General features: G+C 46.1%; 6 protein-coding genes across 27 annotated transcripts; 2 read left to right on the top strand and 4 right to left on the bottom strand.

Moving 5' to 3' along the window:
- Positions 1-25,240: 25,240 nt before the first annotated feature.
- Positions 25,241-49,897, bottom strand: APLNR (apelin receptor). 2 transcript variants are annotated; one of them, XM_084803662.1, is made up of 2 exons: positions 49,825-49,897; positions 25,241-28,403 (listed from the first exon to the last, which is right to left on the bottom strand). In XM_084803662.1, the coding sequence occupies exons 1-2, from the start codon at positions 49,895-49,897 to the stop codon at positions 27,283-27,285; spliced, it is 1,194 nt and encodes a 397-aa protein (XP_084659788.1). In that variant the 3' UTR covers positions 25,241-27,282. The 2 variants fall into 2 exon arrangements, with proteins under 2 accessions (XP_084659788.1, XP_084659799.1); XM_084803673.1 differs by lacking the exon at positions 49,825-49,897 and adding an exon at positions 28,985-29,010 and having other exon boundaries at positions 25,241-28,406.
- A 1,629-nt stretch (positions 49,898-51,526) lies between these two features.
- On the bottom strand, positions 51,527-81,732 carry CNOT12 (CCR4-NOT transcription complex subunit 12). 3 transcript variants are annotated; one of them, XM_084803631.1, is made up of 11 exons: positions 81,560-81,732; positions 73,816-73,957; positions 71,666-72,434; positions 70,834-70,906; positions 68,083-69,537; positions 63,919-65,702; positions 58,458-58,842; positions 55,434-55,575; positions 54,496-54,629; positions 53,635-53,786; positions 51,527-51,605 (listed from the first exon to the last, which is right to left on the bottom strand). In XM_084803631.1, exons 1-11 carry the CDS (start codon positions 81,674-81,676, stop codon positions 51,545-51,547), a joined length of 5,214 nt encoding a protein of 1,737 aa, XP_084659757.1. In that variant the 5' UTR covers positions 81,677-81,732; the 3' UTR covers positions 51,527-51,544. The 3 variants fall into 3 exon arrangements, with proteins under 3 accessions (XP_084659757.1, XP_084659773.1, XP_084659765.1); XM_084803647.1 differs by having other exon boundaries at positions 58,458-58,839; XM_084803639.1 differs by having other exon boundaries at positions 70,834-70,903.
- Positions 81,733-94,666: 12,934 nt separating this feature from the next.
- SSRP1 (structure specific recognition protein 1) lies at positions 94,667-112,134 on the bottom strand. 9 transcript variants are annotated; one of them, XM_084803476.1, is made up of 17 exons: positions 112,013-112,134; positions 111,073-111,338; positions 107,493-107,678; positions 107,117-107,222; positions 106,725-106,915; positions 106,410-106,640; positions 104,926-105,029; positions 103,429-103,557; positions 101,533-101,754; positions 100,986-101,058; positions 100,197-100,338; positions 100,006-100,051; positions 98,699-98,819; positions 97,458-97,628; positions 96,463-96,554; positions 96,164-96,344; positions 94,667-95,188 (listed from the first exon to the last, which is right to left on the bottom strand). In XM_084803476.1, the coding sequence occupies exons 2-17, from the start codon at positions 111,124-111,126 to the stop codon at positions 95,120-95,122; spliced, it is 2,118 nt and encodes a 705-aa protein (XP_084659602.1). In that variant the 5' UTR covers positions 111,127-111,338; positions 112,013-112,134; the 3' UTR covers positions 94,667-95,119. The 9 variants fall into 9 exon arrangements, with proteins under 9 accessions (XP_084659602.1, XP_084659585.1, XP_084716802.1 ...); XM_084803459.1 differs by having other exon boundaries at positions 112,017-112,134; XM_084860676.1 differs by lacking the exon at positions 112,013-112,134 and adding an exon at positions 111,633-111,804.
- On the top strand, positions 111,935-155,212 carry P2RX3 (purinergic receptor P2X 3). Of its 5 annotated transcripts, none has more exons than XM_084803604.1 (13): positions 111,935-112,349; positions 119,555-119,716; positions 132,272-132,407; positions 140,251-140,322; positions 140,910-140,976; positions 141,667-141,760; positions 144,402-144,479; positions 145,544-145,685; positions 146,694-146,830; positions 147,681-147,774; positions 150,076-150,141; positions 152,027-152,104; positions 154,705-155,212. In XM_084803604.1, exons 2-13 carry the CDS (start codon positions 119,583-119,585, stop codon positions 154,828-154,830), a joined length of 1,224 nt encoding a protein of 407 aa, XP_084659730.1. In that variant the 5' UTR covers positions 111,935-112,349; positions 119,555-119,582; the 3' UTR covers positions 154,831-155,212. The 5 variants fall into 5 exon arrangements, with proteins under 5 accessions (XP_084659730.1, XP_084659722.1, XP_084659735.1 ...); XM_084803596.1 differs by having other exon boundaries at positions 112,229-112,463; XM_084803609.1 differs by lacking the exon at positions 111,935-112,349 and adding an exon at positions 116,608-116,737.
- A 2,317-nt stretch (positions 155,213-157,529) lies between these two features.
- SLC43A3 (solute carrier family 43 member 3) lies at positions 157,530-209,489 on the bottom strand. Of its 6 annotated transcripts, none has more exons than XM_084803565.1 (14): positions 195,094-195,353; positions 194,256-194,340; positions 186,678-186,914; positions 184,599-184,728; positions 176,790-176,836; positions 174,274-174,350; positions 173,702-173,794; positions 168,314-168,453; positions 166,303-166,445; positions 164,990-165,172; positions 162,999-163,118; positions 162,695-162,881; positions 161,491-161,614; positions 157,530-158,598 (listed from the first exon to the last, which is right to left on the bottom strand). In XM_084803565.1, the coding sequence occupies exons 3-14, from the start codon at positions 186,862-186,864 to the stop codon at positions 158,440-158,442; spliced, it is 1,590 nt and encodes a 529-aa protein (XP_084659691.1). In that variant the 5' UTR covers positions 186,865-186,914; positions 194,256-194,340; positions 195,094-195,353; the 3' UTR covers positions 157,530-158,439. The 6 variants fall into 6 exon arrangements, with proteins under 6 accessions (XP_084659691.1, XP_084659683.1, XP_084659664.1 ...); XM_084803557.1 differs by having other exon boundaries at positions 194,256-194,393; positions 195,094-195,350; XM_084803538.1 differs by lacking the exons at positions 194,256-194,340; positions 195,094-195,353 and adding an exon at positions 209,407-209,489.
- A 26,147-nt stretch (positions 209,490-235,636) lies between these two features.
- Positions 235,637-247,226, top strand: RTN4RL2 (reticulon 4 receptor like 2). 2 transcript variants are annotated; one of them, XM_084828916.1, is made up of 4 exons: positions 235,799-236,293; positions 237,884-238,028; positions 242,439-242,914; positions 244,749-247,224. In XM_084828916.1, the coding sequence occupies exons 2-4, from the start codon at positions 237,953-237,955 to the stop codon at positions 245,556-245,558; spliced, it is 1,362 nt and encodes a 453-aa protein (XP_084685042.1). In that variant the 5' UTR covers positions 235,799-236,293; positions 237,884-237,952; the 3' UTR covers positions 245,559-247,224. The 2 variants fall into 2 exon arrangements, with proteins under 2 accessions (XP_084685051.1, XP_084685042.1); XM_084828925.1 differs by lacking the exon at positions 237,884-238,028 and having other exon boundaries at positions 235,637-236,293; positions 244,749-247,226.
- The last annotated feature ends 41,132 nt before the right edge of the window (positions 247,227-288,358 follow it).

Below are 288,358 nucleotides of genomic sequence, written 5' to 3'. Positions count from 1 at the left end.
AGGTGGATGCCAGAACTGTGGTGCCACCACAGAAAAGGCCTTGCAACAAGGGTGCAACTGTAATGTGACCTAACTCTGGGGTTTCCAATGTGATGCCCACGGGCACCAATGTGCCCAGAGACACTTCTTTGGGTACCCTGTCCCTCCTGATTTTAATTTTATTACTTAAGTTAAATAAAAATTAGACTGGGAGTGCAAAGTGCTGTCCTCCAGCACCATCTTTATTTGGGTTCAAAACAGTGGTTTTGTGTGTTGGAGCTCAGACCTCACCTTTTTCTTGTCCTTTGGTTCTTTGGCATGTTACTTTTCTTTTAGTCTCACCAGTTTGCCTTCTGGAAATGAATGTCTTGTGACTGGCCATGCCCACCATGGCAGCCATTTTATGAATGAGCAAGCCCCATGGCAGCCATTCCATGAAGGTGCAAGCTCCCCACCACTACGGCAGCCATTTTGTTTTGTTAGGGTGCCCACTGACCCGAAAAGGACAGGGACCCCTGCTTGAAGGCGTTCTCTTTTTGAAGGGAGTCTGGTTAAAAGATAAAGAACTGTAAGAAGGGAGAGCAGGGAGGGGCCTTGAAGTTGCCCATCCACAGTTAGCACTCATCCAGCAGACTGAGCAGGCAGGCACACAGACCACCTGGTCACAGTCTTCCCTACCACAGTGAGATATATTGTACTTCTATTTAAATCATAGTAATTATTTCTAAATTTGCATCTATACATATAAGAATATGCAAATCTCATGCAAATCCATGCCCTCTTTTGTTTTCGGGGGGCGGGGGGTCATAAGTGGCCACCCTTCTTGCAACACCACTCACAGAATTTCCCACAGATAGGGAGCCCTAAGCAAGGGCCTTCAGAATGTAGACCTTGGGACCATACCACTGCACACCTGGTGTCAGGAAATACCCCCTAGAGACAAGGAAAGGGTTAGCCAGGAATTGGGGTCTTGTGTTGGTGAGGCAGGGAGCCATACAGTGGTTTCAGCTCAGGAAAGAAGCTGCAAATTTCCAGAAGCCAAACCACCACTAAAGTACAGTTTTGCACAAGGAGTCTGAATACCATTGCTTACAATTGTGTACAGAAAACAAGGCTTACAGTGACATAGGAACATAGGAAGCTGCTTTATACTGAGTCAGGCCCTTGGTCCATCTAGCCCAATATTGTTAATAATGACTGGAAGCAGCTTTCCAGGGTTTCAGGCAGGATTCTTTCCCCACCCTACCTGGAGATACCAGGGATTGAACCTGGGACCTTTTGCATGCAAAGCACGTCCTCTGCCACTGAGCTATGGCCTCTCCCAACATACTGACATACAGACATGATGACTATCCATTTGGGAAAGATTTCACAGGGGTATGAGTGGAACCACCAAAGAGCAGTGAGTCCCCCCACTCAAGTTGGACAACCTCTCTATAAGGATACCATGGTTAATGGTATCAAAACCCAGAGAGGGCAAGGAGAAACAACAGGGTTGCACACCCACAGTTCTTCTCCTGGCAAAGGCCATCCCATAGGGTGACCAAGGCAGTTTCAGTGCCAACACTGAGCTTACCCCCTGATTGAAATAGAGCTAGAAAACCAGTTTCATCCAAGAGTGGCTGGAGTTGGCCAGCAACCACCCAACTGCTTACGCACCCCAAGATGGAGTTTGGGATTCAAAATAGAATCTGAGAGATTTGGCCAATGTGCCTAGTCAGCCACAGATGAACTGGGAAGAGCTTAGTAATCAGAGAACTTCGTATTAATGTGCATGCAGTATTATCCAAAACAACACATTCCAGATTAAGGACCTGCAAGAACTGTTTTCAAAAGCATGGGTATCTTTGGCAACCCTAATACTTAGAATAACCTTTAGCCCTTCTTCAAACACATTACTATGCTACTAACAACGGGGTGTTGGCCAAAGGAGGGGGCTTTTCTTTAGGAATGAGCAAATGAGTCTTGTGCTATTGCTACCACCCAATGTCTATCTCAGAAAATGACAACAGCATGAAAATGCCCCCCTGGCATTCCATGCATGACCTTGGGACTAGAATACATGGATTGCCATGGATGACCCTGAAAATGTCCTCTTGGTGGTGACTCATCTCTGCCATGGCCATAACACGTAGGACTTCTCACCATGTGTATCAAAGCCATCCTTTCCACATTTCCAGCAGTCACTGGGAGGGACACAGAGAGACATAACATGGTATCCTCAACACCCATGGAATGTACTCCTACGTTTGTGGGCATGATTCAGCACAGCAGTAGGAGCCATGATGTAGCGTGCCTGCTTTTTGAGTAGCTGCTTGGCTGCTTATAAACTGACAAGCCCCACCTCAGTCTTATACTGTTGCTGCTTTAAAATTAGTATGCATTGAAATGAACTAATTTAGAAAAATGTGAGAAATGATCATATTACTTTTTCTTTAAAGAAAAACCTAGTAGCCATTACCAACTTCATCCCCTCAGTCATATCATTTCATCCTGTATAACAGGATTTCTCGCTGTCTCTCCCAATTGTTAACTTGAGCAGCAAAAACTCAGAATCACATCTATTTCCATCTGCATGTTATTTGTCCTACTGAGCAATATTTGTCTTTCCTGTTTGTGTAAGCGAGAGGCCTGAAAGCTGATTTTCGTGAGCCTTCTTTCCTGATTTACTGTTAGCCCTTTCATTTCCCCCAGGGAAAGCCTGATCCTTAACAGCTGGGGCTCAGGTCTACAAATACAAGTGGTTGTGGAGCCCTTTGATCTGGGGAGGACAGTGTGAAAGCAGGTTTGAAATTCCTCACCTTGTCTCCCAGAAGGAAGAGAAAACAAAAGGGCTGAATTGCTCAGAGAGAAGCCCCAGGGCACACATTTAATTCAGTTCAATGGCACTTTGCTGGCAAGACCAGTTACACAGCCCACAGGCTGTCTCTGTCAAAGCCAGATGTGACCATTTTAGGGTGTCACCACACTTAGGGGTGCCTTGCCAGCTTCCCCTTATTTTGAGGAGCATCTTTTACTCTAAAGTGTCACAATTCCACTCCACTCTACCAAACGCTGCAGCTCCATTGGACCTCATATTTAGAAAACACAACCAAGGAAGCCATTTTGGTCCATAAGAAAAATTCACAAACCAAAACCAGTAGTTCGGGTAGGTAATTTTACACTCTGCACCTCATTGGTCTTTCAGTGGGGCATGGGGGCTTTATGAAACTGTGATTACTTTACTTAATTCACAGTGTGGTGAGCCAGCGCTATGGTGTTCGGGGGCCCTCCTGTTCATACTGCTGAGTGGGCTACTGGACATCAGCCCCAACGTCCTACTGTGAAGGCACCACTGCCCCAAACCTCCCTTTATTAGGGTCAGCCAAAATGCGTTGCTCTGATATGTCCCTGCTGGTCACACCCTTGGGTTAGTGTCCAGTCGAGCGTGTGCCCACTTGTCATTGTTCTCCATGCTTGATCCAGCAGTACCTTCACACTGTGATGACATCCCTGTTTATTCTTCCCTGTTTGCTCTCACGGTTCAGAAGAGATTTATTTTAGACCTTTGGTCTGAGAAGGATTATATAGGCACATTAACAGAGTATAAATATATCAGCAGCAGCTTTTACTCATAACAGTTAAAGCAGTAGTATCTTTAACAGTTGGGTTAAAAGATGAACACCGTCAAGTGCAGCTGGTCAAGCTACAGTGCTGCAGAAGTGGGAAAGGCCACCCAACTGGCCCCAGAAAGCTCACAAATAGGGTGTTATGGTCTTAGCCCTCCTTTGTTTCTTGTCTCTGGGCATCTGGCAATCAGTGCTGTTTTGCTTCCGACTGTATAGGTCAGCTTTTCCCAAGCTGGTGCCCTCCAGATGTTTTGGACAACTCCCATCATCCCTGATCATTGGCCATGCTGGCTTGGGCTGATGGGAGTTGTGGCCCAAAACAGCTGGAGGGCACCAGCTTGAGGAAGCTGGCATCAGTTTTCATTTTTAAACACAAGGGGGTTGCAGCAGAACAATTTGGACATAGTGGAGGCTGGTGGCTCTGATTTCGGTAGGGCTGTGAATCCACTCCAGGTTTCAGTCAGAACCAGCCAGAACTCTAAAGGAGCTATCCAGTGTGCTGAACTCTAAGCCCACACTAGGTTCAGTACCTTGGATGGCTCCTTTAGAGTTCTGGGTGGTTTTGACTGAAACCTAGAGTGGAGTTATTATATTTAAATATTTAATAAGAGTTATTAATACATGGGCAACCTACCTCTGAGGAAAATAGACAAAGGGTGTCTTGCAGCCTGTTCTACCTCCACAGGGTTGGCAGTGCAGACACACTGGTTTGTGTGCACACTACAAACATAGTCGGGAGCATTGTGGGATATTAAAATGGCAGCTCACAGCCACCCTTCTGCCTCCAGCACTGCCAAATATTGGAGGGGCTGTTTATGAATTCTGTTTACCAGAAGTGTCTGAAAAGAGAAATTAGTATAAGTCTCTTAATAGAAATTGGGGAAAGATTTTTATTTTTACCTCCAAATGGTGAAGGTACTTCTAGCCTGTCCAGAAACCTGAAATTTGATTCACATCATCCAAGGAACACTGATTACTATAAACATCTAAAAATGAGACCATTTTACATAACAGTGAAAATCTGGGGCATGACGTTTACCTCATATAACAGGTGAACATTCCAGAACAGAGCTAGCCAAGGAAAACTTGGTGCAAAACTGCTGGGCTGTGAGACTTCCATTGCCTTGTCACATGCTTGAATCAGGCTTGGACTGGAGGAAGAGAGTGCTCCATAGGGTGGCCACATGTCCTACCTTACAGAGGGCAGTCCTCTGTTTGAATGTATCCTCTGTTTCAAGGTCTGACCAGTCCAAATCCAGTTTAAAGATAAAGAATCATAAGAAGGGACAGCAAGGCCTTGAAGTTGCCCATCAACTCAACACTTATCACCTGGACAGCAGACTGAGAGCCAAGCACACAGGTCACCAGGTCACGCTCACTCCCACAATGGTGAGACGTAGTGTATTTCTATTTAAATTGAAAAATTAGAGTAACTATTTCTAAAAGTGGATCTTATACATATAAATTAGCATATGCAGTTTTTATGCAAATGCATGCCTTTGCAGACAGGGATGAGTATATTATCAGTGCTTGCAGAATGCAAGCTTCATAGTCAATTGACTAACTTTCATTCCTATGGTTATGCACACAGTTGACTAAACTGAGACTGAACTGACTGCCAACACAAGCATATTTTGACAATTCCCCTCCAGTTATCATTTGTCTCCTGTGCTCTCTGCTTTGTAAACTTTTGCAGAACGAAAATGGAGTTCTAGATGATTGCATGCCTAAATTCAAACATCTTTGCTTTGTCTTTTGCCACTTCCCACTGAACAGTAAGACATTTCAAGCCTCAGACTGCTTCTCTGAAAAAGTACTTGTGCAACTGAAGCATGCATAGCTTACCCAGGAAGATCAGGTTTGGACAACATGACACGGCTCATGGTGGGTTATTTAACCCATGATGCGCCACAGTGCCCACAGGCACCAAGTTGCATATGCAACTCCCTGTGGATTGCCCAATAATTAAAAGAGACTTCGGAGCTGTTTGCATGACACAACAGCCGTCCGTGACTTATGTGAGGGTTGTTTAATGCTTGCATAACCCAGGCTCACTGGGTTTGCACACCACAAGCACACCTGGAGTAGGGGTTGCATATTCAAAATGGCAGCTACACACACCCTGCACATGCTGCAGCCTCACTATGAGGCCGCCATTTTGACTATGCAACCCCCACTCAGGGGTTGTTGTGCCATGCAAACCCAGTGGGCCTGGGTTATGCAAGCATTAAACAATTCTCACATAACCCACTGTGGGCTGTTGTGTCATGCAAACAGCTCCAGTCCCTTTTAATTATTGGGTAATCCATCAGTGAAAATGCTTGTCAGGGAAGAACATATTCCTTCCAACTGTATCATATCTTTGTTCTGAATACTTATAACTGAATCCCATATGGTTTGAAAGCCTGCAACCCTTTTTGTTGCTATTATTAACATTTTATTGAGACACTTTTGTGTTTAATACAGAGCACTCCCCCATCCCCTGCTCTCCCTATCTTGAGTCATGCTCAAGTACAGCAACACTTTTAAACTTCTTGGCCTTCCTGAGTTACTCAAGGTACTGAAGCCTCTGTCAAGACCTAATTATCACCACTTACATCTGCATTCTTTGTTTCCACAGCTTTAAGCATATGTGTGAAAATGGGAGTCAACTTGCAGAGGCATAAAATGGTTGCTAGGGGAAGTGTGAGTTCTTTCCGGACTCAGTTTTGGGTGAAGCCTGATTAGGCAAGGTTGGAGCTTGAATGCCTGATCAATGCAATGTCCCAATCATTGCAACTCGGAAAACTTGGGGGAGATCTGTGCCCCTTGTGTTGATTGGCAGTGTCAGAAGTGAGTAAAAGACTGTCTTGAAGAACTTAAGAAGAAGCATGCTAGGTCAGACTGAAGGCCTATCTGGTCCAGAATTCTGTTCCCTCAGTGGCCAACCAGCTGCCTATCGGAAGCCCACAAGCAGGACATGAGCACAGTAGCACCCTGCATGTGTGTGTTGGTCTGATGTTTTCAGGCCCCCTCCCTCTCTAAGCTCCTTTCTACAGAAATAGAAAATGTATTTGTTTCTACATTCAGTGTTTGATTGTTAATTATGCTACTGCCTCAGTTTTTTGCATTAATCAAAAATTGTATTGGATTTTTAAATGTGTTTTTAATGTGATTGTTTTAATCATGCTTTTTGCTGTGCTTTATGAATATTCTGTTTGATTATGAAAGTAGAAGAGCAGGATTTATTATTATTATTATTAAAACATGGGTAACAAAACGAAAGCTACTACCAATGATTATCTTCACTGCTTTATATCCTATGTGCTAATTGCAAACTCATTCTCCAAGTGTGGGTCCTTATATAACCAAAAAGGCACCATTCACACATAAGAGGGAGATATCAGTGGACTCAGGGAAACCCCAAGGTTTGCAAAAGTTTAAAAAAAAAGACAAACATCTTTAGAGACCTAAGAGGGGAGACCCCAAAATAGCCCAGTGAGGACTGAGAATGGTCTGTGGTCATGGAATGTTGACTGAATGTGGCAGGGCTGGAATGGAATATCCTGGAAAAACATGGCTGGCTGGCTGGCTGGCTGGCTGGCTGGCAGCTTGAATATGAGAACTCCACACTGAAACATTTTTACTCCATTAGGTATTTTTAATATGCTGCCATTTGGGAAAGTGCTGTTGTGCTCATGTCCTGCTTGTGGGTTTCCCATGGGCAGCTGGTTGGCCACTGTGTGCATAGAATGCTGGACTAGACGGACCCTTGGTCTGATCCAGCAGGGCGCTTCTTACGTTCCATGAAAGGAAGGATGAAAGGAACCATTTCAAAATATTTGAAGTTTGAAACTGAGTATTGAATTATTTATTTATTTATTTATTTATTTCATTTCTATACCGCCCAATTGCCGAAGCTGTCTGGGCGGTTCACAAAAATTATGTGGTGTCCTCATATTATGCTGTGTACATTCATCCACCAGACATAGCCTTGTCCTGGACAAAGCCTGGTAGCTAGCTATGTGGCACGGATGCCAATGGTTTTTGACATAAATGGCATTGGTGTCATTGCTTATACTGACTTCTTATATGGGGAGCAAAATAAGTTAGCGTGCATTTCTCCAAACTAATAAAGAATGCAGCATTTCCAGATTTTGACACAAAATTGCTGACCAGCTCTAGAAGTAGGATGACCTATGAAGAGTGCATTTGTATGCATAGGGGCTCACATGGTGTTGAAATGAACAGGCATAGGCTGGGCAGGGGGGCGGGGTGCAGAGCCTGCCACAGCTAAGCTATTCCTCCTGCACACGTATCCATTCTACCTGAATGAATGGACATCTGTAAGGGGTTTCTATCTCTCATTGCACATCCCCTGCCCCCAGACATTTTCTTCTCTCTCTCTCCCCTTGCCACAGCTCAGGATGTTGACACCTTTCTTATCTCCTCCTAACATTTGCTGTATGCTGCTGCTGCTTCCTCTCCCACTCCTCTTCTTGAGGTGGTGCACAGTTTTAAAGTCTCTCTGTTTTCTTTCCTGTGATGTCCTTTACATTCTCTCTCCTAGTGACCCCATTCTGGCTATTTCCCTCCTTGAGGGGAAGTGGAAAATGAAGAGGCTGGATGACAAATCTAATAGATGCCACACTAGACTGAAAACAGCTACAGCCTATATTTGCCCCCCACTCCTGAAAGGAAACGGCTGACAAGCTTGGCTCTCCCACAGAGCACTTTAATTCTTCAGTGAGGCATTTTGTTCATTGCTCGTAAATAGTTACAAAACTTCCAGAAGTTGTCAGATAAAAATAGGCACGTTTCTTTGACATTATGCAAAACAATATTGGGTGGGGAGGGAGAGACTTCCACCTCCACTGTTTCAAATGTTTCTCACACTGGATGACTCCATCCTAGCACAGAGGGGCATCTGATGGTGACAACGGTCCCTGGGGTACTGACAGTCATTTCAGCTGACTTGCCTAAACAGAATGAAATTGATATTTCTAGTGCACCAGAAAAACTTGGAATCTATAAAGAAGAAGCCCTTCAACGGAGCTTGAAATGACATGAAACCTGTCTGAAAGAAATAGGTATCCAACGCTGGAGGAAATCTACACAGTGAGATGAAAGCAAGATTAGGGATAGAATTGAGGGCCAATTTGCACTTTACATGGCAGATTACTTGGCCACATCTACACCAGTGTTCCCTGTAAAATGTGAAGGGAATGCCTTTAATCATGTATTGGATATGTGCCAAGGAGCTGGAGCTGACTGTTGCTCATGGCTTATATCTGTGTATCCTTGTATATTTAAGGCTGCATCTCTCCACTTCACATAGGAGAGATGAATCATAGGGAGACACATGGGCTGCATTCACACGTATTGCTAAGCCATGGTTTATGTTAACCATGGTTTGTTGCACTAGCTATTAATAGTCTTGCTGACAAACAAACCATAGCTTGTTTTCCCTATTTCTGGTTTGTTTTTCTCCCACCCATTTTGCCAGCCTTCAGAGCACTTTCCTTTTCAGGCTGCTCTTGCTGGGCACCTCTGTTTCAGGACAGGCAGCAGGGCAAACAAGCCAGGGATAAGCCATGGTTCTTCATTCAGACATCATGACAAGCCATGGTTTAAACAACCCAGGCTGTAAGCCAACAACAAGCCATGGATTCTATTTGTGGTTTGTAGCTGGTTATCAAACCATAGCTTGTTTGTGGGGATGGGTTCAGTCACAATGATGCCAGATTTCAACAAGCCACACCATGGCTTAGCATTATGTACAAACCAGGCCACAGTGTCCATACATGCAGCAACCATGTAGTCGGTGTAGAGCGTGAATCACTCCTCAGATTCCTCCTGGCTCAAATCCAGGTACAGTAACTTAAAAATAAAGCAACCTACTACGTCCTTCCTTTATTTTTATTTTTTATTTCAATGTGTTAGATCATAAATCAAATTAATCCCAGTGGAGTTAAGAATTTGGCACAAAATGCAAAAATGATTAGATCACCTTGACAAGAAAAGTTGTACAAATAAGGCTGAACAAAGGAAAACTTACAGACGGTATCGGCCCTGCATCCTTTCCAAATATGAGCAAATAGTCAAGCAACATAACTAGCAAGTATACATGGAGACAGAAAGAACAGGGTAGCACAGACTCTCTGGCTTCTGGTTTCATTTGGGATCTTCATTTTATACTGTTAAGAGGGGTAAATGTACAACATGTCCATATGAAAGTGAATGGCGCACAGTTGTGTTTGAATTTAGCTGAGCGTTAGTGTTGGGTTTGAGGCAAAAATGGAAGTGGTGATTTAACTTATTATTGCTCTGGATTGAGGTGTGTGGGGGGGGTTGTTGTTGAAATCTTTTTCACTGGAAAGCTGAAATAGCCACCTAATAGCCACCAACTGCAATTTGAAGGTCCTAATAGCTTCTACTGCAGCACTTAGGAGCACTATTTAACAACCTTGATTGTTGTGAGGGTGGTTACCACAGATTAGATGTTCCTAAATACATAATGGTTGCTTCCAGACAAAGCTTTTTGTGCAATTGTCCTGTGTCAAATATGGAGTTTCAGGAGTGGTCATTGTCTTCTTCCTGTGGCTTCCCATCACCTTTTTTGTCTTTTTTCTTACCATGAAAAATCAGCTACTGAGGGAAAGACAGAATAGCTGCACAACACCTTTTGATTGGAAAGCTAGGAGCTGTCCATCTGAAAGCACCCAATAACGCTGGACGGCACTGCAGGGTTGTCATCAGCTCAGAGGTTCAATAACAACGATATACTGTATTTGTACTTGAATTGGCAAAAAAAAAATGTAATGTTTTGAAACTATTCTCTCTCTCTCTCACACACACACACACACACACACATTTCACATACAATAAGACTGCATGTGAAAGACCATAAACTCCTGGCTTGGCTTTTACTTTCTTTGGGGGTATGTGATGATGTGCTGCTATCAAAAATCACAGCTGCAGTCAAGGCAGGAGCTGTGGCTCAGTGAGAGAGTGCCTGCTTTGTGTGCAGAAGAAGCCAGGTCCCATCCCCAGCATCTCCAGGTAGGGCTGGAAAAATTCCTGCCTGAAACCCTGGAGAGCCGCTGCCAGCCAGTGTTGACAACATTGGGCTAGGTGGTCCATTGGTTTGACTTGGTATAGGTCAGCTTCCTATGTTCCTAAGCCCTGGATTTCTCCATCATCTCCAATGAGCAGCTGTCACTTCTTCCCTACTAATGAGGAAGGAAACAAATGGTGTCAAATGTTACCAGCAAGTCCCATTTCCAGACAAAGGAATTGCAGGGCTAGTTCTTTTTAAAAACTATGCAAGTATATGAAGATGGAATTGCTGATGGGTTAGGACTTGCCTCAGACTGAATGTTCACACAAGCTTGGCTTCCATTTAGCCCAACTCTTAGCTAAACTCTTCTATTTATTTCAACAACCCCTGTCTACACTATGAGTTTATTAAAACCAGGGTTGAATTTAGGTTAATTTAGCCAACTGATGGCATGCAGTATCTACAAAGAAAATACCTGGGAATCAACATAGCTACCACTAGAAATTGTGTTGACTCACTTCAAGCTGTTGTGCTGCTTTATAGAGAAACAAATATATCCACGAAAACATAGCAAGCTACAGAAATCCTCATATGAATTCTGTATATGCCCACTGTAGCTCCCATGATTTGGCCTTTGCTCCCCTAAGCATTTCTCTTGTTTCCTCTGCCCACTCCACCAGGCATAATGGTGGCTGTGTAGCACAATGGCCTAGCTGCCATCTTGTTCATGGGGTCAAGTTAGCTGAATGGCTGGCTTTTTTTGTCATATGGCTGCAGTCCTATCAAACACTCAGTTTGGAGGAAAACTCATTGAATTCAGAGAGGCCTACATCCAAGTGAACATGCCTTGGATCAGGCTGCAGGAGTGAACTTGTAATGACTTTCGAGAGACACAGAAGCCCTATTTTGGCATTATTAAATCGTTCCTATGGAGGGGGAGCAGAGCTGCATGTACTGGCCTTATCCCAAACATACCCATGCATGCTAGCTCCACTCCCCAACCTTCCCAGGTTGAATGGGAAGTTCTGAAGGGGAATTCTTCATGCATTCAGCTGTGGGCACTTAGAATCCCACTTCAGACCTTGCAGCTCAATCTGGGAAGGGAAGGGAAAGAGTAGAGCCAATGGGCATGGGGACATTGGGAGCAGCACAGGGGGTAGCACAGGGGGTAGCACAGGGGTTGGAACAGGGGGCTCCCCTCCCCCTCCCCCTCCCCTCCCCTCCCCCTCCCCCTCCACAACTACAACTTAATAACTCCTGAACAGGGGCAGAGTGAGATGCTGAACAGGCCTCTGGTTAGCCAGGGAATTTGTTGTCAGCAACTAATACACAGGTTTCTCCAGCTATCAGCGCACCGGTGTAATAACCTCCTTGCCATTATTACCAGAAAGGTGAGTTGACCGGAAACACCCAACCTAAACAGCAACCCCTAACGTGCAGGGATCAAAACCACTTGTGTAAGGCTGCCAACGTTTCTTTATCCTTTTTAAATTTGTTCAGGGTGGGGAGGGGAGATTTCCCCTCACAGCACCTACAGCTGTTGCACTCTAAACAACACCATCCCTCCCACAAGGGCTGCCTGACAGAGGAGCATAAGTGGGTGGCTATTTAAACATGTAACTCCCTAACAGCATCAGCTTCCTCATTTCTGTCAGCAGCGGCCAGGATGGTGTGAGGTAAGCACAACACCTAAGACCCTGAGAATTGTCCATCAACACCTAAATATACTTCAGATCAAAACTGCCTTTATTTCTGCCTCTCCATACCATTGGCCTATTTAAATTAATTAGCCTGGCCTGAGCTACCTCTGAGGTCTCATTGCCTTATTCGGTTTCAGTAGGATGTGTTTTTTCCCCTTTGCCAGATGCTATCTTTAGTATGATTTCCATAAGCAACTGTCAGTGTTTGCTGTTTTGCTTAGTTGCAAAAAAAGCACTTTAATTAACCCAGCTGTAGCCTTCAAACTTTTCTTAAGATAAGACACAAAGAACACACAAACCACTCCCACAAGCCCAGCCTTGGGATGCGTGGGCAGTAATTGTCTGACTAGCCTCACAGGGGCATGTTGAGGGTTGGCACAAGCATACGCTGCAAGCGGGATCCGGGGAGCTGGCTGGCGCCTCTTCTCGGTTTCACCAGTCACTCCTTCGCCTCAGATTCCTGTCCACACAAGGGGGCTAAAGGTGGGGGAGGGGCGCAACTGTCAGAGCCTTTCAAGTGGGGTAGGCAGGCAGCTGTCTGTGGCAGGCCGCTCAGTCAAAGCTGTCCATCATACAGAGCAGGAAGGGATTTTATTGACAGATGCTTATCCAGCCTCTGTTCCGCAGCAACTCCCACTCTGAAACGTGAAAGAGGGAGAAGGCAGTTGACCATTCACCAATGATAGTAGCTTCATACGCATGGAGCAATAGAAGACAGGGACTCTTACAGCTGACTGAACGGAGTCAGATAGGGGTAGCTTGGTCAACTGCATCAACCTGGCAGGGCGGGTCAGTGGAAACTGGGGCATTTTGCCCTAGGCCTCTGCAAAGCAAAGGGTCCCTCCTACCTCAGCTCCGATGCATATTAATGGCCCATATCACTCAGTAGAGCCCCACACGTGCTCGAATCCTTGTAAAGCACAGTGCCAGCCTCCCCAACATCACACCTTGTCCCAGGGCCCATAAACCATCTGTGGGGCCTTGCAGCCTGGCAAGAGGCAAGGTAAATTTTACCACACCTCAGGTACCGATGTGTGGTAATATTATCATTTGAACCCAACCTCTATGTTGTCCAGCCAAGTAGGGAGGAGAACTTTGCAACATTTCCACTACAAGGCTGAACTTGGGGGCTAGTTCTCAGCTCCTTATTCCCACAAAATATTAAAACAGACCTCAATGAGTAGGCTTCGGGTGTTTCCAGAGAGAGGCACTCCTGGTGCTACCAACTAGAAGGCATTGTGCACCAGTTCCATCTTTCTTTTCCTTAATAGATTTTCTGTGTTAAGGAAAAATATAAAAAGAAGTGGTGGGACAACATGGGAGGGTTGCAGGTGGAAGACAACCATGTCTGGATACCACCATCCCGCCACTGTAAAAATCTGTGAATGAGGCAGGACAGTGGTGCTAGGAAGCACCCCCAATAAAGGAACTGAAGCTTATATACTCCTGCATGCCAAAGTAAGCTTTGGACTACCCTGGGACATATATCATGTCTATGACAATGGTGGGGGAGGAGAGACTGTCCCCTCCAGGATTCATAATTCTTCCAATCAAAACCATTGTTTTTGCACAATGCCCTTTAATGCATGATGACCCAAGATGAAAATTATAAATAAGAAACTAGGGATGTGCATCCAAATCTGCTCTTTGACCCTTCACAAATCATATACCCACACCTCCAGGAGAGTAGATGTTATGAGATCCCCCAGCATTGCATCTGGTGCAATGCTTCATTTTAGTTCAAGACACTGTCATAAGAACATAGACGAGCATTCTGTTCCCATAATGGCCAACCATATACCCAAGGGAAGCCCGCGAGTAGGACATGAGTGCAACAACACCTTCCTGCTCATGTTCCCCAACAGTTGATATTCAGAGGCCTCCAATACTGGAAGTAATCATAGAATCATAGAATAGTAGGGTTGGAAGGGGCCTATAAGACCATCAAGTCCAACCCCCTGCTCAATGCAGGAATCCAAGTCAAAGCATCCCTGACAAGTGGCTGTCCAGCTTCATCTTGAATGCCTCCTGTGTGGGAGAGCCCACCACCTCCCTAGAGAATTGGTTCCATTGTCGTATTGCTCTAACAGTCAATAGGTTTTTCCTGATGTTCAGCTGGAATCTGGCTTCCTGTAACTTGAGCCCATTGTTATGTGTCCTGCACTCTGGGATGATGAAGAAGAGATCCTGGCCTTCCTCTCTGGGACAACCTTTCAAGTACTTGAAGAGCACTATCCTATCTCCCCTCAGTCTTCTCTTCTCAAGGCTGAACATGCCCAGTTCTTTCAGTCTCTCCTCATAGGGCTTTGTTTCCAGTCCCCTGATCATCTTCGTTGCCCTCCTCTGAACCTTTTCCAGTTTGTCTGCATCCTTCTTAAAGTGTAGTGCCCAGAACTGGACACAGTACTCCAGATGAGGCCTAACCAATGCTGAGTAGAGGGGAACTAATACTTCACGGGATTTGGAAGCTATACTTCTATTAATGCAGCCCAAAATAGTATTTGCCTTTTTTTGCAGCTACATCACATTGTTGGCTCATATTCACCTTACGATCTACAACAATACTAAGATCCTTCTCACTTGTACTATTGTTGAGCCAGGTATCCCCCATCTTGTAACTGTGCATTTTGTTTCTTTTTCCTAGGTGCAGAACTTGGCATTTATCCCTATTCAATTTCATTCTGTTGTTTTCTGCCCAGCACTCCAGCCTATCAAGATCACTTTGAATTTTGTTTCTGTCTTCCAGGGCATTAGCTATCCCACTCAATTTTGTGTCATCTGCAGATGTGATAAGCATTCCCTGCACCACCTCCTCCAAGTCATTAATAAAAATGTTGACGAGCACTAGGCCCAGGACCGAGCCCTGCAGTACCCCGCTCATTACCTCTCCCCAGTTTGAGAAGACCCCATTGATAAGCATTCTTTGAGTCTGATTCTGTAGCCAACTGTGGATCCATCTGATCGTTGTTTCCTCTAGCCCACGTTTAGCTAGTTTGCTCATCAGGATATCATGGGGCACTTCGTCAAAAGCTTTGCTGAAGTCAAGATATATTATGTCTACAGCATTCCCACAGTCAACAAGGGAGGTGACCTGATCAAAGCATGAGATCAGGTTCGTCTGGCAGGATTTGTTCTTGACAAATCCATGTTGGCTTCGAGTAATCACTACATTATTTTCAAGGTGCTTACAGATGGATTGCTTTAGAATCTGCTCCAGAATTTTCCCCAGGATTAATGTCAGACTGACTGGTCTGTAGTTCTCAGGTTCCTCTTTTTTGCCCTTTTTGAAGATAGGGACAACATTAGCCCTTCTCCAGTCATCTGGCACTTGTCCTCCATGATTTCTCAAAGATAGTAGACAGTGGTTCTGAGAGTTCTTCTGCCAGTTCCTTTATCACTCTAGGATGGTGGTCTCCAAAGTGGGGTGCGCACACCCCAGGGGGTGCACGCCACAATCCACGGGAGCTTTCTGATCATTGTACAGCCTCCTTCTGCTCCTACAAGGTGGGCTGCAGTGGCGGCAGGATGGGATGGGGGCTGCTCTCTCGCCTCTCCTGTCATATTGAGAGCAACTCCTCAGGGCCATAGTGCCTTCCTGCTGAAGGAAAGGGGGAAGGAGATTAACCTCTCAGCTTCCATCCTGCCAAAGGAGAGAGGGAAGGGTTAACAGCCCAGGAGGAGGTTAACCTTTTCCACTCTCCTTTGGCAGTTTGAAGCCAAGGCAAGGCAGGAGGAGGAGAAGAAAGAAAGTGTGTGCTTTCCTCTCAACTGCCATCCTGCCTAAAGAGAGTGGGAAGGAGATTAACCCTTCCCACTCTCCTTTCGAAGCTGAGAAGGAAGCAGGCACTTTCCTCTCAGTTTCCATCCTGCCAAAGAAGAGCGGGAAGGGTTAACAGCCCAGGTCAAGCCACCAGTTGGCCAAGGAGTGGGGATTCTATGCAGGGCTAGTGACCAACACTCCCAGCTCAGTGGCAGCCTGGCCAAGCACGCCTTTCCCCCCCTTGCAAGGAGAACTTTCCTCTCCTTGCAAGTTGACAGTGGTGCCCTCGTGGATTTACAGATTATCTACTATAGTTTTAACTAAACTAACCCTCACAAAATGGACAGATGGCTTAAAAAGAACTGAACTTAGAAAATGACCTTCAAATCGCTGTATCAGGAAGTGTTAAACCAAGATTGTCAAAAATACGGAAGCATATTCAATCACATCACTCTCACTAAAATATTATTATTAATATTTTTAAAGTAAGACCAAAAAGGGGGGTTGTACCATTAATCAATAAACGATATTTTAAAATGGTTTTTTAAATTTTATTTCATCTTTATCTCATCCTGTTTAATTTTTATTTTTGTGTATGTTTTATAATGTACATAATATATTAGTACAGTAGTACATGTATATAATTTATAAATAAATGTACATATATTGGGGGTGCATGCTCAAAAAAATTTCACTGATAGGGTTGCATGATCAAAAAAGTTTGGAGACCACTGCTCTAGGATGCAGTTCATCTGGCCCTAAGTAATTAGGTGTTCCTCGACCATATGCCTATCAATCTCAAACTGCAATCCTGCCCCTTCTGCCTGTACTTCGCCTTTGCTAGGGGGGTCATAGACTCTCTTTTGGGAGAAAGAATATATAATATATATACTCATCATGACTAGAAGTCATTGATAGCCTTATCCTCCATTTTAAGCTCAAAGTTATTGGCATACTATCCCCATGCCAATAATAGCTAAGATGTGTGTAAATGTATAAGGAACAGGAGGTATGCATCCCAATCTAAGATCTGAGCCTCCCCACATCATACACCCTCACCTCCAGGAAAGTGGCTTCTGTAACATGCCACAGCATTGCATTCAGCACAGCACTTAATTTGGTAGCAAGGCACTTTCAAGTGTGCGGGCCCACACCAATAGTAATCTAAGGTATACATGAAGAAATAAAAGTGTGCATTCCAAACTAAGGTTTTGGCCACCCCAAGGCATACACTGGCAGGGTCATATAAACTTCATTTCCTTATTAAGTCTGCTCATTGAATTCTGTTTCAGACTTGCATAGGGATTAGGATCTGAAACGAGTAATCAGCTAAGAAACTAGTAATCAGCTTCAGCCTCATGTTTCCACTACTCTTTGAAAATATGGGGAAGGAAGCGATATATTTCTGCCATACAGGTAACAAAACTATTCTGAGGTAACCCTGAGTAGTTTGGTCATCTGTATCATTCTACCAAGTGGTAAGTAGAATTTTACTTCACATCTGATAGAAATGTGTGGTTTCATTGTTACCTATGTTACCTTTTGGTCAACAGTTGTCTAGATTCATCCCAGTCACCCACAGAATACAGAATAACGTGGCATGATACCTACTGCTGTACTTGTTCACTCGAAAATCCCAGAGGTGGATAGGCTGTAACTTTGAAGACCCTGTCTCCACTACATGACTTAACTGAGATGTGAAAATGAAGCCAAGAAAACCAGGAAAAAGATGTTATTGTTTGCATTAATTCACACTGTATATTTAAAACATCCTATTAGAGATACTTCATATTGTCATGCTTTAAGACTGAAGATTTAACTTTGCTCATGAAGTCTAATCTTGGCATCCTTTACTTCATTCAGTGGGAAAGGATTAAGGTCTTGCAATGAAATCTTCTGACAATCCCCTAGATCTTAGCAACTTGGCAGTCCAGATTTAACAAAGCTTATTTTATTTCACTTGCAAAGGCTGGAGCTTTGGAACGAACTCTGCCTTGATCTTGCCGTTTAGATTTTGAAAGGTTTGTTTCATGTAAAGGGAAAAAATGATTACACCACATACTCTGCTTTGATCTCATTGCCAGGATCACTGTTTTCAGAACTCCAGGAAGAAATTGACATTTTGCAACACATGATGTGAAAACTAAACAGAACAAAGGCAAAGTAAACAGATCCAATTTCAGAGCAACATGGAGTGAAGTCAGCCTCCCCCACCTCCTTTTTAAAAGTCACTAATCAACCACTCAAAGTGACCACCAGCAGTCCTTGTACATTTAAGAAAGGCTTTGCTGCAACCTGTGCCCATTCAGACTTCAGAATGCAGCCCAGAGATCCTGCCCGACCTATGGCACCCAGAGAATATGCAGTCATTGTGCCACCAACCTCATTCCTCCACTGGTACCCTTGTTCCCCTTCCCTTCCACTTTAACAAGGAGGGCTCCCGGTTTACCTCACACCAATCAATATGGCACCCTTAGGGTCCATTGCAGTGTTTACCCTTCCTGGGCCTTGGTCAATATTGGTCCCCTAAAATCCCTCCTCTGCTTCCCCGGCTTCTTCTCTCTCACTTTTTAACAGGTTTTTTTTTTTGTGGGAGGGGGGGCAACATCTTAAAACTGAGCACACCCGTTTCCTTCAGCCATTCTTCTTCCGCTTATACATACATACATATATACATATACATATATACATACATACATACATACATACATATATATAAAAGGAAGTGTTTGTATGTCATAGATGGAGTTGAAAACCATACATCCGATTGTTATGAAACTGGGGTAGTTTTAGGTGCAGTGAACATATCGACTGCCATCTTGAACCAAAAAGGCGGCAAATCAAAATTTTAAAGTTAAACTGCTTCAATACCATTTGATCGATTTCAGCCAAACTTCCCATAATGATTCAGCACTGTAGCAAGCAGATTTTAACCATACAACATTCATATTTATCATATTTTTTAGTCATTTAAAAAATCAAGCCCCAAATATTGGGAAAAAAATGTTAAAGGATAAAAGAAGAACAAGCACAATTTGAGGGCAGGCAAGATTAGTAGGCCGAGTTATAGGCCTGCCCCCTCCCCTCTGCTGTGGAGCAGGTCCATCTAAGGGGGATGAAGTGGACAGACCCCTCCTTCAGTGGGCTATGGGGTGAACCATGGCAGAGGGCATGCCTAGGGGTGCCAGCAGGTGTGCCTTCACTCAGGTGGGGCAGGTCCAACTCTGACAGCTGTGTAAGTTTGCTTGAAGGCTTCTCTGTATCAGCCTAAAGGCAATTCCAACCTATGCGAAGCCGGGTCCGTTCGCTAGTTTATCATATATGTGAAACCCTAAGGGCATGGAAACCCTTTTTTGTATTTGATACAGCTAGCCATCCATGTTTTATTCCAGAATTCTTTCAGTGGAGTCCTTCCTGAACTAGGGAACATAAATACAAAGCATGGATGAGAAGTTTTTTTTTGTAAAGGCCCTTCAGGGATAAGCTAACTTGGTCTATTTGGTTATATATTCCAGTGTTCCCCAACCTGGTACCATCAAGGTGTGTAAGCAGTTCTGTTGGGTTGGGTGCTATTTTTATTCTGTTTTGTTGTATTTTTAATTGTGCCTTTAATGTATTGGTTTTATTATTGTTTTAATCCAGACTTTATGATTATAAACTGCCTTCAGTGTCATTTGCTTGGTAGAAAGGTAGGGAACCAAATCAAATCAATAAATACATGTGCACTTCCATGTAATTAAAAAAAAGATACAGTCAAGTACAGCAGTGAAAGGCACCAAATGAATGGCCAGTGTGTTTGGATACTTTTTTGGTCCTTACTGCTTGGGCTAATGGTTGTCTTATGATGCATTAAGGATTTGGCTTCGCGTGGGATTTTTGCTAGGAAGAGGCAGAAACAGTGATGGCTCGAGAGCAGCCTTCCTCAACCAAGTCCCCTCAAGACGTGTTTGGCTGGCAACTCCCATCATTGCCAGCCAGCATGACCAATGGCCACAGGTGGTGGGAGCTGCCACCCAACACATCTGGAGGGCACCACGTTGGGGAAGGATGCTCTAAAGTCTCTTGGAGAGGAGGTTCTGGGGACAGAAGGGCTGCTTTGTAGTACTTTCAGTGACATACTTGTTTTGAATGTAATGAACTGGCAAGGGATGTAAAATGGATTTCCTTCCTTTTGCCAGCTCCACCTCAAGGAAATAACAGATTTTCCCTGACTGTAGTTGGCTTGACAGGGTCACACCAACAAATGTAACACAGAGCCACTACCTAAGGATTTTCACACCATTTGCCCCTCTTCATTTTCAGGACAGGCAAAGTTGGGGGACTCCAGAGGAGGGATTAGTGTGACCACGCCTGGGAAATAAAGAGAGAACATGATGCAGTACATTGGGTGAATGGGGACCACAACTTTATTAATGATAAACATACAAACAAGATCTGTAACAACCCAACCATTTGCAGGAATATGCTTAAATACGGAAGCATTTAAATGCAGATTCTGCCAGGTGCCTCTGACTCAAATCGGGCCTATCCCAGTCCTGGGCCTTGCAGTAGTTGGTTTCCTAACACCTTCCCCTTGGCTACGCATGTTCAGGTGCTGAGGGAAGCCTTCCTGAGTTGCTCCCACCACCCAGGTTGCACAGGTCTTGGTGGATGAGCCAGGCTGGCTTTGAAGGAGGTCCTTACCATATACCTGAGTCTCAAAGCCCTGAATGGCAAGTCACCTTAAAGGTGCCTCCTGGTGTTCCCCTATGCTTTGATTTCACTTTTGCCACACATCCCTGCTGTTGTGACCAACCTAGACTTCGTTAATTGCATAGCTGGACTGCCCTGGCACTAACTGCAACTTACCCCCAGAAGTACAGTGTAGAGTAGACAAAAAAAACATGCAAACTAGGCAAAAAAAAATCCTCTGGACCCAAGTGCAACCAGCAACACCTGCATTGGAAACTAAGGGTGGAAGGGCAAGCCTCAGACAAAACAAAGCAGGCTGACCAGGGTTATTTAGCTCCCTACCACCACCACCAGCATCCAGGGTCAACATGGCATGTGCTATGCAACACCATGCCCTGCCTCTTCCCTGGTCTAGCAGAACCTTCACTTCTTCACACAGCACATAGTTAAACTATGGAATTTGCTACCACAAGATATAGAGCTTCTTTACGTTAAGGAAAAATTCCACATACTTACCGGGGCTTTATTTTCCAGAGTGTTTACAGGTTTACAATGGGCGCAATACACACGCTTCCCCCCTCCCCTTGTTCTTCCCGGTCCCTTTGTGGACATGTTCCATATATTTCATTTATTCAGCCAATAGATGGTGCTGCAGGGTTTCTAAAATATCATGTGATTCTTGAATTACACCACTTCTTTGATACAGTTTTTGGCAGCGGGGGGCGGGATTTGTTACTGCATTTACAGCGGTTTTTAAAATGGTAGAATGAGAGAGGCACCGGAAGTTGATGATGTTATGAAAAGGACCCGCAAACTTCCGTGAGTGAACAATCATGAGCGCACAATAAATGCCTCATGTAAAAACGCCCACAGTTATGGCCACCAATTTGGATGGCTTTAAAAGGGATTGGACAAATTCATGGAGGAGAAGGCTATCAATGGCTACTAGTCCTGATAGCTGTATGCTACCTCCAGTATCAGAGGCAGAGTACCTATGTACACCAGTTGCTGGGGAACATGGGTGGGAGGGTGCTGTTGCACTCATGTCCTGCTTGTGGGTTTCCCACAGGCAGCTGGTTGCCCACTGCATGAAGAGAATGCTGGACTAGATGGACCTTGGTCTGATCCAACATGGTTCTACTTATGTTCTTATGTTAACCCTACCCCCACTGGGTCAGGCAGGGGAGTGCACAATGGACAGCTGGGGAAGTTGGGCAAGTACAAACTGATGGAGGGCTTTTGAGAGCCACTTCACACACATACATGTCACTGCATGAGTGGCTACGGAATGTGCTCAGTCAACTGCTTCCACTGGGAAAAGTTGTGTCTTTTCAGCAAATGGGAAAGCTCTGTCTTTGGCTGTTAACCTGAGGTGGCTGCTTCACACATGTGAGTCATCATCTCTTGATCCTGCCATCATGAGCATACCTGTGTGAAGTCACAGGTGCTGAGTGGGAATGGAAGAGCAACATTGGACTGGGGCCGGGGGATGCATGCGGAAATGCTTACGCTCGTTTTAAATGTTCACATGGCCACTGCCCTGGTCCCACTTTAGCTCTGCTGCTGCTGCTATATTATTAGTAATATGGAGCGCATCCCTGGAAAAGGGTGGAAACTTCTCTGCAGGGAATATATTATCCAGCCTGCACATTCCTCATTGATCCTAACATTCTGTCTATCAAACATGTGAACAGATGGGGATCTGCAGCCAGGGTGAAGCTCCCAGGGCATGCGGGATATCAGGATAGTATTCACTGTATGAGAACAAACGTTGTGCCTCACAGAAACAAGGGGAACTTAGCAGCATAGGTGCACATGATGCTTTACTCTGTCAGTCATTCAAACACCTTAGTGTGGTAGTGAACTCATCCGATGAGTCAGATTCTTTGTCATGGGATCTACTGGCAAGCCCTACAAAGACTTTTTGAGAGCTCTCATTCAAAAAATATATTTTCTTTCAGCCCAGAAAGCACCATTTTTATATTTAGATATAACAAATATGCACACTTTAATTAGCACTTCTCTCACTCCTAGAATATTTAAAAACATTCTGTGCATTTTAGCAAAACTCTAATAGGGAGAGCCCCACCCCCACACCCGTATGCAGTTTTCCAAAACTCATGCACAAAACCAAGTATTCAGGAACGCCCCTCCCCTGCGAAGAAGACAGATACCAAAAGAGTCATTCATTCACAGACAGCAGTGTGCACAATCTCATCATTGCAAAGACTGGCATCCCTTTCAGAAACTTCTCAAGCACATCCCTAGTAAAAAGATTCTTCTTTGGCCCACGAATCTCTTGGAAAGCCCCCAAAGGAACCACATCTCCAGATTAGCTCCTGCTGCCTATATATTTATTCCTCTGCACTCCTTGCCCCTTCCGCTCTTCTGCCTTCCCAATTTGCTTCTCCCTTCAGCCCACATTTATATCTTTTCTGAACCTCCTTATGATTGTCTCCCTACTCAGATGCACATATACATCCCAACTTTTTCAGTGCTACATTCAATGTTTCCTTGGGGTTGCTATTGACAGTTCATCCAACAGAGTGTGATTAATCAAGCTTTGTTTATTCATTATATACAATTACAATCCATCACATCAAAATGGCAGTCACTGTCCCACTCTGAATTGCGATCCTGGCATTCCAATCACCAACAGGCTGAGCCTTCTGGGACTGATTCAGACTTTTTGTGTTCAAGACAGTGTGCCTAAGGAGGCTCCTACACCACTCTCACACACTGGTTTTTCTTCTACCTCAGGGTGGGGAAGCAAAACATTCACCTCGCAGTGTTTATAATGAAAGGTCTGGGGTACTCAGTTGTGCTTCTAACATTTCTCTAGTAAAAATGCTCCGTCTCCCCATTTTTGTCCATTTTAAGATGCAACCCATTCCACAGATGGTGTTGGACTCCAAGTCCTGTCATCCCCAGCCAGCATAGCCAATAGGAATGATGGGCATTGTAGCCCAACAACATCTGGGGACCCAGGGTTGGGAGAGGCTGTTTTAGGGAAAAGTTGTAGCTCAGTGGTAGGGCGCATGCTTTGCATGCAAGAGGTCCCGGGTTCAATCCCCAGCATCTCCAGGTAGGGTTGGAAAAGACCCTTGACTGAAACCTTGGAGAGTCACAGCCAGACCATGCTGACACCTCTGAGCTAGAAGGACTAAAGATCTGAATCAGTATTTAGTTCACTGAAGTCACATGCATATTAAGGAAATTGCATGATCCTTGTTTGAAGATGGAGAAGGCTATTCCTTATCTCACCATAACTGAGGGTGTGACATTGCGGAAGTTAGAAGTAAAACCCACAGGGTACATTCAACTTTTTGTCGTATGTTAACCGCATTCACATCTGCACACCAAAAGCAGAGAGGGGCTGAAAAGTCTATTTAGTGCTGTTGTGTGTGAAAATCCTTATGCCTATTCCTTCCCCCCTAGTTCTTGGAATTAGTTTGAGTGAAGATCAGTGGTTTCTCTCTTGGCTCCCAGAACTGTTCTGTTCCTTTTATGTAGTACATCTAAGCCAAATCCACAACCATCTAGTGCACTGCTAGCCCCATATACATGGATTATTAAATTGTAGCTATAATAAGTCCTGAATTCTATCCTGTCGCTACTGTGTTGTGCCCTTGGAAGAGGAACAAAGTCACACACCAAGGGTCATTTTATAGATTCAGCAAAATCTTTTATAGATTTAGCGCTTTATATGTTCAGCAGAATCAAGTGGCAAAGCTTTTCTTGGACTGTTCCACTTCAGGCTGTGGCTCTGGGTTCATGTTTGAATCCACCCATCTAAAAATGTACTCTATATCTAGAAAACTAGCATGGCAGGAGGAAAGGTTCAACCTAGACTACTCCCTGAAATTCTACTTTTCTATATTAAGGGAGGCTTTTTGTGGTTGACTACTATTCAAACATTAAGTGTCCCACTTGCACCATGAAATGGTAGAATCCAGGAAAGATATTGGGGCCGTGGTGGCTTAGTGGTTAAGATGCTGAACTGCAGACCGGAAGGTCGGCAGGACAGCAGTTCGAGACCCGAGTGCTGCATGATGGAGTGAGCTCCCGTCTTCAGTCCCAGCTTCTGCCAACCTAGCAGTTCGAAAGCAAGAAATTGCAAGTAGATAAATAGGTACCGCTTTGGCGGGAAAGGTAACAGCGTTCCGTGCACCTTGGTGTTCAGTCATGCCAGCCACATGACCACGGAAGTGTCTTCAGACAGCGCTGGCTCTTCGGCTTAGAAATGGAGATGAGCACCATACCCTAGAGTCGGACATGACTGGTTGGGGACACCTTTACCTTTTTTTACCTTAAATACTCAGCCGGACCACAGTCAGCAGCATAACCCCCCCAGCACAAGAACTAACTGGACAGCCATTTTTTACTACTTGATCAACGGTATTTTGTTTTGATTTCTGTAAGTGAGACACACACACACACACACACACACACACACAAATAAGGACACTAATCATATAGATTTCAAAATATTTTAGAGTCTATAATTCCACAATGTACATTAGGATTCAAAAGGAATCCCAGAAACTGGGATATTCCTAGATGGGAAATGCATTTAGATGAGGCAGGTTTAAAAAAATGAATACTTTTGTTTCAATAGGATAGATATGTACATGTTTGCATTTCCCATTTGTTATTCTGCTTGAATAAAGAATATTTGATTGTTAAAAGCTGTTTTCCCATTTGCAGCATTTGCCAACATTTTAAAACTTCAGCAAAAGTTTTAAATTAAAAAAGGATTCCAAAATCTGAAAATTAAGTTTTAAAAAATTATTAGGATATAAAAATATAATAGGAGACAGATTTGAAACTTTTTGGTCTAGTATCTTGCTGAGTCCCTTGGCTGATAAGAACAGAGAATGCTTCCAAAGAAAAGAAGAAGCAGAAGCAGAAGAAGAGAGGCATTTCCATACATAAACTATTTCCCAATAGATAAGATTCCACAGTATCAGAGGAAAGAGCTCAGAGCATTTTTGCTGCACGGTTTAATACACTAAACTGGTGAATAAACACAAGGAGATTATGGCCAAGATGCAGTTTGGACCCAACCCCTTAAAAGGGAGCCCGCCTCATTACAAGTATGGTAAGTTTTACCCACTTCTCTTTAGATTACCTGCAAAAGAAAGGTGCTGTACACATGCCCTAACATGCTTGGAGAAACCAGCTCCCAGCAAATTGTGGGGAACAGAAATTCAACATGAGGGATTATACAATACAGAACTGGAAGACCAAGAAGACACTGCTGCTAAACCACCCATGTAAAAAAGAAGAATACAGTTCACAGTACTTTGCGCGACAGGAAACCAGTAGGAGGGTTTTAAGGGAGGGGAAAATAAGAAAGGGGAGCACAGTTTTATATCTCTTCTCAGTGAGTCTCATGAGGTGCATTTCATCTATAGGAAGATTGGGGGGGGGGGGGCATAGCAGGCCCAGAGTCTTCTGTCCATGGTGCCAGCCCTAGTGCTGGATATTAAAAGTGCACATTTCTAGGTTAGTGATATAATTTCTTCCCATGGAAGGTACAGAGCAACTGGGAGCTGCTAAGAGTGGTAGTGTCTCCAGGTGTCTGCTGGCTGGAAGAATGAAGCCAGGCCTGTGGGTGATAAACTTTCAGAGACAGGAGTCCTGACTCGTGAGATGGGGCTGGTTGGAAACACCACCAGCCACCTGCAGAAGGGAGGCCAGATATAAATTAATCTGTCAGATTTGACATGCAGCATGATCCTATCCGCATTTCCTTGGAAATAAGCCCCACTGATTTTATGGAACTTTGTCCACAGAACCTTGCTAAACATTGCAGGATTTGGTTAGAAGTTGTAGAAACTCTTTTGAAGCTCAGGTGAGCAAACTATCCACGCAATACCTACTCAAAAGTAAGTCCCTTTAAGTTCAATGAAACTTTCTTCCAGGTAAGTATACATAGGAGTGCACCCTGTGTTCCAGAATGGAATGCAGTACTTTTTCCCTCCTAGGACAACTGGTCACCCCTTACAGAACTCAATACTGCCCCCCCTTTCCTGCTGCTGCTGTATTCTTGGAATACCACATCATGTTAAGGCACATACATGTGCACAGTATCCCTGTGCCTGAAAGAAGCCCCATTTTCTTGTTGCACAGATGGGGAGCAGAGGCATGGGGAAGCCAAGTTAAAAAATACTCAAGGGCAACAGATGCAGCAAACCCCTAGTAGCCAATACAAACCACACCGCATTTTGAGATACAAAGCAAAGGGGATGGCTCTAATTGTTTCTAGGGAATTTAGCTTAACTGTTCACTGCAAGAAATCCCTTATTAAAAGAGGCTGAGTGACAGCCCAGCAGAGGACAAGGGAAGGAAGGGAAGAAAGTCAGAATGTGATATAGAGTTTTGTGATATATATTTTTTAATAGGACAAAATAGCATTAGAAACAGAAGACCATAGAAGAGATGAAAAATAGGATGAAAGATATATAAAAAGAAGCTCATTGTATCCAAAGTCCTTCATGGCTGCCTGCTGATAGCCAACATTTACCCATGAAGCAGAGTCTCCTGGCTGTCGGGACACTGTTTCTCCCGCTGTGACTCCACTCCTTTCCCCAGATGGTTCTGGCTATGGCCAGAGGAATAACTAGCTGACTTGTCTCCACCAGCTCCTGCCAAAGGGCCAGTGGTGCAGCAAAGGACGGCAGCACAAGCCTGTCGGAAGCGGGGGTCAAAGAAGGCGTAGAGGAACGGATTAAGGCAGCTGTTGATATAAGCCAAGCAGCTGCAGTAGGGGTGAAGATTGCTAAGGAAGGCGTGGACGCCGCAAGACAAGGGCATCACCTCCCAGTCCATCAGCATATAGATGGTCTTCACCAGATGGAAGGGCAGCCAACATGCAGCAAAGGTGGCCACCAGGACAATGATAATGGTCAGCAGGCGCTTCCGCTTCCTCAGTCCTTCACTGCGCTCCTTTCGGAAGTGGCCAGCAATGGTTCGGGCAATAAAGAAGTAGCAGGTCAGCATGATGGCAAATGGGACCACGAAGCCCATAAGGGTGGAGGACAAGCCTAGCCCTGCTTCCCAAGCCGCCTCTGTCTCATTGGTTGCCACACTCGAGTAATCCATGTAACAGGTCACTCTGTCGGACTCACTGAGTACTTCAGTCCTCCGGAAGATCATGGCAGGCAAGGCCAGAAGGGCTGCCAAAGCCCAGAGAGCAATTGTCACTAGAAGTCCGCTCGCCTTTGGCCTCAGCTTGGCATTTGCTATGGGGCGGACAATGGCCAAGTAGCGGTCAAAGCTGAGCCCTGTGAGGCAGAAGACGCTGGCATACATGTTGACGAAGACCAGGTAGCTGCTGAGTTTGCAGGCAAAAGAGCCAAAGGACCAGTGGTAGTCCAGGATGACGTAGGTAGCCCACAGTGGCAAGGTGACCACAAAGGTCAGGTCAGCCACTGCCAGATTGGCAATAAATGTATCCGCTGACCGCCGTTTCTCCTGGCCTCCCCGGAAAATGGTCCACAGCACTAGGCCATTGCCAGTGGTACCGAGGAAGAAAACGAGCAAGTAGATGGAGGGAATGAGGATCTGGGAGGAGCTCCATTCGCCATAGTCACATTCGTCGATGGCCAAGTGGTTGGAAGTATCATTGTAGAACTCCATGCCTGCTAGAGGAGGAACAGGAGGATGAGAATGTGTCTTGGACAAGAAGAGATTCTCCTCTGATCCTGTATAATCTTTCACTGATGTGGATCCACCTTGAGTTCCTCCCTTGCTGCAGGAAAAAAAATCCTCCCAGCTTCTCAGCTCATTTGTGTCTCTCCTTTTGCTCCTTCTTTTCAGAGCTTTAGGCAGATCTGACCAGTGCCATGCTCAGTCTATGTGTCATTCCTCTCTCTCTCTCTCTCTCTCTCTCTGTCTGTCTGATGCACACAAACACACACGCTCAGATGTAGCAGTTCCTTCCTTTTGACTCCTCTTAAAATCTGTAAGCCCCAGCCCCCTTTCCCACCCCTCCCCCTTGCTTTCACTCAACATCCTTATGTGAATTGGATGAATTGACCCCTGCGGTGCTGGGCAGCTCCATCTGTCATTTGTACCCACCCACTTATACTCTCACCCTAAGCTCCCCAGAGAAAGAAAAGGAATGCAGCTTAAACCAACCAGAGATACTTGGCGAGGGGAGGGGAGGGGAGGGCACAGGAGGAATAATCACAGTGCCACAGTCCACGGATGCCTTGCTAACCTGATCAGTCTTGTCTAGTGTGTCTGTCAGTTTCATCATGAGCCTCTTTCAGTTGCAGAAGCACTGCGACCTGAGCAAAAGATTTCCCAAAGCAAAAAAGCATCAGCCAGAAATCACTTCTGCTGAGACACCCTGCTCTAGCACAATAATCATCTATATTGTATTCATTTTGAGCCATTGATTCATGCAAACAGATGTGAGGGGTCAAAAATGTCATAGATGCAATGCAAGACCAATCTGAATTTTAAATATGTTCTGCTCAGAACCTAAGACAAGGTTCCCAAAAGTGTTGTGGGGGTGGCAGGGGGAGGATTGGGAAGAAAAGGGGGCAAAGGGAGAGAGAGATTGAAGATGCTGCTCTGAACAAACCTCTCTGGAACAAAGGGGGACTGGAGAAGTCCCACTGCAGAGTGCTTTGACTGATGGGTTTCAAAGTTTCATATAGGAGAGGGGGGCCCAGACTAAACTGATTTGCCTATTCTGTACTTCAGAATTCAATAATGGCATTGTTTCTTTACACCAAAACTCCTTTAATAAAACATTGAGACAAACCTGAATTAGAAAGGGAATCCTACAATCCAGATCATAAAAAACAAACAAAACATACATAATATGTCAGAATTGGTTCTAGCTGACCTGGGCAGCAATCACCAGCTGCTCAAATTCCCTAACACCAGTTCAACCTTAGACACTTCATACAGCAAATGTGTTTGTTGCGTGGATGCCCACAGCAGACAAAAACCACGGATGATAACTAAGAAATCCACAATGCAGCTTGAAACTGCATTTTAAAACTTTCAGCTGGATACCTACCAATAAAATTGTATATTCGCTGAGGCACAAAAGAAATGACTTTCTCTAGAGTCTGGTAACTCACTTTCTAGTCTGGAACTGCAACTTCAGGAAAAGATACTTGTAGGACTACAAACCTCTTTAAATGACAGTGTCCTCATACTTAGGGCAAAAACCAAAGATGACCCAAGTGTCCATTTGAAAAAAATGGACACCTTACAGGGAAACTAATGTAAGTTTCAGGGAAACTACAGGCACTCTTACAGGGAAACTAATGTAAATACAAAAGTTTTTGGAGAGCCCCCACCTGGCCCCCAGAGCCCCAGGGTCCCCTGCCCCTTTCTTTTCACCCTTGACCTCCTCCCCCTTCCTTGACCACTGTCCAATCACCCCTCAGGGCCCCTCCTTACCTTCCTGACCCCAGGGCCCACCGTAGAACTTGTGTATTCCCTCTGAGGGAGTGGCCATTACATATATTTTCCCATTTTGAGGCTACAAGATTTTCCATAGGGAGGGCTGTGTTCCCTTCACGTACTCGGCTGCTGCCCCTGAACATACTGAGTCATTCTAAGGTGGCATTTTTGAGCTCACGTGTCCTTGGACAGTCTTTTCCCCACCCAACAGCCTTAGCAAATGAGTGCCTTGGGAGGTAGGGCACAGCCTCACACCACGGGGTATATGAGGTCCGTTCTCTTTGGCAGAGACTGCACAGAGCCATCACTGTTAATGCTCTGGGCCTTCTTTTTGGTTAGCCATGGAATGCTGTGGAGACATAACCCTGGAGGTTTTGCAGTGGGACATTTTAACAGAGCTCTTTTTAGTGTGTGTGTGTCTCTGGGGGGGGGGGCAGGCAGGCAACCAAATAATGGCTAGAAGAACAGATGGTGAACAGATAGTTATCATATCAGATAACTATCAATAGGCAGGCACCATGAAGGGTGGAATGCAGTGCCAGCTCCAGGCTTTTGAGGGCCTTGGGCAAGACACCCTCAATGCCCCCCCTCCCTCCGTGAATCTCCCTTCTCACCACCATTGTCACCAGCTGCTCTTGCTGCTGCTCCTCCTCTTTCTCATCACGGCTACCACTTACTTGCTGGACAGGCAGAGAGCCGGGGAGCAAGCAGGCCATAGCATCTCCTGCTCCTCCTTCTCACCACCACTGTTGTCTGGGCCAGAGTGAGAGGCAGGGGATCAAGCAGGTTGTAATGAAGAAGAGCAGGAACAATTTCAGGGGGCTCATGTCAGTGGCCACCTGCTAGGGTGTGGGCCCTTGGCAGATGCCTACCCTCGAAGCTGGCCCTGGTGGAATGGGTGAGGCTGGAAGAATGCGTCATAAACCCAGGCTAGAGCTACAGCCAGTCTAACATTAAAGTTATCAGTACCACACACCTTTGAAGTGTGGGTTAGAGGTTCAAATAGCTGTCTCCAGGGCAGTTGGATCAGACCAAAGGTGTATCTAGTCCGTTATTCAGTTCTCACACTGGCCAACCAGAAGTCTACAGTCCGGACATGAGTGCAATAGCACCCTCCCATTCATGTTCCCCAGCAACGATTGAGAGGCATAGCGCCTTCAATACTGGAGGTAGCATATAGTTACCACGGCGAGCAGCCATTGAGAGCCTTCTCCTCCATAAATTTATCTAAACTCCTTTCAAAGCCATCCAAATTGGTGGCCGTCACCACAACTTGTAGTAGCAAATGCCATAGTTTAAGTATGCACTGTGTGAAGAACTCCTTCCTTTTATCTGTCCTGAATCTCCCACCATTCAGCTTCATGGGATGATCCTGGGTTCTAGTATGTGAGAGAGAAAACTGTCTCCCTGTCCACTTACTCCACACCATGCATACTTGCACACACCTCTATCATGTCTCCCCTCAAATTCAAATGACAGGATGGTTCTGCTGCAGGGCACTAGTGGGATCAGTATGACTCATCAGTTCTCCCTGTGGCAAAGGGAGCATCTCCGAAAAAATACAAACGCTGTCCTTTCTGCCATGTGGTAGATATTGTCTCCAAATCCAAGGGATACCTGACAAGATTGTGCAGTGACAGCCTCCGAGGGGAAGCCCTCCTTTGCTAGGCTACAGTAATTAAGAGTCACCAAATATAGGAACAGCCTTATTGGCCTAGCCACTCATTACGGCTTCTGCTGCAAAAGTGAAATGGGTTCTTCTGTTTCGTTCACATGGCCTTGCTCATGCTGGCTTAGGTCTTAAAGGGACCAACTACAACAGGTGCAACTTTGTTTGATCTGACTACTCTATTTAGCTATCTCCTCTTTGTGCTGTGCTGGGCTGCCTGATAAGTACTGACAACTATTCCGGTCATCACCCACTCTCCTGTGTTTATAACTGTCATGGCTGTAATGGACATTCAGCTTTGGCCAAAGTGACTCCATTTTAAGTTAGGAGTTATAATAAGATATAGAACCAGTCAGCAAGGCAGAATACTTAGGAAAGGCTTTGTTTGGTGCAGAGGTGAAGAAAAACAGGATGTAGTTTGTGGGGTTCTGTAGCTTCCTATAGAGCATGCGGTTAAGCTAGTATCTTCCTGTCAGTTGTCGTAACCATATGAATTTACATCTAGACTCATAGAACAGAACAGAACAGAACAGAACAGAACGGTTGGAAGGATCCTACAAGACCATCAAGTCCAATCCCCTGCTCAATGCAAGAAGCCTTATTCCCAGGCAATCTCCCATCTAAGTACTAACCAGGTCTGACGCTGCTTAGCTTCCAAGATCAGGTGAGATCAGGCAATCCAGCCCTTTGCTAGGCTTTAAGCAAAAGGTGTAACACATTATTGCTTTATATGAGAAACTGCAATTATGAATAGCAAATATGGGAGGGGGAAGCACGGAGGAATGTGGTTTGGCATAAGTTGTTTAGCACCATCTGTATCAGAAGGCTGGAAATTCTATTCTGCGTCACTCAGATGTTTGGAGTGACCCATTGTGGTGTTTCATTACTCCATCCTGAACAAAGCTTTTTGCGAGTGCAGATAGTATTAGTGTGGTCCTTGAAAGTCCAGCTAAGCCACTGACCATGACATAACACAGGGCCTTGCCTGCTCCAGTACCATCAGTATAACAGATTATGAGCCAACACACTGGGGACCCTCGGTCTTGTGGGGCTGTTGGGAAAGTTGCTCCCTCCCAGCACCCTTGGTGCTATGCAAACCTGGGGGAAAGGTAGGGGTAGGGGTGTGTGTGTGTGTGTGTGTTTCAAAAATGCAGACAAGTTAACAGCCCATACAGAGGCAGTCATCAGAAGAATAAACAGGGGAAACCCCAACTTATTTTTAGCATGAACCAAAGCCTGCAATCTTATGCACCCTAACCTGGGAGTAAATCAATAGAACATGGTGGGCCAGGGAGACTTTTCATATACCAGCTATCTTTTGACAGGCACAGGCAAGTGCACACACACACACCGCACCCTTGCTATTGGTCAACAAAAGATACTATCAGTTTCTTTGAAGTACCTAGAGTAGTGGCACCGCTAGCCACCCACCTGGCTCACTGATGGGTTTTTATCTGCTTTCCCAAGAACGTCTGGCTTATTGGACTAGAAACTGGCTTCTGTGCTGACCATAATGGCAGTTCTGCTGGCCATGTGGGGCTTTGGTGTTTGATCCGACTACTCTTTTTAGCTATCTCCTCTTTGTGCTGTGCTGGCCTGCCTGATAAGTACTGATAAGCGTTCCGGTCATTACCCATTCTCCTGTGTTTATAACACAGGGCATTGCCTGCTCTGATACTATCAGTATAACAGAACAGCTCCTATTTAGGCCAGCTTACTGTAGATGCTCCATAAGCATATCAGTTATAGACTAAGATTTATTATGAGTGAATTCCTTTGTTTCTTTTGTGGTTTTGATTTATTATTATGTACACTCTTCTTTTTGTTGCCTTTATTTTGTATTTTGAAATGAAATAAAATTTCATGATAAAAAATAACAGAACAGCTCTAAGCCATTGAGGCCTGAGCCTTCCCCCCTGAAATGTTGGATGTCTCCATTGGTTAAGACAGCAGCAAACTAGGAAAGAGGCTGACTCTGATCAAGTTAAGTATGCCCAGAATGGCTCCACTATCTCAAATATGTTTTGCCTTCCTCCAAGGACCTCAGGCCAGCATAATGGCTCCCTACCTTTCATCTACACAACCCTGTGAGGCAGCTTAAGCTGAGAGAGAGCACGACAGGCCCAAAGCCACCTAGTGTGCTTCCTAGCTGTGTGGAGATTTGAACCCAGATCTCCACAGTCCAACATGCTAACCTCTATATCACACTGGTGCTCACACTGTGTGGTAGAGTGGCTAACATGTCATTTGTCCTTCCTCCCATAGGGAGGACATTTGCTTAGGTGTACAACTGGGGGAACAAAAACAAGACTATCTGTCTTGGCCAAGGATGTTATTTGCCCCAAATCACACAAGAAATCTGTTGCTGAGACAAAATCAGGCCTACAATATTGATATACCAGGCCAGCCTTTGATGACCATCAAATGATCGAGTACCACTCTTGCTTTGGAGAAAATGTGTTCTGGAACCTTTTGCCTGTAGCCACAGTCAGACAATGCCTTTATTAGGACCAATCAATATGTCACAAAATAGGGAGCAAGCTTTAGAGTTCTCCAGAACTCATCAGGCTTGATTTCAAACAAAGCCGGGGGAGGTGGGTTCAGAGAGAATGAAAGCTGGCTTGGCGTTGAAGCCACACGGTTTGCCCTGGTCACAGTCTTAAGATGGAGTATAGGAGCATCTCTACACCAGCCTAATATCCCGCAATTAAACCGGGGCTTTCTGCTTCTGTTTTAAATGCAGGATCATGATGGTCTCCCTTTACACGTGCTTCCTTTCCCCCCTCCTTTCCCCCCTTATCTGAGTCTTCCATATGTTAGCTGCTAGATGGCGCTGTGGTCTGCCTCCCCTTATTGGAAGTTTTCCTCTTTTCACGAGGGAACTCAAGCACTGTAATTTGATAGCTCATTATCGCCAATCTTTTTTAAAAATGGAATGTCATTTAATGCGGGAGATGTCCTGGAGGTAAACGACATCATCTGAAGGACCTGCAAACTTCAATGAGTAACCAATCTCAATAGCAGGATAAAAGCTGATATTGAGCTGGAGAAGCCCTAGGAAGTGGTTGCAGTGCAGATTTCACTGGATTAGGCTCTCCTAGGTTTTAGGTAGGTTTCAGGTTACACCTAGGGATGCTGGGACAAAGACACACACAGTGTCTGATTTGATTCTCAGTCTCCTTGTTAGATTAGATAGGGAACAGAAGAGAAACATAGCAGTTTTTATATTAGCAAAGCTGAAGGTTAACTTAATGTGGTGTAATATTAATAGGTAACCCATCTCCATTTTGCCTTCTCATATCAAAGAACAAGTGTGATGTTGTGGATACCATTGGGTGGGATTTCTCAGTTCCCAATTAGAATAATAATTTGCATTTATGTAGTGCAAAGGTGGGCAACTTGTGACCCTCCCAATATTTTGACCTACAACTTCCATTGCCCTTCACTATTTGGCTATGCTAGCTAGGGCTGATGGGGACTATCTCGAGGGCCACCAGTTGCCCACCTCTGATGTAGTGCTTCCAAGTGTATGGGTGATAGCCTCTGCTTATTGGCTTGCCTAAGGGTACATGTTGTTGTTGATGATGATGATGATGATATTTCTATACTGCCCCATAGCTGAAGCTCTCTAGGCAATTTACAAAAATTCATAAAAAATACACCAGCATTACAAAAGATATAACTTAATAAAACAGTCTAAAAAATGTAACACAAAAAATTAAAACAATATCAACAGCTAAAAACAATTTAAGTAAAAAAAATATTTTCCCTAATCAACCTGCTCAAAACAGCAGACACAGATGCCCCATCATATGCCATTAAATGCCTGAGAGTAGAGGGCAGTCTTTACCTGGCACCAAAAAGATGACAGTATCAGTGCCAAGCAGGCCCCAGTGGAGAGCTCATTCCACAGTTGGGGGGGGCCATCACTGAAAAGGCCCTCTCCCTTGTTGCCACCTTCCGAGCCTCTCTTGGAGGTGGTGCTCAGAGGAAGGCCTCAGATGTTGATCGTAGTGTCCTGGTATGTTCAGGTCGGTAGAGGCATTCCATCAGGTACTGAGGTCCCAAGCTGCGTAAGGCTTTATAGGTTAAAACCAGCACCTTGAATTAGGCTTGGAAACATACAAACAGCCAATGCAAGCAGGCCAGAATTGGTCTTGTATGCTCAGACCTTCTGGTCCCAGTTATTAATCTGGCTACCATATTTTGCACATGCTGCAGTTTCTAAACAGTCTTCAAGGACAGCGCTGCATAGAGTGCAGCACAGTAATCTAACTTGGAGATTACTAGAGCATAGATTACTGAAACCAGGTTATCCCTGTCCAGATAGAGGCTCAGCTGGGCCACCAGCTGAAGCTGGTAGAAGGCACTCTGTGTCACTGAGGCCACCTGAGCCCCAAGTGACAGAGATGGCTCCAGCTTGCAAGCTGCTCCTTCAGGTGGAGTGCAACCCCATCCAGAACAGGTTGAGCACCCTCTATCCCATCAGAAGAACCACCCACTAACAGCATCTCAGTCTTGTCTGGATTGAGCTTCAGTTTATTAGCCCTCATCCAGTCCATTGTCACAGCCAGACACTGATTTAGCACTTCCACAGCCTCACGTCATGAGGATAAAAAGGAGAAATAGAGGTGCGTGTCATCAGCATACTGATGACAGCGCACTCCAAAACTCCAGATTGGAGTAATGAGTTAATGGCAATGATGACATTTGAATTAGGGATTTCCTGATTCACTGCCAACTCTTCAAGCCCCTACAGTGCTACACTAGCCATTAGATCACTATGTGGCCTTGGGCATTGCTGTTTCACCCTAACTTACATTACAAGATCGCTACAGCAATAAAATGAGACAAAGGTATATTTCCCTGGTTTGTGGTGGGAAAGAAATCTTAAGCAGTATCTCCCCACCTGCTGCAGACATTGACTAGCATGCAAACACTTTTGAGTCTATCTCTTGAGAAGAAATTCATTTTTCTCCCTCACCTCACGCTTTGGTGTTGTCAAGATGCTGAGGGTGCCTTGAAACTTGAACTAACAAGAAACAGTTTTCCCCCTGTAACAGATTTTCCCCAGCTGTACAGCAAGCTATTTATAATATAGACTAAACACAGTAAAGTTCACTGGATGTTGACTGTGTTATAGTCCAGAGATGGGAAAGGCATGGCCCTCCAGATGTTGTTGGGCTCCAGATAGGGATGTCAGAGAATTTCTCCATGAATCTCCGGGAGGCCGAATGCCAGCACATCCAGCCCCCCGAAATTCGTGGAGAAATGGTCTGCCATCCCCCCGCCACCCCCCCGGGACAGGACTTACCTTGTGTGAATGTCCCTGGCGGCGGCGGCTCCGGCAGCGGTTCGGCGGCGGCCGGTCTTCTGACCGGCTGCCGCCGCCGCCCTTTCCAAGTAAAAAAAAAAAACGTGATAGGCTACATAAAGATTTATGTAGCCTATCACGGCTGACTGCAGGGACGCAAATGGCGGCAGCTACGGCCGCTGCCATTTGCGTCCCGGCAGGACAGGAGGATTCACGGCCGGAGGGACGAGGCGCCTCTCCCCCGGCCAGAATTTCGGGGGGGAGGGATGGGGCGCCTCCCCCCCGGCCAGAATTTGGGGGGGAGGGACGGGGCACCTCCCCCCCACCGTGAATCATGCTTCGGGTTCAGGTAAGGGACTTTCGTACATCCCTAGAGATGTTGCAATATCTCAATGCCGCTAAGGGTAATCTCACACAACACCCAATTTCCATGAAGGAGATTGTGAGACTCTCACATATAGTTTATCACATGGAATGAATGCATGCATCTACACGTACACCCAATTTTGGGTGTGTAGGAGTTGCAATTTAGGTGATGCAATGCTCAATATCAAATTTTACATATACACACACACACACACCAGCAACTCACTGAAAGTCTTGTATACACAAGCACTTCCAAAAGAAGCAGCATATAGATCATTATAGGGCAGCCTGCTTCTTCATGCATCACAAAAGCGGATAAGGCAGAGGAAAGAAATAGTTGTTCAGCTATTAAATAAGGATGGCAAAACAATAACAGATGACAAAGAAAAGGCAGAGGTGCTCATTCCCACTTTGGCTCAGTCTTCTCCCGAAAGAGGGTCTATGACCCCCCTGGCAAAGGCGAAGTACAGGCTGAAGGGGCAGGATTGCAGCTTGAGATCGATAGGCATATGGTCAAGAAACACCTAATTACTTTGAATGAGTTCAAATCTCCAGGCCAGATGAACTGCATCCTAGGGTAATAAAGGAACTGGCAGAAGAACTCCCAGAACCGCTGTCTATTCTCTTTGAGAAATCATGGAGGACGGGGGAAGTGCCAGATGACTGGAGGAGGACTAATGTTGTCCCTATCTTCAAAAAGGGTAAAAAGGAGGAACCTGGGAACTACAGACCAATCAGTCTGACATCCATCCATGGGAAAATTCTGGAGCAGATGATAAAGCAATCCATCTGGAAGCACATTGAGAACAATGCAGTGATTATTCGAAGCCAACATGGATTTGTCAAGAACAAATCCTGCCAGACAAATCTGATCTCATTTTTTGATCAAGTAACCTCCCTTGTGGACCGTGGGTATGCTGTAGACATCATATACCTCGACTTCAGCAAAGCTTTCGACAAAATGCCCCATGATATCCTGATGAGCAAACTAGCTCAAAGTGGGCTAGATGAAACAACGATCCGGTGGATCCACAGTTGGCTACAGAATCGGACTCAAAGAGTGCTTATCAATGGGACCTTCTCAAACTGGGGAGAGGTAACGAGTGGGGTACCGCAGAACTCAGTCCTGGGCCCAGTGCTCTTCAACATTTTTATTAATGACTTGGATGAGGAGGTGCAGGGAATGCTCATCAAATTTGCAGTTGACACCAAATTGGGCAGGATAGCTAATACTTTGGAAGACAGAAACAAAATTCAAAGTGATCTGGATAGACTGGAGCGCTGGGCAGAAAACAACAGAATGAAATTGAATAGGGATAAATGCCAAGTTCTGCACCCAGGAAAAAGAAACCAAATGCAGAGGTACAAGATGGGGGATACCTGGCTCAACAACACTACAAGTGAGAAAGATCTTGGAATTGTTGTTGATCACAAGCTGAATATGAGCCAACAATGTGATGTGGCTGCAAAAAAGGCAAATGCTATTTTGGGCTGCATTAATAGAAGCATAGCTTCCAAATCCCGGGAAGTACTAGTTCCCCTCTACTCAGCACTGGTTAGGCCTCATCTGGAGTACTGTGTCCAGTTCTGGGCACCACACTTTAAGAAGGATGCAGACAAACTGGGGACGGTTCAGAGGAGGGCAACAAAGATGATCAGGGGACTGGAAACAAAGCCCTATGAAGAGAGACTGAAAGAACTGGGCATGTTTAGCCTTGAGAAGAGAAGACTGAGAGGAGATATGATAGCACTCTTCAAATACTTGAAAGGTTGTCACAGAGAGGAAGGCCAGGATCTCGTCTTGATCATCCCAGAGTGCAAGACACAGAATAATGGGCTCAAGTTACAGGAAGCCAGATTCCGGCTGAACATCAGGAAAAACCTATTGACTGTTACAGCAATACGACAATGGAACCAATTACCCAGGGAGGTGGTGGGCTCTCCCACACTGGAGGCATTCAAGACGAGGCTGGACAGCCATCTGTCAGGAATGCTCTGACTTGGGATTCCTGCATGGAGCAGGGGGTTGGACACGATGGCCTTGTAGGCCCCTTCCAACCCTACTATTCTATTATTCTATACTGTAATGAATTTGTTAGTCTTGAAGGTGCCGCAACACCCTTTGTTGTTTTTGCTACAGACTAACATGGCTATTCATTTGGAAATTGCTTCTTCATGGAGGCTGCTCATGGGGAGTACTTTTAGCCCAGTGCACTGGCTCCATGCCGCGTAAGTACATAAAAGACAGCTGGATCAGAGCAAAGACCCATCAAGCCCAGCATCTGGTTCCCCTTAGTGACCACCTAAATCCCTCTTGGAAGGCAGTGAGCAGAACATGAGGGCAACAACCATCTCCTGTTCTCCCTCCCACCCCAAGCAACTGGTATTCAGAGGCAACCTGCCTGTGAAGCTGGAGGCATGATGTAGACATGACTAGTAGCCAGTGATCAACCTATCCTGTTATTTGTCTCATCCCTTTTTAATGCCATCTAAGCTAGTGATTATCCTCAGATCTTCAAGCAGCAAATCCCATAAATTGTGTTTGAAGTACAATTCAAGATGCATATTTTGTCCTTGGAAGTCCTAAATAGCTAGGGCTCTACATCAGAGGTGGGGAAAGTGTGGTTCTCCAGATGCCGTTGGACTGCAACTCCCAGCCCTAACCAGCATGACCAATGGTCAGGGATGATGGGAGTTGGAGTCTAGCAATATCTGAAGCACCACATGTTCCCTATCCCGGCTCTACATAGAGATGCCCATCTGTGTTATCTTCCATCATCACAGTCCTCAAAGTTAAGAGAAAAAGAGGAGAGATGACATGTTCCAAATGTTTCTCTAATTGACTTCATACAGACCAATAGACAGTCCAGACCTCTGAAATGCAGAGGCAGAGGCTGGTCTGGGCATGTCTTGGGAATAAAGGAGGCTGAAGGGAGAATTGAGCAGGTGCTAACAATCCCATCCTATTTTTAAAAAGTTTAAAGATGTGTCATCACTCTGTCTGACACTTGAGCTGTGACTACAGTTCCTGCACCAGAAACAAGATTATTTTAATGAGAGATCTACAAAGAGGGTCTTTCACCTCTAAATTGCTCCTTCAAGGTTGTGGGCAACTGTCCACAGAGCTAGGTAGAAGAGCCATTTGATCAGCAAACAGCATTTCTGTCAAGGTGCCAAGAATGACAGAAATTCCCTGAGTCACTGCCATTTTACAATCTATACACATTCCAATAGAACTTTTCTCTGTATCTTGTAGTTCAAGTTCCTGAACTCCAACATTTTTATTTCAAAGGCAGTAGAACTTCAGATAAACAATAACAAAACATTGCGAATTATATTTATATGGTGCTTTGAATGTTCACAGACCTTACATACATTTGAAAAATCCTTATAACAGCCCTGCAACGTATCTCCATATCTTTGTCCCACACAAATGAAAAAAAGCAGCCCAGGGAGGATGATTTTGAGCTGAAAAATGACCAGAATGAAAAGGGTTAAGTAGCAAATATCTCCATCCACCTCTTCTGCACCCCAACTTGCAGTGTGCCCAGACTGCTTTTGGCTGCTGCTTCTTAAAAAAGGGGGTCACAGAATTCTATACAATGTCCAGTGACTTCCACTTAGGGGAGTCATGCTTCAGTCCTATGCCCACTTACCTGGGCATAAGTCCCATTGAATGGCTGAGTAGACATGTACAGGGTTAGACTTACTGTGAGCCTCTGCACTTACTCTCAAATGCCTGAGTATCTTTTAAGTGAAGCTGGTGGATGGGGACAGGAGATTTTTGAAAAACAAGAAGGGAAAGCCTGAAGATACTTCACTATTACTATTTAATATGGGTCTAGCATCAACACTAGATGCTAGATGTTAGCTAACCTTGGAAAAGCAAGGTGTATGTTAACTTACCAACTTCAGCCAGATCTAGTCTATAAACTGTGTTTCAAAGCACACCCAGGAAGGAAAAAATGTGTGTGTGAGGGGGATTTCTCATATTGACGTATTCCTAAATAGCCCAGAGAAAGGGAAAGAGGAGACAGACGCACAGTGAAAGGGAGGCAGAGATGAGTATTCAATGAAGGACTTCAGAGACTGGCATCTTTAGCCTCTCCCACTTCCTTTGATTCCAAGCTATCCAATCTCTGGCATTCATGGTTATCCATTCATGCCCAGCACAATGACCTTGTTACATAATATGCACAACTCTACCCAAGAAATTGAATCAGTCTTCCTCAGAACTGGGAGACTTACCAGAGAGGAGGAGGTGAGAAGCCATCACACCTGAAAACTTCAGGGCTTGAATAGTCTAGAGCAGGGGTAGGCAATCCAGAGTCCTCCAGACTGTTTGGACTACAACTCTCATAACATGTGTTTTTATTCTGTTATCCTATTTGCATTGTTTGCTGCTCCAGAAATCTGTCTGGATGTGTAGTATACAAATGTTGTAAATAAATACAATTATTCTCAATTATTGACCATAATGGAGTGTAGTCCAAGATATCTGGACGGTGTCAGGTTGCCTACCCCAGGGCTAAAAAGAAGTGCAAAGGAGGAATTGTCTTCAAAAAAAGGTTTGCCTTTCACAAAAATCCCCCCTACACTCTTTTCCCATCTTTGGTTTCTTACAGCTTGATCCTGTACTCTCTGCTAAGCACCGTTGCAGTAATTTATCTCCATTTCTGTGGTTGTCTTTCTGAGCAGTGGACAATAGGATAGTGAGTTGATAAGCTTATACTGGCACAAGCAGAGGTACCATGGCAGCCATTTTAGTTGGGGCCACTTCCTTCCCAGTGGAATGAGGAGAATGCTGAGAGCCTATGAGTAAGGAGAACAGTCGCCCATTATCCATGGGAAACAGGATGACAGGGAGCTCCCTCTGGAATAGTTTTCATCTAATTGCACCCTACGACATTAAGGAGCCATTAAGGAGCGTGCAGAATGAGGTGAAGGAGGATACAGTCCAAGTTACATAAGGAAATGAGGCAAGTGCTGGGGAAGAGCACTGCCGAGTGCTGGGGAAGTTTAGCAAGGCAAAGGTAATCGGTGATTTTTCTAAAACGGATCCGGCCCCCCAAATTACTGGAAGGGTGTTAAGGAGATGTGGGAGAGATCCCTAAATGACAGGCCTGCTATTCAGCTGGAAATGGGTCAGGATCTTTTCTATTGAGATGTGTAGAAAAGCCATGCGGATCTCACTCAAAAGAACCTGGCAATCACCTCCTTATTTCTGTCACTTTTTATTTAGCACTGCAAGTGTGTCTTGACGGAGGAAAGATACGCCTGACAGAGATTGTGTGGGGGAAGGAAATGGTATGGAGACAGGAAGGCCGGAAAGGAAGAAATAGGTGCTGGCCCAGCCTAATGTAAGCAAAATATTTATAGCTTGCATGACTGTAACAATGAGGGGATGTAAGCAGCAGAGAATCCCTTGCTTAGATATAAAGCAACCCAAGAAGAGAGTAAGTGGATTTCATGTATCTCCTTCCACCCAGGGCTCAGTGATCAGGCATTCCTCCAAACACGAATCATGCCCCCACCACATCACCCTTTGCAGGATTTTCCACGGGTCAATATAATGCAAATATCTTCTAGGCACAACAGATTGAATGGGAAACGAAAGTCAATTGGCCAATAGCCTTGCTGTGGTGAGGGGAGCAGGGAATGATATGCGCTCCCCAGCACCATCAAAAAGGGAAGCCAGTGGAACTTGAGAAAGCACTCATCCCTACATTGCCAACTGCAATTCCCTGGCTTTCCACAGCGCAGCCTCTAATGTTAAAAGCAAACAGGGTCGTAAGAGGGCATCGGCCAGGGGCAGGGCTTGCTGCTTGTCACCAGCTATCTTGCACACAATAACCATTAAAGGTTTGTGACACCCATGCAAGCATAACTCTACACAGCAATCGTAGTAGAAATGAATGTGCTAGCTGGAGTCATTGCATTTTCCTAGGACACATATTTTATAGTCTCCATGCTAGGAAAATGCCATATGCCTGCAACTGAAGTGCAACTTGAAGAGGAGGCTTGTTTATTCAGTTCAATTGATCAAACTGATAAATAACTAGCTGCCTTCCAACACCCAGGCTACAGTAATTTTTTGTGGGCTAACAGCTTGTGGTCCATTGTATCTACAACACAAATTTAATGAAACGATGGCTCCCTCAAACAAAGCGTGGCTGGCCACTCTACCACAAACTATAATTATATAACTTCTATGGCCTTTCAGTTCATTTATGGTAGTGTCTTTATATAGATATGTAGAGTGTATGTGCTGCATTTCTTATGCTCTGAAGCTGCTCTAAGAGCCCTATGGGCAGCAGCATGTCAGGGTGGAGACTGAGCCCATAGAGCCCCAGAGCAGTTCTGATTCTGAGGAGGAACAGCAATCCGTGGGACAGGAGCTCGCTCATCTCTCACAAGCACAGCAGCTGGCAGAGATTCCTCCTGCCAGCATTCCTGAGAGAGATAGTGACACTGGCAGTGAGAGAGAGTGCGGGAGGGGAGCTTGCTGGACGCTTGGCGCAGACGCAGGGAGCGGCGACAGATGGGAGGGCGCCAAAAGGAGGCGCTCCACTTGTTTGGCGCTCAAACAATGGTCGCATCCCGAGGACCCAAGGGAAAGAGGGAGGATCTCTCCCTAGCCCATAAGTTCAGAGTCTTCCCGTGGTTCTCCTTCAAACGGGGACCAACTGCCTTACCTGGAGCTTAGGCTACTCTGTTATCTATCCCCAGTGCAGTTCCTTGCTCAGTCGCTAGTGATTAGTATCTGTAAGAGTCATAAAGGAATAAAGGAATAAAGCCTTGGAAAGAATCCTCATCGTCTGTGTCCTGAGTTGGCTATTGGAGAGGACTGTAAGAGGCAACTAGGGTGCTCCTGACACAGCATATACTTATTGCTGGCCTGCTGCAAACACTATCAGTTCACACTTTACATTTCCAGTGATGAGACCAGCATTGCAAGTAGCCTCTATACTTAAATAAATCATGACCCCATGTGGGCAAGTGTGTCACATCTTCCTATACTGCCCCTATAACCGCAGTCTCTGATCCGGAGACCCTGGCGGTACTTGAGCATAAATCCTAAATGAAAATGCAACACTAGAGATTAGGTGAAATTAATTCATGACACTGAAGAGAAAAAAGAGAACTACGACACCTGAAGCGCTGCAGCACTTTTCAAAGTGCTCCATGAAGGCAAGAAATGGCAATTCCAGAAATGTTGAGATCATATCAGTGGCATCTGAGAACAAGAATTGTAAAATTTTGTGAGGATTTGTGAAGTTATGGGTTGTGTGGTGATGGGTGGAGGAGGCTGGAATTACACTATTGAAGGTTTTCAGGACCAGAATGATGTCCTTGCTTCAGTTTCAAATCACCTTATATCTCTTTAGCATAGGGATGTTGAACCTCTTTCAGCCTGAGGACCTAATTCTATTTTGGAGAAACTCTTGAGGGCCTCAGTCCAGCGGTGGGCAGGGCCAAACTACAAAAAATGCCCACAAATGTTCATTTAAAGCTCTTCCTGCCAGTAACTAAGCCTTCAGAGAGACATGAGAGCCTTTTAGCATTAGGCAGAATCTGCACAAAAACTGGGAAACAAGGGAGAGGGGATGTGGCCATGTGGGGAACCCTAGAGGGCCAGATTTGGACACCAGGTGAAGCAGATTTGGTGTAAACCCCGGGCCTCAGGTTTTGCACCCCTGCTTCAGCAAATACAATATGCCAGCTTTCCCCCCCTGGTGCCCTCCAGATGTATTGGACAACTCCCAGCATTCCTCACCATTGGCCATGCTGGCTGGGGCTGATGAGAGTTGAATGCCAAAACATCTGGAGGTCACCAGGTTGGGGAAGGCTACAAGATGCATGTCTTCCTTAGCTTTCCACCAATTCCTCAGTTCACCTTAGAATTCCACAGAGCAAAATTCATCAGCTCTCAAGCTAAGCCACTGACCAAGACTTCTGTTTCTACTAGGTCTCTAACAAAAGGGACCCTGTTTTTGCAGTTCCAGCCCTCTGTATCCATACGGGGGGTGAATCTGCAGTGTGGGTTCAACAAGTGGCACTGGGGTCTTGTGGCACACCTAGATAGCAGCAGGTGGGCTAAAAAGCTTGGCTATGGCACAGCATCAGTCCTGTACTCCTGTCTGCCTATTCAAACACTCTGCACCTTTGTCTGCTGCACAACACAGTAGAGTTTGGGGGCTACAGACTGCAGTATATATGTACTTAACTGCCTCCCTATCTCATACACCTGATCTGATTTATGACACACTTGCCCAAAGTTTGGCCACCACTGATCTAAGTAGCCAACAAAAGTTCACATTTTAACTGCAAGATACAAAAAGGTCGGGGACTCTCTAAAGATGCTTCCAAACCAGTGGCTTCTAGTACTACTCAGTCATTGTTCTTCTGCTGTAAGCTATGTGTGGAATTACAACCGACTTGCCTCTCTTCAGGGGGTATAACACTTTTCCCCTAACATTAGTGGGCATGATAAAGCCTTGTGGACAAGGGAAGGCCAATGCATTTCAGCATGCCATTTTTAAGCCTTTTCCCAGTCTATTTTGAACCATGTTTTAAATCTAAAACTTTAAATTTCACTGCTATTGAATAGATTTCTATTTTTTTCATTAAAATAAATTTAACAAAAAGACAACAACCAAGCATGATGATGAAATGGCACTGACCAGAGTGTGATTTTCACATTTGCTCTAAAATGCCTGTTCATTTAAGTACTACTATTCAAATATCTCAATAACTAAAATATCGATTTCAATTATCAGCTTCATGAAAAGAAGCGTTGTGTTTATATTAGACCTAAACATGTCATTTGACAGTTAACCAATGTGCAAAATCGCAGCATATTTTCATTTAGTCAAGTCTGTTCAAAAGTTGATAGGGGGAAGAAAGAAAATCTGGCCTAATTTGGAGAGTTTAAAACCTTTTTCAAGCCATACTGGAAAGTTTTGAGCAAATTAAAACTTCACACCCTTTAAAAAAAATCCTTGTAACTACGTCCATAAGTGGGATACTGAAAAATATATAGGAATCTGAATGATTGCAAACAAATTTGAGTTGGAAACAGTTGCTTGACTTCTTCCAAAAACAATTTCCTTCAATAATAGAGGTGTGGAATGATCCACATATTCCCTCCAGCCATGTAATCTGGCAGAGCAAGGGTAGAGAACCTGTGGTGCTCCAATGTTATTAGAGTACAACTCCCATTATCTCTGGCCATGATGGCTGGGGTTCATGGGAATTTGAGTCTCACATCTGGAGAGCCACCAGTTTCCCATCCCCGGCTTTATTTGCACTTCAGTTTAATACCGGAACATTGCCACTTTGATTTCTAGTGCAAGGTATATAATATTTCACCGCAGATTCAAATGTGACCATGCTTGGATAGAGCTATACCACTCTACGTCCAGAAAGAGAAACGGTTGGTGGAAACTTTCAATTTAAAACCAAAACTTCAGGCTGTTGTGATTAGTCTTTTTCTCTCTCTGTGGTAGAATGCCTTTTACTCTCACCATTTCCTACTGCTGTTGCTTCTCCTGCCAGTCTGCAGCATCTAAGAGCAGAACAAGGCTTGTTTGCTGCTGGTTTAGCAAGTGCCACAGTGGCCTCTGGTGGCTGAAAGTGGTAGTTTCAGGCAAACCCTGCAACCGAAAGGAGGGAAGCTGGAGAAATTCGAGACGGACTAAAATGAGCTCGGATTTCTAAGAATCTGACCCGCGGAATCCGCTGCGGAGTGACCCCCTTAGTCCGTGGACTTTGGGATGTGTCCTTTCCTTTCCCAAAATTTATGCATATACATTCATAGAAAAATATGCTGCGGAAACATTGAATGGAATGGAGGACAATACGCTAAATGTTACATACCAAGGTAAATTATGTAAATACTTAAGTAAATACTTACATAATTATTTAGATATTTTTTCCGCATGACAAAAAAAATATTCGCATCCGTCTATGGGTGGATGGCAGAACCAAAGGCACCTGACAATCTGTGAAACACAGACGGAGTGGATTTTACGCCCTCCATACATCCCTACCGAAAGGTATGTGACATGGCGTATCTAAGAAGTCAATGAAATATTGCTGTACAGCTTTTGAAAATGGGATCACGTTGTGGGCACTTGAGTTAAATGAAGGTATGTAGGATCAAAATGTATCTCCCTACTATACTATAAATCCTATGCCCAAGAGAGGGAGCAGAATTAAATTGCTAACCTACAACTCTGAGGGTCTAAGTTCAATACTCCACTCCAGTTGTTAAACTGGCTGATTTGGGGGCAGAGTGGGCACTAGTACTACTCATAAACCAGAAGAAAGCCACAGGAACCCTGCTTACATTGACCCATGCTAACAGGAGTGGCTAGCATTCCAGCCATCTCTTCTCATTGCCTGCAGATCTCACCTACGTCCTCTGAAGCACAGCAGTACCAAGATGGGTGTGCCACTTCAAAGCTCAAGAGTGGCTGTGTGTGTGCACATGGCTGCAATCTAGAAGTCTGAACATGTGCGCACAATTACATTTTAAGGTCTAGGGGCATACACTTGCGTATTAGGGACATGCTTCCTTATGACACTGTAACTGCATTAAATGTCTCAAGAACCTGTGCTCTAAGATTACTGTGGAATACCTTGTACTTGCAGTATATAGGATCAGGAGATGCATCAAAGGGCCAGTTAGGGAAGAAAGTGAGGATGCATACAAATGTACATTTAAAAAATGAATGAGGACACACAAGTTTTTCCTCCTACAGAGCAAGGCTAGCTTCCCCTGCTCCGCAATGCCTCCAACACATGTACTTACCATCAGTTCCATGGCTGATTTAGCCATCACTCTTGCCCTTCTTATCGTGCTTTAGATAAGCCACCTGAAAACATTTTTCAAAGGACTGCTTGTACATTTAGGTAATCAAGAGTCCATTCATTACTTCATTTTCTGGGGGGCAGGAGGGAGAGAGCCAAACCGTTATATTTTTTAACCCTGCAAAAGTCCTCTGGTGAGGGTAGAATCCTTATCACCAGGCAGCAGCCAATCAGTACTCTGCACAGTCGGCAAGCAGTATGAACAGCCAGCTTCTGCTGCAAACTAGCAGAATCATTTTCCCCAACCTCAGTCCTAGAGAGGATTTGATGCATACGGTGGAGACCTATAACAAAACATTGCAATGCAGAGTGTTCCTGTTCAGTGTTCCAACCAGCCATGCCCTCTTTCAGTATACTCAGTTCTAATCCCCCCTCCCCAGCGTCAGTCAGCATTCTATACACAGTCCTCATTTGAGTTTGTCCCCTCCCCAGTTAGAGTTATTTTCTAACGTTTGTGTTGTTGTTGTTTTAACTTCCGGAACCTCTGGGTTCCCTCAATCCTGCCAATACCTCCCACTTCTGCATGTGTTTTGACTGCATAAAGGATCCACGCTCAGAGAATGAGTTTGCTATTGGTATATAGGATATGACGATATGAATGTGGTGAATGTGCTTTCAGAATACACCAATTATTCTTTTTATGTGCATCTGCATTGCCAAGAAGTTGAGTTTGGTTCCTGCCCAGATGTAACATTATCTTCCTGTTGATTCATAGTGAAAGCTAATTAGTAAACCAGATTAAGTATTCTCATATTTACATTCATTCTAAATTCCTAAAAGGTGTAAATCAACCAGTAGAAAAACCTGAAAATCAGTTTTAAGAACAGAAAAACTACAAAGAACAACAGCGTACTGTTTTGCCCACTTAAAAGCAAAACGTATTCCTCCTTCAGCAGCATTTCATTATAATCCTTTCTGTCTGCCCATCTCAGGAGTCTGTTGCTAAGTAACAAGATTTGGCTCTGGATACAAATCAGAGGATTGCACACAAGCACACGATAGCCACATTGACTCCATAACCATAAAACCTTTATTTGTTTCAAGTGACCGAAGGGGAAAAAATTCATTCCTCTTTTGTCTGAAATGCATTATATGGCAGCAGAGAGAGCAAAAGCCTCACCTCTTTGTCTTCCCTCCCCTACCTTGGGGTGAAAGAAAAGGGCCAGAACCAAGCTCCTTGACTGATTACAAAAAAATAAAGAGACTTTATAAAACTGTATGTGGTATAAGAAGGGAAAATAAAAGGAGGAGGAAACAGACAGGACAGCGGCAGAGAGAAATCTGACCGCTATATGCATGAGTGAGTGAATGTGATACAAAGTGCATAAATGTGCCTCAGCCTCCCTCTCCCCCCCCCCACTTCCCCCAATCCCTCAGAGTTGTTAGACAGGGACTCTGGCTCCAAACCCACCATGCTTCCTCCCACCCGTGAATAGCTCACTGGAACGTCTGCTGTCAAGGCGCCAGTAACAGGAGAGCAACATCTGCAACAAAAAAAAGAGTATGAGAGGAATTACAAAGGTAGGCAGAGTTGTTTGCTGTGGTGTGGGGACCCCCCTTACACAATTATGTAGTGTTGCTTGACTTTGGCTCATGGGCACATTGTTATGGTTTAGTCTCCCACACAAGCCTGAACACCCTTTGGAGCAGCACATTTGAATCGAGGTGACTTTTCTATATGGCACAATTGCAAATTATGCCAAATCCCCTATCCAATTCACTTTTAATTCAGTTTCCCAAAGAATAAATCCTCCTCTATTTCCCCAACCAAAACATTTAACTAGACAGACTGCATGACCGGCATGAAATCATAGTTAGAGATGGGCCAAACAGACTCCATCCATGTCACAAACAGAAATAGCAAGTCACATGCATCAGTGTCCACTAGGGGGCAATAACCAGCCCAATGCTGACAGAAGGATATTCCACACCACATGCTTTCCTAGTGGCAGGAGTGATACTACAAGACCTGTGTAAACTAGTGAAGCGCTCACTGGGAACGGTTCTGTATCAGGCACCTCTTCAGCCTCACACCTTATTGATAAGGTCACAGCTCCCTTTCCTATACTATTCACAAAGGAATCCAGGCACAGGAATCACCCTATGCCTGTAGTGCCGAATTATGTGAACTGACCTCTGGCTGATGGCAGAAACTTTAGGCTCCTTAATTGTGGCTGCCCATAGGGATTCAAACAGCCAGGCAACAGCATGGCCATCATGAACCTAGAGGATAATCACCTATGTAGGATGCCAGAAGCCCAACCTACACAGTTTTGCACTGTGGATACAAGACCATCTACCAGTGCAGCCTCTGTATATTCATGCAGTTCAACCAACTATAGCTTTGCCCTGAAGAAGATGAGTCCCTCCTCTGGCAAACTAGGCTTATGCTGGCAGAACTGCATCTGCCCTAAAAGGAGGAAAGGTTGATGAAGCTATACCACAAGCCCAAATCCAGCAGCCCTATTTCAGCAAAAGCCTGGAGGAGATCAGGTTTTCTGACTTAGCTGCTGAAATGTTCTGACTGGAAAGACAGTTCTGATTAGAGAGCTGGGATCAGCCAGCTGTAGCACAGAGACTAACTCAATATACATTGCATTTACACACTAGCAAAAAGGTCAAAGGGCCAAAGTCTCCTCAACCCCTAAGGAAAAACTTTGCAAAAGCAACATTTTACAATAAAGCACAGCACAATCCGCCTGAAGCTGCTGAATGCAGCCTGAACAAGAATGCACTGAGGCACATGGAGGATAGAATTTAGCGTATATGGAGACTGGCAGTGAAAAGTCTCAACAGCCACTCTTGCAACTCCTTCCAAGCCCATGACTATGAGTTCTTCAACTTCCAGGAGGCCTAAATATCCTCCTCTCCAAGATAGCAATTCAGAGGTTTTATTGCTTGACATATAGCAGTGAGAGGCAGTTTTCCATGAAATTTCTGGCCAAAGCACTAAATTCCACAAACTTTTCTTGCAGCTGCAGAATCAAAAAGGCCAAGTCTGTAGTGTATGCAGCACTCTTAGCAAGCAATGGTGAGTCCCTATGCATGGATATCAGGGATCAGATGCCTGTTGAGGAAGCTAGACTCAAGCCCCACATCCAAAAAACACTTGCCTGAATGTTTGTTTTATTTCAAGGTTTCTTCTTTTTCAACTTCAGAACTTGCAGCCAATTGGGTGAGGATGTTTCTGACCTGGGGAGTCAGGAAATGGTTAAAAAGCAGTAAGGTGGCACTGCAGTATACAGAAGGGAAAGAGAGTTACCTGCGTTCCGGAGGTGAATGTGAACACAGAACCATGTGTGTATTCATCCGAAGTCTCTTGTTCCACGTACGTGCATGTATGCCCCCACCCCTGTACCGCAAATTCCCTTCAGAAAAGAAGGGACTTTTCAAACACTGACCCAGGCAGCAAATAAGTGGTTCTAATATGAACATTCAGCATACTAACCACACAGATATACCATCATATGCAATTTTCCAAACGATCCATGACCACCACCAAGGAGAGAGAGTGCAGGGAGCAGGATCTCAGGGTGTTGCATTGCTAGCCCCATCCACTCTGGGTCTGATGACTCCCCTGGGTGGTTGGCAGGGGAACAACAGAGAAGATAGCCCAGCAGCCCATGGGGAACCCACAAGTCACCACACATTAAGGAACAAGGATGGCCCCAAAATAAATTATTTATTCTTTTATTGATTTCAGTTATTTCTATCCCGCCTTTGCTCACTGAAGCATACTAAGGCAGCTTACAATAAAACCACAGCTACAGTAATGAGATAGAAAACATAAATGCAAACCAGTAAGACAGTTGAATGCAACAATTAAAACATCGTGAAAGGCCAGATTAAGTGAATGCTCACTGGAATAAAACAGTTTTCACCACCCACTGAAAGGCAAACAATGAAGAGCCAAAATGCCATCCCCTAGGCCAGGGGTGGAGAACCCATGGCCCTCCAGATGTTGTTGGACTCCAACTCCCATCAGACCCACCCAGTGTGGCCAGTGGTAGGGGATGATGAGAGTTGAGTCCAAGAACATCCGGAGGGCCACACACTCCCCAGCCCCTGCCCTAGGCAGGATGTTCTGTAATCTGGGCACCCAAACTAAGAAGGGGCTTTTTCTCTCGTGTGTGCTCTTGCTGCACCTCTGACAGCAAGGGAATATGGAGGGGGACCTCTGTAGAACAGAGTTCTGGGGCAAGTTCATATAGGAGGAAGTAATTGGAAACATTAGAGTACATCCAGTTCCAGCACTTTCATAATAATGCAATTTTGGGATGCCCAAAGCGGGAGGAGGCAACTGCAAATTTTAGGTACATTGAAAAAGAAAAGTTTCCATGAGACTATTGTAAACACACCACTGAGTGCCACTTGTCCCTCTAATACAGGGGTGGGAAATCCTTTTCCTATGAAAGGCTGTTGATCCACAGGGAAAAGTCAATTGGGGATGCACCTGATGGTGTGCAGAGCCAAAAGTTGGCTGACTTTGCAGCATTTCAGGACTGCATAGCTCTCTCTCCCTGTGCTACCCTGCATGGTGGTAGGCCAAGGGCCACAGGTTCCTCACCCCAGCTACAATAGGCTGAATGTCGACCACTCAGGGATTGCATGTCGATTGGCATGCCAGAGTCCCAATCAATATAAGCATTAAAAAGACAAAAAAATCCCACAAACTAGGAATAGTTGTGCACTGCTTAGAGGGACAAATGGAGTTCAGACAACCAAGACTGAACAACAGGAGGTCTCCAGTGCTCTTAGGATTAGACAAGTGGGACTTGCAACAAAGCACACCACACCACTCTCCCCATTTTCTGTTTTCCCCCCAACTATCAGTCAGCAACCCATGCCCACTGAGCACACTCAGTCCACAGTGGACTGTTCAGGGGGGATTTCCCTGCTGAACGATTTTTTCTAAAGGTTTTTGGTATTTCTGCAGAACTTGGAGTTCTGCAGAAGCATGGTGATACCTACCTCTTCCACATGGGTTGTGCTGTTTTGGTTACATAAGCCACAGCACTCAGAGAATTGGGATTGCTATTAGAATAAATCCTTTTTATCAAGTTTTCCTGTGTATTGTTGCTGGGTGCTGCCTTTCTTTTGCTACAGTTGCTAGAGAGAGTTATGCCACACCCTTTTTCTGTACCAAGCATGGTAACAGCACAGACATGCCACCACATGCTGTTGTCCAACCTCTCCTCCAACACCACCACCACACACCTACCCTGAAGATTTCTCTGGCTTGGGTGGCAGCACCAGAGGCTTCCCACTGATGTTGGCAATCTTGCATGATTTAGAGCGCTGTATGTTGGCCTCTTTGGCCTCACTTTGTGGATCTCCTTCCTCAGCAGAGCGGTTTCGCCCTCTCAGCTTGGCCTAGGGTCAAGGATAACAGAATGACATAAGAACATAAGAGCAGCCATGCTGGATGTATATCTAGTCCAGAATTCTGTTCACACACTAGCCAATCAGATGCCTACGGGAAGCGCACAAGTAGGACATAACTACAATAGCACTCTCCCGCTCATGTTCCCCAGCAACTGGTATACAGAAGCATACTACTTCCAATCCTGGAGGTCGCATATAGCCTTCATGACTAGTAGCCATTGATAGCTTATCCTCCATGAATTCTTCTAATCCCCTTTTAAAAACCATCCCAATTTGTGGCTATCGCTACATCTTGTGGTAAAGAATTCTGTAGTTTAACTATACATCATGTGAAGTACTTCCTTTAATCTGTCCTGAATCTCCCACCAAACAGCTTCATGAGATGACCCCACATTCTACTATTATAAGAGAGGGAGAAGCAGGCAATAAGCAAAATGTATAGTTTGCTGTAGCCCTCTTGTACTCCCTCTCCCTGATCTTCATTGGCAACCTTCTGTATTCCCTCACACCTGCCATCTGCAATCTCTTTGCCATCAGGGTCAGATAAGACACTAATCCTGCCCTTTCTCTAATCAGTACTTTGATTTCAGCTTGGAAATTTGACTCTGAACATTCCAATAACCAACCTTGATCCCTCCCTGCAACATGTTTATTCTCATTGCATCATTTTTTATCCCACTCCCCCCACTGATACTACCTTTAATGCTGAGGTGCTGAGACCTGGGAAGAGGGGCACCTTTACCCCCTTGGACAATGGAGAATTTCGCGACTTCCTGTTCTTCAGCTCCTCATGGGCTTCCTCATCCGAGGCTGCAGAAGCGATTCGAGGCTCTAAAGAGAGAGAAGTGGCAATATAGCAACGCAGGAGAACCCATGCTAATGCCATGGGACACCCCCTCAATTCATGCAACAAAAGAGGGAGAAAACAAAGCCACAACCTAAAGCACAGTGCCTAGAATACAGTAATGAAAGGTAACCTGGGGAAATCCTGACAAAAATCTTTGTCAGAGTCAGCCATGCTGTCTACGTCTGGCCTATCTGTTGAAGCCTGTAACTAATCCTAAGGATGTTCAACTGAAAGAGCTGCAAATTGCTTCATGTTTATCCTTGGGGCCTCCCCTTCATCTCTGCCAAATTTTGTCAAATTTGACAAAATCAAAATCTCTGTTTCCCCTCTGTCAAATTTTAGATTGTAAGCTCCTCAGGGCGGGGACCTGTCCTCTTGTACTCTAGAAAACATCATGGATGCTGAGTGCGAAAGAAAGAAAGAAAGAAAGAAAGAAAGAAAGAAAGAAAGAAAGAAAGAAAGACAGACAGACAGACAGACAGACAGACAGACAATTAATAATAATTTTCATTTTCTGCGAGGGTCTGTCCCCAAAAAATGTCTATCTGGGACTTGGAACTGCATGTATGCTGCTCAGAGATTCTTGTGAAGAAAAGTAGGTATATATCTAACAAGCTAACAAACAAAACAACCTCACAGGAACATGCCACACACAAATGACGTAATCAAGTAGGATACACAGAGACAACACATCCCGAGCAACACCAATGACAGGTGTCAATAATACGCCACCAAGAAGGTCACATGCAAACCGCATGCCAAGCCCAGCTTGCACCACTCCATCTTACCTGTGGAATCTTTGAACATCCAGCTGTCCCTGTCACTCTCTGAAAGAGCGCCTGCAGACCGTGTGGCTGGTGCCCGATGACCCCGTTTGCGGCCCAAATTAGCACGGTCACGGTACACTGTGTTGTCGAGAACCTCTGTATCCTGAATGCATGCAGAAGAGGAGAAAGAAGAGGTCAGGGCAAGACTTTCCTGTTCAAGCAGGCCTTTGGACTTTAAGTTGATCTGCTGGGTTGGGCGTTGTTTTTATTCTGTAATTTTTGTGTGTTCCATCTGTGTTTTTAAAGTATTATTGTTTTTAACCAAGTTTTTCTCTATTTGATTTTTAAAGTTCCTATAATTGTTGGCTGCCTTTAATGCCATTTTCTTGGTGGAAAGGCAGGGTACAAACCAAATAAATAAATTTCTCCCCTCATAAATTCACAGCAACACCGCACAGCTACAAAACTGCTGATGTCCCCATATAACCTTCTCAGTTTTAGCTCCTTCAGGGAACAGAACAGAAGTCAAAGACTATTCCATATACATTCCAGAGAGAGGGTCATTCCAAAGTATCCATGCCCAGTGAACGCCCACATAACCTGTCCTAATAAGGGAGTTGCTCCAGCCCCTTCGTTGTTTTGGTTGCCCTTTTCTGCACTTTTTCCAACTCTACAATATCCCCTTTTAGGTGCAGCAACCAGAACTATACACAGTATTTCAAGTGTGGTCACACAATAGATTTGTATGAGAGCAGGATGATATTGGCAGTGCCTGGTTGGAAGCCACATTGATTTTTTTTCAGCAGGGCTTGTCCTTCTGTATGTGCCTGTAATTTCATGGATCCCTTTTTAAAAACTGGCATTACACTGGCCTTTCTCCAGTCCTCTGATCTTAGGGACAGGTTACATACTTTTGTTAGAAGATCAGCAATTTCCAATCTGGGTTCTTTTAAGAACTTTAAGATGGATACCATCTGAGCCCAGTGATTGGTTAGCTTTCAATTTGTCAGTAAGGTCAAGAAATTCATCTCTTGTCACCATTTGCCTCACTTACCAAACTCCCTTCCTGAAAACATCAATTCAGGTTCAGGTATTTGTCTTCTGCAGTGAAGACAGATTAAAACAATTCATTCAGCTTCTCTGCAATCTCCTTATCCTCCTTTATTACTCCTTTAACTTTATTGTCATCCAATGCTCCAACTGCCTCCCTGGCTGCTTTCCTGCTTATGATATATTTAAAGAATTCTTTATTGTTGGCCTTCATGTTATTAGCGATATGCTCAAAATGCTTTTTTGCATCTCTTACTGTCTGCTTGCAGTTCCTTTGCGCAAGACTGTATTCCTTTTTGTTCTCCTCATTTGGGCACAACTTCCATTTTTTGAAGAAAGCATTCTTTTCTCTAATAGCTTCCCTGACACTGCTTGATAACCATGCTGGTGACCTCTTGGACTTGGTGCTACCCTTTCTGGCCTCTGGTATACATTCTAACTGAGCTTCTATTGTTTTGGTTTTGCGTAATCTCCAAGCATCTTATAGAGATGTAAGCCTCTTGACTCCTTCTTTCAACTTCCTTTTTACCAGTCCCTGCATTTTAGAGAAGTTTCCTCTTTTGAAGTTAAATGTGACTGTGTAGGACGCTCTTGGCAAATTTCCACTTAAATATAAATTAAATTTGATAAACCTATGGTTGCTATTTCCAATTGGTTTGACAACACTCACATCTGGCACTAGGTCCTGGGCTACACCACTTAGGATTAAGTTCAGGGTCGTCTCTCCTCTGGTTGGTTCCATAACCAAGTATTCTCAGGTATAGTCATTTAGGGCATCAAGAAATTTCACCTCTTTGTCATGACTGGAACATGCATTTATCCAGTCAATATGGTGGTAATTGAAATCACCCATTAGTACAACACTTCATTTGGATGCCTCTCTGATTTTATTTCCTATCTCAAGATCACCCTGAGTGTTCTGGTCCAGGGAACAATAGCATGTCCCCAATACTAAATTACTTTTGGAACTTGGTATCATCACCCACAGTGCTTCTGAGTTTCTGCTTGACACAATGCCCTTTTTAAAGTACAGAGCAACACCACCTCCAGTACACCCTTCCCTGTCCTTCCTGTAGAGTTTGTATCCAGAAATGACAGTATCCCATTAGTTCTCTCCATTCCATCAGGTTTCTATTATGCTCACTATATCTAGGTTCTCCTTTAAAATCAGACACTCCCAACTCTCGTGTTGATGTATGACTCTTGTATGAAGCTTAACTAGAGCACTCTTCTTCTTTAGTGCTGTCAAATTCCCAGGATTTTCTGTGTAGGCAAATGTCATGGAACAGGACTCTAAGCAATAAGCATATGCAGACACACAAGGAAAATGCACAGCTATGTTGCAGCAGTGCATGCTATGCATGTGAATTACAGTCACACACCACTGCACAGATTGACCCCAGTCCCCTGCAAAAATTCCCATGGACACTCATCTGTGTGACAGGGCTTATTATCAATAGTCTGGACATGTTAGCTCTTCCCACATAGTACAGAACTGTATGAGTAGAACTCCAAGTAGATTAGTACGTGTGGTCTGGCTGAAAACCTCCCCAATATTTTCAATTTCAATCTTCATTTTGTCCTTTGAGAGTTGTAAAATATCTGGTTGAAATTATGCTAGAAAGATTTATCTTCTCCCTTCCCAATTCTCCAACGTAGATATAGGCTGTATCAGCAACAAGATATGGGCTGTTCTTCAGAACAATCCTGAGCCAACTTGCTAAGCCCACAACATCATCTGCACTAAACGGCCAAAATTCAGCAGCACTGGCGACAAAAAGGCAAGGCAAGGCACAGCTCTGTAGATGGCAAAGGCATTTTATCAAGCAAGTCTGAAATACAGCCCACTGTTTAAAAGAGATAGCAATGCATTTAAACGCAATATAAAAGCCCTTTAAATCTCAGCATTGCTTTGCAGGTATAAATCCATATCTAGGTGAAAGAGGCAGAAGTATCTCAGGCAGACATCTCAGAAACATCCTAGGTAGCACTTACTTCCAAGAAGAAGTTTTCCTGCATCTGTGCTCCAGCCACCTCTGAAGCATGACCCTCCTGGGATACAGGTCGTGCCACCTGGCTTCCATTTTGCTCTGGATGACTCAGCACTCTTGCTTCCACAGGTGGTTGACCCCTATTTCCAATGTCCAACTGGCTGTCTCCACTCTCCACATCAGACAAAACATTTTCATCCTCCTCCACTGGAGGAGATGCCCTAGCCTGCTCATCAGGCATGCTGCTCAGTATCTTCTCTGCTTCCAACTGGCAGCTGTGGAAGGAGGCAGGTCTCTTCTGTTGGGCCACCTCTTTGGCAGCACTATTGGAAACCATCTCTTCCAACAAGTGGGTAGGACTGGACAGTCGCTGATTATGGAATTTTCTGCTGGGGTTTGAGATAAAGAAAATCTGTTTGAGGTTCTCCTTATTCTCATCCACAAGGTTCTCACCATTCTATTACTGTTTCCCTTCCCCCACCCCAGTGTATCCCTATATCAGCTATTCTCCTTCCCAAATCTTTTTTCGCAGCATGTAAGAGTAATGAAAGTGTGTGAGAAGAACAGATGTAGAATGGGGACAACGGTCACAGACTCTAGAATGCAGCACTGAAACAAGAGGCAGAATTCAGTAACTCCTATGCACAAAAGATACTGCCACACATAATTTGGTTTGATTATGCAGTACCCAATCTCTGTCGCTGTAGTTTGATTTTTTTTTGTCTAGATTCTTATATCACAGACGGGAAAAGGAAGGGCAAAGGAAAGCCATGCAAAGAACTCTCTGCTGGGAAGCAACCAAAAGGGATAGGGATGGTCTTAAAATAAGACAGTGATCAGGTACACACACACTCAGGAGTCCCCAGCAGAGAGCCAATGTGGTGTAGTGATAGAAAGTTGAGCTCAGACAAAGGAGCCCCATGTTCATATCTCTACTTAGCTAAAGCTCACTGGGTGATCTTGGGCCAGTCAGGACCTCTCCAAGTAATCTACCTTACAAGGCTGTTACATAGATGTTACCTTATTTCATCCTTGCATGTCCTGTGCAGTCATAGTACCAGATTCTGTGTCAGAAGTAATATTCTGCAACTGTGGAAGATATCTATGTCGTGTGGCTATGGCACACACTGTGAGGGGATGCTTAAAATGTGTAGGGAGGGCCAAAGACAAGGAGCCCAGGCTTATCCACTGCTTGACTGCTAGCTGATGCCACTGCTTAATGCAAAGCCCTCTTTGCCGCAGCACTCCTCCAACTGCAGGTGTGATGCACAGTATAAAGCTCAAAGGATAACCCAGGGCCACTTCACATATTATGGACAAGTTCCCATTTATCACACACAGGTCTCTGAAATCAACTTTGAACCTCCAGATGTTGCATCACTACAATTCCCATCATCCCTCTGCATTGGCTATGCTGGCTAGGAGTGATGACAGCTGTAGGCCAAAACATCTGGAGAGTCACGTTGCCCAGTCATGGTGTAGAAGGAAGATATGCCTGAAAGCATACCAACATGCACACAAACCCCAAAGCTTTTCTTCTGCATTATGAGTAAAGTGGCCCTGAAGTAGCTCAGGCTTCTTTAAATAAAGGTCAGTTCCACCCTCGACCCAACTTTTGAGGCCCTTAGATGAACAGACAGGATGATGGTGATTTCTTTTTTTTATTAATATAATACTTTTATACCGCTTAATGTATTAAAATCCCTAATCAGTAAAGGAAACAAGGTAAATTTAGACGACAGCAGCTGAACTGCCATTGTGAGAAACCAAATACCATCATCAACAAAAAACACTGATCCCATTGACAGTGGCGATGATGTTAGTCATCTGCTTTAGTGGAATATTATGCCCATAAAGTTTGGAAAACAACTATCCTGAGGAAACCTTTTCTTATCAAGAGGAGAGAAGGAATAGGGTTGCCACTTTTAGATCCATGTTTTCCTTGGAGATCAACCTCAAAAAAAAAAAATCCTGGAGAGGATACTTTAGGCAGGGTGGTTGCTCCCCCATCCCAAAGTTTCACCACTGAAAGTCACTTCCTCCTAAAGTTGCTTTTCCCTAATACAAGTGATTGTTAAGGTTGTGTTACATGCATTGACATGCAACATATAGCTAGGCCAAATTTTTTTTTTTAAAGTTAGACAAATTCGTAGAGGATCAGTCTATCAACAGTTAGCCATGACAGTTAAATGAAACCTCCAAGTCAAAGGCAAAGTATACCTCTCAGTACTAGATGCTACAGACAGACAGCTGCTGTCCTCATGCCCTGCTCATAAGCTGCCCAGAGGCATCATATCAGCCCAGTGCTCAAAGTCTGGAAAGGGGGCAGAATGATGCAGGGGTGCCCTTAATTCAATCTACAAGTCTCACTACCACCATGTTTTAGCTGAATCAGAAGGTACAACTTCTGAATAAAATCAGGTCTCCCTGGGAGGAATCAGCATCTTTAAAGTTAACTGAATGTGGCCTTCATTATAGGACCGCGGTGGCTTAGTGGTTAAGACGCTGAACTGCAGACCGGAAGGTTGGCAGGACAGCAGTTCGAGACCCGAGTGCTGCGTGACGGAGTGAGCTCCCGTCTTCAGTCCCAGCTTCTGCCAACCTAGCAGTTCGAAAGCAAGAAATTGCAAGTAGATAAATAGGTACCGCTTCGGCGGGAAAGGTAACAGCGTTCCATGCACCTGGGTGTTCAGTCATGCCAGCCACATGACCACGGAAGCGTCTTCGGACAGCGCTGGCTCTTCAGCTTAGAAATGGAGATGAGCACCACACCCTAGAGTCGGATACGACTGGTTGGGTACACCTTTACCTTTTACCTTTTTTAGCCTTGATTATGTCATGCCCTCTGTCCTCCTTGCCATCTCCCGACAGCAGCCAACCCAGTCTCTGTAACCATCTGTTTTTCTAAGGTTACAAGGACAGTACGATGACAATTTCAGTCATTTGAAATCAAAATTGATCCAATTTTTCCTCTAATTTCCAAGTATACACGGAGGACAGGATGTGAAGGCTTCAAGCATTTGCCCACATTTCATAACTAGCTGAAGTGCAGCATATGTAAGCTCTCACACTCTCTCTCATTTCCTCCTGCTTTTCACAATGACATCCCAGGTTTGAGAGCAGTCTGGTAGAAAGAGTTCAAAATCTGGAAGCCTTATTCCAAGTAGTGAAGTGAGTTCCTTGAATACTACAGTGAGGGAGAAGCAGGTTATAACACACAGGAAGTGATGTGAACATGAGTAGGGTATTAGCTATATAAACACAAAATGTTTCCCAGTTCAGGAGGAAGGCTGGGGTAAGGACAACAACAGGTGTGTTTGCAGCCTACTATTCTTACTCTGTTTTGCATTTCAATTAACCTGGTTGGCTCTCAAAAAAAAGGTACTTCCTTGGTGAAAGCAGTACAGAACGTATGGCTCCAGGACTAAGGGCCTCTGAGCAAGGTGTTTTAGCCCACACTGGCAACAGGCTGGTAGGGCCTGTTCCACTTTTCCTTACCCACCCAAGTCAGGGGAACTGTTCTTCCCTCTACAAGAGTGTACCACTGCCACATCAGCACAATCCTTAATCCACAAGTACCTGGAGAGCAGCTGGGAAATTGGATAATGTATTGCCACAAGAGAGATGAATAGCACACTCTCCAGGGAGGAGCCGGCTGCAATGCTACTCTGCATCCTGGCAAATGGCCCATTCTCCTGTCAGAGTGCTCCGAGGATCATGTGCATGCTTAATCCCCACAGTCCAGGAGATGCACAGAGAAGGCACATTAGGGACCATGTCAGGTTAAGGCTTCTTGAGCACTTCTATTAGCCATGGACCCCAGCAAGTGCCCCACTTTACTCAGTGCTGGTGTCAGTGTTGCAATGTTAAGGTTTTATATCTCTTACTGCAAACTCTGGGAGAACTGGTGCTCACTATAGCCATGAAATGATGGGAGAGGCTCGAGTAGGAGGCAAGGAAATGTGCCAGCAAAGCAAAACTGATCATCAAGAAGCTGTCAAGGCTGCAAGAAGATCTAAGGTAAGAAAACCTCAAAAGCCAACAGTAAAATAAGTCAAATATATACACTAAAGAGGGATCTTCGAATGTGCTGCTCAGTTGAATGGATTCTGAAGGACCTATATGCTCCAGGTGGCATCATTAACTTTGAGGAAGGCTTTAGGCATTTGTCAGTGGAATAAAAAGGAAAATGGGGAAGACAGACACTATCACCACAGATTGCTCATATTTCTCCATTTTCCATAGAGTTTGAATATTGAATCTCAAAGCAAAAGCAATGCTAGCTAAAAAAAAATACTAGTCAGCAAAGAAAAAGGCTGAAGTGAAAAGATCCATAGACATCAGAGTAGGAGAAGATACTGGGGGAAGAGAGAAGTCTACAGAATACAATAGAGGAAAGAGAATTATAGATACTGTCATTTATCCTGCATTCATCACAAAGAGGCACAACAGCATGAGAGGAGGCAGCAACTTCAGGTCATACTGAATGAGTTTGCTGCTGCTGTTTATAAAAGATGTGGGACCTACTGGTACAGGATGTTGCTGAAGCAAGACAGCTAATTGAGAGCCAAACACTAGATGCAATTCAGAAAAGAATCAATCTCCTTGTCCTCCACCCTACTAAACCTGGCAGTACCCAAGGCAAGATACTGGAACAGATAGGTAACTGACCAAACAAGAGCAAATGGGGTAGCTCTTAAAGAACAAAGGACAACAGGAGCTTCATCATTAGGCACTTGTCTAGTCACCTAGGGTGAGTAAATATATACCTCCAGGTGACCTACTGCAGCCACCTGTGAGTTCATTCTGCAGCACAATACTGTTGTGTTTCCCCAGTCAGGTCAACACAGCAGTACACATTGTTGCTACAGGGTCTGTAAGTTTACTCCTGACCAGATGTAAGGTAGCCATGGAACACCACTGGGTTTCCCCAGTAGAGAGAAACAGTGGCACACTATGACTACTGCATCTGTATTCTCCATCTCTATGCCTCCTATTAGAGACAGAGTGCATGAACCTGCCTTAGATTTGGGGCACTCCAAGTCATTCTGGCATCCTCCCTGCCTTATGGCATTAAGGCAAGAAGTGAGCTGGAAAAACAATTGCCATAGTCCTGGACTGCATTTCTACAGTGCAGGACTGCAGCTGCTGCTTATCTGGGCTCCTTCAATGTGTTCTGGCTTTAAGAAGAAGCTGCAAGACCTATCTCATCAGCTTTGCCCCACAGAAAGAATACCATATGATAATGCCTGTACCAGCAACGGGGTACAGGGATGAAAGGCAGTGGGGGCGAGCAGATAGGAGAGGAGCAACTGCCCCTTGACTAATTATTTACAAAGGATGGTTAATAGAAATGGATGTAAGAACAAAAAGCAATTAGTGTTTCAACTTGTCATCATGTTACATTCATTCAGCCCCACTCTTATTCCATCCTATCTTTATTAAAGATACATTACAGCCTTTACCTCTCTCTAGATGTTGCTGTGTGTTGTATCATATCACCATCTAAACCAGTAGCTCCAAAGGGATCGCTGCGGCCCTCATGCTCAGCTGTGCCAGTCCAATTCATCTGTATTAGGCCCACTTCCTCAGCCCCATCCAAAGCCTTGGGCCTCGAATCAGATGCATCCATGCTTTCAGCGCCAGAGTTGTAGGCCAAATCTGCTTGTCCCACACCAGGTTCTCTGGTCTCCTCTGGATTCCCACGCCTCATATCTGATGAGGCAGACACAATTTCCAAGTCAGGGGCAGAGAACCAACAAGGCTGCTTCTCTGCAGGTTTTCTGGATGCATCTGGGCTCCCCACTTTCAAGTCACTGGAGAGATCTAAATCTCTGAGACCAAGATCTTGAGTCCACTCAGGCTGCCCCTCTCCAACTCCTCTAGGCTCATCATCCATGGCCATAGTTCTTAAGTCCACAGCCTGATCTATCAGGCTGTCAGCCGTCTCCTCCAAATCCACTGTCACTCTTTGCTCTGGGAAATCTAATGGGCCAAAGCTACTAGCTCGGTCCTTCTCTGGGACACTAAACAGTTTTTTCTGTTCAGTTTCTGAGAGATCAATGCCTTTGACCCAGACTCTTGTTCCAGTAGGGAGATCACTACTTTTTGGATCAGTTTCATTCAGGCTGTATTCATCAGCCCAGACCAACTTCTGGGCACAGAACCCCAGATCACGAACATCAAACCCAGTTCTGCTGCCTTTATTTCCATTATCTAGTTCTCCTTCCCAGCCTGTTTGTCTATTATCATATTCACTAGCTCCATCTGGCTTCTCAACACTGAATTCACCACCATGGCTTTGGGCAACCCCTATGTCATATCTGCTAGGCCAGTCAGATGCTTTGACACTCAGTTCAGACTCCTGACAGCTACCATCATCGAAGCCATATGTACTGGGCCGTAATTCTTGCTGAGTGCTAACCTGAGATTCTGGATGGCTGCTGCTATTTTCACTGGGTTGCTCGACCTGGTGGGTGCTGAACTCTATTTGCAGTTGGTTAGCACTACTGCCAGCACTGGATTCACTAGGCCAGCCTGACTGATTAGCACTGAATGTTGCATCTTGAGAGATGACATCCATAGCATTGTAATCAGTAGGCACCTCTGAATGCCTGACACTGAGCTCTGTATCCTGGAGGCTCTCAGTAGCGTACTTGCTAGACTCATCTGACGACTTAACATTGACTTCTGATTCTAGACCGCTGGCATCTTCCGCACTGTATTTGTTGGTCCAATCGGTCCTTTCAGCAGCACCAACATGATACTGGCTGCCCCAACTTGTCTTCTCAGCTGCAAACTCACTGCTCCCCTGATCATCATCAGCACTGCAGAGTTTGGGCCAGCCTGGCTTTCTCACATAGGGCTCTCGGTCCTGACACTCAGCAGTACTGATGCTATACGTGCTGCTCCAATCCGACTCTTTAATCTGCTGGTCAGCACAGCTGTTGCTATAGGTAGTGAGCCAATCTTCTTGCCCCGGGTTGGAACTGCTCAGCAATGGTGTCGCTCTCGTCCAGTCTTGCTGGCTGGCACCAAATTCCATATCCTGCGTTTTGGCATCACCAACGCTATACGAGCTCAGCCAGTCCCGTGTGCCAATGCCAAACTCTCGATCCTGTTCCGTCTCATCTGGCCAATCCACCTTGCTGACATGAGCTGACCAACCCATTCCAAAAGTAGCAGGCCGATCAGCTTCTACAAAGCCGAACTCACTGCAAAAGTCCTTCTGTGACCATCCAAGGAGATTCTAAGAAAAGCAAGACAAAGAGGAAAACCTAGGGAGGTCAGGGAGGGGTGCGATTTAGAGGGGACTGGATCTAGTAAAGATGCCCCTTCTCCCAAAACTCAGTATGAGTAACACATTAAAGAGACAAATGGAAAATTGAAGTTCACCAGCTTCTCCCCGTGTTCAGAATCCAAAAAATCAATTTGAACGTATTCATTTAACTTGCATAACTTAGGAAAGGGCATCTGTTTTACATGCAAAAGCCCCAGGCTCAATCCCTGGCATCTCCAGATAGGGCTGGAACTTCTCCTGTCTGAAACCCTGGAGAGCTGCTGCCAGTTAGCGCAGAACATTAGCCTTCTACTGGTGGAATGGAATCCACTGGGTCAGCCTGACCTCACACTACTATCATACAAATATATGGTTAAAAATTAAGATGTTGTCCCCCCAAATACATATTTGAACTAAAAGTGGATACTTGGTCTGGAAAGTTTTGAAGTCTACTAGTGTAGACAATACTGAACTAGATGGACCAATGGTTTAAATCAGTATAAGGAGGCCTCCTATGTTCCTAACCTATTCTCCTAAGGCAGGGATGGGAAACCTGCAGCCTGTGGGCCTAATCCAGCCCATGGAGGTTCCCCACCTGGCCCATGGAGACTTGGGCTCCCTATGAGGGCCCTGCCCCTCAACCTCCCCAAGCCCTGCCTCCTGGAGGCTTGGGGAGGAGGCATGGAGAGGAATCTCCACTGTTATCTCTGATCTGTGAAAGGAGAGAAAGTGGGAATTCCCCTTACTTAGCATGCTGCTCACTCTCCCATTGGGGGGAGGCAGTGTCCTAAGCTTTCCCTGGTACCTTGGCTGGGGAGGCTTCGGTGCACGCATGCTTTCCCCAGCCAGGGAAAGCACACACTCACTGAAGCCAGGAGTGAAGCAGAGACTGAGCTGGCTCAGCTTCACCTGTCCCATGTCCTCCCCAGTGGGAAAAGGTGCAGGCCAGATGAAGCCACCTCAGCCAAAGTGCTGGGTAGATCATCTACCTGGCACTTCAGCTGGGAAGGTTTGCTGTGCATGGGCCTTCCGCAGCAGAGGTCCCCAGCCAAAGCACCAGCTGGAATTGCTCCTGCCAACCCTTTGGCGATGGACCAAATGACACGAAGGGCCATGCCCCCTGATATCATTTGGCCCACCAAGGGCTAGGTGGAGGGTCATCCAACCCAAACACCCAAAAAGTAGTTCCCCACTCCTGCCCTAAGGGCTGCTTCCTACATTACCATTTTCCTACATAGCAAGCACTTTCAAGTAGGAAAAAAAATGTGTCAAACCCACATGTAGATCATCATCTGTGATGATCCTTCTCATCTGTTATTAGATATGTGCCCACAGATTGGAAAGCTGTAGCCAACTGTGTGTAGATGCACTATGTTATAAACATTTCAGATAAAGCCAAAACATGTACGTTTTACTGCCTTTCCTACATAAGCGTGCTTTCCATGCAAGACAACTGTAACTTGAAATGTGCCTGTAAAAATATCAGCTTTGAGGAATAATTTGGAAATTTTGGCAAGGACATGTTGGCAAGGAGGATGGAAAAGTTGTAAAGAAGGTATTTAGGCAGCCCAACAGGGAAAGGAAATAGCAGCTGCTGCAAATGGACAATTAGCTATGCAGTGCATAGAAGCCCCAAGAATCAAGCCCCTGACACTCTGATCACTCCATCTGGTTTCTGAGCTTTTAGGAACACTGTCTAGTATAATCACCTCAAGAATGGTTAATTCCTGGTCCTCAGAACAACCAAGCCTCCCTAGGCACTTACATTAGTTACTGTATGCAGCCCAGTACAGTAAATGGTGTGGGTGGGTGGGTGGGTGGGTGTGTGCACATGCGCGCACGCGCCCACACAGAAATGAATGCCTACAAAGGCCTCCCAAAATAATGACCGCACAATTCATTCTTAGGCAGAGTGTGACAGAGCTCAAGCCACAGCTTCACTGGGCAGAAGATCCAGCCGAGCCCAGGCAAGGGTAGCTTTCATGTGCAAAGCTTTGATTTGGGTGGGGAGGGAAGTTGGTGCTCCTCCCCAGAGGATTGGAGGATTATTCCATCTGGCAGCACTTTTTGGCTCAGCCCCCGCTCTTGCATGCTCTGCACCCATCTAACCTGTTTAACAGCTTTGTGGCTTACTCAAAACTAAGACCTGCCCTTCTCAAAGACAAGCCCAGTCTCTGTTATCCAACTGGGCAGGAATGTACACCCACCTAGCATGCTTGGGTCCGTTTAACACCTTCCATGCCAGGCTATAAAGGCACTAGAAAGAGGATGCCAGTAACACCTGCCATCACAACCCCTTCTGTTGGCCTTAGCCAGCTTCCCATGCCCCCAATAAGTAAAGTGCCTTTACCTCTGGTCCTGTGGGCTCTTCTGCCTTGGGTGTGCCTCTCCTCTTGGTGTCATCAGCGCTGGGTGGTGGAGATGCCAGAAGTTCATCCAGCCAGTGTGAGCCATGATCAGGCTCAAGCCCCCTAGGGGGGTCGGGGGGCCCCGTCTTGCCTTCCTGTGCCAGACCCAGAACACCATCATCCTCCTGGCAGGAAGCAGCCACCTGCACATGGGCATCTTCTGAGAACAAGATGCAAGGTTCTGCAGGAGGGGCAGCCTGCACTACACTTGGCAAGGGCTCCATTGCCTGTAAAGCCCCTTCCTCGGGAGTTGGGGCAAAAGCCAGGAAGCCATCACGCTCTTCTTGAAAGCCACCCTCTGCTGCCACTACAGGGCCCTGTAGCTTGGGGCTAGTAGGCTCCTGCTGAGCAGAGGGACCTCCAGGTGCAGATATCCCGAGGTCTGAAGAGGTCTCCCACTCTGCCTTCCTCCTTTGGGAATCTCTGGAGTCATCGAGGCAGGGAGAGCACCCATAAGCCTCACCCTCCTCCCCTCTCCTGTTCTGGCTTTTTGAGCCAGTTTCCTCATAAAGCCCTTTGGGGCTGGGGCTCTCTCCACCCAATTCTGCCTCCAACAGGCTGGTGTCATCAGCCTCCTTAATGGGAGACCTTGGAGGAGACCCCAGTCTCCTCCCACCAACCTCAAGAGCCCGGTTAGGGAATGACCATTCAAAGGACTGCGACAGACTCCAGTTGGACTCTCCCCCTGCAGCCTGCTCTAAAGGAGGGCCCTCTCCGCTTGGCAGGACAGCCAAGGACCCTCCCAGTTCCTCCCTGGCCATTTTTTTACCCCGTGGCTGCACCACTCCCTCCGAAGCACGCCGTAGGACCAGCTGTGAGAGCTGGGGGCCCTTGTCCTCGAGAGGGAGTGCCTGTGCTGGATTCTTGACAGGATCTTGGTCCCTGGGGGGTAAGGAGTCTTGTGTGCGAGAGGGGGAGCCAGGAGGCCGATCGGAACCAACAAGGTACTCAGAAGGAGCGCTTGGGGAGCCAGGGGACTCGGAGACTCCCAGAAGACAATGAGGGGCTTCCGGGCTGTGCGCGGCAGGAGCATGGGTTGAACTAGCAGATTGCTCGGGAATTAGAGAGACCTCAGGGTGTCTTTCAGAAAGGCCTGAGAGACCTGAAGACAGGGAGTGTCCTGAGGAAGTCTTAATGAAAGCACTGGGAGATCCTGGGGGCCAGGGGTCTGCAACGGCCACAGGGGAACCTGGAGCCTGGGCAAGACTAAGGGAGGCCTCGACAGAAGAGCAGGGCAGTTCAGTAGGTGCATCAGGAGAACCTGGTGGAAGCTGAGCTTCAGTGCTGGGGACATCTGCTGGAAAATAGGGGGCACCTGGGGGCTGAGCTGCTTCAGCAGGAGCATCAGGAGACCCAGGTGTAACTCCAGAAGAGAGCTTGGTGAGGGGTTGATAGGTCTGGGGGAGAAAGACAAGGGAAGAATGGGTTAAAAACCAAAACACTTCTCCCTCCCTTCCTAAACACCCCAATTAAAACTTAGGCCTGCACTCGGGCCCCTCTGGCCCCAAAGCTTATTTAGAGTAAGAGGAGATCTCCCTCCAATCCTGTCCTCTCTGAATCACCCAAGTGGGGAGATTCTCTGTTTCTGCACCTCAGAACGTGCCCCTGTACTTTGGAAGTTCTGCTTCCAATATAAATGCAGTGACCTCATCCTGTAAAAGCCTCCCAATAAAATTCACCCCCAGTCATTAAAGGCAGAAGGAAATGAAATGCAAAGAGTGGAGGAGGAAGGGAAAAAGAGAAGCTGAGGAAATCAGTCAACATGCTGCAGTAACATCAAGATTGTGTGCCCCACCCCAGGCCTTGCTTCCTCTCCTACTAGATCTACAAAAAAGGAGAAAAAAGAATCCAAGCCAGGTAGATCACACCCAATAAGCTGATGGCCTCCCTCACCTCCTCCTTCCCCAGGAAAGGCAAATGGAGTTAATCATTACCATCACTGACGCCGAACAAGCAGCAAGAGGATGCGGTGCCCTCCCTACTGGATTTGGCCACAGGCCAAGCAGTACGGGATTTGTTTCATACATACCTGACAGGACACTGAACTGTATGCACTGAGTCACAGCTGCTCCCGTCCCTCCAACTAAGGGCCCAGGACTCTGATTAGTCTTTCAAGCTGAGCCTAGGCTAGGTTCACACTAACTCATTCACCTGGGCCAGATTTTGTTCTTTAAAGGTTTGAAGGGATCCATTTCTCTGACTTCCTTGCTGTTGGGGGTGGGTGGGTTAGAAAGTCACTACTGGGACAGTCATGGGGGCCTACATGCTATATCAATTGGGAAGCAGTATGCCTTGGGTTTTTCAACACTGTGCATATGCATATATATACATTTCCTAAGAGCTAATGTCAAATTGTCAGGTACTATCTTTCACAGGCCTAGGGTTGAATATTTCAAACCCCAAAGTACCAGAACCTGGGTAAGCCAGTGTAAGGGATTTTGCACAGTGCCATACCCCGAAACTGAAAAAGGGACCACAAGCTTGGCCTGGGAAACCCAACAGCAGTGCATGATAGTGCATTGTTTGCTTGGGTTACCAGTCTCTTCTTGAAGAGAAGCATTAATAGAGAAAGGAGACACGCACCCTACAGAGAGGGAGCCCGGAAGGAGAGAGGTGGCAGATACCCCTGAGACAGAGGAGAGCCCGGAAGGAGAGAGCCCAGCGGAGCAATTGCCGTGCTGCAGATAACTCACGCCAGGAGGAGACGGTGGACCGCTACGCCCAGGTTGGCTTCCATCATAGCTCATGCTAGGTCGACCGGAGCTGCTAAGAAAAAGATGCATCACCATCAGGAAACAGGAGTGGTCATTACTGAAAACAACCAAACAGCTAAAGAAATGTATGCTACTTCCATCACAAAAGGGTTTTCTACCTGACACATGTATAACCTGCAAAAGAAAAGGGGAGGGGTTCATGTCGACATGACCAGCCCAATTGGCTATATTCTTGAGTGCAGAGAGTGACTGGGTTCACATGATCACCACAGACCACCATGGCTTATATGGAGGCTTCCAGGCCTCATTGAAAACCACCAAGCACCATCACATTCCATTTAGAAAAATTTCCTCTGCCTGGTCATCTGCTCACCTGCAAAGAAGATCTGAGAGTTGCCACCACTAACAATACTATCCTAGATTTTAACATAATTGGGTGTTCGCTAAGACTAGTTATCAGAAATGTGCCCAATTCTAGCTATGCTTATTCAGGGCAAAGTCACACGGAGTGGAATGGGACTTGCTCCCAACTATGCAGGCATAGGACTGCAATTTTAAACTGCTTTCTTTCTTAAATCACAGGGATAATTCAGCTCTGCTAGAGCCAAGCGTGAAAGAACAAAGAATTGCCAGTAGGTCACCCTCAAGACACATTTGGTGCATTGTTTTCACTTCCACCTATTCAAGGGCTAGAATACATGCTGATCAGCATCCCATCTCAGTTCTTGACATTACAGTGCACTCTGATACACTGCAAAGCCAATCTTCCAAGATTACCTAGGACACCCTACTGTGTTTATCTGAACCTCACCTGTCCCTAGAGAGGAAATCTAAGTTTCTCTCTATTGCTCTCGCTGGTTGCTCAGATTCAGGCACATGCTGACCATTTGAACTTGTGGTTTCCTCCTTGTTCCTCGACAATCTGTTCTCCTCAGCTTCACAAGAGGGTTTGTAGGCAGGACCCTCTGACTCTGTTCCTCCCCCTTCACCTCCACTGGAACATCGCCGGAATGCAGCATAACCTTTAGGCCCCAGGTGAACAGCTGTGCCACCATCCTGGCTGAAGAAGGAGCGTACCAGCCGAGGCCTGTCGGGGCTGTTTGGCCCCTTTTTGTTGGGCTTCTCTATCTTGGCCAAGATCTCCTCCACTGTGGTCCCAGGAAAACGCTCTGGCTTGGCTGCTACTGGCACTGGCTTCACTTTGAAAGGGACAGCACCCTCGCGTATACTGGAGGATTCTCCATACTCTTCCCCAGAAGCTCCTTCCATAGCACTGGATTTCTTTGCAGTGCCAGCTCCTTCTCCATCTCCAGATGATTTGACTGTAGTGGAAAATGGAGATGAAACCTCTTTCCCATTGGTAGCTTCTCTTGGAGGGCACTTTAGACTAAAAGAGAGACGCTTCACAGCACTGCCAGCCCCGCTGCTATATGGCTTGGGCCCAGCCAACAAATTCATCTTCTCAGCAGAGGGCACCTCAGACAGCGACTGACGTAGTCCAGGAACAGGCTTCACTGGCATGGCTGGCTTTGGCAGCACACAGGGCTTGGGTTTCACGGGTGGCTTTGGGCGGGCATCTCCTGATGGAAAAAAGGGGGGAGGCTTTTAAGGCAGAGTTCAACCTCAATGCACAACTAAATTACTATACGGATCCAAGATGAGAATCCACCTTTAGGCACAAAAAAATTAAATCACTCCTAGCTCTCAATTTTCAAACCATTGTTCAAGGGATGGATTACAACCAGTGCCAGGTATTAAGAAAAGATTTACCTATCCAACGCCTACCTCCCAAATGCAGCTCACCATGGTTCCAGAAGGCCAAAGCCTCGTATCCTCTTGCGAAGCCCTCCATTCCCATCCCTTTCAACAGTGAGGGCTTATTCACAGGTTATACCAGCCTGTAGTTAGGCATCATTTAGTATAAAAGCCACAGTGTGCATACATTCCCAACATCAATGGTTCTCTCCACTAAATGGATGCAAGCACTGCCATGCTGAAATGGTGGGGTAGAAGAGGACACATTCTCTTAACATCCCCACTCCCCAGCATGAAACATGTTATCTCCTTTTCTGCTCTGTTTTGCACCCCATTATGAAAGGCTACAACAGTGCTCAGGTGGGGAGGGCAGGTGCTGGGGATGTGAGTTAACACATTGTCATTGCCAAGGTAAGCAGGTTCGACACCCCTTGAAAGCCCACTGCGTGCGTCAAAAATTGAATCTTGCAAACATTCAGTATAGCACCGTTCATTTGTAACTGTGCAATCTCATAGAGCTATAAACACATGCCAGACCAAACTGTAATACGTTGACCACAAAGAAACCACTAGGATTGCATGCATCTTTGGACACAGGCCAGACTGCATGAATTTCTGGTCTGTCAAGCCTGTGATTCTCAGGTGGTAATAAAAATTACTACTAATACAGCTTGTAAAATACCCTTTGGACTGATTTTGAGTTGCAGTGTTCTTAGGCCAAGAAGTGGGATCTGAGCTTTACATGATCAGCAGAATCATGTAGTCCAGCTCTTGGTAGACTGCACCACTTCAGACTGTAGGTGCAGGATGCATGTTTGAATGGTCTCCCATGTCAAAAAGAATCCTCCTTGTACATACAAACCTAGCATAAAAGGTAGAAGGGTTCTAGCTTAGTCCTCGTGACATACTAGCTTTCTATGGGCTGAAAGCTTGGGGGGCAGGGGTTACACAAAGGGGAACATTAAAACATGCTGTCCCATACCTGAAACCTAAAGCAGTCCAGTCCTGCAAGAGCTGCATCATGTGATCCTGCTTACTATAACACCCAGTTCTCAACTTTCAGGTGAACCACCACCCTTTAATATTAATAGAAAAATCAGGGCCTCTACAAATTTGGCATGTCACCCTGACCCATACCCATCACTCTGCAGCAATCAACTCAGTTCTGCTGCCCCTCCAGTTATAGGCTAACATCTCAGGACATACCTGTCTCAGGGCTGCTCGATGGTTGTTTGGGCCCCCTACGGCCATTGGCAGCAGTACAGGGAAATGGGGAGCACAGCGACTGGGGCTTAGAGTCCATCACATCACCAGGATGGGACTCTGACCTCAGCATTAATACCAGCCCCTAGGACACAGAAAAAAAGAAATTTAGTTTGCAAAATCCTGTCAAGAGATAACTAAGACTTCCTATCCAATGTCAGACTACTGGCACTCACACCACAAAATGCAAATTTCCCAATATCCTCTCTTGCTTCCTTCAGTTAGGTCCTTACCAGCCTGAACATAGGGAGGCATTTCTCTCTTCCTCCCACCCCCCGCTTTCTGTCTGTCTCTCTAACACAAAGACACACACACAGAATACACACAGTATCACGTTAGGCCACTCCCAGGGCAGGCTGGAACAAGGATGAAGGGGAGCAGGTCTCCCACAAGCATCCAGGCCATGACTCACACTGAAGGATGAGAACCTCAAACTCATAAAGCTTTAGTTTCCTTGCCTATGCTATTACTCTTCTCTGCACAGTACTGCCCTGCTCCACCTTTGCCACACCCTCTCCTTCCCTGCCAACTTGCTTTCTCCTGCCAAAACTGCCTCTTCCACCCTTCTGCTGCCTCCTTTCTTTTGTCAGCTCCTGTCCCTTCGCCATAAAACTCCCACTTGGCTGCTTTTTCCTGTCAGAATCACCCTTCTCTGTCCAAGTCTGCTCCTATTCCCTCATTTCTTCCCCACCCCTTTGCTGCTCAACCCCTTCCCAGCTGTATATGCTCCGGACCCGGATATGCAGAGCAGGGAGTAAACATCTGGAGTACTTCCCCCCCTTCCCGATTTCTCAATCGCTTGGCACAGCCACTGGAATTCAATGAGGTAAAGCTCGGGCCTGCTCCCGTCACTATGGCAACAGCCTCCCACTAGATTTCAGGAGAGGGCCAAACCCTGGCTAAGAGGAGAAACAGCCAGCATCTTGGTTACAGGGAGTGTGTGTTCCAGAAACTGTTCCAGCATTTAAGAACAGAAGGGAACCCCAGAATAAGGCAGGAGCAGGGTTCACTAATAAACCCGCCCTCAATGTGACCAAAAAAAATATGCTGGCACAATAGGCAAAGTGCTGAGATTAATGCACAGCCACAAGACTGTAAACAATCCTCGTCCTTAGCCTGCATCTCTGTATTAGGCTGAAGTAGTTGGGACCAGCAAACCTCTCCTTCAAAGCCCGTATGAGGAATATTTTAAAGTGCCTCTGAAGGCAAAGGCCATACAGCCACCTCTGTTCTACAGAGCTGTTCTACAGTTCCTTTCTACAAGCCACATTGTACCACAGTTCTCCTCTACTCCAGCCTTTCCCAACCTAGTGCTCCGGATATGTTGAACTACAAGTCCCAGCATCCCAAACCACAGGGAAGGCTGTCCTACTCCTAGACTGCTAACTCCCAGCCTCTGCATAAACCAATGCCCCAGGTCTGATTTTTGCATAACCTACTTGCTCGTATACTGCTGCCTTCTGTTCCCTCATATTCTCTTGCCTTAATCCTTATCCTAACTTCTCACACCCCTACCTCTGAGGTACCATCCTATTTACCCTTCTCAGAATGCATCCATCTATGAAAGGTTTCACAGACAAAGGAATAATTGTTTCTACACTTGTTGCATCCTATTTTTCTTAAAAGAAATTAGTAACACTGCTCCAGAACACAGGACCAGGAGATGATACTACAGAGAGGAAGGCATTCCATTTAGCGGAGAGAGGATGAAAAGAAGGAGGGCAGAGGAAGCAGGAATGGTTGAACAAGGACATCTAAAACCAGCAGCACATTAAGTCACCTGGAACCTCAGACAAACCTATTAAAGCAGTAGATAACTAATCCACAGTGAAATAAGCAACACCAGAGGAGACTCTTTCCAAGTTCAGCACCACTGGCAAAAAAATAGAGACAGAACTTAAGAGGCATCTGGTCTCCACCAACCTCCACCACCAAGCCCTCCAGATATTTTGACTACAACTCCTATCAGCCACAGGCAGCATATACTGGCAATGGTCAGGAATTATTGGAGTTATAGTCCAAAACATCTAGGTGGTGCTAGGTTGGGGAAGGTACCAAGAGAAGAGATCTTGAGACAGACAAGTCTTTCCTACTCCAGTGTAACAAATTCAAAGAAGTACACAAAACTATATTTAAATTAGGTTTGGTGTTCACATTATTTCTTATCTACATACACATTACTTCTGTATCAGGGAATCCACGCACATCCATTTTGCCATAATACATGCAGGGAAACAGACAGATATGCGTTTATCACATCAGAAGGTATATACATTTGCCTACACTGAAAAAAAAATAGTAATATCTATGGAAGAAAATTGTCAAGTGTGAAGTAGCCTTCCGAGAGGAAGTACATGCCTTGGGGGAACACACACACACACACACACACACACGGGCAAACAAAAAACAAGAAGGGGGGAAAATATGCTTGGCTACTGGAGAATGTGAGAAAAAAGGAAAGCATTATCATTCAATGACAGAAATTGCCCTGTAGTTAGAAACTGACTGAGTCTTCAAATGGGAAAAAAACTCTGTATTGCAATACAACTTCCATTTTGGGAAGACTGTACCTCATGTTGCAAGAGACCCCTGAAGGGTGCATTTTTTCACATGTGATCAAAGTTTTAGTTTGCAAGGCACATAAAGCAAACTGACATTCCCTCTATGATCCCCATTCCCTTCTCAGATAGATGCAAGATTTAGTTGCACCCCTGCTACAAGTCCACAATACCTAGCCTTTTCTGCAAAATTATGTTGCCCCTAACAGAAAAGGACATGTATACCAAGAAGGCACTTAAAGTTTAATAGTGATGCATTATTAAAGAAAATCTATGATTGTTCCAAGGAAAGAATAAATAAGGGGCAGAATTAGTAACTATTTATGCACAAGGATGCACATTTTTTCCCTCAAGTAAGCCTTGGGCTACGATAATGAAATAGAGATATGCAGAAAAGCAATTCATAAAGACCAAGGGCGAGGCTATGGAAGAAAGAGAAGACAGGCAGGTTCAGAGTGTGAAGAACAGAAAGGAGTACCTAAAGTAGAATAATTTGTCATGTATACGGAAATGCTCATCCTGCTCCCTCACATCAATGTGAGGTAGATTAATATTATTCCATACTACAGATGGGGAACTGAAGCTGAGATATAACTTAGGCAAGGCCATCACCTGAGTTCATGGCTGAGCAGATCAATGAGCTAAGGCAAGGTCCTACTGATCTAAATCTGCCTGTCTACCATTGGCTCCCACATGAGGAGAGACTGCACAGAAGGACTCCTTGATGTGTGCAAGAAGGCCCATAGCAGAATCTACCCATGTTGGAGCTACCTGGAGATTTGCAACTTCGAAAGTTACAGGAAATAAACTTCTCAGACTGTAACAGGGATCTAGCTGAGGAAAGACCTGGGGATAAGCAAGTAGCAGAGAAGATGTGGGAGGAGGAAACCTCAGACTCAAAGACACCAAAAGGTGCATGCAGAAGACAGCAAGCACAAAAGCTGAGCTAGGAAAGTAGAGCTGAGAGAATGCCCCAAGGGATCTACTGGGGTATCTACAGAGGCTCCTTTAGTGAAACATTTATACCTCCAAGACATTAGTGCAGAGGGAATTACTGGAGAAGAGGAAGCTGCACATCCTTTAGAACTGTCTACACCAGGGGTGCTGAACCTCTTTCAGCCCAAGGGCCAAATTCCATTTTTTAACTCTGGGGGCGGGGTGCATTCCAGTAGTGGGTGGGGATGAAGGCAAAAGGCTCACGGCCAAAAGACCAGCATATTTTAGTTTGAAGCTATTACTGCAAGTATCTAAGCCTTAAGAGAGGCATTTTGACTCTTTAGCCAGGGGAAAAAATTGTGCTAATACCAGTAAGCCACCAAATGATTAGCTGTTTGGGAAAATGAGCCAGGAAAGACGGTGTCACCCCCTGGGGGAACCCTCAAGGAACAGATTGGGCTCCCAGGTGGGCCAGATTTAGCCCCCATGCCTGAGCTTTTGCACCCCTGGTCTACCCTATGGGTATGCTATACATCAATGACTACCCTCCTGATGCATATATATTTATTTATCGTATAGCACATTTACATCGCATTACAATAAAAACATAGAGCTTAATTAATATGAAATGTAAAATATAAAATATAGACAGGAATATTACAAATGTATGTCTAGGTTACAGATATAGTTTTTTACTTCTGTTGTCACAGCCAGGAAATCAGCAAAGTCTCCATTGTAGGCTCGGTTTTGACACTCTGTCACTATATGTTGGATAGTTTGTTTTTCAGCCCCACAGTCACAATTTGATGATGTTGCTTTGCCCCATTTATAAAGGGTATCTGCACATCTACCATGATATGTGCGAATTTGGTTCAAGGTTGTCCATATCACACGGGGCTGGTCAAATCCAGGTGGTTTTTCCAAGATGCAGGGCAAGCTTCGGCATTGTGGAGGGCAATTTCCTAGCCAATGTTGTTTCCACGTGTTGTGGATATTGAAATCATCTTCTAGAAGAGCTTTAGCAGTAGAAATGGCTGGATGTCTCGATCTTAACCTGTTTCGCTCCAAGTAGGTTACGTCATTTAATATTGGTAGCCGGAGATTGTCAATAACCTTCCAGTATTCTAACTTGTTGCCTACAAACTCACAGCCAAGTTGGGATATAACTACTTTATTCCTCTAGAAGAGTCTTCCCCAACCTGATGCCCTCCAGGTATGCAGGACTACAACTCCCACAGTCCCCAGCCAAAATGGCCAAATGGTCGTGGGTGATGACAGCTGTAGTCCAAGAACTTCTGGAAGGCCAGGGTTCCCCACTCCTGAGCTATGCAACATGAAGAGGGCCATTAATGCCACACACTGCACAAGAAAGGGCTTCCACAGTAGTTTCTCTTTCCAGTATAGATACAAGTTGCTTACTCATTTGTTCCTGAGAATCCAGACACGAATTCTCCAAAATTGTTGCATTTTCATTCTCTTCTCCTCCCCCTGCCACTCAAACCAGTGTCATACCAGGTCTTTTTTAATGCTGGTTTGTAGCCATTTTTAAAGCTTCCATTGCAATTGTAGCACGATCCTTTCAGGCTTGGACTGAAGTAGCAATACTGCCCCATCTGGCTTGGAAATGTGGCTTGTGATGTGCGACCCTGCCTCTCTCTATTCTGAACATCCTGTCACCATTATTTCTTCCAAATACAATCCCTCCATGATGGAATCTCTGGATATGAAACTGTAGCAGTTTAGGTGAAATTAAGCAATACCCTAATTAAATTTCCACACATTTTTGCTTTGAAACTGTAGCAGAGGCAATGTGGGTAAAGCTTTTCATGTGCATTTTTTAAAAAAAAGAGAGTAGTAGAGCACTGGCAATATCCACACTTGCAAAAAACACTGCTTGTGATTGGGGAGGGGGGAGAAAGGCAAGGTACATTCTTAGGATTTGTTTCCATTTACTCTTCAGCAAGTCCTAGACCAGCCTTCCCCAACCTGGTGCCCTCGAGATGTTTTGGACTTCATTTCCCATCAGCCCCAACCACCATGACCTATGGTCAAGGATTCTGGGAGTTGTAGTTCAAAATATCTGGATGGCACCAGGTTGGGGAAGGCAGCGCTAGAGTTTAAAGACAAAAGTGAGGTGCAATTGACAATCCCCTTAAGCAAAAGGCGAAAAAAGTGAAACTGACTTCGCCCTCCACAGAACATCAGCAACCATGATGGGACCTCTATGGGGCAAGAGCCAGACAGGTCGGAATTCCCTCAGCAGCAGTGGTATGCACTGTAGTCAAGCCGGAAGGGAGAGACATGTTTCTCCCAGTGCCACTATCTCTTCTGAAGAAGCAGCTCTATTGTGCAGGGGCTACATATTGTGCAATTAGCAATGAATCAGGCTTCTACCCCTATAGCTTTTTATAATCTAAAAGCAATCATGTGAACAAGGCCACAGTTTAGATGGAGTGAAAAACCAGTGGTTTAAAAAATAAATAAAGGAAGCAGGAAGACAGCAGGAACATACTACAGTGTAAATCAAGGGACCCCAATTGCCATACTGTCTAAACTACTGCACACATCCAGGCAAATCCCTTGCCATGTTTGGGCCATTGTTTCCCCTGCTACCCTGTATTCCAACTGTGAAATCTTTGCAGTGCTCATTGTCTCCTGCTCTATATCTACAGAGTCCACATACAAAGGGGATTTAATCTTGGCATAACCATAGCATACACACATGCATGGGCAGACATTTTTATAATAAATACTGGATTAAAAACCCCACATGGGATGATAAAAAAAAAGGACGGGCCTCCTTAGGGAAAGAGCAAAAGTAGAAAAAACCGCATTATAGACAGATGAAGCTTGCAGCAATCAAGGCATATCCCAAGTGGAAATGACACTGGCTTATTACAAACTGAAAAGTTAGGAATGTATCCTAAAGATGGATTGCTCCTGACCCCTGCCTCTATTTCAAATAGATTTCCAAGAAGGAGGTTCAAAATGAATCCCAAACATAAACCAATAGGAAAGAGGTTATTATAGAATTTTGAAAGGGAGACAAAGCAGATCAAGAGCTAAGGGTCAAGAAGGCAATTGTTCTATCAGGTGGAAAATGGTGCAGCAATACGGTTGCAAGAAATGAAAGATATGTAGGGGGATGCTGGCATGTGTGGCTCAAGGACATGCATGGAGAGTAGATCTTTCTTGTCAGAGAAAAACCTTTATTTACAGAAAAAGCCATCAGTTCCCCCCAAAAAGGCAGACCCGGGAGTAGGAAGGAGGGAACCATTTGGAGAGTTCCCACAGTCTGACACAGACCACTGTTCCCACAAGTAAACCGGGAAGACTGTAAAAACAGGCAGGTGACCATCGGGCAAGATATACTATTTCATATTGATACAGAAGTGGGTGGGTGCAAGGAGAGATCAGAGAGCGTATTTTAGGGTCACAGAGCCTGTCTACAATAATTGGTTTAGTAAAATTTAAAGAGAAGTAAGAATTGCTAAATTGGGTGTACATGGAATCACAGCCAAGAGGGAGTGGTAGGAGGCAGTATTGTAGAGGATAACTCCAGCCAGAAGGGGGTGGAGGACGTAACGTACTTAGTGGCGAGGTTACAAAGAATGGGACACGCATCCCATTTAAAAGAAATGAGAAACTGGGGAGGCAGCCGGGGAAACATCCGATTCCGGATTCCAGCAAACAATCAGAGCAAATTACAGCCCCAGACAGCACAGGCAACACACGAACTCCTGCATGCGCGTACCATATGGTACTAATCGGCCTTCCCGTTAGAGCCAATCCGCCACCCCTGCCTCTTCCACGATCTCCAGACGGACCAGGCCCATTCCAAATCCTGCAGCAATTAGGAGCTACGAAGCACAATTGCTTCCCTGCCGCGGTGACTAGGCAAGTGCGACCTTCCGAACCCCAGCCCACCCCCGGCTGCAAAACGCGCAGCTCAAGCGATTTTGGAGGCACACGCGGCCTTCTCGCCGCCCTCAGGACCCTCGCGGTCCCTTCCTCTCTCTTGCACAGCATTCCCTACCCCTCGGCCTCGACCCCTCCCCCGACCCAGCTCCCTGCCAACGCCCCCGGGAACCCCAGGGTTTCCCGCTAACCGCAGCTCCGCCGCTCGGGACGAGGGGAAAGGGGCTTCGCGCTCCCGGAGGGGGACGGGGGGGGCTGCCGCTAAAGCTCCTTACCGGGCTCGGCGATCTGCGGCCCTTTACAGAGGCGCAGCCGATCCTCGCTCTGTTTGCATATTCATGACGTTTAAATGAAGGCCCGGGATGGCCCCTCCCACTTGTATGCATATTCATGAAGGCGAGGCGCCCAGCCCCCACGTGTCACCTTCACGAGGCCAGCAGCGACTGTGAGAAGGGGCTGGGCTGGGCAGGGCAGAGAGCTTGCAGCTTGCAGCTTGCGGGTGACGCGCGGAATCCGCTCGCTCCCTCCGCCTTATTAAGAAAAAAAAAGGCTGCTTCAGGAGCACGGCGAGAGGCGGAGGGGGGAGCTGCAAAGAGGCCCCTCCCCTCCCCTGCCGCCCATTTGAAACATTTCTGCCTCCGCTTCTCCACCCTCAAAACACAAGAGGCTTAAAAAGAACATGTGATTTCCATGTCAAGGGCACGCAATGAAAGCTCGGTTCTCGTTCTTATTGCCGAGTGTGGGTTCGAGTTTTGGCCGGCCACCCAAACTTTGAGGGCGGCCCTCCGGTCGCGGGTTCTGCAGCCAGCGACCCAAGCTCCTTTTTTGCCCACAACGACCAGCGTGGCAAGCGAGTGGCTCCTTTCCCGCCTTTACCCCCCGCAGCAGGCACCTCGACCCTGGCTGAAACCCCACTCATCATCGCAGCTTTGTGGGGAAGGTCTGGCCGCAGGCAATTTGACTAGGACCTTACGGGTCAGCCGTCCCTAACCCGGAGCCAGCCAGATGTCTTGGACTACAACTCCCATCAACCCCTCACAGCTGGAAAACGCTTTCCTTTTAAATTAATGAGTGGCACACTGACTGGGGGACTCCTTGAAAGACGTTCGGTTGCTCCCTCCCACCTCTTTTGAGTTTGATGAGGGCAGCCCCTTTTAAGCCTAGCCTGTCCTTAATCGGTTTGAGGCTGCAATCCTATCCTCATTTACCTGGGTGTAAGTCCCATTGAACTTAATGGGGCTGCTTCCGAACAGACACACATGGATGGGATGGCACCGTTAACCTGCTGTGGCGGTGTATGTTTAAAATTGACCCGGTTGATTTTTATGCCCCTCTAATGATGTTGTTTTAATGATTTACGGCACAATTCTATACCTGCCTACGCAGAAGAAAGTCCTACTGAGCTACTCCCAGGTAAGTTAGTATAGGATTGTTCCCTTGGGGTGCAATTCTATGCCCGCGTGGCTGACTGGAGCATGCTGGGAGTTGTAGGACTTTTTCCCTGTTTACACATGCATAGAGTTGCTGGCTTAATTGATTTTTTAATCTCACTGTTTTTTTTGCATTTCTGTGTGGCGGGGCCTTTGGAGACTGAAAGACAGGGTAGGGATGTTCTAAAATACATTTAGGGTGAGGCTGCATTTGGACTATTAAGGACAGTTATGATTGTGATATCCTTTGAGGGATGAGGCAGAGTTGTTAAAAGGTCCAGAAAGGGGCAATCAAAATGATCCAGGCCAAGGGGGTGCTGTAGTGCTTTCCCTATGAGGAAAGGCCAAATGTGTGCAAGTTTAAGGGACATGACAGTGGTAAGGTCTTAAAATATGCATGCGCATGGCCTGTAGACAGTGGGTAGAGTAAATCCCGTCTTCCCTCCTGACATGAAAAGTTGGGTTTACCCACAGACAGGACAGTAGACTCAGAAAAGATAAAGAACACTTCTTCACAGACTGCTTCCAAGTTCAGAGACAGTACCTTTGAATGCCAGTTGGCAAGGATCGAACACAGTGAGGAAGGGCTATTATTTTTAAGACCTAGCTGCTTTTGGGCTTCCCATAAGCATCTGGTTGGCTGCGGCATGAAGTGGGATCTTAGATTCTAGCTCAGGGATAGGCTACCTGGTGCTCTATGGATGTTTTGGACGAAAACTCCCATAATCTCCTACTAGTGGCCATGTTGGTAGGGGCTGATGGGAGTTGTAGTTCAAAACATCTGGAGGGCACCAAGTTGCACACCCCCGCTCTAGATGGACCCTTGATCTGAACCAGGATGTAGACTTCAATTTCAGGGGGTGGCTTGAGCCAAACCAGGGCAGCAGAGAAGTAGCCCAGGGAAAAACAGTGTTGGGACCCCCCCCCCCCCAATGCTGTCAGGAGGTAAAACAGCATATTTAAATACATGGAATATCAGCATAAGGAACATCAGGAAATTATGAATTATCATAGTGTCAGTCATCACAAATAATGTTTACAAAGAGCAGAAATGATCAAACTCACATAATTGAAACAAAAATCCAGCCAAGTTACTGAGAAAGGAAGGGAGATGCAAATAAGGGTGTTGCTATAGTTGATGGCTCTTATTTTTTGTGAACTGCCCAGAGAGCTTCAGCTATTTGGGCAGTATAGAAATATAATAAATAAAATAATGATTGTACCTTAGTAACCAAAGGCAGCTACACTCAAAGTTTAGCCAACTTCCCCTCAGGACCTCTCACAGGCCAATCTGATTAGATATCCCCTGGATTCAGTAGGCATGTGGCAGAGGCATTTGCATTTTTCCAGAGAGACTCCCTTTGCCACAAGAAAAATCCTAAATGAACTGATGAGTCATATTGACCCAGTTCACATGACACAGTTACTTGTTGACCCTCCATGCATGCTGGTCGTATGCCAGACAAATTTCCCTAATTACCAGCATGGTTTGTTTGAGGGGGCAGCAACCCTGAAATAATCCATGGGCTGCTGTTGGATTATGTGAGGGCTGCTCCCCCCCACAAACAAGTGATGTCACCTGGGTTCATACAACATGGCAAGCCGCACTGACAAGGTTAATTAGCGAAATCTGGCTGGCAGGCACACTTTGGCTTATTTCCCTCCGTGCAATTGTGTAAACTGGTCCATTGACTCCACAAGTGCCCTGTGGTGTAGCCATTCTGTCCTCAGCTGTGGCTGCTGTTGAAACTGAGAGAAGATGGAAGAGTTGACTGGGCCCAGAGAGCCAGCCAGGCCCAAATGCCTGGCTCTGAGGGATCCTTCCTCAGGGCCAAGCTTTGCGGGAAGGGTGTCCCTCGAAATTGCCTGTGCCGTGAGCCAGAGGCAGGGTGGCTGCTCTGGAAAGCCCCGCTGGCTACTCTTCAAAGGCAGCTGGCCTTTGCAACAGTGGGAGAGTGGGGCCAGCGGGACTCTCTGGAGCACCTGGTGGCACCGACAGGGGGTCCTCCTGGTAGGGGGGAGCATGCACTTCATCATTCTGCTGCCTGAGGCAGAGGATTCGCCCTGCCTCATGTGAGGGTCAGTCCTGCGTATCAGCTATTTAGGAGCAGTTCTAAAGCACAGAATAGCAGGTGGGGTGGCTGGCAGCACAGAGAAGAGAAATGTTAGCTGTGTGCTTCACAGCTGAAGTAATACACATGGCTGTCTAAAGGGACGCCTGTAAAACCATTAAGTCCAGGATCTAAAATTGCCTAGCTGCACCAGCAATTCCTGTGAACATATAACCATAACTGACAGCTACATTGACCCCTACAACCTGCTTTAAAAGCAGTTTGGAAACAAAGAGATCAGTGAAATATAAGCAGCAAATTATATTCCCCACCCCCAGTGTGTTCTATCAAGATGTATTTAGGACTCCAGAAAAAGTAATTTTACTGGGCAAGTTTTGAAACTCATTTTGGCCACTAGATGGGGACTTAACACAGGTAATAGACATGCTTATCTGCTGTAAGATATTGGCAATTAGGAACCCTCAGCACTCTTGCTGGCAGGATCATTTATTTATTGTCATTCTTCCTCTCCCCTCCCTGCTTCCACACGCATCAGTAGCTGTAAAAGGACTTCTTTTTGAGCCTGAAATACAGATCTGAAATATACAGTCTGGCCCTTGCAGTATTTAGGGATTTTAGAACACTACCACAAGGTGAAAAGACATAAAAAGCAACAAGGTGAAGGAATATATGCACTAGACTGGAAGAAGGGCAGAGGATGTTTTGTCACCCAGAACAAGGTAGCTTTAACACAGCATTTGAATTCTTCCATGTATGGAAATATGCACAACTGGATCCTGGTCCACTGCCAATTTTTGCCAGTTCAGAATGGTTGAAAGATCCATAAAACCATCACCCGCCTTATTTGAATTCGGATCAAGGTTAGGGCAGGACTAACCAATCCACATGAGCTTTTAGAAATGGTCCCACATACTGTTATGACCTGGCTGAAATGGACCTCCTGTTACTTGATAGAAGTTGACACAATGCATACAAGTTCTCCACTCTGCCCTTCCTCTTTCCCCTCTGGTTTGTTCCTCATTTATGAATAATTTCAGCATTTCTTGGGGATGAATAAGGATTTAGAGAGTCACCACAAAAAAAGGACACATTCCCAGAAGAGCAGCCATGCCATGGCCAGAACAGAGTACCAGAATACCATGCATTGAGCAGGGGGTTGGACTCGATGGCCTTGTAGGCCCCTTCCAACCCTACTATTCTATGATTCTATGCGGTCCCCCCATAAGCAAATTTAATTGTGGCATGAACTTCCATAGGGAACAGCCTAGTTAAACCAAAATCCGTTTTGTAAATTGTTGCCACACATCCTTGTTCACATGGACAGGTGACTTGCATGTATAATGCATGTCTAAAGCAGCCTTTAACCAGAGATGTGGTGCGTACATTTATTTATTTATTTATTATTATTATTTATTATTAAATTTATTAATCGCCCATCTGGCTGGTCACCCAGCCACTCTGGGCGATGTACAACATACAATAAAACAGTTTAAAACAATAAAATTCTACAATAAAAACATTTCCTAAAATACATAAGAGACTTATACACTATGCTATTACTAAATGGGGAATATCTACTGCTCAGATGGAGAAATTAGCTCAAACACTCAAAGTAACAAAAAGATGATTCTTGTTCTCAGGAACACATACATGAACATTCATTACAGAGGAGGAAAAATGGCTTGACTAGTATGCAAGCCCCTAGCACAGCCTTCCCCAGTCTGGTGCCCTCCAGATGTTTTGGACTTCAACTCCCATCCGCCCCAGCCAGTATGATCAAAGGTCAGGAATGCTGAAAATTGTAGTCCAAACTGTCTGGAGTGCACCAGGCTGGGGGAGGCTGCCCCAGCAAATGGGTCAGTATAGCAGTTCTATTGGGTCTAACTTAGAAAGATAGGAAAAGACTGGAGAAATTAATGTTTACCATAAAAGGAAGGGAAGGTGGCATAATGGAATTGGTGCCACAGGGATCAGGAGGCTATATGACTAAGACACTCAGGTAGTGGTGAAAACGGTGAGCCGTGGGGAGGGGGAGGGGAATTGATTTAGGAGGAAAGGAGAAGAAGTAGAGCAGAAGCAGCTATAATTACCTGATTCCAGAGGAAGGGGAACACAAAGGACTTCACTTCCTGGTTGGTTGCCAAAACTTAGAAAACATGTGCCCATGTTTTCTACCTTCGAGATTCTCAGCTTAGGCCCAAATTACAAAAATAGGGCAGTAGCCTCAAGCCGTATCTGTGCTTGTTGACAACAGGCTGTACCATTAAAAAAATCCCAAACAAAAACCAAACAGAGGCAGCCATTTTGGGAAAAAATCCAAAATCCACAGTTGGGCAATATTTTATTAGGAGCAACAAAAAATTCACAAAAATTTGTTCATAGACATCCAGAAGAATGGTGTCTGGTGAGTGAGGATCAGGAGACCAAGTGGAAGCTAAGCCTTTACTCTGGAGACACTGCAATTTGTTAAAAACAGGTTAATATGGAAAGCCTTGCCAATGGGGGGTTTCCTTGGAATTTCCAATCAAATTCAGGAATTTAGCACTTAGCTCAAGGCTTTTTGTTAGCTTCCCAGTACTGTATGCTTCCTGTGGGGCCAGTTCCAGCCGTTAGACTCAGAACTGGCAACTCACAGTTTGCAGTCTCCTTACCTAGCACCATAAGACCGGTGGCTGGGTTATGTATGCAACCTGGCCTTAGACCCAAGCTACAGCTTCATCAGGGGGCAAAGCTTTCTCTCTGGGTATGTGGAGCCAAGGGATCTATCTGAGGCAAACAGGGGGGAGTGGGGGACTCTAGCCCAGGAAACATAGGATAGGCACCAATTTAGAATTGCACTAGGAAAGGGTCAGAACAAACTGTATTAAAAATCAATCAGGCCCTCAGAGCAGAGACATACCAAAACGTGAAGGATGCCCATGCAGAAAGAATGGACATCAACTGCCTGAACTCCAAAACAATGACAGGGTTTGCAACAAAGACTTGAGAGCTCAGAGGCTGGCCGAGGATGGGTTAAAATGAAGGAATCATTTGGTTCTGGCCACTGAGTAAAAAGTGAAAGCAGCTTCCTTGCCTCTTGATTAATTTTACATCTAGTCTCCTATACAGAGTAGCATAGCCCAACTGTCAAAACAAAAAGGTATCGTTAAGGTGTAATGGTTGACTTGGCAGGGAGGTCTCAGGATCGAGTCATTTTTTTTTTTTCTACTAGGGCTTTTTGATCATCCAGTTCAAAGTACCCTTGTGGGTTAGTCAGCTGGGGAGGGGCATCACAATCAGGCAGGCATTTGCATATTTTCCCCAGATGCAGGGAACAACTTTATTTAATGTAATGAAGGAGCAAGCACATAATTCGACTCCTCTGCCTCTGTGGTGGTTCCAGAGCTTTAATATCATTCCTGGCAGCTCTCAGTCCATGACTTCCTGAACAAGATGGATTCTTGACCCAAGGTGTCTGGATAATATCTGTTCAACATACAGTACACATGCCAGAGAGCCAGCACATCTAGAGCTCCTCTGCAACAAAGTACTGTATTCATGTTTAGTTGTCCAGCTATTAGAATGCATTTTTTAATTCTCACTATCTTTAATTCTTGAGCTACAAATTCTATGCATACTTAGGAGTAAGTACCATTGAACTCAGGACTTGCTTGCATGTACCCATAGGATCAGACTGTTGCCTTGATAAACCACCCTTCAGTCTAGCAATTACCCACCTTCATCTCCCCATATACCACTTCCCCAAGATCACTAATTCCTGCCTACCTGGGAAGGATTAAAAATACAGGAGCCCTGTTCTTTCTTGCAACTGGTCACTGTACCTTCAATATTATTAGGCTAGCCCCACAAATGCAAATTAAACTAACCTCTTGCACTAAGGCTGCTGCCCTTCAAAAACAGGGAAAGCTGAGGACTTCATCAAATAAAATGGCCACAAGGACCACTGAAAGGGAGGCTTACAGCATCTATTTGCCAGCCTTAGCTGTTCTGTTAAAAGAGCAGGCATGGAGTAAGATGCTATGGTTGTGGACTACTCTACAGGTAGATGAAACGTGTTCCCTTTTACTCTTGGCGACCAGTATATGCCCTTCCAGTAAATGGCTTGTATAAACTTGGCAGAAACACAAGAGCCTCAGGAATTTTACATTCTGTGTTGCTTCCAGATGGACAAATAAGAACGTGCTGTTGCCTTCAACTGCAATCTTCTTCAGACCCCCTTTGGAGCCCTTGAATGAATGCTCAATTCCTAGCCTTATCAAACAACATAGCAGGAGATGGACTCTTCCCTGCCAGGCCTCAGCAAAACAATTCAGTGCTTATTAAATTACCCCAAAGCAAAAAAGGCTGTCTGACTCGCAGGTGATTGGAAGATGGCTCTCAAAAGATTCCCACAGCCATTTTAATGGATGGCAGAGGACCGGTAATCCACACTAATTGGATCATGGCTCAGTCCCCTAGCTCAAATTAGCTGCCCTGGAAGGAAAAAGCTTCAGGCTGCTTTAACAGTAATGGAGCTAGATAGAAAATTTACCTTCATACCAATTGCCACCTAGCCGTTAAGTTGACAAAAAGTGATGGGCTACAGGGGACAAGAAGACTAATGAAAGGGATAGGAATGTGCACATCAAAAGTGAACTTTTCTGTGAGAAGGAAACAAGATCTATTCCATTATCCACACAATAAGGGAGTAACTGAATCCTTGGAGTGACCCTCAGACAGCAAGCAGCCCACCACATGTGATCAAACCAGTGAACAGGAAAGGCTGAACTAGACAGGATAGCGGCAAGTGTGTATGTTTAACATGGCACTGCCACAATCATGGATGGGCAGGGATCTGGTTTTTAACAGCAAAAGGAGCATGCAGGTGAGGGCAGCTAACACCCACCTAGATATCTGTAGCTCACCCGCCTGCAGCCCATCTTCCTTCTCCTGCCCCCCATGCTTTTCACCCAGCTGAGGTAACTTCTAATGTCAGAGCCAAGCTAAGGAGAAATACACTCAGGGGGAGAAAAGCTGCAAAGGCGGCAGAGGAGCATTCTGCAATCCTCACTCTGTGTCCCTTTTGCTATTAAAATCTCTCTCTCATACACACACACCTCTACCTCTTTATACATGCTTGGGGGAGTTCTGAGTTTAAACACAGTGAACTGCCACCATCACATCTAGTCTGGCCTTGACTGTAATGCAGAATGTCAATTTTTAAACTTTTTTTTTTTAAGCTGTGATTCTTAAGCTTTCCTTGCAAACAGAAGAAAGCTTATACCATGGAATTTGAAGTTCAGGTACTTTAGAATATTGAAAAAATCCTGGAAGACAAAGAAAAGACAGTACCAAGGATATCTGATGCTTGGAAAAATAAAACTTACAGGAAGAGACATTCAGCACTAGCCTGCCACTAAATGTTAAATACTGGCAGAGAATCACACCAACTGCAGGTTCAGCTGTAACTGATGTTATTGGAGTTTAGTTTGTTTCCACATAAGTTCACATCAAGTTCATGTTGGAAAATTCAAATGTTCACATTACAGTGGTTTTTTGCATATGCAATAAGATGCTCACCTAATTTTAATACTATGGGTTGAATCCAGACTTGCCCTTCCCTGCTGACATAAGGGACTGAGATCCAGTGGAAGTTCCCACTGGAGGAAGATGATTTTCACCCCTTCCCCCTGAACCGCTCCCCCTGGTCTGGAGTGCCCCCCACCCCACAAACCTTCCAAAGCAGATTGAGGGGTACAGGGGGCGTTGGGAAGAATGGGCAAAGGCACCTCACTCCCACTTCCTGCACTGGGAGTGTCCAGTTGTTCTGACAGAAATTCTGGACCTAACCGTATGCGCCTATGCATTTAAAAAAAAAATTAAACCTGCATAATATAGAAGCAGGAATATAGAGAAGAACACCCATCAGCAGGGAGGAATATTACTTGGATTGTCACTTGACCTTGAAAGTAACAGATGACGTGTCCTGTTACAAGAGGAATCCCTTCCTAAGAGAGATGGGGCAGAGCGAGGGAGGGATACGTCTTGTAAAGTGATGCCTGCTATAATGTGTACACAAAATATCCTTTTTCTCTTAAACAATTGGTGTCTCATATGCAGATGTCATCTATTACATTGACTAAAAGTAATGATAAATCAGGTTGCCGCCCTACTGAAACTTCTTTAATAGCCCACCCTAATTGAAAGCTGTAACATAGTGAAACCATTTCTAAAGCTTAAATAAAGACCATGGCCTATTTTCTTGCTCACCTGCCTGCAACAGGATTCCATATCTCAAATCTCTTGAAGCTACCTGCTATGGGAAGTTGCTATTCTATGCCCAGTGCCCTGCAGCCCTAAAAGACGCAGGCTGCCTATATGGGAACAACTTCCAAACAACTATGCTGGATTTAAGGTTAAAGACGGAAAGGTTAATAACTTTTAACAACTACGCAATTACAGAGTTTGGCTGAGCACTACAGCAAGGGGGAAAGCATTGTGCCACACACAGGAATGTCACACCTCTTCAACAGGCTGTTTTACGCTAGCTCACAACCTAAAACGACAACCCTCCATCCTATTGCTCTTGAAGGGAACAGAACACAGAAGCCAAGAACAAATTCAGATGTATAAAAATGCTGCAAACCCCTATGCTGAAAGAGTAGCCTGATTTTAAAAATAAATTGAAAGCTCTGTTCTGGTTTGGGTTAAAGCAATGAATTTCAATTTATGGTTCATGCGCTGGTCTAGCTTGGGAGGGGAAAAGAAGTTTGATGGCTCCCTGAGTAGTGCTCTCATGAATAGCAGCAGTACTAGTTAAGTCATTAAAAGCTCAAAATGGTATCATTAGAAAAGCTGAAATGGATGCAATTGCTGTACAAAGATGATAAAGTATTTGCCCAAGGAGAAATTAAGTAGCAGGTTCTTAAACCTTGCTAGCAGTATAAGGAGAGAAACGCACAGCTACTGAAGGTTACAATTTAGGGGGGTGGGGTGGGGGAAAGCAAACGGGACTGATTCATCATTTTAATAGATCTTCTGTCACTTGCAACCTTCAAAATGAAACTAGATGCCCTTTCTGATAAGTGTAATACACATTAATGAAATTAAACTGAGTACTGGCAATACCAAAATCCACAGCAGACTGGGAAAATCTCCAGAAGGATCTCCATATTGCAGGACTGGATAAAAGAATAGCAAGTGAGATGCAATGAAAATAACCAAGTACAAGGTAAGTTAAGTTAGTGCAGAGGTTAAGAGCATGTGTTAGAAGTTCATGGGTCATATCCCCCAGCTTGGCCATGAGCTCACCAGGTAGACGTAAGTCACGCTCTGCCTACACGCATGCGTGCACACATGGTGGACTGGCTCATATTTTCATTGGTGATCCTGTCCCAGGATACATTTTGGGATGAAAGTAGATACACACATTAAAGAGATGACTGGGCATGATCCAATCCTGATTTCACTGTGCTATTTTGGTCAGAATGATGTTCCAGTGCTTCAGAAGAATGAAATTAATTTACTTCTTATTGAAGCTAAGTTTCAGGCAGCTAAAAGATGGAGATGAAGGAAGTCCAGCAAGAGAAAGTTGGTAAAACAATGTGTGGGAATGTTTAATAATGGACTGCATTTCTACACAATTTAAAAATTAGAATTCCATGAATGCTATGTTTTCAGATACCGTTTATAAGGCTGATAGGTATAATGCAGTTTATGGCGTGCAGCAGCTAAGCCACATTGCCCCAGACTACTCTTGTTTGAAGCAAGTGCAGAGATCTTTTGAGAAGTGGTTTCCTGTCCTTTCCTACATACCTAAGATGAATATCTGCCCAGCCATTCAGACATAGATTCATAAATATATTTCAACTGGGCAATCCTATGGGGAATGGAAAGGGAGCAAGCAAGGAAGACGAACTACCTTTTCCTATGCCAGAAGGACGGAAAGCGGGGAGGGAGCGGCTTCTTTTCTTTGACCTTTTACATCCACTTGGTTTTTGAAATAAATTTTTCCCTCCCATTGGCTCCAACAGGAGGGAAATAAACCACACCAACTCCAGTAACTATCACTTACCTTTTCTGTTCTCCAATTTTATCTGTAGAACTTTTTAAAAACCCAAAACTTTTTAAAAAATGGATTACTGAAAAAATGCAAAGCACTTAAAGCATTATATACATGTTATTTTCCCCGGCTTGATTATAAATGATCCTAAATACACATAAATGCAGATTCATGTCTCAAATAGCCATAAATACTCAAGAAAGATCTCAGGACAGACACGTGAATATGGTATGAACTAAAACTGAAAAAAATGTTAAGACATTAGGAAAGATTGAAAACAAACAGCATCCATCATAGTATCATTTATATAAAAGTCAGTGGGAGGAATCCAAGAAGTGCCTCCCAGGCAGGACAGGGAAGGGGCCAATTACCCCTCCTCCCTGCAGCCTTTCCTCCATATCTGCTCCAGAGGACTGAGAGATGTTCAGGGTCGGGGTTGCAGGGGGAGAAGAGAACGTTCCATTGCATGAGCAGAAGCCCACTCATACGTTGAATTCTGCACACGTTTAGTATTCGTGCACAGTTTTGGCTGCCTCATCTCAGAAAGGATTAGAGCAGTGAAAAAGATTAATAAAAGTATCAAGAGTGTGTATCACGTTCCTTCCAAAGACAGGCTGAATCAGGTGGGATTTAGCCTAGTGGGAAAGGGAGAAAATCAGTTGAAGTGGAGCAAGATTGGTATACAAGACTGAGTGGAAAGGGAAGGTTAATTTACAAAGCTACCTACTCTAAAAATAAAAGAGCTCACCGCTCCCCATTGGAATGTCTAAATAGCTGGTTTTAAGACAAATCAAAAGTACTCAACAGAATGTGTGATTAGCACATGGAACCTACTGCCAGAGGATGCTGAGGTGGCCAATAGCATAAATTGCTTTTTAAAAATACATATGTTAGCCAAAAGAGCAACTCCCATGATGAATGACAACCCAAGAGGCAGATGGTTATCATGCTGGATTCCCCCCCCCCCATACCCTGCTTGTGAGTTTCCCCAATGGGGTTTCCTGTGTCTTGGGGACAGAATGCTGAGAGAGACCATTATTTTGGCCCAGCAGGCCCATTATGCTCTTAACAAAGAGGCTGTTGGGTTCCATGGGCTGAGCCATGCAGTCCAATTCCACTTTTATTAGTCCTGCCTTACTCTAGATCTACTCATGAATCCCTGGCCAGTAATTTTCAGAGCAGCAGTCCTGCCAAGGGAAGAGCCATCAGCACTCCATCAGGGGCCAGCTCAACTTCACCATATTCCCTTCGTAGGCACACCCCCACATGGATATCTGCCTGCATATTAGTTGGTATAGCGAGATTGTACTAGCAGAAGAGACGTTTTCTGCTAGGTTCTTTCCTCTTTGAGGAATACTGCCCTGCACTGGAGAGGCAAAGCACAGGAGAAGCTCCCCACACTTTTTAGGGTGCCCGTGGCAGCTATAGGAAAGTTCAGGAACCAAATGCTGCCCCCAGCTTTAACATTTGAGCATCGCCAAGACGTTGTTACTGCTGGTGGAGCCTCCTGCACTGCCAGACCTCATCACTATTGACTGCTTGCCTGCATTAGCCAAGTCCCAGCAGCACATAATGGTCCTTTAAACACAATTAGTGCAGCTGCTAATGGAAGGCAGTGCAGTTAAACCTTTGGCCCAAGAGAGAAGGAGATGCAGCTCCTACACCACGGCCTGCAGGAAAATCATTGGCTCAGGTTGGGGGAGGTAGGGAGGGGGGACAGGACAGGTCTTTTCCTGCTGCTGAAGCCTAGGTTGCTTTCTCTTCTTATGCCTAGGTGTTGAAAGAAGCTTGCTCATTTATCCAGCCCTTGCTTTGGGTTACACAAGAACAAATCTCATCCAAATTCACAATTTTTATTCAATCAGTTAGCCACATTAAGACAGAATACAAAGAGAGCCTTAAAAAAACAGAAAACAATGCCATCTGACTAGGGAGGATGCATAGTGTCCCAGCTTCCAGCTGCATGGCGCATACCACCCAGGCTGCCATCTAACAGAATACAGTGCATCTACGACAACATAGAAGCAGGACGGGATGACTGGCTTTCTCCATCCTCTCTCTTTTAGTGGCATCTGTTCGCTCCAGATGTAATAGTTGGCCCTGGCTATAACCTGCAATACTGGGAAGGAGGAACAAGCTGGGTAGGCCAGTAGGTACTCCAATACAATGTCAGCTCTCCAGCCCACTTGCCTGGATGAAACAGTCCTCAGTCAGTCTTGCCTTGGCAATCTAACCACCAGACCACATGTTAGAGGGATAGGGGGACCTGGGTGGTTGTGTGGGTCTTTCTTGCTAATCGGAGCCAGATGCAGACTCCGCTGAGCTGGGTGGGGTGCTGGCAATCTCTTCCTCCTCTGAGTCCTGGAAAAGAAAGCAACACAGGGATGAGCATTCAAGATTAACTGCACATCTTACAGGGTCTATACTAAGAGCATCAACACCGGAAAGGAGAGCCAGCTACCACTGGGACCAGATCAATTAAGACTCACTCAGCAGCCAACTGCAATAAAAGTAGCAAACAGGATGTGTAAGCTGCATGAAGAATGGAAGACCCAGAGATGATTGCATTGTGCTTATGTAGCTCAAACTGTTTTGCTACACTAGAAACACAATGTACAATGTAGTTCAAGTGGACAAGGTTCAGCAAATGGCAATGAACAGGCGAGGGAGCTTGGAAACCAAGGAGGAATGGAAATGTTAATATGGCGTATGATTAAAGCCAAGATTGTCCCCCAACTTACGTATATGCACATATACAGCATAAGAACTGGGTTCGGGAGAGTCTCAGCTTTCATTTCTAAAATATTTGGTTTCTAGCCTTCATGACTGCAGACCATAGCAAAGCAAATGCATGGGCATAGATGTGTCTTCTAAAAGCTCAAAACCTCAAGGGGGCTTTAAGCAGGCCTTTCCAGTTGTCAGAGGTGAGACTTCTAATACCGGAAGGCCTTGTTCCTCCCATGGCCCTGTATTCATCTTCCCTGGAACAGTATCTGTCCTAATGCACTTGCCTACGAAAACTACTCTATAAAGCCACAGTTCCTGCAAAGTGTTCTCAATTTTGTCACATCTAAAACACTACAGATATAGCATTGTCTCACATGCGCAGTTCAACAAAAGCAGGCATGTTACAGATCATCATGTACAGGGTTAGAGGCTGGTCTGCCACTTTCAGGGATTACAGTAGGACCATCGGAAAGAGGGGGGGGGGGACTGGCAGCTCCTCTGTAGCAAGAGCTGTTGAGGTGATTCTGAACTCAATGGAACATGCATTTCTCCCCCTCCATTTTCCACTTCTTTTGCAGAGGCACTTCAGTGCCACCACAGAGCACCCACCTCCTTCTTGTCCTCGCCCGAGGAGCTTTCATCACTGGACACAAACTCCTTGCTCTTGAAGCTCTCGCCAAGCTGCTTGGAAGGGCTCTTGCTGGCAGAAGATTTTGCAGGGGTCACAGCCTTCTTTTCCGGTCTGCCTTTCCCTGGCTTCTCTGGCTTCTTTTTCTTCTTGGATTTTTCCCTGCACATGCAAGAAAGCAGACAATATTCTGTAGGGGCAGAATCCCTTTGGGGTAGCAGAAGCACTGTGGAGAGATGGGGAAGGGAGCTTGTCCTTTTGGGAAAACTCTGCCACTCACTTCTTGGAGCTGTCCGACTTGCCACCCTCAGTGTACTCCTTCATGGCCTTCTCATAGTCCCTCTTGGCCTCTTCAGCTTTGCGGTCCCATTCCTACAACCAAATGCAGTCAATTCTACTCATTCATATAAGCTGCAAAACCTATGAAAATTAATTCCTGTGCCACTCCTACTAACACCAAAACCAGGACCATGTATATCCTATATAAATGCCATGGATACCAAAATCTGAGAATTCATCAAGGACGACAATATCCTAAGATTCTGATATTTTTAATACATTGTTTACCCCCCTTACAGTCATATATCTAGGTTTTAAAGTGCATAAAATGAAGGTTCAAGGTCCAGAGTGGACTTGGTGACCCTGTAGGAATACATAATGATCAAGTTAGGATTACCATGCCTTGAAAAGCTGTTGGTCTTTATTCAGAGCCTTTAACCGCTGCTCAGACACAGAGTCCATCCAGTCCAGTAACTCATTTCCCACAGTGGCCAGCCAGATAGGAACATAGGAAGCTGCATTATATGATGTCAGACCATCGGTCCACCAAGCTCAGTATTCTTTACACTGACCAGCAGCAGCTCTCCAGGGTTTTAGGTAGAGGCCTTTCCTAGCCCTACCTGGAGATGACAGGAACTGAACTTGGGGTATTGCATATGCAAAGCTCTACCACAGAGCTATGGCCTGCCCCCAAGATAATTCTGAGAAAAGCCCAAGTAGTACATAAAGGCCATAGCCCTCCCCCACAGTTTGCCGCCCAGCAACTGGTAGTCAGGCACGGAGTTGTATAAACCTTGATTGTATCCCCCTTGGCCTTTTTCTTAAAACAATAAAACTCCAAAAGTCACAAACAGAATATACAAAATTATGCTTAACTGGTGCAAAATTTGGATTTCTGGTACAAGCTGCCAAACCCTTTCTAGAAAGCACATAACGTTTACCCCGTCCCCATAAAATGAGAGTACAACCACCACCACCACCACCCTCTTCACCCACCTCTTTCCTCTCTTTGGACATCCCTTTCCAGAGTTCTCCAGCCTTCTTGGACACATCAGTGACACTCATAGCAGGACATTCAGACCTGATTTTGTCGCGATTAGCATTGAGCCAAAGCATGTAGGCAGATAAAGGTCTCTTTGGGGCATTGGGGTCTTTCCCTTTCTTACCCTGTTTTTTTTGGGGGGGGAATGGAAGGAGAAAAAGTACAACAATGCATCATAGGGTAAAGATAAGCCCAGTATATCCTCCCAGTACTTCCCCCAAATTCCTCAAAAAAGATCCCTCCTAATGCTACTTGTGTAAAGCCCTTCAAATTGATTTTTCTCTACAGTCAGCATGGAGAACTTCAGGCCAACCCTTCTTCTGGCAAGCTGCCACCCCAAATTCCCTCATACTCCTCTCCCAAAGCATCTCCTACTATAATTCTTGGTAATGATGTTGAAGGCCCCAGGGGATTAAGCACACCCTATCCCATAGGAATCTGTTCCAACTATTAATCTCCCTCACAAAAATAAAAGAGTGTACCTAGTTTACTACTGGAATTAGTCCAGCTATCATTTCCAGCCATTAATTTTGATCACTGAGTTTCTCTCTTCATCCAGCTAATCTTGCTTATATTAGCTAAGCACAAGAGGTTCCTTTAAAAGCCCAGGAAAAAAATGTAAAAGCCATGCTCTGAAGCCACATAAGGGAAAGTTACATGATAAAGCTGAGCAACTGACTTAGGACAGCCACACATGAAGGTTCTTACAACAACAGCAGCAAGATCCTAACTGGGTTATGACAGCTAATTGCTTGTACAGCGACTCCTGGAAACTCTCTGAACAATGGATGAGTGTTCCCAGTAGAATAGAGCACCAGTTCTATTAAGACTGAACCCAGGGATGATCTTGCACAACACTCACACAGATACATTTCCAGGTGTAAGAAGTTCCTTGAATGTCATAATGCACCTAGTTGCAAGGTATAAAAAACTAAAAGGCACAATCCTATGTATGTTTAGACAGAAAAAAATCCTACAACTCTCAGAATGGCTGGCTGGGGAATGCTGGCATTTGTAGGACTTTATTTCCATCTAAACCTGCATAGGATTGTGCCCTTAATCATTTACTTACTTGCCTTCTCACAGGTGCCCAGTCCTAACAGTAGGCTCCAAGAGTACCCTCTCCTCTCCACAGAGTAAGCCAAGAGCAGAGAGGTCTTGGATTCAACAATCTCCAGGTCCTGGTTGCTCTCACCTCAGACAGCTTCTTGCGGGGTTTGCGTTCTTTAACAATTTTGGCTTTCTTGGCAGGTTTCTTCTTCTCATCGCTGTCTCCTTCATTGCTAGATGAACTGGCTGAGGCATTGCTGTCAAACCTGCCTCAAGGAAAAGTCACTCAGGAGAGGGCAGCTTCACACCCTAACTAACAAATCCCAACTGGTTTGAAAATAAGTGTGTGCACATACATTCTCTCTCTCTCTCTCTCTCTCAAAAGTTTGAGTAACATCCCCCTTACCCTAACAGGTTTCCAGGGTCTGGCCTACTGCTCCCATAGGTTTTGTCTATTATACCATAGGATCATTAAATGAAGAACAAAAACCATAAACAGCTCTAGACAGCCAGGCTAGGAGAGATTCAGTAATATAAATTTACAAGCCCTGGTAAAGCATTTGTTACATAGACTGCATGGGAATGTGACAAACTGCTGTACAGACCATTTGGGAAAGAGTTCACAGGGCAAGCAGCAGGAATTAAGGGACTGCTGACTGTTACATGAAAAGAGCAAGAAGAAAACTTGCTTTTGTACTCACTCTAACCTGCCTAGGTGTTCATGTGTCAAAAGATCAGAGAAGCCTCTCAAACAAGCTATCATTCATAAACATTCTAGACAGAACAGGTCCACTGTCATGATTGCTCCCCTCCAAGTTGTTCTCCAGCAGCTTATGTGAAGGCATTACTAGCTTCCAATATCTTCCTGAAGTTTTAGCCCTCAGCATATATTATTAGCGTGACACTAGGACAGTGTATTTTACAGCTGAAGATGATAGGCACAAAATTGTTGAAGGTAGCCATTCAAGCCTCAAGGTAGCACCTCAACTGTAAGACCAATTCTTCCCAAATCATTTTGATTCTCATTTTTTTTGTTTTCGCCCTCCTGATCTTCACAGCATTTCTAGAAGTCCAACTGTTCTCCTTTCTTACCCTGTTATTGTAGTCATTCTTATAACAGCCCTCTAACAATCCCATCTTATAAGTCTTCTAATCATGCAGTTTCCCCACTCCCACAGGCTTAACCATATTCCAAGGCTCCAGAAGATCCCATCACAGTGCCCCAGACTTCAGTGCAGCTTCAGTGTTATACCAGTCCCTTCAAAAAGCACAAAATTCCCAAATGCTTATTTTTTAAAACACTGATATCCTGCATCTTGGACCCTCAACACAGCCCCTAAGGGAATATTGTCACTAGGATATTAAAACTAGAACACAGCACAGCATCGTTCATACACAGCACCCATTTCCATTCAACAGCAGTACGGCTGGCAACCTAAACATTTTACTTACTCTTCTGCCACATCCTCTTCCTCCTCCACAGGATTGAATGACTCATCTGGAAAAACAAAATCCTTATTTCTAACCCAAAAGGGAAACGCAGAGGGGGGGGGGGGGCAACAGGGAATGCAACAGGGCTGCAACTGAGAGCAGTTTAGGAGAATAGGCCAGCTGTATCTCCAGACTGAGAAGAAATGGCTGACCTGTCTCCTCCCCAGAGTCCTCGCTGCTGTCATTTGCATGTTCCTCGCGAATCTTGCCCTCCTCCTTCATACGCTCCAAGTAGGCATCATGCGTGTCCTCATCCGAGCCAGCATAGTCATCATAGGGCACAGACTTTATGCCCTAGAAATACATACATGGAATATCCCATGGGAGCCAGCACAAGACTTCCCCACTCCACTCTTTGAGCAAACTCTCTCAACACTTTCCACACCCAAAGCATGCAGCGATCCTAAAACTGCAACTGTCATCATGCTCCTGGGCTCACGTACCGCATAAGAAAGGTTTCTTGTACACGTACACGTGCGCGCGCGCACACACACACACACACACATACACACACTCACTCTAGATTTCTCAACAACTGAGTACATGCTGCCTCCCAGGTCTGCTAGAGCACACCTTCCCTCCCTCCCCAAGGGAAGGGCGGACTCATGCCAGTGGCTTTAAGGTGGATTAGGCAGAAGCCACTCCTGGAGCAAAGCAGGCTACTGCCCCTTCTGTGCTCCATGCAAAGTTATACTATGGTGATTAGGAATGTTCACCACAGCCATGCAAAGGAGACCTGAACCAAGAGGAGGAAGAGGAGGGGACAATCACACTGACCTTTTTCTTCTACAAGGAGAGAACAGAAATTGAGAAGGGAGAAAGCTCTGGAGTGTAAGAGAAACCCTCAGCCCAACCCAAGGAGATCAGGAGCAGGACTAGACTAGAAAGGAGCAGCTGCCTTTCCCTGTCCTCTCTCTCGCCCACCCTCCCAGAACAGGTACCTCCTTGAGTCCTCGGTTCTTGATGTTCAACTTCTTGGCATTCACAAAGTCAAACAGTTTACCATATTCCTCTCTGCAGGGAAGAGAAGCCATAGCTGCAATCATCTAGTACAGGCCCAATATTCACTTGCCTGGAGCAGAACTGGACACAGTAGCAGTGACTCTGCTGCTGTCAGGGAAAATCTGTCCTATGTTGTGGTGGGCGGAGGATGAGGGGTGAGACAGGAATCATAGAATCACAGAATAGTAGGGTTGGAAGGGGCCTACAAGGCCATCGCGTCCAACCCCGGAGAAAGAGGAAAAGGAGGACAGGAGCACTGGGACAGTTGAGCGGGATCAAGGCCACATGGAGACATTAAATGAACAAACATCTTAAAACCATGGATCACGAGTAAAGAACTGTGTTTTGGAATGAACGGCTTGAGGGTGGCAGCAGTTCGGACCCCTTGTTCCACAATGGAAGACATTCTACGTCCTGGGATGGATGGATGGATGGATGGTGCGCACACATGGGCCTCCATGGTTCTGTTAGGTTATGCTTACTCACCTCTCTATGCTGCTGAAAGTGTATTGTGTCCCCTGCTTAGTTTCTATCTCAAAGTCAAAGGAGCGTGTGGTTGTGGTCCCACGGGCAAAGTTTACAAAAGAGATCTCATCAAAGCGGATGTGGACAGGTGGCTTGTGCACATAGATGAAGCCACGTTCTAAAGGGTACAGGAGTCCCGAACTGGCCTTGTAAGAACAAGTGATGCACTGTGCCCCGGAATGCCTGTAACAGAGAAAGACCTATTAACATACGTCCAGTTCAACCACCATCTGATGAACAGGTACAGCCTAGCCATCACACAGCCCCATTACCCTGAGTTATAACCGTGACAAATATTTACCCCAGAAGCCTTTGATTGATTGATTGAATTTATACCCTGCCTTTTTTCCTCTTGCAAGGAACCCAAGGCAGCTTATATTCTCCTCCTCCTCTCCATTTTATCCTCACAACAACAACCCTGGGAGGTGGGTTGGGCTGAGAGTGTGTGACTGGCCCAAAGTCACCCAGTGAGCTTCCATGGCTGAGTGGGGACTAGAACCCGGATCTCCCAGCTCCTAGTCCAACACTCTTGCCACTACACCACACTGGCTTCGCATCTTGCAGGACTCCTGCACCAATCTGCATAATAGGCTACCTTGCAAATATTTGTCCAAAAAAGAATTATTGGTCTTCTGCATTTTTCTTTTAAGTGGTATCTCTCCTAAGCTACAATTTTCATAGAGAAGCAAATGGAATATTAAGATACATATTAAGATATATTTCTGTATTAAGTTTGAACCAGTTTGATACTAACAGAGGCAGTCTAACAGAAACACTTGTGCTGATCTTTTCATTCACCTAGGCACCCACTAGGGAAAAGATGAATTTTCCCCAGCTGAACTCAGGAAAGACCAGCAAGTGTTTCAGATAAGAAAGTTGGGGAAAGGAAGGATAACTCCTTACTGGGCTATTGTCTACATATCTGCTTACCTGTACTTATGACTCAAATAACTGAACATGAAATATTGTGGGCAGTAAATAGAACGAAGAAACGCTTAATATTTAAAATAGTGAAACAATAAACCTGTGAAGAGCAGATGTTATCCTGTTTTGAAGGAAAGTGTGGCTCAGAAAAGCTGGCAAGATATGAAGTAAATACATCACCCCAAATCATAGCTGGGAACTTTGCTTTGTGGGAAAATACATAAGTAGGTTGATATGGAATCATATAAATATGAGGGGAAATATACAGGGACTTCAGAACCAAACATCTGTTTTCACCAGGACATTCCACTTGTCCTCACCAGGATACAACATCAGTCCTCATCTCGGCTTCCCTATGCTCCTTTTTGTTACAAGCTCAGAAATGTTACTGGGTGAGATATTTTACTACTTTAAAGGCAATGCTCCTAAATGATTCTTTAAAAGCTTAAAGGATGTTTTGCTTGCAGCTACTATGTCCTGTATGTTTAATGCTCTTATCTCAAATGTAAGAAACTGCCTAAGATTTTGAAGTAAAAGATTAAAAGACACACCTGATTTCAGAGTCCTCTATTTAAAAAACTGTGTGCATTAATACCAGAAATGTTGTAAACTCACAATTCCTTAGTGACACTTTGTTCCTGGAATATGGCATAAGAATGTTACCTGCTGATCCATAATCAAACTAAATACAGAAATCCCATATCATAATATCCCTAGGCAATGACAAATCTGTCACATTACCACCAGTTAGCTCCAGCAGAGATGAAAAGATGTGATTTTGCAGTCCACACTACACTATCTTTAAGTCTTGCTGATTTTCATTCACAACACCAGGAGCAACTTCAACCCAACCCCCTCTTCTCATTTACACCCCACCCCAAGAAAAGCTGATGGCTCATGACTCCTCTGTCCCTGCATGCAAGCACACCTCACCCTTGGAAGTTGCCAGGCACCGTGATCTTGCGGTTGACAAGGGCTTTCATGACACGACTGACCATCTCGTACAGGGAGCCAGACATATTCTTGGTGAGCCTTCCCTCAAAGCGCTTCTCTACCTCATCCCTAAACACAAAGAGAATATAAGTCAAGTCAGAGCCACGCTCCAGGAGCCCTTAAGACACTGGAAGAAATGTATGTATGTGGGTGCGGGGAGTGCTGAGGTGTAGGCCGATATATGACCAGTGCTAATAGTTCATCCTAAGGTTAAAATCTTGCACTTGGAACCCCAAGACCTCAGTTCACATACATTACTGCTGGAGTCCACAAGCTGGTGCCCATGGCCACCAATGTACCTAGACACCGCCTTTGGTCCCTTAGTGCTGGCCAGGCTCCCTGCCCCTCTTGACTTTTAAAAAAAAGCATTAGTTTTTTTAATTTAAAAAGGTTTTAACTGGGAGATTTTAACATGGGCCCCAGAGGCATTCTTAGAAAATAAATTAGCGGACAGCTACAGCCCAGTGCTTTGTTTTGAAGTACAACCAGATGCCTACGAAAGAGAACACGGCACGGTGGGAAGTGTTAAGGAACATTCTCCCCCCCACTCCCCGGGAGGGCGCTGGAAGAGGTGGTGGGGAGCGAAGGGGGTGATTTGCCTGTACTGTGTGTGTTTTGCCTGGGTGTTTGGAGAGGGGGTGTTACTGTTTCTCTGAGAGTCACCAGTTTCTCTTCTATGAAATGGGTATTTTGTTGTGCTTCATGGGGGCAAATATGTGATTTGGCATTTGGGGCACAGACTCCACCTCTGCCTTGTTCTCAGTTTCTTGACCAAATTACTTGCTTCTGAGCCTCATCAGCTTGCCGTCTGTGAAATGGCTGTTGGGAGCAAAGAATTGTAGGTTCAAAAGAGTGTTTTTGTGTTTGGGAGCTAAGACCCCCTTTCTCCCTTTTACTTAGGTTCTGAGGCAAGTAACTTTTTCTTTTAGGTTCACCAGTTTGCCTTCTGACAAATGGGTGTTTTGTGACGGGGCACACCCACCATGGCAGCCATTTTGTGAGAGCACCTACAACACTCTGCCAAAATTCCAAATGTGCCCAGTGGCCCAAAAAGGTTGGTGACCTATGCATTAGTGTCACCTTATAACAAGTCTCTCTCCCCCTCCCCCACACATGTACACACCATGTTCAAGAGAAATGGAAATGCAAGGGCCAACAAAGATTATTAAAACACCAAATAAAACATGAACCCTCTGGAGATGACCTGTGGTATCAAGCTTAGAAGTTGGGATTGGAAGCCATCTGGTGGAGTCACATGCAGATATGCTATAAAGCAGGGCTGGAGAACCTGTGGCCCTCCATATGTCGTAAAACATAATCCCTGACCGTTGGCCATGCCGGCTGGGGCTGATGGGAGTTAGAATGCAATGACATCCAGCGGACCACAAGTTCCCCACCCCTGCTAGAAAGGAACACAATATGGTGACAGGGACTCACTCATTCATGTTGAGGCTCAAGGAAATGTCCTCATCCTTCGAGAAGAGTAGGATAAGAAAGTGGTAGCGAGTTTGGCCTTGCTTTATAGGAGGGTCTAAGCTGATCTGGAAGGAAGCAGAGACAACAATTATCTTTGTCATGAGTTCTGATCCAAAAGAACCATTCTCATAGGGACCAACCAAACCACACCACAATCACATTCAGCTCCTAGCCCATGACATGGTAACATACCTCACCTTCCTCCCTACCTAAGCCATGCCTGGCCAAAACTTCAATTTGCAAGACAGCAGGAGAGAAATCTGAATGGCATCTTAAACAGCACCAGTCTCAACAGACACTCAACTGGGAGAACAGCTTACTCCACTTTAGAATTTATTTTAAGCATTCTGTGGACTTGGATTGCTTCATCCAACTGAATATAGTGCACACAGATCCTTTTGGAACTGTGAGAGCTTTAAAAAAAATCAAAGACTTGCAGAAAAGGAAAAGGTCACAATATCCTAAGAAGGTGGTGGGCTCTCCCACACTGGAGGCATTCAAGATGAAACTGGACAGCCATCTGTCAGGGATGCTTTGACTTGGATTCCTGCATTGAGCAGGGGGTTGGGACTCAATGGCCTTGTAGGCCCCTTCCAACCCGACTATTCTATGATTCTCTTCTATGATAGCCACCCCAGAAACAGCATGATCTAGGTTTAGAGTACCTAGAGTAGCAGTTGCTTACAGGCAGGCATCCAAGTGGTAAGCTACTCAAAGCTGTGCATGCAGCTGCCCAAGAGTTACTACTGCCTGCATGATCAGCTCCCAAGAGCTGAGCTCTGCCATGCCAGGTTGAACATGCAAGCTCTGACCTTCTGTCATAATGCCCATCCAAGCAACAAAGAACTTGGCCAAGTGTGCAATTTGGTATGGCACCGTCTGGTACAGGCATGCATCCACCAGTCCACCCTGCTGTCTTCCTAAGGAGACTGTGCTTTCTCCCAGTCTAATGAAGCTGTGCTTTTTCCCAGTCTAACAGCAAGAGGGGAATGGGCAAGCTAGTAGAGCAACACTGAAGGAGCAACTCCTGCACCTCTCTCCGCAACTACTGTAGTCGGAACATATGAGGAGAGCCACAAGGCCCGCCACTCAGGCACAGCAGCTGAGCCCCTGAGCCTGCAACATCAAAAGGGGAGAGGAACAGGAGGGGAAAGGATACACAGCTACCCCTGGAATATTATCGGAAACAATTATTGATTACTTAGTATGTGGGGAGGAGGGCCATTTCTGGATTCTTCCCTCCAGCCACTAGGAATGCAATATAGCAGACAAAACTTATTTCTAGATTTCAAATTAGTTACACAGAATTAAAGCCAAGTGGCCTCCCTCTCATAAAGCACCAGGGGAGAAGGAAGAGGGCCTATGAATGGAGCATATTCCAAAAGGCAACCATAGTTACTACTCTTAACAAGAGACCTGCTGCCCACAATTCCACAGCTCCTCACCACAAAGAACATCTGGCGTTGGTCTTTATGGGGCAGCAGGAAAAGCCGCAGAACAGTAGTATAGGGGATCTTGTAGTCAAATGTCTTGCCGTGGAGGTGCAGGAATGTGGGATAGATGCGGATGTCATAGCGTCCACGAGGCGTCAAGCACTGCAGCTCTCGGAAGATGCAGATGGCATCTCCAGTGGCCTGGATGACATCTGCCTTCGATAACACATTCTGGGCAAATGCCTGCAGGAAAGATTGGAATGAGAGGGTTTTATGAACTAATGCTCCCTCCCCGTCTCCTCCATCACCTCCTCTGGCTGCACTCACCTCCACAGGGTCCACGCCATCCTCCTGAGTGGGCGGCACGTAGAAGCGCACCTCCATCAGTGACACCTCAGCGTCGTCATTCTGGTGGAACTCCAACGTCACCTCATTCTTGCCAGTTGTGCACTGGGACACATTACTGAGTGGGATCTCAAACACTGGCTGCTCCCCAATATCAAAAGAGAGGAGCTGCCCTGCAAATGATCAACAGGATAGCTTTCAAGAGAATGGAGTATTCTCATAGCCCACAGTCAACACACACAGAGCTCACAGTCAATCCCTCTCCAAGGTAAGTAGAAAACTCCTCCATGCCTTCTTATTATCGATATCTCCTAGATATTTCCATCCCATGTGCCAGCTTCCCACTGGGTACCATCCAACCCATGCACACTCACCTCCAAACTTCACTGTCCCCCAGTTCCACCCCTTCACACAGAGATCTTTTTCAGCAAGTTCCAAGTGAAAGTGCGTCTTGAAGAAATCTGAGAGTTTGTCAAACTCCTAAGGGAGGAAAATGCTTAATTAGGAACTAAGAAAAGCCATGAATAGGAGCAAAAGGCTAAAGGGGAAAGGCACATCTCCATTATCTAACTGGATATGAACCTCCAGAATTTCTGGCTACAATGAACACTCAGTGACAAATTCCAAAAGATATCAACCAGCTGTGATCTTTGATACCAGAAGCTGCTCATCCCAACAAGTCCTGGGGGACCTGCAAAGGACTGAACTGTGACACATTCAGAAGCAAATTCATACCAAGAGGAACCTTACCGTCTCTCTGAACCCATCATACTTGTAGACGTGGCCATTCTTTGTAAGTAGTTTGAGACCATGGCCCAATGCCACTCGTCGCCAGATGCCCTCTGACAATTCCGAGGCCTGGATGTTGTCAACTTTTCCCGTTTTGCTGTTCTTGAAAATCACTCCTTGACGGCTTAGCCGCAGACGACCATCGTTCTAGGCCCGAAGAGACACAGAATGATAGCAACAAAGCAAAGATGGCCAGAGCACCTCGGCAGAGAATGGCATCTAACCTTATAAGGGAAATGTGAAATTCCTATTACAAGGTGGTGCGGGGGAGACTACTACCTTCCAAATGTGAAGACTGGTGGGGTCTTCTCCTATACATCCTCACATCTCCAAGAACCACAAAATGCCCTCTTTAAAATACCATTCAGAATCACCTGGACAGCAAGCGTACATATAAAGTAATGCTCACAACAGCTGCCCTACAACTATGGGAAGTCCTTCTCCTAGAACTGTTTCTGCCTAAACATTTGGGATGGGGCAGACTAGGAGTCCAAATACATCTCATATCTAGTTACATATTCATGATCCCACCTAGAGCAAGCACTCAGTATTCAGCACCCAGTTGAAACCCAGGCTGCAGGCAAGTATTGTCACCACTGAGTTAGCTATCAGGCTTTCTTATAGCTTGGGACAGCTCAAATGATTTTAGGTTTGAAAACCCATACAAGCTATCTGTTTCTGCAGAGCAAAAAACCAAAGACACAAAACCATACTCTGCGTTCGAACTTCCCACAGTGAACTTTCAGTCTGATTCTGCAAAGCAATTCTTATGAACTTAAAATGAATGCCCTATTATTCCACTAAAATATGAAAACCAGAAAGAGAAAATGACCATTTGTTCAACTGAATCTCTTGATATCAGAGGTCCGCAATCTAGTTTCTGCCCTCTGCCCTCCACTGAAACAGACCCCCTCACCAGTATCAATGATTATTACCTCACTGCCAAATCCAAAGGTTTCTATTCTGTCTTCATCCTCTTTGCCCGCTCTGCTGCCTTTGGTACAGCTACTCACCCTCTCCTGCTCCTTTCACGCCCCAGGTTTCTGTGACTCCGTCTTCAGCTGAGTCTCTTCCTATCTGTCTAATCACTCACTCAGTGTTTCCACAAGGAGAAGCACTTCCTCTCTGCTTTGCCCCTCTCCACTGGGGTCCCTCAGATCTGTAACTGACTCTCTACTATTATCTCTCTACATTGCTATCATCAGCCAGTCACATGTAATCCAAGTTATAGTACCACTTACATACTGATGACACCCAACTCTACCCCACAATTCCCCCTGCCATCCAATCCCACATCTCCAACTGACTGTCTGATATTTCATTCAACACCATCTCTAACTCATCATGACCAAGACTGAAATTCTCATTTGAACACTTAAGCCTTCCCTTCTACATAACCACTAAAAATGTCACCCTTCACCTGTTGATCAGGCACATAGCCTTGACTTCATGCTTTGTTCCTCCCACTCTCCTGGTCTCTCTGTTCTGTCCATTGCCAAGTCACATCCGTTTGTCCTGTTCAACACAGCAAAAATACAGCCCTTCCTCTTCACCTGCTTGACAAAATCTGAGGTTCAGGCTCTTTCTGGACATCTCCGACTTCAACTACTACAATCTTCTCCTCTCCGGTGTTCCACTATCACACCACAGCACTCTTTCATCTAGAATGTCAAAATCATGCATCTCTCTTATCAGACATACCATGTGATGCCCCTCCTAAAAATCCCTATGCTGGCTTCCGGTCCACTCCCAGATCCAGAACAAACTTCTCATCCTTAACCTTCAAAGCCTTTCATGGCCTGGCCCTGACTCACCTTGCCCCACCCCCATTTCTCCATTATCACATCCAAATATTTGTTGCTCCCTTAAACAACTCCATCCTTTCTCCCTTGCTGCCCCTTACACCTGGAAATGACTTGCACAACTCCTATGTGATGCCCTCCTCTCACTCTTAAATCCCACAAAACCAGGGGCCCCAAACTTTGGCTGCCTGAGGTGAACGACAAGAGATAGTGTCCTCCCTCCCATTCCATGTACAAAAGCCGACTGGACTGGCAAATGAATCTTACTTCAATGCTGGTGACAGTACAGCATCCTACACCACACCTGAGGGTGCTAGCTTAGGAAGCACAGAGAAGGCAGGGGGCACACACAACTCTGCCCTCCAACACCTTCCTCCTTTTCTTCATGCCTTTTCCTAATGGTAGGTCTAGCCCTGCTCAAAACCCTGCCCTACTGAAATGACACCTTAGTTTGTGTTTTTAATTTGGTGCCTACTGTACTTCTCTCCCTGTTGTTTCCACCTACGCCAAATGTGGAGACTGTACCTGCACACTGATGATGCTATATAAATAAGAATATTTATTTTCCCTAGTGCATCAAACACTTCAAGTGTATAACTTTATGGACATGTGGTTGTCTCCCCCCCCCCACCCACCCACCCCCCACAAACTAGCGTATATTTACTCAAGATTATGAGGACCTATGGTGACACTGGCAACAAGTCTACAGGGGATTCAAAATTAATGCAGGCAGCAGCCTTTTGTTTTGGACTGTAACTCCCAGCATTCCTGACCATGGATCCTGCTGACTGGAGCTGATGGGAGTTGAAGTCTAAAGCATCTGGGTGGTTGGGTAAGGCTGAGGCAGAGAATTTGCCCCTAGGAAATCACACCACCACTAACACTGTATCACAGGGACAAAGAACACAACACAAGCTACTCAGTAAAGCTTCCAGACATTTGGATTTCTACAAGATTTCTTTTAGGAGTTTGGAGTACTTCACATTTAATTAATAAATAAATAAAAAGATGTCACATTGATTTAGACATGTTTATCCAGGAAAAAATCCCAAGTGATATACAACCAGCCTGCCAAGTAAATAGCGCTGAATAATAAAAAGGCACCGGGCAAATGTCATACCCTGCTGAAATATCAAGATGCATTTTAGTGATTAAAAAATTTGCTACCAGAAAATAAAGGTATTTGTCCACAATACTTGGTGCTTCAAAGCATAAATGTGGTCTTCAAAGATTTGTGCTTCAAAACACAAATAGAACACTGAAGCTATACATCTAACCATCACCCTTAAAATACTTTTTGGCCCAGTAAATGTATTATCATAGGTCTTAAATTTAAATTATTTACCCTCACTGAATTTTTCAGAGGCAGGGCATTATTACTTTTTTGCTCCCTTTAAAGACAGGGTACCAGAAGGACACCACAGATCAGCCTTCCTCAGCCTAGTGCCCCTCAGATCTGTTGGACTAGAAACTTCCATCATCCCCAGCCAGCATGGCTGGAGCACACCAAGCTGTAGTCCTACACATCTGAAGCACACCAAGTTGGGGAACGCTGCCATAGATCACATAAGAACTCTATGGCAAAGCACTGGGATCCACCTCAGATTTCTAAAGTGGCAAGCTAGCCATTCTATCTACAAAGTCAGTCTTCCTCCAAACATACAGCTTATTCCTCACACAGCACCGTGTACATGCTTTACACCCCTCTCTAAATTATTGAACTTCCCACTCTCACTCACCATAGATCCCTTCACCTCCTGGTATATTTCATTGAACTCCAATGTATCTGCCATGTCAACAGCTCCCTCTCAACCCCTCAGCCACTATGGCAGGGGTTGGAGCCACACCAAGAAGATGTGCTGCTCTGGAAGAGGTTTTGTGAATAGAATCAGACAGGAAGACAAGGAAATGCTTTAGTCTGTTCTTGAAGTTGACATATTCTAGTCCTTAAGAAATACAAAAGGAGCCCTGAGATCCAGAGAATACTCAAACAGTCCTAAAGAACCTGGGAAGGAAGCAGAAAAACAAACGTTTACCAAAGACAAGACAAAACAAAATCCATCACTTTGCAACTGTGGGACAAGTAAATTACACACAGCAACCCCAGAGCCAAACTGGCTACGGAGTCCCCCAGTAAGGCCTCAGAAGCGGCCACACAGAGCTCTGCAAGAGCCCCCAAAGCACGCTGTCTCTCCCCCTTTCCACATGCCTGCCTGTCTGTCTGTTCAATCCTATACGTGTCTATTCAGAAGTAAACCCCACTGAGTTCAACGGGACTTACTACCCGTTAAGTACGTACAGGATTGCGTGCAGCAGTGGGAAGCCACAGCTCGCCTCATCAGGGAGCAGCAAGGCAGACCAGCGCAGCGCCCACCACCATCAACCCAGAAGTTCAGTTCCCAACCCCCCATATTACCCTCTCACCAGATACACTTTCCCGCCTGCGCAACACGAGTCACATTCCCTACTGCACCGGAAACCACCCCCACTTCCGCCTTCCGGAGCCGCAACGAAGACCTTCGGTGGTACAGGGGCTGGAGATGGCACAGCCCCGGGCCTCCTCTTTCTCTCCCCTTGCCCCCCAAACTTCCGGTGAAAATGGGACACCGCCATCGACCACGATTCCGTGGGGACGCAGAGGAGCGCCGCCCTTTGGCACCTCTATAGCGCAATTCTTACATACTTCGCAGTGGAAAAGTTAAGAGCGGGAAGCCAGCTCAGCTCTGGAGGAGCGGACGTCTGGCGCGCGAGGCTCTCTCGCCTCCGCCCGCAAACTCTACGGCAGGGACCATCTTGGGGGCGGGCGGGCGAGTCCCGCTGCTGTAACGTGATTGGCTACTGCGGTGGTCCATCTCCATACTGCCATAGTTTTGCCCAGGAAAGCGGAAGCCGCTTAGTTTCAAAGACGCAAGAACGGGTAGACTAGCAATTCCTCTGCCGTCGTCGAGGCGGGCTCCCCGTGCGTGGTTTTCACGCCAGGGGCTGCTCCCCCTCTCCTCTGTTGTAGAAGATAAAAGTGAGATCCGCTCATTGGAGACCGTGGAGAAAGCTAATCTCTTTCACTCGCGCACGCACAAAAATAATAGCAAAGGTGGAAGTTAGTTCGCGCCTTTTCCCGCTCGGGTCATGTGTGAGGAAAATTTTATTAGTATTATTATTTTAGTTTTTAAAAATTGTCCTGTCAATGCTTCATGCGCAAGGAGGATAGGAAGTAACTGTCCAATATTATTTTCCCTAGAGCAGGAGCATTGAGCCGCCTTCAGCCCAGGGTTCGAAATCAACTCCTGGAGAAACTCTTGGGGGCGGCATTCCAGCGGTGGGCGGAGCCAAAAGCATAGGGGCGTGGCCAGAATGCCAGCACATTTTAGTTCAGCCCTTCTCACACTGAGAGTTGAGAGGCACCGGTGGGTCTCCGTACTGCAGGCGGCCCAGTGCCGTAGCTGCACCATGCACATTGCATAGGCAGGTGTGGTTGGGGAGTTGGTAGGAGGGCAGGACTAATATTTTTTAATAATTATTATGTTTTTTTAAACTGGCAAAAGCAAGGGAAGAGGGAAATTGTTATAGGAGGAAGTGAATGTAAAAGCAGCAGGAGGGATGAAAGAAACTGGCAGTTGGGGGTAGGGCACAAGTTAAGTGTGAAAGAAGGGGAGAAGAAATGGCAGGAGAAGAGCAAGAAGACCTTGAGAGGCATGTTGTTGTTGTCGTTCAGTCGTGTCCGACTCTTCGTGACCCCATGGACCACAGCACGCCAGGCCTTCCTGTCCTGCGCTCTCTCCCGGAGCATGCTCAAGTCCATATTCATTGCATCGGTGGTGCTATCTAGCCATCTCATCCTCTGCCGTCCCCTTCTCCTTTTGCCTTCAGTCTTTCCCAGCATCAGGGTCTTTTCCAGGGAGTTTTCTCTTCACATTAGGTGGCCAAAATATTGGAGCTTCAGCATGTAGGGGGTATGAAATAACAGTATGAAATAAAAAGTTTTCTCTACTTAGAGCAAGGGTCCCTAAACTTGTGGGGCAGGTGGGCGCATTTGGAATTTTGAGAGTGTCATGGCATGTTGTTAGAGAGTTCTCTAACAAAATGACTGTCATGGTGGGCATGGCCAGTCACAAAACTCTCCTTTTCCAGAAGGCAAAGTGGTGAGACATAATAGAAAAATAACTAGCCCAAGAATCTTAAGTACAAGGCAGAGATGGGGAGGTCTGAGCCTCAAAATACAAACCCACTCTTTTGAATCCAAATAAAGAGCAGCACGTTGCTTTGTAGCATGGCAAATCCTCCATGATTTTAAATAATAATTTAAGATCATCTTAATAAAATTAAAAGCAGGAGAGGGGGGAGCCTTGTGGGCGCCAAGAATTTGCTGGCCTCTGGACCAGCAAATTCTTTCCAAAATGGGGAGGAATAATACTTCCAGAGCCAATGTCTAAACCTAACTTGAGGAAAGCTTAATTATGGAACTTCCTGCTACTTCGAAATAGCCATGGCAAAGAATGTAGCAATTTTCAATGGGCGATTAGATATCGATATAACATTATTATCAGCAGTTGCCTGCTGCTTATGCCAAGCTCCACCTTCATCTGCCACAATTTTGTGACTGGTGGGCCTCAGACATTTTCTGCTCTCTCAAGCAGGCCCTGGAAATAGAAAGTTTGAGAAACCCCTGCTTTAGCTTAAAGCTCTTGCTCACTCCACCTTTAGGAGTGAGGAAAAAGGTGCAAAAGCCAGGAAACCACCAAAGGATGGGTGGGGGAAAGGGGACTGGACCATGCGGGGGCGGGGGACCCCAGCCAGGCCAGATTTGGTTACAGGCCTGAGATTCAACACTTCTGCCCTAGGGAGACATTGCCAGGCAGAGTGTATCATAGCTGGCTGCATGAACTTGATCAGTTTTGAGTTGCATGATCACACAGTTGCATGCCACTTTGCTTATCCTACTAAGTCAATCTCAGAACCAACAAACTTGGAGAGTCAGAAATATTTAAAAGCCCAAACAAAGACTAACAAATTAATTCTATAGTCCACTTCGTCAGATGCATGAAGTGTTATCAAGGGTTTTAGGTATATTTATGTATCTGATGAAGTGGGCAAGAGTCCTCCAAAGCTTATTCCAGAATAGATTTGTTCATCTGTAAAGGCGCAATCCTATGCATGTTTAGACTGAAAAAAATGGCTGGCTGGGGCATGCTGGGAATTGTCGGATTTTTTCCTGTCTAAACATGCATAGGGTTATGCCCTAAGGTGCCTCAGGACTCGGTGTTGTTTTTGCTGCAGTAGGATAATACGGCAACTCCTCTAGAAAAAAGTAAACAGTATGTGTAGAGTTCATAAACTTCTATATCCCTAAATACTTCTTTAAGTTGCCAGTGAGAGTTCCCTCCAAACTCTCAAATATATGTTGCCAAGTATAAAGGAAGCTGAAAGACCTAAAAGGGATGTGTCAGGAATTTATACCAGAGGTTGACTCCTTGCACAGGAAATTTCCCTCCCATTGCCTTCAATGGGAGGAAATAAAAAACAACAGTCCCCAGGTCAGTGCCTACATTGCTGACACTGCCACAACATGGCATAGGATATAATATAACTCAACCCCCAATAAGCATACTACCATACAGGGACATCATAACTTAGATGACAGGGTGTGTGACATGGGGCTATGCGCCTTTCTACACGAGGCATTTATTGTGTGCTTGTGATTCCTCACTCACAGTAGTTTGTGGGTGCTTTACATGAGGTTGTCATCCTCCGGAGGCTCTCCTGTTCTTTGCAACCATTTCCACTGCTTTTTTTTTTTTTTTTGCTGGAGGAAAGTCTGGTATTATCTGGAAATGGCCGAATGAAACCCTAGTGTAAATGCGCAACTCTCCTGCACCACAATGCCACCTATTGGTTGCGTAATAGAACATATAGAAAGGCAGAGAAATAAAAACCCAGAAAAAATCATGTGTAAAGGATCCAACCTTAATCCCACAAAGAATCTGGAAGCAGAAGCCTCGGTAATGTGGCAGGTTAAAAGCCTCATGTAGAAAAGCCCTATGTGTCTCATGTCTCACACACGGAGAACTCACAAGAGGAAACTGTGGTGATGGGAAACATCAGAGCCAGCTCAAAATATTTTGCTTCCTGAGACAAGGGACAAGATGGAGCATCCTCCCCATTCTTGATTGGCTCTGGTGTGGTTTGGAGGTGGGGGGGGAAGCTTCCTCATTACCCAGTGTGGGGTTGAATATGAACCAGGGACCTCCAACATGTAGAACATCCATTCTTCTGCCTGTTAGGTCTTGAACTTTTGTCCCATGAGGGTTGTGTGCTCTCCACCTCTTCATGGTCATTTTAATGTTTCAAACTGCTGGGGGAAGGTTGTCTGGTATATGTAAAAAGGCAGGATACAAACAAAATATACAAATAACTGGTAATCTTTTTTAAAATCCCATCAATTTTGATGAGAAATCTTGTTATCAAATTAAGAACTTGGATCCCAAGGGTCTCTTCTGCAGATGGAAGGGCTCTTTCCGTTAACAGAAGGGGTTTGATCCTACAGAGGATCCCACTGATGGAATGAAGGGAGGCAAAAAAAAAAAAAATTATTTTTATACCACCCAATAACAGAAGCTCTCTGGGCAGTTCACAAAATGAAAACCACAAAAATACAACCGAAGATACCCCACACACATAAGAACGTAAGAAGAGCCCTGCTGGATCAGACCAAGCAAGGGTCCATCTAGTCCAGCATTCTGTTCACACAGTGGCCAACCAGCTGTCAACCAGGAACCCCCAAACAGGACACGAGCGCAACAGCACCCTCCTGCCCATGTTCCCTAGCAAGTGGTGTACGTAGGCTCACTGCCTCTCGTCCCCAACCCTCCAGAACAGATTTAGGGGAGTGCAAGGGGCTATAAGGGAAGCAGGAAAGAGCAAAGTCACCCCCTCTTCTGCTGGTGGGAGTGTGTGCCATCAACAGAACTCTGCTTATGGGATGCTCCCACCAGAGAAAGGGAACTTGGGATCAAAGCCATGGGCAAGGGCAGGGGCAAGGAAAGAAGCTGTCGAGTGGGACATGGAACCCCCACAGTCCCCCTCCCTGTTCTGGGCATTGCTCCATGTGAAGTCATTCTGTAACCCAGTAGTCTTTTTACCCTTTCAGACCCAGGATATTAATCTCCATGTGCAATATTGGAATCAAATTTTTGTTTGGTGTGGGGGTTCTTTAAATGTATATATTTATCTTTTTCTTCTCCCTGGGCACACAATTCCCAAACTGTGTGCTGCAAGAGAACCGGGAGCATTCTGTCATGTGAGGCCAAAGTACATGCTCAGAGGGGAAGTTGCCTGCAGTATCTCTGCATGTCTCTGCTCTGGATTTGCCTCCTCCCAATACGGGGCATGCCTGGAACAGTGAGTCAGGTGAGCCTCAGCTATGCGAGATTTGGGGAACACAACTCTAGGCTGACTAGATGTGCAGGAGAACAGATATGACGTGGTTCTGTGCCTTAATTTAATAAAACTGTATTGTTTTCTGCTGTTGAAGACAAATGCCTGAGTTTTAGCCCTACCTTACTAAAAAAAAGAAGCCAGTACTTATTATTGTGGGGACTAGAGGCAGTTGGGGCTAGTCACAGCTGCAATGCCTGATCTCTTTTCCCATGGCTGTTAGGAGCCTCTGGTCTTGAACTCAGGGCTTCAGGAGCTTATGCAAGTGTGAGGAGCCACCCAGAGCCATAAGGGAAGGATGGTGGTACATCCTTTCTGCTATGTTCTCCATCTCAGGGAATGGTAAGCAATGAAGGGCTCATCTGTTTGCCCTTCTCCATATGAATCATGGCTACCCAGAAGGTCTCTTTGCACAGCAAGCCTCCTAGTGAGTTGTTGTGGTTGAGCCAACAAATGTCTGTGATCCACCTTGGCTAAATAGCTGCTTCTTATCTTGCCATTCATTTCCTCACTCACACAACTGCCACTTCCTCCTTAAGCTTGAGCCTGCTCCCTGCCTTTGCTTCTAGCTTTGCCAGATTTCATTCTAAACATAGCCACAGATGATGGGTGCTCTGCGCTGTAGTGCATAGCTGCTTTGGACAGGGGTGCTGTCAGGGCAAGAACTTACAGGCAGACGTCCAGGGCCCCACTCAGTAGAATGAGCAGGAAGGCCCCCAAACACATCAGGGCTGGCTTAACACAATGGGCTGGTTTGCACAAGCACCGCAGCCCAACGTGGCTTATTTAAGTGGCACATGCTGACAGCCATTTTGAATATTCAAGCTGCAGCAGTCGGGCACCATGGCTTATTGTGTCGTCTGAACCCAGCAACAGTGGGTGTTGGTGTGGTTAACAAACCACCCAGAACCCATGGGCTGTTTTAAGGGTTGTGAGTGGTTTGTTATCCACACCAACAAACCTACCCGTGTCAGGTTTGTATGACACAATAAGCCACAGCAACCAACCGCCATGCCTTGAATATCCATAATGGCTGCTGGCACACACTGCAAGCCACAGTGAACTCCAGCGATTGTCCGAACCGAGTCACTGTGAAGTAAGTGAAGAAATACACATTACCATCTAAAGAGCCCATCATCCCTGCAAGATAATTAAGTTCAGACTTTAAGAGCACAATCCTATGCATGTTTAGGAAGCAAAAATGTCCTACAACTTTATTTATATATTTATTTTAAAATTTTCTTGGCCGCTTTTCAGGGCAGAAGCCCTGCCAGGGCAGCTCACAGCAATAAAATACATAAAAACAGTTAAAATATTAAAAGCGATAAAACATAAGCACAATAAAATAGCAATAAAAACAACAATAAAAGCCAACAATAAAGCCAGCAGCGACAGCAGTCATATCAAGAGAAGGCCACAGTAAAATATGTTTTCAAGACCTTAAAAGCCTGCAATGTCAGCACATAGCAGACCTCCGATGGCAATTTGTTCCAAAGGTGTGGGGCCACTACAAAGAAGGCCCTCTTACATGTGGTCACCCACCTAACTGCTCTCACGGGTGGGCAGATGAGAAGGGCCCCTCCTTCTGATCTTAAAGTGCAGGCAGACTGATACAGGTGAAGGTGGTCCTTCAAGTAACTTGGTCCCAAACCATTTAAGGCTTTAAAGATCAAAACCAGCACTTTAAATTGGGCTTGGAAACACACTGGTAACCACTGCAGCTGGTGCTGTATAGGCAAAACGCCTCACCCCCACCAATGCTCGGGCACCAGCTGCACCATTCTGCACCAGCTGAAGTTTCTGAACTGTCTTCAAAGGCAGCCCCACATACACCGCATTACAGTAGTCCAGCCTGGATGTGACTAGTGCATGGATAACTGAGGCAAGGTCTGTCCTCTCCAGATAGTGCAGATGGAAGCGAGAGGTAGAGCTGAGTATCATCCACATACTGATATCATTTCAGCCCAAAGCTCCCGATGACCTCCCCCAACAGTTTCATGTAGATGTTAAAAAGCATGGGGGACAAGATAGAACCTTGCGGCACCCCACATGGCTGGCTGGGGCATGCTGGGAATTGTATTCCTTTTTTTCTTTCTAAACATGCATAGGATTGCACCCTTAAATTACCTAACTGCATCATTGGCCTTTTGAATTGTCCCATATACTGCCTTTGAATAACCTTTGGTGAGTGATCTTGAATTATGTGCCCAAAAGACCAATATACCAAAGGGATATCTAGGAGCTTACCTTTGCTACTGCTCACACATCACTGACTTGGGGTTAATTAGGAAGCTAGTGAAGGACAGTATCATGTCAGGTTGATTCCCCTTTCACGTTTTCAAAGTTTGTCTTCCAAGGGAGAGAATATTCAGCCTTCTCGCCTTTCTGGCCCCTTTCCCCCTCCCTTCCTGATGGTGCAAAGCCTAATGCTGTAGAAGCAGTGTCTGTATGGCTAGAAGACCACTCAGAGAAAATGCAGCAATTGCAGATTCATTATTTAATGCTTAAGGTCTATGTACTCGCTAGAATCTAATTTGTAATTGATGAGCTGGGAAGCCCCACCTTGCTCCAGCGGCATCACCATAGTGTTGGGTGGGGGTGGGGGAGAGATCTTATTAAAGGGGTCCCTGCACTTCAAGCTTGCCCAGATGTAGCAGCAGAGAGGAGCGGGAGGGAGCCAGCACGGCATCTTCAAGAACCAGCATCTGCATGTTCTATCCGCACAGCCTACACCATTGTGTCTGCTCCTAGATCCTTCACAACTCCTACCCCTTTCCATCTGGTTTGCAGAGCATCCTGCATTTGCTCCTCGGTGCCCATGCTTTCCTCCGGCATGACCTGTGTGGCAGACTTCTTCACCTATGAAACCACCAAATCAGTGGTGGTAAAGAGCTGGACCATCGGCGTGATCAACCGGGCTGTCCAGTTGCTCATCATTTCCTACTTCATTGGGTGAGGAAAGGCAGGTGAATGGGGGCGGGGAACTTTATCCTAATTTGGGAAGACTAGGTAAGGGTTTAAAGATTAAACCCCACAAATCACCTTCCAAATACTTTTCATTTGAGAGCTGATGACATATTTGTGTAAGATGTTGATTGGGGGTGGGGGGACAAGGAAGGTGATGGGGAAAAGCAACCAAGTACAGCTTGGCTATCTTAAAAAAAAAAAAAAACACCACCTGTCCTATTATTGAAGGGTATGAGAAGCCAGGCAGGAGAGATTCCTAAGTAAATACTTGGGGTCATAAATGCAACTGTTCCCACCTGGTAGTCTTGAGAAATGTTTGGATTTACATTTGGAATATACTCCAAACTTGCAGAGATCTGTTAAAGAAACAACTCAAAAAAACTGATATCCATGATTGCCAGCTCTGGAAAAGAGACCTGCAGCTTCATATGGCAAGTCAGGTTCTGAGATCTCAAAGGGTGGTAGACAACGTCTCCTCCTGCTGATGGTGTTTTGGTAACAGGCAAAAAGTTGTTCCCTTCTCTCACAGGTCTGCTGTGCTGTAGTTGGGAAGCTCTTTGGAGAGGCAAGAGAACTGGGTTCCAGGTCGCATCAAACGTTTTGTCTACAAAGATTCTGTTTCCTCATTTAGTGGTCCTCCAGGGAAATGCTATCCAAATTCTTGGGCTTCTGATCACAGTTAGCTCAGAAGAAATCACTTTGATAGGCAAAGAAGAACTAACTCCATTTTTCCTGTGCAGTGTGTTACTATTTGTCTATTGTGTTATGTGTGTGTCTAGGAGAAACTCCAGGCAGCCAAATGCATATGGTCCCATAGGAGACTTTCTTTGGACATGTAGGCAAGATTGTCTGCAAATGTAGCATCTTGTCTTGCAAGGGAAGGTGAGGATTTGGATGGATTCAGACAACTCTTTGAACCGTGTTGCAAACTCGCTGCAATGGGACAACTGTAACCACATGGAAATCTGATGATCTGTAGCATCTGGCCACAGAATGAAGCAGACTTTACCACCCCTCCCCCACTCTAGTTTGTGGAGTAATGGTGAAGTCTACTTCACTGCATGGCCTGGTCCTCCAGGTTGTTGTGTGAATCCACCCTCCATGTGGCTGTATGGGATGAGTGTTCATGTGGACATGGGCAAAGAAGTGGAAAACATGCATGCCTGAATATGCAGAGGTGAAGAAATTAGTGACTGTGTCATTCCTGAAAAAGTAACTGTGGCATCCAATAACTGTTGAATATGGGAGATTATTTGAGGGAGAGGGGAAGAGTTCCTTCTATGAATACAGAAATAGGGGTGTGACCCTTAGCTCAGTGCTACAGTGCATGCCTTGCACACAGTAAGTTTTCAGCTCAGTTTTCCACTCATCTCTTGATAGACAATTAAAAGGATCGGATAGCAAGTGATGGGAATGATCCCTGCCTAAAACCCTGGAGCAATGCAGCCAGTCCAAGTAGACAATATTGGGCTAGTCAGGAGTGGGCAATTTGTGCCCCTCCAGATGTTTTGGCCTACATCTCCCATCATTTGTCACCATTAGCTCTGCTAGCTAGGGCTGATGAGTGTTGTAGGCCAAAACATCTGGAGGGCCAGGCATTGCCCACCCCTGGGCTACATGGACAGACAGATTGACCTGGTATAAGGCAGCTTCTGGAGTTTCATGGGGGGAACTGGGACGATATGGGAAGAAAGCAATGGCAGTTCAATGATGGCTTTGGAATGGGGACTTTTTTCCTTCTTTTTTTGCAGTCCACTGGAGTAGTCCATCGCTTCCTGGAGGATTGCTTCAAATAAAGTGGTTTCAGAATTGTAGCACACAAGGGTAAATGTTATTCAGAGAGTATGTGTGAGGGAGGGAACACCATGTGGGGATTATGGCATGGGATGACAACTAGGAGAAGGCACATTCATGCATTGTAAGCAAACTTGACCAGCTTTAAGCTAACTCAGCTGGAGAGGTTATGTGTGTGTGTGGGGGGGGAGTTGTATACATGGACGTAATAGCTATGGGAGAGTAAAATACAGGGATAATGATCATGACTGGTAAGGTAACTTGTGAAAGGTAGTAGTTAAATGGGAGAGGGAACAGCAACTGTGAAGACATTGTGGCAAGTCAGTAATATTAGAAGCAGCAATTGCTGCAGAGACATCCCTTCTAGGCATTCAAGTGTAGTGGGCTTGCTATGATTGATGACTGTGAGTGGGTCTATCACTGTGGTTTCGCCTTACAACAATGCCAGATCAGAGTCTGAGACTGGACAAAAGAATGTTAATGTTTCTTAATGGCCCAGGAAGCCCCATGGAGGATCTCTCTTTATGGGAGCTGAAGGGTTAGAAGTTGGTTTCTTGATACTGAGATCTTTCTGGAATGTTTGGAATGGGAAAGCCATCAGTCAGAGTTTGGGGTAAGTGATACAAGCGCCAGGCAAGGGGAGGGGGCTGATGTAAAGTCTGAGTGAAAGATAAACAGCAGAACAAGCAGTTTGGGAACAGAGAGAGGCACAGACAGAGACAGAGTGCTGTGGGTTGGAGGCTAGAAGGCTATGAGGGTGAAGAGTGTCTCTGAGATCTGATGTGAGGTAGCAGATCCATTGTCTAGTAGGAGTGTGGTGCTGCTGACTTGTAGATTAGTAAATAAAGCAGATATTACAAAAATGCTGTAAGGGTGCTTCCAGACAGACAGGTCCTAGTGCTGCTGATCCAATGGTATTGTGCACCTATTTCATCTTTCCCCCCTTAATGGATTTTTCGTGGTAGGAAAGAAGAAGGAAAAAGCAATAGGAAAACGTGGAAGGGTTACAAACGGAGGAGGATGTCATTTGGAACCCCCGTAAAATTCTGTGAACGAGGCAGAGCAATGGTGCCATAAGAGCCTCATCTCAAAGGTGGATTGTGTTGCCCCTGGAACTCCTCACCACTTAGGGAAGTGAGGAGCGTGTAACACCATGTTTTAAAACAAGGGTAGGGAACAAGATTGGGGTGGGGTGGGACTGAATTACCACACACACACACACACACACACACAGCACTTCACAGGCCAGATGATGTCAGGGGGCCTCGCTATGCCTGCTTGCTGTCATGTGGCCCCAGACGAAGCATCTGCTGGCGCTTGAGCTGGCATTTCAACTGGGGACCTGCTTTGTTGCACACAGCAAAGCCTCCCCAAGTGGTGGTGGCTGGAGGAGTGCTTGGTCAGGGATGCTTCGCCTGCAGCACGTCCTCCCTAGTGGGGGAAGGCATAGTGCGGGTGAGTATCTGACTTCATGCAGTGTGCAAATCGACTCAGCTGGCCACAACCCCGCTGGTATCTCCAAACAGAATGGAGATGACTGTGGGATTCCTCCGGGGGGCGGGGCTTGGTGGAATATATTTGTGGGAGGGCAACAATTAAGCTAAATTAAAAAAAAAAAAACCTGATCACAGAGTCGGTGTGGCCCAGTAGCTAGAGAGATGGCCTAGGGTTTGGAGCATTTGGGTTCAAGTTCCGCCGCTGCCATGGACTCCTTGTTTGGCCCCAAGTAAGTCACTATTTGTAAACCTCAGCGCCTGATCTGTAAAATGGGATGCTGAATTGCTTGTAAAAATAAATGCAAGAAGGCCTGCAGAGCACATTAGAGTTGCCTAATTACCAGAAAGATCAGTGGGATTTTCTCTGAGAAACCATGATTGGGATGAGGCTATAAAAGTCCAATGTAAAATAATAGGTGCAAGTAAAATTCCGTGTTGTAAAGGCGCAATATGATGAGAAGAGGCAGCAATATAACAGATGACTCTCCTGTATGGGCAAGGGGAGATTTTTGTATCCCTCGGGGGATGATAATATTTAGGGGTTCCAACAATGTCAGAAGAACAGTGAGAGTTCATTTGCCTGATCTGGCGCAGGCTTGCTCCCTGGGCGCCATTCCAGAGGAATATGGATGAATGGAGGAAGGGGCTGATGGCAGGAAATGCCTGGTGCCTGGCATAGCCCCCACTAACCCCCCCCCCAGCTCTGCTTGATTGCTTGGACTGAGTTCCCCTCCCCTTTGATGTTGTTAACCAGAGTTCAATTAGCTTGAATAGCCACTTTGGCCTTGCCAGCCATTCTTCCTCTCCCCCACCCCCCCACCCCCGGCACATCCTCTCCTCTTCTGGGAGAGCACATTTTCTTCTCGGATGCAGTGTTGCTGGGGAGAACTAGCCTGTTAAGTCCTGCCTTCCCACTCCACTCCCAAGGGTCCAACAGGCTAATGAACACTTTATTCTTCTCAGAGCAATTACTTGATAGTGCAATAAATGCACAGGCCCCAATCCAGCTCAAGTTAATTGTAACTAAGGCATGCTTCCTAGGGAGTAAGCCCCATTAAACACTGGGGGGGGGGTGTATTTCTGAGTAAATTACACATAAGATTGCACTTTGCATGTCTCATTGAAAGCAATGGGACTTCAGCTTATTCCATTGGTTTAGTGGGACTTCGGCTACAGTCCTATGTAACCTTGTTGGGAGTAAATCCGCTTGAACTTAGTAGGACTTAAGAACATAAGAAGAGCCCTGCTGGATCAGACCAAGGATCCGTCTAGTCCAGTATTCTGTTCACACAGTGGCCAATCAGCTGTCGACCAGGAACCCACAAGCAGGGCATGAGCACAACAGCACCCTCCCACCCATGTTCCCCAGCAACTGGTGTACACAAGCATACTGCCTCTGATACTGGATAGTGAATACTCTGATACTCTGATACTGAAGAACCTTACCCTCCTTTTTTCCAAGCTAAACAATCCCAGCTGCTGTAACTTTCTCTCATAGGGGAGATACTCCAGCCCCTTGATCATTTTAGTTACCCCTTTCTGCACATTTTCCAGCTCTGCAATATCTTTTTTTAGGTGTGGTGACCAGAACTATACACAGTATCCAAGTGTGGCCGCACCATAGATTTGTATAGGGGCAGTATGATATTGGCAGTTTTATTCTCAATTCCTTTTCTAATTATGCCCAACATCAAGTTTGCCTTTTTTACAGCGACCGCACACTGGGTGACATCTTCATTGAGCTTCATTGGGACTTATTGAGGATGGATAGGACTGGGCTGTTAGTCATAACTCACTTTTGCTAAATTAGGGCCACAGACTTTACCTGTGCGATGCGTGGAACCCTCAAGTATATTTTGCAGTACTTTTTTGAAAACTTGCAATATTTTGTCACTGGTAAAATGTAGCAATCCTGTAAGTTAGCAGGATTGGTTTGCGCCGGTGTTATGGGGCCTGTTGGAGTGTGCCTGAAGTTTCTCAGGTGGCGAGTGACCCAGCCATCTTACTTCATTCTGTGGCATTTTGTGAGCTTTTGGTTGGCAATAGAGGATAGAGTTGTGGGAGGGGGGCAGAGGGAGTTGAATAGATGATAGAGAGCTGAAAGCAGCTTGGGAGAGGGATTGCTGCGTGGGATCATAGGAGATCATAGAATCATAGGGTTGAAAGGGGCCTACAAGGCCATCTAGTCCAATCCCCCGCTCAATGCAGGAAGCCTGATTCCCAGGTGGTCTCCCATTCAAGTACTAACCAGGGCTGACCCTACTTAGCTTCCGAGATCAGATGTGGCACCCGTCTCATTTTCACATCCAGAAATAGGTTTGGGAGGGTTGTGTCTTGTTTTGCAGCGCCCCGTGTTCCATCTTGGCCTTTGGATTTGGCTGACCTACTTCACAGCACCATCCCCTTTGAGGTTTCTCTGCACACCTTTCTTTGCGTAGGCTTTTATACAGTCGCGCAGTTATCAGTTGTTCTGCTTTTCTGAGACGGAAAACTCGAGAGTAAATTTCTTCTTTACTGGTAGAGGAACTCAGCAGCAACACAAATCCAAGTGAAGCTGTATCTGGCTGACTGTAGAACAAAAAGGTTCATAAAGTGGCAAGGGAGCGTTATAGGGGGGTGGGGTAACCTTTCTGGTGTATGCCCCTCCTCCCAAGGAGTAGAAGTCTGCTGCCGTGCTGGTGTGGTGCGACAGCCCCTAAATGGCGATCATTAAAGTAGGGGAGGTTCTAAAATGGCGTTGACATGGTGGGGGAGTTGTATCATTCAGTCTTAGCGATCCTTCTTCCCACCACCACATCCCGTGCAGCTCTGGGAACATTACCAGTGGACATGCAGGAAGCAGTAACGCAACATCCCTTCAACAGAAGTCCTCCCTTGAGGGGAGAGTGCTGCATCCCATGCAACAAGTGAGTATCAGCCACTGTGTATTTGTTACAGGCCAATAAATAAATAAATAAATCCCAGTCTTTGGCAAAGGCTGCAGGAGAGCAGCCACTGAAACAGGGTAACACTTTCGGCTTCTTCTGCGTTGATTGAATGGAGGGAAATAACTGGGACTATTTAGCCAAGAAAGCAGCTTGATTTTCAGAATGACGGTGCTTAATGTTGTTAGCATTTTACCAAGTTCTAAGTGGGCTTGGAGGTGGGCTGGGGTGGGGTGGGGGGGGACAGCCTAATTTAATTTGATCCATTAGTGGCTTCCAGCCTTGAATGTGTTGGCATCTGATACTTCACAAGGGTTTTGCCCTCCTTTGTGATGTTCAAAGGGTTTCTTCCAGCCCGGATGGGGTAGCATCAGCTGCGCTTGCTCACGTAGCCTTCCTGAGCATGTACCTGAACAGGGATGCGATGTCTCATAGCAGATACTTTTTTTTTTTTTCACTTGAGGCAGACAGTGTGAGATCCAGCAGGGAGAATGAAGTTCCCAGACTGGAAACTCAGTGCAAATATTTCACAGGAAAGATAATTGGCATTTCAAACAGTTAGACAAAGAAAACGGTTGAATCAGGACTAGATGTTTGATATTCTATAAAAGGTCTAAGAACTACCATTACTGGGGAGATGACATATGCAGCCTGCTGTATGCGGAAAATCAGACTAATGATGAGAAGTGCCCTTTATAATCTGTGATTCACTGAAGCCCAAACTAGGCCAATTGCATTACACAGGTTGCATTCTTAAGTGCACACTCTTATTTGGAAGCAAGCTGAATTGAAATCAATGGGATGTTCTTCCAGATAAATGTGTTCAGATGATAGCTTTGCATTCGGCAAATGGTGATTGTCCGCCTAGGCTCGTTCTTGGTGAAGTCAGTGGTGCCAAATCTGTCAGCTGTAAATTGATAGGAGTTTAATTTATTGCTGCAATTGTTGTTCAGTCGTTCAGTCCTGTCCGACTCTTCGTGACCCCATGGACCATAGCACGCCAGGCCTTCCTGTCCTGCGCTCTCTCCCGGAGTGTGCTCAAGTCCATATTCATTGCATCGGTGATGCTATCTAGCCATCTCATCCTCTGCCGTCCCCTGCTCCTTTTGCCTTCAATCTTTCCCAGCATCAGGGTCTTTTCCAGGGAGTTTTCTCTTCGCATTAGGGAGCCAAAATATTTGAGCTTCAGCTTCAGGATCTGTCCTTCCAGTGAGCACTCAGGGTTGATTTCCTTTAGGATGGACTGATTTGACCTCCTTGCAGTCCAGGGGACTCATAAGAGTCTTCTCCAGCACCACAGTTCGAAAGCATCAATTCTTCGGCACTCAGCCTTCCTTATAGTCCAGCTCTCACAGCCATACGTTGCTACTGGGGAAATCATAGCTTTGATTATACGAACCTTTGTCGGCAAAGTGATGTCTCTGCTTCTTACTATGCTGTCTAGGTTTGCCATAGCTTTCCTCCCAAGGAGCAAGCGTCTTTTAATTTCATGGCTACAGTCACCGTCTGCGGTGATCTTGGAGCCCAAGAAAATAAAATCTGTCACTGCTTCCATTTCTTCCCCTTCTATATGCCAGGAAGTGATAGGGCCAGATGCCATGATCTTCGTTTTTTTAATGTTGAGTTTCAAACCAGCTTTTGCACTCTCCTCTTTCACCCTCAGCAAGAGGCTCTTGAGATCCTCTTCGCTTTCTGCCATTAGGGTGGCATCGTCTGCGTATCTGAGGTTGTTGATAATTCTCCCGGCAATCTTAATTCCGACCTCTGATTCATCCAACCCGGCATTTCTCATGATGTACTCTGCATATAAGTTAAATAAGCAGGGCGACAATATACAGCCTTGTCATACTCCTTTCCCAATTTTGAACCAATCGGTTGTTCCATGTCCGGTTCTTACTGTTGCTTCTTGACCCTCGTACAGGTTTCTCAGGAGACAGGTAAGGTGGTCTGGTACTCCCATCTCTTTAAGAATTTGCCAGAGTTTGTTGTGATCCACACAATCAAAGGCTTTAGCATAGTCAATGAAGCAGAAATAGAAATTTTTCTGGAATTCTCTTGCTTTCTCCATGATCCAGCGAATGTTGGCAATTTGATCTCTAGTTCCTCTGCCTCTTCGAAACCCAGCTTGTACTTCCGGTAGTTCTCGGTTCACATACCGCTGAAGCCTAGCTTGTAGAATTTTGAGCATAACCTTGCTGGCATGTGAAATGAGCACAATTGTACGGTAGTTTGAACACTCTTTGGCATTGCCCTTCTTTGGAACTGGAATGTAAACTGACCTTTTCCAGTCTTGTGGCCATTGTTGAGGGTTCCAAATGTGTTGGCATATTGAGTGCAGCACTTCAACAGCATCATCTTTTAGGATTTTAAATAGCTCAGCTGGAATACTGTCATCTCCACTAGCTTTGTTGTTAGTAATGCTTCCTAAGGCCCACTTGACTTCACTCTCGAGGATGTCCGGCTCAAGTTCAGTGACCGCACTGTCATGGCTATCAGGGACATTCAGATCTTTCCTGTATAGTTCTTCTGTGTATTCTTTCCACCTCTTCTTAATCTCATCTGCTTCTGTTAGGTCCCTGCCTTCTTTGTCCTTTATCATGCCCGTCTTTGCACAAAACGTTCCCTTGAGATCTCCGATTTTCTTGAAGAGATCTCTAGTCTTTCCCATTCTGTTGTTTTCCTCGATTTCTTTGCATTGTTCATTTAAGAAGGCCTTCTTCTCTCTCCTTGCTATTCTCTGGAACTCTGCACTCAGTTGGATATATCTTCCCCTTTCTCCTTTGCTTTTCGCTTCCCTTCTTTCCTCAGCTACTTGTAAAGCCTCCTCAGACAGCCACTTTGCTTTCTTGCATTTCTTTTTCTTTGGGATGGATTTCGTTGCTGCCTCCTGAACAATGTTACGGACCTCCGTCCATAGTTCCTCAGGCACTCTGTCTATCAGGCCTAATCCCTGAAATCTATTCCTCACCTCCACTGTATATTCATAACAGATATGATTTAGGTCATACATGAATGGTTTAGTGGTTTTCCCTATGTTCTTCAATTTAAGCCGAAATTTTGGAAGAAGCAGCTCATGCTCTGAGCCACAGTCAGCTCCAGGTCTTGTTTTTACTGACTGTATAGAGCTTCTCCATCTTTGGCTGCAAAGTACATAATCCATCTGATTTCGATATTGATCATCTGGTGATGTCCATGTGTAGAGTCACCTCTTGTGCTGTTGGAAAAGAGTGTTTGCTATGATCAGCGTGTTCTCTTGGCAAAACTCTATTAGCCTTTGTCCTGCTTCATTTTGTACACCAAGGCCATGCTTGCCTGTTATCCCGGTGATTTCTTGACTTCCTACTTTAGCATTCCAATCCGCTATGATGAAGAGAACATTTTTTTTGGTGTTGGTTCTAGAAGGTGTTGTGGGTCTTCATAGAACCAATCAATCTCAGCTTCTTCGGCCTCAGTGGTTGGGGCATAGACTTGAATTACTGTGATGTTGAATCGTTTGCCTTGGATTCGTACTGAGATAATTCTATTGTTTTTGAGATTGTACCCCAGTACTGCTTTTCCCACCCTTTTGTTGACTATGAGTGCTACTCCATTTCTTCTACGGGATTCTTGCCCACAGTAGTAGATATGATGGTCACCTGAATTAAATTCGCCCATGCTTGTCCGTTTTAGTTTGCTGATTCCCAAGATGTCGATGTTCAGTCTTGCCATCTCATGTTTGACCACCTCCAGCTTACCTTGATTCATTGATCTTACATTCCAGGTTCCTAAACAATATTGTTCTTTACAGAATTGGACTTTCTTTTCACCACCGGACACATCCACAGCTGAGTGTCCTTTTGTCTGTGGCCCAGCCGCTTCACTCTTTCTGGCGCTACTTAGAAATTCCCTCTGCTCTTCCCCAGTAGTATATTGGACACCTTCCGACCTGAGGGGCTCATCTTCTGGAGTCATATCTTTTAGCCTTGTGATACGTTCCATGGGGTTTTCTTGGCAAGAATACTTGAATGGGTTGCCATTTCCTTCTCCAGTGGACCACATTTTATCAGAACTCTCCACCATGACCTATCCATCTTGGGTGGCCCTGCACAGCATAGCTTATGGCTTCACTGAGTTACGCAAGCCCCTTCGCCAAAACAAGGCAGTGATCCTTGAAGGGGATTGCTACAATAAACCAAGGTAAATCTTAGCACTAGAGGGCAGCAGCTAACCAGAAGTGAGGTAGGAAACAGGAGTTGCCACAATTTGGTTAGAACAAATACATTTTAAACATCCTTTGACAGAGCTGACCCTTGTCAGTTGCCCAGCGGGGAGGCATGTTGTGGGAGCGAGCAATTTACCTGTACTACCATGGAGCAGAGGCCTGGTTGGTATAGCATGCTGGCTGAGCCACAAACCAGGATGTTTTGGGTTCAAACTTCACCTCAAATATTAATTCATCAGATGACCTTAAGCAAAGCATCCTTACCTCCTCATCTGCAATACAGGGATTATAATAATACCGACCGACCTTATAAAGCTGTTGTAAAGACTGCAGCAAAATAATGTCTGTGAAGTGTTTTGAACACTCCAAAGCAGTATGTAAATACTATAATTTTGTTTATGAAAATGTAAAGTACATGTACACTGACAGATATAATCATCATAGTTAATATTGTTAATGTAGATGTAGGAGAAGTGAATTTCAGGAAGTGCAACCTATATTTAATGCCATGTTTCCACTCAAGGGATACAAAAAGTGGTGGAAAATAAAAAGAGTAAGAAGTCACAAAATTTAAAGCAGACAATAACAACTATTAAAAGCAATACCCACATAGTTGTTTAAAAAAAAAAAAACCACATCCACAGTGCACAAATTAACCAAATAGAAGACAGGAAGCTACATCTTTTTCAAAGGCTAAGTGCCAAAGGTCTGTCAAAATGTAAGTGTCTTAGAGCACAATCCTATGCATGTTTAGACAGTAAAGAGTCCTACAACTCCCAGCATTCCCCAGCTTGCATGGGTGGCTGGGGAATGCAAGGAGTTGTAGGACTTTTTTTTCTGTCTAAACATGCATAAGATTGAACCCTTAGTAAGCTGCATTAAAAAAAATACAGGGGGTCTGCATAAAAGAATAAAGGATTGCAGCCTGCTGAGCCTCCAGAGGGAGAGAATTCCATGTTTTTGGTGCCACCACCAAGAAGGCTGCATTCTGGGTACTCACCAAATGGACATCTAGTGGGCAAGGAACTCTCAACAAAGCCTCTGAGATGACTGCAACACAGAGGGGAGCTCATATGGGAGAAAATGTCCCCTAAGATGTACTACTCCCAGACTGTGTAGGGCTTTTAAAGATTTTAACCTGAACCTTGCTGAACCTTGAATTATCTTATCACCTCTCTGCATGAGATAGTTGCACCAGCTAAAATTCTGTCTTCATGTGGAAGAACACAGAGGGTCTGATGAGGTTACAGGAGTCAAAGAAGGGAAGGGTTAGGCAATGGAAAGGCAATAGTATGTCATTTTAGAAATAGTAAGATAGGTATTTATAGGATGGTCATGTGTTCAACTTGACGGAGGATTGCCCTTTATTTGAAGGTGCCCTCTATTTGAAGGTCAGTCCAGTCCAAGGAGAAAGAACTGTAAGCCTTGAAGTTGCCCACCAACAGTTAGCACCTGGACAGCAGACTGAGCAAACACTTAGGAGATGTCAGTAGCAGAATAATTCTCTTTAAAGGACTGCAAAGCGAGGTGGGGCCAGACCTCAGATGCAGGTGCTGCGGGATACGTTAGCTGCCAAGATATTTATGTTTCATCCCAGACAACAACCACAAAGGCCATTTTCCAGATTCAACATATACTGCATTTCCCAGTGCTGTGAAAATGTGGTATTCTCAAAACAGAAGGCTCCCATCCAAGAAGGCTGGTAAACTGCAGCTAAACAAATGGGAAACATTTGTACCCATTTGCTGCAATCAAAACTGATGATGCACATAGGCCCAGAGAAGCAAGGGCTGGACTGAGTGAACTGGGGACCCCAAAATGGGGCAGCTGACTGATAACAGCAATCGAAATTGACAGATGAGACCTCACAATCCAAGTGGGCTAAGCAGAAGCCTGTGGAGAAGTGAGCATGCCCCAGGATCTAGTATGGGTAGAGAGCCATTTCACGAAGGATGCTTAAAATGTTTAAGGCAAGCCCTTTGCCCTGTTGCACGAAAAGATTGTCTTTACTCATGTGAATAAGCCCAGAGTTATCTTGATGTGTCTTGCCATTTCATCAAAGGCAATACCAAGAGCTCCTACCTGGTCCCAGAGGAGTTGCTAAGCGGTGTTTTTGCCCCCACAGGTGGGTGTTCCTGCATGAGAAGGCCTACCAGATAAGGGACACCTCCATTGAATCCTCGGTCGTGACCAAGGTGAAGGGCTTTGGCAAGTACAGCAACCAGGTCATGGACACGGCTGATTACGTTACACCTCCACAGGTATAACTCCGTGCAAAGGTCTGTGGAAGGGGGTTGTGAGGGGATGTGTCCTGAGCACACAGCTGGAGCAGCGGCTCAAAGGGAGCTGTTAACCCAGCTAAAGTCTGGGAGGAGGCAAAGGGCTTATATACATGCTGTGGGCTACTTCCCTAGTTCAGCAGATCCCGCTGAGCCTGCTTCCTCATGATCTGTGGCAGAGACTTCCCACTCCTCCTGAGCAGACCCTGGGCAAAGGGTCTTCTGGTGGCCAGGCAGGTGCTCCAACAGTGACTCTGAGTCTTCCACCTGGCCCATCGCCGCCAAGGCTCTAAGGAGCCATGGGATGAGGGGGGATTGTCAGGAACCAAGACAGACCTCAGAATGGGTCAAGGGGGTTCTTCAGGATCTCAGGTGAGGCATCCCTGTGACAGCACTCCTTGGGCTGCCCCAGATCTGCTGTGGAGCTGGGGTTTGCTGTGGAACCCCAATCCTCCTCCTCCTCCAACTTGTGCTCCCCTGGATTTGGATTGGCCAGGAGCCTGACAGGACGGATGTCTCATGAGACTGGATGATGAGACAGCAGCTTGGTTTATTAATATATGGATGAATGAAAAGTGGCTACCCAAAATCAGGATCTCTCTCTGCTTGGGGTGGTACGTTGTGCCAGTCCCCCTGGGCTTATATTTCTGATATGTATTTTTATTTTTTGCTCTAGGGCCTGGTTTACACACAGATGTACAGCATTTGATTTTTCAAAAATACATTACTGTACACCTGATTGTTAGCTACTCAGTGTATGAAAAACTCTGAGCTGGATCCAGAGATCTGCCTGAAGAAGGACGTGGATAAAAGGTGGTGAATCAGGCAGAGTCACCTTCTACTCCATTCAAAGGAGATGTCTCTGCCTGATATTCCACCATCTCCCCCACCCCCAATGCCACTCAGTGGGGTTCCTTGACCTGTGGGAGGAGCATTTTCTGGGGGCTCTGAGGACTGGCAGAGACAGGGTGGGAAAGTCAGTTCTGGCTGTTCCCTTCTGTGGGTGGATCTCTGGATTCAACCCATTGCATTCGAGGAGGTATGAAGTAACATGAAAGTTCTGTCTGTGGTGTTTATATCTGGGATGGTCCATTCACTCATCTAAGCCACCTGATATTACAGCCATCAAGTGATAAACATACGGGTGTGAACCAGACGTGAGGGATACATAATACTTGAATTACAGACATGTATATTTTAGCTGCATGTCCATTTACAATACACACAAGCAGTAACAGGAGTGGGATCTCCTAGCACTGATTTTAAAGGGGCAAACAGCTATCAGTACACGTGTGCACAGTTCAAATATTCAGCGAAAGTATTTTGTGCTCTGGGCAAATATATCCGAGTACAAAGTCATGTTTAAAGCAGCTGCCCTAAATAAGTGCTCAGATAAACAGTGTCTAAATGATTTCCTGTTCAAATGTGCTTGTTTATTGCATGCATTACAACAAAGTCAGATTTTGGGGTAGCAGCAGTACTGATAGAGGTATGAGGAGGCCTTCCTGTGGATTTAAGGCAACAACCTACCAGCATCAGCTGAACTGTAGGTAAAAGTTATTGGAGTCTTCAGTCAGAATATTCTAGGGATATGTGTTCGGGTTGCATTGTACCTTCAGTGTCAAATTTGGGACAGGTCAGTGAACACAAGCAATTTCCGTTCTAAATATATACACTGTACTTCTCAGGACCGTAGATAACCCTCTTCCTGCAGCCCCCCCCCCCCCCCCGTGGCATCTGCAACAGAATTCTAATGCTGCTCTCACATTCCCCATCCAAAGATGTGCAGGCCCGTCCGGAATCCAAAGCATGCCAAAAGGAAGGTGTACATGTAAACGTATTAGCTGGTGTTTTGCCAAAGAGAACTGGAGCAGCTACTCTGAATCCTGGCACCGTCTATTGTCCTAGATATTAATCCTTATTGATGCGTGTTCTAGCAAAATTGATAGATAGGGTGGAATCAGAAAAGAAAGCTTGATCACCATAAACTTGAGCAAGTGGCTGGCTGAACCTGATCAATGGAGTCTGCACCTCTGTCAGAAACAGCATAGTATTGTTGTGAACCTGGATGGCTTTGATTGATTGATTGCATTTATATCCTGCCTTTTTTCCTCTTGCAAGGAACCCAAGGCAGTGTACATAATCCTCCTCCTCTCCATTTTATCCTCACAACCACAACCATGTGAGGCAGGTTGGGCTGAGAGTCTGTGACTGACCCAAAGTCACCCAGTGAACTTCCATGGACAAGTGGGGACTAAAACCCAGATCTCCCAGCTCCCAGTCCAACACTCTCACCACTACACCACTCTGGCTGATCACCATGAATGAGTAGTCAGGGGCCTTAATCAAAGGATGGTAATATTTCTTAATGACTTTGGATGGTCCCCTGAATGGGCAGTTTATCTGCAGGGCTTGGATCTAGGCCAGTGCTCATGAATATGAGAAACAGCAGTTAGGAAGAGAAAGAGCACAAGAGCTGCGTGTTTCTATCTGAAGCAGGCCATGCTTGCTGGAGATAATGGAAGTTGTAGTCCAGGACATCTGGAGGGAGCCAGGTTGGGGAAGGCCAATCAGGAGTTAGCCTGACCTGGGGGTGCAGTCTTGATAGGGGTGGGATCTTCCGCATGCAGATGGAGTGTCTGTTTGCCTTCCAGTCTTGCTCTGCTTGTATATTTGTAAATAAAACAAATATGATGAAGACACCATTTAACTTCAGTTGCTCTCTCATCCCAAGGAAACTAATCCTGTTAGCATACAGTCCTGGGTTCTCACCACTCGGAGAAATGGGGATAAAGGCACTTTATCTTTCCCTCTATTTCTGCTGTTCAGGCTGTGAGTGCCCTTGCTTATGTAGCCAAACTGGCACTCCCCAACTCACCAGAGGGAGGCATCAGCAGCAGGCTCAGGTTACCTCAAGGTCTGCAGAACTACACAAAATCTTTAGGGGGGGAAACCCCCGTTAAGAGAGGACTCTCAAAAACAGCCCAATGTGGCACTGGGCATACTCAGTGACCCTGGAATGCTTACTGACTTTTGAGGAGGGGGTGGGGTGGGGTGTGTGGAAAAATGGTGTCTGTGTGGAATAGCATATCCTGAACAGGAGCACTCCACGCTGCAATATTTTATTCTAGGTCCCATTTGCCTTTCTGAAATTTATAGACAGTATTTCCAATTATTTGTTTTGATAGCTGAAAACTGCACGGGGAGGGGGGAATTCTCATAACAATTCTTGGAAATTATGAGTAATCTTTCTTGATTGCAGAGATGGGGAAGTCGTGGTGCAGAAATTGAGGGGAATTGACATGGCCAGAAATAAGGGCAGAGCCTGGGTACTTCCCAGCTGAGTACATAATCCAGCTCTCTGTTCATTTTCTCAGTGCTTGGGAAATGACACTCACTTTGCCTTGGCAAGTACATAAGGTTCTCTTTTCCACACTTCCCATTTCAGAACATAGGGGCCATTTGTGCCTCATTTCAAGGTTGGTCCTTATTTCAGGACCAGTTCACACAGAAACATATTTATTTCCATTTTATCTACCCTTCCTCCAAGCAGCTCAGGGGTAGCATGTGTGGCTTCCTTCCCACCTCCCCATTTTATCCTCTTAACAACAACCCTGTGAGGCAGGCTAGGGTAGGAGAGTATACAGGCCCAAGGTCGCCCAGTGAGCTCCATGGTTCAGTGGAGTTTTGTACCCAGGTCTCTCCAGTTGTCATCGATGTTGAGAGAATAGTTGGTTTAGCTTTTCTGAAATAGCTAAGAATTAGGAATGTGCTCAGGATTCCGCTGAATCCTGAAGTGAACCGATCTGATTCAGACAGAGACTGAAGATGTCTGGGTCAAAGCGGGGCTTCTCTGAAGTGGACCAAATCTAATGAACACTCCTGAAGAACTGGGATTCAGAGAAACACAGAAACATAGACTGTATGTCTCCAAAAACTGATACATTTCTCCCCAGGCTCTCCATATAAGGAAGACACTAGGGTGGGGAGAGGAGGACTTGTAGTTTTGTGACTGGGAGCTCTAGGGTGTCTCTACATTAAGCAAAAACCTGGCATCCTTTCCAGGCTTTCTGCTTTCTCTTTCTTTGTGGGATTAGGGCTGCTTCTTTACACAGCAGACACATGGTTTGAATAGAGAAAGCGCCTCCCTCCTTCCCCGGCATGTGTGCAAAGGGGGTGGGTGCGGAGTCTTGGTTTCCTAGCTTAACCTGTGCTGTACTGTTTCCTCTCAGGCGTGGGCACACTTATTTGGGATTAAGCCCCGTTGAAGTCAATTGGACTTATTTCTGAGTAGACATAAGATCGGGCTGTAAGTCTGCAACACTCGGCACACTTACTTGGGAGTAAGCCCCACTGAACTTAATGGGAAGCTCAACAGAGGATGTTGATTCTGAGCTTGGTGGTGTGGGGGATCAGATCTGTCTCCTGTGTTGCAGGGGGGCATTTTACTCTCTTCTCCCTCCAATCAAGAGACACATGGTATAAATCTAGGAAGGTCCTTCCTCGGCAAGTTCATGGCGCTAAGCCAGCATTACAAATTGCCAATATGGCGCCATTAATTTTTATTGCTAGTTTAACTCTGATTTTTTTGAAAGCGCGATAAAAGGGAAGATGTGTGCGAGGTGTCCCGGGGGTTGATGACCCCAACATTCTGTGAGTGACCAATCATGAGCATGCAATAAATCGCTTGTGTAGAGGCACTTAGCTTCTAATCACAGTGTGAATGGCTTTACCAGGGCTCTCCAATCCCAGTGCTTTGGGGAAGAGATGTTGAACTAAGATATCACAGTTATTTTCTACTTCTCTCTCCCAGGAGCAGGAACATTAAAAGAGTTTTGGTAGAGTCTGTGGGACCTGGGAGGGTGTAGCACTACGTGCTTGCTTGAAAAATGTTCATGTCCTTCTGCCTCTGCCACTGTATGCTCCACAACCATCATTTTGCAGATTTCTTGGCTATGGACACTTCTTTGACATATGCCATTTACAAGTTACCCAAAAAGCTCATGGGGGTGTTGGTAAGGAGATGTGAATCACACACACATGATTTGAACAATCCACTTCCACAAAAAACAGTGCACCTATTCTTCTTAAATGTTTCACATTTCTTAACTAGGCCACCTCTATGTTGTAAGTCATTTTCATAACAATTATTCACAAAAAACATGGAATAAGCACGTCCTTTTGGGGAACTCCCAAAGCTTCCTGCACCCATTTATTTGAAACTTGGCAGGGTTGATCCACTCACAGGGGGCAACTATCCCTACAAAGTTCATCCAATTCTGCTAAGAAATAAAACAAAGTCATCAGCTGTTCCTTTTTAACAAAATACCGAAGTGTAAATACATGTAGCACAAATGCCCCAGCACCTATTTGTGTGAAATATGGCAGACCTAGGGCATAATCCTATGGATGTTTAGATAGAAAAAAGTCCTACAACTCTCAGCATTCTCCAGCCAGGAATTCTGGGAGTTGTAGGACTTTTTTTCTGTCTAAACATGCATAGGTTTGCACCCTTGGTCACCTAAAAATGGACTGTGATACCTGCACATTTCATACAATTCTGACAAACAGAAAAAAGTTGTAGCCATTTGCTGACTTCCAATTCAAGCCAATGGCAGGTATGAAAATTTGGATTTCCAAATCGAGATTCAGACCCAAGTCAAAGCAGGCAGCCTCCAAATCAGTGGTATGAACCAAACTGAGCTGTTTTCTGAATCACCAAATCGGGGTCTGAACCAAATGGTGTGTTTGGTGCACACTCTTACTAAGAATGGCTACTGAGAATAATGTTGCCTCCACCAAAGCGATATAAGATGACTTGTTATAAAACACCAAGCAAAAAATGACTGGAATGGTTCATGAAAAGAAATTAAGAATTTGGAGATGTGAATTAATAGCAACTGGATAAAGTGAAGACACAAAGTAAGTTCATAATGAATTCCAGGTAACTTATGCAAACATATTTCATGAGGCGGTCTGAATAATTTCTATAAATAAAGAAAGAATGTTGAGTTAAAACTCAGGGTCAGAAGATTATTTGAGGAATGATGAGGTATATAATTTTAATGTTCACAGTCAGAGGTTTATCTAAAGAATGGATGATCAATCTCTTATTCAAAGATGAAAGTGTACTTAAAAGTTTTACTTATCGGTTAATGGTGAATAATGTTATGTTGGGGAATGTAACATTGATCTATCTATATTATATTTAGAAAAGTTGATATGCTCATGCTATTGTTAGACAATAGTAAATTCTGACATGTTTTTCCTTATCTAAAAGAAAGTGTGTGTGTCCTGGTTTATTTCTAATCCCTTAGGAATGCTTAGGAATAATAAGTTAGTTTTAGAATGTGACCCTAATTTATGGACAGCTAGGTTATGCTGGAGATTTTTTCAAAATGAGGTAATGTTTACAAAAAAGTATAAATATGATCCAATATATCAGGGCAAAATCCAATATAAATCCTACTTAGAGTAGACTCATTGAAATAAATGGAACTTAAGTTAGTCATGAAGTTAGTCACTGTTTACTCTAAACTGAACTTAAGTTGGATTTTGCCCTCAGCCTCCTTCCTGAGTACCTTTTCTGCTGGTCAGTTTACAGAGATAGGTTACATTACGGATTTAGATGTGAAATAACTCTCCTGTTGAATGATCAAGATGTTGCAATCCTTAGTAGTAAGAAATGTTTACGGACTATTATTTTATCATCTTTGTCGATGTTATATTATATTTTGTTGTTATCTTTTATTTAAAGAGATATATGTTTCTAATAAAAGTTTTTTAAAAAAAGGATTCGAATATTTTCCTTTTACTATTTCATGTTAAGTGCAAAACTACAATTGAACCCACCTAAACAATTATTGGTGTATTCTTTGGTGAAGTGTCTTAGAGTACAATCCTATATCCATTTTCCTGGGGGTAAGCCCTTTTCAACCCAATGGGACTTACTTTTGAGTAGGCATTTATAGGATTGAATGGCCATTCAGCTATAGGTGATTAGCTGGTAGCCTAATGCTTCCTAAATACTGGAATTATAAATTGATAACACAGCAAAGATTAAAATCCATAACACAGTCTCAATCCAGGACTCTAACCACTATGCCACATCGTCTCTCTCCTGTCTATTTTCCAGCTCATGTAAGTATTGTGAGGAGTCACAGTCAATCTCAACTATCTGGTGCCTGTATGAAAACCAGTTTAAAAAGCATGGTTTTTTGTCATGTGCACACATATAAGTTTTTGGTGTACATGTCAAACATTTTATGGGTGCACCTAAAAACACATGAGAAATGGCCCTTAAGGAATTCAGCAACAATGCAGCTTTGGACAGTACCTGAAGTGTGGCCAGCTGAATGCATCAGTATAGCCTTCCCCAACCTGGTGCCCTCCAGATGTGTTGGACTAAAACACCCAGCATTCCTGCTTGTCTCTTCCAATCTGGCCCTCAGAGTAGCTCTTATTTTAAAAAATTTAAACCAGGTTTGTAAATAGTCACACAGGCCTGGTAACCTGTGGGGAGACCACCTCCAGGTGATTGGGCTGAGAAACTTTTGTAAACTTGCCAAGAGTTGGTTCTCAGGTCATCATTTGCACCACAAATAACTACTGTTGGTATATTTGGGCAGGCAGCTAGTTAAAATTGCTTTTTCGCTTAATGACATTTTGTGAACTTGCTTGTTCCAGTCTGGCAATTGTCCCTGTGATTGCTGCCCAGGGTATTTTCTGTTTCTCTTTCCCATACACTGTGTGTTTTCTCTCATCACTTGACATCTTTTTTCTCCTTTCCCATCTTTCCAACCCCCTCACATCCCCACCCCCCCAGGGAACATCAGTCTTTGTCATCATCACCAAACTCATTGTGACGGAGAACCAGGTACAAGGTTTCTGTCCTGAGGTAAGCAGGGGAGGCAAAAGAGAACGAAGTGTGAAGAACTGGGGGTATGGTTTCTCCTGCCTTGTGCAGATTTTTATGGATGTGCTATTTCCTGCATCAGGGGCTCAGCCTTTTGTGCCCCCCTCCAAGCTACTGTATCTAGCAGGCTGCAGAGGGACATGATCTGCTTTATACCGAATCAGATCATTGGTCCATCTAGCTCAGTATTGTCTGTGCTGATTGGCAATGGCTCTCCAGAGTTTCAGACAAGGAATCATTCCCAGCCCTACCTAGAAACACCAGGGATTGGATGTGGGAACTTCTGCATGCAAAGCAGGAGATCTGCCACTGAGCTAGTCATTGATGGGGGAGGAGGAGATGGTGCAGGGGGCTTGTGGATTGTTTTAGGAGGCTTCCTATATTCCCCCCATAATTTTGGCACTGATTGCTGGTGGGATGGGGAGCTGGGGGTGGGGGGGTTAAAACATTCCACTCCTTGGGAGTCTGAGCATCTCAGAACAGCAGCAAGGGGACACAATAAATGAGAAAAAAAACCTAAATACCAGAGGTTTGTGCTCTTTGCCCACCTCTTCTCTTTCCTATTTCAGAATCAATTGCAGTACAAGTGTAAGTCGGACCGCGAGTGCAAGAGGCCCGTCCCCATCACAGGAGGGGGTAAGCAAATGATGCCACCTAATGAAAAGAGCCATGCGAAGAGAAAACTCCCTGGAAAAGACCCTGATGCTGGGAAAGAGTGAAGGCAAAAGGAGAAGGGGACGGCAGAGGATGAGATGGCTAGATAGCATCACGGATGCAATGCATATGGACTTGAGCACGCTCCGGGAGAGAGCGCAGGACAGGAAGGCCTGGCGTGCTATGGTCCATGGGGTCACGAAGAGTCGGACACACGACTTAACGACTGAACAACAACAATGAAAAGAGCCTAAGGAAAGGCTTAATTGTCCCTGTGACTATGGTGCATTCGCATAATCATTTATACACCATTAACATAATTTCTTCAGCGAGAATAGCCTGCAGGCACATGACAGGAAAGTGGCAATGCAAAAGCCCAATTAGCACCTGGATCACATCTTGCCAGGGAGCCTCCTGCAAGGCCCCCTTGGGCTCTAACTAGACATGCAGACCTGCATTTTAGAACATGGGTGGGCAACTTGGGGCTTCCTCCCAATTTCAAGAGCCCTCTGCAAGCAGTCAGTTCAGCCTTCTAGCAAAAGCAATGTGTCCCTCCCCCGGCAGCCCACTGGGAAGGGTGGGACATGGGAGAGGGAGAGAGCAGAGGGTGGCATAGAGGACGGGGGGAGAGAGAGACTGTGTGTGTGTGTGATGGAATGTTCCCTCCTGCAGGGATTCTGACGGGCCGATGTGTTGATTACAATGCCACTTTCCGGACTTGTCAGATCCAGGGCTGGTGTCCAGCAGAAGTGGACAATGTAGAGGTGTAAGTACTTCTATAGCACAGCCCATGATTATTTCAACGTGAGGGAGCACTGGGCAGTATCCAGTGCTTGCAATCCGCCCATGCTAAACATGTTGCATTAGTGATAACGACCGCTAGTGCAACAGGAAACTAGCACTTGCTAACACAACCCAGGGAACTAGCCAAAGCGGCCACTTCCAGAATGGGACAAGTCAGCGGAGCTCCCTTCTGTGAGCTCCACTGGTTTGGCTCATTCCGGAAGTGGTTGTTTCGACTAGTTTCCGGGTGCCAAGGCAGCTAGCACTAGCTCCTGGTTGCACTAGCCATCATTTCCACTAGCGCAGCAGTGGTGTTGGATACCACCCACTGGCCACATGGTGAACCTTCAGTGGAAGCTGGGGCACTGATCAGTCGACTAGTGGCAAGACTTCCACGTTCAGCTGTAACTTGAGCACCATCTCTAGACTCTGGAAACCAAGTGCTGGCTGGTGGAAGCCTCACGCATCTTCATGCCTCACGGACAGGTGTAGCCCTGTTCCTGTTTAGCATAAGGGAATCCCCTCCTCTTTGGGCTTGTAAATGTATATGGTCTTGCAAAAAAAAAAAAGCAGAGACTTAGTGACCAGCCATGTTATCACGATCAAAGGTGATCTGATTATAAGACGATGATGATTATGATACCTTAGATTTCTTTAAAAAAAACAATAAAGAGTCTTGTGGCACCTTACTAATGCATTTATTCTGGCATAAGTATTTGTGGACACTGTCCACTTCATCAGATGCATGATTTCTTAGATGCCTTTCTCAAAAAAAGAAAGAAGAAAGACTCCAGGTGACATACAACATTTAAAATTTAAAAACAGCGAAAAGCAATTATCCACTAAATACCCCCACCCCATAAAACAACGGAAACATCAGTGACAACCACAAACAATTCAACTGATGCATTAAAGAGCCCATCATATACCATCAAATGCCTGGGAACAGAGGAAAGTCTGAACCTGGCACTGAAAAGATGGCAATATTAGCACCAGGCGGGCCTCGCTAATATTAGCACCAGGCGGGCCTCGCTGGGAAGAGCATTCCACAATCGGGGCCAGACCTGTAGACTTCTTCTCCATCCTGGCTCAAATACAGTGTCTAGAAAGCTGGTAGTCAGAGGTGTCATCGGTTGACAGGACCCCTTCCCTCTTCCAACTGCCCTATATTATCACAGATTCAGCATCACTAAAGACGGGCCCAGAGGATGGCCTGAGGACCTGTGACAACCACCTACTATTAAAGCTAAGCGGATCTGTATGGTGTCAGGATGAGTGACCACCTGGGGGAACCATATGTCAGCCACTCTGTGACCTTCAGAGGAAAATAATATTAGAGCAGGGCTTCTCAAGGCAGAGGGCACCTGAAAAGGAGCACAACATTCCAAGGAGACTTAGGATCCTCAGGCAGGTGGAGCCTTCGTCCTCCCAGCATCTTGGGAGCATTGAATGGCTCTTGGCAGAGATTCTTCACTGATCCACACTGGATTTGTGGGGGTGTCTACATCCCCAGTGCCCCCACCCACATCATACGAACCTGCTTGGAGGGGGGAAAGGAAGCCCAGGAATAGTTTCTGCATTTTTCTAATGATACTTTTGTGAAACTGGTTTTCGGGTCAGAGATGTGCCACTCCATTCTTCTGTTAGATCAGTCCCCCCGGTCCACACATCTCCCAGTCCATAAGCAGCAGCAGGATGCGTGGAACTGCACGTTACAATCCCCACATGTTCACAAACATTGGGTTAGACGGGCGCAAGACAAAGAAGTTCCAAAGGAGGGACCAGTTCAAAGAGTTTGAGAGAGACACATGGAGGTCTTGTTTTGTTTTATTCTGGGCTTCCATTATGCCAGATGGCTGTACAGCAAAAGCATTGCCAGGTATGCCTCATTCTGAAGGATTGCCCTCTACTCCAGTGGAACAGGGCGAAACTAGATGTCTAGTTAAAAAAAAAAGAAAAAAGTAAATAGTCGTAAATATCCATATTGGGACCCTGGCGGGAGATAGGGTGGGGTTTAACCCCCACTATGGTCATAATGCAGGTTGGGACCTTGTACCTGCTGTTTCTACTGATAAAAAGGCTCCCGTGTGCAATAATGGAAGGGTTTTTTTTCCTCATTGGGATCCCAATCTGGATTAGGACCACAGCAGGGGTCAAAGGGTTAAAGCCACCCTACACCTTCCATCAGGATCCCATTTACTGAAATAAGACTGTCACTCTATTCCTAACATTGTCATCTGGTTTGGTTCCCACAAAACAATGTGGGATGATCCTTGTTTTCACCCTCCACACTTCTACAGAGCAATATGGCTCTTTCAAGCATCACAGCTCTAAAGCATCCCGCTTTTTAAAGAATCTTAATCCGGCGTCCATACCTCACAGCTCCCAATTTAAATCCCTTCGGTCAATGCATTTATTTATTTAAAATCCTCCTCCTCCTGCTGCCAGTTTTAAGGGTAGATCCCTTAAGGTTAAAAAGGGCATATAGTGGTCACCTTATACATACAGCCTCTCTAGGTCAAAGTGGGCTTTCCCAAGGACAGGGAGCGATTATTTGGTGGAGTCTCCCTCTACTATGCACCCTTGTTCCACGAAGCTGATTTTAGTCCTTTTCTTCCTTACAGACCCGTCATGCTAGAAGCAGAAAACTTCACCCTCTTCATTAAGAACAGTATTCGGTTCCCACTGTTCAATTTTGAAAAGTGAGTAAGGGGACTCCAGCTCACAAACCTGAGCTCTCACTGTATTCAGGACTGTGATTCTTCATACACTTTAGATGAGCTTGGATTGAAAACCACTTTCTGAAGATCGCTCTAGTGCAGAACTTTCCCCTGACCAGTATAACCTGTTCCTGGTGGTTGCAGAAGGCGCTACGCAAAGGGTGGGAAGTGAAGTTCTGGGTCATAAAACCAGCACACTGTATAGCAGGGCATCTCTGACCCAGCCATTAGGGTGTGTGTGTGAGTGAGAGAGAGAGAGAGATCTCTCCATCAAATGCCCTCTGAATCAGACCCCCAATTGTCTACATCAGGCTTCCCAACCTGGTCCCCTCCAGATGTGTTAGACATCAATTCTCAATAGCTCCCAGCCAGCATAGCCCTCCAGATGTGTTGGACTACAACTCTCAGCACCCTCCAGCCAGTATAGCTGGCTGGGGGGGGGGGCTCGCAGTTGTAGTCAAACCCGTCTGGGTGGCACCAGGTTGGGGAAGGCTGGTCTGCATTGTGCCCGTCTTCACTGCAGGCAGGGGAGATTGCAGGATCAGCGCCATGGGTGCAAGGTTGCTCGCTGGCAGGAACAGTGCTGCTGCAATTGTTCCTTATGCTAGAAGTCCAACTTTTTGCATTCACTGGGAATGTGAAAAGCCCCAGCAAACGTCTGTGAAGAGATAGCGCTGCAAGCCAAAGATCCGGGCAGTTCCCTATTGGCTCTACACCCTCCACTGGCCACTGGGGAGAGTTTACAGTTCGATCCTGCATCTCCAGTCAAGTCACACCACAAAAGTGGGTTGGGACAGATTGGAAGAGCAGCTCATGCACGCCCCTAGCAAACTGCTTGCAGCCTCTTTAGGCCGGTCACCTTCACGCTATGATGGCCATGGTTCTAGTGTCATCTCCAATTAGTGCTAGATGAAGGGATGGCTTGGGAAGCCTCCTAAATCTGAGTTTGCTTCGGCCAGGCTCAGAATTGTCTCTTCTCTCGCTTTCCCCCTCTTTGTTTGGGGCCCTGCAGTTCTCATCTCAGTATGGCTTTGCCTCCTTCCCAGGGGAAACCTCCTGCCCAACGTCACAACGGAAGAGATTCAGAGATGCCGCTTTGACCCAGTAAACCAGCCCTTCTGCCCCATCCTGCGACTTGGGGACATTGTGAAATTTGCCGGGCAAAACTTTGCCTCATTGGCTAAGACGGTGAGAATGTCTGCTGCCGATGTGTGACACTGGCATGGGTGCCCCATGGCCACTGTGGGGTAGTGGCCAGCACTGGGTTTCAAGTTTTTGGCTTGGCAACCCAGCTTCAAATCCCCACTCAGTGGCCCTGGGAAGCCGCTGCCCTGATTTTTGCAGGGTTGTTGAAATTCTAAAATGCTGCCCTGATCTCCTTGGGGTAAGGGCACAGATGCAAATGCAACCAAGAATGAAAGACATGGAGCAATGGCAATGCCACTTGCCAGAGTGATGCCAGGATAGAAGCATTTGCAGAAGGAGACGGCAGGGGCCACAGGCATGTATGGCTATGGGATATCCATGGAGAACGTCGCTGGTTAATGTAACAAGATTACACCCTGTACTTTGGGTTAATCGATCCAGAAAAACTACCCCCCCCCCATTTTCAATCGAGCACTAGCATGGATTAGGATCCCCATTCCACATGTAAGCATGAATTTAAAGGGGGAAGGGGAATCTATGCTTCTGCGACCCTTTGGGTGACCCACATTGTATGATAAAACAGTGTTGAAAGGGTAATTGATCTGTATTCAGCGACCTTGAGTATGTGCCTTTCAAATCAGCTCTAAGTTCCTTGCCCTTGCTTAGTGGCTGGGAGCTCCCTGCTCTGGGTAAGGCAGGGGTGCAGAATCTCTTTCAGCCCGAGGGCCATGTTCCATTTTGGAGAAGCTCTCAGGGGCCACATTCCAGTGGTGGGTGGGGCTGAAGGCAAAAGGGGCGGGGCCAAAAATGCCAACCTATTTTAGCTTAAAGCTCTTACTGCCAGGAACGAAGCCTTAGGAGAGGTGTTTCAACCTTTTAGAATGAGGGGAAAAAATCACGCAAAACCGGGAAGCCACCAAACAAGCAGTGGTTGCAGGAAAAGGGTGGGGGTAGGGGAAAGGGGGTGGCCATCTAGAAACTGGGCTTGGCTTGAGGATCAACACCCCTGGTATAAGGAGATTTCTCCTAAAGCTGTGCTTTTCTGCACAGGGTGGAATAATAGGGATCAAGATTGGATGGGTGTGTGACCTGGACCATTCCTGGGAGCACTGCATCCCCAGCTATTCCTTCAACCGTCTTGACAGCGTCTCTGAAAAGAGCAAAGTGTCCCGTGGATACAATTTCAGGCAAGTCCAAAGCTTCAGTCCTAGCTCAAAGTGACACCCAGAAACCCCTCCTTTCCTTGTAATCCTTTGTGAGCTAAGATTTCTCCCCACACTTTCAACCTCACTCTGACGTGCAACCATACCGCCCCTTGCACTCACATGCCCACCTACCCACACGTCTTCCATCTGCATAGCCGACACACCTGAGACCTCTCTCATTGTAAGGACACAACTGTTCGCCAACCATCCCACACAAAAGACACATCTGATATGTGCCCACATGCATCGCTCTGCCATCCAGATACAGGGAATGAAGGGGAAGAGTGGAAATTCAGTGGTACAGCATCTGCTTGGCATGCAGAGGGTCCTGGGTTCAATCCCTGGCATCTCCAATTACATGGTCAGGTAGTGGGTGGTAGGAAAGACCTTCCTGCCAGAGGCTCTGGTGAGCCGCTGCTGCCAGTCAGTGTTGACAATACTGGGCTAGATGGACCAATGGTCTGACTCAGGATGAGGCCGCTTCCTGTGTATTTTGGACTCCTGGGCGCCTTTAATCCTGCCGTGTCTTTCTCGTAGCACCCTAACAGTTTCCTCTCTATGTACTAGTGTGGTCAGACACACAGATTGCCCCAGTGCCTTCTATATGCAAGCAGACATGCCAAGAGGAGCCCTGTTACATGCACACAGCCTGCCAGCTCTCCTCTTGTACTGCTGCATCAGAGCCATGTTATACAACTCCCCAAAGCATAAAATGTCACCATTACTTTTCTGTGGCATGATGGATGTGCACATGCAACCATGTATTTACTGTCGGAATAAACAGTGTGTGTGTGTGTGTGTGTGTGTGTGTACACTTTCCCCTTGCCCACAGGTATGCCAAGTACTACAAGCGAGAGAATGGCACAGAGTTCCGCACGCTGATGAAGGCGTATGGCATCCGCTTTGATGTTCTGGTATACGGGAATGTGAGTGGGACAGGGCAATAGCTGGACAGATGGCTGCTGAGATACGGTGGGGGACAATTAGATCTTGAAGGAGGAATTGGAGAATATCTAGAGCAGCATTCCCCAACCTGGTGCCCTCCAGATGTGTTGGAACACAACTCCCATCATTCCCAGGTGGCCAATGGCCAACACATCTGGGAGGCTGCTGTAGGATCTAGAGCACAAGTGAGCAACTTGTAGGCCAAAACATCTGGAGGGCCACAACTCCCATCAGCCTTAGCTAGCATGGCCAATGGTAAAGGACCATGGGAGTTGTAGGCCAAAACATCTGGAGGGCCACAAGTGGCCCACCCTTGGTCTAGGGGATGAGGATGCAAAGCCCAGGTCCTTATGCTAGTATAAAGGCAATGGGTCCTACAAGGGACACTTAAACCCCGTTCAGGCATTCTAGCCCTCAAGCAATTATAATTGCATGAGGGAAGAGGAGGTCCATGCTTGCTGGCCCTGCTCCCTCTGTTGCATCTCCAGCGGCTGGCCCCGCCACCTCCCAAGCCCTGGAGGAGCAGGACTGCAGCAGGGAGCCTATTCTGTGTCCGCAGGCTTGCCATGCGGGTTAGAGTGCAGGGTGCTAAATTGCACAGGGCGCTGCCACATGTAGAACAGGCTCCCCACTGCAGACCTTCACACACCCACCCAAATACATGGAGGGCAAAGGGGATGTGCTAGAAGGTGCAGGGCCAAAGAAGGCATCCCGGCCCTCCCTTCGTCATGTGAAGGCCAGAACACATGGAGAAGCCTTTCGTGTTTTAGTTTAAAGAAAAAGAGGGTTGGTTGGATCCAGACTAAGTTAGTTGAACTTAGGCCCCATTGAAATTAAACCCCATTGATTTCAGTGGGAACTATGCACAACTAACTTAGGGTGCGATCCTATGCATGCTGGCTGGGAAATGCTGGAAGTTTCCTGTCAAGATATGCATAGGTTGCGTGCTTAGTCTGCATTCAGCTCTATGTTTCTGAAGAAACTGAATTTACCCTCCTGTTCCGGAAAAGGGTTTCATCCTTGATGAAAGGGCTCCATTGCCAAAACAAAAGAAAAAAGTGCTCCTCTGTGACAAAAGCAGCTGTGGGGTCCCAATTCATAACATCCTCCCAATCCAGATTGGAGCTCCACATTGTGGAGCGATTTTCAGCAGAAAAACAACGTGGAGCTCCAGTCTAGATTAGGAGCATATTATGGCTTGCGACCCCACAGCTGCTTTTGTCACGGTGGAGCACTTTTTGTTGTTGCTGCTGCTGCTGCTGCTGCAACAGAGCCCTTTCATCAAGGATGAAACCCTGAGAGCCTCCTGCCCTTTTCCTGGGTCACAGGAATAGGCAGGTAACTTCAATACCTGGCTGGTACTTGTATCCAGAGGTGTTGTTTGCCACAAACAGAACCTTTGGTGACAAAAAGCAACTAGGAGAGAGTGATTTTCTGCAGAAAACCAGTCTGGGCCCCCAATCTGGACTGTGTGCATGTTCTGGATCAGGGCCCTGTGGCAGCTTTTTCTCAAAAATAGAAGTGCCCAGATTGAGCACACATGTTTAAACGTGTCTAATGTCACGTTTGCTTATCTACATTTAAACATGCTGGTGTACTATACCATGCTGGTAAATTGAGATTTTGGTTTTATATGAGGCGTATCCACATTTTAGAAGGCAAAAAAAAAAAAAAAGATTATTAAGAGCCCATTTGTGGGGGTGGGGTGGCAGGGATAATTCACATTGTGGAGTAGCTACTAATCAGGAAACCAACTAAAGGTGCATGTCTAGTTGGCCAGTAAAAAACCTTGGCTTACACTTGGTTTTTCTACCTATCTTCTATGGTCTTCAGACCTTCCTGCAGGATAATTGGTGCAAGCATATGTGTTACAACTTGGCTAACCTCTCACTGAGTCGGTCTATGAGAATTCTGTAAGAGCTCTTGTTCCCCAGTCTAATCAATAAGGCATATAGAGTGAAGTAAACTTCCACCTAAGTCCCACATTGTGATGTTACAACTGAGGAATGATGGGATACTTGACAAGTAACCTGACAAAGAGTGCTCATAGCAAAGACGGTAACCTGGAATGGTTTTAAAATCAATTTCTAAGATCCATGACTGTGGCCATTCCACAGGGAGCCACAAGCTATAAAGCAACAGATAGTTTTCTGAGTGGCCAGAGAACCCATTTCTCAACAGAAGGAAAGAGAGCCATATTTTTTTGCTCATATCTATTCCAGCCCCCGGTTGTTTGAGGAAAAACTGTTTATACATATTAACTCTGCCTTGTGTTCCCTCAGGCTGGGAAGTTTAATATCATTCCAACCATAATCAATAGCGTGGCAGCCTTCACATCTGTTGGGGTGGTAAGTATTTTGGTTTGCCTGAGGGTCAACCCCCCCCCCCCCAGTCCCACATTTTCTCCATTCATTATTTATTCTACAGACCTGGAAAGGTTTGAGAGAGAATCACCCACCATTCATGGGTTTAGGCCAGGGGTGTTGAACCTCTTTTATCCCGGGGGCCTCATTCCAATGGTGGGTACTGCTGAAGGCAAAAGGGGCAAGGCCAAAAAGACCAACATATTTTAATTCAAACCTCTTACTGCCAGTAACTGAGCCTCAGGAGAAGCATTTCAGCCTTTTAGAATAGGAAAAAAACTGCACAAAAGCCAGGAAACCACCAAACTATCAGTGTTTGGGGGGAAAGGGGATGTGGCCATCTGAAGAAACCTAGAGGGCCAGATTGAGACTAGATCTGGCCTTTGGGCCTGAGCTTCTATAGCTTTGGTTTAGTCAGAGCCTGTTAAGTTAGAACTTAATACTTCCTACTTTGCAGAGAATAGTCCTCTGTTTGAAGGGCTGTCCGGTCAAAGTCCTGTTAAAAGGTGTTTGGGGGTTTTTAATGATAAGAAGGAAAAGCAGGGAACTTGAAGTTGCCTATCAACAGTTAGTAGCTGGACAGCAGACCAAGCAGGTACACAAGTGTCATGCCCTATTGTAGGAATCCTCCCTCCGAGGAGGAGCTACATCTCCCAGAGACAGAAGCACCAAGGAGCCACCCAGGACAGGAGACTTAGGGGAGCCTGGGCCCTCAGGAGAGATAACCACGGTTCTGTCCCCACAGGAAGTGTGGAATTCTGCTTCTGAGGCAGAGACTGGGTGACTACCTAGCCCCAGAGAGTGTTGTCACCTCAAGAGGCAGACCAGTAGGGCTCCTTTAGGGAGATGTGCTCAAATAGAAAGGAGGACTCCTCAAGAGAAAGGGACTGCTCAGGAGCAAGGCCTGTCACAAACTGCAGCTGAGCCCTGGGTGGGACTCAAGAAGCTCTGGCAATATAAGCCTGTAGTATCTGTGTAGCCATTGCTGGAAGCAATGTCTTCCACTAGCTCCAGTGCCTTGTACCTCTGACCTTGCTCTGTGATTAACCTTTGTGCTACTGACCTTGGACTCCTACTTGACTCTGCTTCTTTGACTGCATATTGTTTCTGACTGCTTATCTGTGTTTTGACCTTGGCTGCTCTTCAGACCTCTCTTTTCAAACTCTCCCTCTTTGCTGGTAAAACTCTGCCTCTGACCATTGCCTGTTCATTGACTTGCTTTTGGATTGCCCCTTAATTTAACTTTTTAATTTAATTAATTTAATTTTTGTGAACCGCCCAGAAATTTTTGTGAACCGCCCAGAGAGCTTCGGCTATTGAGCAGTATAGAAATGAAATGAAATTAAATAAATAAATATAAATGCTGAGTCTGATCCTGATCCAGCTATACCAAGACAACAAATGGGTCACCTGTCACACTCACTATGGTGAGATGTATTGTATTTCTATTTAAATTATAGTAATTCTAAATGTGTAGCTATACATATCAATTAGCGTATGAAACTGTCATGTAAAACTGACCTATTGCCCTCTTTTGGAGGGATGCATTTCCTCTTTCATTCCAATGTGTAAACGGCCACACTATAGTACATCTACTCAGGACAACATTCAAGCTTAGTGGGGGCAAACAAAGCTTTACAGAATATCCAGTATATTCCTCACCAGGAACCCTTGCTCGCTGGGTCCTGGGTACTCTGGGCTCAAGATGGTCAAGGGTTCAAGCCCCATTTTGAACAGAAAACGTTTTAATCTGAAAACGGTGGTTGGTGTGCCACTAGCAGTTAGGTCCAGAGTTACTCCTCCTGCTGTATCACTTTGCATGTCCCCTTCTCAAGGAGGAGCCATCTAGCCTGTTCTCTTCTCGCCTTAGGGGACAGTTCTGTGTGACATCATTCTCCTCAACTTCCTGAAGGGAGCAGATCAGTACAAGGCCAAGAAATTCGAAGAGGTGAGTCTGGGCAGAGTACACAGTAAAATGCACTGGCCCACCCCTGCCAGCAAGAGGCATGGTGGAGTCCACTAGCCTTCAACCATTTTAGACCCAGGACCCACCTTTAGTCCAAACATGCCTTTGGGGGCACACCGTCATTGTCTGTGGTGGTGGTGGTGCTGCTGCTGCTGCTGTTGTGACCCATGTTAGATCAGGCTGCAGCCCAGTAACGTGACAGGTTGAAGACCTATGATGTAGACCAGGGGTGTCAAACCTCTTTAAGGCCAACATCCAGATTCAATTTCACAGATGCTCTTGGGGCTTTCATTCCAGTGGTGGGTGGGACTGAAGGCAAAACGTGCAGGGCCAAAATAGCAAAAATGCCAGCATGTTTAAGCTTAAATCTCTTACTGCCAGTAACAAATCCCTGGGAGAGGCAGTTCAACCTTTTCAAATGGGGAAAAAACATGCAAACGCCAGGAAACTTCCAAATTATCAGAGGTTGGAGGAAAGGGGGTGTGGCAGTCTGGGAAACTCCGGAGGTCTGGTCTGGAGCCTCAGGTGGGTCCATGGGCTTGAGGTTCAACAGCCCTTTTGTAGTCTGCGCTTACTGTGGGAAAAATCACATCTACTCCTCTCCCCCCCCCCATTGCAGTGCTGCAAGTTCCCCTGTGAAGCCAGGGGCATTGGTCATCCACTATAACCCTTTTCCCCTGAACCTTCAGCCTACCTTGAATTCTTTCCTGGTTTTGCCAGCCTGCCTACTCTCCCGCCCTCCTTTCAGTCTGGCCTGCTGCCTATTCCTGGGTCCAGTCCTGATTCAGCACTGCCTCAGATTGGTTATGCATGCTTGGCAGCCACAGTGGATCTCAAAGCAGGTCTTGTTGTTATTGTGGCCATTATAAATATTAAAGAAACTGTTAATTTAAAACGACACTCAACATTTACGCAACAAAAGGACGCAAACTGGCAAATAACAGATAAACATGATGGCACAGCATTAATAATTCTCAGTTAATATCAAGCAGAAATGGCACAATGAAATCGGTCATTAGTCCTGTCCAAAAAGAAGGGAGTGAGTGTCCCAACCTGAGCTCAAGGGGTAGGGAACCCCACTGTTTAGGGGCCTGTTCCACTCTAGGTCTGATAGATCTGCTGCCCCAGCCCTAAGATTGTACATGCTGCTCATCTCTTGGTTAGCCCCGGACAAAAAAGGCTTTGTTGCCCAGGACTGGCATTGCTGCATAGCTTTTTCACGGCCTCCAGTCCAGACATATTTTTCTACCCATTCACATGCTACTGCCTGCTTATTCTCAGTTCAGGCCTCCTGTTGTGCACAAAGCATCCTGATCTAAGCAGAGCGCCTGCCTGCCCCCAGCTCCAATCTGCCAGTAAGAGGGTAATAAATGCATTGGATTTTAGTCCTCTGGGGAATTCTGCCATAACCTGTCAGTTCTTTTTATGCAGTGGCCGACAGGGAGACCTGAAAACTAAACAAAAAATGGAGTAAGCTGCTCATGCGGGGCACAAATATTATAAATAAATACAAAGTAGGATCCAAATCTATAAAATACATGTGCTATAGGTACAAGATGTGATAAGCTACACATCTCCTTTATTTAGGCTGTAGTAGGGACCTTACACCTTATCCCGCTAGCCATATACTCTGTGTCATTATAGAGTAGCAAGCTAGCAGTTAGGCATTAATTCCAAGAACAAAGCAGAACTTTCAGATTTCCAAGCAAAGCAAAACTCCTTCAAGAGATATTAGGAAATTTCCCCCTACAGGCTCTTTCAGGAGAAATAATCAAAGATACTTTGATGGTCCCTCTACACACACACACACACCAGTTTTGATATATAAAGAAATTATCTGGAGAGGAGGTATAACAATAAGGTAGAATAGGGTGATCTAACTTGGTAAACTGGCACAAAGTAAGTGTTTTGCATGAGTTGTATTTACTTTAAGCACAGAATGTGAGTTTACTTGGTCCAAATTTGGATTTGGGGGGTGGGGGTGGGGGTGGGGGCAAAGGTAGCACCAGGAATGTACAAAGCACAGGCATTCAGTAATGGTTAAAGTTTCAGGCTAAGAATTTGGAAGGGCAGGTTCAGATCCCGCTTCAGCCATTAAGTTGACTGGGTGAATCTGGGCCAGTCATGCTCCCTCAGCCAAACCTACCTCACAGGGTTGTTGTGAGGATAAAATGGGAAGGGGGAAGACCCGTGAATGCCACCCTGAGCTCCTTGGAGGAAAGGTGAGATACAGTATGTCATAAATAAGCACATTGTAAGAGCCAGTGTGGTTAGAGTGTTGGACTGAGACTCGGGAGATCAGGGTTCTAGTCCCCGCTGGGCCATGAAGTCACTGGGTGACTTCGGGCCAATCACTGACTCTCAGCCTAACCAACCTCACAGGCTTGTTGTTGTGAGGCTAAAATGGAGAGGAGGAGGACCATGTGAGCCACCTTGGGTTGCTTGCAAGAGGAAAAAAGGTGGGATATAAATGTCAGGAGGGTGTACTGCTAGTACAGTCTGCAGAAGATATCGTGGAAAGAAATGTTCAGAATTGTGAGACGCTAACAGGTCTTTGTGTCCTTTCCCCTGCTCCTGACTAGGTGTCTGAGACAGCGTTGCATCCAGACACTTCCAGCAGCCCCATGTACCGGAGCAACCAGACACTGGGAGGTCGTTGTGAGGAGAAGCAGTCAACTGATTCAGGAGCCTACTCAATTGGGCTCTAAAAAATAAGGAAAACTGAAAAGGACATTAATACATCCTTGACATTGCTCTACTGTCAGCCCTTCCATTTGGACCCTCCTATCACATCCTCCCAAGGAGGGAACTGGTTGGTTGTTTTGGTTCCCATTCTCCCTCTTACGTTTTTCCTCAGCCACATATCTTGGCCCACCTCTCCTTGGGAAGCTCTCAAGTCTTATTTAGCCAGAAGCCCAATCCCAGCTCCACTTTTTTGAGAAAATGGCCACAACAGAAGTATTACTTAAAGAAAAGGTGATCTCTGGGTCCCCAACATCGAAATGCTGATGTGTGTTAACTGAAGAAAGAAATGATCATTTGGAAAAGCTTGAAGAGACAATAAAACTAGAAACTATTTATAGTAGTGCATTTCTCGCTGAAAACATGCATCTCTGATTGCCTAAATTGGGGATGGGGAACCTCAGTCCCATGGGGATTCCCCATCCAACCCAGGAGCTACAACCCATGGTGTCACCCCCTCTGCCATGGAGGGAAAAGCTGTGATCAGCTGCTGATCAGGATCTTTTTCCTGCTGAGTCGAGGGGAGAGGACTTGGGGAGGAAGCTGCTGAGTGATTCAGTCCTGCTTACTTCTGAGTGTACATGATGCTCATGCTTATTTCTGAGCAGACATGCAGAGGGTTGGTGTTTGGGATGCTGTTTTAAAGTGCTGCCGAGTGATTCAGTCCTGCTTCCTTCTGAGTAGACATGCAGGGGTTTGTCCTGCTTATTTGTGAGCAGACATGCTGTTTATGCTTACTTCTGAGTACACATGCTTCCTACTATAAATGAGTAACAACAGAATATGGGGGTGGAGTGGATTTTTCAGTCCCATTCACATTTGCCTGTGGCCCCACCTGCCACTGGAATGCAGCCCTGAGAGCTTCTTCAAAATGGAATCCAGCCCTTGGGATGCTGCTGCCGTTGTACCCATCACCACCACCACCACCACATGGGGCAACTGAAGGGTCATCTGCAGTTGTACCATGTTGTGATAGCACTGCTACATTGAGCACAAAATAAATGGATGTGGGAAGTGGTGATGGTGGGGAGCTTGCTTGTTGAATTGGCAGGCCTTAGGCCGGGGGGGGGGGGGCAACCTCTTGTGGTCTGGGAGCCAATTGACATCAAGGGGGTCCTGCATGAAACCCCTCCCCTTCCCATGACGTCATTGGTGCTGTGGCGCTCACTTTTTTCCCCATGTGCAAAGAGGCACAGAGCTCCTGCCACGTGGTGTGGGCTGAATTAGGCTTCTCTCTGATGAGAGATGACAAAGGGATTTCTCTTTGTACCACTCACCCTCCGATGGAGGATGAACAGCACAAAGGAGAATCCAGGGGCGGGACCCACAAAGGGTGCTCAACCCTCAGAGGGCCGGATTGGGCCCCAGTGTGGGCTGAATTAGGCTTACAGCTGGAGGTTGCCCTCCCCTGCTGTAGGCAAAGTGGCAAACATAGCAGAAGAAAAATAAAAAGCACCTATAAAAAGTATGGAAGACTTATAAAAATTTCCAGGCATTTTTTTCATTTTCCAGCAGCGCTGTTAGGTAGTCCCTACTTCCATGAGCTATGACAACAATGCTACAGGCCTTTGGATGACAGAACATGTGCCTTTGCAATATCCCTTTTATTTACAAATATACTAGCAGGGTTTATCGGAAGAAAGGCTCATGCAGCAGGCAGTACAACTGCTAAACTTGCTTCAGAGGAACACAAGAAGTGGCCTAAAAATAATTTAAAATACATCCACTTTAAAAAATATTGTGTCAGATGATTGGTCCATCTTGCTTAGTATTGTCTACACACTCACTGGCAGCAGCTTTCCAGGGTTTTCAGACTGGGGTCTTTTCCAGCCTGGAAACGCTGGGATTGAACCTGGGACTTTCTGCATGCAAAACGTGCTCTACCTCAGAGCTATAGTCCTCCCCTGTAGACTTGCAGGCTGTTTCTAATCCAGCTTAACTCACAGCATTCCCTGTCTCAAACTCAAAACTGCCAACAGCTTTCTTTTCTCATGGCTCCCTAAACACTGGTCTCAGACTCTACTCAGCAGGTAAAATGCTGTTTCAGGAAAGAAAGGAAAACATATCTCAATCATTGTCTTCCACTGAAGAAATATCCACCTATCATTTTTTGCTGCTAGCAAGCAATCAGTGTAGCAAAGGATGGTCACCCAGCAGCTGTAACACCATGGGTTTATTATGTAAATCCTTTGAATGTTTATGGCTTGAACCAATGAGAGCAATATGCATGTCCCCTGCTGGAAGCCAGGTCATGCATGCATTGTTACTAGGACTTGATTGCTGCATTCAACCTCCTGGACTGCACATACAGGTCCCAGTGCTAGACTGAGAACTGCACATGAAGCGATAACAAGACAGTTACCGCTGTCTTCTTTGACCATGTCACTCACCTATTTAGGAGGAGTGGGGCCTGTTGGAAAAGGCATGTTCTCTTGTGTTCTGAATCCTTCCGGCTGTCTGACTCCTTGCTACCAGGTTCCTTCTTTATGACAGGAACAGTTTGAATAGTATCTCTTCAGCAGAGAGTTGATGCAACCTTCACATAAGCTTTGAATATAAGGAGACAATAGATCTTGTGTGTTTGACAGAAACCAACAGCATTCTGGAAGCCTTCCCAGCTTAACTTGGAAACCTTTGGCTTTAAGTCTGACTGAGGCCATCCAAATCAGGGGAACACACATGCCTTTAATATCAAATACAATATGAATGTATGTATGTATGGCAAAAAGATATAAATCCAGAGCCATAATCCTACAGGTCACTTCTCATTCCCTGTCTTAGATTGAAACACACATACACTCCTTCCAGCAATGGTCATCTATTGGCTGTCGTGTATACGAAAAAATACGGGTCCCCGCTGCTTGTTTTCATTAACAAAACTGGTACTTATTTCCACGATGGTTTTTTTTTAATTTAAAAAAACTCTTTTTATTAAAAGAATTTTAATGGCTTAAAATGTTCCCCTGATGCTAAACATTTCTTCTTCTTCAAGCTGTAGTATGGACTTTGGTTCCTGAAAATCAACATTAAACTGTGTTTTCAAAAATCCAAAACCATAAAGGTTTTACAACTAATAAACAGAATAATAATGGGAAGATAGAAATGTTAAGTCCACTTAAAAAAATACATTTTTCTGACACATTAAACTTTATAATTGGAAATGTTTTAACTAGTTCTAGTACTGGCACTTTTATAGTACTTTTAGTACAGATGCACAAAAATATAGCTCTGTAAAAGAACAAAATTAAGGTCAGTAAAATACATCCTAACTATTAGGAGAAAGCAATATGGGTTCAATTCCTAGAAAAATAATGCTATATAAAGAGGGAGCAACACACAATCCGGTCTTGAAGTGCAGGGGTGATCATCCAGTCCAGAGACAGATATGGTGAAGTACATTTCTTTCAGTGGGCTGAAGCATGCCCGATTGTGTCAGGTTGTGGCTTGGTTTTGCCGCAAGCGAGGCCCAGAGAGACAAGGCTTATTTTCACAGCTTGCTCTTCAATTCCCTTTGCAGGTCCCCTTAAGATTCCCTTTGGTTAGGAGAGGTTCCCAAAGTCTATACACTGAAGGGCTCAGATGGAAGACTCCAGGCCTGACTTCCCCGCAGTCAGGGCTGTGGGGTCTGTGCTGTGTGCTACAGCTTGCTCCTTCTCTCGCTGCTTGCATTCCCGCCACACCATCCAAGGATTGACCAAGGCCAGCAGCATTAAGACTATGAAGCCAATATTCACCTGAAAGAAGGGAAGAGAAAATAACACAAAGACTGCAGCCAACCACCTTCCCTTGTAGAGGGCACTCACTGCTGCTGTCAGGTGCTCTGGAACTTGCACTGGAAATGTCAGGAGTCGGAGCTTGGCACCGGGGACTCTGTGTGCAGTCACAGAGCCTCCTTCAGGTGCAGAAGGAACAGGGGTGTGCAGCATCATACTTTGCCACTGGCAGGCAGTATGAAGCCTCTGGATTGGCCAGGCCTGCTATAAACAGCAATGCTAGGAGCCTGGCCTTTTACTTTTGACTGGTCAGCAAAGGCTTGTGGTACTTCAGGTGCCAACTTCTGGTTCATACCACTGACCTCAGGGACTGTCCAGTCCAGTTCAGAGTCAGGCACCCATGGGCCTGGTCTGGCTCTCAGAACTGCTGACACCAGGTGTTGATTAAAGTTCTCCTATGTATTCAGATTTTCTTTCTCTCCCCCTCCCCCCCTGCTCCAAGGGTTGTGGCTCAGCATCCATCAGTTATATAGCACTTTCAATGTGTAAAGTAGTTTCAAGTTGTCATCGTGTCCATCCCTTTAGCATCAGTGCCTCTGAGGTAGACCCTTGTTAATGCTCTAGGGAAGATTGTGAGTTGCCTGTCAGAGTGTTAGGGAATGTGTCAGGGAGTGTCAGCGTGCCTGTCAGGGAGCGTCTCTTGGTTTTAATGCCCCAAACCCCAAACGTTGGTTTAGTGTGGCAGAGGAGAATCCTCCACTACATTACAATCCAGGTTGTACTGCTAGTATAGCACATGTCAGCCCTGCTACAGCCTCCTCTGAAATGGAGACTAGGAAGGGCCAAGGGTGCTTCAGTCAGGGTATGTGGGGACTGTGGGAACGGGGGGGGGGGGGAATCTTTACGACAATGGAATGAGAAGCGCGTTGGAGTATTACCTGGATTTTCATGGAATCGGCTTTGGTCTGTCAGGGACATACGAAGCAAGGTAAGCCAAGTGTAGCATACCTTTAAGATCCAGTTTTCAGCGCTTGAAAGGAACATACTTCCCGGCGGGGTGGGGAGGAGTAGAACTGAACATCAAACTGGCAGGGACTGCGCAACCAATGAGAGAGGCTTGTTTCCCACCCCTGTCCAGGCTCCCCCCCTGCTACTACGTTATTGTGAATGGAGAGAAACTAATTTTGGCCCTGTGTGCAGGTTTCCCTGAAGAAACCAAAATCCCCAGTTCTCCAGTGCAGCATCTGAAAGCTCCTGAGAGCTCCACCCACCCACCCAATTTTGCCACATCCCAGCAATCTGCTGTGGAGTCATTGCTCCCACCCCATTTTTCCACATTTATTTTATTTAAAATATTTCTTGGCCGCCTTTCAGGGCAGAAGCCCTCCCAAGGTGGCTTGCAACAATAAAATACATAAAAACAGTTAAAATATTAACAGTGATAAAAACATAAAAACAATAAAACAACAATAAAAGCCAACAATTAAAACAACAATTAAAATCAACAATAAAACCAACAATGATGTTAACAGCAGCAACAGCAGCAATCATATCAATAGAAGGCCAAGGTAAAATAATATGGTTTCAAGGCCTTCTTAAAAGTCTGCAATGATGGAGCATGGTGGACCTCTGAAGGCAGCTTGTTCCAAAGATGTGGGGCCACTGCAGAGAAGGCCCTCTCACGTGTGTTCACCCGCCTGACTGCTCTCACAGTTGGGCAAATGAGAAGGGCCTCTCTTTCTGATCTTAAGCGCAGGCAGGCTGATATGGGTGTAGGCGGTTCTTCAAGTAACCATGTATGCACTTTTACCTATTGCTTCCAACCCCCCTCCCTTCTCCTTCTCCCTGCTCGCAATGAGAAGCTCCTGTAAACCTGAGAGATCGTTACTGTGATAAAGCGGAGAAGGGATTTAACCTAACAACAGAGAAACTACTACATCACAGAAGCACAGCATCACTATAGTGATGCAATAGTGATTTAAGAGAGCATCAGAGAAGCGAAAGAGTGCTTTAGGGTGAGTTACTAAAGTTAGCCTTTAACCCTTTCACTGCAGGGGAGCAAGATTTATTTCTTACTTCTGAGTAAAGTGCACAGAAGGGGGAATATGTTAATGATTAAAAGCAGGCTACCTAAGGTGACTGAGTGTCCCCACTACTGCGGTAATGTGAGAGGACAGTGCTGCACTACTGGAGATTTTCTCAATGGGAAAAACTACTTCCATTGGGGAAACAAGAAGGAATGGGGCATCCCACCCCCTTGTCCACATCACTGCCAGGTCACAGAGGCACACCCAGGATTTGGGGGGGGGGCACGGCATACTGTGGTAAAACCGCCAGGAAGCCTCTTTCAGTAAAAAAAAAGTCGGAGTAAAGGGAGTTTCAGAAAATGCATCTCTTCAAGAGGGAAGCAGCTGGTTGGCAACAGATTGGTAACGACATCATCTGTCATGAAGGAACTCAAACTGCTCTAACTTCGCACTAAATCGGTCATGAAGACAGCCCCTTGGATGCATTGAATGAACCCCTTCCCCTCCCTCCAAAAGTGCTTTGGCTGGTAGGGTGACCAGATGCACAGGAGGTGGGCTCCTGTGCCTTTATAAATAGTTGGGTAGAAGTGGGATTTTTGGAAAAGCAGAGGTAAGAGAGGCATCACCTGGCAGAATGCAGTCATCTACACAACTATTGAAGGGTACAGAACCCATGTCCACCTTTACACCTGATCACCAAATTGAGTGGACAGTCCCAAGGTCAACCAAAATGACTCCATGGATCTGAGGCAAGTTGAACTCAAGTCTCCTAGCTCCAAGCCCACTACTATCCATTACATGACAGTGCCTTGCAAACATGGTTCTCCTGCTTGGGGTATTGACTGCCACACAGTGAAAAAGATACATTGGGATACAGAGCACTCACATAAAAGGGATCACCCTTGAGAGGGCCCTTGACGAGTGCAAAGCAGGGATACTGCAGCAGAGACATCACAGCTGAGAGTCCCATCACCAGACCGTACAGCTTCCCAAAATGTTCCAGGGGAAATCTGCCAAGACACAATAAAAATACAGACGCTCACGGGAAAAGGGACATGGCATTTCTAAGAGGCCTCTCCTCCTCTGTTGTGACTAGCCTCTGCTCTGCTTCTTCTCCACCTCCCTTCTTGGCCTTTTGCCTTCTGTGTTCCTTTCCTTCCTCCTCTTCTGGAGGAAGAACAGCAGATGTTACATCCCTGATAAGGTATGTGCTGAACTGCAACTTAACCTACGAATGTGCATCCATATCTATTCAATCCCAAACACAAAAAGAAAACGATCAGGAGGTTTGCACACATACAAAGCCCTATCCTCACATCTGCTTTCTATAGTATGTTAGGCTGAGTACAACAGTCACTTCTCCACAATGCTGCCAGCATAGCTTAACTGCAAAACAGAAGCAGTAAAAAGCCAGATCAATGGTTCATCTAAGCCAATCCCCTATGTCTGACAGAGACCAGTTCCAGAAGGGTATCTTAGCAGGCTCCTAGAAATGCAGGAAATAGCAAATGTGTATGAACTGTCAGAGTTGCTTCTAAAGCAGAATTCTGTAGTCTGCACTGAAGTCTAAGAACTAAAGCCATTATTACTGATATTAGCAGCAGGAGTAGAAGAAGAAGATGATGCCGATGTTTGGCCATTTCTACTAAAAAACAAATCAAAGCCAAAAATTCAATGCCAGAAAGAGCCTGTGTGGGGATTTCAGTGCACAAGAGGTGACTGGTTTTTATTTAGCCTAACCATTAGTGTCCCCCAGCCCCATGGAACTGAGTATCATTGAACACTGGATATCAAAACCCTTCTCTCTTCATCCTTCCCTTTCCCCTACCTCTAAGGGAGGTAGAGGCCATAGTATGGGGAGGGACTATAGCTCAGTGACAGAGCATATGTAGGAGATTCCAGGTTCAATCTCTACCTTCTCTGGGTAAGAATCCTGCCTGAAACCCTGGAGAGCCATGACTAGTCCATATCGACAACAGTGGGTTAGATGGACCCATGGTCTGACTCAGTATAAAGCAGCTTCCAGTGTTCCTAATCCACCTTTTCCAAACCATCCTTCCCTCTTTTTCACTGAGAGACCAGTCACTTACGCAATAGCCAAGAAGGCAGCATTGCCCCCATAAAGGAAGGAGCGGCTCAGAACCTGCAGGATAAAGGTGGCATACTGCACAGGGAGCACCGGAATGGAGGCACAAATTGAGAAAGCCGTGCACTGCAGCACTGTGATGACCAGTGACAGCACGCAGGAACGCAGGTCCGCAAGAGAATCCGATACCACTGAGATGGGAGACAGAGAATGCAGCCAGAGAGAAATCAGAGGGAGACCCAGGAGCCCTCAGAGTACCAAAATCCCTTATGAGGGAAATAAACATCCACAGTTTGCAAAGGACATACCTTGGGAACTCTCTCCCTTTTTCTGTCTACGTTTATGACGGTCAAGAACAAGCCCATTCCAGGGGGCACAGAGAACTCCACACAACTGGGTGAAAGCAAAAGCATTGGTGTAGATACTCACTGTTGACAGAAGAAAAAATAAAAACAAAATGACAAAGTCCTTCCAAACAAGCCTCCTGCATTAGCACAGCTTCCCAAGCTTTTCACAGATATAATTAGATGTTAATGTGAGGTCAGGAGGAATTAAAGTCTAGATTTTTTTAGCCCTCCACTGGTTCCTGGGATATTTCTGGGACCCCATCTACATGGGGCTTTTACTCTGGTTCTACTCCACCCCCAAATCGATAGTGTCAGATGATGCATGCTGCTCTCTGTAGCTACCCCGGCGTTTGTGGCCCTAAATCCAGGTTTTTTAAAAACTCATTTTGTATCAGATTTTCCTGTCACAGAGGCTTCAGTGCTGTTCAGGGGTCTGTGTGACCTCAGCTAGCTTGGGCATAGGCTGGTGGAAGCGGCACTGATTGGCGGAAGGGAAAGTAGTGTGGGGCAGGGGCATGGAGAGAGCAGAGGGGTAAACCTGTCTACCTGGAAGTAACTCACTGCCTTCAGTTCCACTTTGCAGCCCTGCTATTTTGAAGCTGTGCAGCTACAAAGGAGCACAGCTGAGAAACGGTGGATGCCTGTTGATTTGAAGCTGTGCACCTAAGGAAGGGTGATTGCTAGGGCAGATGATTGTCATGAACTTGTACTCAGAAGCACTTCATTGAGCCCGTGTTTGTTTGGGGGAGGGGGAAGCCTGTTGATTGGGCAGTTAATATACATCAAGGACAATGTGCTAGTTGCCCTCCCCCCCTCGCTGGCTCCACGTTCTCAGTGCCTCTTGCACTCCTGCTCGTTCTGCTCAGTCTCTGGGCGGCAGCGGCTGGCTGCCTGCCTCATAAATGTGTGTGGGTATGTGGGGTTTGTCATGAACGCCCACTCACAAGCAAGTCCTCCATTGCACCTTACTGCACAAGCGAGGGAGGGGGAGCAAGCCTCCGCTCACTGGCTGCCCCACACCTACGCAATTGCTGACGTTCATTTCTACTTGCGGCGGGACTCCCCCACCCCACCCCAACTAGTGCGGCTTCAGTTCCCATATACACCACAGAAGTAGAGGAATACAGCACTGAGCGTACTGTGGAAAGAGCCAATTCGATTTTGTGAAAATGCAGGTTTTGCCGAAATCGCTTCACAAAGCGTTTCCGTTTGGATTGGCCCTGGGATGCACCTCATTGCTTCCAGCTGCTTCCAGTTGCTGCTTCCAGACACAAGGAACATGACTTGCTTCCAGCAAGTATGACACCAAAGGGAGGAGCGTCCCCTTAGCTAACAGACCAGAAACAGGCATCAGGTCGGGCCCCGTTCATATCCAAGCTTTTGCAATAACTCCATTTGAATTTTACTGTTTATTTCATTTATGGAACAGAGTCACCCTTCCAGGCCATGTCTGATTGCACCCCAACCCCCAACCCGAAAATAGTGATTCTGAGGAGAGAAGGTCTTTTCCTGAGGAGAGACAGCCTTCCTCTCCCAGTGAGAGAGAGAAAGGGCACAGCACCAACACCAAGAGAACAAAAACAGAGGCAAGCCTCAAAATTGTGCTGAAAAATATACATGGAACTTTAGAAAAAACAATGGAATGCCTTTGCATTTCAGTAGAAACATTCCTCAGAGGCATAAAAAATGGACTCATCATTATTTCTAGTAAAGCAACATCCCTCACAACTCATCCTTTTCTCTCTATACTCCCCTGCTCCAATCAGTTCCTCTCCGTAAGTCTTATCCATCTCCACATGCATCTTCCTCTACATTTGCTTCTCACGTATCCTAAATCCGTTAGCCCCCGGGTCTACCTTGGTGGTCCCATTCTCTTCCTCAAAGAAGATCACCTATTAGTCATCAGCTGAACGCTCCCCCACCCACCCCGATTCCCTGGGTTCCCTCAGTACCAAGCGAGGAGTCTCCACGAGCCAACTGGGTCAGCATAGGGTTGAGGGTGCTGATGAAGAGGTAGTGGCGCAGCTGCATCACCGACAGCCACATCAGATGCCAGAAAAACAACTGGGAGAAGACACAGCTCCGGAAGGATTTGACAGCTGGCTCCTTGAAGGCTGGTGCAGTCACAGCATCCTCTAAAAAAAAGAGGGGAGAAGGAGAAGATACAGTGTGTGGGTATCAAGACTGCATTGATCTTTATGTGATCTTTATGCCACAGAGACCAGGATATGTTCACATTAATACTTTGCTACTGTTTCACCGCTGACTCTACCAGTGAGAGAGAGACCTTTCTAAGCATAAGTCACATACACATGCATTGAACTGGTTTTATGTCTGCTTCAAAAAAACACAAAGATTGGCTCAACATGTAGAGATCTAGAGAATCGTTCATGCTGACTTCAACACAGGAGGGGAAATGGTTATGTGAAGCAGATTCTAGTATGTGATTTACACTTCGGCAGTAGCAATGTAATGTTAAAATTCTTGCAGGAACATCCGGCAATATTTCATACCTCCTGGCGGAGAATCATAGAATCATAGAATAGTAGGGTTGGAAGGGGCCTACAAGGCCATCAAGTCCAACCCCCTGCTCAATGCAGGAATCCAAGTCAGAGCATCCCTGACAAATGGCTGTCCAGCCTCGTCGTGAAGGCCTCCAGTGTGGGAGAGCCCACCACCTCCCCAGGTAATTGGTTCCATTGTCGTATTGCTCTTACAGTCAGGAAGTTTTTCCTGATGTTCAGCCGGAATCTGGCTTCCTGTAACTTGAGCCCATTATTCCGTGTCCTGCACTCTGGGATGATCAAGAAGAGATCCTGGCCTTCTTCTCTGTGACAACCTTTCAAGTACTTGAAGAGTGCTATCATATCTCCCCTCAGTCTTCTCTTCTCAAGGCTAAGCATGCCCAGTTCTTTCAGTCTCTCTTCATAGGGCTTTGTTTCCAGCCACAGAGGAGGAGCCACAAAGAGTGAACCATTATGACATTTGTATTAACTCCTCCTGCCTGACCCCCCCCCCTCCAAATAATAAGCATTGATGTAATAGTCCAGAAGCACATGGGGCCTTATTCTCTAAATGAAATGGTGAGGATGGCTGGCTCCCTATGAGTTATTAGTAGCTAGATTGTAGGGGAGGCAGGCCCCAGAAAGTTATCTTGAAATAACAGAGTATGTATTCCCCACATTACATTCCTGGCTCATTTGAAGGCCCACCAGTTAGAATCTATAGTCACAGATCTTGCAAACTGGTCTCACCCAATCTCTACCTTTGTGGGCAGCATTGTCTCCTTTGAGCGCTGAGTCAGTATGCAGTTCACCTGAGTCCTGGGCTTCATCCACATGTGGGCTCTTGGTGGAACGTTGTTCCTCATAGGTGCGATACGACTGGGACCTTCTCCGACAGCTCATTCTGCAGACACAGGGAACATGACTAGTACCTTGCCTCCACCACACACACTCATCTTTGGGATGTATTTCCTCACATTTTCCATACGAAGAGCTAAAACAAAAGTTCTACACATGTGCAGAGAGACACAGATGGGTACAAGAAAGACTTTATTTTTCCAGCCAATGCAACATGACAGGAAAATATTAAATTGTAACATGTTGATCACAAAGCTAAGTCAGGAGAAATTTCTACAACATACATAAACTATAAATGGACAAACATACAAAAGAAAGGGGGGAAAGACACAAGAAACCAAAAACCCATCCTTAAAGATTACTTAACTTAAACAGCAAATCAGATTCATATTATGCTTAAGTTAACAATCTCCATATTTTACTCCTTTTCCTTCCTTAAATTTTTGTTTGTATAGGTACCTTTGAAATGGTGAGATGAATTTCTAAATAATTCAGAATGCAACCCTCTACACAGATATTTCTGAGTAAGACCCATCTAACGCAATGAGACTTACAGTGCAATTCTATACATGTCTACTCAGAAGTACGTCCCACTGAGTTGAGTGGGGCTTACTCAAAGGAAAGCAGTGGTGCAGTGAAGCCAGGGCTTGCAGGGTCACAGCACTGGCACTTTTTTATTAGCAGGGATGCTGATGTCATCTGATGCCCCTGCAGAATTCCCTGTTCCCTCTGAGCGTAGCTGAAGCCCTCGCAGCAGCTGGGGAAGGGGATGAATTTTCTCAGCAGCAAGTTGTAGTTGTGAGCTAGTGGTGAGCTACCCCCATGGTAATTGCCCATTCAATACTTTGCAATACAACACAGTATATTTATGGAAGACCTGCTCCTGGTATAGATGAAAACTGTGTAAACTGGTTTGTTAATATGGATCAATACCACTGCCTGCATTTTTGGACTCTCCTTGGGGGTGTGGCTATGGGGACTGTCAAGAAGAGCATCTGCACTTCAAAATGTACCACTACAGCGCCAGATTTGAAGCAGGGAAATGGCAGATGATAAAAGTGGCAAGTATCCCCTCTCTACTGGCTGCATCTCTGCTTGTCCTCACCCTTTCAAGAAGTGGCTTTTCCTCTCCAAAAGGGGCCACAAGGCTACAGGTAACACGCACTTGTATGTAACATAACCTGGCCCTTATTTCAACATGCTAAGGACTAGGCTGTTAGTGATACTTGCCTGAACTACAGGCATGCTGAAACAATGGGTTCATTTGGCGGACTGAAGTTTCCTGCATCATTTCCGTGAAGGCCACGTGTTCTGCTCTTAAACTGAAGGTATTTCTGAAGATGCCAAAATGGCACCTGTGCACTCCAGATTACATTCTTCAAAGGAACTTCTGACCGTGCTGCTGAAAGATCATCACAAAAAAAGCTTGGGAGGGGGCATGTACAAGGAAGGATGTTAACCTTGGATTACCAACTCACCCAAAAAAGTTGCCTGGCTACTCTTTAGCCTTCAAGAGCAGGATGATATGCAAAAAAATCAGCAGATGACGCTTTTCAGAGCTTGGATATAAACATTAACACCTGAAAAGTTTGCACACCAAACTGCTATTAAAGGCATAGTTACAGTGATTAGTTGAGATGTTGCTGACCCTGTGTGAATCCCAGGGCTTGTGTTCACAGCAGCTGCTTGAAGAAGCATTCGAAAAGCAGGATTGCTTTTAATAGAACAAGTCACAAAATATTTTGGGGATATCTTCTTTCTCTCTAGTCAATGAGTTTCCAAGCACTATAGTAGCTTGAAAAAGGAAAGAAGGACAAAATGGAGGGAGACAGACAGACAAGGGACTGAGAGTTTTGAGAACACACAGGGGAGTCAGCTGCATATCAAACAGGGGTACAGACAAGTGCTGCTTACCCATATGTGTATCCTGGGGGCAAGGGGTAAGGGATATGGTGGCGGGGCATCAGGAAGAAAGTGCGGACCAAGTGCCAGGCACTGCAGGCGGACATGACGAGGAACATGGTTCTCAGCGAGAGGCCTTGCTCGAACAGCAGCTGTGGGCAAACAGCACAAGCCTGAGGAACCCTACCTGCACTTCTACTCTGTTATCAGTGTGCTCTGATCACTCATATTCCTCAGGACCACATCAGGGGAGGACAGGGTTAAATTCCTCCTCCACACCAGCTGCAATCCTGCTAATTATCAGCTCTCTCCAGCAGCTGCCTGTAGAGTTTTGTTTTTAAAATGTGCATGCTAAATGCAAAAATGTATTTAACCTCATGTCTAATTTGGCCCCAAGAGAATCAGTGGTGCTGGCAGCAACTTATCTGTTGCCTGCCCCTAACCATTCCAGGTGAATTTCCCTCTACACTGCCTTTCCTTCTGTTCCCTTCTTGAGAGGCCCTAGGGTCAGGGGCGGGGACCCTCTGTCAGTCCATGGGCAGGAGTCAATTATGGAGAAGCTGGGGGGGGGGAATTCCAGTGGTGGGTGGGGCCAAAGGAAAATTTGGCCAGGCCAAAATACTTGAAGAAGCATATTTCAGCATATCACACTTTCTGCCAGTAATTAAGCATTAGGAGAGGCATTTCAACCTTGGGGAATGGGAAAAGAAATGTGCAAAAGCTGGGAAATCACCAAACAATCAGCAGCCAGGGGAAAGTGAACTGGCCGTCTAGGGAACCCTGAATGGCCTGGAACCCTGGAGGACTGGATTTGAACTGTGGGTCTGAAGTTCAACACTCCCCTACCCTACATGGTAGGGTTCCTCCATGCTTTGCCTAACAATCCATAGCACAGAAGCTTCTGATCTCTGGACCTCAGTTATTTATTTCTCTAGGAAGAGGAACTATAAAACACCACCAGCAAATCATGCCTGACATTCTGTACTGTGAGCAGTTTTTCCATAATGCAGCTTTAGAAAACTGATTCATGAGTTAGGAAAGCAACATAATCACATACATGCACAGTGCTGTACCAAAGCTGTAACTGAATCCTTGGGGGTTGATGTCAAGTCTTCTACTTTAACCACAACTTCCTGCTGAAATCAGGCAAGCATGCTGCACTTTCGCTCTGCTTTTACTACTTCCCCACGTTCTCTGCAACGTGGCTGGTTTATGTCATCAAAGGATTCTATGTGCTTCTTATTTTCCTCATGAGCTCTCTCACCAAATCACAGTAATGTCTTAGCTCAATGCATATCTGGACAGTGTTAATCGAACTGCATCCAAAGTACTTTGCATCCGAAGAGACAACTGTAATGCTGACGAAAAGAGGGACTGGACTGTCTTCTGCTGTGTGTTTGAATCCTGTGATGTACGGTGTTCCAATAATCCAATCAGGAATCTCTTGGGTATATTAGCCTTGTCAGAAAGGCTCAGTACGGAAAACAAAATCTATCAATACATTCCAGGCAAAGGGTTGAGTCCCTGACTGAATGGTAGTTGATAACTAAGTTCTCAGGACCAAACTACAGGTGGCATGATCCTGCCTCTCTCTTCTTCATCCCCAATTGTTTAATGAAATAAAGGCTGAGGCATTGTGAGTTTAAATGGAGAAATGGGAGGGGGCTGTTTAACCCTTTCCCTTCCTGATGTTTATCCACTCAAAATCCCCACCCTTCCACTCCACATGCTGCTTTCTCACCCATGAGGGAAAGGGTATAATGGGGGGGGGGGGCATTTTCAGTAGACAAACAGCAAGAAGAGAAAGGGTTAAATAACCTCTTTCCCCCACACCACCCTAAACCTTTGCTCCAAGGGTGGTTCCAGACAGAGGGCCCCCAGCCTTACCAATCAAAATACATTGCGCAGCTACTTTTTTTCTGGTAAGAAAAAACGGGGGGGGGGAGAGAGCAGTGGGAAGGTTACTGAAGAAGAGGTTGTCTGAACCTCCTGTAAAATTCCATGAATGAGGCAGAGCAATTACACAATTAAAGTCTCATCTGGAAGCACCCAAAGGGAAAAGCTCCCTGAGGCTACTTTTCACTGGGGAAAAACTAGTCTGTTGGCAGAATGAGACAGGCGACTGTGCATCATACCTTGTGTGGCCCTTAGCCTCTGCTCTGACCTAACTAGGAATCAGCTGAAGGCACAGGGGTGACACCTAATACCTAATTGAACTGCTAAGAGGATTAATGGTCTGAAAATGCCCCATGTTCACAACAAGCTGCAGACACTGTTAATTCTCCAGTGTCCTATAGCAAAGTGGCTGACAGTTTGCTAAGCTAACACTCTTCAGAGAGCATCCGTTAGCTAATCTATCAATTGTACAAGCATGAGGGGATGAGCATTGTTTTTGTGTTTTAACTGGAAAATGAATTTGCTCAGGATGAGGAGAGACAAATCGCTACATATGATCTTAGTTTTAAGTATGAGAAACTAATACAGATTAAATGTCCCAGAATACTTAATCTGGAATCTCAGTATTTTTCTCCACCACTTTTCCCTCTGATTTTGCTTGTCTCCTCCCCTCCAATCACCCAAATTGTGATCTCTCTCCCCACTGCATCATCTATACCAGCCTTCTCCAGAGGTTTTGGACTACAACTCCCTTCATCCTTGACCACTGGCCATGCTGGCTTGGGCTGACGGAAGTTGTAATCCAAAACATCTGGAGGACACCAGGTTGGGGAAGTCTGATTTACACCCACCCTTATATCTTGCTCGCTTAAGGTTGTCCTCTGTCCTGTTTTTGACCAGGCTGTTTCTTTCAATGTCTAAATCAGCTGCAAGTTCAGGCCATTACAAAGCCAGTCACTGGCTCAATGGGTGCTGATAGATTAAGTGGGGCACAAGAGAGGTGATGCCTTGGCTAGTTGCGTCCACCATACTCCCCTTCCCTGCCACAGATGACCATGTGATGGTTCTATGCCTAGGCTGACGGTTCAGCATCATAGAGGCAATCTATCATTTCTTAGGTAGAAAATGCACAGCCGGGGTGCTTTCAGATGAGGATTTATTTTGGAATTGCCAAGGTTTTTTTGTTCACATTTAATGGGGTCCTCAAGATGACATCGTACATTTGTAATCCCCTCTCACCACGACGTGTTCCCAGCAATTTTCCTGACCTTTTGCTTAAAGTGGAATATCCATTAAGGAGGGAAAGAGAAGAATAGCCATGCAATTTCTTTGAATGTGTGGAGAAGAAAATGTGTAAGGGAAGTTTGATGGAGGAGCTGTCTCTGGGGAAGATTGATGACATATTGGAGATGCCCACCCTTTCCCAACTGCTTGCCGTACATTTCCTGTTACAGAACCATTTCATGTCCTGCAACTCAATTCCTTCCCCCTAAAGTGTTGCCATTTTCTTCAAGTATTTCTTAACATTTTGCTTGATCTTAAAAAAAAGGAAGTGTATGCATGCATTTGGTGAGGACTGTTTCTGGCTTTTCCAAACAGCATTGCCAGCCACTTAATTGTTTCCATTGTTAATTTACTTCAGGAACACAACATCTTCAACAGCAGCACTGAAATTGCCTGTTTGCAGCTTGCTTAGCAGTTTGCCTTTTAAAATATTAATGTATGTTAGCAGACTTCTGGTAAACAGAATTGCACAAGGTTTGTGAAACAAATTTGTGTGAGACAACTTTGTGGTAGGAGTGGAGCACCAAGGCTTTCTTTTCTTTTCTTTTTTTACAAATAAGTGATCCTGTTGCTGATGGGGAGGGGAATCTTCTCAATTCTTTTTTAAAAAAATGTACGCATGCATTTGGTGCAATCTGCTTCTGGCTCTTCCAACAGCATTAGCAGCCAATTAATTAATTATTTCCTTTACTGCAGGTATGGGGAACCTCTGGCCTATGATGCTCCTTGGATTCCTGCCAACTGGGAGGGGGAGCAATATGCAGGAGAATTACCGCTGTTATCTCCGACCACAGATCGGAGATAACAGTAGGATCCGGCTTTGCCTGCTGGTCATCATCTCAGTTAGGACAAGCAGCATGCAAAGCCATTGACTCAGCTGGCACTTAGAGGAGCTGCTCCTTCAAGCACCAACTGAGTCCATTCATGTGCCACTTGCTGCCCCAATCACGACAACAAGTGATGCACAAAGAAGGCACCAGCTCTGCCAGCTCTTGGAGAAGCCGCTCCTCCAGGCACCAGCCAAGTCCCTTACTCTGTGCCTCTCTCTGCACAAAGCAAGGCAAAATGGCTGGGATGAGGGTTAGTGTCAGGGGGAGGGGCTTCATGGTGTGGGCTCACCTCCTGATGCCATCCGACCTGCCTCATTGGTCAGGGTGGCAATTTGGTCTCCAGACCAAATTTGGTTCCCCCTCCTGGTTTACTGCTTTACTCCTGGAACACAAACTCTTCCAACATCAGCACTGAAAGGCCTGCTTCATTTTTCACTTTGCTTTTAAAAAAAGGAACGTTAGTGGATTTCTGATAAAACAGAATTGACCAAGGACTATGAAAAATGTAATAGTGTGAGACCATTTTGTGGTGGCATTGGGGTAATGAAGCTTTGGTTTTACAAAGCAGCAATTGTGCAGCTGACAGGGAGGGAATCCGCTCAGTACCAAGCCTCTTCTCACTGCCAGCAAAGTGCTTTGTGTTAAAGTTTAAAAGGCTGGGTTGCTAGAGACTACAGGGAGCTGCTCAGGATGAGAAAAGGCAGCAATAAGTCCTCACATTCGTTTTAAAACAATTTTTAAAAGTTAACGTAAATTGGAGTTTTCTCCCTGTCCAGTTCATGTTTGGTACTGGAGCCAGGGAGGAAAAAAACAGGAGTTCAAAGCACTGGTGTAGGGGGGGGGGCAGGGGGCAGCATAGAGAGAAAGACCCCTCCATCCCTGCTTTACAGTCAGTGTTTTCTTTTTTCTGAAGAACCCACAAGCACATTAGGAAAATAGGAAGGGGGAAGAATTGTCCTTTCCCCCCACCCACACAGCTATGTCCCATCCCGCTAGTGTGGATGGAACACAGTATGATCCATACACACAAAAAAAGCAATGAATGTGCAGAAAGTCTATTGCAATTCTGATTGTAGCTGATGTCAGAAAAGCAATGATTTTGCAGCACTAGGAGCCCTACTTCTAGAAGCATGCTCATGGAACTTCGAGCGAGGGGGGGGGTGTCCAGATGTGTGTGTCCAAATGATGTCTTCATTTTGTAGCCCTCCCGTGTTTTCCTACCACTCCTTACATCTCTTTTTCTTACCAGAAAAATAATTGGTTAAGGAAAAAAAGACGGAATAGCTGCACAATTCCTTTTGGTGTTGTGTTTGTTTCTTAAGAAACTGTGGCAATGCTACACCTTTTCCATTCCAATATTTTCTATTTCCGTTAGAAAATAGCCACTAACCTTGACGATAAGAAATACAGCAGAAGAAGAGTCAAAGGCCCCATTGTAGAAGGTAATGATGGTTGAGCGATGTTTTCCAAACAGATTCCCAACCTGGAGAGACAAATAAAACCCCAAAACAAATTGACTTATTTTCTGGAATGGCCAGCTGATCACAGCAAAAGGGCCCAATTCTCTGTGAGCTTTGATAAGATCACAAGAGCATAGCTGTGGAGAAGCAACCTACTAACAGGTCAAAAGCAACCCATCCATCCATCATCAAACTAACTTCTTCCATTTCTATTCCCACCATCTGATGTTTTTCAGCTCTACATCAGGCTTAAACATTTTTGAACTTGGAAGAAAAAGTCAAAATGGCACCACTTCCCCATCTCATGTTTAATGTTTCACAAATATGTAGACTGGAGGCAGAGAAATGGTACCTGCTCTGGAATCCGTTCCCACCCAAGGAAAATGTCATTTCATGGTTAAACTAGTCCCCTCCACCACCGCCGCCACAAAAGGTCTCCTGTAAGCTATTTCTTCTCCTAGTTCCCCTCTCCAACAGAACGCACAAGGGAAGAACATCAAACCTGCATGTTGGTGAGGATGAGGAGGATTCCACCAATGGAGAGAAATGTTAGTGCTGGGAATAGCATCACTGCAGTGGCTGCAAGGAGGGGGAAAAAATCAGTGGAAGGCCCATCTGAGTCACCGGCTTATTATGCTCACAATGTAGACACAGCTGGACAACATATCACCTTTTCTTCTCCTTTCACTCGTGCACACACACACACACAGCACAATATTGAAAAGTTAGCTGTGCCAGTACAACAGAAGGTGTTCATATATTTCACAAGAATGTCATACAGGCATACTATCCTATGATTCTCCAGTCCACACACTAAATACAGGAGACTCAGCACACTTTGCCAATATAACTATTTATGCCAGCTCAGGGGACTGAGAAGTCAGCAATGGGAAGGATGAGCCCAGTTATTTTGCTTTCTGGCCTGTCTTTATCTGTGGATAAAAATTAGTACAAGATGCCAGCCAGGGGCAGAGGTAAAACAGGGAGAGAGAGAGAGAGAGAGAGAGAGAGAGAGACAGTGTCTCTCTCCCCCTTGCCATTGTTATAGACATAGAAACTCTGACATGCACACCACATCCCACACATGTAGTTAACATAACCCCACTTTCTCTTTTCTTTCCACAAGTACCCCTTAATACCAAAGAAGTTGATAATGCACATTTCTAAAGCATAAAGCTTCAAGTTTATCCACACACATACAACTTCCCAATATAGACCCATCCAGGCATCTTATGTTCCTCCACACATAAATGAATGCAATTTTATTTATTACATTTATATTAAAACCAATTATATCCCACCAGATGCATTTGATGGTGTTTTCACACATTTATTTTTTACATTTCTATACCACCCAATAGCTGAAGCTCTCTAGGTGGTTCACAAAAACCAAAACCATAAGTACAGCATAAAAACAATCTAAAATATAAAAGCTTAAAACTACAGTATCAAGTATGACCAGAATAAAACCTAACAGCAATGCAGAGTTTTACAATATAGTAACAAATTTAAAATAAAAGACTAAAAGACTAGAATACTAGAATACTAAAATTCCTGGGAAAATAAAAAGGGTCTTCACCTGGCACAGGAGAGAGCACAACATGGGCACCAGGCAAACCTCCCCAGGGAGCTCATTCCACAACTGGGGTGCCACAGCAGAGAAGGCCCTCTTCCTGGTAGCCACCTGCCTCACTTCCTTTGGCAGGGGCTCCCACAGAAGGACTGCTCAAGGTTATCTTAGGGTCTGGGCAGGTACATATGGGAGGAGACGATCTGACCCCTAGTCATTTAGGGCTTGCACACACATGCACAGGCATGCTAAATAATGGTAAGTCAGGGATCCTTTGTCACACTTTGAATGTTCTGAAGGAGGGTGGCTGGCTTAAACATGGCTTAAGCACTTCCACTGAAAATAAACCATCAAAGCTTTGTATCTACAGAGCCCAACTCTTGGAGGACTATGACAGACAGGACATTCCCACACTTAACTTGAGTGATATTCAACCTGTTCTGGAGGGGATTGCACTCCCCCTAAAGGATGAGGTTCCTCGCTTGGGGGTGTTCTTGGATTCAGCACTGTAACTGGAGGGACAGCCTCCGCAGCGCGGGAGCACCTTTTTATCAGCTTAGGCTGATATACCAACTATGAACCTACCTGGACAGAGACAGCCTTGCAACAGTTATTCACATCCTGGTAATCTCCTGTTCAGATTACTGCAACACGTTATATGTGGGGCTGCCTTTGAAACAGTCTGCAAACTTCAGTTAGTCCAAAACAGGGTGATGAGACTGTTAACAGGGACTGGCCAATTTCATCATATTATAACAATGCTTTATGAATTGCACTGGTTGACAGTCCATTTCTGGGCCCAATTCAAACTGCTGGTGTTAATCTACAAAGCCCTACAGGGCTTGGGGCCAAGGTTACTTGAAGGATTGTCTCCTTCCATGTATACCTCTCTGGACCCTAAGAGCACCTTCGGAGGCCCTTCTCTGGGTGCCCCGCCGAATGAGGTGGTGGGAGGCCACTAAAGAAGGGTGGGACCCCAGTTGTAGAATACCCTCCTCAGAGAGGCTTGCCTGGCACCTACACTGTGATGTTTTCAGCACCAGGCGAAGACTTTTTTTTATTCCTCCCAGGCTATTCAGTCCTTCAGTTTTAAAAATGGGGTTAATGCATTTTTAGATCTTTGCAATGCTTTAACCTTGTTTTTAACTTTGGTTTTATTTAGTTTTAAGCTTAAGGTTTTTATATTATGTTTTACTATGCTATTGTATTTTATGGTTTTAAGTTTTATTTTGTGAACCACCTAGAGCACTTTGGATAATGGGTGGTATAGAAATTAAATAAAATTAAAACTTGCTGTCCTAGCAAAAACCAACCACACAGGGCCAATGCTGACAGATGTCCCTCCCTACAGCACTCTCAAATCCAGCACTTCTACTATTTATTTGCCGAAGATTCAATCTCATCCCACATGTTTAGTTCAGTCTGGCTCTTCATCCAGGAGCACTCACCTGCTGAGGAAAATGCAATGAGGAGGGTACCGGAGGTGTAGGAAGATCTGGAAGACAAAGAGATGCCTTGAGCTACCAAATGGGCACTGGGCTGTGGACACATGGGTAGATAAGGTGAACTATTTTCTCCCTTCATCCATCCCCCATCAGACACAGTGGGCATTCATCAGCCTCCCATCCTTTAGGCAGACAGCAGGCAGCTGTGAAGGCTATGTGCCATGGATGAAAAGAGAGGATTCAGTGAGATGAAGTTCAGAATTGAGGGATCAAATGAAAACAGAGGGAGACTTCTGGGAAAGGATGAAGAAAACCATGACAAGGAAGAGAATGCAAGGGTGAAATCAGAGGGGCGGTGAAAAAGATCCAGACAGAGGGCTAGTGGGCAGAAAGTGAAACCATTAAAATATTCCAGTTCAGGCTCATTATGATGAGGATGAGGATGGTTTCTCTGGTTTCATTGGTGGGCAGACACTTAGGGCCAAACTACATGCGAGTTCAAAGTGTCTTTGCATTACATATATATATTTTTAAAACCTGCACAGTTAAAGGCAAACAGCATCAGCTGAGAGGGTAGATTAATTATGGAAATGACAGTAAGCTTGGAGGGAACCCTTTCCTCCCCTGCTGTGATGCTGAGGAAAATCACTCCTCTGAAGCTGCTTGTTTGCATTGGGAAGCAAGTGCCCATCGGCGCCACTGGGAGAATTTCTCAGAGCGGGGGCGGGAGTGGACATTGGGAAGTTGTGGTTTAAATCTCCAGTGCTGCTCAGCTGATCTCTAGAAAACAGCTGAGGAGCATGGAAAACGGGTCTGTGAAGTTTCCCCTGCACCTGAACTGTTTTCCCACTGCTCGACTGAACAGTGAAAGTGGGATGCTGGAAAACAGCTGAGCAGTCCAGGAGGAGCATAGAGATCACACAGAGATACCTGGCAGAAGGCTGGCTGGTCAGGTGGAGAGGCCCTCTGGGCTCTACATATAGCCTGTCGGTCAGAGGCTCCCCACCCGGCTACAAAGGAATTTCAAACCAGGTTCTGACCCATCAAGTTCCCCCCTTCAGCTAACTTCACAGAGTTCCAGAGAGTTCTCCGAGTCCCTCCCTAGCCAGGGCATGCTCGGCTCTCTAGGCATAACAAGAGACTGGGATGGGATTAACTCACAATGAAAAGGGAGCACAGCAGCCTTTAGCCAGCTCTACAGGTCCTAGCTGTACAAGGCACACCTGCAGCATGAAAGGAAAGCGCTGCTTGCAGCAGGCCTTTTGGCTTCAGCCTCTAGTCTCACCGAATGAGGAAAGGCTTCCTAATCTCACAGCCCTGGTACCATGCTTGCTGGCACACCTCATTTCCTGCCCTTCCAGCTTGACACATTTGCCTGCTCCCAGGTTCTCTCTGCCCAATGCTACAAAGGCGAGGGGGCAGGCCACCTCTGTCACTGCTGGCTGACCTCCTCCTCCGCCTCCCCCCCCCCCCCGGTGTTTTGGCAGAAGTCCTGAAAAAGCAAATAAAATTTTACACCTGCATTTCACAAGGTGATTCATTTCCTACCCATCTTTATTATTTTAATCTCCTGTTTATAGTTGACAAAAGCCTCTTTCACAATCCAATGGATATGGTCCAGACAAAGCAAGACACTTTTCAGCACTACATATTTCAATGGAAGAATCAGCAGCAACACACACCCAGGTTATCTCAAGGATCGCCTCTTCCCATATGTGCCTACCTGGACCTGCCTGCTCATATTCAGGGGGTGCTTCTTTGGAGCCCCTGGGCTTCTTCACATGGAGCTTTTATCCTGCTATTGAGATTACTCACTCATGGAAGTTTGCGGGCCCTTTAGATGATGTCGTGAACCTCCAAGGTGTCTCCTGCACTAAATTACCCTTATTCAATTGTTAAAAAGATTGGAGGTACTAAGCTATTAAATTACCCCACTTGTGTTCCACTTGAGTTCCCTCCGTGAAAAAGGAAAAGCCGCAAGAAGAGGAGCTAGATCAATAAAACGTATGGTAGACTCAGATAAGGGGGGAGAAGGAGGGGGAAAAGGAAGCACATGTAAAGGGAGTCCACTGTGATCCTGCATTTAAAACGGTAGCAGAAAGCCCCGTTTTAAAGGCGGCATTTTAGGCTGGTGTAGAGATGCTCCCTGCCAAAGGAAGTGGCTACCAGGTTAGGTGGCTACCAGGAAGAGGGCCTTTTCTGCTGTGGCACCCGGGCTGTGGAATGAGCACTCTGGAGAGATTCATCTGGCACCTACATTGTACTCCTTTGGCGCCAGGTGAAGACATTTTTATTTTCCCAGCATTTTAGCACTCTTAGGTCTTTTAGCTCTGCTATTTAAAATCTGTATTTTAAATCTCTGCATTGCTGCTAGGTTTTATTCTGGTTTTATATTGTAGTTTTAAGCTTTCCTATTTTATATTGTTTTATGTTGTACTTTGTAGTTTTAATTTTTGTGAACCGCCCAGAGAGTTTTGGCTATTGCATGGTATAGAAATAAATAAACAAGCAAACTTTCCTGTTGAAATTGCTAAAGTTTGCCTAACTTTGGCTGGATGGAGCTGGGTGTGTGCAGGAAGGTAGAATGTGGATATGATTATTCAAAAGAGGTTGCCAGCTTTTTATCTTATTTTATTTTTAATTCTCCACCATATGGATGGCCTCACTGGGAGACTTGACTGGCATCCCTTTCTTTGAAAGCATTCTTATTTTTATGGTCTTTTAATGTGTGGTTTTTCTACTGCTTAAACCAGGAGTGGGGAACGTGTTGTTGTTTTGGCTCCACTGCTGGAATGCAGACCCCAACAGGTTTCTGCTGAAGTTATGTGTCTCTCAGACAGGTCCTTGCGTTATAAGCTGACGTGGTCATAGACAACTTCACTGAGTTGGCCCTTGGCCCTGACAGAGTTGGGAGGCAGGAGAGTGGGGGAACCCAAAATAGCCACCTCAGCACTGTCCTCTTGCACATGGTTGATCAGTCCACTCACATGAGCTGCATGACTTTGCCCACTCCATTAATACACTCAAGTGATTAAGGAACTTAAATTGCAGTGGCAGCAAACAGCAACTTCCTGTCCTATGGACACAGGAACCCTTGGACTTCCAGCTCGGTTGGCTGAAATAAGGATTGCACTGATTGGAAACCTCAATCACACAACAGACTCCTTGCCGGTACAAATCAGCAGGGCTCCACTGAAGACCTTGGACCCTATCACCAAACAATGTAATGGGCCCCTATTCCTAGTTGATCATAAACTTAATAAACAGACAACAGGGCCAGATTCCCAGCTACTAAAAATTAGCATCACACTGCTTTAGGCTCATTGACCTCCCTGCCCTTCTGGGCCTGCAATCAAAGTACTGCCCTTGATTAATACTTATTAAAGTTGTCCAGGCCTGCAGCTAGGATGAACTCAGGCAGAGGCACTGTGCATAATCACCATATCCTGTGGCAATGAATGTTATCATTAGGGTGCAATTCTATGGGGATAGTTGGCTGCCTCTGAACTCGGAGGAGGCTGACTATCCAATGCAGGGTGAGCTGAGCATGGAGGGGATCATCTCCAGCCACCCTGCATTTGTGGCTAAACAGCTGATTTAGGCTGCCTAATTGGGGCACCTCAGAAACGGTGGGGGGAGGCCAGATGACACATAAGAAGCATCGTACTGGCACTTCCACGGTCCCTTCCCCTCCCCGCCCCTGGGAACGCCCCCTTTTCAGCTGCTCCTCGCTGCTCTTCCAAGCGCAGAGCTGGGGAGAGTAAGAACTGGTAAGAACCGTGCCTCTTACTATTTATTTATTTATTTATTTATTTATTTCATTTCTATACCGCCCAATAGCCGAAGCTCTCTGGGCGGTTCACAAAAATTAAAACCAAACAACACACAATAAAACAATTTAAAAAATATAGAACATTAAAACCACAATATAACAATACAACCACAATAAAACCTAGCAGCAGTGCAAGAGTTTAAAATACAGATTGAAAACAGCAAAGATAAAAATTTAGAAAGCTAAAATGCTAAAATGCCTGGGAAAATAAAAAGGTCTTCACCTGGCGCCGAATGTAGGCGCCAGGCGATCCTCACTAGGGAGCTCATTCCAGAGCCGGGGTGCCACAGCAGAAAAAGCCCTCCTCCTAGTAGCCACCCGCCTCACTTCCTTTGGCAGGGGCTCACAGAGAAGGGCCGCTGATGATGATCTTAAGGTCCGGGCAGGCACATGTGGGAGGAGGCGATCCTTCAGGTAACCTGGCCCCAAGCCGTTAAGGGCTTTGAATGTTAACACCAGCACTTTGAATCGGGCCCGGAAATGGACTGGCAGCCAGTGCAGCTGGAAAAGTACTGGCGTAATATGAGCTCGCAGGCCAGTCCCTGTTAACAATCTTGCTGCCCTATTTTGGACCAGCTGAAGTTTCCGGACCGTTTTCAAAGGCAGCCCCACGTATAACGCATTGCAGTAATCCAGACGAGAAGTTATCAGAGCATGGATAACTGTAGCTAGGCTATCTCTGTCCAGATAAGGGCGTAGTTGGTATACCAGCCTAAGCTGATAAAAAGTGCTCCGTGCCACTGAGTTCACCTGTGCCTCAAGTGACAGTTCTGTATCCAAGAGCACCCCCAGACTACGAACCTGATCTTTTAGGGGGAGTGCAACCCCCTCCAGAACAGGTTGAATATCACCTAGCCAGGCAGACGAACCACCCACTAACAGTACCTCCGTCTTGTCTGGATTGAGTTTCAGTTTATTAGCCCTCATCCAGTCCATTACCGTGCCCAGGCACTGATTCAGAACAGCCACTGCCTCACCTGGTTTTGATGAGAAAGAGAGGTAGAGCTGGGTGTCATCCGCATATTGATGGCACCTCAGCCCACACCTCCGGATAACCTCCCCCAGCAGTTTCATGTAGATGTTAAACAGCATGGGGGATAAAATAGAGCCCTGTGGAACCCCATGGCATAATTGCCATGGCACAGAGCAATAATCCCCCAGCACCACCTTCTGGAATCAGCCATCCAAGTAGGAGCGGAACTCAGTAACACTTACTAGGCAGTGCGGGCGGGGAGCCAGATTTCTGGGGACCAAAAAATCCTATGGCCTTCTAGCCGCTGTCTAGGAGCACCCTTAGTTATCTGCCCCATGAAGAAGTACTTTCTTTTGCCTGTTCTGAATCACCTTGCCAATCAGTTTCATCAGTGACTCCCAAGTTCTAGTATTATGAGACAGGGTGAAAAACATCTTTCTGTCCACATCATGCATCTTTTCCTAAACCTGTATCTTGTCCCCACTTAAGGTGCAATCCTATGTATGTTTAGACAGAAAAAAGTCCTTCAACTCCCAGCTAGTCAGGGCATGCTGGGAGTAGCAGGACTTTTTTCTGTCTAAACATGCATGGGATTTGCACCTTAGTTGTCTTTATCCTGAACTAAGAAGCTCTGAACGATGTAGCCTTCCCTCTTTGGTGTTTCAGCCCCCTTATCAATTTGGTTGCGTGTTTCTGCACCTTTTCCAGCTCCGTTCCAGAGATGGGGCAACCAAAACTGTACACAGTATTCTAAGTGTGGCCACACCACAGATTTGTATAATGGCTTTACAATACTGGTAATTTCATTTTCAATCTCTTTCAAAAGAACATCTTCTGTGCTGATAGTAGTACAATCTTTGAATCCTTTATTGACCTTTCTTCTGGCTACCACCAAAGCTAAAATGACAGTGTCTCCCACATACCTTGTCACCTACTCTCTACCGAAAATCCCTGGCAATCTAAAATAACCTGCTACCTTCCCTGAAGTGCCAGCTCCACTATGCACTGCTCTATTACTGTTCATGTTGTAACGTTTTTAATGCATTTGTTATTTTATATTGTTTTTGCATTGCTTTTTATATAGTTTTTTTTATGCAAACCTAGAAATCTTAGGCTATCAAGCGGTATAGAAGTAGCTTAAACAACAACAACAACAACTCAGGGACACTCTTGCATTCCATATTATCTACCACGTTCACAAGACAAGTGAAGAATCTGGATATAGTGGGCATTTCAGATTTTATTTCAGACTCTGAAAAAAAAAAATATGTTCCTGCTACTCCATATTCCCGAAAACCAAACTTAGAAATAAGTATGGTTTTGAAGTCTTAAGCAGTGGATCGTTGCAGAGCACAGTGCTAGAGTCAAAATGAAGTTTACTACAAATCCAAATGTAGCCAGGTTAAAATTTAAAAAGTAATGGATTTTTCTAAATTCAATTTTCAGGAACATTTTTGATCTGGTGCCCAAAGTCTATCCATGCTATGTTTCGTACATGCCATCGGCAGTCATGCAGGCAGTTCAGTCCAAAGCCCAACTGGAAGTCGGAGCTGACAAATGAAAAACTGCAGCCGCTATGGTTGCAAAAGGTCATGCGAATGAATAGACTCTCAGTGCCCTAGACAACTTTCTACTGCTGCTACTGGGCACATTGGCACCTGATCTTGTCTGATCTTGGAAGCTAAGCAGGGTCAGCCCGGGTTAGTACTGGGATGGGAGACTGCCTGGGAATCAGACTTCCTGCCCTGAGTAGGGGGTTGAACTCGACAGTCTTGTAGGCCCCTTCCAACCCTATGATTCTATGATTCATCACACAATTCCTATGGATCATCTCTCCCCTGTCTCTGTGCTCTCCCCTTCCTACATTTCCTTTTGCTAGCTCAACCCTTACCAGACATCTTAAATTTGCTGAACATATTAATAAAGGTAATACATGCACACATGCATATTCAATCACATATATTGAATCAAGTATCCTGAACAGGAGAGCTCATATTTTATACACAGTACTGTGCAAAGGCCGCATGAAAAACTGGCAGCAGTTTCTGTTCTGCCTCTTCGGAGCACAGCTGCCTCTGACTGGAGTGGCAAGCTGTGCATTAGAGTACGTGAAGATTAGTATTAAGCCCGGAAAAACGACTCAGTACTCTGGGATTTATGGAGACGGTCTGGGTTGTCAAAGATAACACATTTATCATTTCAGCTGTCTGGCAACTGATGGACTGGGGAGAAGTGAGGGAAAGAATCGGAGGGGTGGTGCGGAGGGAGAGAGAAAACAGAGAAAATAAATTCTGACCACACAGTTCCCTTCTGCTCCCCATATACCAGGCGTATGGGACTTCACCCATCATTTCCAAAAGGATGACTGAAGCTGGTTTACACATACAGCAACAAAGGACTCAACCATTTCAGACCGCAGGGAGGTGACCACAGTTTTGAATGTGTCCCTATGTTAACAACTCCCTGAAAGGGCTGGGCTAGAACCTTTCTCCCCAGTGTGCTCATTTTTTTCCTATTTCCACAGTGCTTTTACATGGACAAGCAATCCCAAGTGGTGTGCAGTCTGAAGTGGTGTGGCCGATCCTATCATTTCAGCATTCAACCACCACCTTCTGCTGCCCAGGTGGATGCAACCCAAAAGTCCTCAGAGGGGAGACCCAACTCTACAGGAACATTCTCCTAGGAACCACCCTCTCGTCCATTTCAGCCCCTGGATCGGGCTGCAGAGAATGAGCACACTTTGGCCTAGGACTGCCCACTCTCACTCTGTAGCCCTTTAACTGATTGAGAGCTGCATGGCAGGAAAGAGTTCGGCAGGTTAAGCTGCTTGCCTCCCAGTGCTGCGATGATGGGAGTATTTGCCGCTGCCAAATTTCTTCCTGCAACACAACTACTGAAGGCACTGGAGACCTATAATACCAGTTGTTGGCAGTCCTATTTTGATGCCACAGGGACAGAGAGCTCTGAGAAGGTGCCAGAGGGAATGGGTTGAGTGTCCACCACTCACATAGCAAGCAGACGGGCTGCTGTGGTGCCAAAGCGGTCAAAGATGTAGCCGGTGGGGAAGGTCATAAAGTTGTTCATGAAGGAGCCAATGGTGAAGATGAGGGAGAACTGCTCATCCTGGGCGCTGCAATCTGCAGAGGGAGAGGGGATTTTCAGAGACAGCCTTTTCTCCCATATGGCTCCTGTGCATAAGTCCCCAAGCACATACTTACTGGGTGTAGCCCTCAATCTCAATATATTTGGCCTTTTATCCTCCATATTCCCCAACCCAACTCACCCCTTCTGCAACAAGCCCTAGTGCCAATAACCAGGACTCACTTCCTAAAATGTGACCAGCAAATGCTCAAAGCCTCCTGAAAGTTTCACAGCCCCTCAACTGAAAGCCCTTCGCCATTAATTCCAGCAGTGCTGGGGCCAGCGGCAGTTATTTAATCATGATGAAAGTGTATTCTGCGCATGCTCAGAAGAACTCATCACTAGATGTTCTAGGGATGACCCTTGGCACTAGAAACCTGGCATGTCCGGGTGGGGTGGGGTGGGGGTGGAATGATTATTCTCTGTTAGACTGATTCCTCAATAGGGATGGGGGGGAAATTCATCTGATCTGCATTTTAGTGCAGACTTTCCTAATTTGCACTTCCCGAACATATATGCAAACTGAAATGAAATTATACTTCAATGCTCACACTTTTCCAAATTTTGTGATAAAGTTCTCCAATTTTTTTAAAAAAAAAGCTTACAAAAATTTATATATTAGGGCATTTGTGCACATCCAAATGCATATATTCATGAAAATAAAATAAAAAAAGCATTATACTAGAGGAAATTGCTTGCAAAAATGTGTACTTAGGGCAAATGTGCAAAAAGAAATGTGCATATTAGGAGAAATGTGTATGAAAATGTGTACAGATATGTGTGTAGATTTTTTTTGAAACCCAGCTGATGTGGAAATGGGACAAAATGAATTTAAGATTGGGTGGGGAGGGGGGAGAGAAATTGAGTGAAACCAACATGGACATATGTGTCCACCCCTGGACCCCAACAGTGTTCCCTCCACCCCACCCCTCTATCCAGGACAAAACGGGGCCAACTTTCTCTCCATTCCTGTGCTTTTCCTTGAACTTTTGCAGTCCACATACACAAAAGCAACACTAGCATTATTTATGTATGAGTGACTTAGTCTGTCACGGAAAGAGGCATGCTGGAGTGCTTCCCAAGGAGTAGATCCGCTGGGGGAAATGGGCTCCAGCGGATCTACTCCTTGGGAAGCACTCCAGCATGCCTCTTTCAGTGGGTCAGTCTGCATTTCCTTCTTCAAGCAGATCCACTGCGAGGAGGAAGCCATCCTGCAATTTCAAACACATGCTTGCGGGAGAGGAGCACGGTGAGGACATTGGTGTTTCTTTAGCGATGTGCACTCACATCAGAGAGAAGCCCTAATCTGGGACGTCACCCTTCAGCTGTTCCTAGAAAATACCCTGTGAAGAACAGCTGTGCAGGCACTCCACTGATAATACGAAGCAGCAGATGGCTCTTCATATCCCATGGTTCAGGGGTGGACAGAAAGTAGGTCTCCAGATGTTTTGGATTTCAACTCCAAGCATTCCTGACCATTGGCCATGCTGGCAGGGGCTTCTGGGAATTGAAGTCCAAAGCATCTGGAGATCTACCTTCTGGCCACTGCTGCAATAGTTCACAGACGCCCTCAAACCCACTCACCCCATTCACTGTGCAGCCCCTGATCAATCCTTTGTGCCAGGTCTGCACAACCTGTGACCCACCAAGCTCAACCTAGCCCATCAGCCATACATGGTGATCCACTTGGGGCTCTCTGGTTTTTACTACCTGCCTTGGATGCAAAACTCAGCAGGGTTTCAAGCACTTGGCAGGTCGTGATACATGACTGGTGGACTGCATTTGACTTGGTGGGATTACAAGCTGTGCAGTCCTGCCATAGGGCTATTTCTGACTCACAGCTAGTCCAATGTGTATTTGTACATAATATAAACCCAGAGCGACAAAAACCCAGTTTAGAAGTAAAATCAACCCCAACCCCCCTTCCATTCTTCCATGATCATACCTGGGGCTGTTTGATTGGTTGTTTGATTGGCAGCTGGCACACACAGGTCCTCAAAGTAGCTCAAATCCTTGAGGACAAAGACCAGGGATGCCCATCCAAAAATGACACCTGCAAAGCACATGCACTCCACCAGACCTGAGACTAGCGTGGCCAGTCGCTTGGCCATCCTTGAGCTCTGATGCGCCATGGCCTCTCGGACACTTCCCTGCTGATCCTGAGGCAATTCCTTTTCTGATCCTACAATCAAGAGAAAATGTGGAATCAATGGTGCTCTAATTTAGCCTCTTGGAAATTCAAGCAACATGTATCAGAGTCACTGTACAGCCCTGCAATTCATACGCATTTGGGTGGAACACGGTGGTCATTTTAAACAGAGGAAACCCTCATCCAGCATGGAGGTGACACAGGTGTCTTTGGGCTGGAATGTGTAGTACAAGAATAGGCAACCTGGTGCCCTCCAGATGTTTTGAACTACAGCTCCCATCAGCCCCAGCCAACATATTCAATGGTCAGGGGTTATGTGAGTAATAGTCCAAAGCATCTGGAGGTCACCAGGTTACCTATGCCCCTGGGTAGTGGCTCCCCTACAACAGCATCAGGGGCATCACTAGGCCTGAGCTTGAGCCCCAGATCTTACTTTCTAGAGCCCAAAATGTCCCCTTGCTCCCCCTCACTCCATTACCACCAAAGCATCCCCCCCTCCTGCCAATTTCTCAGTTGATTGTGGCTGCCTAGGCTTCAGTCATGAGTCTGCAAAGGCTGCTGCTCAGACAGACACTTTGTGACCAGAGCCTGACGGGACAGCAGCCACCCACAGACCGACACTGGGACACATGGGTTGGGGAGAGGCCTTAAACAGGCCTCCCCAAGTCTTGTTTGAAGTCTCATTATGATATTTCACCAAGTCTTGCAAGATTTTGCTACACTTCCACCTCCACTGGGAGCTGGAATGGGAGCTTCTTTTCTCAACCTAAATGAGGTGAATTTGTGTTGGGGGAGGGGGGTGTCTGCAGCTGGGACCTTACACAGCAGTCATTAAAAGATGCATGGGAAAGGCTTTAAACACTGGAAATGTGCTTGTTTATAATGCTGCTGCTGCTGATACTGAATGTGACCTCACATTACATCCTCATTAAATGTCATGGTAAAACAGCAATATGAACTTATTCTAAAGAGGCACTTCATGCTTTTCTCCTACACGGAAAGAACATGAAACCTGCATGTCAGATGTCACATGATGGTTTCTCTCTCTCTCTCTCTCACACACACACACACACTTCACCACCTGTCCATGTGCGGCTTCCCAGCACATATACATGCACTGAAATATGCACATATGTGATTACTGCCCACAATGATGTCCATCTGTAGGCTTCACACATTTTCCTACTTTGTAAAAGCATTTCCAATGACACAACGAATAGAACACTGGGCAGCACTTCAACCAGACAGCTCTATTTGGTGGCTTCACCCACTGAATTTGGGGGCAGAGGTTGAACCCCCATCATGTATGGTTCAAGCAGCCAAAGAGATAACAATAACAATGTGTCTATATGTCACCATTAGTGTATTCTGTGTGTTGCAGAGCAACACAGGCAAAAGATCAACTCCCTGCCCTGATGAGCTTCCAATTTACATTTAGACTGTGGCCAGGGGTAAGATATAACAGACAGCAGGGAAGGAGAGAGGGGCAAGGGTAAGAAGCTATGAATATGAGCCAGTGTCAGTTACACGTGATAATTCATTACACAAATGATCATTGCTAAACAGGAATGCACCCTCTCAAACTCCCTCCAACATTCACAGATTCACATCCCGCCATCTGCTCAACTTAAGACACCCAACTTTCTGTCAATCACCTACCCTCCTGCTTGACATGTGCCTATGCCACCGGTTACCCCCTCGCTATCTATGTCTCTACCATCATCCTAGCTTGCTGGCAAGCTCGTCTCCATGGTGTTTCTTCAGCACTCTATAATATGCACAGAGAGAGGTTTTGTCTTTAGTTATTGAGGTGGGTTGTATACGGATAGTCAGTGTTGTGTGTGTGTGTGTGTGTTGTGTGTAGGGGTATGTTGCATTGTATAACCTTCATAGCTGCAGCTTTGTCTGTGAATCATTAATCACACATTCTTTTAATAAAAGCCTGTTCCCTCTCAGCTGTGGGTGGTGGTAAATGTTAAAAATAATGTTCTGCATTTCTGGGGCCTGTTCAATCCAAAACCCTATCAACATGTTCCATTTAAATTAACTACCCAAGCTCAGCCTCAATGGCTGGTAAATAAATACCACCAGCACTCAGTCACTTAGAAGGGAACCATTTTGAGTGAGTACTGAGACTGGGACCATGCTGAGTACGGAGTGACGCTGGGAGTGTGGGGAGAGAACAGGAGTACCAGAGCCAGGCATATTCCCTCTTGGACGCTGACTTTACTATAGGCTTTCACAAGTCAGAGGAGTACCATCTAAGCTAGGTAAAAACCCAGGGAAGAAATCTTCTACTGGAAATATGGAGTAAACTGAGCAGGAGGGAGCTAATAAGTACAGCCTTCCCTGTCCCATCCATTTCAAATTAAACGTTTTTACACATGCCCACCCCTTTTCTGTCTCCTCTCAATCTCTGACTCCATAGTAGTTAGAATCCAAAAGCCACAATATAGCAATACCGTTATTAGGTCACCACCAATTACCTTTGTTATGCTCAAGTGTTTCAAAACAGTGAGCAGGTTTTTGAGTTCTTTAAAATGTTTTTCTAACAGACCAGCACAGCTACTCATGGTAGCTTCATATTGAGTAGGTTTATTGTCTTCCCCCTAGTTCTTCCAAATTTCTCCCTCCAGATTCTCATCTAATCCCCATCTTCTCACCACGAGGGCACAACCACCCTCCTTTGCTGTCTCTAGGCATCCCTTGGTTATATTATCCGCTCTATCCACCAAGTCCTCCCTGAGGTCCCTCACTTCTCTGAGTCACTCTCAACTTCCCATACACGAACCCCTGATCCCTCGCTCCTCACAGCTGCATCAGCTTTCTCTTTGCCTTATTTGTTCTGCATGAACATCATATTCTTGGCTAGACTCTCATGGACTGGACACCAGCGTGCGGGAGGAAAGGAGCAGAATAGCCTACCTATGCCTCTCAGTGTCAGGATCAAAGTGGTTGTCCACAAGCCACTGTCAGAGAGGATCTGGAAGACAGATGGGATCCTCAAGAAGGAGAGCTCTTCCAGGCAAAGACAGTAACACTTTGTGGAGACATCAACAACAGGAAATAGACACTGGCCCTGGACCACGTCTAGCTTGGACTAGCTGTCAAACATAGCAGAGAACGCCCACAAAGTTTCTCCTCCCTTTAGCCTCCCCCTCCCAATAGGAAGGAAACAGATGTTGAAAGGGCAAAAGCTCTAGTGTGGAAACCTATATTAGTTCTGCAGTCAAGCAAACGTACAGCAAATGCCATGGGCACAGTGACACATATTCACCTTCATGTATATACAACTCTTCCAGTACCTTCCCCTTCCTAGTTTCTACCAGGCCATTTATTTTTCCTGTGAGTACACCAAAACTTAAGTGTAATGTAAATGTTTACTTTGTGACAAGAACATGCCCTGGAGCTGAGGCACACAGGAGCTTCTTATAAATTAAATACATGTGAGGCACTTCACAAGTGCTGCTTTTGATCTACAGATTTTATCTCTGTGGAAGAAAAACAACATGGGTGAAGCACCTCACACAGGACTCACTGTAGTGCAGGTTTTCCCAACTGTAACCTAGAATTTGGGGTTCAAACTATGTGAAAGGGATGCAAACACCTCTTAGTGTGTGAATGCATCATCTTCCCTGAAAGTCATGAGTCAATGCCTCACTTCCCCCCACAATGCCCTCGCTCTGTCTCAGAAGCATGAACACCCTAAACTCTGGGGTTAATTTGAACAAGGGTTCTATCCCACTACTGTTGACAATTAGATGGCACAGCCAAAGAACTGTAGAGGTGTTCATAAAGAATATTTCACAGAGAAAATTGGGGCATGATTATAACACCCCTAATTCTCAGATCAAAGATCACTGCCACAAACACGTGCACACACGCGCGCGCGTGCGCGCACACACACACACACACACACACTATTACACAATGCTGAAGACTCTACTGCATATCTGCTATACTGGTTTACTCTGTCAGAGCTTCTCCTCCACTAATTTAAAAGTTAAGAGGGTGTTTGTTCTTTTGGTTAAAGATATATATGAAACACATCCTACTGTATGGTATCAACAGTTCAGAATATACCGCAGCAGCCAAAGTGTGTGAAATGACAGCCTGTGCACTGCATGGGGCCTTAGCATTAATACCTGCAGGCATTTGCAGGTATGTGCACAAGAAGCATCCCCCTCCTCTCCCAACTCACAGTTTTAGCTTCTAAAGACCTGGGGTAGGAAGCTGAAACCCAAATGGCAAACCTAGGAACACACACTTACAAAAATTGCCATAAGGCATTCCCCAAAGGCAAAAATGGGGGCTTACTAGCAGGGAAAGGGGATAGAAAATAAGAACTATCCCCAGTAAATAGGGGTAGTTAGAGCATATGCAGAGGTTCTGAGCAGGTACAGAGCGATTTTCACCCAACACAGCTACCCCCCACAAATCTAGGGTTAGGCGGTTGAGTTTCCAGATCAGAAAATGTGATTTCCAGGTACCATTAAAAAAAAAACACCACACCAAATTAAAAGCTGTCTATACTCTCACCACTACCACCACCACTTCCATTATACTTGTATTATGCAGTGAACATGAATGACTCCAGGCTTGTCCTCCCCATCCCTATCAACCCAGACCCTGGGGCCTGTAACGTCCCTATCCCTTATCTCAGCCACCAGACTAGCAAATGAGAAGAGGAGTCTGGCAACCCATTATCTAACAGTGGGCAGTCACCAAAGATCATCCCACAGACAGATGAAAACCTCTCCCAGGAGTTCCTCCAGTTTCATTTACAGAGTATGGTCTCAATAACGTTTGACTGCAAGTTTACTGGTGAATTGCTGCTAGATGTCCCTCTACACTCAACTTACTGCTGCTTCCCTTGGAATTGTTTAAAATGAGGATGTCAGACTTAAATGGCTTGGAGAGCTAAACTCTCTACCTAGCATAATTTCCCTCATAGACAAATGTCAGTACTACTTTAATTTGAAAGCAAAACACCAAATCCACCTCCTTTAGGAACTAACATTTGGAAGATAATATGGGATTCCCCCACCCACCCTGCTGTTATGGCAAATGACCTGATTTTTAAAGGATTCCAGCATGACGATGATACACAAAGTAGAATTTTGTATGCACGCTTTTTGTGTGTGCAGCATCCTGGAGACCCCAGTAGCACCTGTTCATGCTCCTCAAAACAGCCAAAATAGGAATGTGATCACCCACACACAAGATACCATCAATAACAGATAGTGATGTGAAATACAAGTATTTCCCACCCTCCATTAAAAAAAAGCTACAAACAAAACAAAACACCATTGAAGAATGAGCATCCACATTAGGGATGTCAGAGAATTTCTCCACGAATCTCTGGGAGGCCGAATGCCAACGCATTCGCCCCCCCGAAATTGGTGGAGAAACGGTCCGCCACCCCCCTGCTACCCCCCGGGATGGGACTTACCTTGTGCGAATGTCCCTGGCGGCGGCGCGGCGGCGGCGGTGGCCGGTCTTCCGACTGGCTGCCGCCACCGCCATTTCCAAGTAAAAAACAACAACAACAACAAACGTGATAGGCTACGTAAAGATTTACGTAGCCTATCATGGCTAGATTTTCAAAAAACACCGTGATAGGCTATGTAAATGTTTACATAGCCTATCACGGCTGACTTTGGGGAAAAAAAAAAGCGCGTACGCAAATGGCAGCGCCCATGGGCTATTTGCGTTGCCCTTATTTTTGCTGTAGTCTACGTAAATATTTACGTAGACTACCCGTGCCAAAATAAGGAACGCAAATGGCGGCGCCCATGGGCGCTGCCATTTGCGTACGCGCTTTTTTTTTTTTTTTTCCAAAGTCAGCCGTGATAGGCTATGTAAACATTTATGTAGCCTATCACGGCTGACTGCAGGACACGGATGCAAACGGCGGCGGCTACGGCCGCCGCCATTTGCGTCCTGGCAGGAGAAGAGGTTTCGCGGCAGGAGAGACAGGGCGCTCCCCCCCAGCCAGAATTTCGGGGGGAAGGGACGGGGCGCCTCCCCCCAGCCCAGAATTTCGGGGGGAGGGATGGAGCACCTCCCCCCCACTGCAAAGCAAGCTTCGGGATCAGGTAAGTGACTTTCGTCCATCCCTAATCCACATACATAGAACTGCACACCCAGTCAAATTCCATCCAACACAAATTAATTTCATGCTATGAGTAAGAGAGTAATAGGAGATCCCAAGAGCAAGTGGCTCTCCTGAAAAGTCAGCTGATAAACAGGTACTGTGTGCACGCAGGTATGCGCGCGCACACACTTGAACATGAAAAAGCAACGAAGAGCGTTTCTGACCACATTCAGAAAACATTACACTCACCACTGAATAAGATCCTGTCAGACACACTCTCCTGCCAAACACTGTATACCAGCAAAGTTGACCCTCCCCCACACACAAACACTCCAAATCCCATTTCTCTGTGCTATCTGGGACTTAACTTGAACCAGAATTAAGTCCACAAATTGCCAGAATTAAGCCCACACCTTTCAATATGAGAGATCATCTGGTGGTAATGGCGTGCCTCTGTGAATGTGTAAAGTATATTTCCCTACTAAATATTCACCATACGTGCCTTTTACACAGACACATCACACACTCTCAATTGTTCACTTTGGGAATGCAGGAAGTACGGCTGTATCTTAACAGAGGAACAGTGCATGATGGAAATTTTAACTCTCCCAGGAATGGAGTTTCGCTCTAAGGTATGAGTGATATCCTTTCCACATGTTGAGACTGAAATTTTGGAGATATAATAGAGACCAAGTAAAGATTTAAGTTATCCCATCAAGGTAATAAACTACAGATTTACAAATTCACAAATATTGAATTCATGTGTATACAATCCATACTGCTAGTCCTGATTTTACTATGAAGCAATGTAAAGGACAGACTGCATAAGGACACACTTAGGAAAAGAGGAACAGCATGGCCTTTCACTCTATACAGCGAACTCTAGTACTGAATCTTTTGTGCCTTTAAGAATGGATCCAGAACATTTATTTTTCAAGATCTGCTACTGATCATCACAGAGTTCTGTCTTTTTTAAATAGGAGAGACATCTGCTGGCAAGACCACTTTCTTCATGAAAATTCTCTAAATATTCTCTGCTGCCCTTACGGAATGCAAGCAGTGATGCTGCCAAATTTCATAATTTGTCACTTTGTTGGTCAAAATCCATCCATTCGTAATGCTCACCTTTTTAACAAGCCTAGATTGATTTATTACACATTTACTATTAAGTTCAGAATTGATTGTGAGCTTTGGTGCATGCACAGTACAGTAGTACACAGATTCTACTACCCCTAAATTTTCAGTCATCCTACCACCTAGACCCCCAAAAGACTTACTTGAAGCAGTCTCATTAGTTGCCTCCCTTGTTGCTACCACCACAGCTCTTAACTACGAGAACGACTTTGCGGGTCCATCTTCATACTGGCGATGGGCAACGACAAGTAAACATCACATGACATCATCACACAGGCAGGCTAAGTGAAATCAACCAAGCAGAAAAGGGGCACGTAATGTTGTGATGCGTGACCTATGAGATTCCAAACTACACCTCCCAAGATGCACCTTGATATTGTGTATGTGCAAAAAATGTTATACACAAAATGAGATTTCGTATTAAAAGACAATTCTCACCTGAGCTAACATAGACCAATTTGTTACTTTCTGAGTAAATAACTAATTCACTCACCCATCACTAAACAGAATGCAGTGCAGCACTCAAGTCTCACAGATGAGAAAATGGAACAGTGAAGGTGCTGGGGAGACTGACTTAGACCCTAATTAGACATTTCACTTCCTAAATAAATATACAGCAGGCCAACCACCCTACTTTGTCTCCCACATCTCTCTGCCAATGATTTCTGGACATTCAAACTTCCCCATTACTTCACAGGTGAGGCACTCCCTTCTTCATTAGTCCTACAGACAATGGCGTGCAAGCATCAATCCACAAAACATAGATTTCAACCTAATGCACATTACTATGACACAGAAAAGTCTGTGAAGGGGGGCAGGGCAGAGAAAGCAGCCTGATCCTTCTTATGGGTAGTGCCTTGTTTGTACCACCCACAGCATTTTTCTAGTATACAATGTGAATTACAGTTTTAACTACACAGTTGTAAAAGCTGGGGAACTTACATGCATCTCTGCACATTTCACCCAAAAGATGACCATTACCTCTACAGAGCTGGAGATGTATCTGCCTTGCTTTGTGTCTGCCATTATACTGCCCAGTTACCCATCTGAATGTTTGCTGAAGTTCTGCATGGGTGTCATTAGGTAAATGTCACCAGCCAGATGTCCACATCTTCTGAGCCATTAACACTTCTCCTTTGCCAGGTAAGACATTTTTGCTGCCTTAACTTGCAGAGAGAGGCAACGGCTTCTTTTCCTCCTCCTGCTGCTGCTACTGATTAGAAAGCCTTTTAATCACTGACAAGACTTTGTACCTTCCACTTGTTTATGTAATGTCCTTAATGGACCCTTAATGGAGGGACATTATTGCAAGGGTGTGTGAAAAGTCCACTTAATTATGCCAAGCAATTTGCTTTTCACTACTAAATATTAACTTTGGCCCACAACTGTCACTTTTAAAAATAGGCCTGGATTTCCCTTTACTATAGTATTATCATTATTTACACCAACTAGCCCCTCAGCAATTTCTGTGTTCACTTCTTCACTTCAGATTTTGTTTTTTTCTGCACACACATCTCCAGTCTGAACTATAACTGCCCAGCTGGTGAGGCAGGGTCATGCCTGAAGTTGTCCTGGATGTTTTACTAAATCTGGAGACAGGTGATTTTTTTGCAGAGCTGAAAGTAGCATTACGGGGGGGGGGGGGATTATCATCTCCAGAAAAACAGGTTTGAAGGGGGTAGTTGTAGGGCTTCAAAAACTGGCAAAGCCTGTTTGCCCAGAAACAATAATTCAGGTAAAGGTAAAGGTGTCCCCAACCAGTCGTGTCCGACTCTAGGGTGTGGTGCTCATCTCCATTTCTAAGCCGAAGAGCCAGCGCTGTCTGAAGACGCTTCCGTGGTCATGTGGCCGGCATGACTGAACACCGAGGTGCACGGAATGCTGTTACCTTTCCCACCGAAGCAGTACCTATTTATCTACTTGCAATTTCTTGCTTTCGAACTGCTAGGTTGGCAGAAGCTGGGACTGAAGACGGGAGCTCACTCCGTCATGCAGCACTTGGGTCTCGAACTGCTGTCCTGCCAACCTTCCAGTCTGCAGTTCAGCGTTCAGGCCTATTATTTATTATAACATTTATATCCCACCTTTCCCCAAGGTGCTCAAGGCATCATATGTTGCTCTTTCCCCCCACCCCACCTAACAACCTTGTGTGATAGGTTAGACTGAGGGATAGTGACTGATCCAAAGTCATCTTTTCAGCTTCATGGCTGAGCAGAGGTGTGAAAACAGGGCAGTATCCAATGGTAGTCCTACATAAACCAGGACCATTCACTTCAATGGGTCTACTTTATATAGGAATACCATTGGATACTGCCCATAGTGCCCCCTAGCACAATATTAAAATACACTGAAACAGACATTCATTCATTCTGCTTGCCTGGAACTTGGATGGCTTTAAAAGGGGAATTGGGCAAATTCATGAAGGAGAAGGCTATTGATGGCTACTAGTCCTGATGGCTATATGCTACCTCCAGCATCAGAAGCAGTATGCCTACATACACCAGTTGCTGGGGAACATGGGCAGGGGGGTAGTGTTGCACTCATATCCTGCTTATGAGCTTCCCATGAGCATCTGATCGGCCACTGTGGGAACAAAATGCTGGACTAGATGAACCCTTGGTCTGGTCCAGCATGGATTTTCATTTGCTTTTAACTGCAAAAACAGGGAGCTTGTCAAGCACCTGTTAGTCCACAAAGCACCACTAGTGAGATGTAGTCAGCCTGGTACATCACCAGTACTTGGGCAATTCAGTGATAACAGAGCAAAGAAATCCATGCCTGACCTTGCATTTGGACTATTGCAACACATTCTATATGGGGCTGCCCTTGAAAACTGGAAACACCAACTGGTTCAAACCACAGCTGCTCTGGTATTGGCTAGGAACTCTCTGCAGAGTTCATATTAGACCAGTGCTAAAAGAACTGCACTGGCTGCCAGTTAGTTTCAGGCAGAATTCAACATGCTTTTTCAGACTTTTATTTACATTTATGCACTCTTCCACATCTAAGCAGATTCCAGAGCAGTGAACAATAACAGATAAAATAATAAAATAATAAAATGCCATATTAAAAAATTGTTAGTTTTGAATACAGAATATCAGTAAAAACCACAGCTGGGCAGGCAAGGAAGGCTTCCTGAAATATAAAGATGTTTTCAGGAAGCACTGAAAACAACACAATGTTGGTGCCTACCTGACTGCCAGAGGCAGGGGGTTCCATATAAGACGGAGTTCTTCTCTGGGTGGGCTCCAATTGGGCCATAGGTCCATGTGGAACCACCAGAAGCATGTCCTCTGATGACCTCGGTGACCGGGCAGGTTGATAAGGGAGAAGGTGCTCTCTCAGGTATCCTGGTCCCAAGTTATTTAGGGCTTTATATACTAGTACCAAGACCATAAACCTAGCCTGGTAGCGGATAGGCGGCCAGTGCAGTTGCCTCAGCAAAGGAGTTGCATGGTGAAAAGGGGCAGCTCCTGACAACAGCCAAGCTGCTTTTAACGCCCTAAATGACCTGGGACCAAGATACCACGAGTAGTGTCTGCTTCTAACTGCCTGATGTGCTTTTCTTTTCCTATGTGCCACAACTGCCAGAGGCAGGGTTCATAGCTACCAGGTATAGGTCCTTTTTGGTGATGGTACAAATCCTCTGGAACCCATACCCTGTTATCTTTTGGAGAGCTAGTGAATATTACTCTTGAATTAAGACCTTCCAAAGTCTGTCTGAAACTTTACTTCACTTCCTTTGATTCTAATGTTGTCTTTTTTTAAAGTCTTATTGTTTCGTTATTATTCAGACGTGAAATTATAAAATGTCTAAAAATATTACTTTTCATGGATAGTTTCATTGTTAATATTTTCACAATTTTATGATATAAGCTGTCTCAGGAGCCTAGTTTCAGTCACAGTAGTGGGATACAAAATAAGCAAACAAAAAGGTCAGCCATAACTCTTTTAATTCTCTCAGAAGTGATTGTCTTCAGCCTCATCTTCTCTTACCAAGGTTTGAGTCCAGCCTGGAATGTGTGGAATAGTAAAAAGGAAGACAGTAGCTTTGGGCAAATCTACTGGTCCTTCAACCAGCCCTCACCAGAGTTGCCAGCTTTTCCCCCAGGCGGGGCTCCTGTATCTCTCACAACTAAATGACTACCATACATCCTGGCATGCAGATACAGTAATGGGGAAAGTTTCACTTGCTGAAATTGTATTGTCTTGCAGTTGTTAAATTCAAAGGAACCCTGCTTGGAAAAAGCTGGCATTCCTAACCCCCAGGTTTCAGTGTTTTGAGGGAGTGCCACCAAACCAGAGAACTTGACTTAATTTTGAATTGTCATGTCATGCAAACCCAGAGACTGTGGGTTACGCTAGGGTAAAACAGGGTCTGTGTTTAATCCCTGCATAACCACACTTGCTGGGTTCGCACAACACAATCCCCAAGTGGGGGTTGGATGTGCAACCTGGCTGGCGCCTGTGGTGAGCTGCAGCATGTCATCCAAACCTGGACATTATCTCTTATTTTAGAAATAAATGACTGTCTGTTGAACTGATTTTTCAGAGGAGTGCTCTTTATTCACACAATGCCACCCCTTTCCTGTACTATTCAGATGGCTACACTCCCACACATTATCATCTTAATATTTAATAGATTTATATACAGCTTACCACATTTAAAAAATATCTCTAAAACATCTCTATGGTTCTGCGTTTAGAGGGCAGAAGGTATGGAATCTCAATTGTAGTGTGCTGATTTTCAGGTTAACAGATAGATGATCAGACTATTATGTAATGTGTGGATTCTCAGTGGGTAATGTACACACATCACAGGGAAAAGGACATCCTAACCAAACTTTCTGTTTGAGAGGGCAGGTGTAATTATGTCTTAACACAGACTCATTCATAGTGGGTTTCCCAAGTATGTTTGAAACCACTTATGGTTATGCCGTTAGCAAAATCCTTTCTAGCACTGAATTATCATAGACTTACCTCAAGGGGGCATGTATACTTTCCAGCAGATTAGGGTGGCCAGATGCAAACAAGGGCGGGGCTACTGCCTTTACTTTGAATAGTTCAATCAAAGAGAGAATTTCAGCAGGTGTGGCTTGTCATGCAAATTACACCAGCTGAAATTCCCTCCTCTGACCAACTATTAAAGGTGCAGGAGCCCTGTTCTCTTTTGCATCTGGTCACCATATAGCGGATATACATCTCCTTAGTAACTCTTCTGTTAAATCAGTTACCTGTCTGAACACTCCATGTATGCAAACACCTAGTTGGCCACAATCCATAAGGAATTTCCTTTCTGCAAACCTCACTGAAATGAATGGAAGTTGCAGAATGGCACATGTATCCCATTTATCACTGCTCCTATTAATTTCAGTGGGGCTTGAGGGACAGGAATTGTGGTCTTTACTAATACATGTGGCTTGTATCTACTGTGTCTAAAGATGTAAAAAGGCTGTAAATGTAAAGTCAGGAAGAAAAACTAGCCAGATTCACCCATTAGTTTTGAGAGGGAGGAGAACGAGAAACACATTCATTGTAATCATTCAAATTGTTCTACCTGCAGAGAGAGAGAGAGAGAGAGAGAGAGAGAGAGAGAGAGAGAGAGAGAGTCAAATCTAAACTCCCAGTGCCCTTAAAGCAGGATCAGGTAACCTTTTTTTCTGTTGAGGATCGCAGATAACGTGTCAGAGGTTGTATGTCAGCAGTGGGTAAGGCCAAAGCCTGTGATGGGCAGGGGCAAGACCAGAGCCAAAGGGGGTAGCTCACCCCTTTTCTCATCTTTTTTCTGCTAACCCTATTTCTCTCTCCCCCTCTCCTTCCCATGCAGTGGGCTGCCAGGGAAAGGACAGGTCACTCTTGCCAGAGGTCTGAACTGACAGCATGCAGAGGGCTTTTGAAAATGGATGGAGGGCTGCAGGTTGCCCACCCTGCTTTAAGGACACCAGTTATGGGCCTGATATAGGCTTGCAGAATGCAAATTCAGGTGCAGTTAATTGAAGAAGTCCTAATGGAAGGAAGCCAAATCTCCTTAATTATCTTCAGGGAGAAAAATGCTTCTCATGGGCAGGGTTCTGAAGTCTTATGTTCAAAATGTTCTGTTTATTTCAACTGCTCAGTTTGTTTACAATTCAATAACTACTGTGTCAAGTTGATGGACAGCAATAAAGCTTGGGACACACAATGATGACATACATTTCAAACAAGAATGTCTACATTTCAAACAAGAATGTATACATTTCAAACAAGAATGTCTACATTTCAAACAAGACATTTTAAACCATATGATTAGGGTTGCCAAGTTTTTACTGGCCCTGCTTCTTTGACTGTAACAACAGCCTGACATGGGGAAAAAAAGAAAGAAGTGAAGCTTTTCTCATCATCTGTATCTCATTGTCAGGAAAAGCTGTTCCATTTCTGCTCATTGGAATTAAAGGCCATTAAAAGGACAGGAACAGGACCATTACAAATTTGGCAACCCTAATAGAAACCTTTAGGTATTATTATCATATACATAACAGAGCTCTCACTTGGTCCTGAGGGGATAATTTGAATAGGCATTTATATAAAAACTCCAAAATACTTGTGTTTGAGGAGTAAAGGGGTCCCAAATTAACCTGATAAAAGCTTGAGCCTGTACAATAATAAAAACAACCACACACACCCTGGAAGACTACTGTTGGTGACCTCGTTTGGAAAATAAGGTACATAGTATAGTACAATTGGAAGGATGGCTGATGTGGCACACTATTCTGTCAGCATCTCAGCAGACATACATGACTATTTCCTTTGGAAATGAGGGTCTATCCCATTAAATCCCAAGTATGACACTACAAGAACAGACAAATATTGTCCAGCCTGTGACCCTGGGGGCTGAGCTTCTTGTTGATTTCCCTGGATTATAAGCAGCCTATTCATGTCTCTACAATGCACATCTCCCCTTCACAAAAGCTTTTCATAGTTTGCATAGAAAGCTCCGCTCTGTGTTCCTGTGACTGACAAGATCCCCAGAATCAGTCCTCCTCCTCCCTCTCCTAGGGTTCTAGGGTTATTCTGTGATGTAAAAAGAACTAGCAATGAATTCTGGGATATTATCTGTAATACACTTGTGTGAGTAGGGATGCATGAATCAGTCTGTTTTTTCTCCATGTCAATTTCATTTATGTTGATTTACAACTCAGTTCCATCCTGCTTTTGCATTTCAGGGGGTAGAATCCACATGAAAATTCATATGCATTTTAGATCCATTTTAGCTTAAAGTACACATATTGATACACATTTTAGCATAAATACACATTTTATATGCATTTTGGTGCATTGTTACACCAATGGAGAATTTTGCGTACCAATCCACACATTAGCTTGGGAGGTGTGAATTGGGTTGAATCACTTCAAAATGCAGATAGAACAAAATTCTCAAGCATCCCTACATATGAGGTCCACAAAAATGCTATTGATGGCAAACCATCAAGGGTGGGTGGGAGTGGCTTTCCAAAATAGATTTGCCATCTTTTCGTCTTTTTTTACTGACGCTATCCCTCTGCCTTTAACAGTAGCCAGATATGCAGAGAGTAAGTAAATGAAGCCTTTCTTGTCACTTTATCCCCTTGCTATGAATGAATGAATGAATGAATGAATGAACAATCCTATGGCCTGTCCAGAGGGCCATGGGATTGTTCCATTTCTGGGAACCGAGGTTTGGACTCAGGGCTCTGACCTCAGTTCCCAGAAACCACGCTCGCTGCCCCCTTCGCCTCATAGCTGGCACGGTTCTCTCCATGCCAACTACGTCTTCACACTCAGAAAAAGAACATGGAGATGGGGAAAAGGGGGTGGTCCCAAGGGTTGGGAGGGAAGGAGACCGCAGAAGCTGTTTTATGCAGCTTCCTATTGAGTCTCCGGGCCTCTTCCCTCCCCCGCCCGATTTCAGAGGCTGGCAACTATCCCGATAAGACTGCGCCCTAAATAAATAAATAGCTTCACCTGATACATTCCTGCTTACTAGGTGCTTCCAAGTGCACAGAAAGAGGTCTCTAAAAGAATAGTTGACAACCATGCTAGATTAATAAAGAAGTGGTGCCTTAACATGCTCCTTTTATAAGGAACAGAACCATCAAGATATGTGAAGTATAAACCTCAAAAACAGATAATGAATTTATTTGCTTTTTGAAGAATTTAGTTTGAATTTGTGAATGATTAACTACATGAAACAGAACAGTAGGACACAAAGGTCATGAGCAGAAATGCATTGAACAGAATGACCTTGGTCAGTAGTTCGACTGCTAAGCAGTGACTAGAGGCTTTGATTCAGCATAGCATTTAACTCAAGACCAGCAAACTCAGTGAAACCGGAAAAAAAAACCCATCATTAAGAACAAATGTCATAATCCAGGTAGCAGTCCTATGTGATGAAGTCCCACTGATTCCAAAAGGCAGGACTGTAGCCAAGATCATTAGGGAGCACCACAGCTCAGTGGCAGAGCCCCTGCTTGGCATGCAGAAGGTCCAGGGTTTGATCCCCAGCATCTCCAGGTAGGGCTGGAAAAACTCCTGCCTGAAACCCTGGAGAGCCACTGCCAGCCAGTGTCAACAACACTGTACCAGATGGACCCATGGTCTGACTCAGTAGAAGGCAGCTTCCTATGTTCCTATAATGGGCCTGTTCACACATTATGCCAACTCATAGTGAGTGGCCAGCTACACTTGGTAGGCAGTTATGCAAACAACCTACTGTGCTCCTGTCAGACAATCAGGCAAACAAGCTACACAGAACAGTTCATTTCCCCTGCCCTTCCTTCTCATCCTGTAATCCTCCCACCCAGCCAGGCAGGTATCCCAGCTTCTTCGCAATAGGAATAGAGACTGCTTGAGAGGAGCAGGGCAGCAGTGTTTTTGGCCACTCTTGCCAAACAGCTCTGTTGGCACTCTCCATAACCCACACTGGCGCAACAGACAACACACTAACAGACCATAGGTAGAATAACCCTTGCAGCAGACCATGGATTCAGGGTGGCTTATTTGACGGAAATAACCCACTGTGGGTGGGAAAAACATCCCACAGACAACACATTAAGTCATCATGAGTTGTTCCAGAAAATAAGCCATCATGGGTTAGCATGTTGTGTGAACCCAGCCAATGTGTTACCTTGAATCAGAGACAAATGTGGGGTGGCCAGAGGTAAAAGGGGACAGGGTTCCTGCATCTTTAATAGGAAGAAGAAGGCATTTCAGCAGGTGACAAGCTACACCTGAATTTCCCTCTTCTACACAACAATTTAAAATGCAGAAGCCATATCTTCTTTTGCATCTGGCCACCATAAACAAGGTTGACATCTACACTACAAATTTATATAGGATTTATACCAGTTTAACTGGTCTGGCTATCCTGGCTTCCTCAAAAGAACCCTGGGAGTTGCAGCCTGGCAAGAGTGCTGAGAATAAGTTCTGTTAGAAACCCCTGGGCCCTACTTACATAACTACAGTTCCCCCAAGGAGACAGAACAACTGTTAAGGACAACCTCTTTGCTTTTAAACCAGCTGAGCAGGTGGGGTCTGAGGCTGAGCAGCAATAGAAACGGAAGGGCTTCTTTACTGGCAGTCCTCGGGAGGCAACATCAAAGGTATCACGGAGACTACCAGTGACTCATCATACAACTCCCTTTTGTCTTCTCCTGTACCTGTGTTGTTAGACAACTGCTCAGTGGAGAGGGAAGACTAGCTTCTACTCCCACTGCTTCTCCCTTTTCCACCCCAAATCACTGCTGCTTTCAAGATCCGCCTTCCAGATATTGCCTTCCAGAGGCCACATTTACATCTCCAGAGCAGGGGAGATGTCTTCTGTTTCCCCTGGCATTGCTCGTTCCCACTGAGCTACTAAACAGCCTATAGTGCTGCCTGCTCTGAGCTAGCTTCTTCTTCGTTGTGCATATGGACCCCATCCCTTTCCTCTCCAAAATGCCAGTTTTCCTACCCAGCAGCAGCAATGCAAACATGTTGTGGGCAGTGTTGTGGAAATTATCTGTATGAAGGCATTCCTGCTGCATGGATTCTCTATGCAACTCACCTACTAGAAGCACTATGGCAGCCTCCCCTAATCTGGTGCCCTCCAATTGTGTTAGACTGCAACTCCCAGAATCCCCACCCCAGCCATGGGACTTGCAGTCCATCACATCTGGAGGGCACCAGATTGAGGAAGGCTGCACTAGGGCAATGTATATAATGGCACTTTTCTGGCTCCCTGGTTGTGTATTACATGTGACCAGCGTGTATGTACTGGATTAGGTGATGTCAAGAGGTCATTCAGCCTTCACTGTATGTTGATCCGTACCTTCTGAAAGCGCCACTGGAGCTTCATCAGGAATTGATTATGGAGGGCCAAGGGAGTGCCCGTCAGCTTTCTTTCTGCGGGTGTTGTATTATTGACTCAGCTGCTGGTTGAGCAGAGATTCACAAATATATTATGCTGGGGTTAGCTTTAGTGAAGTGGTTGTTGCCATAGTGGAGCAACTGAATCAACCTGCTGAAAATGAAGTGATTCACTGGGTGGTTTATTTTTCCTCCACTTTCTTCTGAAGTTTGAGGGAGCGCGCTGAAAGTTTTGTACCATGTTCTCCAGCAGTCTCTTAATCCTGATCCAAATATCTCCTTAGGGCACCTGTTGCTTTTCCATTATAGACAGGTATTCTACCACTTCACTTAAATAGATAGATGTGCAGCCAGATCCTATGCATGTCTATGTGGAAGTATGCTCTCTTGCACTCAAGGAGACTAAGGGTGCAATCCTATGCATGGCTGTCTGGGGAATGATGGGAGTTGTAGGACTCTTTTCTACCTAAGCATGCATATGATTGCACCCTAATATCACACTAAAGCTGCAACTGAATACCCACTTTCCTGAGATTAAGCCCCATTGAACTCAGTCGGATTTATTTCCAAGGAGACAGATATAGGACTAGAGTGTCAATCACATTGTAGCTGTTGTGCAATATTCTTTCAAGCCCTCTTTTTATGGCAATATCTACCTAAAACTAATAGAGAAAGGGGGCAGTAAGTCAACCCTCCCAAAATGTTTCTTATGGCTCTTATCTAATCCAAAGGTGATTTATTCCTTGACTAGCTCAAGTCTAGGTTTATTTATTCTTGTTTCTAGCTCTGCCTGCTTTGTTGATTCCAAAAAGTGAAAAAGTAAATTTCCAACCTTGAGATCCTTGTTTTTTCATACAATTAGAACAAAAAAAACAGAAAAGCTCTAATTTCACAACATACAGCCATGGTGACCAAATGGGCTTCTGCACCTTTTATGGTTTCACAGAAGAGGGAATTAAACATGTACAGCTTTTCTCCCCTCTACATGAAAAGCTGCACTTGCTTAATGCCCTCTCCTACAGAAATCCGGTCTTCTTTTGCACCTCCCCTTGCCCTCTACATATAGTACTGTAGTTCTGTGCACAGCACAGCAATGTGTTAAAATGGGGGTTGAATGGTGGTCGGAATAAGAATGGAGAGAGGATGTTGCAATTCAACAGTATATGTCTACTTTGTGCTCACATTTATTTGTTGTGTATCCTAAATATATACTAATAGCAAATTCATACTCCAAGTGTGGATATGTATGTAGCCGGAGGGAACCATCAACAAGCTTGGGGGAACCCCAGGTTTTACAGCAGTACTCCCCCCGCAAAAAATTAGGGGGGAAAAAACAAGAAATTAGGGGGGAAACCCAAACAGCTCAATGAAGACTGAGCATGCCCAGCCGGCATAGAATTATGACTGACCGTTGGTGGGAGGAAATGGAATGAAGGATGCTGGAAAAGGGTATGACTAGCTAAACTCCTGCACAGGAGCATTCCACACTTCAACATTTTCTTGCAGGTCTTCTTGCCGATCACTATTTTCCAATTGGAAAATGAGTTGCCATCAGACAGACTTCTATCCAACTCCTCACTGGCATCACCAGGACCCAAATATACCCACATACACAGTATGCTATCCATCTGAATAATATACACTACACTCCTGTGTATACATCTCTGCACACTCATGCTCATTTTCTTTCTGTAAAGAACAGAGTGAAGGAAGAGAAGCAAGTATATTTTTCAGCATTCTGACCTACTGAAGCCAGAAATTAGAAGTATCTGTCAATTGTGATTGATAATATGATTTAAGGACACAAACACGGGTTAATAGAATGAAACCTGTGGTTCACTCAAGGTTGTAGTCAGTCCTTAACAAAGAGCTCCCTACTTCACTTTTCAGAAACAGAAGTTGGCTCATGCCCTGAAGCATGAAGCTTTTTCAGAACTGGAAAGCACTGAAAGGAAAAAGAACTCTAGAGGAACTGATGGGAAAACAACCCTAATATTTATAGACCACACTCATGCAATTCCATTCCACTGAATGGATTAGAAAGAAAACAATTTATACAAAATGTTCTCCTACTCATACAAACAGGAAATACTTATTTACACTAACTTGAAACCCGACCCTGAGTATTGGGTTGACCAAATGAAACCCAATCTGGCTCTGTACCCAGGCCAGAGTATGGAAATGAAGACCCTGTCCAAGAGAGCTATTTCCTGAGTAAACAGCAGAGCCTATATAAACTCTTAGGTAATAATTGAGCTAGTGGGAGATGAAAGGAGGACTGCGCAAAACATACCCAGAACCCAACCCCAGAAGCATGGCTGGGCAGAAGCACATTCTTGCTTACGAGCGCCAAAGTGGCCTTAATGTAGATCTCAAACACTTTGTTTCCTTTATTGTCTCCTTGCTTGCAATTTCAGGACCACAAAGAGTGGACAGGACCTGGGAGATAGAGGCTGGAGACAGGCAGTGCTTCTTCTTTTCTTTTTTTTAAAGGAAGGCTGAAGTGCTAAACACTCTCACAGTCTCACTATGAACAATCCCCTGAAGTGTGGATTTTATGAGAGACCGACTAAGCTTAACCCTTTAACAGATTTTATTCACAAGATAGCAAGGGAAACAAATAAACACAGAACTAGACTGTTAGCACATACAGTGCCATTTGTGTACAAACTTCTTTTTATACAGAAACCTTTAACACAGAATATTCTATTCCTAAATTTACTCCTAATCTACCATCCCATCTCCAAACTGTCCCAGACCCCCCCTCCCCTAACAGCTTTAACAGCTTTTCCTTAACTGCCCACCTCCCCCTCCTTTTGGAGTCTGCCCTCCAAAAGATTCCTCATCACTTGCACATGAACATGCTGTTCTCCCAACCATTTCCTCTCTCCCATCCAGTCACACTGAAAAATACAGTTCATTGCACACACTTACATGTGAGCAGGTCCCACTGAACTTAAGGGGGAATAAAATCTCGGCAAACATGCTTAGGATTACACTGTTGGTGGCGAGAGAAAGGTTTGGCTTCCCTTGGTGTATGCACATACTTGAACCTAGGAATCTGCCTTATATTGAGTCATACCACTGGTCAATTTAGCCCAGTATTGTTGACACTATCTGGCATCAGCTCTCCAGGGCTTCAGGCAGAAGTTTTTCCAGTCCTACCTGGAGATGCCGGCCGACTGAACCTGGAACCTTCTGCATGCAAAGCAGGTGATCTACCACTGAGCCACAGCCCCTCCCCACTGCTGCCTCTGGCCACACCATTTCTGAAACAATGCAAAACCTGGCACTGGGTTGAGTACACATGCCACAAGCACTGAGGCTCTCTAGAAACAAACAGATTCCTTTTGTCTCCAGCTAAAGAGCTTCTCTTGGGTTTCCTCAGGCAGTTTCGAAGCAGACTTATCTTTTCCTAGAAGCCTCCTACATTGGATGCACCTGATTTTGTCTGATCTCGCAGGGTCAGCCCTGGTTAGTACTTGGATGGGGGACTGCCTGAGAATCAGGCTTCCTGCATTGAGCAGGGGGTTGGACTCCATGGTCTTGTAGGCCCCTTCCAATTCTATGATTCTATATTTTGCAAAACAAAACTCCTACTTGTCCTGGGGCCCAGAAAACCACCAAATACTCCCTGGTACTGAGGGATACAAGCTAGCTTTGTTAACCCTTCCCCAGGGATTCAGACTTGAATCCCTCAATTTCCACATCCACCTAGTTTAGTCTCTGTTACAGCTGGTTGCTCTGAACCTCCAGCTTCCCAAAAGTCCAATGCTGAGCATTTCCCAGGTGTGCTGTAAGGTGTTGTTTGTTTCTTGGGCTGGGATAGAACAGATATGGGGCCATTTTAATTTTATTCAGAATGTTAAATATTTGATGGCGGTATTCATCTATGCTGGATTTACTGGTCTGTTCTGAGTAATGGCATCCACCCTGAACCCTCAGGATAGGTTAGAATCTAATTAAATAATCGACAAGGGATACAGCACCCACCATCACAGTGGCCCATCTGGCCAGGATTGACTCTGGTACCCTGCCTCTCATTTTTATGTTGTCATTCCTTCTCCTATCCATAAAATCCCAGCCAGTTTTTGGGCACAACACTTACCGTCTCTCCCCACCTCTCTCACACACACCCACGTGCACACTAAAAAAAGAGAAAACCTTTCCAAAGTTCCCCTATGAGGTTAGGAACCACAGCTGTTGCAACCCTGGGCGTATTTTCGCAGCAGCACTAGCCCAGCCTGTGCAAGTTTATTCAAAAGGGTGTCCTCACTGCGTTCAATGGGGCTCCCCCCCCCCCCCGCCGCCGCGACCTGCGCAAAGCGAGCCTGCCTCAAATGCCACTGAGCTGGGAGGGGCTCCCTTCCAAGCCACTGGCAAACCTGGATGAAATGACTCTCTTCCTCCAGCCTCTTCTCAGGGGCTCCGCCGTGCTCCAGAGACATACCTCCTTATGGGGCCGCTTTCATTCAGTCCAATTCGGGGGGGGGGGGCGGTATCCGTCCTCGGCGCGAGGAGAGCTAGACCACTCCTGCTGCCAGAGGGAGGAAAGAGGGCAAGGGAGGTTTCTCTGGAGGAGGAGGAGGAAGAGCAAGAGGAGGAGGAGACCGACATACGTCCCCCAGCAGCAGCAGCAGCACGCCCTTGTCCTCGCGCGCTGCCTCTCCCCGCCGGTCATTTCCCCTCCCCCGCGCACCAAGAGGGTGTCCGTCGCACACGCACCCCGCTCTGCCCCTCAGGGCCCCTCTCCGATTGGGCCTCGGCCTTCTCGCCTCGAACCCACCCAGCCACCCCCTCCCAGCCCTGCTTGGAGCAGTCCGAGGATGATGCCGGAGGAGCCACCAGGCTCGCCAAGCGAGCGCTACCAATAGCGACAGGCCGGGGGGGGGGGGGACGACGCACGCGAGCATTCGCTCCCAGGAAACTCACCCCGCCCGCGTCAGCCTCCCGACCGCTGTCATCCGCGCGGCGCTGGCACTTGCAGCCGCGCGCCGCGCCTGACCTCCATCAGCGGCGCGTTCGGGGCGGGGGGCGCTCTGACGTCGGCGCGGGAACGCCCCCCCGGAAGAAGAGCCCGCCCCCACGTGGGGCAGCGCGGTTTTCCTTCGCCCAGATGAGAAGCGGGGCTGCTGTCCTCTCCGCGACTTTCTGGGGCCGCGCGCCGCGCCCTGGCCCTGCGGCGCACGCTCACCTGCAGGGAGCACGCCCCGCTGAACGTGGTGGGGCTCGCTGCTTCGGAGGAATTTGTGCCCGAGTTGAGGGAAGCGGTGACCTGTAAGGCATTTGAAATGGAGTTCTTCCTTTGGAGGCACTCTTAAATGACAATTGTCAACCCTCTTGTCCATGTCCCCAGTTCAGGAAGGCTTTGGACTGGAGCTTGGGAGTTATTCTTTGAGTTCAGACTGAGAGCTTATATAGGAGCTGGAGGCTCAACGCCTTCTTGGCCTTCAGCCTGGCCCTGATCTGGGCAGGTGCTCACTTGCACTCCCCTTCCTCCTACGGGATCACACCTCACCACAAAAGGGAGAGAAGTCTGAACTATTTGTAGAGTGCTCTGTTTTTTAATGCTGGGGGATGTTGAACCTCTTTCAGCCTAAACTCTGAATTCCAGTTTGAAGAAGCTCTCTGGGGCCAGGTTGTAGTGGTGGGTGGAGCTGAAAGCAAAGGGGCAGGGCCAAAAATACCAGCTTAGTTGAACTTAAAGCTCTTGCTGCCGTAAGTAAGGAGAGGCGTTTCAACCTTTTAGAAAGGGGAGAAACTGTACAAAAGTTGGGAAGCCACCAAACAATCAATGGTTGGGAGAAAAGGACATGGCCATTGGGGGCACCCTGGAGGGCCAGGTGGGGCACCCTGGAGGGCCAGATTTGGGCCCTGGGCCTAGCATTCTGCACACAAGTTCTAAGCTAAAGAAACCTGCATAGAGTTTGCGATTTTACATCTGTTGAATTAGTACACATAAAACAGAATACATGACTGGACCCAGGAACAGAAAAAAGTAGGAGGCAAATGATGGAAATATGGAGAAAAAACAGAATTTTAAAATATTGATGTCAATAAATAAATAAAAATTAGAGGACATGTGGGAGGGGCAAGAAAAGGAGCAACTCTCAACTGATCCAGAAGCTGGCATGCAAAGGGTATCTTTGACAGCCTCCCTCTCACACACAGGGTAGTTGGTATGACACCTCACCCTGTAGGGGTAAAAGATCTGTTGCTAGTATTACCAGCTTGCTACCACCATTGAGGAATTTTCTTCTTGAGTAACTATTGCTGCTGTTGAAGCTTCATCAAAGCCACACTGGATAAGTAACAATGTCTAATTTTCTTGTTAAACCAGAGTAAAAACATTTGACATTCTCCCAAAGCCAAGTAAATGGAGAACCAAAATACACGAAGACATCTCACTCCTCCTCTCCTCAAGCTTCCGACTATCATAACTGCTCCCTCCCTTCAACAGTCAACTCCTCCAGAACCCCACTGACCAATCCCATGTCGGGAAAGAAGCCCCATCAGTGAGGCCCTGTCAGTGGTGCAGCCAATCCAAACAATATATTTGCCTCCCTTGTTCTTTCATAACAGCCAAAGAACGCTTTATATTTTCTCCCAGTAAATATATATATTCAATGATTTTAAACATTAGTTAAGGGTATTTCATGTTGACTCAGGCAAGTCATTAACTGGGTAGATGTGTACAAATGAACAGGCCTGTCCCTATACGTTAAGATTCCAGTATAGCTTCCCCGCCCCCGCACTTTTCATCAGCAGTCTATCTGTCAGGCAGAATGACCTCCCCACACCCACCTGTCCCCAAAATTACCTCACATTTGTCTCAGTTGACAGTTTCTTGCTACCCCTCCCCACTATCAGAATGCTGACAGGAGAGCTGCACCAGGCATGCTTGAGTTATGTCAAGCATAAGGATTCTAAAATTCTGGAGAGACTTTCCACAGATAAAGTTCTCCTTTGCAGGCAGTCACCCTTCATATGTAGAGGGAAACAAGAACAGTGGGGGAGGGGAGCAGAACTAGGAAATTAGTTCCCTCTTCTGCTCCTTCTGTGTAGAGCTCGCACATGAGCAGAACAATGGAGTAGGGCTAGATTCCCAAAACCATCATAGAGCGTAATCCTGCGCATGTTTAGACAGAGAAAAGGCTTACAGCTCCCAGTATGCTGGCTGGGAATGCTGGGAGTTGCAGGCCTTTTCTCTGTCTAAACACGCATAGGATTGCGCCCTTAATGAGTGCACCTAGAGTGTGAATGTATGTTCAGTGTAATGTGTGAATACCTCTAGTGAGACACAATCCTTGCACTTCTTTCTCCTACCACACAGAACAGAACAGAAAAGTTTGGGGCCCTTATACTATCTTTCTGCCTTCAGAAAGTCAGCACATGGAATTCAAGCCCCACATTTCTTTTACCTACTATGTGGAAAGGAAGATCAGAGACTGGGGCATTTGTGCTGCATTTCTGCTTTCAGAGGCTGGTATGAGGTCCTGATCCTTCCTTTTCCTCCATCTGTGCATTCCATCCCCCTGCCCCAAATTCCCTGATGATCAAATGACATAGGGGTAGGGGGCTTTAACCCTTTGCCCATGTCTGCCATTTACATTATGAGTGCATGCCTTTTTGGCAAGGTACATTGGAGATGTGGGGGGCCTGATCCAGATTGGGACCACAGTGAGGGGGGGTGCAAAGGCTTATAGTCTTCCTCCACCATGTTAGGATCCTGACCTGCATAGTAACATGTAGCCTGACCTTATGAGGTCACATTCCATAACTAAAGGAATACGGATTGCTCACAGAATATAGTAGAAGTCCTCTGCAACATAACCCTTGAGAACAGTGGAGTACTGCCAGCATTCTAGCTTCAGAATGAAATGGAGCATGCATGACGTATCTTTGCCAACAGTTGCTGCCATAGGCTTTAATGGGGAAGTGAAACCTTAATAATTTTTGAACTGTTGCTCAGAATCTCACCAAACCAATGAAAGCTATGCCTCCTTGATGAGCCTGAAAAAAGTACATCAGTAGTTTCCACCAAAAATCTGAAAGAAATATAGGATACGTCATTCTGCAACTGGAGTAAAAAGATGTCAATGTGTGAATTTTGAGCACTTTTTAACATGCTGTGCCTGTGACAATTTTTATTAGATTGGTTTGAAATTGTAGACCATCTTAGGTAGATCATGGATGCCAAGTTTCAAGTTATTAGCTCAACAGATTGTGTTGTGAGGATACAACGGAGAGGAGGAGGATAATGTGAGCTGCCTTGGGTTCCTTGCAAGAGGAAAAAAGGCGGGGTATAAATGCAATAATAAAATAAAAATAAAAAAAAATTATATGCAATAGAATAATGGCTTATAATGGCAGAACCTTGCTGCTGCTGCTGCTGCAAATTACCTTAATTCAAGGGGCACTCCTGCACCTCTTTAATAATCTACTGAACTTTAATAATACACAACAATCCTCCGTTTCACCATAGCAGGCATGATGCACCAGTATGCCTACAGCTGCACCCTTTGAGGGAGGACAGACTGGGAAACACCCATTGTCTGTTTTCCTCAGAGGTAAGGTGCCACTACCCACATATTAGTAACTCTTATTGAATATTAATATTCAATCACTCCTAACCTCTTATTGAATAGTAATATTAATAATTCGTAACCTGGATGCATGGGAATCCAGGCTCATGACTTTTATATGTGGAAAAGGGCAGACCCCTGTTTCAGAGCCTTTGTTAAACTCCTTAACAACCTGGTTAGCCTGTTTGCCAAGCAGTCCAGTCCAGTGCATGACTAAAGCAGACTCCAGGCTAGGCAAGAGAATAAAATGAACTCCAGTTTCCAATCCAGTATAGTTATTAAAGAACCAAAAGGAGAGAAGTTGAGAAATTGTCACTTGATCTTTAAAATGAAACATCTACAGTAACTAGCTTACTAAACCTTACTTATCAAGATCCTAAGAGTAACTCACCAAAGCAGCTTACCGCAAATGTGGGGGGCCCATCTCAGGTCCTGCTAGGCCTTCAGAGTGTGGAAGAGTTTTGCCAACTCTTTGCCAACCAAGGAAGAGAAAAGATTTCACAACTATACAGGCAATTCTGTGGGGGCTGGGCAGCTTCTAGAGAGGGCAATAATTCAAACTGGCCAATCAGTAGCTGCCTGGGAGGACCTGATCATTCATCTCTCCAGGTGATGTCTACAGTGATTCTTTAACATCCGCTGGGTCAAGAGGGAAGGGGAGTTGTATATAGAGATGCAAAACTGGGGGGTCAATCACAGCCTTGCCAGGACTGTTGTTGTTCAGTCGTTCAGTTGTGTCCGACTCTTCGTGACCCCATGGACCATAGCATGCCAGGCCTTCCTGTCCTCCACTCTCTCCCGGGGTGTGCTCAAGTTCATATTCATTGCATCGGTGATGCTATCTAGCCATCTCATCCTCTACCGTTCCCTTCTCCTTTTGCTTTCAATCTTTCCCAGCATCAGGGTCTTTTCCAGGGAGTTTTCTCTTCACATTAGGTGGCCAAAAATATTTGAGCTTCAGTTTCAGTATCTGTCCTTCCAACGAGCAGTCAGGGTTGATTTCCTTTAGGATGGACTGATTTGACCTCCTTGTAGTCCAGGGGACTCGTAAGAGTCTTCTCCAGCACCACAGTTCGAAAGCATCGATTCTTCGGCGCTCAGCCTTCCTTATAGTCCAGCTCTCACAGCCATACATTACTACTGGGAAAACCATAGCTTTGATTAGACGGACCTTTATCGGCAAGGTGATGTCTCTGCTTCTTACTATGCTGTCTAGGTTTGCCATAGCTTTCCTCCCAAGGAGCAAGCGTCTTTTAATTTCATGGCTACAGTCACCGTCTGCGGTGATCTTGGAGCCCAAGAAAGTAAAATCTGTCACTGCTTCCATTTCTTCCCCTTCTATATGCCAGGAAGTGATGGGGCCAGATGCCATGATCTTCATTTTTTTAATGTTGAGTTTCAAACCAGCTTTTGCACTCTCCTCTTTCACCCTCAACAAGAGGCTCTTTAGATCCTCTTCACTTTCTGCCATTAGGGTGGTATCGTTTGCGTATCTGAGGTTGTTGATAATTCTCCCAGCAATCTTAATTCTGACCTGTGATTCATCCAACCCGGCGTTTCTCATGATGTACTCTGCATATAAGTTAAATAAGCAGGGCGACAATATACAGCCTTGCCGTACTCCTTTCCCAATTTTGAACCACTCGGTTGTTCCATGTCCGGTTCTTACTGTTGCTTCTTGGCCCTTGTACAGGTTTCTCAGGGTACAGGTAAGGTGGTCTGTTTAAGACCCATCTCTTTAAGAATTTGCCAGAGTTTGTTGTGATCCACACAATCAAAGGCTGTAGTGTAGTCAATGAAGCAGAAATAGATGTTTTTCTGGAATTCTCTTGCTTTCTCCATGAATTCTCTTGCTTTCTCCATGATCCAGCGAATGTTGGCAATTTGATCTCTAGTTCCTCTGCCTCTTTGCAACCCAGCTTGTACTTCCGGTAGTTCTCGGTTCACATACTGCTGAAGCCTAGCTTGTAGGATTTTGAGCATCACCTTGCTGGCATGTGAAATGAGCACAATTGTACGGTAGTTTGAACACTCTTTGGCATTGCCCTTCTTTGGCATTGGAATGTAAACTGACCTTTTCCAGTCTTGTGGCCACTGTTGAGTGTTCCAAATGTGTTGGCATATTGAGTGCAGCACTTTAACAGCATCATCTTTTAGGATTTTAAACAGCTCAGCTGGAGTACTGTCATCTCCGCGAGCTTTGTTGTTAGTAATGCTTCCTAAGGCCCACTTGACTTCACTCTCTAGGATGTCCGGCTCCAGTTCAGTGACCGCACTATCATGGCTGTCAGGGACATTAAGATCTTTCCTGTATTGTCCTTCTGTGTATTCTTTCCACCTCTTCCTGATCTCATCTGCTTCTGTTAGGTCCCTGCCTTCTTTGTCCTTTATCATGCCCATCTTTGCACAGAACGTTCCCTTGAGATCTCCGATTTTCTTGAAAAAATCTCTAGTCTTTCCCATTCTATTGTTTTCCTCGATTTCTTTGCATTGTTCATTTAAGAAGGCCTTCTTCTCTCTCTTTGCTATTCTCTGGAACCCTGCATTCAGTTGGATATATCTTCCCCTTTCTCCCTTGCTTTTCACTTCCCTTCTTTCCTCTTGTAAAGCCTCATCAGACAGCCACTTTGCTTTCTTGCATTTCTTTTTCTTTGGGATGGATTCAGTTGCTGCATCCTGAACAATGTTACGGACCTCTGTCCATAGTTCCTCAGGCACTCTGTCTATCAGGTCTAATCCTTTAAATCTATTCCTCACCTGCACTGTGTATTCATAAGGGATATGATTTAGGTCATACTTGTATGGTTTAGTGGTTTTCCCTATGTTCTTCAATTTAAGCCGAAATTTTGGAAGAAGCAGCTCATGCTCTGAGCCACAGTCAGCTCCAGGTCTTGTTTTTACTGACTGTATAGAGCTTCTCCATCTTTGGCTGCCAAGTACATAATCCATCTGATTTCGATATTGACCATCTGGTGATGTCCATGTGTAGAGTCGCCTCTTGTGCTGTTGGAAAAGAGTGTTTGCTATGATCGGCGTGTTCATCTTGGCAAAACTCTATTAGCCTTTGTCCTGCTTCATTTTGTACACCAAGGCCATGCTTGCCTGTTATCCCGGTGATTTCTTGACTTCCTACTTTAGCATTCCAATCCCCTATGATGAAGACATTTTTTTTGGTGTTAGTTCTAGAAGGTGTTGTAGGTCTTCAGAGAACCAATCAACTTCAGCTTCTTTGGCATCAGTGGTTGGGGCATAGACTTGAATTACTGTGATGTTGAATGGTTTGCCTTGGATTCCTACTGAGATAATTCTATTGTTTTTGAGATTGTACCCCAGTACTGCTTTTCCCACCCTTTTGTTGACTATGAGTGCTACTTCATTTCTTCTATGGGATTGTTGGCCACAGTAGTAGATATGATGGTCACCTGAATTAAATTCACCCATGCTTGTCCATTTTAGTTCGCTGATTCCCAAGATGTCAATGTTCAATCTTGCCATCTCATGTTTGACCACCTCCAGCTTACCTTGATTCATTGATCTTACATTCCAGGTTGTTTATTCAAAGGTCTTTCCAAGGTTTGTTCAAAGGGGAAGGGGAGGCTGAATTCATTACAGCTGGCGGGGAAGCAGTTAGTGCCGTTGATCCAGGAAGATGTACATAGAGGCCTATGCCACATCATGCTGATGTCAGCCTGTCCTGGCTTTTCCCAGGGCTAAACTAGATATGACAGAAGCAGCGGTGTTTGTTATTCATGGATCTATCCTGTTTATGTATAAAGCAAAGAGCAGAGATCTAATTTTTACATCCAAAAGGATGTGGGGGGGGGGACAGAACCTTCCCAACCCTTACCTTTCTGTGATCCATCTGTCTTCCCAGTGCCACAGGCAATTTCACCACTGCCACCACCCCAATCCAGCTCCAATACCAGAATTAAGAAAAGTGCCTGAAGAGAGGGAGAGAGGGGAAGAGAGAGAGAGAGAGAGGAAGAGGCAATGGGAGGGTTCAGTTCCTCTCACCCACATGCTTTTTGATGGAAAAAACGGAATCCATCCATCCCCACTTTATATGTGAGCAGCACAAACACAAGAATAAACAAATGTGGCTACCCCATTATATCTGCTTTGTGGAGGGGAGGTGCCACGGGGCTGGGCCCACCATTAGGCAGAGTGAGATGGCCACCTCAGGCAGTGGGTACTGGGGATGCAGCAGCCCCCGAGCTCTTCCTTTGGACCCCTCCCTGCCCCCAACTATCCCCATTATCCTGAGGTGGTGGCCCAGGTTCTGTGATGTTCACTATCTGCAAAATCGGGCCGTCTGTCTCACCTAGCCATCTTCTCTCAACACATCACAGCACCATTGGAAAAGGCCCCTGACCATGTAAGCAGGTAGAGGGGCTGTGTCACCAGTTCATGCATTCCAGTAGGTGTGGTGCATGATGCACATATATTGCTTTGCTCACTTGATGCATGCTGGCACCACCATTTCTGCATTGCAGCATGCATTAGAGTGGGCAGCATGCATGCAGCAGGTGGGGCAATGAGCAAGTGGCAGTGAAGTTTGGGAGAACGGAGCTCTGTGTGTCACATGGCCTGCCTTGAACTAGCCTGCTGACCTCAGGTGTGGTGGAGAACATTGTCCCACTAGCAAGTTGAAGGAAGGGGTGGTGGTGACATCACGATATGGCAGCTTGAGTGAAATCCCTGTCTACCAGCATGCTAAAAAGCTAATTAACAACAAAAAGTAAAGCTTAGCTAAGATAAGCATTGGAAGGTGAAAGGGTATGCACCAGGGCACAAGCCCAGCCAAAGAAAGGAACATAAAAGCCTACGCTGGAGCTAACAAAGTCCTGTGATTACAAGCCTGGAGGAGGAAAGGCGAAGAAGGGGCCTAAAAACAACAAGGAGGGACTGGAGGCCTTACAGGAGATAGCAACAGCTCAAACAATTAGGACAGGAATGGCCAGATGCAATGAAACTACTCGAAGAAAAGGTCATTGAAATGTCAGAAAAATTCACCATTATAGCCAAGACTGTCTCGGAGGTGTTAGAGCTGGCAACAAAACTTCAAAAGGTTATTAGCATTCTCTTAAAAACAAATAGAGATTTACAGTCAAGGGATGTCCCAACCTTTGCATCAGAGGCTTGAGAGAATCAGAAGGCAAAAATATGAAAGCATTTCTAGTATTCTGGTTTCAAGAGCTGTTTCCTGACCTGAATCAAAAGACTGAGGACATAGAAACAGCACATTGTGCCTTATTTGCCAAAGCATCAAAGGACCCTAAACTACAAGACATCATTGGCTAGATCTACACTGGTGCTTTTTATCGGTATTGAAGTGCACTGATAACTGTTGGGGCTCATTATGCATTCCATATACTGCTTTTCTAGTGTTATTTCCCACTTTTTATTCTGTATTATCCAAAATACCACCACAGATGTCATTGTGTGTTCTATGAGGTATAAATACGCAAGAGGGATATAGTGTCACCATGATGGGATCATATTGATATGACAGGAGTTGTAGATCTGGCCATTGTCTGGTTTCAGTATACACATATTAAAGAGAAAATCCAAGCCCAGGCTAGAACAATGTGACAAACAAGGCACAGAGAAGATGTCATTCAGCTGTTCCATGACTTGAGCCAGAGACACTCCAAAGATGATCATTCAAATGTCTGACAGACAAACTCAGAAGTGCAGATATAAGATATAGATGGGGCTACCCATGTAAAATCATAGTGCACCAAGATGACACACCCACAATTATAAATACACACTATGAAGCTAAGACATTTCTAGCACTTACAAACTTTGACTCAGGAGAAATTACCTCCAACCAAGAAGGTGACGGTAAGACAGAGGAAGAATACCTTCAAGGGGGCAGATATGAATGGACAATAAAGCCAAGAAGTTTCAAGAAGTAAAAAAGCGCCTCTGATAAAATGGTAAGATGTGTTGTTTAAAACAGTTTAAAACACACTCTGACAGTAAAGGGGGAGAGGTAATAGACTTTTAGTTAAGAGCTAAGCATAGTTGTTCTAAATTAAGAATTAATGTTGTTTAAAACCTTTTTTTAAAACATACAAGATATGCTGGGATAGGGTGGAGGGCATGTGACAAGTAGAGATGTATGGATTGTGTAGAAACCATTCCATCTGTGTTTCATGGATTGTCAGGCACCTTTTGTTCCATCGTCCACTCACAGATGGATTCCCTTTTTTTTCATTACACAGAAAACTATGCAAATCATTCTGTAAGAGGGTTCTCATCAATTTACATAATTTACCTTAGTACATAACATTTAGCATATTGTCCCCCATTCCATTCAACTTTTCCCTGCATATATTTATCAGTCTCAGCAAAAACTTGCATATTTTCCTATGAATAAATATGCATAAATTTTGGGAAAGTAAAAAAAAAAAAAAAAGATCTGAAAGTCCACAGACTCCGCGTGGCCTGATGGGGTTGGTCCAAAGCATATTCAGCAGGTCAGATTCTCAGAAATCCAAGCTCATTTTGTTGTTGTTTATTCGGTCAGTCGCTTCCAACTCTTCGTGACTCCATGGACCAGCCCATGCCAGAGCTTCCTGTTGGCCGTCGCCACCCCCAGCTCCCCCAAGGTCGAGTCCGTCACCTCCAGAATATCATCCATCCATCTTGCCCTTGGTCGGCCCCTCTTCCTTTTGCCTTCCACTTTCCCTAGCATCAGCATCTTCTCCAGGGTATCCTGTCTTCTCATTATGTGGCCAAAGTACTTCTGTTTTGCCTTTAATATCATTCTCTCAAGTGAGCAGTCTGGCTTTATTTCCTGGAGTATGGACTGGTTTGATCTTCTTGCAGTCCAAGGCACTCTCAGAATTTTCCTCCAGCACCACAGTTCAAAAGCATCTATCTTCCTTTGCTCAGCCTTCCTTACGGTCCAGCTCTCGCAGCCATAGGTTACTACGGGGAAGACCATTGCTTTAACTATGTGGACCTTTGTTGTCAGTGTGATGTCTCTGCTCTTAACTATTTTATCAAGATTTGTCATTGCTGTCCTCCCAAGAAGTAAACGCCTTCTGAATTCCTGGCTCATTTTAGTCCACCTCAAATTTCTCCAGCATCCCTAGTGACAAGCCTTAACATAAACCCAGAACGCTCCCTCAAATCAGTACCCACTGCCATAAAAGGTCAGCTAGACTTGTTCACAAGAGATCCCTATTGAGAGAGATCTCAGGTGGTGGGATATATAAAGAATGTTGTTTGTTTTAATTGTTTAGCTTTTTGTTCATATTAGCTTAGATCAGATGATAGCAAACATATAGCAAATAAATACAATCAATATTACTCATCTGTGGTTAAGGAGAAACGGTAGATTCAGTTCAAAATATGTCAATATGAGAAAAGAATTGAAATCAAAATTCTTTCATATAAAGTGAATGGGTTGGGTAATCCAATAATATAGAATACAAAATACATTTTAAAGAATGCTGATGTCATACTATTACAAGAAACCAACTATAAGGAACAAGATACATCGATATATTGGCAGATGACAACAAATTATTTAGGGTGGTTAAAACAAAAAGGGATTATGAGGAGTTCTAAAAGAATCTCTCCAAACTGGGAGAATGGGCATCCAAATGGCAAATGCATTCAGTGTAAGCATATGTAAAGTGATGCATGCTGGGGCAAAAAATCCCAACTTCCAGGTATAGCCTGATGGGATCTGAGCTAGCAGTGACCAACCAAGAAATAGATCTTGGGGCTGTGGTGGACACCTCCCTGAAAATGTCAACCCAGTGTGCAGCCACTGTAAAAAAAGTCAAACTCCATGTTAGGCATAATTAGGAAAGGAATTGAGAATAAAACTGCCAATATCATACTGCCCCTATACAAATCTATGGTGCAACCACACTTGGAATACTGTGTACAGTTCTGGTCACCACACCTGAAAAAGTACATTGTAGAGCCTGAAAAAGTACAGAAAGGGGCAATTAAAATGATCAAGGGACTACAGCAACTCCCCTATGAGGGAAGGTTACAACAGCTGGGATTGTTTCACTTGGAAAACGGATAGTAAGGGGAGACATGATAGAGATGTACAAAATTATGCATGGTGTGGAGATGTGGATAGGGAGACAATTTTCTCCTTCTCTCATAATACTAGAACCCGGGGTCATCCCATGAAGCTGATTCAGTACAGATAAAAGTACTTCTTCACACATCACAGTCCCTGGTCTGAGCTATCCAGGGCTTATGGGGCCACTAGCTCCTCCACTGAGGAGGGGGACTCCTGTTGGGGCATGACACCAAGCTAGGTTCCCAGAAACCTGACTCCTCATCCCCACCCCTCTGCCTCGCAGGCGGAGTTCTTTCCCATCTCTGCGCTCGTACGTGCAGCTGGGAGAAGGCAAAAGGGGGGCATTCCCAGGAGCAGGGAGGGGAGGAGACAGCAGAAGCCTCATTATAATGCTTCCTATGCACCATCCCGCCTCACCACCACCACCACCACCACCACCACCACCACAGCTAGACAGCCAAAATCGGCTGTCTAGCTACAAATGCATGGCAGCTGGAGCATGGAGGAGAAGATCCCCTCCATGCTTCACCCACCCTGCATTGGATAGTTGGCCACCTCCGAGTTTGGAGGCAGCCAACTATCCCCACAGGATTGCGCCCTGATCAAATCATATCAATTATGCAAAATGATGAAGAAAAGTCCTGGATACAATTGGAATCAGACCCTGAACAAATCAATAAAATAAGAGGCCTTTCATTTCTTACCATAAATAATAAAAAATGGTAACCGAAACAGATAATCCATTCCTTCACTTAGCAATAACAATTTGGAAAATAATGGCAGAAAAATTTAATACCCACCCCATCACCGATTATTTCTTTTCTAAATCACCCACTGTTTTATAATGAAGATAAAGTTTGCCAGTAGGTCTGCAGCACCTACTGGATAATACACCAAAAAGAGATGTTATTTTCATTACAGGAGACTGGAATGCTAAGGTGGGTAGTCAAATGACACCTGGAATTATAGGTAAGCATGGTCTGGGAGAACAAAATGCAGAGGGACATAGGCTGATAGAATTTTGACAAGACAACTCACTGTGCATAACAAACGCTCTCTTCCAACAAACTAAGAGATGACTTTATACATGGACTTCACCAGACGGTCAACACCGAAATCAGATTGACTACATCCTTTGTAGCCAAAGGCGGCAGACATCTATACCGTCGGTAAAAACAAGACCTGGAGCTGATTGTAGTTCAGATCATGAACTTTTTATTGCACAATTAAGAATCAGACTAAAGAGAATAGGGAAGACCCACAGATCAGTTAGATATGAGCTCACTAATATTCCTAATGAATATGCAGTGGAGGTGAAGAATAGATTTAAGGGACTAGATTTAGTAGATAGGGTCCCAGAAGAACTATGGACAGAAATTAGCAACATTGTTCAGGAGGCGGCAACAAAAAACGTCCCAAAGAAAAAGAAAACCAAGAAGGCAAGATGGCTGTCTGCTGAGACACTGGAAGCAGCCTCAGAAAGAAGGAAAGCAAAAGGCAACAGTGATAGGGGGAGATATGCTCAATTAAATGCAAAATTCCAGATGTTAGCCAGAAGAGGTAAGGAATTATTTTTAAACAAGCAATGCGCGGAAGTGGAAGAAGATAATAGAATAGGAAGGACAAGAGACCTCTTCCAGAAAACTAGAAACATCGGAAGTAAATTCCAGGCAAAAATGGGTATGATCAAAAACAAAGATGGCAAGGACCTAACAGAAGCAGAAGAGATCTAGAAAAGATGGCAAGAATATATGGAAGATCTGTATAGGAAGGATAATAATATCGGGGATAGATTTGATGGTGTGGTCAGTGAGTTAGAGCCAGACATCCTGAAGAGTGAGGTTGAATGGGCCTTAAGAAGCATTGCTAATAACAAGGCAGCAGGAGACAACGGCATCTCAGCTAAACAGTTTAAAATCTTGCAAGATGATGCTGTCAAGGTGATGCATGCCATATGCCAGCAAATTTGGAAAACACAAGAATGGCCATCAGATTGGAACAAATCAACTTATATCCCCATACCAAAAAAGGGAAATACTAAAGAATGTTCAAACTCTCAAACAGTGGCACTTATTTCACATGCCAGTAAGGTAACGCTCAAGATCTTGCAACGTAGACTCCAGCAATTCATGGAACAAGAATTGCCAGATGTACAAGCTGGGTTTCGAAAAGGCAGAGGAACTAGAGAGCAAATTGCCAATATCTGCTGGATAATGGAGAAAGCTGGGGAGTTTCAGAAAAACATCTATTTCTCTTTTATTGACTATTCTAAAGCCTTTGACTGTGTGGATCGTAACAAATTGTGGCAAGTTCTTGGTGGTACGGGAAACCAAGTCATCTTGTCTGCCTCCTGAGGAATCTGTATAATGACCAAGTAGCAACGGTAAGAACAGACCATGGAACAATGGACTGATTTAAGATTGGGAAAGGAGTATGGCAGGGTTGTATGCTCTCATCCTACCTATTCAACCTGTATGCAGAACACATCATGCGACGTGCTGGGCTTGATGAAGCCAAGGCTGGAGTTAAAATCTCTAGAAGAAACATTAACCATCTCAGATATGCAGATGATACCACTTTGAAGGCTGAAAGTGAGGAGGATCTGAGGAACCTTATGACGAAGGTGAAAGAAGAAAGTGCAAAAGCTGGGTTGCAGTTCAACCTAAAAAAAACCAAGATTATGTCAACCAGCTTGATTGATAACTGGCAAATAGAGGGAGAAAACATGGGGGCAGTGACAGACTTTGTATTTCTAGGTGCAAAGATTACTGCAACGCAGACTGCAGCCAGGAAATCAGAAGACGTTTACTCCTTGGGAGGACAGCAATGACAAATCTTGATAAAATAGTTAAGAGCAGAGACATCACACTGACAACAAAGGTCTGCATAGTTAAAGCAATGGTCTTCCCCGTAGTAACCTATGGCTGCGAGAGCTGGACCGTAAGGAAGGCTGAGCAAAGGAAGATAGATGCTTTTGAACTGTGGTGTTGGAGGAAAGTTCTGAGAGTGCCTTGGACTGCAAGAAGATCAAACCAGTCCATACTCCAGGAAATAAAGCCAGACTGCTCACTTGAGAGAATGATATTAAAGGCAAAACTGAAGTACTTTGGCCACATAATGAGAAGACAGGATACCCTGGAGAAGATGCTGATGCTAGGGAAAGTGGAAGGCAAAAGGAAGAGGGGCCGACCAAGGGCAAGATGGATGGATGATATTCTGGAGGTGACGGACTCGACCTTGGGGGAGCTGGGGGTGGCGATGGCCGACAGGAAGCTCTGGCATGGGCTGGTCCATGGAGTCACGAAGAGTTGGAAGCGACTGACCGAATAAACAACAACAACAAAATGAGCTTGGATTTCTGAGAATCTGACCTGCTGAATATGCTTTGGACCAACCCCATCAGGCCACGCGGAGTCTGTGGACTTTCAGATCTTTTTTTTTTTTTTTACTTTCCCAAAATTTATGCATATTTATTCATAGGAAAATATGCAAGTTTTTGCTGAGACTGATAAATATATGCAGGGAAAAGTTGAATGGAATGGGGGACAATATGCTAAATGTTATGTACTAAGGTAAATTATGTAAATTGATGAGAACCCTCTTACAGAATGATTTGCATAGTTTTCTGTGTAATGAAAAAAAAGGGAATCCATCTGTGAGTGGACGATGGAACAAAAGGTGCCTGACAATCCATGAAACACAGATGGAATGGTTTCTACACAATCCATACATCTCTACTTGTCACATGCCCTCCACCCTATCCCAGCATATCTTGTATGCTTTAAAAAAAAGTTTTAAACAACATTAATTCTTAATTTAGAACAACTATGCTTAGCTCTTAACTAAAAGTTTGCCAATATGAGACATGGAATCCAGACACCTCTTTAGATGGAAAGGTATCTATAACAGTATAATTCTTATGACTGAGGTGCAAATTAAGGTGCAATTTACAGGGTCTAAAAACCAATTGGATGCAGATTCATCAGATTTATCATTTCATATCAGTCCCCATTGCTGTAAGTCAAATAGGCAGACCACTAACCCAAACAGAAACTATCATCTCCCAAGCAGGTGCAAATACGAAAGGTATAGAAGCAAAAATTTATCAGACTCTAACTACTGTATTATATCATACAATAGAAAGGCAAAAGGAATTATGGGAGTGAGATCTGGGCATTAAAAGTGAACAAACTCAATGGACAAATATTTGAGAAAAAACACTATTGAAATCTGTATCGACTAAAATAAGAGAAAATACCTTTAAAATAATCCTACCCTGGTATTTAACTCCACACGTGTGTAGCCACATATACCACACACTAGACCTGAGATGTTAGAGAGGTTGCGGTAATAAGGCAACTTGCCTGCATATGTGGTGAGAATGTAGAATAAGGGCGCAATCCAAAGGGAATAATCGGCTGTCTCTAGACTCGGAGACAACCAACTATCCAACGCAGGGTGGGCAGAGCGTGGAGGGGGGAGGCCACATTACCGGCCAGATGGGGTGGTTCAGAGCAAGACAGCACATAGGAAGCATCATAACAACGCTTCTGTCATCCTCTTCCTGCCCTGCCCTGCCCTGCCTCGCCCCCAGGAATGACCCCTTTCCCCCTGCTCTGTGCTGTTCTTCTGAGTGCAAAGCAGGGGAAGAACCATGTGGCCTACAAGGGGGCAGGGATGGGGGCAGGGAGGCAGTTTTCTGGGAACCGACCTCCGAGTGTTGGCTCCAAGGTCAGTTCCCATAAACCAAAAAATCCTATGGTAGTTTAGCCACTGTCTAGTGGCCATAGGATTGTGCCCTAACTCAAGCTTTTTTATCTGACTTTTTCCTACAGTGTATGAAAATAACTAAACAACAAATTAATATGTGTACAGCACTGGGATTGTTGTCAAAATTTGAGGGAGAAAATAAAAATCTTATGCATAAAGAATTATTTACGTTTTATGTGGCTACACGACTGGAAATTGCAAGATTCTGGAAGGAAAGCTCAAATATCAATAGATCTATGGCGGCAGAGATTATGGATGATTGCTCTAATGGAAGAACAAAACAAAAATGGACAGAAAGACAACACAGCCATGATGACAACTTCTGTGCAATCTGGAGATGTTTTATACAATATGAGAATGAAAATAAGGACAAACTGAAAGCTCTGACAACACCTGACAATTTATGGAAAGACATGTGGAGCTGAAAGAAATATAGCAACATGAAGAAACAGAGGTTTCCAAGTAATAAGGAATTCACTAATGGTAACACAGACTGACTATGCTATCCATCCAATCAAGGGTTGGATTTGTTATTGTTTATATGTTTTTATAAGTGTGAAATCAATATCTATATTAAAGAGCAATGCTGAAGTAAGATCCAACTGTCAGTCCAGTCAGCACATATTTGGAAACCATGGCTTGCTGCTTCGCACATGAAATCTCTCCTACACATGTATAACTTCCATGTGGGATAAACAGATGCACACAATGTACACACTGTAGAAATCCATGGTGAGCTGTGGTTGCATTGAAAAAGGCACAGATGTCTTCTTTTTACACGATAGCAGATGTGTGGCTTACATATGCTATTTCCTGCATGAAGATACTTGTGTAATGTGTGAAGCAGCCTTGTGGCTTGCAAAAACATATAACTGAAGCAAAAGAGGTACTTATTCATGGTCATGTATGCAAGGTTTTCTCCACAGTGGAAAAATCCATGTGTGAAGCAGCACTTAACTAAGGGCGCAATCCTATGCATGTTCAGACAGAGAAAAGGCCTACAACTCCCAGCATGGCTGGCTGGGGAGTGCTGGGAGTTGTAGGCCTTTTCTCTGTCTAAACATGCATAGGATTGCACCCTAAGAAGGCTGTACCAGGGATAAACATCAGGTCTTGAAAACAATGCATAGTCTTGGGGCATCTTAAAGACAAGCAGGTTTATTATGGCATAAATTTTATGGGCCACAGAAAGCTTATGCCATAATAAATCTCATCATCTTTAAGGTAGTGCAAGGCTCTTAGGGTGTTTCCAGATGAAGGGCTCTTAGGGGTAACAATAAAAAGGCACTGCACAACTATTCCATCTTTCTTAATGGATTATTTTCCCAGTAAGAAAAAAGCTGGAAGACGCAGTGAGAAAACATGAGACGGCTACAAATGGAAGATGACATCATCTGGACCCCCCATAAAATTCAGCAAATGAGGCATGGTGATCGCACAGCAAAAGCCTCATCACAAAGCCCCCTTTGTTGTTTTTGCTACAACAGACTTGGCTGCCCTCTGGAAGTTGTTACCAAGCGTTGACATTTTCCCAGCAGCCACCAGAGGGAGCCTTAGGCCCATATATATATGCGCCCCTGCAATTTGTTTGACAAGCTCCTTACCCAGTCGTCTCCTTATTTATCCATCATTAGACAACCAGTTGAAAGGTACAAACATATATTTGGGACTTGAAAGGTCTTAAACTATGTAAGTCTGAGAGGTTTCACATCGTAGTTCTGCAACAGCAATCTGGTGTGTGGCAAAGCTGCTCCTTGCAGCAAGCACCCTTAACCAGTGAAGATGGGACAAATGCTGAGAAGAATAGATTGTTCATTGGATGCACGTTGGACTTCTCAAAGAAAGACTAGTGTGGAGCAAATTCCTCCAGGTGTGCAAACATTTTCACCTCCAGTATCAGAAACCCTAGTCCTTGTCTATTCAATAGAAGTAAGTCCCATTGAATTCAGTTGGACTTTCTTTTGAATAAACATCTTAGAGAATTGTACTGCACATGTTCAGAATAAAGAAATGGGAAACTGCAGGAATTCAGGAGCATACTGAAGGAATACATAAGCTGTGGACAGAGGAAAGAAGATTTAATTTAAGCCAAGCCTCACTGCCTTTAGTACCAGAGCCAGTGTGGTGTAGTGGTGAAAGTGTTGGACTGGGACTTGGGAGAACCAGATTCTAGTCCCCACTTGGACAAGACGCTCATTGGGTGACTTTGGGCCAGTCGCTGACTCTCAGGCCAACCTACCTCACAGGGTTGTTGTTGTAGTATAAAATGAGGAGGAGGAGAATCATGTATGCCACCTTGGCCTCCTTGGATGAAAGGCAGGATATAAATAATCCCTGAACATGTAGGATGAGAACTCCTCAGAGCATATATAGAGTGCACTTTCTACACCACTGAGTAACCACAGCAAGACATCAAACATCTGTGAGGAGGCACAGGGCATCTGGGTCAGAGGGTGTGGCTTTTAGGCAGGTTTAGGGTAAGCGTTGCAGAAACAGAATCGGTAAGTATAACCAAAGACAAATCCCCCTATTTCCTTTTAGTGGACAAGCCCACACCAGCTGTTTTCTTGAAGGATCTCTTTTAGGCGATTTATGTTATTCAGGTATGATCCAATGTCAGCAGATGAATAGTAAGGTAATCAAGTTTGCAGATGACACCAATTATTATCAATGTTCGCATCAAACGTACTGTGACATGTTCCAAAAGGGTCTCTCTAAACTGGGTAACCGGGCAACAGATGGCAGGGAAGATTCAACATAAATAATAAGTGCAAAGTAACAACACACATTGGCTGAAAAGAATCCTACCTTCACATATACTCTAATGGGATTCACATTGACTGTAACCACCCATGAAATACATCTTGGGGTTATGGCAGTAGCAAAAAGTTCACCCCAAAAGTCTGTTCATGAGTTATGCTAGTTTGTTGTTGCAGTTTTTAAAAAGACAAATGTAATGTTAGGAACAGTTGGGAAAGAGATCAAAACTAAAACAGCAAGAATCATAATGTGAGTGTATAAATCTAATGTATCCACATTTCAAATACTGTAAGCAGTTCTTGTCACCCCATCTTGGGGAAGGCAGAGATCTGGAGAAAGTACTCAAAAGGGCTGTGAGAAATGGAGCATCTTCCCATCTAGGAAGAATGGGTGGGGGGGTAAAAAGAAAAAGGGCTAAAAGAGGAGTTGCACCAAGGTTTATAAAACTGTCAACAGTGCAGAGAGAAAGAATAAAGAACTATTCCAGCCTTCCCCAACCTAGTTGCCTCCAGATGTGTTGGAATACAACTCCTATGCTGGCTGAGGATAATGGGAGTTGTAGTCCAATGTGTTCAGAGGGCACTAGGTTGGGGAAGGCTGATTACTATTCTCTCTTTAAAATAATAATTAGAACATTTGATTGGCTGTAGGATTCCTGACAAACAAAGGGAAGGGCATCTTTGTGCAATTAACTTATGCTATTGGTTGCCACAAGATTTGGTGATGGCTTCTTGCCTGGATGGCTTTTGAAAAGAGTAGCCACATTCTTAAAGAACGTCTATCAATGACTATTCTTTTCTTTTTTAAAAAAAGAAAAAAGAAAAAAAAAGCCTCCTTGTACCCAAAAGCAGCCTGTCCCTGTTTGTCAAATGCTGGAGGCCCAGCATCCGGAAACAGGTGTATCTGGATCGTGTCTTGCTTTCCAGCCTCCAGGAGGCATCTGAGAGAGAGGATGCTGAATGGTCTGATCCAGCAAAGCAACTCTTCCTGCTTGTGGACTGTGGTCTCCAGCGGGAATTTAACCCATCCATTGTGATGGACAAGGCGAACGAGAAGCCAGCATCCTCGGCGGTGCGGGGAAGGGCAGAAAGGAGGAAGCCATTAACCCAATGGAAAGGAGGGAGGCTTGTGGAATGGCTACATGGGCAGATGACTGAGAGAAAGTCAACGAGGAAACGGGGATCTGGAGTAAAAGGCGGGGGGGGGAGGATGGGGGAGGAGAGGAAAGCAGGAGGGGAAGCGAGCCTCGCTCATGATGGCAGGTGCCCATGCTTGCTTGGCCCCGGTGCATCCTGGGAGCGATCCTCCCCGCGCGAGCGAGCGAGCCGCACATGGCCAGCCGAGCGGATGACGGCCCCCCTGAGTCAGCCTGAGCTACCGCCCGCCACCGCCCACCTGCACCCTCACCGTCTGTCTCTCCATCTTGTGATATTTCACTCCGGAGGCAGCGAGGCAAACAAACCCGGTGCCAGATTGTTCCGAAGAGCCCCTCCCCAAGCTCTCGAGCGCTCCGCACCGACGCTGCTCGGCCGGGCCTCGGAACCGGCTCCTTTCCCCTCGCCGAGTCTCACTCGCGCGCGCACGCTCTCCGCCGGGCCCCAGACTTGCCCCCTCCCCCGTAGCCCTGCCAATCAGAGGCGCATCTCGCTGCAGACGACAATCGCGGCCCACTCCCACCGCATCCCGAGATGAGGTCATTTACACCGACGGCTCCTTCTCGCATTACTTAATGCAGATTAAGACGATCCTGCGTGTACATTCTGTCACTCGAATTTAAAAAAGAAGAAGAAGAAACTGGCTTGTTCCAAGTTATAATAACTAAAGCTGTTCAACGTGGGTTGATTTTTGGTCACAAGATAGCATTTTTGTAAATCCTAAAATGTTCAGCTTTTGCCAGAATTTCAAGTCTATGAAAATTTTGACTGTAGGGCGTGTGGTTTTTTTAGTTTGTTTGTTTTGCTTTCGTCCAGGTTTTGGTAACCAAAATTGACCGAACTCACAAATCCTTCGTCTTCAGAACCAAAAAAACATAAATATCAATTCCATTTTTAAAAACCCTTGGTCTCCACATCACACAACCTAGCCGTGTCACTGACTCCTATAACTTCGAGTGCATCGGTTCCAGATGCTGCAATTGTGCGACGCGAACTTAATCAGAAGGGTGCGACCCTATGCATGCTTTACATGGGAGTAAGCCCCATTTAACATAAAGAGACTTCCTTCTGAGTAAACATGCATAGGATCGGGCTACATGGCTGTCAAACGGTGATCCTAAACTCCTCTTCTTTACACTGAGGGAACGAGATTGACTTCTCGTTGGGTTGTTGGCTTTGCGGATAAGTGGATATGGGGGCGGGAGGGGAGGAATTTACACCCCATTTTAAACCTGCCTCTTGTATTGCCTCGAAGAACCTGCTTTCTCGAGGAGGCCTTAACCGTTATTGGCCTTATATGGGGACTGAGAGTGTTCGGAGCACTTCCCGCACGCCTCGTACCTACATCAGCCCTGCGAGGTTGGTCACAATGATCACACACACACACACACACACCCCTACTGCGGCTGAGGCCGATGTGAGACCAGCTAGAGACTAGTTTCCCTAGCTAGTGCCCTCCAGATGTTTTGGCCTTCAACTCCCATCAGCCCCAGCCAGCATGGCTGACGGTCAGGAATGCTGTGAGTTGTCGTCCAAAACATCTGGAGGGCGCCAGATGGAGAAGGGCTGGCCCAGGGAAGGCTTGGCTACGTGGAGATTTGAACCAGCCGCCAGGGGCTTCCTAGCGCGGCGCTTTCAGCCCGATCCTCTCCGCACGTTTTCCGGGAGGCAAGCAGCGGAGGCTGGTGGCTCCGATGTCAGTGGGGCTGTAAATCCGCTCTGGGCTTCAGCCAGAGGTCTGCAGGAGCTGTCCAAGGTGCTGAACCTGTTTGGGGGGTCGGGTTCAGCACCTCGGATAGCCCCTTTAGCCCTCTGGCTGGTTCTGACTGAACCCAGAGCGGATTCACAGCTCCGCTGACACCAGCCTCCGCTGGAAGGAAGCCGCGCTGAGTTCGGAACGGGATTCGCTCCCAGCTCAGCGCGCCTCGGAGCGCGGAAGCCCTCGCCGCGCTGCTCCTCCCGCAGCCCTCCTATGCGGCCCCACAGATTCCGCCGACGGCCCGCTGAAGCGCGTTCGGGCCCCGGGGCAGGCGCCGATCGGCGGGCACGCTCGCTTAGCCAGGCGTGGACCCAGACCCTCGAAGGGAGGACCCCAACGCGACCCCTTTGCCGCACCGCCACCCCTCTCCTCGCGTGGGAACCGGAGGATGAACTGGCCCGGAGAGAGCGAGCCCCCGAGCGATGAATACGGGAGGGCGAGAGCGAGGGAGGCGGTGGCGAGAGCTCCGCCAGCCGCCGCTGCTTCCTTTCCTGGGAGAGCAGCGATTGCTGGCAGCGGAGTCTCTGGCAGTGCTTCGACCAGCTGGCGCCTATCCCAGGTTGTCGTTCACACGCTCTGCTGCTGCTGCTGCTTTTCTACCTTCCTCCCTGCGGCTTGTCTTGAAGTTGGGCGGCTCCGAGTTCGGTGGGGCTGTGCATCCATGCTGGGTCTCAGCCAGAACCAGCCAGTACTCCAAAGGCGCTATCCAGGGTGCTGAAACCGTTTTGGGGTTCGGGTTTAGCACCTCGGGCAGCTCCTTTAGACTTCTGGCTGGTTCTGACTGAAACCCGGGCTGGATTCACAGCCCCACCAACATCGGAGCCCCCAGCCTCCACTGGGCTGTTTGCAGAGGCCCAGTTTTCTTTCAGGTCCTCCTCAGTCATTAGCCACCGTTCATCGGTGGGATGAGGAAGAAACCTGGCGGGGGGGGGGGGAGGTAGACCTAACTTAGCCCCGTCCCCTCATCTCAGTGTCTTGAACCTCGACTTTGCTTCCTCCATCATCTCATGTGCCGGAATGGAATCACGTTGGAACCCTTCCCGGCGAAGACTAACCCGGCTTGCCTGGGTCAGCAGAAGAGGAAGAGACTCGCGGACTCTTCCGGTGGGAAATGAGCCGCGCCTGTGTTCCTTCCTCTTTGTTTCGTTGCCACGATCCCGCCGCTCCTCCACAGAGCTCAGGAGGCAGGTGTACACCACCGCCACCCTCGCCCGGTGGTATCCTCACAAGAACCGTGCGAGGTAGGTTAGGTTGAGAAATGGAGGCTCTCCGCTCGAAGCCCGGCACTCTAGAGTCTAGACCACAACACCACCACCGTGGCCGTGATGTGTGTTTGTAAATCGCCACCTTGTAGGCGCTGCGTCATAGGTAGGTTCCCAGGTGTTTTCCAGGTTCTGTCACATTCTGGAGTGACCACCAGGCAGCATAATCCAGGATGTGGCTCTGCAGACAGGAACAAGCTTAATTCTCTACAGGTCTGGTCACTGGTGGTGGGGTCCCATGTAAGGGAACAGCTGCCATTCAGTCCTGCATCTGGGAGACAATTCTGAAACCACAGAGTGTAACACTAACACCTTTATTAGGCCAACTCAAAGATCACAAAAAATGTGCAGGCTGTCGAGACCTCCCGATCTCCTCATGAGCCAAGAAGTTACAAAAAGGAGGGTGGGGGAGAGAGAGAGAGAGAGAGAATAGGATCCACCTAGTAGAGGCTGATAGCTTCGATTTCGGTGGGGCTATGAATCCATTCTGGGCTTCAGTCAGAACTCTAAAGGAGCTAAGCAAGGTGGTAATCCTATGGGGGGGATAGGGGTCAGCACTTTGGACAGCTCCTTTAGAGTTCTGGCAGGTTCTGACTAAAACCCAAAGTGGATTTACAGCCCCACCGAAATCGGAGCCACCAGCCTCCACTGGATCCACCATATGAACCTTCCCCAACCTGTTGCCCTCCAGATATGTTGGTCCGCAACTCCCACAATTCCCAGCCAGGATGGCCACGTTGCAGTCCAATACATCTGGAGGGCATCAGGTTGGGAAAGGCAGACAATATGGATCGTGGGATTTTTCTTACGGCCAACACGGCTGGCTTTGAGCTTTGTATGACGTGGAGGCAGCGTTAGGGTGGAGGCAAGACCTGCCCACGGTCCTCGACCGACCCCGGGTGGCCCTCTCCCTCTCCAGCCCTCGCACCTCGGAATCCCGCCGGAGGAAGCGCTGGCCTGGCTCGGGGGCGCCCTGCACCGCCCAGAGGTCAAAGCTGGGCCTGCGCACTCAGGCTGCTGCCCATCATAATGACGAGCGTTCCGCTCCTTAATCATCCTGATGAGCCTTTTCCCACCTGGCAAAGGCAGAATCTTCTCGAGCAGATCCCAGGGGAGGCGCCTCTGTGTGCGTGTGTCTCTGTGTGTGTTCTTTCACCTGCCTGTGCAGGTAAACTGCTTGGGGAATTTTTATAGACATATCGGGATAGACGTTTCTATAAATAAACGAATGAATAAAGTAGAGATTGCAGTCGTAAACGCGCCTACGCTGGGGAATAAATCCCATGGAATCCACTGGGCTTACTTGCGAGTAGTTATGGGAAGCCTATGGCCTTTACTGCGAAAGCTTGCCACGAGCTGGAAAGCACGTGGGTGGATGAGCGGGCAAATAAAAGGATCGCCCAGTCCATTGCTGCGCCCTCCAAATCACGCGAGTTGTTAGGAGGATCTGTTTGGATAATCTTAGGCCCTGCTTTCGCGAGAAGCCTGCTCTTACTCGCAAGAAGCTCGCTCTTTCTTTTCGACTTTGGTTGTAATGCCGGTGGCCATTTCAATGCAAACTACTGCCCATCTGTAACATTTGCGCTTTCAGTGCCATGGAGTTTGCGCTACTTCGGTTTCCTCTGCCCCGATTCTCTCCCGCCACTGTATTGGAGGCGGAGGAGGGGAGATTGGGGGAGGCTCCATTTGTAAAAGGTCACTGCTCCTCAGCTATTTCTATTTGGGGGAACAGGCGTTGCTACTCCGATTCCTTCGCCACCCCTCTAATCACACCGCTGTCGAGCCGCTCAAAATAATTCGGAAACACTCCGAATACACTGGTTACGAAATCAGAGTCCATCCCTCATGAATATTCTGTTTTACTGCGGGACCAACAGGAGCCAATCACAGTGATCGCGAGACAGAGGAAGGGAGCGGGAAACTTCCCCGCGGAGGAACTCAGGTTCGCCCATTTGCTAGAAGGCCGTATCCTCCGCCCTCAGCTCAAGCAGCCCAGATATGCTGTGATTATTCGCCAGTGCGAAAGACGCTACCAGTGGAGGTTGGTAGCTCCAATTCCGGTGGGGCTGTGACTCCATCCTGGGTTTCAGTCAGAATCAACCAGAACTCTAAAGGAGCGATCCAGAGTGCTGAACCCGAACCTCAAAATTGGTTCAGCACCTTGGATAGTTCCTTTAGAGTTCTGACTGGTTCTGACTGAAACCCAGAATGGATGCACAGCCACCAGCCTCCACTGGGCGCTACACATGCTCAGAGGCACCCTCTCTCCTTATTCACTTGACGTGCGCCGGGCCTACTGCCTCCCTGACCCACTTCCCAGAAGGCGCTGGCTACAGGTCAGTTTCAGGGCTTGCCTGTTTTAAGCCTTTGCTCCTCCATGCAGGAGGCGCCCCGGATCGGGGGGGGGGGGGCATGCTCCGATTTCCTAACGCGTCCTGGTGATCACTTCACTTTCTTTAACCAGCCGTGCATTCACTTCGGAAGTCCGTCCCATTGAGTTTAATGGGACTTGGTCCTAAGTAAGTGTGCATCGGTTTGCAGTTTTACGTGTCGATGGGGCTTACTTCAGATGAATACGCAGAGAGTCGAGCAGATGCTTGCGACTGTCAGTGTGGAATTGGGAATTAATACGGATTAATAATAAATGCGGACAGCGAAGTCTTTGCTGGGGAGTCGACCGCGCTCGCTCGCAAGCGACCCGCCTCTTTTATGCGAAAGGGCGCTGGATTCAAACTCCCCCCCCCCCAGACGCGATGACGCCTGCAGGGTGGGGCGAGACACGTGGGCGTGGCCGGGGGGCGCCGGGGGCTGGGGAGAGCGGGGCTGCAGGGTGAGCGGCCGGGAGAGGGCGGCTGGCTCGGGAGTGGGCAGGGCGGACCCTCCCGTCCTGGAAAGGGTTAAAGCGGCAGCGGGGGGGGGGCGGAGCCCAGGCTGGCCCCGGGAATAAGGCGCCGCCGCCCGGCCGCCTTCGCTCCCTTCGCGGAGTGGTCGCTGGCTGCGCCGTGGCGGCGCGCGCGGAGCGGACCAGATGGTTCCTGGCGACTCCCCCGGGAAGATGAAGCCTCGGTCCGGCAGCTCTCGCCGGCGGAGCGGAGGGTAGCGCCGGGCGAAGGAGGCGGGCGGGCGCGCGGGCTGGCGAGCGAGTCCCGGCCGGCCATGAGCCCCCGCGGGCGGCGCCCAGACTCGCAAGGACTCATCCTGCGCCGCCTGGTTGCAATGCACCCTGTCCAGCAGGAGCCTCGCTAGGGAGTCCCGGGATCGGAGTGGCTCGGCTGTTCAGCAAGGACCTCGCGAGTCATCTCTCCCCTTCATCCCCCCTCCCTCCCTCCCTCCCTCCCTCTCCTCCTCCTCCTCCCCCCCGCTTCTTCCCGTCTCCTGAAATTTTGTCTTCCTTCTTTTCGTCTTTTCTTCCGCCCCTCCATCAAATCTGCCTGGCACCATGCTGCTCCGTCTGGGACCCACCCTGTACGGTAAGCGAGGACCCCCCCCATTCGTTTTCGGGGTGTCTCGATTGGCGTGTGCTGCTGGTTTTGGGGGGCGAGAGTTGGAGGGGGGAGGAGAGAGCGCGGGGGGAGGACAGCGGGACCTCGCGTGTGAACGGGCTGTTGCGTGCCACCGAAGGAGAGAAGCAGAGCTGGACAGGTTCCTGGGCAGGCTGGTGATGCGAGTTTGGAAAGGGAAAGAAGTCGAACCCCCCCTCGGAGATGCCCCTGTTGAGATCACGGGACGCCTCTCGGGGGAATGCCCTCGCTCTCCCATCCCAGCACACCCCCTGCATTCCCACGCCAGCGCCTGCCCATCCTCGCCCCATAGCGACCTTGAGGCGGATCTGTCTCTGAAGGCGCGATTGTGTTCACGTGGACGCCAGCTACTGGGCTGATTGTTCAGAAATAACGGCTGCCCCCGGATCCTGCGTCTCTTCACGGCTGTGGCAGAAGCTCGATCGCCTCTCGGGAGCGACGCGAGGCGGAAGGCAGGGCCGAGCGAGGGGGCGACCCTTCCGACCCTTAAAAAAAAACCCACCTCGGAAGCGTAGACCGAGTTGATGAGTGACAACCAGCCTGCTTCAGATGGTTCCGAAGGCGCCGGGGGGCCCCTCCCCGTGGGGGGCGGGTGAGAAGAGAGAGAACGCGTGACTTCTAGGGGGCACCACTTCCGAACGGGCTCCAGAGGGGCAGAGGCTGACCCGCGCGTAGGCGTGGAAGAGCCCCCCCCCTCCCGGGTCAGCCACGGCGGTTCTCTCGCGCTCCCTCTCCTACTAGGTTAAATGCCTGTTCCCGAAGTTGGAAAGAAGCGCCACTCATTGGCAGGATTGAGCGAGACTGACTGGCAAGGTGACGGACTGGGCCACGGGAGGGGAGGGGGCCTGGCGCGTGTTTCTCCATTTCGAGCAGGGATGCTCAGCCGCTCTGAACGCATAAAGGACCGAGGCCCCGTGCTGTGCTGCCCTGCGAGCCAAGGCATGGCAGGTGCCACGGTTTCCCTGGCAGCCTCCTGCTGGACAGCTGCGTGGCCTGTGGGGCCCAGGATCAGGAGACCGGGCCAACAGAGTTCACACACGGCAAGCCAGGCTGCTGCTGGGGCCACGCCTCGCTGGGCTGGATAGAGGCCCACGGCTTTCTGCTCCATGCTGCCTGTTGCCATTTATAGCCTGCCCCCAACGGGTTATGCAACAACAGGCAGCTGCTTGTTTGGGGGGTGTTAAATTATGGACGAAAGAGGAATTGTGTTGTGTTGGGCTTAATCCGCGTCACCAGCCACGTCAGACCTGGTACTTCGGGCCCCTCCCAAGGAAGCTGTCTTCACACACACACACACACACACACAGCCTACCCACCACTGAGTTGTCACTCTTGTTTTCACACCCCTCAGGGCTCCCCAGATTTAAGAGTAGGAGTTGTGTGTTGTCAGCTTTGGCCCCAGATGGTAGCAAAGCAGTGCGTCCTGCCATGGTGTGTGTTGAAACATGCACACACACAAACACATACACCCCCCCCCCCAAATTCTCTGTGGATCTTTTCAGGATGGGCCATGTTTAGTCCTCTGCATCTCCTACGCAGGAACCAGCCTTTCCCAGCCTGGCGACCTCCAGATGTCTTGGACTATGGTTCCCATTATCCCCAGCCAGCATGATGAATGTTAGTCCTCTGGATCTCCTGTGCTTCCTACACAGCAGCCAGCCTTTCCCAACTTGGCGCCCTCCAGGTGTGTTGGACTACAATTCCCATTATCCCCAGCCAGGATAATGGGAGCTAGTCCTCTGCACCTCCTCTGCAGGTTCTGTCTCTGATCAGGACACTGAGACACCTAGAGCGCTCCAGGCAATTTTCAAAGCTGCATTCCAGAACACGGAACTGCACATCTGTGGCTAGCAATTAGATCCCTGAGGGAGGTGGTGGTGAGGTGTCCCTCTGATGAGGGAATCGTAGTGGAGGGCCAAAGCCCTGACACACGCCTCCCAAAGGGCCTTGCTACCATCCCATTTGCACCACTTTTTTGGCAACTGGACAGTCAGCGAGTGCCCCTTGGGGAGGGGAGGACTGATCCTTGCTTGCGTGAAGTCTGTGGAAAGGCCGTAGGGTCAGAATCAAGGTAAGAGTCATGAGTGCAGGAGCAAGGATGTTATTCTTCCACTGTAGAAGGAGGTTCTAGTGTTAAGATGGTGGGGGGGGAGAAAGTCTTATTAATGAATCACCAACAATATTGCCACTGGCATATATTGCACCCCGATGTGGCATCAATGTATTTAAAAGAATTCTGGAGAAATAGCTGGACAGACCTGCGGGGATGGCAAGTTCACAGGTTGGAGGTTAGAGCTACTGACAAAGCAATCAAAACATATGGAAGCCCTTTAAATATAGTCAGCTTTTTCAGGATGAAAGCTTAGGTTGCCAAAAATGACTTTTTCAGGCAGAAGAAGGCAAAACCAATAACTGGCAGCTAAAGAATCTCGCAGACCCCTTTAGAGCCAGTAGTTAGCCCAAGGAGAGGGGAGGAGACAGGGGGCAAGTCTCTCTCCCTTGCAGTAGTCCAAGTCAATACTGAGCCCCAATCTTTGGAGAAATACTTTGTCAAGAGCAGAGTAGTGTGATGCATACATTCCCACCTGGAAGTGTCCGGGGTGGGTTGGAACTCAGAGGTGATGGCTGCCCTGAAGAAGCTAGGAAAAGAGACTCAAAAGATTCTTATTTCTTCCTCTTGGTTTAGCAAGCCCACCTACTGGGGATGATTTTTACTTCTATCCCCCCGGGTTATGAAAGGAGCCTGTCTAGCTATGGATCCAATGGATAGGTCCCTAGTCACAGTCGGGGCGGGGGGGGGGGGGGAGAGAGAAGCAGCTTTACTCATTTCCCAACTCTTCCTGGTATGCCAAGGTCATAGCTCCAGATTAGATGGCACACCAGTGTTGTGTTGTGTTGACCCTAAGGTACCTATATGCTCCCCACACACACACATGCACACACCAGCGAGCCCACTCACTCACCCCTAGCAGCTTTCCCCCATAACACTCTCACTTCCTTTTAACTCTGAGGGTTGGGTCTGTCTGTCAGGATGTCCCACCCTCTGACTTCCTATTTGGGTCCCATATAACCAAAGGAGAGGCACTCGTGTGTGCATTCTCCGGATGCTGAACACCTGGAAGGGGGGGCACACATCTTCCATTGGCAAAGGCAGCACCTCTGCCTTGGATTCCTGCTGCTGCTTGCACACTTGCTCTTGCTCTCTTCATCATGGGGTGAGTTGTTACTGCACCTTCCCAAGGGACTGGTAATTCATCATAGCTCTGGTGAAAAGCTGGAAGACAGGGAGGGACTTGTGCTAATAGGCATGCAGACTTGAATCATCTTACAAGGTTAATGAACGTCCAGTGAAGTTTCCTTCTGAGGGGAAGATCAAGGGTTTTAATCTCTGAAGAAACAGTTTAGAGGGGAAATGCCTTAACTGGTATAGGCTTGGGCCGGGATTACAGGGTATAAATGATTAGTGCCCCAGCTGGGAAGGAGGTGGCATCCTTTATGTCATGTGTTAGGACTGAGGTAGAAAATTAGCTTTTTCAGTGCAATATGATGTGATTGGTCTACTTTGGCATTTTCAGCTTGAAAATTATGAGTGAGCCGCTTCTTGACTTGCTGAGAAAACTCAGTAAAGCTTTTCCTGCGGGACAATTAGCATTGAGGGGTATTGGGGTTGGAGAGTATTGGAAAGATGAATGTGGACGAGCAGTCCCTGGATTTATTGGGGAATGACATGGGTGGCAGGGTTGGGAAGGAATTTGGTATGTAAGTGTTGTCGTGGGGGGGGGGCGGGGGGGAGAGAGCAGTATCTACAACTTGCCTGTAAGGTCCCTTCCCCCAAGATGATGTAGAGAGGCCAAAGGGCTTTTATGGGGAGAGATGAGCAGCTTCCAATCCCTTCCCCTCCTCTTTCTCTGCCCAAGCTCCAGCGAAAGCCACAGGCCTGAATTATGGATGAGACTCCTTGGGTTACAGCCGTTCCACAGCACCAGAGAAGAGTCCAGAGACAGAGGCAGTCAACATTAGCAGCTGCAGCTCCCTCTGCCCTTCCCCCCCCCGCCACCCCCCAGCTCAAGAAAGAGGCTCCCCCCCCTTTTTCCCTTGAGGGGACAATTGGCCTACCATTATTGGAGGAAATGGCCACTGCTGATGGTGAGGGCTTGGGGAGGAAGGGGTTTTTATAGCAGGGTGTTGGGGGGAGGAAGATAGGACTGGATTTCCTTCCCCTTTTCAGTGCTGGAAATAGGATCCTGTGGTGGATGTGAGGCAGCAAGCTCTCCCCTTGGCAACTGTTATCAGTTGGCCCAATTCCCCCTGCCCCGGTGGCCATGCCACCCTGCCCCCACCCTCTTGCAGGCCCGTGAAGAAATGCTTGCTCTGCCTAACTGGGTCCATTCAAGACTTCAGCTGGTAATCTTATGGCAAAGGAAGGGACGGAGGAGGGCAGGGAGGTGCTGGAAGGAGAAGCAGATTGAGGCTCCTGACCTGTGTGCTCCACGTACCTCTCCCTGTTTCCCATTTCAATCGGATGCAATCTGCAGGAAGGGGAGGGTCTCAGCCTCCAGTTCCAGGGGAAACTTCCTGATGAGAAGCCGAGAAGGCCTTTTAAAAAGATCAGATGATGTTCTGCAGCTTGAGTAGCCACAAGCCATTGTGTTCTAGCCAGAAGTGCACTTTGCGTGAGACTCCAAGCAGTGGAGTAAGGGGCCGTGGAGGCTGGTGGCTCTGGTTGCAGTAAGGCTGTGAATCTATTCTGGGTTTCAGTCAGAACTCAAAAGCAGCTATCCAAGGTGCTGAACCTGTTTTCAGCAGCTTGGATAGCTTCTTTAGAGTTCTGACTGAACCCAGAGTGGATTCACAGTCCCACCGACATCGGCGCCATCAGCTTCCACTGGTAAGGGGAGAGTGATGTGTACTGTACTGAAGGAACACTGGGGACTGTCGTTGTCCTGCTCTGTGAGAGGTATGGTAGAGGCTACTTGAAGGACTCCTGTTTCTGTGCGGTGCTTGTCATAAGCAGGATGGAGGATGGAGGGAGTGGGAAGAAAGCGTAGGGCCTGAGTGGAGGTGGTGTGAACTCCTGAAACAGCATCAGCAGCTTGTGTTACTCGTTTACCACGTCACGCCACCTACACACATACAGACAGAGGTTGGGAGCCATGCACGTGTGCATCAGAGTGCTCACGTGAAACCATCTGTGCCCCTCCGCGCATGGTGAAACGTAACTCTTGCTTGCCTAGGGTAGCACACGCACATGCCAGCCTTCTCACGTGGGATTATGCCTTGGCAGGGTTGCCAACTCGGGTGACTTTGGGAGGCTCACGATTTGGGATTTTTCTCTTCACATCCCAGCTCTTGCAAAGTGGGAGGCTTTTGACTTTTTGAGTAAATAGTCCTCAAAGAAAGAACAAAGCTAAGAGCTGGGAAATGTACCTACCAAAGAAAATAATAATGATGATGGTGATGATGATAATAGTAACCAATCAAGAATATAATGTTGCTGATCTGTCTTAATCTTTTAGTGTTTCAGTTTAATTGAGCCTTTTTAATAGCAGGTGGTGCGTGTTCAGTGGGCAGTACTAAAGAGGAACAGTGTGGTGTAGTGCAGGGGGGCAGAAGGTAGAATGGGTTCTACTTCTAGATCTCTGGGTGATCTGAAGTAGATCAGCAAAGATTTCTGATGCCTGATTGTTTAACAGTAGCAACAACAAAATTACTCCCCACTCCTGCCACCCTAAATTACGCTGCTGCAATGAAGAAAGGAGTGGATATTTTGTGGAAGGCCTGTGAACTGCATTCTGATCTGGTATGCAAAACAAATACCTGGACTTAGAATTCTTTAATTCTCAGTATATGTCTTTTGCAGCAGTCTCCAATTAGCGAATCTTAGGGTAAAAAAGAAGAAGGAGGTCCTGTAAGCCTGAACTCTTCTCATCCCTGGTGTGGTGGCTGGAGTAAGGGCTGGGTAATAACGACATACGGAGCCGTCTTGAAGCAGCCCACGTACTGGGTGGGTTAGGGGCATAATGCTAGAGCAGCCTGAGCTAGACAAGCAGGGGCTTGGAGAGTGAAGGGGCTCACTGCTTGTGCTTTCCTCCAGGTTTGGCCCCCACGTTCCTCCTCCTGCTGGCTGTGCCTCTGGGCGCGCCCATGTGTCCGATGCTTTGCACCTGCTACTTTTCTCCACCCACCGTCAGCTGCCAGGCCAACAACTTCTCCTCGGTGCCACGGATCCTGCCGCCCAACGCTCAGCGCCTCTTCCTGCAGAACAATCTGATTGGGACCCTGCGAGCCGGGATGTTCGGCCCCAGCCTCACCACCCTGTGGCTCTACTCCAACAATATCTCCTCCATCCACCCGGGCACCTTCCGCCACCTCCAAGCTCTGGAGGAGCTGGATCTCGGGGACAACCACAACTTGCGCACTCTTGACCCTGATACTTTTCAGGGGCTGGAACGGCTGCAGTCTCTGCACCTTTACCGCTGCCAGCTTAGCAGCCTCCCGAATACCATCTTCCGGAACCTCTTCAGCCTGCAATACCTCTATCTTCAGGAGAACAACCTGCTTTGCCTGCAGGTGAGCAAATGACTGGTTCTGGTTTGGCATGGAGGTTGGGCCATTTCCTCTGGCCTCTAGAGCAGGGGTAGGGAATCCCAGGCCCATGGGCTAAATCTGGCTTTCCTGGGGTCCCAATCCAGCCCTTTGGGGTTCCCCAGATGGCCACATCCCCTTCCCCACTCCGTTTCACCCAACCATTGGTGGTTTCACCTGACCACTGGTGGCTTCCCATCTTTCGCATAGTTCTTTTCCAATTGTAAAAAGGTGGAAATGCATCTTCTAAGGCTTCGTTACTAGTAGTAAGAGTGTTAAGATGAAATCTGCTGCTGGGTTTTTTTTTGTGTGTTCTGGCCTCACCCGCTTTGCCCTGCATCCCAAGAGCTTCTGCAACACTGAATTTGGTCCTCGGGTTGAGAGAGGTTTCCCATCCCTGCTCTAGAGGGAGCTGGTCTGCAGGAGGGCAACAAAATGGGATTCTCTTTCTCTTTGGGTGATCCTCTGGGTAGAATTCTTTCCATCTGTAGATTGTTGGCCCTTGTGAAAACGTGCTCTCAACATGGTTTCTCAGGAAAGGTTTATGCAGCTGTGATATGGCCAGGGCGGGGGCCGGGGGAGGACAGCTGGGGAAGGGGGGAAAATGACTGGGCAGTGGAGTCTGAGGATGGAGGAACAAATATGGCTCTGAATTATGAGTGAGCACTGAGGATGGGTAAGTGGTCACCTCACCTGGCAGAACTCGTAGATGTGCCTGATCTCGTCTGCTCTCGGAAGCTAAGCAGGGTCAGCCGTGGTTAGTACTTGGATGGGAGATCGCCTGGGAATCAGGCTTCCTGCATTGAGTAGGGGGTTGGACTCGATGGTCTTGTAGGCCCCTTCCCACCCTATGATTCTATGAAGGAGGCAGCACAGTGAGTGTTGACAGTGGTCCTCAAAATAGATGGTTGAGCATGTGAACAGACCCTTGAGGGGGCAAACTGAGGCCCCTCCACCATGTATCTGGAGACCGGCAAAGAACCGGTGTGGTACTCAGCCCTCCCCCGCATGCTGGTCCTCCCCTGAAGGCAGATGCTCTGTGTCCTGCCAGCGACTCACTTAAAAACCACATGCCCATCCGGCCCTGGGCCCTGTGGCTTAAAAGTAGGGAAACTGCAGCCTGGCCTGCAGCAGTAAAAATGCATTTACAGATCATGCCTCAGTGCTTCAAGCCACATCCTTAGTGGAAGGGAGGAGGACAACATTCATTGTGTGGGAAGGGAGTGAGCACCTCTCTTGCACTGTGAGATGTCCAAACCAGAGTCAACTTAATGGTTACCTCTGGGTTTCCACTCAGGAGTAGATTCTTGCAGAAGGAGTGGGGGGTGAGAGCGAGAGAATGGGAAGTGCCAGAGATGTGGGGGCAATGAGTTAAGGCAGGGGTAGGCAAGCTTTTTGGGCCATGAGCACATTTGGCAATTTGAGAAAGTGTCTTGGGCACCACCACAATATGACTGCCATGGGAGGGAAGGCAAAAGACAAGTAACCTGCCCAAAAGACTGAGTAGAAGGCAGAAATGGGATCTGAGTCCCAACACACCAAACAATTCCTTTGAACCCACAGTTTTCAACACCAACAGAAACTATTTCAACTGCAGTTCCAGCTGTCAGTCAGAAAATGGGTTAACTTTTTTTAAGTGGGAGGGCGAGGGCACTTTGGCAGGAGTCAAGAAAAGAGTCCGGCGGCGCATTGGTGCCCATGGCCACCACATCGCCTACCTTTGAACTGAGGCCTCAGTAGCCAGGTTCAAAGGTTCCCTGTGAAGCAGAGGCCTCTTGGGGTGGTCTTCACAGCTTGTCCTTGTCCCTCACTCTCCCAGGATGACCTTTTTGTGGACTTGGCTAATCTGAGCCACCTTTTCCTGCACGGCAACAAGATTTGGCAGCTCTCCGAGAACGTCTTCCGGGGTCTGTCTGGATTAGACCGCCTGCTGCTGCACCGGAATCGCCTGCACACCATTCCGACATGGGCCTTTCGCGACCTGGGCAAGCTCACCATCCTGTACTTGTTCAACAACAGCCTGACCGCCCTCTCTGGGGAAACACTCTCAGACTTGCCCTCCCTGGAGTTCCTGCGCCTCAACAACAACCCGTGGGCCTGCGACTGCCGTGCCCGCTCCCTCTGGGGCTGGTTCCGGCGCACGCGCGTCTCCGTCTCGGACGTCCTGTGCGCATCCCCTGCTGAACGCAAGGGCCGTGACATGCGGTACTTAAGGGAAGCTGCCTTTCAGGGCTGCCCTCTGGTCAATCACCACCCAGCTGGGTTTGACTGGGGCTGTCGCCCTGAGTGGGAGGGGGGAGCATCTCCTCCCCACCCCCGCCCCCACCCCCACCCCCGCCCCCACCCCAATGGCTCATCCAATCACCTCTATGGCCTAGGGGGTTCGCCTCCTGCTGATCCCTCCTCCTTCTACAGGGACGTGCCAGCCAATGACATCCGCAGCCCCAAGTATGACCCGCCCACAGAGGATGACTATTGGGGGGGCTATGGCAATGAAGAAGGAGGACGGCTGAAAAAGGGGTGCTCCAGACCTGGCTGCTCATCCCTGGACTCTGGAGCTATCAGGATTGGCTTCCTGCCGCTTCCCCTTCCCTGCCTACTGCTGCTGTTGGGACCTTCCTGGTTTTGACAGTGGCAGGTGGGGGTGGCTGCTCCGCTGGCTGCTTGTTGGCTGTGGGAACTGAGACTGGGGGGGATCCAAGCCAGAAGGCCTCCCCACCCAGCACTGAGCGGAGGCCAAAGTGAGCAACCTTTGCCTTGTCCCGGGGCGAGGGGAGACTAGGTCTGTTGCTGCTGCTGCTGCTGCTGCTTTCCTGGCCGATGGTGAGACTTACTAGTGGAGCCGCTTTCTGGGTGGCATCTGTCCTATTTCGTGAACCTCCGGCAAGAGTGAACCCTTTTTATTTCTGGAGTGTTCTCCCATTAGAGATGTTCCCTACATGCTGTTGCTTCCTGGGTCTGTTAGGGGCCTTCTCTGTTTTCCATATCCTGGGGAGACCAAGGATCTCTTTTGTGCCTGATAAGGAAGGATGGAATGGACTAGAACCTGTCTTTCAGAGCCTCTGTTCTTTCAATAGCATCCTGCCATGCACACAACTCCTTGCTCTGTCCTGTAGGGCAGGATCCTTCAGCTAATAAAGGAAATACTATCCACTTCCAGGGGTGGAGAAGACTATAGAAATCTTGGGCCCTCATCACTCTTGACTTCTCCCCATTATCTGATCTATTTTTATTTTATGTTTATTCATTTATTTTTTGTGGAAACACCAGGGGACCAATTCACATAACTGGTTGAGGTAAAGGTTACCAAGTGCAAGGCTTCACTGGTCAAGTTAGTCTTCATGACGGGGTGGTAATCCACGATGATGAAGGTCGCTCTGTTGGCTCTTCCACACACCCGAGTCAGAAGGCGGTGGACTCTTCTTCCTTAGAAGTTTAGGCAGAGGCTGGATGGTCACTGACCAGGGATGCTGCAGCAGTGGCAGTGGCTTTCTTGCATCAGCAGGGGGTAAAGCTAAACGAGGTCCCTTCCAGCTCTGTGATGATGTCTTTAGCCCACAGTTGCAGTTAGCAGATGATAAAGCATGATCATGTGAATTGGCCCTTGGTCGTAACATCTGGTCTTCAGTTTTGCAGGTGTGTCTTTCCCCTGGTGCCTCCATGTCTCCCCTTTAAAAAAAAAAAAAAAAAAAGGCTGGTTGGAGAACTATTAAACTATTTTAGTATGGCTTGGTGGACTCGGTCTCTCAAGAAAATGAGCAATGGAATATGCAGAGAGAACCATTTTGAGGGATAAGCTGCCTGAAAAAGCCCACAGTGGCTGGCTGGCAGGAAGATAACTGGAGAAGGGTAGCTGCTTCTCCGGCCGGAGGTTTTGCATTCCCCACCACACATTCTTGTACTTCTACTCATTGGAGTAGCTCCTCACCCCGTCGTCCAATTTGGCCGTTGAAAGAGATCAAGGTTGAAGCCATCCATGCTGTCTGGCTTACTCAAAATACCATTACTGCAGCTGGTCTTAGTAGGACCAAGGCTGTGGCACACGTATGCTGCTCTGTAACCTGGGTTTGCCACAGAAGAGTGTACACTTGGTGGAGTAACTTAACTGAGCCTCACTCCCTGACATGTACCGTTACGATGCAAGTGTTTCCTGCATTCACATGTTTACTTTGTAAAGGTGTATAAAGGTGTATACCTAAATGATGTCATGCAATGAAGGTGGCCTCAAGTGAATGGACTGTGGTAGTTTCGGAACCTGGTCAGTTCTAAATATACTAGCTGAAAGGGTTTTTTTTACAACCTTTGTTCTGAATGGCCTGTATTTCCATCTTGTCAGCCTGTAACATAATTTCTTTACAGTGTTTTCATACTGCCTTTCAAGAAAAAGTTCTCCACAGCAGTTTACATGGTAAAATTGGACAACAATAAAAACACCTTAATTCTAAAGCAGGGGTGGGCAACCCACAGCCCTAGGGCTGCATGCAGACCCTGGGCCAAATTTTAAGCAGCCCTCAGCCTAATCTCAAAAGCCCTCTGCGTGCCGTCAGTTCAGGCCTCTGGCAGGTGTGATCTGTCCCTTCTCTGGCAGCCCATTGGATGGGAAGGAAGAGAGAAAAAGAGAAAAAGGGCAGAAAGAGAAAAGGGGTGTCCCACACACTTCTGGTCTGGCTCTGACCTCGTCCACCTATAACGTGTGTCCCTCAACAGATTACCCATGAGGGAATGTGGTCACTGACAGGAAAAAAGGGTGGCCCACCCCTGTCCTAAAACATTCACTACACTTTTACCTGCCCTCTTCCAAGGAGAAGGATGTTCCTTGAAGGCCTCATTGGACAGCTCTGAACTGCTGTTATGAGCATGGAGCCAGGGACGAGCGCTACCTATGAGGCGGCAGGGGAGGGGAAGGGGAGGCGGTTTTCTGGGAACTGACCTCAGAGCATGGGCTCCAAGGTCAGTTCCTGAAAACCAAATAATCCTGTGGCCGTCCAGCCGCTGTCTAGGGGTCATAGAATTGTGCCCTTAGGGCAATAAAATGTTTAAAGACTTGTAGCCACTTAATGCCAACCAATTTATTATGGCATCAGATGTTGCATCTGATGAAGTGGACTCTAGTCCATAAGAACTTATGTAATAATACATTTGCCTTTGAGGTGCTATAGGATGCCCAGTTCGCTTAGCAGTGTAGGCAACAAACACTGCTACCCCTCTGAAAGTTTATGGACCAGCCTTCTGCAACCTGGTGCCCTCCAGATGTTTTGAACTTCAATTCCCATCAGCCCCTGCCACCATGCTCAATGGTAAGGAATGCTGGGAGTTGTGGTCCAAAACATCTGGGTGGCACCAGGTTAGGGAAAGCTGGGGTAGGCAGTATGGACCATAAGAAAAAGCAGGTGAGGAGGGAAGGTCCTTGTAAGACTTCCTGCAGGTATATGAAAGGGTCAGAGCATTAGATGGGAACACTTGTTGTTTTCAGTTCTATCCAAGAGATCTTTCCAGCCACCCAGAAGATGGCCTTACCCAGAACTGAAGGAGGAGCCCTGCCAGTCTAGGACTGGGCATATGATGTTCAGAATAACAGCATTCACGTACTCCCATGAGCCCTTATTTTCTTGTTGTGCAAGATCCTTGTCATACACACAATTATACACATTTATCCTCCCCATTCTAAAGAGAGAAGCTTGTCACTGATAATTCCATTAGATCAAAACTTGTTCTTTAAATGACATGTTAAATTGAAAATGTTCTGCATTGGCATTACTCACACAGAGTTTTTTTAGGACTTGTTCTGCTTCATTCCTTTTATTGTTTGCCAAAAAAGACATCTTTTTGGCAACACAATATGCTAAAAAATACAATGTCTCTACTTGTCTCTTCCCCTTCATGTTTGGCAACAGGAGAATATCCCAAACCTGAAAATATTCAGTTCTCTGCAACCATTGGACTTGTGTTGTTGTTTAATTTTCAAAAAGAGTCTGAGTATGTTTCGTACAGATAGGAAAGATCCCAAGCTTTCTAAAATAAAATTCAATAGAGCCCTGGGCTTCCGCCTTCAGGGAGGGTGTATATCTGGTGGCTGGCACCAGGATTCTGAGCTTTGTGCTGCTTAATATTGGCCATGGGGACTGCAAATGATGACAGAGAGAGGGTGCTGGAGAGGCTCTCTTTTTAAATTGTGGAAAAAGGGGCAGCACTGGGGGGCGGGGTGAAACGGCAAGAAGACAATGCACATTCTAGTCTAAGGGCAGCTTTCTTAATTTAACTTCACATAAGGGAGAGAGAGAGAGAGAGGAAGTTAGAGCTGGGAGAGTGGGTTATTTTTAGCATTCGGAAGCTTGTTAGTAGCCGGAGTTAAATGTGAAGAGTACAGGTGCAGCGTGTGTGTGCCGATGTCTCTGCGTGTGCTTGTTGGTGGAGGGAGTAAGGGTTAAGTAGACTGGCAGAATATCACCAAGGAGTTTAGGAGCAGGAGAGCAAGGAGAATTGAAGATGGGGTGCTGGGCGGAGGTGGGGGCAGATCAACAGAAGCAGCTATATAGCTGTACCGTGATGGGGCTAGGCTGGGTATGAGTTGAATGGGTATGAGGTTAGGGTTAATTGGCGGGGGGGGGGGGCACACTAAGACCAGAGCTGCAGAGCAGGCCATGCTGAGCCATGAAATGGGAGGAAAGTGCCATTAAATCTGCCAGCAAGACTCCAGCGGGCTCAGTCTTTCCAGGTCAGGTAATTATCCTTGTGAAATATTCATGACCCCTTATCCCAGATGCTATTTCAGAGCAGCAGGGCGGGGGGAGAGGAGGATGTGAGAATGAAGGCTGGGGAAGATACACACACACACACACACACACACACACACGTCGCAGCATGAATCTTTACAAATTACACACGTCCTGGTACCTCCTGCCCACCTTCCTCTGAAACACAGGCAAACATCTCTGCAGCTTGTGCACGCATGGCTTCCTGTCCACATGCATGAGGGGGGTGTCCTGTTTAATGTAGCGCGGTGAGGCCATAGTGTGCCCTGCCTAATCTTCATACTACCCCCCTACCAAATTTAGTTGCTGCTTGTGTGCTGGAGTATGCATTCACAAGCTAGGGCCTTGACCCTTCTGTAGAGCTGCCCCCTAATAACATTTTTTTTAAAAAACAGTCAGCAGTGACCTCTTCCTGCAATAAGACAGGCTGAGGTTGCTCTAGCTAGTAACCACAGACACCAACTTAGCTTCTTTGTGGCCCATTTGTTCCAGGCCCTAACGTTTCAGAATAATTTCAGAACGAGGTGTTTTCAGCCCTAAGGATGAATGGCAAATCTGTTGTGCTGGGCCAAGTCACAAACAGAGAGGAGGTGCCAAAACAATAATTTCCGGAGGCTCCAATTGTATGCCATGGCGGCAAAATGCCCACGTATGACAATAAGCCTAGGGCAGGGGTAGAAAGTGGGGTGCCCATGGGCAACAATGTACCCCTGGATACTTTCCTTGGTGCTCACTGAGTCACCCTACTATTCCCGATTTTTATTTTAAAACATTTTAATACTTTCTTGATGGCATCTGGGATTGCTTTAGAGTGAAGTGGAAGCCTCTAACTGCTGCCATCTTAATTTCCCATGATTGCCTCTGTTGCCGACATAACAGAGTTCCGTTCTTCTCTCTCCCCCCTTCCTCCCCTCAGGGCGGCATGTGTGCGCAAGTACCACACCACTGTAATTTGGTGCACGGGACGCCCCTGCGTGCCTCCCATATCTTCATCCAGTCCTTGCCCCAAGTTCTGCTTGGCTGAGGAAAGAGGGCTACACAGCAGTCAGGGAGGCAGGCATGTGTTTCTGATGCCCCTGGAGTGCTGGTCCATGTGCAGGGAGAGGGGGAGATGTGGCTCCTATTCTCCATGTGCAATGGACTTGTGCAAGGAAGGATTAGGTCCTTAATGGTTAGATGGTGTATTTTGTAACTGCTTTAAGCTCTCTCAGCCATCTGTACTAGAACCCTGTAACTAAACCAGGGGGGCAGCTCAGTGACGGAATGCATGCTTTGCGTGCAGAAAGCCCCAAGTTCTGTCCTTGACATCTCCTAGTAGGGCTAGGAAAGAATTGACAATACTGGGCTAGATAGACCAGTGATCTGATTCGCTATAAGGCACATTTCTATGCTCCTAGGATTGTGTCCAAATGATAGCTGAAGGAGTCTGTCTTGCCTATGGCTGTTCAGTTTTGACCAAGGGGCTTGCAGCTCATGTTCTTGACCTCTATGCTACATCTGCTCCTAAAATAGTCAGCATCCCCCCCTAACCAATGCTTCTGTTTAGAGAGATAATCCCAAACCTTATCCCCCTACTTGTGCGTGCATTCATAAAGACTTGTAAACGTGAGACACATTCATGTGGTGAGGCCTTCTTCCCTGAGCATGGCATGTATCTGGCATGTGGTCTTCAGTTTCCTAGGCTGCTCTGCTTTCTTGCCATGCAAGACTTGCCAGTGCTGGTGCAAACTTTAAAACCATCTATGGCAGGCATGGACAACTGGTGACCATCCAGATGCTTTGGCCTACAACTCCCTCACCATTGGCTATGCTGGCTAGAGCTGATGGGAGTTGAAGCCCAAAACATCTGGAGGGCCACAAGTGGCTCACGCCTGCTATAGGGAGACTGAACATGCTCAGACCAGAGCGGGCAGGGGGTAAAGCTGGAATGCCCTGACCCACTGCTGGGGCTGTCTGAGACAGAACAAACGGTGCGAAAGAAGTAATGGGTCAAATCTGCTGACTTCGAACCACTTATTCAGGCTGCAGATTGTATGGCCTTGGCATAGAATTTAATTGTTGCAGGTATATGAAGTATACGCACTGCTGGCTGAGCCATGGCCCTTCAGTTAATAGGGACCAATTCCCAAACATTTCGGAGCGGAGCATATGGAGAGGGTAATTAGGGAGCGATCTGTCCAGTTCCATGTTGTTCACTTTCAGTTGCCAGAAGTAAAATAGAGAAGCATTGGAGTTTGGGGTAGCATTTTCTGTGCGGCCAGCTTAACGAGCATTGAATTAACTAGTCTTTTGCGCTCTCTCTTTTTTTAATCCATTGTTTACTAATGACAATCCAGTTATAAGGCTCTGCGGAGGGCAATGTGACCTTCCTTTTCCCCAAAGCAGTATGTAAATAAATGAAGGAGTTAAAACTATTGACATTTCTCATTTTCGAAATGAAGCCTGATGGAACGTAGATTGCAACTCTGAACACCAGCAGCTCCTCCTTCCCATGGTTCAAGGAGTGAACAGGCCATTGTGTCCCTTTCCCACAAGGGCAGTTTGAGGCAGCCAGTGGTGATGTGCCATCTTATGCATTCATAACCTTAACTCTGCCCTTCTGGGGGATGATGATGAGGAATCTGCAATGTCAACATCCCTGGAGTGAGTTATTTCTGTGCACTGCTTGAGGGGTTAAAGGCTCACTAAATTTCTTGGATCAATCAAGAGCTGCATACAAAGGACCTCTGTGTTACGGATGGAGAAGTGCCATCACGAAGAGCTTGCTTAAGCGATCCCTGGCATGGTAAGAAATTAAATGCAGCCAGGTGTTCTAGCCATAAAGATGTATTTTCTTTTCCAAGCCCGATTGAGCTAGATCAATGTAAGTGGCCTGCACAGCACTTTGCCAAGGGGTCCTATTAATGGTAGATGTGGGCAGCACTGAAAACCCCCAGTGCCACATTCAGAAATTATTTGGGATCACGCTGCAACATCCTTTCCAACTTGGCACCCTCCAGATGTTTTGGACCACAACTCCCATCATCCCTGACCATTGCTTCTGGCAGAGGCTGATAGGAGTTGTAGTTAAACCCATCTGGAGGGCACTGCATTGGGGAAGGCTGGGCAAGGGTAAGCCCATTGAGCTTGGTAGAGCTTACTTCTGATTAAACATTGTAGTACCAACCTGCAAAGAAACCTCCTGAATTGCAAGATGCTGCTGCTCCAATGGCATCAATTAATTTCTGAAAATCTATTGATGTAGCAAGTCTGTTGCCATATCTGGGATTGAACCAGTAAACTAGAGCTGACAGAGTTTTTCTATTATTCACTGCAATATGGTTCATTGCATGATGCCTTTTCAAGAAAATTAATCCAGTTTAAACACAGGGCTTCCTAGAGCCATGGGGTAGGACTTTGAATTTGATCTTGTGCTTGCTTTGGAACCTGTGAAATGGGCTGTTTAATGCATTTGTATAGGTAACACAGATCTAGGTTCAGTGTTATAGGAAATGCACTCTCCACGTAAGGCAAAAACCAGAGATGGCTTTATTTGGCATCTAGTGGAGTTTAACTACAGCAAAGTGACACCCTGAAGGAAATAATGATGCAATTACAACACATCAGCTGTAGGGCCTGGTTTGCATTCATGTTCAAGCAATGTGCATACATCATTCACATGATAAACAAAGCAAACTCCTCTTTCAGTATGGAACTGAGTTTCAGTCACAGAGCACAGTAGTGTTTTGTCAGACATGCAAATCGCCAATTAGGTGAAAGGTCAAGGGTGCATTTCAAAGACTGGTGTGTTCTGGGAACAGTTGAGGCTCTAGAAAATGATCAAAAGTGATCTTTGTGGGAATGGAAACCCATTTGGAGAACAGAGTGGCCATTTGTGTTACAAAGTCTTGTGCCTTATGTTGCTCTGCAATAAGCAGGTGAAACCTTTGCCATCATGGTATCTCTGGGGGGGAGGGAGTGTTATCTATTGAACTTCTGCTTATTACATAGCTTCTGAAGGCACAGGAGCCCTTTGAGGAGGGAAAGTTGGCAACTCTCCTGCCCAGTTAAACCACTGAACTTCAGTGTGGTTGTGGGTTTGCTTCGACTTGTAATTGAAACCTCTTCAGGTTTGGTTCTGGAGTTCAGTAGGGGAAGAGCACATTAATCGATTGAATTTATCTCATGTCTCAGAGCATAGAAGCTGGAAAGCTGCTCCGTGGGAACCTGCAGGCAAGCACAGCCTCCATAAATCCAGCGTTTCTGGCTTGGAACCCGCTCTTGAATTCACAACTATGCATACAAACAACAAAGTATCTATGGCACCTTAAAGACTAACAAATCTATTCTGACATAAACCTTTGTGGACTACAGCCCACGGCTGTACAGAGTATTATGGAGAGTTTCAGGCCTATATAGAGTACACATATATAAAAGGGCAAAAAACAGGTGGGATATAAATATAATGATCAATAAATATAATAAATATACACTTGAAAGTCTCCATAGTATTCCATGTATCTGTTAGTCTTTAGGTTAGGGTTAATTGGCGGGGGGGCACACTAAGGCCAGAGCTGCAGAGCAGGCCATGCTGAGCTATGAAATGGGAGGAAAGTGCCATTAAATCTGCCAGCAAGACTCCAGCGGGCTCACTTTGCCATTTTTGCTGCAACGAACATGGCCGCCCTCTGGAAATTATGCATATGTGCTTCTTACTTCAAGGATTAAAAAAAGGTGATGGTTATGGCTGAGCACTACATGAGGTAATCTAGAGGTTGCTCTGCAGCCCTTTCCCCCCCGTCTCTACCAAGCAGGGGACCCATTTCTGATTTGGAGAGGGATAGGAGATTTCAGTAGCAAAGGCAACTTTTTCAGCAAATTCAAATTTCTACTCTTGGATGTATTCAATATTCAGTTGCTCTAAAAAACATTGCATTTTAAGAGCATTTGTTGTGGTGACATATTTATATTTCAGGAAAACTATAATAATGTTATCATTACAGCCCAGTTTAAAAAAAAATACGTAAAAGGATTTGCTCTTTGGCATGCATACCTTGAACATAGACCTATTTAGTTGTTTATATCCATCATTATTTCATGAGTAGAAGCAGTAAGAAAAATCACATATAGCCAGCACTGCCTCCAGCTTCTAGAGGGTCCTTGGGCAAAATGGCCTCAGTGAACCCTCCCCCATAACTGAGCTCCCCTGCCACTGTCATCCCTACCCATTTGCTTGTCCGCACCCTCTGGGCCTGAGCCACACAACTGCCCAGAGGGAAAGCCTGAAGCACATGGAGGATGCTGCCCCATGTCCTCCCTGCCTGCACATGCAAAGGAGACTGTGCACTGGCCGTGACAGCAATGAGGGGCAGGAGCGACAGGCAGTGCCAGGGGTCAGAAGTGCCCCCCCCCCCGGTGAGGAGGCAGGCTGCAGCAGGAGCCAATGATGCACACCAACCATGCGTCTGGGGCTGGAGAGACTAAATGCATGGTTCCCCATCCCACCCCAAATGGCATCCCTGCCGTCTTCCTGTTGTCTTCAGTCTGCCATGGAGGCCTGTTCTCTTGAAGCTGCAGGGCCTCTGTCATGCTTGCATATTCCTAGTTCTTGAAGAGGGACATCTGGACAAAATATATCTTTTTCTTTGTTTCTTTTTTAATCTTCCCAGGCTCTGATTTTACATCTTTGGGATTCTTTCTGGTTGGTACTAATGAGTGTGCCAGACTTTCTTTCTTTCTTTCTTTCTTTCTTTCTTTCTTTCTTTCCTACTTTCTTACTGTTCAAGGCAAATGTGTCTGCCGAATCAGTAGCCTGCCTTTCCCCTTCTTTTCTTTTCTTTATCCTCCCACCCTCTGTTTCCATTTGGATTCAGTCAGGACTTTCAAAGAACAGTTCCTGACAAATAAAGGTTTGGTCTGGTTTCCAGTTCAGGTTGGCTTTGACTCCCTCTGTGTCTGATGACAAATATAGCTGAAGCTTTATGATTGCCTTGAGCCATGCCTCTGCCAACAGGACTTTGAGCTTGCCCCTTTGGTCTTTCCGTGACCAGGGTATAGGGCTAGCTGGAGTCATGTGTGGCCTTGGGCAGGCATCTCTCACACAATGGACACATGATGTTGTTTTGTAAAATCGGAGAGCTGGCCTCTACATGTGTGCAGACCCAGAACATCATTTTCATACTTCTGATCATTCACACATCAGGGATTAAGGGGCTTGGCTTCCAGATCAGAGTGTGGCTTCTGTGAAAGCTTCTCTCCCAAATGTGTTTCTCTCTCTTGCCCTAGCCATGCTCTCATGTTATTTTTTCAATGCAGATAAGCAGGCACAGCCCCCCTGATCCAGACTGGGTCTGCAGTGGGGGCATGTGCAAAGGCTTGCAGACCCCTTAGCCTCTGCCCAGTTTCCACTCTGGATTGGGCCTCCTTGAGCCTGCTACTTACTTTTTAAAGATGCCTTTGCTAATGGCATCTCATTTAGTTTGGCTTTTGTATTAGGAGAGCAGTTGCAATGTTGCTCTCAGAAAATAAGTGTGCTGGATTTATGACTGGTTGGTGCATTAGGATTATGGGTTCCTACTCTCCTCTCTGAAACACTCCCATGGTTAGTGAACTTCTCCTGATGCATCTTGTTTTAGGAAGCAATGAATCACCTCTCTTGAGACAAAAACTAGGCCAACCTTCCCCAGTCTGGTGCCCTCCAGATGTTTTGGACTACAACTCCCAGCTGTCATGAGCATTGGCCATGCTGACTGGAGCTGATGGGAGTTGAAACCCAAAACATCTGGAGGGCTTCAGATTGGAAAACTCTACACTAGATTCTTGTTTTATCTCTGTCACTGACCTGTTATGTGTTCCTGAGCATCTTCCTTCTCATTGGTCTGGCACCACTTTCTGGAAAGGCACTCACTCCCCATCTCTTCAAGCCCAGAAGATGCTGTGTGAACTCCGCTGGTGGTGACTGGATTACAACTGGTAATAACTCAGCCACACCCACCTTGCCTCGATTCAGAGGTCAACAGGGAAATTGCTCCTTGCCACAACTCATTGGGTGGTCACTCAATCTAAAGTTAGTTGCATTCCAATTTGATGGAAGAAACAGCTGTTCAGAGAGGGATCAGGTGGATTAGGCAGTAGCAAAGCAAAAGATAAACGCCTTAAATGGTTTTGTATCTTAAAGACATAAGGCTATTAGATCCTAACATGGAAAGGGAAGAAAGCGTAGGCTGTCAGACAGCAGCACCAGGGAATCTAGTCAGTCAGTCTGGAAGAGAAGATGAGGAGCTAGGAAGCTCAGTTCTGCCTTCTTGGGAACAGGGAGGTTGTTTTCCTGGGATGACTTCCCAAAAGGAGGTCCTCATTTTTATTTATTTTATTTTTACATTTATATCCCACCTTTGTTCCATCATGGAACTCAGGGTGGCTACATGTGGTTCCCAGATGGTCTCCCCTCTAAGCACTGACCAGACCCCTACTTAGCTTCAGCAAAGTGGCTGCCTCATTTTGGCATGATCCAGGGGCAGTCCCTGTGTCATATAATTATTCATACAGATGCATGTTTTCACATGGGTATAGGTTGCTACTTAGGAATTCCAGCCTGATGTAAGCTTTCAACAAATGCATCATGAGGAAGCCGGGCTCTGTGTGACCACTGAACACATGTAGCAGGCAGAGCTCTGAGGTTTTTTCAGCTTTGGTGCCCTCCACTGAACCATATTCTGAGTTGCCCTCGGCCTCAACTATGTTACATTTCCACATTTGACACAATTCGTGTGATCTTCCCCTGATCTTAAGACCTCCTGCAGCACAGAGAGTAAGCCAGCCTCAGGAAGAAAGCTACCTCCATCCACAATGGCTGCCCTCACATCCCCCCCCCATCAGATTCCTTTTCACACTAGAAGCAAAAATTCAAAAATTCTAGACAAGAGGGTATGTTTTTTCTTGTTACGACACACGCAAAGAAGGAAACTGAAGACAAGAAAATGGCACCTGACTCCCTCAAACAGTCAGTGTGTGGAAAAGAGACAGAACACTGCCATTCAATACTGGATTGTCCCTCACTCAAAGAGACACAAGGACTGAAGTGCAATGGGTCTGGGTAGGAAGGGGAGTGCACTTGCTGAACCATAGTTCAGGGCGCCTCAAGGCCTGTCCGGCTGCATTCGCTTGTCTAGGATTTAGCCTTTTTTCCCCTCTGTCAGCCGCACTGCTATGAGAAGGCTGTATATAACCAAGAATGCTTCAGCTGCTGACAGCAGGACAGAGTTTAGCGCTTAGGGCAGAAACTCGCAACTCCTGTCAACTCCGCTGGGCTCAACAGGGCTCTATAAACACAAATCAATCTCAATGATCCCAGCAGCAGGGACACTGTGGCCAAATCGCAGCTGGGAGTCCTGACTCCATGAAGGCCTGCGGGTTGCATTCCATCTCCACCCGCCGCTGCTGCTGCACAGAAACAGTGCAGGCCCTGTCTGTGAGATCCACACTACCATGGAGGTAAGCATCAAGCCCAGGAAGACGCGCACCCCCCCCAGATGTGTGTGTGTATGGCTGGGGAGAGGTCACTTTGGCAGCAGCAGCAGGCCCCATGTGGAAATGTGATCCGTTGAACAGCGAAGATTGCCAGAATGAGAGCGCAGGCTGGGGTGGAGGAGAGTAGCCTGGCAGGCAGATGTGGGGGAATGCCAGGGACCCATTCAAGGGAGCCAGGAGCTTTCAAAAAGGACATATATCAGGAGTTGATGGAACAATCTATTAAAAGACAAAGTTGGAGTGATATGGAACAGAAGTGCATCCTATACTGGCCAGTGATTTCCACTAAGCCCTGAGGTGACAGCTAGCTATAAATTTGAGCTTTCCTGGCACATCCATATGGTGGATATTGAAGGAACATGAGGCACTGGGCAGTGAGCCAAACACATGCATCTGGGGTACCGAAACTGTTTCCATTCCCCAGCTCCTAAACAGATGCACAACCCCCACTGACCTCTCTTGAGGGCTCCAGTACACATTAGGTTGGATCCAGTCTTAGACATGCTTAGAGGAGACCCATTGGCATCAATGGGACTTAACTTAGCCATGACTAACTTAAGTCCCATGGGTTGGATCCAGGATCTGCCTTCTGTTGATGGAAGGGCTCCACGCACAGAAGGTGCTTCTGCCAGATTTGGGGGGATTCCCCTGCCCAGCTCCACAGCTTATCCCATTCAGCAGGGTCCGTAGGCCCTCTGTGCAGCATTTTCAGGGGGCTGGGCAGGCTTCCATGGGGAGAAGGAGGTGGGGAGGTCTGCTTCTGACAGTCCAGTTGCACATACCTAAATCTGGACCCAACCCCATTTATTTCAATGGGTCTACTCTAAGTCTAGAACCAATTCATTCACTTGGCAAATTCATGTTCTCAAAGCCATGTTCACCAAGACAAAAGAAATGTGGGGATCTGGGGAGAACCAGTGGGTGGGAATGAGTGCTGCACCACTCCCATGTCTGCTGAATCACATACGCATGCACACGCGCACACATGCTCCATTGAGACCTTTTCTCGAGTTGGGATTACTCCTGGTTTCAGGAACCACCTTCCTTAACATGGCGGGGGCGGGGTTGAATGGCAGTTGAGGGCAGGTTTAAGCATCCTTCTTTCACTTGACAGCTATCCCCAGAAAAATGCTCCCACCCAGGCATTAATGGTACCAGGGAAACATGAGGCTGAGGCTCCTGTGTTTTCCTCACAAAATGTAATTCTACATCTTGTCCTGCTTGTGGGCTTCCTGAAGGCATCTGTTTGGCCACTGCGTGAACTAAATGCTGGACTAGATAGGCCTTTATTCTGATTCAGCAGGACTCTTCTTATGTTCTTACCAGGAGTGGCCATAGTACAATGGCTTCTTCATAAGCCTTACAGTGCTACAGCTCTTGGACGTTCCAGTCACAGCACCTATGAAAAGGTATCACAGAACTGACACAAGACCACTGGTATGGGATACCTCCCACATTAGAGTTTTGCTCTTGGGTTACTGTTTTTTCCTCAGGATTCTTTGGCTTAAGCAATACACCGTAGGCAATTAAGCTAAAGCAAAGTGTTTTATGAAAGAGCTATTTAAAATCAGGATTATCATTTTTTAACTGAATACAAAAGACACCAAATGAGATGAACTCATTCCAAGTTGAAAACAAAACTATTTTTGATGCAATGGCTACAGTTCAGCACAGAATTAAATATGCTTACAGCACAATCCTATGTGTCTACTCAGAAGTAATCCCCAATGAGTTAAACAGGGTTTATTCCCAGGTAAGTAGGTATAGGGCTGCAGCCTTAAGGAGTAAACAAGACATGAAGTTGGAGGCCCATGGTTGGATGTGCTGTGCTCTTTTAAGCTCTGCCTAAAAGCAGCCATGCAGGGGAGTGGAGGCAATTTGGATCAGAGATGCAGTGCCAGGGGCGATGTGGGGGTGAACTCTCTTTTGTCCTCCATGATTCCCTGAATTAAACCACACTCACACACTGCTATTCACCACAGGGAGGAATAGCTACCTCTGTCTTTGTTCCCCTCTATGGCTAACAGCGGTTTCTGGATAGGGTGGGAGGGTCATTTAATCAGGGAAATGGTGCAGGAGGAAGATGTTACCTCTCTCTTCCCCCAGCACTGCAGGTACAATCCAAATCCTCTCCTCACAAGAGCTGGCCACCCAGAAGATGGCACCAGGAGATCGGATCACAGATCGCCCATCCATGTCACATCTAGTTTGTCCCTAAAACCCCCTGAATAGGGCAGAGCCAAGAAAGGTTGCTGCCTGAAGGGAAAGGAAAGGTTCCTCCTGTGCAAGCACTGGGTCATTACTGACCCCTAGAGGGACGCCGCTTTCGCTGGCGTTTTCGTGGCAGACTGTAGCGGGGTGGTTTGCCATTGCCTTCCCCAGTCGTGACTACCTTTCCCCCAGCAAGCTGGGTACTCATTTAACCGACCTCGGAAGGATGGAAGGCTGAGTTGACCTAAGCCAGCTACCTGGGACCCAGCTTCCGCTGGGATCGAACTCAAGTTGTGGGGAGAGTTTCCGTTGCAATACTGCCGCCTACCACTCTGAAGTGCACCAATAAATGGCACCCCTCCAAGCTATTTAGGTCAGCCAAGTTATTTTGGCCCCTGAGGCAGAAAATTTCATAAGCATCTCCTCTTCTCTGCAGTAAAATAACAACAACAACAACAACCATCATGATGATGCAGTGGTAGTAGCAGTAATACATAACTGGCAATTTGCTGCCTTTACAAGACAGGTCAGCTGCCTGAGACAGCCACCTCTCTCTGCCTCATGGTAGGACCTGCTGTGTCATTGAAATCAATGGCCTTTTTATGCTTTTCTCTGTCCTGGATTGCAGCAGCTGGACAATGGATATTTGTGATAGGGTTTGGTAAGAGACACCAGTACACTGTGTTCAGAGAAGGCCAAGAGCCCGTGGAACTCTTGAAGCAGTGTCTGGAGGCTGTTTTCGGATGGATGAGGGTGAACAAGCTGAAATTTAATCCAGACAACACAGAGGTACTGTGGGTTGGGAAACCAACTACTTCGGATGGCAGTTTACGGCTGGTTGCACTCCCCCTAAAATACCAAGTGCGCAGTCTGGGAGTCCTCCTGGACTCTGAGCTAACTGGGGAAGCCCAGGTGGCTGCAGTGTCCAGGGGTGCTTTTTACCAGCTTAGGCTGGTACGCCAGCTGCAGCCCTATCTGGAGAGGACAGACCTTGCCTCAGTTATCCATGCACTAGTCACGTCCAGGCTGGACTACTGTAATGCGGTGTATGTGGGGCTGCCTTTGAAGACGGTTCAGAAACTCCAGCTTGTGCAGAGTGCGGCCATCCGAGTATTGGTGGGGGCAAGGCGATTCGATCACATAATGCCTATACTGCACCAGCTGCACTGGTTACTGGTGTGTTTCCGAGCCCAATTCAAAGTGCTGGTTTTGACCTTTAAAGCCTTAAATGATTTGGGACCAAGTTACTTGAAGGACCGCCTTCACCCATATCAGCCTGCCTGCACTTTAAGTTCAGAAAGAGAGGCCCTTCTCATCTGTCCACCCATGAGAGCAGTCAGGTGGGTGACCACATGTGAGAGGGCCTTCTCTGCAGTGGCCCCACCCATTTGGAACAAGTTGCTGTCTGAGGTCTGCCATGCTCCATCATTGCAGACTTTTAAGAAGGCCTTGAAAACATTTTACCATGGCCTTCTCTTGATATGACTGCTGTTGTTGCTGTTGGTTTTATTGTTGGCTTTTATTGTTGCTTTTATCGCTATTTTATTGTGATTATGTTTTTATCACTTTTAATATTTTAATTGTTTTTAGATGACTTGGGAGGGCTTCTGCCCTGCAAGGCAGGCAAGACATTTTTAAAACAATAATAATAATAATAAAAAATAAGTCACATGCATGGAAAATGTGAATGTAAGTGGATATCAGCAGTGGTGTTCTGGTCATGCCACTCCCGCTTGTGGAGGGTAAACACTGAACTGGTGGAAACAGGGAGCAGGTGCTGGTAACTGCTGTCCGATATTAGTGTCCTGTGGTGGTGAAATTTCTTATAAGGCCTCTGGAACTGACCACTCTGAAAGGGAAGAGACTAGGCTTTCTGGGTCATGAGCCCCTGATCACATTTAAAGGGTGCTGCCTCTGGGGTAGGATACACTGCTTACTTAGCAACTAGCGATGCAGCAAGGAAGGATGATTTTGTATCCAAGCTACCCAAAACTTAGTCCCTTTTCACAATCCCAAATGATTCATACACAACAATTGTTGATAGAATGCCAAATTAATTTCTTACTATTTTTTTATTTTTCAGAGATGATGGCTTCAAAGAGAGAGAGAGAGAGAGAGAGAGAGAGGCCTTTACATTCTTAATACTGTGCCCCACTGACGGATGGAGCATCCTGCTCCAGTCCACCCACACCACTCAGCTGCACCTTATTAAATACCTGATTAGAAGTAAAATTAGGGTTACCAAATTAGCACTGGGCAAGCTGTCCTTGGCTCCATTTGGAATTGGCTCTGTTTTTCTGAGCTTTCTTGGTGAGTGTTTTGGGAGGTGGGCTGGAAGTATGTCTGTTTCTGAGAGTTTTCTCCTGGCTCATAAATAATGTCAGTGTGTGCATGCTGATGGTGCCATGCACATGCACCTGATCATATTGGCCTCTGGGAATTGTAGTTCCCAGGGCCAGCCATGGTTGACAGCCGCTTGTAAACTGAAGCACCCTTCCCCGACCAGTAACAAGACAATGTTTTAGATGTGAAAGGGGAACAACAACCACAGGAAACTAGTGGTGTGGTGGAGCCAGGGCTCACAGGGTCAGAGCACTGGGGCTTTTTGATTAGCAGGGACACTGATGTCATCTGCCACCCCACCTCAGACTTTCCTGTTCCCTCTGAGCTTAGCTGCAATCCTCACAATAGCTGCGGGAAAATGGATTTCCCCAGCACCAATATATTGTTGAGGGCTATCCCAGCTGTCATACAAAGTATTTTGAGGTGGCATGGTCCTGAATGGGTCAAAAGACCTACAAAACACATAGATAATACACACATACAGATGGATCAACACAGCTTTTTTTGGTCTCTCCTTGGGGGCGTGGGTACAGGGCTGTCATAATGAGCATCTGCATGTCAAAATTTACTACTGCATCACTGCATAAAATATGTGCAAGTAACAGTAGAGAGCACACTGGCTCAACTAGGCTCCTAAACAAAAGGCTGCTTGGTTGGGCAACTTGGTCACGTAGTTCACAGCAATCAATGAGAGTTTCATTGAGAGTGAGGGGCTAACATTAAAGAACTTCTGCACATGAGCTTACAAAGCAGCTGGCTTTGTCATTCACACAGTTACTCAGTGATCAATGAGTTTCAACAAAAGTTTCATTGAGAGTAAAGGTGGGAATAACATTTTTTTAAAGAACTGACATGCATTTGCTATTCAGCCTAAACGATGACTGCACGTGTGCAGAACCTCATTTTACATTTTGATCTGGAAAAGAGGTTCTTCATCTCCAGCCAGGTATTCAGGGCTAGACAAACTTGCATTCTGAACTAGGTTATTATGACCTTTAGCAATAGCTCTACCCCTCAAATCACAGTGTCTCTGCTGCCATTCAGAAAAAAGGACAGCCGTATGCCTGGAATGTTTAAAGGTGTAAAACTGTGCAAGCCCGCAGTTGGCCTGCCTTGGCCAAGATAGGCTTACTGACAACATTCCTGCCTCACTGGAAATGTCTGGTGAAATTAAGAGGGGAGGGGGTGCTATTTACTTGTCACAAAGCATGTCTAATTTCCATTCCTTTTTGACATCCTTGTCACCACTTTCTATGCAGGGAGTGCAATCCTATGCATGTTTTCTTGGAAGTAAGTCTACCTTACAGTGTTGTTATGCAGGTAAGAAGAGGATCTTGTACACTGCCCTGGGCTCCCTGGAGTAAAGGTGGAATATAAATGTAACAAATATAAATGAGTCACACTGTGTTCTGTGATCTTATTTCCAGGTACGTGTACACATGATAGCACTTCTAATCATCCTTAATTTTTGTCCTGCTATGGAATGACAGGGCAGTACGCAATGTTAATCCTACTTCAAGTAGACCCATTGAAATGAATGGGATTTAGGTTGTTGTTGTTCAGTCGTTCAGTCGTGTCCGACTCTTCGTGACCCCATGGACCATAGCACGCCAGGCCTTCCTGTCCTGCGCTCTCTCCCGGAGTGTGCTCAAGTTCATATTCATTGCATCGGTGATGCTATCTAGCCATCTCATTCTCTGCCGTCCCCTTCTGCTTTTGCCTTCAGTCTTTCCCAGCATCAGGGTCTTTTCCAGAAAGTTTTCTCTTCGCATTAGGTGGCCACAATATTTCAGCTTCAGCTTCAGTATCTGTCCCTCCAATGAGCACTCAGGGTTGATTTCCTTTAGTATGGACTGATTTGACCTCCTTGCAGTCCAGGGGACTCGTAAGAGTCTTCTCCAGCACCACAGTTCGAAAGCATCCATTCTTCGGCGCTCAGCCTTCCTTATAGTCCAGCTCTCACAGCCATACATTACTACTGGGAAAACCATAGCTTTGATTAGACGCACCTTTGTCGGCAAGGTGATGTCTCTGCTTCTTACTATGCTGTCTAGGTTTGCCATAGCTTTCCTCCCAAGGAGCAAGCGTCCTTTAATTTCATGCCTACAGTCACCATCTGCGGTGATCTTGGAGCCCAAGAAAGTAAAATCTGTCACTGCTTCCATTTCTTCCCCTTCTATATGCCAGGAAGTGATGGGGCCAGATACCATGATCTTCGTTTTTTTAATGTTGAGTTTCAAACCAGCTTTGTACTCTCCTCTTTCACCCTCAACAAGAGGCTCTTGAGATCCTCTTCGCTTTCTGCCATTAGGGTGGTATCGTCTGCATATCGGAGGTTGTTGATAATTCTCCCAGCAATCTTAATTCCGACCTCTGATTCATCCAACCCGGCATTTCTCATGATGTACTCTGCATATAAGTTAAATAAGCAGGGTGACAATATGCAGCCTTGTCGTACTCCTTTCCCAATTTTGAACCACTCGGTTGTTCCATGTCCGGTTCTTACTGTTGCTTCTTGACCCTCGTACAGGTTTCTCAGGAGAAATAGTAAGAAATTAATTTGGCATTCTATCAACAATTGTTGTGTATGAATCATTTGGGATTTAGGTTAGTCATGACTAATCTAAATCCCATTCATTTCAATGGGTCTACTCTATGTAGGACTAACATTGGATACTACCCACAATGTCCATCATTGCTTTGGACTACTGAAAGTTGTCTAAAAAATTTTCAAGATGATCCTGGGAGCCATTAATGGGTTTGGGGATTTTAAAGGCAGTTGCCATTCATAGTTCTTCAAATACACACATGTGAATCTGAGTATATAAAAATCATCATTAACTGTTGCTTACTCACATACTCATTTTTATTTATTTATTTATTTCAAGGTGGAGGGGGCGGTGTCCCTTGTACTTCCAGTACAGAGCACATGAGCCCGCGTTTGATAACTGGCATGATAATTTGTAAGGAGGAAAAATTTTGTCAGGTTTCAAAGCCTGTGCCTGAGCAGAGATGAATGGGGATTTTGAGAAGCAGTACCATATAGGTGTGAAAGTGTCCACAATTATTTCTGCTGTGAAGCACAAGCTGCCAGTCCAACTGCAGGGAGATGTCTTTCAGGCCCAAAGGGTCACTTTCTGAGTTTAGGGCAGGGCAGACGAAGTGTTTCTCAGCTTCCCACATGGTGTGAAGAATGTCTCACTGGGCCAGCAGCATCCGGTCTATTTCACAGATGACGAGCAATTTTAAGTGATTTTCCTCTTATTGTTTAACAGTGACTCTGTCTCTCCTCCCGAGGCACCCCCCCCCCGTAATTCTAACAGGGAACTGAAGTGTGACATCACAGCATTGAAGTGACCCAATTTCCAGCCAGTCAGCAAGAGCCAAGGCAGCACCAGGTATGTCCCTGGGATCCAAGATAACTTTTCACACATGCCCTGTTTGTCTGCTCTTGGTTTCTCTCGCACGCGATGCATCGTTCCATACACCTTTGCTTGCACATAGTAGAGTCACAAAGATCGACACGCACATACACATTGCACAGTGCAGTCTTTCAGAACGGGACACAGCCGCAGGGGCCCACAGAAGGCACCTGCTGTTACATACATTTGTAATCCTAACATGCAATGTTGTGCTTTTAGGCACACAAAATATGCACACCCAGACACTTATGTTTGCGTGACGGTGGCTGCTTCTACACTAGCCATTTTCTCTGGTTGATTGACATTATGTGTTCATACTGTTATCACGGAGAATCCAAATGATGTTGGTGCCAAACTGTTGCATTCCAGTGTTTTCCATGTTGTCTTCCTCGCTGTCTTTTAAAACCTGGATTGTGGCCATTCTTCTGACTTTCAGTGCAATGGGCTGCTGCTACACCTCTGCTGGTCTGTTGAACTCGCAGGATTCACCATGAGTGCAGCAGGAAAATAAGAATATAAGAACATAAGAAGAGCCCTGCTGGATCAGACCAAGGGTCCATCCAGTCCAGCATTCCGTTCACACGGTGACCAAGCAGCTGTTGACCAGGAGCCCACAAGCAGGACACAAGCGCAACACGTGCGGAACTAGCTCTTCCTAAAGGAATACCAGAAAGGAGCATACATACTCTTTTCCAGAGCAGGAAAGTCAGCAAAGCTCCTTTGGCAAGCTCCGCTGCCCTGCACTGTGCCAGGAACAAGCATTTCCACTGGTTCCCCATGGCTTCTGGAGCCACTGGGTTCCCGCTTTGCTGATGGTAGCTCCTGCTACTGCTTGGGCAGTAGCGGATACTGGCCAGTGTTTTCTGCATTGCTCCCCCTGCAATTCTGGCTTGCACTGCCAATAACAGGACCTGCTATGTAGTCTCTTCTCCACTTTTGACCAAAACAATGAATGATTTTTGCACTAAAGTGGAGGAGCATGAATGAAAAATATTTTTATTTCATTTTTTCACTACACTCCAACTGAGCTGATTTTAAAAAAAGAAAAAATGGATGAATGAGCAAATGGTGGGATTGTTCTGATTGCAAAGAGGAAAGGGGATAATTTAAGGGCCAATTTCAGTAATGCTGGTGGCCAGGAGGGAGCAGGACTAATTATGGGAGCAATCCTATGGCTGCTAGTCATAAGATATCTGGTTTTCCCAGAACTGGCCTCTGAGCCCCTGCTCCAAGGTCGGTTCCTGGAGAACCACCCTTCCCCACCTTCCACCCTGCCTCACAGGCAGCACGGAACAGCCCCACACCCCGCACTCCGAAGAGTGCAGAGCGGCCAAAATGGGGCGTTCTGGGGGGCATTCCGGGGCAGGGAAGGCAGACATGCCAGTATGACACATCCTATGTGTCGTTTGGCAGCCTCCTCCCCCACTCCACTGTCCCGCAGCTAGACAGCTGAAATTGGCTGTCTAGCCTCAAGCACAGAGCAGGGGAAACACGAAGGGAATGATCCCCTCTGTGCTTCTCCTGCCCTGCGTTGGATAGGCAGTTGCCTCCAAGTTCGGAGGCGGCTGCCTATCCCCATAGGATTGCGCCCTAAAGGGCTATTTTCAGTAACACCAGTCACTGGGAGAAACTGGAGATGCTTTAAACCATACCAAAAGAGATCTTTGCTGATTGAAAGGTGTACTCCTATGCACTTTCTGGAACTGAATGGGATTTGCTTCTGATTAAAAACCATCTAGCTCATATTAGGGACATACAAATTTTGTTAAATCCATTCCGTCTGCATTTCACGGATTGCCAGGTGCTTTTTGTTCCATTGTCCACTAATGGATGGAATTGGATTTTTCTCAGTTACCCAAACTTGCGTTCATGTGCATGTGCGCAAATGTACACTTGCGCAAACGTGCACTTTCGAAAATGCAAAAATCCACCCGAAATGTGCATTTTCACACTTTAACCTATTGGGGTAAATGCATATTTTTAGTTGATTTTTTTTAAAATTCTGTGACTAAATTTGCATAAAATTCCAGAAAGTAAAAAATCAGTCTGCAAGTCCATGGAATCCATGCGACTCAGGAAAAGCCGGTCTGCTGTTGAATCCGTGGGTCAGATTCACAGAAATCTGAATTCATTTGAATCCATTGTGGATTTCTCCAACATCCCTAGTTCATATGAATGAGCACTGTGAAATTGTTAAGAATACTATTTTATTTTTTACATTTATATACTGCCCAACAGCCAAGGCTCTCTGGGCAGTTCACAGTAATTAAAACCATAAGATACAATAAAACCTAATATAAGACTTTAAAAGTTTAAAAGCAGCACATAAAACCGAGTAAAACCCAACAGCCATTACAACCCAGGGAAAGCCTAGGTGAAAAGGTGCATTTTTAGGAGGTGCTTTAAAGATGCCACATTTTCTGCCTCCTGAACTGCATGGGGGAGAGTTTTCCAGAGGGTGGGTGCCTCTACCAAGAAGGCCCACCATCGGGGTTCTTCATGACAACATTCCTTTCCTTTTGGAATGACCAGCAAGGCCTCCCCTGATGATCTTAAAGGTTACCCAGGTATGTATAAGGGAAGTCAGTCTGCTAGGTATTCTGGTCCCAAGTTGTTTAGGGCTTTATATGATAAGAACATAACCTTGTATGTGGCTCAGTACATAGCCTTGTATGTGGCTAACCTTGTATGTGGCTCGGTACAGTAGTGTAGTGGCAAATTCAGAAGTGCAGGGTCCCTTCATGACAGTCACAGCCATGCCACCTTCTAAGATTACACAACCTTGTAAGATATACAACCTTCAACTGGGATCCAAAAACAATGCAGCTGAGAGTAAGGCAGGGGCATTTCAATTGGACATCTGAGAAAAAATGCAGGGATGTTGACATCTTTTTCACTCACTCACTCACCCACTCAAACACAAACATTTTAGGTTTTCAAAATATGATATTCTATGGAAGCTTCACCCTCACTTGGCAGCAGGGGAGGGGAGGAGACAGCTGGAAGAGCCTGGCCCACAGCAGTAGGCTGGGAGTGGGAGGGACCTGGCCGACACCTGGCTCTTAAAAAAGTCCCGGGTCTTCGTCCCTGTGAGACCCCCCACCACTACACCCCTGAACCTTGTATGTGGCTAACCTTGTACGTGGCTTGGTACATAACCTTGTTCGTGGCGCAGTAGCTAATAGGCAGCCAGTGCAGTTCTTTTAATGCAGATATTATGTGAGCATAGCTGGGTATCCCCGTGAGCACCCTAGCTGCTGCATTCTGCCCTAGCTGCAGCTTCTGAACCACACATGAGGGCAGCCGCACGCAGAGTGCATTGCAGTAGTCTAATCATGAGGGTACTAGTGCATGGATTACTGGGGCTAGACTATTCGTACCCAGGAATGGGAGTATTATACTATTTTAAGTAGTATAGAGTGCTACTTTAAGTGAAGAACCACAGTTTAATTGTGTTTCCAGTTAATTGCAAAAGAGCAATGTCTCAGCTGTGGTAAAAGGCCCTACTGTGGAAAGGATCTGAGTAAAAAGCACATCCTAATGAAGCACTGCCATGCATGCAGGTAATAAGGGGACACCGTTGTCAACAGGATGATACCCAGAGAAAGTGTATAATTGCCTTCCTTGGAGGATATTAAAACAACAATATGTTTTTAAGATCTGCTTTTTAAGATCTGCATTTCAGTCCCTTGGTTTGTTTGTTTGTTACTGTTCTAGCTTTTGTAATCTATCGTGTATTTTATGGTGTTTTGCTGGTATGTGTCCGCTGGACTTTTCATCTCTGCTGGTTTTTAATCGTTTGTGTATTTTATTATATTTTATTGTGTTTTAATCTGTACAACACCGAGAGAGACTTTGTCTATGAAGTGTGCAAGAAATCTAATTAAAAATAATAAACTAGAAAGGCTAGGCAGCAGGCATCTTTTGAAACTACAGGGGGAAGAGTGCACAACATTGGACTAGCCAAGGGAAACGCAGTCCTCCATGACCCACTAGGGGTTTGATCAGCCTTCTGGTTTTGCTGCCTTCCTGGAGCTGCCAAAACAAGGATTGTTTGGCATCTGGTAGGCCAGACTACAGTGGAAGAGTTCAGCTTTGCCTGGAAGAGTTTGGCTTTGTGGCTTACAGGTCATGTAGGTCTAGTATAGGATATTTTGCCTGATGTATGGGTAATCAAGCGCCGTATTTGGGCGTTCAAGTGCACACGATGCAAATGGCGGGAGGAAGGAGAGCAGGGCTGCACTTGCTGCCCCACGCCCCTGGTCACATCTCCGTCACACCTCCTGCCTGGCAGAACCCGCTGTACTCATGGAGGCTCCTCATGCAGCGGAATCCTGCAAGAGCAGGGTGGGTTGATAGCCCTGCTTTCATGCAAGGTATTGAAACAGGAACACAAGAAGTTGCTTTATACTGAGTCTGACCCTTGGTCCATCTGGCCCAGTATTGTCAACACTGACTGGCAGCGGCTCTCCGAGGTTTCAGGCAGGAGTTTTTCCAGCCCTCCCTGGAGATGCCGGGGATTGAGCCTGCGATCTTCTGCATGCAAAGCAGATGCTCTAGCTCTGAGCTTCAACAACATCACAATGTTGATGGCACTTGGTGCTTTCCAACTCCAGGGGCATACCCACACAACAGACACGCTGGCTTAGGGTGCAATCCTATGCATGTTTCCTACGCATGGCTGGCTGGGGCACAGTGGGAGCTGTGGGGCTTTATTCTGCCTAAGCATACATAGGATTGCATCCTTAGTAGCCATTCCCTCCCACAGGGAGCCTTGGGAACTGTAGTCCTGTGAGAGAGGCTTCACAATTTCAAACTGAATTCTTGGCATCTTCCCCAAACTATAATCCCCAGGATTCTCAGGGATGGGGTGGGGAGAAGGTACGACAATGAAAATAGGCATAGGATGAGTGTAGGGTAGACATGCCCTCTGCAATGCACACATCCCCCTTTCCTATGAACAGATGTTACGAAGCAGAAGCACTGTCAGGTGTATGAGAGTTCATGTCTCTCTCCCTAAAAGCCGCTACAGTGCCACTGAATGAAGTTTGATACTGCAACCCTAGCTGGGCATTGAGAGAGCACTATTTTGTGGCACCTGGCCTTGGTGCTTTGATTGGGCATCGGCAGGGCACTGTCAGCTGGACGCTTTCTGTCTCTGCGCCTTGACTGGCAATGCCCATTCTTTGCTGTGGAACCATGTAATGTGATAGCAGCTCAGTTATCAGCATGCAGACAATGAGGGCCAGTGGGACTACGCACGGGGAGCGGGGGGTGTTGGAGTGGCAGGTAGGAGTGGGCACTCCAATTACCTCCATGAATGTTTAATATCTCCTGCCCTGTCAGACCTGCTGAAACGTGAGATTGATGCCATCTTCCCATCCTCTCTTGCCCTCTTACCCACTGTCTCCCCTGCACCATCTCCCCACATGACTCCATCCTAGGAAGTTCTTGAATTATAAGGAGCCGGGCTGGCCCTTCCATTAGGCAGAGTGAGGCAACCACCTCAGGCAGCTGATTCTGGGTGTCCTGGAAGGGCAACAAATTGTTAAAAACATAAGAAGAGCCCTGCTGGATCAGACCAAGGTCCACCTAGTCCAGCATTCTGTTCACAAAGTGGCCAACCAGCTGCCCACAGGAAACCCACAAGCAGGACATAGATGCAACCGCACCCTCTTGCCCAAGTGCCCCAGCAACTGATGTACATAGGCATACTGCCTCTGATACTGAAGATAGCATAGAGTCATCACGACTAGTAGCCATCAACAGCCTTATCCTCCATGAATCTGTCCAATCCCCTTTTAAAGCCATCCAAAGTGGTGGCCATCACTACATCTTGTGAAAGTGCATTCCATAGATTAACTATGCGCTGTGTGAAAAAGGACTTCCTTTTATCTGTAGTGAATCTCCCACCAATGGGATTCATGGGGTGAGCCCGGGTTCTAGTATTATGAGAGAGGGAGAAAAATATCTCCCTATCCTCTTTCTCCACAACATGCATAATTTTGTACACCTCTATCATGTCTCCCCTCACTCGCCTTTTCTCTAAGCTAAACAGTCCCAGATGAAGCAAGCAAGCGACCAGAGAGCGAGCGACCAGAGCGAGCGACCAGGGGGAGCAAGCAGGAGTTGGCCAGGGGAGTTGCAGTTGTAGAAGAGACAAAGGAGACAAAGGAGACAGAGGCTAAGAGGTAAGTGGGCTGCAGGAAGCCCAGGGGGCTGCCCTTTATCCTTCTGAGTGGCCGTGAGCTCACTAGGTGCTTCTGAGAGCTCCAACTGAATTGGGGGTGTGTGGCCTGAGTACTCCCAGCAGCTGAGTGGGCGGGAAGCTTCAGTCTGTTTCCCGCCCCCCAGCTGAGCAGAGCAGAGCAGAGCAAGCTGCTCCAGCTGGTCCAGGGACTACAGAAGCAAGCAAGCTCCCAGAGAGCGAGCGACCAGAGCGAGCGAACAGGGGAAGCAAACAGGAGTTGGCCAGGGGAGCTCGGCAGAGGAGGTCAAAGGGGAGGCCCCTAACATTTTTTTTTTCATTTTTTCATTGTATTTTATTTTTTAAATAACCTTTTTTCATTTATTTGTCTTGTAACGTACACTTCCACACCAGTGGGACTCTGCTTTTAACCTCTGTGGAGTAGAAGAGCAGGCACAGACTAGTCTAGAACAATCACAAAGCTAGACACAAAAAGGGAGAAGAGGCAATGGAAGGACAAGACTCTCCAGTAGTGGTGACCTGCGAGGTGTGTGCAACGTTTGTTTTCTTGCCTGAGAACAACATGGCCTACACCTGCAACAAGTGCAAGTTGAGCACGCTGCTGGAGGAAAAAGTAAGTGGACTGGAGAGGCGACTGTCGACCCTCCAGGGAATAAGAGAACATGAAGAGTTCTTGGACAGAAAGGGGGAACTACAGCAGCAAAGGGAAGACCAGAAGCTTGAAGAGCAACAGCCAGATGAGGCAGTGGGAAATGCTGACGTGAAGAAAAATGGAGTAGAGGATACTCTGTGGAAAAGGGTGACAGTTAGGAGAAGAAGAACTAGAGGCCACTCTGCACCAGTGGAAGCAGTGGAGCTGTGGAACTGATTCCAGGTACTTGCGGATGAGACTGGAGGACAGCCTGCAAAGGAAGAATCACAGGGGAACCTACATGAGAGTGAGCAAGAGGCTGAAGGTCAGTCAAACAGAGGCGATGAAACCCAGGCCTACAACAAGAAGAAGAGAAGAGTGGTAGTAGTGGGAGACTCCTTGCTGCGTGGGATCGAGACCCAAGTATGTCGCGAAGACCCGTGGACTTGCCAGGTATGTTGTCTCCTGGGAGGATGGATGAGAGACGTGACTGAAAGGTTGCCTGTACTCATAAAGCCCACTGACAGGTATCCCTTTCTTCTCATCCATGTGGGAACAAATGATACTGCCAAGCGAAGCTATGAAGAAATCACGTCAGACTTTGAAGCTTTGGGAAGGAAACTCAAGAACTCTGGGGCCCAGATAGTTTTCTCATCCATCCTTCCAGTAGTTAGAAGGAGGATAGAAAGGGAATGAAAAATACTCCGGGTGAATGACTGGCTATGAAGGTGGTGCCGACAAGAGAGATTTGGATTCTGGGACCACGGGCTATACTTCCTGGAAGATGGGCTGTTGGCAAGGGACGGGTTGCACCTCACAAAGGATGGGAAGAATGTGTTTGGCCATAGCATGAAGAACTTCATCAGGAAGGCTTTAAACTGAATCCTACAGGGAAGGGAGATGTAATGTTGGGGGTAACAATGGACATAGGCACATGCACTGCAACGGAGAGAACAGCTCTGATAGCGCCCAATAATAGTCTTCAGATACATGTAGGAAGAAAGCCAGACTAGGAAGCACATGGTCTTCGATGTCTATATACTAATGCCCAGAGTATGAGAAACAAAGAGAATGAACTTGAACTCCTAATACAAGAGGGAAATTATGACTTGATAGATATAACTGAGACTTGGTGGGATGACTCTCATGACTGGAATACAGCAATTGAAGGATATAACTTGTTCAAAAAGAACAGGAGGAACAGAAAGGGAGGTGGAGTTGCACTGTATGTGAAAAATACGTATCTCTGCACAGAAATACAGGAGGATGAGCTTGGTAGCCCCATCGAGAGCATCTAGATCAAAATAAATGGAGCAAAGAATAAAAGGAACCTGGTGGTCGGAGTCTACTACCGGCCACCCAATCAAAGAGAAAACGAGGATGAAACTTTTGAAAAACAAATAGCCAATGTTTTAAGGAAGCATGATGTAGTAGTAATGGGGGACTTCAATTTCCCCGATATTTGTTGGGAAACAAATTCTGCAAAATATGGCCCCTCCAGGAAATTCCTGACTTGTGTGGTGGATAACTTCCTCCTACAGAAAGTAGAGGAAGGAAGTAGAGGATCGGCTATCCTTGACTTGATCCTAACCAACAGAGATGACTTAGTGGATAAAGTAGCAGTTACAGGAACTCTGGGGGAAAGCGACCATGTTGTACTTGAGTTCTTGGTTCTAAGGGAAGCAAAAGCCGAGTGTAGTCAAACGCGTACCCTGGATTTTAGGAAAGCTGATTTTAATAAACTCAGAACAATGATCAGTAAGGTCCCATGGCAAGTGACACTAATGAGAAAAGGAGTCCAAGATGGGTGGGAGCTTTTAAAAAAGGAAATTCTCAAGGCACAATTACAAACAATTCCAACAAGAAGAAAATATGGAAGACAACAGAAGAAGCCAATGTGGCTTCACAAAAAGCTTAGGGATGACCTGAAAACAAAAAAGGACACATATAGGAAGTGGAAAGAAGGCCAAGTAACAAAGGAAGAGTACAGGCAGGTAGCACAGAATTGCAGGGATGGTGTCAGGAAGGCTAAAGCTGAGAATGAGCTGAGGTTAGTGGGAGATGCTAAATGCAACAAAAAGGCTTTCTTCAGCTACGTGCATAGTAAAAGGCAGAGGAAAGAAATGGTGGTTCAGCTATTAAATAAGGATGGCAAAACGATAACAGATGACAAAGAAAAGGCAGAGGTGCTCAATTCCTACTTTGGCTCAGTCTTCTCCCAAAAGAGGGTCTATGACCCCCCTGGCAAAGGCGAAGTACAGGCTGAAGGGGCAGGATTGCAGCTTGAGATCGATAGGCATCTGGTCAAGGAACACCTAATTACTTTGAATGAGTTCACATCTCCAGGGCCAAATGAACTGCATCCTAGAGTAATAAAGGAACTGGCAGAAGAACTCTCAGAACCCCTATCTATTCTCTTTGAGAAATCATAGAGGACGGGTGAAGTGCCAGATGACTGGAGGAGGGCTAATGCTGTCCCTATCTTCAAAAAGGGTGAAAAGGAGGAACCTGGGAACTACAGACCAGTCAGTCTGACATCAATCCCTGGGAAAATTCTGGAGCAGATGATAAAGCAATCCATCTGGAAGCACCTTGACAACAATGCCGTGATTACTCGAAGCCAACATGGATTTGTCAAAAACAAGTCCTGCCAGATGAATCTAATCTCATTTTTTGATCAAGTCACCTCCCTTGTGGACCGTGGGAATGCTGTAGACATCATATACCTCGACTTCAGCAAAGCTTTTGACAAAGTGCCCCATGATATCCTGATGAGCAAACTAGCTCAAAGTGGGCTACATGAAACAACGGTCCGGTGGATCCACAGTTGGCTACAGAATCGGACTCAAAGAGTGCTTATCAATGGGACCTTCTCAAGCTGGGGAGAGGTAACGAGTGCGTTACCGCAGGGCTCAGTCCTGGGCCCAGTGCTCTTCAACATTTTTATTAATGACTTGGAGGAGGAGGTGCAGGGAATGCTGATAAAATTTGCAGATGACACAAAATTGGGAGGGATAGCTAATACTTTGGAAGACAGAAACAAAATTCAAAGTGATCTGGATAGACTGGAGCGCTGGGCAGAAAACAACAGAATGACATTTAATAGGGATAAATGCCAAGTTCTGCACATAGGAAAAAGAAACCAAATGCACAGTTACAAGATGGGGGATATGTGGCTCAACAACACTACAAGCGAGAAGGATCTTGGAATTGTTGTCAATCACAAGCTGAATATGAGCCAACAATGTGATGTGGCTGCAAAAAAGGCCAATGCTCTTTTGGGCTGCATTAATAGAAGCATCGCTTCCAAATCCCGGGAAGTACTAGTTCCCGTCTACTCAGCACTGGTTAGGCCTCATCTGGAGTACTGTGTACAGTTCTGGGCACCACACTTTAAGAAGGATGCAGACAAACTGGAGAGGATCCAGAGGAGGGCAACAAGGATGATCAGGGGACTGGAAACAAAGCCCTATGAGGAGAGACTGAAAGAACTGGGCCTGTTTAGCCTTGAGAAGAGAAGACTGAGGGGAGATATGATAGTGCTCTTCAAGTCCTTGAAAGGTTGTCCCAGAGAGGAAGGCCAGGATCTCTTCTTGATCTTCCCAGAGTGCAGGACATGGAATAATGGGCTCAAGTTACAGGAAGCCAGATTCCGGCTGAACATCAGGAAAAACTCCTGACTGTTAGAGCAATACGACAGTGGAACCAATTACCCAGGGAGGTGGTGGGCTCTCCCACACTGGAGGCGTTCAAGACGAGGCTTGACAGCCATCTGTCAGGGATGCTCTGACTTGGATCCCTGCATTGAGCCGGGGGTTGGTCTTGATGGCCTTGTGGGCCCCTTCCAATCATACTATTCTATGATTCTATGTTGAAACTTTCTATTAAGTAGTTCTTCAATGTATTATTGTTGTGCTTTTACTGCCAGAGATGGGGAGAGGCACTTCTGGGATTTTTTGCCTCAGCTGCTCGAATAACTCGACTAGCCTACGGTCGCAGGCACACTGACCTGGGGCTGGGGGTGGCAAGTTGCTCTGCCTCAGGCAGCAAAACCCCTTGGGCCAGCCCTGATAGGGAAGAAGGAAGGGGGCTTTCTCCATCATCCTTGTCCACCCTGCCCAACTCTTCTCACCACATGACTCTCAAAATACAGGAAGTTCCCTTGTTTTTACAGGGCTGCCTGTTCTTCCATTTTACTATTTCAGCTCTTCATCTCCACCCTCTGCTTCCTCACATACATACATCAGTTTGTGCTCCTGGACCATCTCCTCCAAAACAAACCCACCTTCTCCTTTTGTGTGGCACCAAGGCTGGGTTTGTTTTCTTCCATCCCTACCACTCACAGAGCATTTAAAGAGTGGGGAGCTTAATCCACATTAATGGTTGTGATGAGACCACTCCAGGTTAATTAATCCAGACCAAAACCTCCAGATTAGCACAGGATAGTGCCTGACAGCATTCACATCAACATGAACTAAAAGAGGAAGGTGCTGTCCCCTGCCCCCCAAAAACACATACACGTTTACCCCTTTTAACCCCTGAGTAGTTAAAAGCATGTTCAAGGGTTAACTCATTCACTAACTCATGTTCTCAAGAATTTATTTATTTATTTATTCATTTCATTTCTATACCACCCAATAGCCGAAGCTCTCTCGAAGCTGAAGAATGTGCACTAAGAGATGTTTTTAACCTTTGCACTCATTCTCTGCCACCATCTCCAACCTCCCTGTTATTTCTGTCAGTTTGTGACCTTCTGAATCAGCACTTCCCCCCCTTGTCCCTGGAGACACTTCATCTTTTATCATCCTGCCTAGAACTGCTCACCCAGCGGCTGGCTTGTGTCCTCTCTGTGTCCTCACCCATGCACCTGTCTCTCGCCTCAGGCCTGTGCCAGAAAAGACAGGACAGTGAAAAGGAGGCAGGGCGTAGGATACTGGTTGGGGTCTAGTCAGGCAAAGGAAGCAGCAGATGCCTTTGTGAAAGTCTACATCGAGGGTGGGCAGAAGGTAGATCTGGATCTACTGGCAGATCTCTGGAAGATTTACAAATTTCTGACTCCCAACTGTTTAATAATAGCAGCAACAAAATGGCTCTCCCCCCACCCCAAATTATACAGTTGAAATGAGAGTAAGCTTGGGGTAACCGAGAGTGGATTTGTGTGAGGAAGAAGGACTGTGATCTCCATTCATTTCTGGCTCTCAAAAGAAACTCCTAAGCTCAGAATTCCTTAATGCTAAGGGCATGTCTTTTGCACCAGGCCTCCATTTGTTAATTTATTCAATTTATATCCCTGCCTTTCCACCAAGAAAATGGCACTCAAAGTGGTTGGTAGTTCTAATATAAAAAAACACCTGAAGATGCCCCAACAAAGGGGCATCTATTCGACAGACGTTTCTCATGGTGTTGGCCTTGTTTGCCTGGATGTTGTACTACAGGACAGCTTATCTGTCATTTCCGTCACAGGCTGAGCAGCTTAATACAGTCTTTTCCTGCTCATTTTCCCACAATGTCCTTCAGCTCTTGATCTGTGGTTAAAAAAGGAGAACAGACAGACAGACAGACAGAAACCTGCTTAGGAGAGGAGCAGGACAACTAGGTGGGGGGAGAGACAGGGGTGGGGGCGGGAGAGAGACAGTAATTTTTTTTTCTGGCAAAAGCAAAATCCATTAATTGGGACTAAGACTAGAAGGTGTGTCCTCCCCTGGGGGCTGTTGTGGTGTGGTGTGAATCTGTGGGAATAACTTGTTGAAGGGTTGTGAGGACTTTGTTGTAGTGTTACTTCACAGCAGCAACGCTGGGAGGAAAAAATGGAATTATTACACATACAGCAATACTAAAACACCTCTTTCGCCCCACCTGGGGTTGTTCATCCTATGTCAGAAACAGACTGAGAAAAAGGGGTTGTCACCTTGATTTCTTTTTTCTTTTCTTTTTTTAAGGTGGTTACGTAAATAGGGGGTCACTCTGTTCGGACATGCCAGTCACTTAGTTACGGATATTATCAGAAATGTTCTTGTGTCTTGAGACCTCTGATTCTAGCCACTGATTGCAAGGGAAAGTGAGAGAGAAACCTTAATGACAGCAAATTCCACTTCTGCCACATAACCTTTATACACAGCACAGAAAGGCCGGCCCTGCCATTAGGCAGAGTGAGATAGGAGATTCCAAGAAAAGGCTGTAAATTGTCAGCAATTAAAGTTTTAAAATATATTTTTACCATAAATGAAGGAGACTGTTTGGATTTTATGCTTCAGGATCTGGCATATCTTGGGCCAGCTCTTACCACAGCTGCACTCTTAAGCATTTCCCTGACACAGCTACACAAAATCCTTGGACCTTGTATCCTTGCCCACCCTGCTCCTTACTTCTTCCATCTCACCTTTTCTATCTTCTCCTATTATTTTTCCTCTCTCCCTTCCCCCCTCATCTGTATTCTATCTTAATTAACACATTTTCCCCTTTCTATTTGTGATCCCCCGAACATGAAACACGTTCCTGGAATTTGCAGTCATGAGTAAGTGGCAACCAGCTCCTTCCCTCCCACTCCCGACTGCTCTAGTGCTGAGGATTAACCCTTCCCTGCCAGTTAATATAATATCCACTATAACACTGAGCTGCCCAAGAGCCAGCCGTGTGGCCTGGTAAACTCTTGCGTCCTGGGAGGTATGGATTCATAGCGTTGTTGAGACCTGGACTCCCCTGTTGACCAGGGACAAGTCACTTTCTCACACCCATCTTCTTGTAGCTGCAAAATGCAAATAGCCTACCTCACAGGGCTGTTGTGAAAACAGACAAGATAACGTCTTTAATGCTGCAATCCTATACTGAGTAGACATGTATAGGATTGCACTGCAAATTTCTTTGCAGGGAGGAAGGTGGGATAGAGAGATTAAGGAGTTCAGATGGGTCTTCTTGTGTGCTTTGGTACAGCATTCTTTCTTAAATTTTGATCTCCTTGCTTTGATAAGCAAAGTGGCATCAACACCAATATCATATTCACGGTTATTTGCCTATTATCACTGTTACAGCCTATTAAACCTAAAGAGAGAACCGTGTTATAGGCTGGAATGTCATCTTTTAAAACATTCAAGGGATCAGATTGTGTGTTTTTTCAACTATTCACTTAGTCCATCCATATGCACCAAACAATTTGCAGTAAAGAAATGGAAGGGGTATAACCCCCATTTCCTTGAATTCAACACCAGCAGCGTCAATCATTTTAATAATGTGATATTGTAGCTTTTATCTCAGTCAAACAGCTAGGAAAACAGCAGTACGGGGAAAGGATGCATGATTTCACTTGGTCTCATTCAATAAAGTCAGTGCACCCAGATTTCCAGAATAATTGTGTATTTTTTGTATTCTGTCACTAGGCAACGTCCCCTCTCAGATATAATTTGCTTTCTCACAGGACACTTTTGAAAGTGTAACTGACATTTTGTCACAGTATTTGAAGCCTAAACACTTGTCTGTCCTCCACCACCTTTTTCCCCTTTTTGTTTTGTTTTTTTCCTGAAACCCAATCTACTTTGAAATTTTAATGGCTCCTCCTTATTCCTAATGGATTGTTTGGAAAACAGATTTCACACTGCACTGTTACTTTGGTCTCCAGTAGGTGCAATACACTAAAATGTTTTCCTGTTGTTTCAAAATGAACACTCATTGTTTTATTTTAAGTTTTGTTTGGATTTAGAAATGCAGTTTGAAAGGGGAATATCATTTTAGACCACAACTTTTCAATAATATTCATGTGATAATGTGTTAGGGGTTTTCCCGTTTACTCTCTCAAATCAATATTAAAAACCTACTCCCATCATTCAGTCACACTACAGTGTGACCAACAGGGATACAGTTGAATGGAGACATTTGCCTCTTACCCTAGATACCAAGGTCACAAGGGCAAAGGCAAATTTAGCCCCTGTACCAGTGGTCTCCTTTAGCACACCTGTCTACTTTCTCCCACATAAGTGAATTGTTGCCATTTATAGCGCAGCCCTATACCTGTCTATTCAGAAGTAAGCTACATTTAGTTCAACAGGACTTCCAGGTAAGTGTGTATTAGAACTGCAGCCTTACTCCTATAATATATAAAGCACTGCAATTGGAAACACTGTTGTGATGGGAACAAAAATCTGCCCTCTGATCCTGACGTTGGTGGCTTGGCCGTAAATAACATGTCAGATGAAAACCAGGAAGACCAGAGTGAAAATCCCTGTTCGGCCCCAACGCTCACTGCATGACCTTGTACCCGTCCCTGTCTCTTAGCCTTACTTACCCCACAGGGTTGTTGTGAGGTTCAAAGAGGAGAGGGAGAAGAACAAGGTCTGCCTGGATGGACAGAAAAGTAATAAACAAATACATTGCCTCCGCACCCATCAGCTGGCCCACTTCCAGGGGGCATTCTAATAAATGGAATTTCAGTGGCCCTCCATAACTGCAGCCTTTGCTTCTGGGATTACATCAAGACTCTACTGAACATTGGATGCCCCCTGCCAGTTGTGGAAATTGGCAGCTAGATGTGCTGCACCAAGAAAACCAAAAAATCTTTGGGTGTTTCCAGATGAGGCTTTTATCCCACAATCACCCTGCCTCATTCACAAAATTTAACAGGGGTCCAGATGATGATGTCTTCCATTTGTAACCCTCCCGTTTTCCCACCATTTCTTTCTTTCTTTCTTTCTTTCTTTCCAATCTGTAAAAAAAAGAAAAAGACAGAATAGCTGCACAATGGTGGCTCCCAGATGGAGGGCTCCTAGCGCTCCCAATTAGAAGACACTGTGCAGCTATTTCCCTCTTTTCATTCTTAATGGATTTTCCATGGCAAGAAATAAGACGAAAGCAGTGGGAAAACATGGAAGGGTTACGATGTCTGGATCTTCCATGAAATTCCATGAATCAGGCAGGGCAAGGGCACAGGAATCATAGAATCATAGAATAGTAGGGCTGGAAGGGGCCTACAAGGCCATCGAGTCCAACCCCCTGCTCAGTGCAGGAATCCAAGTCAGAGCATCCCTGACAAATGGCTGTCCAGCCTCGTCTTGAAGGCCTCCAGTGTGGGAGAGCCCACCACCTCCCCAGGAAGCACAATGCCTTCTCACTGAGAGGAGCCCTCTGTCTGGAAGCACCCTCAGAGACAAGCAGTGGAGGCTGGTGGCTCTGATTTCGGTGGGGCTGTGAGTCCATTCTGGGTTTCAGTCCGAACCGGCCAGAACCCCAAAGGAGCTATCCAAGGTGCTGAACCCTGTCCTCAAAATAGATTCAGCACCTTGGATAGCTCCTTTGGGGTTCTGGCTGGTTCTGGCTGAAATCCAGAATGTATTCACAGCCCCACCGAAATAAGCACCACCAGCCTCCTCCGGAGACAAGTATTATGGTGCCTGTGGGTTTCCCAAGGGCTACTGGCCCAGTGCCCTGGATATTGCTGCGGCAACTGCCTTGCCGCTCCAGCCCAGCAGTATGCAAGGAAGGGAGATGCTGGGTGAGCCAAGATCGGCACGTGCTGTTCTACTCGGGACAGCGCTCCCCGCTGCATCTGTACGTTACTGTTGCTGTTGTCCTCCTCGCTTCTTTCAGACAAAGGTGCCACGTTTGCTCGCCTTCCTGGAATCCCGCCCCCCCTGCTCTGGAAGCCCTGCCCAGTCTGGCCTCAGATGTCCTGGGACGGGCTGTGGTTGGTTCCTGGCGTGGATCAGAATGTACTCTGCAGGTGCCCAGGAGAAGCGTTCTCCCGGGACTTCATTCATGTCCCAACCCCTGGAGCTGGACGCAGGTGCGCCGCTGCGGGCCACCCAGAACTGGATCGCCGAATGAAAAGAGCCGCTGCTGGTGGTGAGCCTTGCCCCAGCCCACCTGGATGGGACCTCATCCTTTGGCGGTGCTGTAAAGAAAACAAATACATAAATCCGCGCTCCCAACCCAGCTTTTGCTCCCTGTTCCGCTCGCTCCTCCGTGCCAGGCCCTCCATGCCTGAAGGGGGCAGAGGGCGTGGCCTAAGGGGTAGCAGTGTGCTCCCCCCGCCCGGGAGACGAGGGGTTTAATCCTTCGCGGTGCTGTCTCTGCTGCTGGGCCCCCCTCCCTAAGCCCGTCCCCCGCAGGAGATGCAGCCCTTTCGCGCCATCTGTTCCCTGTTAAGCAGCAAAAAACACGTTGTTTTCCCGTTCCCAGCTCTCCCCCCGCCCGCCTCTCCCTCCGTTTGCTCATCGCTGCCGCTTTCCCCCGCGCCCCCTTATTATCCCTTGAAGCATATTTGGAAGTGCGGGGTGGAGGAGAGTGATGAATGGCCACCGTGTGTCCTTCCCTGCCCTGGGCTTTTCGCTTCGGGTTGCCTCCTTCCACCGTCCGTTCCTGTCCCGACCACGACCACGACCTTAAAGGGCTTCTGTGCCTTTAACAGCCGCACGACAGGCAGCAATTCAAGCAGAAGGGGCCGTGTTTGGAGAAGAAGCCATACCTGTTGGACATCTACCTGGCGTGAAGCCGTTTCAAGCCAAGGATTTGGACTGAAGGGTGGGTTTGTAATTTAGGAATGAAAATAATAAATAAATGAGATAAATTTGAGCCATGGGGCCTTCCTATTTTTTCTTCCTTTCTTTTTTTTCTTTTTTCCTCCTTCTTTTTGCTTTTTGTTTTGATCACATTGGGCTCAGTTTGCTTGAAGTAGGATTCAACTGACTTCAACCTCAGAAGAAATCCCAAGGCCAGGGCCAGCACAAGCGTGTCTGCTGCCTTCAAATGGGAATTAGTTTTGCTCACCCACACCCACAACCACACCCCACTCTTCCCCCATAGCTGTAGGGCTGGGGATCATTGGTAATGGGCACGCTTTGCATACAGAACTTCCTAGGTTCAGTCTCTCCAGGTAGGGCTGGCGAAGAGCACCTGGACAGCAGCTGCCAGCCAGTGTGTATCTTCCCCAACCAGCTGCCCTCCAGATGTCTTGGACTACAATGCTAATCATCCCCAGCCATTCTGGCTGGGGATGATGGGAGTTGTACAACACTTCTGAAGGGTGCTGGGTTGGGGAATAGGGTAACTTATTGGGAAATGGGAAGGGGCAGTTGTGTTTCCTCTGACAAGGACATGGGACCTTCCCCTTTTTTCATTCTTTTTCATTCTTTTCTTTTGAGGCTGAGGGGGCTTTGATAACACTGGCCTCAGTTTGCATAAATTATCTTAAACTGAATTAAGCCAGGGAAGAACAGGTGTTCGCATCCCCTTTTCTCTGATCCATACAAGCAAATGGCTCAAAGAAGGCTTCTGTTCCATTCCCTTGCAAAAAATGTGGGAGGGGCAGCAGATGGGAAGATTCCATTAGCCTGGAACTCTTGGAATTACACACACATACACCCTGCAGCCACTTGTACAACAGACCTGTAGTCTGGGTTCACACAATAGGACAACCCACACTCAAGGTTGAGTACAGGTTGAATGTGGGTCATCACTGAACCATGGGTTGTTGTTGAAACATGGGTTGTGGTGTTGTGTGAACCCAGCTGTGCTAACAAACCAGGGTTTGTTAACCACAAACAATCCACAATTCACAAACCAACAACAAACCATGGGTTCTCTTCATAGGTTGTTAATGGTTAATAAACCATGGTTTGTTAGCACGATTGGGTTCACACGACACAACAACCCATGTTTCAGCAACAACCCATGGTTCAACAACAACCCACACTGAACCCACACTCAACCTTGAGTGTCAGCTGTTGTGTGAATCCAGTCATTCTGTTGGGCTAGTCGTGGGCCTATGGGTTATTCTCTCAATCTTCAAAGACCCCCCCCTTAACATGGATGGGGGCTTCCACCACCTTTTCAGTCCATCCTTATGGGTGAACCCTGCATTCTAATCAATTGTGAATATAAAACAAGCTGCAAGTGATAATTATTTCGACTAACAAATAGCAAGTACTGAAGATGTGGCACTTTGTATGTGTTGTAAAGATATGCACACCTACAAGGTTACACCCTTTTATTCCAGATTAATTAATCCTCAAATATCGAGCTCTCCGGGTTCCCTGCAGCAGGGGTGGGCAGAATAAAGCTTGTGGAATCTACTTTTTTTCTTCCTTTGTTTTGCTAGAACCTCAAGAGCCACCACCCCTTCATGGATCACTGCCTTGTTGTGGCGAAGGGGCTTGCGTAACTCAGTGAAGCCATAAGCTATGCCGTGCAGGGCCACCCAAGATGGACAGGTCATGGCAGAGAGTTCTGACAAAATGTGGTCCACTGGAGAAGGAAATGGCAACCCACTCCAGTATTCTTGCCAAGAAAACCCCATGGAAAGTATCACAAGGCTAAAAGAGATGACGCCGGAAGATGAGCCCCTCAGGTCGGAAGGTGTCCAATATGCTACTGGGGAAGAGCAGAGAGAATTTCCAAGTAGCGCCAGAAAGAGTGAAGCGGCTGGGCCAAACCCGAAAGGACACTCAGCTGTGGATGTGTCTGGTGGTGAAAAGAAAATCCGATGCTGTAAAGAACAATATTGTTTAGGAACCTGGAATGTCAGATCAATGAATCAAGGTAAGCTGGAGGTGGTCAAACATGAGATGGCAAGATTGAACATCGACATCTTGGGAATCAGCGAACTAAAATGGACAGGCATGGGCGAATTTAATTCAGGTGACCATCATATCTACTATTGTGGGCAAGAATCCCTTAGAAGAAATGGAGTAGCACTCATAGTCAACAAAAGGGTGGGAAAAGCAGTATTGGGGTACAATCTTAAAAATGATAGAATGATCTCAGTACGAATCCAAGGCAAACCATTCAACATCACAGTAATTCAAGTCTATGCCCCAACCACTGAGGCCGAAGAAGCTGAGGTTGATCGGTTCTATGAAGACCTACAACACCTTCTAGAACTAACACCAAAAAAAGATGTCCTCTTCATCATAGGGGATTGGAATGCTAAAGTAGGAAGTCAAGAAATCACCGGGATAACAGGCAGGCATGGCCTTGGTGTACAAAATGAAGCAGGACAAAAGCTAATAGAGTTTTGCCAAGAGAACATGCTGATCATAGCGAACACTCTTTTCCAACAGCACAAGAGGCGACTCTACACATGGACGTCACCAGATGGTCAATATCGAAATCAGATTGATTATGTCCTTTGCAGCCAAAGATGGAGAAGCTCCATACAGTCAGTAAAAACAAGACCTGGAGCTGACTGTGGCTCAGATCATGAGCTGCTTCTTGCAAAATTTCGGCTGAAATTGAAGAACGTCGGGAAAACCACTAAACCGTTCAGGTATGACCTAAATCATATCCCTGATGAATATACAGTGGAGGTGAGGAATAGATTTCAGGGATTAGACCTGATAGACAGAGTGCCTGAGGAACTATGGACGGAGGTCCGTAACATTGTTCAGGAGGCAGCAACTCAATCCATCCCAAAGAAAAAGAAATGCAAGAAAGCCAAGTGGCTGTCTGATGAGGCTTTACAAGTAGCTCACGAAAGAAGGGAAGCGAAAAGCAAGGGAGAAAGGGGAAGATATACCCAACTGAATGCAGAGTTCCAGAGAATAGCAAGGAGAGACAAGAAGGCCTTTTAAATGAACAATGCAAAGAAATCGAGGAAAACAACAGAATGGGAAAGACTAGAGATCTCTTCAAGAAAATTGGAGATCTCAAGGGAACGTTTTGTGCAAAGACGGGCATGATCAAGGACAAAGAAGGCAGGGACCTCACAGAAGCAGATGAGATTAAGAAGAGGTGGCAAGAATACACAGAAGAACTATACAGGAAAGGTCTGAATGTCCCTGATAGCCATGATAGTGTGGTCACTGAACTTGAGCCGGACATCCTCGAGAGTGAAGTCAAGTGGGCCTTAGGAAGCATTAGTAACAACAAAGCTAGCGGAGATGACAGTATTCCAGCCGAGCTATTTAAAATCCTAAAAGATGATGCTGTTAAAGTGCTGCATTCAATATGCCAACAAATCTGGAACACTCAACAGTGGCCACAAGACTGGAAAAGGTCAGTTTACATTCCAATTCCAAAGAAGGGCAACGCCAAAGAGTGTTCAAACTACCGCACAATTGCGCTCATTTCACATGCCAGCAAGGTGATGCTCAAAATCCTACAAGCTAGGCTTCAGCAGTATGTGAACCGAGAACTACCGGAAGTGCAAGCTGGGTTTAGAAGAGGCAGAGGAACTAGAGATCAAATCGCCAACATTCGCTGCATCATGGAGAAAGCAAGAGAATTCCAGAAAAATGTCTATTTCTGCTTCATTGACTACGCTAAAGCCTTTGATTGTGTGGATCACAACAAACTGTGGCAAATTCTGAAAGTGATGGGAGTACCAGACCACCTTACCTGTCTCCTGAGAAACCTGTACGAGGGTCAAGAAGCAACAGTAAGAACCAGACATGGAACAACCGAGTGGTTCAAAATTGGGAAAGGAGTACGACAAGGCTGCATATTGTCACCGTGCTTATTTAACTTATATGCAGAGTACATCATGAGAAATGCCGGGTTGGATGAATCAGAGGTTGGAATTAAGATTGCTGGGAGAATTATCAACAACCTCCGATATGCAGACGATACCACCCTAATGGCAGAAAGCGAAGAGGATCTCAAGAGCCTCTTGTTGAGGGTGAAAGAGGAGAGTGCAAAAGCTGGTTTGAAACTCAACATTAAAAAAACGAAGATCATGGCATCTGGCCCCATCACTTCCTGGCATATAGAAGGGGAAGAAATGGAAGCAGTGACAGATTTTACTTTCTTGGGCTCCAAGATCACCGCAGATGGTGACTGTAGCCATGAAATTAAAAGACGCTTGCTCCTTGGGAGGAAAGCTATGGCAAACCTAGACAGCATAGTAAGAAGCAGAGACATCACCTTGCCGACAAAGCTATGGTTTTCCCAGTAGTAATGTATGGCTGTGAGAGCTGGACTATAAGGAAGGCTGAGCGCCGAAGAATTGATGCTTTCGAACTGTGGTGCTAGAGAAGACTCTTACGAGTCCCCTGGACTGCAAGGAGGTCAAATCAGTCCATCCTAAAGGAAATCAACCCTGACCGCTCATTGGAAGGACAGATAATGAAGCTGAAGCTCCAATATTTTGGCCACCTAACGCGAAGAGAAAACTCCCTGGAAAAGACCCTGATGCTGGGAAAGACTGAAGGCAAAAGGAGAAGGGGACGGCAGAGGATGAGATGGCTAGATAGCATCACGGATGCAATGAATATGAACTTGAGCACACTCCGGGAGAGAGCGCAGGACAGGAAGGCCTGGCGTGCTATGGTCCATGGGGTCACGAAGAGTCGGACACGACTGAACGACTGAACAACAACAACAACAAGAGCCACCAACCAGATCATAGTGAAAAAATATCCACTTGGAACTGAA

This window comes from Heloderma suspectum, chromosome 1 (assembly GCF_057233095.1).
Source record: "Heloderma suspectum isolate Gila_16-S chromosome 1, 16-S_ref, whole genome shotgun sequence".
NCBI lineage: Eukaryota > Metazoa > Chordata > Lepidosauria > Squamata > Helodermatidae > Heloderma > Heloderma suspectum.
Note: the sequence above shows the minus strand (reverse complement) of the source record. Positions and strands in the feature narration are given on the sequence as shown.

Coding starts and splice junctions, on each gene's coding strand:
- APLNR (XM_084803662.1), bottom strand. CDS start 49,897: ATGTTGCTCTCCTGTTACTGGCGCCTTGACAGCAGACGTTCCAGTGAG. Junction 28,404..49,824: donor CACGGGTGGGAGGAAGCATG/GTGGGTTTGGAG, acceptor CTCCTCTAGCAG/GCATGGAGTTCTACAATGAT.
- CNOT12 (XM_084803631.1), bottom strand. CDS start 81,676: ATGAATATGCATACAAGTGGGAGGGGCCATCCCGGGCCTTCATTTAAA. Junction 73,958..81,559: donor GCCGCAGATCGCCGAGCCCG/GTAAGGAGCTTT, acceptor TCTGTGTCCTAG/GGGCTGGTATTAATGCTGAG. Junction 72,435..73,815: donor ATCGAGCAGCCCTGAGACAG/GTATGTCCTGAG, acceptor TTTTTCCATCAG/GAGATGCCCGCCCAAAGCCA.
- SSRP1 (XM_084803476.1), bottom strand. CDS start 111,126: ATGGCAGATACATTGGAGTTCAATGAAATATACCAGGAGGTGAAGGGA. Junction 106,916..107,116: donor GGGGACAGTGAAGTTTGGAG/GTGAGTGTGCAT, acceptor GATCATTTGCAG/GGCAGCTCCTCTCTTTTGAT. Junction 103,558..104,925: donor TTGAGCCTCAACATGAATGA/GTGAGTCCCTGT, acceptor CTTTGTGTTTAG/GGATGAGGTAGAGAAGCGCT.
- P2RX3 (XM_084803585.1), top strand. CDS start 125,764: ATGGTGGGGGAGTTGTATCATTCAGTCTTAGCGATCCTTCTTCCCACC. Junction 132,408..140,250: donor ATTACGTTACACCTCCACAG/GTATAACTCCGT, acceptor CCACCCCCCCAG/GGAACATCAGTCTTTGTCAT. Junction 144,480..145,543: donor CCACTGTTCAATTTTGAAAA/GTGAGTAAGGGG, acceptor CCTCCTTCCCAG/GGGAAACCTCCTGCCCAACG.
- SLC43A3 (XM_084803538.1), bottom strand. CDS start 186,864: ATGGCGCATCAGAGCTCAAGGATGGCCAAGCGACTGGCCACGCTAGTC. Junction 173,795..174,273: donor TCATCCTCACCAACATGCAG/GTTTGATGTTCT, acceptor TTGTCTCTCCAG/GTTGGGAATCTGTTTGGAAA. Junction 168,454..173,701: donor CTGTATTTCTTATCGTCAAG/GTTAGTGGCTAT, acceptor GTTTGCCCACAG/CTGCTGTTCGAGCAAGGCCT.
- RTN4RL2 (XM_084828916.1), top strand. CDS start 237,953: ATGATGAATGTTAGTCCTCTGGATCTCCTGTGCTTCCTACACAGCAGC. Junction 238,029..242,438: donor CCCAACTTGGCGCCCTCCAG/GTGTGTTGGACT, acceptor GCTTTCCTCCAG/GTTTGGCCCCCACGTTCCTC. Junction 242,915..244,748: donor ACAACCTGCTTTGCCTGCAG/GTGAGCAAATGA, acceptor TCACTCTCCCAG/GATGACCTTTTTGTGGACTT.